The sequence below is a fragment of the Eleutherodactylus coqui genome, unplaced genomic scaffold, assembly GCF_035609145.1.
Source record: "Eleutherodactylus coqui strain aEleCoq1 unplaced genomic scaffold, aEleCoq1.hap1 HAP1_SCAFFOLD_28, whole genome shotgun sequence".
Classification (NCBI taxonomy): Eukaryota; Metazoa; Chordata; class Amphibia; order Anura; family Eleutherodactylidae; genus Eleutherodactylus; species Eleutherodactylus coqui.
Genome location: NW_027101783.1, coordinates 19,683 through 239,666, shown reverse-complemented (window position 1 = coordinate 239,666; position 219,984 = coordinate 19,683). Strand labels below are relative to the sequence as shown.

General features: G+C 45.0%; 3 protein-coding genes across 7 annotated transcripts; 1 reads left to right on the top strand and 2 right to left on the bottom strand.

The window, feature by feature from the left end:
- Window positions 1-16,709: 16,709 nt before the first annotated feature.
- Window positions 16,710-37,910, bottom strand: LOC136591284 (polyadenylate-binding protein 1). Its single transcript, XM_066588504.1, has 16 exons — window positions 37,557-37,910; window positions 27,859-28,074; window positions 26,461-26,654; window positions 26,265-26,380; window positions 25,404-25,543; window positions 25,220-25,314; window positions 21,687-21,824; window positions 21,517-21,612; window positions 20,925-21,194; window positions 20,753-20,843; window positions 20,483-20,593; window positions 19,687-19,844; window positions 19,067-19,151; window positions 18,857-18,987; window positions 18,669-18,768; window positions 16,710-17,125 (listed from the first exon to the last, which is right to left on the bottom strand). Exons 2-15 carry the CDS (start codon window positions 28,049-28,051, stop codon window positions 18,676-18,678), a joined length of 1,911 nt encoding a protein of 636 aa, XP_066444601.1. The 5' UTR covers window positions 28,052-28,074; window positions 37,557-37,910; the 3' UTR covers window positions 16,710-17,125; window positions 18,669-18,675.
- Window positions 37,911-80,356: 42,446 nt separating this feature from the next.
- Window positions 80,357-210,039, bottom strand: LOC136591276 (sorting nexin-31-like). Of its 3 annotated transcripts, none has more exons than XM_066588491.1 (14): window positions 209,948-210,039; window positions 122,175-122,249; window positions 117,833-117,947; window positions 116,776-116,840; window positions 115,288-115,398; window positions 113,668-113,758; window positions 107,475-107,562; window positions 104,810-104,879; window positions 100,831-100,923; window positions 97,185-97,388; window positions 92,000-92,089; window positions 86,173-86,244; window positions 83,265-83,299; window positions 80,357-81,290 (listed from the first exon to the last, which is right to left on the bottom strand). In XM_066588491.1, exons 3-14 carry the CDS (start codon window positions 117,945-117,947, stop codon window positions 81,287-81,289), a joined length of 1,038 nt encoding a protein of 345 aa, XP_066444588.1. In that variant the 5' UTR covers window positions 122,175-122,249; window positions 209,948-210,039; the 3' UTR covers window positions 80,357-81,286. The 3 variants fall into 3 exon arrangements, with proteins under 3 accessions (XP_066444588.1, XP_066444587.1, XP_066444589.1); XM_066588490.1 differs by lacking the exon at window positions 209,948-210,039 and adding an exon at window positions 130,278-130,387; XM_066588492.1 differs by lacking the exon at window positions 122,175-122,249.
- On the top strand, window positions 138,658-157,382 carry LOC136591281 (ankyrin repeat domain-containing protein 46). 3 transcript variants are annotated; one of them, XM_066588497.1, is made up of 4 exons: window positions 138,658-138,745; window positions 147,326-147,653; window positions 149,451-149,684; window positions 156,281-157,382. In XM_066588497.1, the coding sequence occupies exons 2-4, from the start codon at window positions 147,343-147,345 to the stop codon at window positions 156,495-156,497; spliced, it is 762 nt and encodes a 253-aa protein (XP_066444594.1). In that variant the 5' UTR covers window positions 138,658-138,745; window positions 147,326-147,342; the 3' UTR covers window positions 156,498-157,382. The 3 variants fall into 3 exon arrangements, with proteins under 3 accessions (XP_066444594.1, XP_066444595.1, XP_066444596.1); XM_066588498.1 differs by lacking the exon at window positions 138,658-138,745 and adding an exon at window positions 139,667-139,799 and having other exon boundaries at window positions 156,281-157,381; XM_066588499.1 differs by lacking the exon at window positions 138,658-138,745 and adding an exon at window positions 139,800-139,922.
- Window positions 210,040-219,984: the final 9,945 nt, after the last annotated feature.

Here is a 219,984-nt window from a genome sequence, read left to right as displayed (position 1 = left end):
TATGAAATACAACAGATTGTCACCTACACGTCTGCACCTGTGAAAGAAGAGTTGTACTTTAATCAATATACTTACATTTGTAGCCGATAAATGAAGCCTGTCATTATTGTTTGGGGAAATGAATGTAATTGGCACCTTTGTCCGTGGCATTGACTGTATGCAATGTGAAGAATCTCCAGTGCCAGTTACATCTATGCTACAGAATTACAGAAGTTTAGGTGGTGCACCAAAGTACCACAGTATATGCAAAAAAGTTTTCTCACCTGAGTCCTGGCATTGTGGAGAACCTTCACTGTCCTCAGCCTACTAGATAACAACAGGAAGCTCTATAGGAATAATGACTAGATATGAGCGAGCGCCAAAATGCTCGGGTGCTCGTTACTCGGGACGAAATTTTCGCGATGCTCGAGGGTTCGTTTCGAATAACGAACCCCATTGAAGTCAATGGGCGACCCGAGCATTTTTGTATATCGCCGATGCTCGCTAAGGTTTCCATTTGTGAAAATCTGGGCAATTCAAGAAAGTGATGGGAACGACACAGCAACGGATAGGGCAGGCGAGGGGCTACATGTTGGGCTGCATCTCAAGTTCCCAGGTCCCACTATTAAGCCACAATAGCGGCAAGAGTGAGACCCCCCTCCCAACAATTTTTACTTCTGAAAAGCCCTCATTAGCAATGCATACCTTAGCTAAGCACCACACTACCTCCAACAAAGCACAATCACTGCCTGCATGACACTCCACTGACACTTCTCCTGGGTTACATGCTGCAATGGGAATTCCGTGTGCACCCACAGCATGGGTGGCTCCCTGGAACCCACCGGCGGTACATAAATATATCCCATTGCAGTGCCCAGCACAGCAGAGGTAATGTCATGCGTAATGCAGGTGGGCTTCGGCCCACACTGCATGCCCCAGTCAGACTGGGGTTCTTTAGAAGTGGACACATGCAGTTACAACTCCGTGTGGACCGACAGCATGGGTGGCTCCCTGGAACCCACCGACGGTACATAAATATATCCCATTGCATTGCCCATCACAGCTGAGGTAATGTCATGTTAAATGCAGGTGGGCTTCGGCCCACACTGCATGCCCCAGTCAGACTGGGGTTCTTTAGAGGTGGACACATGCAGTTACAACTCCATGTGGACCGACAGCATGGGTGGCTCCCTGGAACCCACCGGCGGTACATAAATATATCCCATTGCAGTGCCCAACACAGCTGATGTAACGTCAGTTTAATGCAGGTGGGCAAAAAATTTATTGGATTACACTGTAGGCGAGGGCCCCAAAAAATTGGTGTACCAACAGTACTAATGTACCTCAGAAAAATTGCCCATGCCCAACCAAGATGGCAGGTGAAATCCATTAATCGCTTTGGTTAATGTGGCTTAATTTGTAACTAGGCCTGGAGGCAGCCCAGTTAAATTAAAAATTGGTTCAGGTGCAAGTTTCAACGCTTTAATGAGCATTGAAACATATAAAAATTGTTTACAAAAATTATATGACTGAGCCTTGTGGGCCTAAGAAAAATTGCCCGTTCGGCGTGATTACGTGAGGTTTCAGGAGGAGGATGAATATAATACACAGATTGATGAAGCTAAAAGGTCCCCGTTTTTGATGGTGATAGAGAACGATGCTTCCATCCGTGGGTGCAGCCTACGTATTGCTTAGGTATCGCTGCTGTCCGCTGGTGGAGAAGAGAAGTCTGGGGAAATCCAGGCTTTGTTCATCTTTATGAGTGTAAGCCTGTCGGCACTGTCGGTTGACAGGCAGGTACGCTTATCCGTGATGATTCCCCCAGCCGCACTAAACACCCTCTCTGACAAGACGCTAGCCGCAGGACAAGCAAGCACCTCCAGGGCATAGAGCGCGAGTTCAGGCCACGTGTCCAACTTCGACACCCAGTAGTTGTAGGGGGCAGAGGCGTCACGGAGGACGGTCGTGCGATCGGCTACGTACTCCCTCACCATCCTTTTACAGTGCTCCCGCCGACTCAGCCTTGACTGGGGAGCGGTGACACAGTCTTGCTGGGGAGCCATAAAGCTGTCAAAGGCCTTAGAGAGTGTTCCCCTGCCTGTGCTGTACATGCTGCCTGATCTCTGCGCCTCCCCTGCCACCTGGCCCTCGGAACTGCGCCTTCTGCCACTAGCGCTGTCGGATGGGAATTTTACCATCAGCTTGTCTGCCAGGGTCCTGTGGTATAGCATCACTCTCGAACCCCTTTCCTCTTCGGGTATGAGAGTGGAAAGGTTCTCCTTATACCGTGGGTTGAGCAGTGTGTACACCCAGTAATCCGTAGTGGCCAGAATGCGTGTAACGCGAGGGTCACGAGAAAGGCATCCTAACATGAAGTCAGCCATGTGTGCCAGGGTACCTGTACGCAACACATGGCTGTCCTCACTAGGAAGATCACTTTCAGGATCCTCCTCCTCCTCCTCAGGCCATACATGCTGAAAGGATGACAGGCAAGCAGCATGGGTACCCTCAGCAGTGGGCCAAGCTGTCTCTTCCCCCTCCTCCTCATGCTCCTCTCCCTCCTCCTCCTCCTCCTCAACGCGCTGAGATATAGACAGGAGGGTGCTCTGACTATCCAGCGACATACTGTCTTCCCCCACCTCCGTTTCCGAGCGCAAAGCGTCTGCACGTCGCACAGCAGTCGGTGCACTGGCAGATTAAACCGATGTTGCAGGGTGCGCAGGGTGGCAGCGTCCGTGTGGGACTTGCGGAAATGTGCGCAGAGCCGGCGCACCTTTCCGAGCAGGTCTGACAAGCATGGGTAGCTTTTCAGAAAGCGCTGAACCACCAAATTAAAGACGTGGGCCAGGCATGGCACGTGCGTGAGGCTGCCGAGCTGCATAGCCGCCACCAGGTTACGGCCGTTGTCACACACGACCATGCCCGGTTGGAGGCTCAGCGGCGCAAGCCAGCGGTCGGTCTGCTCTGTCAGACCCTGCAGCAGTTCGTGGGCCGTGTGCCTCTTCTCTCCTAAGCTGAGTAGTTTCAGCACGGCCTGCTGATGCTTGCCCACCGCTGTGCTGCCACGCCGCGTGACACCGACTGCTGGCGACGTGCTGCTGCTGACACATCTTGATTGCGAGACAGAGGAGGAGGAGGAGGAGGGTGCTTTAGTGGAGGAAGCATACACCGCCGCAGATACCGCCACCGAGCTGGGGCCCGCAATTCTGGGGGTGGGTAGGACGTGAGCGGTCCCAGGCTCTGACTCTGTCCCAGCCTCCACTAAATTCACCCAATGTGCCGTCAGGGAGATATAGTGGCCCTGCCCGCCTGCGCTTGTCCACGTGTCCGTTGTTAAGTGGACCTTGGCAGTAACCGCGTTGGTGAGGGCGCGTACAATGTTGCGGGAGACGTGGTCGTGCAGGGCTAGGACGGCACATCGGGAAAAGTAGTGGCGACTGGGAACCGAGTAGCGCGGGGCCGCCGCCACCATCATGCTTTTGAAAGCCTCCGTTTCCACAAGCCTATACGGCAGCATCTCCAGGCTGATCAATTTGGCTATGTGCACGTTTAACGCTTGAGCGTGCGGGTGCGTGGCGGCGTACTTGCGCTTGCGCTCAAACACTTGCGCTAGCGACAGCTGGACGGTGTGCTGAGAGACATTGGTGGATGGGGCCGAGGACAGCGGAGGTGAGGGTGTGGGTGCAGGCCAGGAGACGGTAGTGCCTGTGTCCTGAGAGGGGGGTTGGATCTCAGTGGCAGGTTGGGGCACAGGGGGAGAGGCAGTGGTGCAAACCGGAGGCGGTGAACGGCCTTCGTCCCACCTTGTGGGGTGCTTGGCCATCATATGTCTGCGCATACTGGTGGTGGTGAGGCTGGTGGTGGTGGCTTCCCGGCTGATCTTGGCGCGACAAAGGTTGCACACCACTGTTCGTCGGTCGTCTGCACTCTCAGTGAAAAACTGCCAGACCTTTGAGCACCTCGGCCTCTGCAGGGTGGCATGGAGCGAGGGGGCGCTTTGGGAAACAGTTGGTGGATTATTCGGTCTGACCCTGCCTCTACCCCTGGCCACCGCACTGGCTCTTCCAACCTGCCCTGCTGCTGCACTTGCCTCCCCCTCTGAAGAACTGTCCTCAGTAGGCTTAGCAAACCAGGTGGGGTCAGTCACCTCATCGTCCTGCTGCTCTTCCTCCGAATCCTCTGTGCGCTCCTCCCTCAGACTTACTCCAATTACTACTACCTGAGTGATAGACAACTGTGTCTCATCGTCATAGTCCTCCTCACCCACTGAAAGCTCTTGAGACAGTTGCCGGAAGTCCCCAGCCTCATCCCCCGGACCCCGGGAACTTTCCAAAGGTTGGGCATCGGTCACAACAAACTCCTCCGGTGGGAGAGGAACCATTGCTGCCCATTCTGGGCAGGGGCTCGAGAACAGTTCCTGGGAGTCTGCCTGCTCCTCAGAATGTGTTATTGTAATGGAGTGAGGAGGCTGGGAGGAAGGAGGAGCAGCAGCCAGAGGATTTAGAGTTGCTGCAGTGGACGGCGCAGAACTCTGGGTGGTCGATAGATTGCTGGATGCACTTTCTGCCATCCACGACAGGACCTGCTCACACTGCTCATTTTCTAATAAAGGTCTACCGCGTGGACCCATTAATTGTGAGATTAATCTTGGGACGCCAGAAACGTGCCTCTCTCCTAATCCCGCAGCAGTCGGCTGCGATACACCTGGATCAGGAGCTCGGCCTGTGCCCACACCCTGACTTGGGCCTCCGCGTCCTCGCCTGCATCCACGTCCTCTAGGCCTACCCCTCAGCATGGTGTATTACCAGTAGTGCAGAAACAGAACGCTGTAATTAAATGTGCCGCTTATTGGTCTGTGGTTGGAGGCTGACTTCGCTTACGGAACGCACAGCAGAGGCAGGAAAGAATTTTGCGCAAGCCTGCTGTAACACTTAGCTGGCTGCGTATGAATTAGGACAACTACCCCCAGCAGAGACCCAGTACACAGAGGACGGTCACAGGCAGCCCAAATTTTTTTCCCAAATGTTTTTGGAAAGGCCCACTGCCTATATAGACAGTATATGTCTTTCACCTTTTTCACTGTCCCTGCCTCAGCACTACTGGCCCTATACTATGTAAAATTACTGCAGACTGTTTCCCTCTGGACAGGATGACAGCGGTGATGTAACGGGCAACGCAGAGCCAGGAAAGAATTTTGCGCAAGCCTGCTGTAACACTTAGCTGGCTGCGTATTAATTAGGACTACTACCCCCAGCAGAGACACAGTACACTCAGGACGGTCACAGGCAGCCCAAATAGATTTTTTTGTCTCAAATTTTTTTGGAAAAGCCCACTGCCTATATAGGCAGTATATGTCTTTCACCTTTTTTACTGTCCCTGCCTCAGCACTACTGGCCCTATACTATGTAAAATTACTGCAGACTGTTTCCCTCTGGACAGAATGACAGCGGTGATGTAAGAGGCAACGTAGAGCCAGGAAAGAATTTTGCGCAAGCCTGCTGTAACACTTAGCTGGCTGCGTATTAATTAGGACTACTACCCCCAGCAGAGACGCAGTACACTCAGGACGGTCACAGGCAGCCCAAATAGATTTTTTTGTGCCAAATTTTTTTGGAAAAGCCCACTGCCTATATAGACAGTATATGTCTTTCACGTTTTTCACTGTCCCTGCCTCAGCACTACTGGCCCTATACTATGTAAAATTACTGCAGACTGTTTCCCTCTGGACAGGATGACAGCGGTGATGTAACAGGCAACGCAGAGCCAGGAAAGAATTTTGCGCAAGCCTGCTGTAACACTTAGCTGGCTGCGTATTAATTAGGACTACTACCCCCAGCAGAGACGCAGTACACTCAGGACGGTCACAGGCAGCCCAAATAGATTTTTTTGTATTGTCCCAAATTTTTTTGGAAAAGCCCACTGCCTATATAGACAGTATATGTCTTTCACCTTTTTCACTGTCCCTGCCTCAGCACTACTGGCCCTATACTATGTAAAATTACTGCAGACTGAGGACGCAATGCTCTGCACGGCCGATATACAAAAAAAAAAAAAAATGTGCAACACTGCAAAAAGCAGCCTCAACAGTACTGCACACGGTCAGATGTGGCCCTTAGAAGGACCGTTGGGGTTCTTGAAGCCTAAAATCACTCCTAACACTCTCCCTATAGCAGCTCCAGCATCAGCAGCACTTCCCCTGAGCTATGTCAGAATGCATCTGTGGCGAGCCGCGGGAGGGGCCGATTTATATACTCGGGTGACACCTGATCTCGCCAGCCACTCACTGCAGGGGGGTGGTATAGGGCTGGAACATCACAGGAGAAAGTTGTAATGCCTTCCCTGTCTTTCTATTGGCCAGAAAAGCGCGCTAACGTCTCAGAGATGAAAGTGAAAGTAACTCGAACATCACGTGGTACTCGCCTCTAGTAACGAGCATCTCGAACACGCTAATACTCGAACGAGTATCAAGCTCGGATGAGTACGCTCGCTCATGTCTAATAATGACATATGAGCCACATTTTGTAAACTCTTGACCGTCAAAGTTTGATTGTACCCATTTACACACTTTCATACATTTTACAGCTTACCCCCCTTATATCATCATATGGAGGAATATAGTGATGCACCAACTTTTAAGATCAGTAATTCATCTATCCAGATATTAAATATTTTTGGAAAACTTTTCCGGACTTTGCTGAGTTTTCTTCCGCTGTGGATTTTGCAGTAGATCCATGCCGGCAAAATGTTGACACATTTTGGTGAGGATTTCATGCAAAGCATTGCAAGGGTGAACGCTGCTGTGACAATGTACTATAAATCTGCGGCAGGATTAACATGCTGCCAGTCTGAAGATCCACAGCGTGCCTTCAGTTTTATGGGTGTTTACTTCACCCCTTGAATTGTGCTATAAATTGCTAGGGATTTTTGGTGTGCAAATCCACCAATTCCACAGCATCTGAATTAACCCTTAGGGTTCTTTCACGCAGAATGGAATTACGCCACAGGACGCAGCCAAATCTGCAGCTGTGGAATCCCATATCAAAATCCGCAGGATTGATTTTAATGAGGGCTGCGCCTGCAATTACGAGCGCCGGCCACTACACAGTGGTCAAAGCAGCAGCTTCCACTCTGACCCTGGTGTATCCTGGCACTGACAGCCGGCGCTGCCTGGAAAACCCCTTTAACTTATTGCGCCTAAAAGTGTATTTACACTGCAAACATGATCTCTCAAAAGATGGCTTTTGAACAATCATTTTGTATAAACTACTACTTGGCACTAATGGTTATTAGTACCAAGTAGCAGCGTGTGAGCCACTGGTAGCTGTAATCGGGGAACAGACTACCAGCTGTTTCCTGATTACATTCCCTTTCTTCTGCATGCGGGGCTGACAGCTGAGAACAGCTGAAAAAATGCAATCAGCTGTTGTCAGCCGTCTCCAGGCAGAACACAGCATGCGGTCCTGTTTATCAGCTGTTCTGCTGAATGACGGTTTTCAAGCCAAATTGATAATCGTTGTTCCGCAGAAAACGGAAATATGGGTACATTTAGACACAACGATTATCGCTCAAAATTAGCTCAAAAGCCGTCTTTTGAGCAAATTTTGAGCGATAATCGTTGTGTCTAAATGGGCCTTTAGTGGTTGCAGCATTTCACATCACCTTACAGAATGCCAGCTTTTTCTGCAGTTTAGGTTATGACCATCAGATGGCACTGTTTGCGAACTAACTAAGAGCTATAATGTGTTTCGCTATATTCTTAGAGTGTGATTGTTCTCAGTGAGAGAAACTAAGTAATCTTGTAGATATGATACCTTTTAATGGCTCACAGAAAAACGCACGATGTTACAGCAAGCAAGCTTTCGGGGGTATCTCGCCCCCTTCGTCAGGCTAATGAATGAAACTAGTTTGGATGGCACACAATTATAACATACAGATGCAGAGGGGAGGGGGGACACCCCTCTTGGTCTAAATAAATGATCACACACAGAAATCTGAGACTTGAAAAAACAATACAGCATAATTAGAACTAAACAACCACAAAGCCAATGTTAACAATTAACAATAAGGATGAAATTTTGATTTCATTCAAGGGTAGCAATATCTGATGAAAGTCTAAAGGCCCATTTACACCAGACGATTATCGCTAAAAAATCGCTAATCGGCGATCGTTTTAGTGATAATCGGTGCGTGTAAATGTGCGAGCATTGTCTGCGGCTGATCATTAAATTCAGTGCAACATAAAAATGATCACTTACTTTTATCAGTAGTTCTCCACTGGGAGTGCTGATAGCATTGTTTCCCCATGGAGAACAAAGTATCTGAGCACAGATAATAACCTCTGGCTATTAGGCTGCATTCACACGAATGTATATCGGCTCGGTTTTCACGCCGTGCCGATATACGTTGTCCTCATCTGCAGGGGGGGAGGGATGGAAGAGTCAGGAGCAGGAACTGAGCTCCCGCCCCCTCTTCACCCCCACTCCACTATTTGTAATGAAAGGAGGCGGGGCTAAGTGCCATGATTTAGTCCCGCCCCTGTCCCACCCCCATTGCAAATAGTGCAGAGGGGTGGAGAGGAGGCAGAGAGGGGGCGGGAGCTCAGTTCCAGCTCCTGGCTCTTCCAGGCTCCCCCCCTGCAGAGAGAGACGAGGTATATCGGCTCGGCGTGAAAACCCAGCCGATACACGTTCGTGTGAATCCAGCCTTAGCTGCACGTAGTGAAGACTTCATTTGCATACCTAATTGGTACTTAAGTAGCTGAGTAGCTACTAAAATACCAATTAATTTTTATGCAAAATGATCGCACAAAGTTGTCACTCAAACTGTCCTTTGAGCGATCTTTGAGTGATCATCGGCCCGTGTAAATGGGCCTTTAGGCTGCTCTCACACTCACCACTTTTTGCCACACTAACTTCTGTACAACGCTGCCATTGATTTCAATGGGGCTTCGTAGATCTGTGCGCTTAAACACAGCATTTCTAACACTGCGATTTTCGAGTGCTGTTTGCTCTATTTTCACACATTTTTGCACGCAGCTCATCACTCATCACAATGATGGTGTGCATTAAAAAGTGCTGTCAAACACTGTACAGTACATTAAAAAATTCAGCATGAAATCACCCTAAAATGCCGTGATTTCGAGCGGTGTTTTCTAAACGCATGTGTGAAAGTTAGTTTAACCCCTTAAGGACATGGCCTATTTTGGGCTTAAGGATGCAACGATTTTTGGCGGATTTTCATCTCCATTTTTTCCAAAGCCATAACTTTTTTATTTTTCCGTCGACGCGGACGTATAAGGGCTTGTTTTTTGCATGGTGAACTGTAGTTTTATTGGTGCCACTTTTGGGTACATAAGACTATATTGTAAAACTTTTATTACATTTTGTATGATCGCAGGGAGAGAAAACACAATTCTGCCAAAGATTTTTTTTTTACAGCGTAATCATGCAGCATAAATGACATAATACGTTGTTTTGCGGGTCGGTACGATTACAACGATACAAAAGTTCTTATATTTCTTTATCGTTTTTCCACTTTTCTGCAATAAAAAACCCTTTTTTTTGGAAAAAAAATTTTCTAAATAGCTGCATTCAAAGTCCTGTAATGTTTTATTTTTCCATGGACGGAGCTCTGTGAGGGCTTATTTTTGTGAAATGAGCTATAGTTTTTATTGGTACCATTCTGGGCTACATACGGCTTTTTTAATCACTTTTATTGCGTTTTTTGGGAAGCAAAATGAAAAAAATTTGCATTTTGCCTTAGTTTTTTTTAATGCTTTTTATCGTTCAATTTATTTCACGCCTCGTTACGGATACGCTGATACCAAATATGTGGGATTTTAATTTAAAAAAATGTTATGCTAATATGGGAAAAGGCACAATTTTTTTATTTTTTTTTAATACTTCTTTTTCACATTATTTTTATACAGTTCTTTACACTTTTATGTCCTTGTGGGAGACTTGTACAATAGCAGCTATGATCGCTATGATAAAGCATTGCAGGACTTCTGTCCTACAATGCCTTATCGCTTGTTATAGCGATTATAGGCACTGGCAATGCAGGAGGCCTGTATCTGGTGTCCTGTTGTCATGACAACCCGTCGGACTCTCCACGATTATATTGCGAGAATCCGATGATGTACATGGATCGCGGCAGGGAAGAGGTTAATAGCAGTGATCGCTGTCCCGATGCACCCCCGCTATTGCAGGGGGAGGCCGGCTATCAGTGACAGATGACTCCCGCTGCCGGATAGCGAGGGATTTCTTCTCGTGCTATCCATAGGGCATAACTTTATGTCCTGTTGCGCTAAGTGCCTCCCTCCCAGGATGTACAGTTACGCCCTGTGGCAGGAAGGGGTTAAAGTAGGTTGCTTCCTTGATGAAGCTACCCATGGTGTAGCGATACCAGTACATTTTCCTTTCTCTTGACCCAGTGCCGTGGATGGGTATATATTTTTTGGAGTGTCTATGTTCCATTATGGTGTCTCCAGATTTCTCTCATGTCTTACTGCTCAGTATGTCACATTGCTCTTTATCTTGGTTGCTGCACATTGGATGCTTATAAAGTCGGATGATTTACTTCCGGAGAACCTGATGACAGGCCTGTTGCACCATCCTATTTGTATTTGAGTGGGTAATTGTGGTCTTCTGCTCCCCATATTTGAGGGGATTCAGATTTTTTCCCCGTTCTTGTTTACATCTTTTGGGTCTTTTCTATATGAATAAAGTTTTCTTACATTTACGTATTTCTGATATTCGGATGTGCTCCACATTTATATGTGATCTCCACATATTAGCTTAAGGGCTAATGCCCACGGACGGATTATCGCTGCAGAATTCACAGCCAGACGACCGCCGTGAATTCCGCAGCAATGTCCGTCCATAGACATGCTGTGTTAAAAGATTATTCCCTGCCCACTAGCGGAAATCAACTGCGATTTTCCGCTCGTGGAGGAGAACCGCAGTTATGTTCTATTCTGTGCGGAAAATCGCAAGGACGGCTTCCATTGAACAGAAGCCATCCTTCCCATGATATTCCGCGTAGTGGGCACTGCGGAAGTATCGCGGGAATCTGCGTCACAGCCCGGTGCATCATGCCCTTCACAGCACATGTGCGTCGGCTCGCCGGGTGAGATATTCGCCGCGGATACGGACCGGTGAGTATGGGGTCTTTGGGGGGCGCCAGGTCTGATTCCGCTGCGATATTTCGCAGTCGGAATCCGATCCGGCCTTGGGCATGATGCCTAAAGTAGTTGTAAAAAAATGAATGGGTTTATTTAATAACCCCAAATATATAACAAAATGTGATTAATTCGTCCCCACAATATCAGGATCGTATTCTAACATCATATATATTCATCAGGCTGCTTTCACACCGGTGTTAGGGTCAGCTTAGCGTTCCATTTCTCTGCTCCGTTTTTGGAGGAAAGAGACAGAAATAAAACTGAAAAATTGATGTTTTTTTCTCCCATTGATTTAAATCAGGGTTTCCAAAAAAAAAAACCCAGAGAGCTAACTGAAAGGCTTTTGTTTGTTCCATTCCATTATATTTCCATTTTTTTTGTACAGAAAAATAGCGCAGCCAGCAGATATTTTCGGTTCCATTTTTATTTTTTTTATTTGTTTTTCTATCAATCAATAAAATACAAGAACATTTGCATAGTAATAAGGAATTGCATCATTTTCCATATTGATCACGCAGGATCATTTGCATGGAAAGTAGCATCTTACTTGAACAAACACCAATGATAATAATAATTCTTACAGAATTTTCCTGCCATCAACTCTTTGTTTCTTTACTTTCTGCATTCTTTTTTTTTGGGGGGGGGGGGGGGGGGGGTGGAACAGTAGCATCTTGTCCTCTTTATCATGAGATCGTTTCAGAACACTCTTGACTCAGACTGACCTTGACTCACTCTTGGGGTCTAATGATAGCGGAGGGGGGCTATGGATAAGGGAAGGTTGGGGAGAGGGTAAGTGAGGTAAATACATCTACTAGATGAGACAGACCTGGGGTCGTTTTGCCTTATGGTTGGGGTTCCCTGTCTCTCGTTTGCTCTTCACTCACCGCTAGCCTGCCCAGAGTTCCCCTAAATTCCTCCACTAGGTACCACTTTGTATATCTGAAGGGGGTCACTATAGCAGATATTTCCGCTTCTGAGAAGTAGTAGGCGAGAAATCCCTTCCATTTTTTTGATTTTTTTTTTCTTTTTGTACCCCTATCCTCGTGCCTCTCTACTTCTATTCTTTTCATGGTCATTATGTGAGTTGGGCCGCCACTTCTGCCACCTCGGAGAGCGTCTGAGAGAGCCAGTGTTTTAGGATTGTATGTTTCGCAGCTAGGAGGAATACATGCAGAAAGGGTGGTCTGGCTTGTTGTTCCGTCATGTCTGTTGCGGCCCGACATGGAAAAGTAGTGAGAACCTGTTTACACCTATTTTTATCTTCCATTTAGTTTGGATGTATTATGCTGTAGATCCCTCGAATAGGTTTATTTGTGCACGACCATATGCCATACTCAACGTCTGTGGCAGGAAGGCCACATTTTGGGCCCTTTACCAGTCGGTCAGGGTTTGTTGCCGTGGCTGGGATGTTAAAACCATAAATGGCATAGTGCATTATTTTAAAGGAGGACTCTGCACATCTCGCTCTGTACATGTTGGCGTATCATGCTCCGGTGTTGGAGAAGCTTGGTCACCAAGTCGTCGTTTTGTATGGCTTTTTTTGCAATGTGTAAAGAGTTTGTGTATTCGGCTCATTGAATTTGCCTCTAATGGTTTTCTGTATTCTTGATAGCGATGGTGTCGTATGCAACTGCTCAATGAAGGTGTCAAAGTCGGCAACATTGGATTCTCTTGCTAGATTTGTCAACCTGTTTTTACGGAAAGAAAGGGCCTGTTTAATTTGCAAGACGTGAGCGAGGTAGATGGAATTTATGTTGCAGTTCTAGTTGGGTGAGCCATCTTTGGTCTGTGTCATGCATGAAGTGAGCGGCTAGATTTGGGTTTCCATTTTGTGGTCTACCCCTAACTTATATGAATTCTGGCTGTGGACTTCCACTTGTTGGTGTAATCACATGTCCTTGAATGGCCAATAGATATGTATTGTTGCTTAATTGAGAAGCAATCAAAACAGCCAAGGCATTCATGCCAAAGTGAGGGAGACCACGAGGTTTGGGAGAAGGGTAGTCACGGGTGGCTCTATGGTCTTGCCCACCAGTGGCACCAACCGTGTTTGGCTTGTGCAGTGACCCAAAGCACGTACCATGGTACTCTTTATAGGAAGGCCTGTTTTGTCACATGTGACGCCAGTACTCCAACTGGAGCCTCGGGATAGAATCCCGATGAAATAACTGAGGCAAGTCCAGGATCTTGATAGTAATCTGGGAGTACGCAGATTTACTAGGCTGATTTTTGTAACAGTAGAAAATACAATCTCCACAACAGTACTTTAAAATGGTACTGTTGATACAGAAGTATGCGGTGAATTGAACACTGTAGAATACAGCAATATTGATTTGATTAAGAACAGACTTCAATGCTCTCTCCTTTCCTTTCTCTGAGTTGATTTGCAAGACAATTTCCCCACTAGTTGTTGTAATTGAAGGGTTGATTCAGGTTTAGTAAAGTGTAGTGTAGAAGCAGCAGGGCGCTCCGTGCAGAAAACAGCTGGACACCCCGCTTGTCTTCTGCATCCTCCGCTCGGAGCGCTTGACTGTATAACAGACGGGTGCTCAGAGTGAGGAACAGCTGGATGCAGAAGGCAAGCAGCCCCGCTTGTCTACTGCATCCTACACTCAGAGCGCAAGGTGATTGCTCAACATTTGAGCGATCACCTTGCGCTGTAAATGACAATGATTATCGCTGAAAAGTCGCTCAAAAGACATCATTTGAGCAATAATCGTGTCAAAGAGGCATCTAGTGGTCAACAAACTACACAAAAGGAAAAATAGGTCCACTACACAATGGACTTGGGGGACACCAGTGCTTTGGGAGCCTACATGGTGGATACTGAGGTTCATTAGGGGTAGCAGCAAGATGATATGAGTTCACATTGACAAGACATGACTGGAAGAAGCCTTTATGATTATCTAAGCCCAGATAAGGAACAAAAATGGACTTCAACCAGATAAGACACCACCTGTGATCACAGGAGGTAACTGCACTGTAATTACCATCACTGTGTAGAGCTGGTATTTCACTATTATATATTGACATTATTTAAAGGTATCCTTGAACTGAACCACTGTATCTAAACCATGTTATAATGTAAATATGCTGCTTCTAATATAATTTTTTTTAATGGAGAGGCCCAATTCTAAATTTCTCTATGGGGCTCCATGACTTCTATGTACACCCCTGGGCACTTATATATGTCACCTATATCTGGATGCCCAGGAGTGTTTCAGAAATGGCATGTAATAAGACAACTTTGAATATGGATGCATCCTGCCTTCAAAGTGATAAAACACTCACTGGTCTGTATTGTGCCTTTTTCCTTATAGTAGTAAAATTTATGGTGGACAACGGCCGGTTCCACACAGTCGATAGAATTGCGCAATTTTCGTGCGATGCGTGAGAGAAAGCAGGATTATGAAAACAATGATTTTCAATGGTTTCCTTCACGTTTGCGATGTTTTCACTCATGCGATATTGTGTGAAAAACAATCGTAGCATGTCCTATCTTCCTGTGTTTTGTGATTTTTTTTTATCTCCCATGTCTCCCTATGGAGCCTCCTTTTTATCGAATCTCAAAGCACAAATTTGCTATTTTCGTGTAATGCGTTTTTAACATTAGAAACTCCAATTGACTTTCATGTGAGAAAATGGCAAGCAGCAGTGATATTTTTGCGAGAAAAATCAGCACTAACGCTCTGACATCTCATGAGCAAAATTGTGATATTGCCGCGATTTTCTCGCCTGCGTGAACTCGACCTTAAGTGACTTTCCTCCTCCACATCAGATGCCAACTTGTGAAAAGGAACCTCCAGTAAATTCAGTTATATGACTACCATGGTTGTGATAAAGGTGAACAGATGAGAAAGGTGTTATTGGCGCCTGAGGTTTGCCATTTTTAAAAACCAATTCAATTTTTTTGTGGGGAAAAAAAATATGAGTTATCAAGGAAATCCAATGTAAAAAGGGTGCAGTTGTTACTGTCAATAGTCAGTACTTAGACCATCGCTTATTAGTACCACGCCTCCCTGAAAATAAGACCTACCCTTAAAACCACTTACCCTGATTTTTTTTTGGGGGGGGGGGGGGGTTGCTTGAAAATAAGCCCTAGCTACACTAAGAAAAAAAACTCCCCTTGCAGGCACCATCCCGTTCCCTCTTGCTGCTCTCCAGGTGCTCCGTTGAATGGCTATGGTTGGCTCATTAAGCGGCGCTTTGATTGGCTAAGGCCACGGTCTCGCTATGGACTTGATGTTTAGTTAGTTCCATGCTGAAGTTACCCATGCAGTAGCGATACTCATGGGGTCTGGGCTCTCTAGCAGCACACAATGCATGGATATTGACCTTTTCTGGCCTAATGTCATTTTTGTACTATTAGCATATCACATTGCTTTTATACCAGACTAGTCTTGGACTATTATATATTTTTCCTCTCTCATAAACCACATTGGTAGCTAACTCCTTAAGGATGTGAACCTTTATTTTTTTTTAATTCCCCCCCCCCCCCCCAAAGTGACGGAAGCAGGACTGCATTTCCATCAAGTGCGTAGAGCTTCCGTGTCAATGCACAAAGTAGGTGTTCATTTGTATTTGGGTGACATCTAGTGGTCAATTTGTATTACAACTAGTGTGCTTGAAATCTGTTGTGTGTCACAAGAGAGAACAAAGCTGGAGGGATCTGGAGGGGTAGAGTTGCATATGAATAGAAGATTAAAACTGCATTAAGCCCTTACCAACGACACCCCCACTGATCAAAACTTTTCTTTGATGTGTCAGAAGTGGGATAAAAGCAGTTTCTCTCAAGCGGTTTCTTAATATTTCAGCAGTGTATATGACTTGACAAATGGGTTAACTTTTTCAACTTGTTGATTAGCTGTGCTCCTACAGTGACATCAGCAACAATTTGATTGATTTAAGTGTCATTGAATGTCTTGATTACTTTTCTTCAGGATAGGTCAACAGATCAGCAGGGGGTACGCCGCTGGTAATCCCCAACAATCAGCTGATTTCACAGGGCTGTCACTATGAGCAGCACAGAAAACAGATTGTGCAGATCATAGCGTAGCAACCCAGGTTGGTATTGCAGACAACTATAGTTAGTGTACCTACATCCCACTTTGTTCAATGACGGCAGCACCAGGAATCAGCTGACTGGTGGAGAAGCCAAGCAATGGACACCTGTTAATCATTTATTGATGCCCTTTCCTGAGGACAGGTCATTAATAGAAACAAAGCCAGAAAGTCCACACAACCCCTTTAGGCCCAATATCCACCCCCGCTGGCTCACAAATCTTTTGGCACAAGCGGGCATGCACTCGAAAATGGCAATACTCGCTGAAGTAATTTGCCTTAGCGAGTACGCTCGCTCATCTCCATTTAACACATTTCAAGAAGTAACAGGAAAAAGATGCTCCAGAATTGATACTTGGGGAACACTAGTTACTGACAGACATGTCAGGACAATTCCTTTAGAAGTAACCTCTCAGTCATTCTGAACGGAGTAGTTTATACTTGGAGAAACTTGTAGAGTTTATACCAAAGTAACCAGAAATTCATGTAAGGTTTTAAGTAATTTTATTAAAGCAAGAAATTTTATAATCCAAATTATGTTTTCGCCCAGCTATCTTTCCCACAAAAACCAACTGTGGCGAAATTCTGGGCTTTTCAACAATAAAGAATTACAAAATCAAAGAAAGGAATGCTTAACTTCTCGTACTGTTTTTCAAAATGCCTTTCCCCGGGTCTTAAAAAACAATTCCATTTGTGTTTTATATTTTACTATTTTTTTGATTTTTTTTTTTTATTTAATATCTAGGACTAGCACTGATAGGCCAGACCTGGCATTTGTCTGTACGTAAGCATTGTCGTTTCCTTTCCTTTTTTATTTGATTTTATGTTTTGCAGTGTTTTTCAGAGATTTAAGGTTTTTCCATGTTTTGATATTTTTCTCAGATGAAGTGAAGTCCCATTTGCCTAGAAGAGAAAAAACAAGCAAGCAATTAATACACTATATTCTATGTTCTGTGATACGTTTAAGGAATATGCCTGTCCGATCACAGTATGATGTAATGCTATGGTATTACATCAAACTGCAGGAGTGATCAAGGCATCGAATTGCCACAATTCTCCGCAGTCAGCCTGTCAGATAGTCTTGACCATGGAGATCTGTCTGCCGGCTCCTGCCCCGGGCGGCAGCTCCCACGGCTGAGAACCGCCGCGGAATACCGCAACACTCATGGACAGGGGGCCTATTGCATTATTTACACCAGACAATGAAACTCCGAAAAGAAAAAGAAAAAAAAAAAAGGGCTTTGATCACCCTGTCTCCAGGAAAAAAATGTAATAAAAAGTGATCAAAAAGTCATATGCATTCTAAAATGGTACCAAAGCAAACTACAGGACGTCCCGCAAAAAATTCAATATATCTTTGGAAAAAAGCACAAGTAGTACAGCAAGATACAAAGCTACACAAGTTTAGTATTGGAATCGTACTGACCAAAATAAAGTTATCATGTCATTTTTGTTGCAGTTACTGCGCCATAGAAAAAGGTTGTCCCTTTCTCTCCACTTAATTTTTTTGAAGTTTCTCAGTACATTATATGGTACATTAAATGGTTCCATTGAAAAATACAACTCGTCCTGCAAAAAACAAGCCCTCATACAGCGACGTCAATGGATACATTTTTTAAGAGGGAGGAACTACTGAAAATTTGAAGGAAAAAAAACACTCCGTCATTAAGTGGTTAAAGGGGTTCTGTCATTAGGGGGAAAAAATCCAATTCTTACCTATTCCTCCCCAGGTAGTATTCTTGGCACATTCTCTGGGCTCCTGCACTCCCCTGGGTCACCTCGTCCCGAGCCAAACAATTCCTTTTTTCTGTGATGTATCATTCATTCGCAGGCATTCTGCTTTCTGCAGGTCAGTGTACGCTACGTCACTAGCAGGAAATGACAGATCCTATGCCAGACTATTACCGCAACTGCACGAGCGGGGTCTAGCGGCAATAGCATATGAACACCCGCGGTCAGACACTGCATGCACAGTTGCGGCAGTAGCCCGGCATGGGATTCAGCAGTTGCTGCTAGTTAGTGAACACTTAGTCACTAGTGACAGGGTACACTGACCTGCAGGAAGCAAAATGCCTGTGAATATACGATACATAACAGGAAGATGATCCGGCCGACTGGTGGTGAGGTGACCCATGGACTGGAGAAGCCAAGAGAAGATAGTCGATAAGAATACGTGACAAGGCTGCCAGGGGAGGAATAGGCAAGTATTTATTTTTCTTCTTCTAGTAAGAGAACCCTTTTAAGTAAAATACTTGCAGTGACTACAAAGTATCCTAGTCTGCAACAATGTTTTGATTGGCAAGGTGAAAATCATGCTCATTATATAGAAATAAAAAACTGAAAATAGACTTTAATCACTACAAGATAAATGTAGAGACTGAAATGCCATTTAGAATTGTTTCAGGCACCAGCTTGTAAACCCTAAAAAAAGGAAAGCACAACTTACATGCATGTTAAACTGCGGCCACTCCAGTAGCGTTGTTCACAGCCTTCTGTGCAGCTTCTTTAGCCTGATGGGCTTGCAGCACAGCAACTGCTTCATCAACCTAAAATTAAAAGTCAAATTTAACACCAGACCTCAATACTACACTTGTGATGGCCTCAAACAATGGTACACACTACACTGCGAATTACCTTAGAGCGGAGAGATTCTGGTGACTCAAGCATGTGGAGAAGTTCAGAGTTATCAATTTCCAGCAACATGCCTGTGATTTTACCAGCCAGTGTTGGGTGCATGGCTTGAATAAGAGGGAAGAGACGCTCACCTAAAAGCAAAAAGCCTCAAGTCAAACTTTATCTTCTATCAGTGTGCAAAAAATATAGCAGTAGTGAAACTGTACATACCTAGCATTTGTTTCTGTTCCTGTGGAGGAGCAGAGGCCAGCATAGAAGCAGTCAAAGGCTCTTGTCCTTGCACATGGACAGCAGGCTGTAAAGCAAATGTGCTGCATATTAGGAAACATCTTAACACAATCTGAGGTGTCATCTGGTTTCAGAAAGTGTCAAGTTTAATTTTAGAATGTAATCTGTATGAAGACAGTGATTTAGTTTGTGCATATCTCTTATGCAGATTAACTGTTAAGTGTAAAAGGTACCCATATGCCTTAGATAGCAGCCCAAACTGTTCAGACTGACAGCTTTCCCTCCCAAACCTTGCAAATTTATGCATGCATTCTCAATGAAGAGGGAAATCCGGTGCTGCTAGACATCAACAGCAGCTTATCTCCAATTACAGGAAAGGTTTCAACATCTTAAAATCCAACATGCCCCATAATCCTCAAACTATCTCATGTGTTTAGGAGAGAAGAGTCAGGACATCCCTATACACATATGGTGAGCGGGTCTCACTGGAACAGGGTTTCAGCTGTAATTCATCTTATTTGGGCACCTCAATTTCAAGTCAGATTATGGCCTTCAAATTCCTGTTTTCATATCAGAACATTCATCTATAAATCAATCCTTACCTGCTGCATAGCAACTTGTGGCTGAGCATTAAGGTGTTGCTGAGGATTACGAACACCAGCAGCATATTTATATTGAGGAACAGAGCGCACGGTGGAAGTGGCGGCTGCTGCAGCGGCGGCTGTAGGACGAGGTCCCATTGTTTGGGTTGAAGTATTTGCTGTAAGAGAAAGAAAGAAAAGCAAAGAAAAATGAGCACTGGTTAGGGCTTATTCACACCGCATGATACACAGGGAACAGAACCTAGTGATTTCAGAAGGTTCACTCGTGTGTACTTCTCATGCGATACCCAACATGTCCTATTTTGGGGCGTATTAAGCACCAATATAAACCATAGAATTAAATGGGCCAGCACGAATATGCAGGAAATCTGCATATTTGTGCATCTCAACAATGGCCCTTCAATGGGTTTTTTGAGCACATAAAAACTATTTTCATGTGCAAAAATTCTACAGAAGGGCTGAAACAGGGAGACACAAAAACTTGATAACCACCCCATGTAAACAGGTAGTTATTAATCTATGAATGACTGCATGTTTACTGTGAATATAGGCAGATGGCAGGAGCGATCCCCAGCCTTCTCCGCCTCCATTCACTGAGCAATCATTGCTTGTGTGTGAAAGCACAGGATCGGTTATCACTGGGAAGACTGTTGGGCGCTTCTGTGCATCCATAACCAGGAATAAAACTCATTGTCAGGTATATTTTGGAACATCCTTTTAAAACTGAGAAAAATGCAATGCTTTGGGCCAAGACACTGTGCGTGAAAAACTGGAGGTTCTACAGACAAGCACTTACCAACACGCTGAGCTGATACAACACGTGGGACTGAAGAGGCTGGTCTCATTGTACTGAAGGTTGGAGGTCTTGGAGCAGCAGGTCTGATGGCTCCTGGCATATTCTGGAATGCTGTAGGAAGGTAAATTGATAATTCAGGTTACTCAAGATAGTAGTTTAAAACTCAGCCTAACATGGCATGAGCCAAATTTAGTTCACTTCAAGATCAGGTTATCTGCACCAGTAGTATTATATTACTGTACAAAACGAGCTATTCAATGTAGGACTTACGGTGGGGTCTAGCACCTTGTGCCGTCCAACGGGGATTGGGTCTAAGCTGAGCTATTTGTCCAGCTGGGTAGTATGCAGCACGATTTTGAGCCTAAAGAGAGAACATGTATTTAACAAAGACTTGCCACATGCACAACAGATTCATTCATAGGCTGGATGTGTCACGACATACCGGTGGAATAGCTGCCATGAAGTAGCTGGATGGTGGTGGTTGATAAGGATTGATGACTGGGTTGGGTACAGCCCTCACACTGGCCATTCTCTGCATATACTGGTTGGTCAGATGGGCTTGACGTTCCTCCTTGCGTTGTGCCAAGGCAACATATAACGGCTTGGTGGCCACAATCCTACCATTCATTTCTGTGACAGCTTTGGTTGCCTCTTCTGGGGAGGAGAAACAAACAAAGCCGAATCCTTTGCTGCGTCCACCTTCCATCATGACCTGAATTAGAAAGATATATTTGAAAATTAGGTATAAAACACAAACTGGGTGTTGAAACATTTAAGGTCCTTTTAAACAGGACGAATGTCGGGCAAACTATGCCCGACATTCGTCCCCCGTGTCTCCGTGCTCCTGAACGAGAGCTAGCAAAACAGGATGGTTCACGGAGTGGCCATTCCACAATTCAGTTTTGCCTGTGGACATGAGGCCTAAATCGACTGAAAGACGTGAACTATTACACTACAAATACAAATTCTTTGGTAGAGGAGAAAACGTTCCAGTAAACCGTAAGCATAATTATGTTTAGAAGACATTTGCTCACCTTTGCACTGGTGATGGTACCGAAAGGAGAGAATTCTTTTCGCAATCTTTCATCATCAATTCCATCATCAAGATTTTTTACGTAAAGATTGACTCCCTATAAAGATGAAACAATTAATAAACCTCACTAATCTAAGGTGTACAGAGAAAACTAGAAGTCAGTCAACTTACCTGATATCTGGTGATTCGGTCCTGCTTCATTTGCTCAAACTTTCTCTTAAGCTCAGTTTGCCTTTCAACTTTTTTCTGGGCTCTTCCAACATAAATAGCCTTACCATTCATGTCTTTACCATTCATTTCATCAACAGCCTAAGACAAAAATGAAAGTTAGCTCCCAGAACTAAGCCCGAGTTACTTTAGTGCTTAAAGGAGTTTCCTAAGGGCACACACCCACTGGCGGTTTTTCCCCCTCTTGCGCTGCGAGAGAAAACACTCGGATCGCAGCGCAAGAAAAACGCTGCGATATCGTCAGTGTTGTCAATGGGGCCAGCGGCAGCAGCTATAGCCCTGCTGAAAACATACAGAGAATATCGGGACTTCTGCCACAGCTGTGGCAGAAGTCCAGCATGCTATCCCATTGCTTTTAATGGGGTCGGCGCTGCTGCCAGCCCCATTGAAAGCAGTGGTTTTGTGGCAAACCACAAAATCATCCCTACCTGGTTTAAGAAAATAAAAAATAAAAAAAAATGAAAAAAAAAAAAAAACTTTACTCACCTCTCCACTGCTCAGATGTGTCCTCCAGCTGGCTCCCCTGCACTGCTGACCAGCACCTTCATTTTTTAAATCCCTGCCTCCTGAAAGGGCTGTGCTGATTGGCTGAGCACTCATCCAATTACAGCCAGCGCTTAGCTATTCATCAATGAATGTGACAGCTGTGGCAGAAGGCCTGATATTCTCCTGATGTTTGCAATGGGGCTAGCGCTACTGCTGCTGGCCCCTTGAAAGCAATGGCAATATCACCATATTTTTCTTCCGTTGCGAGACAAGTGTTTTCACTCGCTCTCGCAGCACAAGAGAAAAAAAGAAACTCCAGTGGGTATGCGCCCTTATTGTGACGAAAATGTAGCATGACTGCATAAATTTGTGCATGTGATGTCCACAGGGTAAACTGTTTATCCTGTAAGTTCTTTGAACAGTACAAATACTTATTGCAGAAAGCAGTTCTGAGGGAGTTGCCATCATCCCTTGGATAGGAGTGTCACATTTGAAATGGCCAGCTCCGCCACTGGAATGTTTTTTTTCAACCGGCCTCAGGATACAAAGCCTTTAAAAATCCCAGTAAGTTAAAGGTTTGTTTCTCCTTTATTTTTGTAACTGTATGACACAGTCTTAGTTAAAAAGTTTTGTACTAAAATTTTAATAAGCTTAAGGCTCATTTACACGCAGAGAATCCTTTTAAACAACTGAAAGATTGAAAGTTTGTGATTGTGCATAAAGTGTTAATCAACACTAATGTCTATTAACACTATCTTCATTTGCATGCAAGAGGGCCTCCAGGAGCGGTTTGCAGAGACCAGCATGTGGGCTTAGCTCTGCACACAGCTGCATTGTTCTCCATGGGGCTGCTGGAAGAACACAATGTAATCTGCCATCTCCCACGTAGAACACAGCAGTACTTTATCTCTGCAGCTGAAGGATGGATTTTAGGTTCACCTTAAAAATCATTGTTCAGATGGAGTGCACAATGGTAACTTTACATACAATGATTGTTGACAATCAACCCAGTGAAGCTCACTCCTGTGCTATTACACAGGGGTGACCATAGCTGAAAGTGCTGCTGGAACAGAGGAGAGACAGACAGGGTGCACTTTCCACCTGCCTCCATTCACTGTAAGCAGGCAGTCATTTAGAACTGAATGACTTAACACTCCATGGCTAGTCGTTCAGGTTGCTGCATGCAGGAACTAAATGACTGAACTATAGCTCAGTTTCTGCATGTAATTAACACAGGACATCATTTAAACTCCCACGGGAGCGTGGGGATTTGAACTCTGAACGATCATCCCGTGTATATGGGCCTTTCATGTGTGATTTATGCAACCAGAGTAGAAGGGAAGTGCAAGATTGAGTGACAGGATTAACCTTTCAGTTACACCCACATCACGTGCTGGGAAGGTGCATGCATGACAATCTTAAGCATTTATAGTAGAAGCACAGGATATGGCATAAGTGTGATAACTTCATCTAACTGAAGGAGGAGTCATGTGACCCTAATTCGTTTATTCACACCAACCACAGGCACTGCAAACTTCAACCAGTTAAGAGGCACATCAAATGCTTGTGGCATTTCCACAATATACTGCAAGCCATAAGTGTTTTAGGGAACCTGTAACTAGATTTTCAGTTCCGAAACCAGTTTTCTAAAGATGCCTTTTGACAAAAAGGTGTCCGTTTTAGCATAAAAAAATAGAAATAATGAGGGGGAAAAAAAAACCAAAACAACTTACAATACAGAGTGCACTTTATGCCGCTCTGAGAAGTCATGCAGTTCTGGCTTGTATAACATCTGACAGGCTTGTATAAGCTATTACAAGTCAGCTACTGTGCCATCAGGCAAGAATAGTGAAGAGAGATAGACTAGCCCCAGGACAGTAGCATACCACCAGGGCCAGGGTTATGATGAAATATCCCACAGCCTGAGAGAGCAAGGAAAAAACTGGATGACTGTCAGATGACTTCTCGGTTAATTTAGAATATACTGTATTCTAAAATGTTAAAACTAGACACAACAAGGGTACACTTATACCTCCAGCAGTATAGCCGAAATTGCAAGTTATTCTCCTGTTCACAGAGTACGGATTGTTTTGCCGTTTATTGATGTCTCACCGTTGAGACCCTCACTAATCTCTAGAATATTGGGGGGGGGGGGGGGGGGGTGTCCGTATTCCCTGTATTCACTGCAGGCTTTCCGCATCCCCTACAGTGAGGAGATTAAATGGAGCAACAGTTGCGGAAGTACGATGTGCTTTATTAAATTTTCAACGGGACTACTGGAGATAGCCAAGCGCTTGCTGCTGGGCTATTTCCATTAGCCCCACTGAAATGAATGGATCGTTTACTGCTTTTTCCTCACTGTGGATGGCAGAAGCATTCCTGCAATAAGAGGGGAACACTAACCCCCATTCTCAGGATTGGTGGAGGTCTCAGCAGTGAGCCTCCCCTATCCTGTGGACAGGGGCTAACTTGCATTTCTGATACAACTCCTTTAATGGCTGAGAATCTAGTAAAGTACAGGTCTAGTTTTTCCAGCTACAAGGCATTAACAAAAGTGCATCTTGTTTGGCAACACAAAGCCAATTTACCTAAACTGCTTGCGGACAATTACATAAATTAACCATAACATACTGCAGTCTACATGACGGGCTTAAGCTTAAACGATGCTGAGCATTGTCTAATGCTTGACTACACAACTTTAGTAGTGTAACTGCTTGTGTGATCCACTTATTTGTATTACAAAATGATGCAACATTCAAATTCTGTATTTAGGTCTAAACACCCAAGGAAAAGTTTCAGGCAACTAAAGAGGTCAAGTGCTAAAAGGCAGCAAAAATATGCAATGTAAGACTGGTTTATGAACAGTGCTCGTTTAGGATCGGGTTTATATATTTCCGTAGGGAATGACCATGTCGGATATTTGGGTCGCATTACTTTCGCAACTCACCAAGGAATGAATACTCTATAGCGACTTTTCTGCTTCAACTTACTTTTTGTGCATCCTCGTGTCTCTCAAAGCTGACAAAGCCAAATCCCTTGGACTTCCCACTTTCATCAGTCATAACTTTAACACTAAGAGCTGGTCCTACAGTGAGATTAACACAAGTATAGTGATTAACACAAGCGTGGAACGAGATAATCACGAGCTGCAAAAACTGTGTCAAAGGTCTTTACCATATTTGCCAAACAATTCCTTGAGCCGTTCATCATCCATGTCTTCACCAAAGTTCTTGATATACACATTTGTGAACTCTTTAGCTCTAGCTCCAAGTTCAGCTTCTCGTTCCTTACGTGACTTGAAACGGCCAACAAACCTTTACAGGAAATAATATCTATGAATGCATATTCCACATGTATTAAAGTACTGTATTAGGAAATCTATAGGTCCATTCACACTTTTACTGCGATTATCGTAGCATTTCTAATAGCGGTACAACTTATTAATTTTAATGAAGCCTCGTGCACCTGTGCTCGAACACGGCATCTGCTCTATTTTCGTGGGGTCTCGGGTTTATCGCACCCCATCAATGATGGGATGCGGTAAGAAGAGCTGTTGAACTCAGTTTAAAAACCGCCAGTCAAAATTGCAGTAAACGTCGTTTTGCGATGCTGCATGTCAGTGGCTTAAAACAAACCATTTAGTGTCAACAAAACTTGCATAGTGTTGAATCTATGTGCAATGTATAAAAACAATGTCCACCAAAAATTAACTGGACTATCCAATAGCTATTGCTGCCATAGACCTACATTGGACTAAGCACATCATCCGATTACCCTGGGTGTCTATTTTGGAGAAGGCCACAGCCAGCTATTTCCCGGGAGAATGTAGTATTACAAGGGAGTACTTCAGAAGAATGGTCATCCATTTAATACAAGGGCTAGAGTTCACCAGAAAACGACATAAAGACCTAAAACCCATTCTGGCTCAGAGGGGAAATCAAAGTAGAACACGACACCTGGAGTAAATTTCTTCACAAGCCCTTAACAATACAATAAAGTAGAAATTGTCTATGAATGTTACGTAGGGATACATACACTTTGCGGTCATTTAAAAGCATGCCATTCATCTTGTCGATGGCCCTCTCTGCAGCTTCCTGGGTTTCAAAGTGTACAAATCCATATCCCTTCGATCCATTTTCATCACAAACAACCTGTAAGTACAAATAAGTAAGTTACAAATTGACAACATGTAACAATAAAACCTTTAAAAACATCTAGAAGTAGTGATTACCTTGCAAGACAAGATATTGCCAAAGGCAGAAAATGTATCGTAGAGGGCTTTGTTATCAATGGATTTGTCGAGATTTTTGATGAAAATGTTGCCAACACCACTCTTACGGAGAGATGGGTCACGCTGAGACCACATGATGCGAACAGGCTTGCCCTTAATGACATCAAAGTTCATGGTATCCAGAGCACGTTCAGCTGGTAAGAGGGGAAAGAAAGAAACAAACCGTTATACACGAGGTGCTTTTTTAAACGACGAAAATGCGTTCCTATGCTTGAAAAGAACAAACGAGTGAATCCTCTATTCTCCAGTCTCCCTGCATGTTCCCCATCAGCAGCCTGAAACCCTACATCACAGTGAAGACCCAGAGCTGCTGGCAGGGGCATGCAGGAAGACAGGAGAGTATTTGCTCGTTTGTTATTTTCACATATGGGGAACCTGTTTTCACAATTAAAAAAAGTAATACCCTACCCACAGGGGATTACGGAGACCCCTGCCAATCTCGAGAATGGGACTCCCATGTCTAGTTCTCCTGTCACAGAGAGGGTTGCTTCTTCCCCTGCAGCAACATCACTCTGAATGGAGCACTGGCCGAGCATGCAGTCATTGCTCCATTCATTTCAATGGGACTGCTGACACCCAAGTGGCACTCGTTTGGGCATTCCTGTCACGAGAGTCCTATTATTGAGGCTCAGCGGGGGTCTCAATTTAGGGTTGTGATGCCCTAACATTGCAGTAAAGGCAACCATTCCCCTTAAAGGGGTTGTCCCGCGCCGAAACGGGGTTTTTTTTTTTCCAACCCCCCCCCCCCCCCGTTCGGCACGAGACAACCCCGATGCAGGGACTTAAAAAAAAAACCGCACAGTGCTTACCTGAATCCCCGCGCTCCGGTGACTTCTTACTTACCGGTTGAAGAAGATGGCCGCCGGGATCTTCTCCCTCGGTGGACCGCAGGGCTTCTGTGCGGTCCATTGCTGATTCCAGCCTCCTGATTGGCTGGAATCGGCACGTGACGGGGCGGAGCTACACGGAGGCGGCATCCTGCACGAGCGGCCCCATTCAGAAAAGAAGACGACCCGGACTGCGCAAGCGCGGCTAATTTGGCCATTAGACGCCGAAAATTAGTCGGCTCCATGGAAACGAGGACGCTAGCAACGGAGCAGGTAAGTAAAAAACTTCTTATAACTTCTGTATGGCTCATAATTAATGCACAATGTACATTACAAAGTGCATTAATATGGCCATACAGAAGTGTATAGACCCACTTGCTGCCGCGGGACAACCCCTTTAAGACCTGTCCTCTAAACTTTAGGCCAATTTTCTTTTTGCATAGTTGTTATGATTCGGAATATGTAAGCCCCCCCCCCCCCATATGATCATACGTATATACAAAGTTCTTACCATCTGCTGGCTGCTGGAAGTTGACGTAAGCATAGCCAAGAGATCGCCGGGTAATCATGTCTCTGCATACTCTGATTGACAAAATGGGACCAGCAGGACTGAACTTTTCATACAGCATAGCTTCTGTGACATCGGGGTGGAGGTCCCCAACATACAGGGAGGCCATGGGGTAGCTAGGAGCACTTGGATTCATATTGGCTGGTGGTTAAGGTTAAACTGGAAGGTAAAAAAAAATCATTAAATTTCACACCCAAAATTAACATTTCAGTAATTGCTTTAAAATAAAACAGGTAATCAAGTCAGAAGACTCCAAGTAAGAGGATAAACAGGTTGTCCAGGGTTTTCAAAGATGTGGCAATCGGGTCACAATAAAAAAAAAAAACATACTGGTTCAACCTCCACCAGTCTTGCAGTGTTCTGTACAATATACACGTCTCCTGCAGCCAATCGCTGTCCTCAGCAGCTGTCACATGACCATGTATAGGACATTATCGCGGTAGGGCCAATGGGGAATTGAACCATAATTTCCTTTTAGCACAGTTCTGATTCTAATGCTTCTTTTACGCCTCACAATCCTCATTTTGCGCAAGTGTTTGCGGTCACGCAGCCTGCTTAAGAAAATCATTGCGAACCGTTCTCATTCAGTGTTTCAGATTCCTAGGTGAAACACAGAGTGATCCGTAATGAGAAGCAAACGCTGATTTTTATGCCGGCTGAAACTGAACGACAAACAAGTGCAGGATTCTCTTTAGTCGACGACTCGTTCAGCGATTTTCAGATTCATTGTTCCATCTAACGGCATTTTTAGACTCAGTTATCAAAATACCAGCCCTTCTAAATCACTGCTATCCATTAAAGGGGTGTACCAAGATCACAAGTTATCCCCTATCCACAGAATAAGACGCAACTCGCTGATTGGTGGGGGGGGGGGGGGGGGGTCTCACCGCTGATACCCACCGGTTGAGAAAGGGAGTGGGGTGTCCGCCACCCGGGCAGCTGATTGCATGGGCGGCAGCACTTGTTTGAGCAATGCAGCCTCTTGAATGTTTGCAGAGTACAATCCAGTACTCAACATTTCTTTGCAGCCGTTTTGAGTACCGCTGGGTTGTCCCACTGAAACGAAGCTTGTAGTACTTAGAATGCCGTACTTTATATTTCAACGGGACAAGGCTCAGGTACTCAATGGCTGCTATTAAAACACTATGGCACTGAAACACTTAAACGGTAGCAGTAGTCAACGTGTGCTGTCTGTTCAATCAGGCGATTGGTGGACCAAATATGGATGGTTTATCCTGAAGACAGGCTATCAGCTTTTATAGGGACCCTGTCACCTCTGAACAAAACCAAAAACGGTCATGTTGCTATTCGGGGAGCCGGGTTGTTTTTATTCTAGTCTGCTCCCCTGTTCTCGTGGCGTTCCCCGATTTAATCCGTTGCACGGCACAAAAATCTGACTTGAGATCGCCGTGCACAAGTGCTCTCCCATAGACTACTGAACAGTGTGTGCATGACATTCTGAAAAGTCAGTCAGTCACTTTCATGCAGAGCACAGACTTCATCATGGGACCCATGACAAAGAATACATCCCCTCAGCTCCGTAACCTTCCCGATGCATGACGTAGGCCGGCTGCACACGACCTAATCGGATTACGACCCGGCTCCCAGCCAGAATCCATGCGTACCTCTCATATCTTTGCTGTACAGTGGATGGTCCACACGGCGAGCCGTCGGACATGTGCAGTACAGATTCTTTTTTAAACCCCTGCTTTCCCCACGTCATCGAATCCGCAACCTTTCCGCAATGTCAATGGACTTCAATGGAAGCAGGCCGTGCGGAGCCCGCACAGAAATAGTATTATATTTTACCCCACAAGCAGAAAGTCGCAATTGCTTTCCGTTCGTGTGCCGGAGTAATTTTTTTTTTTTTTTTTATAGCATGCTATGGGCAATATTTGCTGCGCACACCCGCTCTGGGTTCCACAACGCAAATCCACCCGTGTGCAGCTGGTCTAAGTTTGATACTGTTCAGATGCCAGGTTCCCTTTAAAGCCTGAATAACCCTTTTAAAATGGGTTCTCCAATCACATTTATCACTACAGAAAAAATGGATAAAGAGGGCTAGACCCCCGTTGTCACTGGTGCCTAAGAGAAGTCTGAGTGGCCTGGCATGCACAATGCCTCTATTCAAAGTCTATAGGGCTGACAATCAGCTGAGGAGGAACGGAGTCAAACTGGTTCCTGCTGTGGCATTACTGGCTCCTAAATTCTGGACTTGCCCCTCTGAGGGACGGGGGACATGGACCCATACTCCGGATAGGAGAGTGCCCCATAGGTTCACATGGCATATTCTGATAGGGAGATTCTCATAGGATTTTAGTGACACTCCTAAATCAAACTATTTAAACTCCATTACAGCCCCAACATGTGAGCCGGGAGGCAGAAAGTGCTTGATGTACTTCACTATAAACCTCTAACACATGGACTCAAGTCCTGATCCCACCCCAAGATCACATTACTACCGCAATACTAGGAAAAGCACAAGAACGGTTATCACTGGGGCGGCCTGTGGAGAATCTGTGGCCCGACACAGCGCCCCGTGTAAAAGCACCCTAGGAGGGGCGCTGGGAAAGGATTGCTGACCAGAGGGCACCGAATCCACAAAGATCGCCCCCTTTTACATGAGACCAGGAAGTGAAGCCATGGGATACTGAAAGTGGACAAGGAGGAAGATATTTACAAGATTGTGCACTAATTACTATTACTGTATAATGTGGTTCTAGCACCAATTTAGCCATTTTTGTTAGTGGGAAAACCCCTTTAAGAAAACCCCAAAGCCCTGCATGCTATACGTGGGGCATAACAACCCGGAGCGCAAACTGTGCTTCCTTTATGAATCGCTCACCGCCCTTACAAACATCTGTGCCAGCAATTACACCCTCCAAAACTAATCACACTTCCGGTCATCGGGGGTAATAAACCGCAGCCCTGTTTTTGAGGGCTTGGTTTTTTTGTGTGGCGCACGGCAGTTTTCATTGCCACCATTTTTAGGTACATATTATGTATTGTTAAATTTAGTTTTTTGGGCAGGCCGAAAAATCTGTTCCTGTTTTCTGCAGAGTTAATCATGCAGCATAAATGACAAGTTTTTTCTGTAGACCGGTACAATAATATCAAGACTTAAAAAAAACGTGATGCTTTGGGAATTTTTGATTACATTGTTACCCTCAAACTCCTCTTTTTCCATGGACGGAGCCCTGTGAGGGCTTGTTTTATGCGTGAGGAGCTGTAGTTTTTATTGGTACCATTTTGGAGTACACACGGCATTTAGGAACACATTTATTGCTTTTTTGGGAGGCAAAAATGTGCAAATGTTGCCTACTTTAGGTTTTTTTTTGGTTTGTTTTCTAACAGTTCTTGCTGCGTAGGATAAATAGTTATTGTACAGATATAACACTAAACATGTGGGTGTGTAAAAAAGGTTTACACCAACAGGGTTGTTTTTAATGCACACAATTTATTTTTTACATTTATGCCATAAAAGCTCTGACTGCTATAATGCACTGAAGTACTTCTGTACTGCATTGCATTATCTCTCGTGTGGGAGCCCTAAGGCCTAATGTCCACAGGTGGATTTGATTTGCGGAACCCACGCGGGAGATTGGCAAATCAAGCAGCCCAATAGGGATGCATTAGCATCCACAAAGCATGCTAAAAGCAGGCGCAGCAACAAACCGAGGGTCTGTTTAGACGAGCCAATTCCTCATTTGAACGACTGGAAGAGGTCAGCGTTCGCTCTCGTGCGGCCTGGTTATACAGCCAGATACATTGTTGGCTCGTTCAAACGAGAAATCGCTCAGTCGCTCACATTTGCTGCATAAGTGGGTAAGAACCACTGAGCGATCCGTATTTAAACCTAATGAGCCAAAGTTGATTTTTTCCAGCCTTGCACTCGCCTGTAAAACGGACGAATGAACTAAACGAATATGGTCCACTTTCACTTGTTGGAACAAGAACATAGTGATTCCAGCAGCACAACCAGCACACCATGCTCTGCGGGGGAGTCGTCTGGGGGGCTCGCTGGCCGTCAGACTGACTCCAAGGACTTGTTGGAACGACTTTTTTTGAGATACTAGTTTGTGTACAATGGCCTTCTCTTAGGGCTCCTGCCCAGTGTCGAATATTTGCTGCTGAATCCGCGGCGGGCGTCTGCACTGTGGATCCAAAAAGCGCTCCTGGCATTCTATGGGAAATAGATTCTCCAGCACACTTGTGGAACCAATTGCAGTTTCCGCAAGCAAAGGAATGATAAAAATAAATAATCGCAGCACGCTCCATTTTTCACAGATGAGGTCAATGAAAGACGTCCGATCTGTGGCCCTTCCACAACGACATTGCGGAAAGGTCACGGATTCCACGTCAGCGCTAGGCGATGACGCAGGAAGAGCTGCAGTTTAAAAAAACATCTGTACGGTATAAGTCCGACGGCTCGCCGTGCGGACCATCCGCAGCGCAGAAGAAAATGAAACTAACCAGGAACGCGAGTCCGCCACTGCTGGTGGTGTGCAGGGGGCCTTACAGTGCTGTATGAGGAATATGAGGGGGAACCAGGTGAGGGGTTTTAAATAGTCACCCGCTCCCGCGATCCAGCCGTGATGTCCGTTGAAAACTCCTATACAAGTCTTTCAGAGAGTCAGATATTTGTATTGCACACATATCAGATGACGACAGCAGGTGACTATATAATATCCCTCACACGGCTCCCCGTCCCCAACAGCGCCATAACTTCGTGTACAGTGTTGTGGGGACGTGACAGGTTCCCTTTAAACCCTTAGTGACAGCCCTAGTGTGTTTTACGTCCCGCCGCTACACAATGTGTATAAAGGGAGATGGTGGAGTGATCCCTCTCCATACATTTCGGGCGCTGTCTGTTTCTTACAGCCAACATCTGGTGGCAACAGCTCCGATAAGCTGCATGGCTGGCTGGGCCAATTAACCCTTTAAATGCCACCGTCAATACTGACAGCATTTAAATCCTCAACCAATGTTCGGGGGTCCTGTATGGCCCCTCGTGAGGAGATCGCAGGAAGCCGTGCAGGTGTCATTGCGCCTAGGGGCCTTCTGAAAGGCCCCAGGGCTGTCATGGCAGAATGCCTATCAAGCCGTCCCCGCGGGGTGGCATGACAGACTGCCCATCAGAATGCAGTATGATATAATGCTATGGCATACTGCAGGAGAGATCAAAGCATCGCATGTTGTTGCCCCCTCTGGGGACTAAAAAACAGGCTAAAAATAAGGAGGAATAAAGTTTGCCAATTATATAAATAAAAAAAGTTTTAAAACCCTTTTGCCATATTTATAATAAAAGAATCTAAATAAATTAAAAATACATATTTGGTAACGCTGCATCCGTAAAAGTCTGACCTGTCAAAGTAACGCATTATTTACCCCACGCGGTGAACGTCGGCCGAAAATAAAGAACATCCGAAATACGCTTTTTTGGTCACAGTCTCCAAAAAAATGCTATAAAAATGCAATCAAAAAGCCGTATGTATTCCAAAATAGGACAAACGCAAACTACAGGACGTCCCGCAAAAAAACAAGCCCTCATACAGCTACATCAATGGATAAATAAAGGAGTGGGGGTGGGGGGGGTGGGGGGGGGGGGGGGGGGGACACGACACGAAAATGGAAAAAAGCTCAGTCACTAAGGGGTTAACATTTAAAAATGAAACTTCCCTTAATGCCGCGCAAACGTCCTGCGGTCTGTGGGCCCTACTGGGTGACTGCCGCGTGTCACCGGCTGAGAGCCCGGACGATGGAGGACTAAACCAGCGCTGCATACATGTGACATCACAGTCAGGTGATTGCAGTCATTACACTCGTAAACCTCTGATTGTTCAGCGAGTCAACGGGTTTCATCTTCCAAAACGCATCGCTGCACGCGACTTCAAATAGATCACAATCGTTCAATAGTTAATAGTACTAAGGTAGCGCAGCCGCATGCACATTGTGGCATGAGTTAGGCGATTGGTTTTCATGCACCCTAAGGGCTCATGTCCACGGGCAAAATAAGAATTAAAATCCGCAGCGGATTTTAACTCTTCTCCTGCCCACGGATCCGCACCCCATAGGGATGCATTGACCACCCGCGGGGTAGATAAATACCCGCGGATGGTCAATAAAAGGGATTTTTAAAAAAATGGAGCATGAAAAAATCTGGACCATGCTCCATTTTCATGCGGGTCTCCCGCGGGCTTCTATTGAAGCCTATGGAAGCCGTCCGGATCCGCGGGAGACAAAATCGGGATTTACTCACACGCTCCGTTTCTTCTCTTCGCGGCGGCGCCATCTTCTCTCCGTCGCGGCCGGATCTTTTTTCTTCGGGACGGCGCATGCGCGGGGCACGTCACCGACGTCATCATGCGCATCCGCCGAGCCGAAGAAAGAAGATCCGGCCGCGACGCAGAGAAGATGACGCCGCGGCGAAGAGAAGAAACGGAGCGGATGGGAGGTGAGTTTATTCTCATTTATTCTTATTTTCAGCCCTCATGTCCGCGGGGCAGGAGGGACCCGCTACGTAGCGGGCCTGATTTTCCCCGTGGACATGAGGCCTAAGGCCTCATGTCCACGGGTAAATTAATATTTAAAATCCGCAGCATTTCTCCCGCACGCGGATCCGCGCCCCATAGGGATGCATTGGACACCCGCAGGTAGGTAAATACCTGCGGATGTCATTTTTCCCTGCAGACGCGGATCCGTGTGCAGGAAAAAATCCGGACCATGCTCCATTTTCGTGCGGGGCTCCAGCAGGCTTCTATTGAAGCCTATGGAAGCCATCCGAATCTGCAGAACACCTGTAACATAACTAAACTCACCTCTCCGGACGCTGCGGTTCTTCCTTCCTTCCCAGCTGGATCTTCTTTCTCCGGCCCAGCGCATGCACGCGGCACACTGCCGGCATGCCGAGCACATCCGCCGGGCCGAAGAAAAGATTCGGCCGGGAAGGAAGAACTGCAGCGTCCGGAGAGGTGAGTTTATTCTTTTTAGCCTCATGTCCGCGGGGCAGGAGGGACCCTCTACGGATTCTCCATGAAGAATCCGCGGCGGGCCTGATTTCCCCGTGGACATGAGGCCTTAGACCTCTCTCTCTCTCTCTCACATGCGCTTTTTACCGCGGAGTCTTGATCGCAGTAGAGTGCTTCTATTGATTTCGCCGGGGGCCTCGCAGACATGCGTTTGAACGCGGCGGTTTCTAACTCCGCTATTTTCAAGCGCTGTCTGCTACTTCGCCGCGTTTTTCCGCTTTTTAACATACCTCATCAGCCATCACAATGATGGGGTGCATGAAAAGCCCGTGTCCGAAAATGGTGGTCAACATGGCTGCGTTTTGCCGGCACTGTGCGACAGCGGGCTTAGTGTCTGTCTGCACAGGTAACATGCACCACCGATCACTTTACATGGCGCCCAACAGGCGGCACGTTAATGGCACACGCAATACGGGGCGCAGCGGGCACATAGAACACCCGCAGATTACAGCGGAAAGTCTGTGGCTATTATGCCAAGATAACGTTACGGCGATTGTCGGCACGCAGCAAATAGACATTGCGGGCGCAACAAAGCCGCATGTGTACGAAAATGTGCATTATAGAAGAATCAGCCAGAATTTCGAACACGAAGATTTATTGTTACTGCAGACGCCTGAGCCGAGGGAAACTGCCAGAGTGTAGGAACATTAAAATAACGGGGTCTGCACTTGTGCCGGGGAGCAACAGAGGGCACTCATACACACACCCCCCGGCCTCTGTGAGGAGCCCACCAGCAGGTAGGTGTATGAGATATATATACACACCCCGGCCTCTGTGAGGAGCCCACCAGCAGGTAGGTGTGAGAGATATATACACACACACACCGGCCTCTGTGAGGAGCCTGCAAGCAGGTAGGTGTATGAGATATATATATATATATATACACACACACACACCCCGGCCTCTGTGAGGAGCCCACCAGCAGGTAGGTGTATGAGATATATATACACACACACAGGCCTCTGTGAGGAGCCCACCAGCAGGTAGGTGTATGAGATATATATATATATATATACATATACACACACACACACGCCTCTGTGAGGAGCCCACCAGCAGGTTGGTGTATGAGATATATATATACACACACACACACAGGCCTCTGTGAGGAGCCCACCAGCAGGTAGGTGTATGAGATATATATATATATACACACACACACACACACACACACACACACAGGCCTCTGTGAGGAGCCCACCAGCAGGTTGGTGTATGAGATATATATATATACACACACACACACAGGCCTCTGTGAGGAGCCCACCAGCAGGTAGGTGTATGAGATATATATATATATATATATATACACACACACACAGGCCTCTGTGAGGAGCCCACCAGCAGGTAGGTGTATGAGATATATATATATATATATATATATACACACACACACACACACACACACACAGGCCTCTGTGAGGAGCCCACCAGCAGGTAGGTGTATGAGATATATATATATATATATATACACACACACACACACACACACACACACACACACACAGGCCTCTGAGGAGCCCACCAGCAGGTTGGTGTATGAGATATATATATACACACACAGGCCTCTGTGAGGAGCCCACCAGCAGGTTGGTGTATGAGATATATATATATATATATATATACACACACACACACACACACCCCGGCCTCTGTGAGGAGCCCACCAGCAGGTAGGTGTATGAGATATATATACACACACACACAGGCCTCTGTGAGGAGCCCACCAGCAGGTAGGTGTATGAGATATATATACACACACACACACACACCCCGGCCTCTGTGAGGAGCCCACCAGCAGGTTGGTGTATGAGATATATATATATATACATACACACACACACACACACACACACACACACACCCCCCGGCCTCTGTGAGGAGCCCACCAGCAGGTAGGTGTATGAGATATATATATATATATATACACACACACACACCCCGGCCTCTGTGAGGAGCCCACCAGCAGGTAGGTGTATGAGATATATATATATATATATATATACACATACACACACACACACACACACACACACACACACCGGCCTCTGTGAGGAGCCTGCCAGCAGGCACATTTACACACAGGGCTACTGAGGGGCAGGCAGATCATATATATATATTTTTTTACACACTCAGCCTCTGTGAGGAGCCCACCAGCAGGGAGGTGTATGAGATATATATATATATATATATACACACACACACCGGCCTCTGTGAGGAGCCGGCAGGCACATAATATACCCCCCGGCCTCCGCCAGGAGCCGACAGGTAGGTACATATTACACCCCGCCTCAGCAAGGAGCCCCCCAGCAGTTAGGTACATATTACACCCCGGCCTCAGTGAGGAGCCCATCGACAGGTAGGTACATATTACACCCCGCCTCAGCAAGGAGCCCCCCAGCAGTTAGGTACATATTACACCCCGGCCTCAGTGAGGAGCCCATCGACAGGTAGGTACATATTACACCCCAGCCTCGGTGAGGAGCAGACAGATAAGTACACATTACACACCCGGCCTCCGCGAGGCTCCCGCCGGCACGAGGCCATCCCGTCAGCACGGCGGCCGCTCTGCGCACCTCCCGGGCCGCTCCCGCCCGCCCCGCCACAACTCACCGATGTCGGAGCGTCTCCTCGGCTTCCTGTAACGGTTCCGCTGCGGTTTTCTCTTCACTTCTCTTCACGTTGCTTATTCCGTTTTTTTTATCTTTTGTAGTTTTTTTTCCTCTTGCGTTAAAACGAAGAGCGGGCGGCGGCGGCGGGGCGTCCTCTCTTGTTAAAATCAACTGAAATAAAATAAAAGGTGCGGAGGAGGAGCTGAGGGGATTTTTCTGGGTTTTTTTGAAGGGATTTTGTGCTTTTTTTTTATTTTTTTATATTTTTTTTAATAATAAGAAATGTGTGCCGAGGCTCCGGAGCACACACCACACACAGCACTAACAGCCGGGGTAGAGGGGAAAAGGCCGCAGCCCTGCGCCGCGCTATTTATACGGGCGCACGGACGTACGGCGTGCTCTGACGCGGCTGACGTCTGCAGCGCGTGACTGCGAGGGGCGTGGCCTGCAATGCTTCGTGATGCGCTCTCCGCAGTGGCCGCCATTTTGTAGGTTGATGACGACGTCGGCGGAAAGTTTGACTACGTGGGCGAATACGAGAGCCGAACGTTACCGGCGATCGATTCTATAACGTTATTGACGCTTACTAACGGAGTTGCTAGGCGATTGAAAGCAGCAGCGTCCTAAGATCCATCATGGACTACAACGTCCGGCATGCTTTTCGACGCTTTTTGCTGCCAGGAAGTGGCAATGCATGCTGGGAAACGTAGTTAAATATTTGGAAAGGCGTTTTTTTTTACCGACCACGTGTGCAGCACATGTTTTTTTTTTTCTGGAAGTCATGGGATATTGTAGAGGACTGACAGTAAATCCAACTCCCCTGGCATTAGTCATCAGTAATATACAATATAATAGTCCAATCAGGCCTCTCATGTGTCATTTGCCTTGGGGCTCGTTCACAAGTATAGCGGAGGTTCTATCTTGGAGCTTCTGTCAGAGATTTCCGTTAAAGTACGGGATAAAAAAGCGCTGTACGCTGCGCTATTTTGTCTTGGAATGTGTTGGTGGGTGTAACAGAATCCAGACAGACCCCATTATAGTCACTGGTGTCCGCCAGGCACCGTTCGGGTCTGCCATGTGCCGAATTTGGCAATTCCACTTTTTGCCATTGCTTAGAACTACTTAGCACTAGAGATGAGCGAACGTACCCGTTTCAAGTAATTACTTGATCGAGCACCGCGATTTTCGAGTACTTCCGTACTCGGGTGAAAAGATTCGGGGGGCGGGGGGAGGCGTGGCGGAGCGGGGGTTGGCAACGGGGAACGGGGGGGAGCCCTCTCCCCCCACTCACCCACGGCGCCCCCCGAATCTTTTTGCCCGAGTAAGGTAGTACTTGAAAATCGCAGCGCTCGGGCGAAAAAGGGGCGTGGCCGAGTAGGTTCGCTCATCTCTACTTAGCACCAAAGAGGGACACCCGCAAGGTGGTTTAAAGATGCAGAAAATCCATGTCAAGAAGTGAAAAGTCTTCCACCCCCGTGACGGAGATTTCAAATCCACCGTGGAAAAATCTGTTTCCTATAAACAATAATGCGCAATTCTCTCTAGTTTTGGCGCCAAATCTGCACAGAATATGGTGATCTGCCCATCAGGCAGGCGTAAAAATCAAACAAAGATAAGCCACTCGGCTGATCAGGGCTGTTATCCCTTTAAATGCCACTGTCAATTCCGACAATGGCATTTAAATCCTCCGACCAATGTTTGGGGATCCCGTACAGCCCCCCTGCAATGAGATCGCAGGGAGCCGTGTGGCTGTCATGGCAGACGGAGGGGCCTTCTGAAAGTCCCCAGGGCTGTCATAGCAGAATGCTTATCAAGCCTTCCCAGTGGCATGGTTTAATAGAATGCCTGTTAGATCGCGGTATGATGTAATGCTGTGGCATTACATCATACTGCAGGAGCGATCAAAGCATCGCATGTTGTTCTTCCCGTTGGGGACTAAAAAAAGTAAAAATAAGTTTTAAAAAGTCTTACCAATTGTTTAAAAAAAAGTAATAAAAGTTAAAAAAAAACATTTTGCCATATTTATAATAAAAGAATCTAAATAATAAAACAACAATACATATTTGGTATCGCCGCGTCCGTAAAAGTCCGATCTATCATCAAAGTAACGCATCATTTACCCTGTACGGTGACTGTCGTCAGAAAAAAACAAAAACGCCAGAAATATGCTTTTTTTGGTCACTCTGTCCCCAAGACAAAATGTAATAAAAAGCAATCAAAAAGCTGTATGTACTCCAGAAAGGTACCAACGGAAACTACAGGACATCCTGCACAACATGAGCCCTCGGACAACCATGTCAACAGAACAATAAAAAAGTTATTACGGTCCGAGGATGGCGACAGAAAATAATTATAAAAAATAGATATATCTTTGAAGAAACAAAAAAGTTCTACAGCAAAAAAAACCAAACCTATAAGTTTGATATCGTAGTAATCCTACCAACCTATAGAATAAGTTACCATGTCACTTTTGTTGCAGTTTCTGCGCCGTAGAAACTCAAGACGCACTCAAAGATGGCGGAATTTCGTTTTTTCCCCATTTCTCTCCACTTTTACGTTTTTCAGTACATTATATGGCATCATTAAAAAATACAACTCGTACCACAAAAAAACAAGCCCTCAGACAGCGACGGCGATGGATAAATAAAAGTTATGATTTTTTAAAATGGGGAAGGAAAAATTGAAAATGGAAAAAAAAAGGGGCTGCGTCATTAAGGGGTTAAAAAAATAAGTTATTTGTCATCCATCCGTAAAGAGATGATCGTGTTGGTTTTCCTCCATAGACAAATCATGCACATTTAGTTATTAAAGGTCTATATGCAGATTTAGGAATGTGTTTTATCCATGTCCCGCCGCTTGCATATACTACCGTACGGCCACTTACAGACCGCGACTCCAGGATAATACACCGTACATTGGCACATGCCGTCATTGTTTTGGCTGCTTTTAGGAAAATCTTAAATGTTTTGGAAACACAAATTTAGTCAACTTAAAGCCCTTTTAAAGGGGTCGATCGTCCAGCATGAATGTTCACTCATTCGTTTGATTGCCCGATAATCGGCTGATGTGAATGTTCTGCCGATCACCCGATGAACAAGCAAGCGCTCATTTATTGGGTCATCGCAAGTCCTAGCTTTTTGCAGCACACCGCCTCATGTAGCGGGGATGTACTGCTGGTGGGATGAAACTCTACAGGGATGAATGGAAGGAACAACCATTACTTCCTGATAAAGTATGAGTTGGCTTGTCTAAAGGTCAAGTAGATGAGCGCCAACTCATTGATGGGCGCTCGTCATCGTAGGTGTAAAAGGTCCCTTACTGATAGGTCTTTATCAGAAGTTGTGGTCCATTTTCGCTCCTTGTGAAGCCACTGCGTTGTGTCTTCCAACCACTCGCCTCTCTTGTCCATAACATGGCCACAGATGTAGGGTAACGTAATGGGATAGATCACGTCAGCGTTCATTATTACACACCGTGTAATAAAGGATAAATGAAGGATACAGGGTGGCAAATCTCCCCTCTACGACTATATTATGGATGGGAGCAGCGTGCGTTTGGAATATAAGGCTTTCGTAACATGAGGGAGTTGCTTCACAAGGAACGAAAACGCCACACAACCTCTGATAAAGACATATCGGTAAACTGACTAAATTCAGGTCTCCAGAACATTTCTTAAGATTTCCATAAAGTGGCTTAACTCTTTTAAAGAGTTTTCCAGTCCCATAAACAGGCAATACCTAACCAACCTTTCTCAGGTCCCCTGCCGGTCTCCGTTCATCTGGCTCAATGATGTGTGAACACCTCTGAGGAGACCCGGGAGGTATCGGCTATTTTATTGTAGGCTACTTACAAAAACACTTCATTGTCTTGGACAATTCTTTGTGTGACTCTCGAGAACAAGATAGCGAGCGGTACAGTGTGGACATGTAGTACAGCCACGTAATACAACAGTGTGCATGAAGCACAAGGCTCATTATCTAAACTTTCTCATTGAGGTAACCTCTGGTTGGATTTTTAAGGGGTTATCTCTATCAGCAGGATATAGGCCATCAATAATAGATCAACGGGGACCCTCACAGAGCAGTTGTCTGCTCATTGTTCGTACAATGAAAAAGAAGATAGCTCCGTTCCACTGCAGTGGTCAGGCTTGGTATTGCAGGTCAAGTTCCCTTTCAATTCAATGGGAGCTAGGCCTGCAATACCAAGCCTTGCTACTAGGAATGGAGCCATCTGGCTTCCTGCAGACATCAGCTGAGTGCAAACACACACAGGCCTAGCAAACAGGTGATCTCGGGGTCACTGACAACAGACCCTCATCATTCTAGTATTGATGAACTATTCTGAGAATCAATCATCAATAGTTTACAACTGGACAACCCCTTTAACCCATCTAGCTCTCTGTTGCCCCAGAAAAGAATTGGCACTTAAGGTTTCGAAAGCTGGTCTTACCTTAGGAATTTCAGATAGCTGTTTTCCAAAGGATTTGCTCTCAGCCTGTAACGGTTCTTATATTGGACAACAGAGCCGTAAGTTAAAACATCAATTCACCGGTTGCCCTCTTCCAGGATCCGTGGTCTAGTGTGGACTCCGCTTTCCAACTACAGCACCAGAGAACGACAGAAAAATCCTACATGGCAGTTGAACTTTTTGTAAAATATCTCCTTTAAGGTTGCATTCCTTGGGCTTGTTCCTGTCTTGTAAAGATGCTGGCAGAAAAGGATCAAATTCAGTCTTTTTAACTGAAACCTAGTGTGTGAATTTGTATGTGGTTCCCCGCCCCTGTTGTATGCTTAGTGCATATGACAATGTATGAGGGAGTTGGAGAACATAGCTGTAGGCCACATGGGCATTTGTCTTATCACAAACTACTCTGCAGACCCATTGTATGGACAGGTGTAACCTTGGGAAGCGCCCGGGTGGACACTGCTTATAGTATGCGGTTGTCAACAGTGTTTGTAGATTGCAACCTGTTTTCTATAAGGGCACTTTTCACTTTTGATTGGACGCAATTGTTGGCTGTTTACAATGCAAATGGAGGGTTCCTCCTGAAAAGTTTATGTTGGGCATATCTAAACTTTGTTGATTGGTCATTGTGGATATAACTGGTCTGATCAAATTAGTGCGAATGAACTTTTTATGGGGGAGGGCTGTTTTCTTGGACAATGGAGGTTCTCTCATGTTGTAGCCATGGACTCTCTCAGGTGACTTTTATATTTTATCCAAGTGGATATACAGTATTGTGCAAAACTTTTAGGCAGGTGTGGATAAAATACCGTAAAGAAAGAATTCTTTCAAAAATAGAAATGTTAATAGTTTATTTTTGTGATGTAACAAAATGCAAAGTCAATGAATAAAAGAGAAATTTAAATCAGATCAATATTTGGTGTGACCGCCCTTTGTCTTAAAGGGGTTGTCCCGCGAAAGCAAGTGGGGGTATACACTTCTGTATGGCCATATTAATGCACTTTGTAATGTACATTGTGCATTAATTATGAGCCATACAGAAGTTATTCACTTACCTGTTCCGTTACTAGCGTCCTCGTCTCCATGGTGCCGTCTAATTTTCAGCGTCTAATCGCCAGATTAGACGCGCTTGCGCAGTCCGGGTCTTCTTCTTTTCTGAATGGGGCCGCTCGTGCCTGAGAGCAGCTCCTGGTAGCTCCGCCCCGTCACGTGCCGATTCCAGCCAATCAGGAGGCTGGAATCGGCAATGGACCGCACAGAAGAGCTGCGGTCCACCGAGGGAGAAGATCCCGGCGGCCATCTTCAACCGGTAAGTAAGAAGTCACCGGAGCATGGGGATTCAGGTAAGCACTGTCCAGTTCTCTGTTTTAACCCCTGCATCGGGGTTGTCTCGCGCCGAACGGGGGGGCTGTTGAAAAAAAAAACAACCCGTTTCGGCGCGGGACAACCCCTTTAAGTATGGCTAGAGGTGGTCTACATAGAAGAATTGTGGCCAAAAGCTGTATCTTCAATGTAGAAAGAAGGCTAAACGACTCAACCATGCACCTTAACATAGGAACTAGGGTGCAGAAAGATAACAGGTGATGTGTCAAAATTTGAAATAAAGCGCACCCCTGAAAATAAGACATACCCGATAATAAGCCCTAGCTACATTACATGAAAAAAAGCAATACTCACCTAGTAGGCCATGTTCAGCTCCCTCGCACTGGGCTGTGGCGCTGCTGCAGTCTTCCGTGTACTTCTGAATGCCGACAGAGCATTTTTTCCTAGTAGCAGGGCTTGAATACCCTGCCTTATATAAGCAATTTTTTAATATAAGGCAGTGTCTTATTTTTGAGGAAACATGGTAGTTGGTTGTAATAGAAGGCAGTTTGCTCTTCGAAGGCCTAGAGAGTGGTGCCATAGTGAGTTTCTGCAGGCAACAGATCCAAATTTATTTGTCAAGATTATAGAGACGCAGCAGCACTCAGCAAATATACACCATAAACAGGTGCGAGGTGTGGACAAAGGGTGCAGGCTCCACAGGTCCAAACTCCCAGAACCACACAGTCCGTCTCCAATGCTTAACCCCTTAGTGACGAAACCTGTTTGCGCCTTAGTGACAGAGCCAAATTTTGGAAATCTGACATGCGTCGTTCAATGTAGCATAACTCCGTAAAGGCTTTACATATCCAAGTGATTCTGACATTGTTTTTTCGCCACATGTTGTGCTTCATTTAGGTTGTAAAAATAGACCAATATAATTTGTGTATATTTAATAAAAGTACCAATATTGGAAAAAGTTTGAAAAAAATTGTCATTTTTTTCACATTTTCAACTGTAATATCTCAAATATGTGTAAACATACTGTACACATTTTTGATAGGATATTTATTTCCATCTGTTTACTTTATCCTGGGCGCACATTTGAAAAACATGTGTTTTTTTAACCATTTATAGGATGTACAAATTTAACATCACTTTTCAGCATTTTGAGGAACACTTTGTTTTCTTACAGCAAGCCAAGTTTGCAAAGGCTCATAGGTGTCGGAATGATAAATTACCCCCCCCCCCCCCAAATGACCCCATTTAAAAAACTACACCCCTTAATGTATTCACTGAGGGGTGTCAGGAGTATTTTGACCCCACAGTTTTTTTTCAGGAATTAATTCAATTTAGAGGAGAAAAAATAACATTTCATATTTTTGCAAATATGTCATTTTAAAGACCTATTTCTTTTCTATAGTGCACATGAAAATGAGGATTGACACCCCAAAATGGATCCCCCTGTTTATCCTGTGTTCAGTAACATACCCATTATGGCCCTAATCTTATGTCTGGATGCACAACGGGACCCAAAACGAAAGCAGTAGTCGGTGTCTTTCAGAACAGAAATTTTGCTTGAAGGCGTTTAAGGCCCCATAGCACTCTTGTAGAGCTCTTGAGTAGCCAAAACCATAGATAACCCCCACAAATGACCCCATTTTGAAAACTAGACCCCTTAATGAATTTATCTAGGGGTGTACTGCCCATCTGGACCCCACAGTTTTTGAATGAATTCAAGCAAAGCAAAAGGAAAAAATTGGGATTTTCGTTTTTTTGGCAATTCTGTCATTTTAAAAACAGCTTTTTTTGTACAGCACACACATGAACGAAGACTTGCACCCCAAAATGGATACCCCTGTTTGTCCCGTGTTCAGAAACAACCCATTGTGGCCCCAATCTTATGTCTGGATGCACAACGGGGCCCAAAATGAAACGAGTAGTCGGTGGTTTTCAGAACAGAAATTTTGCTTGAAGGCCTTTTAGGCCTCATTGCCCACTTGTAGAGCCCTTGGGCGTCCAAAACCATAGAGAACTCCCACAAGTGACCCCATTTTGAAAACTAGACCCCTTAACGAATTTATCTAGGGGTGTACTGCCCATTTTAACCCTACAGTTTTTGAATGAATTCAAGCAAAGCAAACGGAAAAAATTGTCATTTTCGTTTTTTTGGCAATTCTGTCATTTTAAAAACAGCTTTTTTTGTACAGCACACACATGAATAAAGACTTACACCCCAAAATGGATACCCCTGTTTGTCCCGTGTTCAGAGACATACCCACTGTGGCCCTAATCTTATGTCTGGATGCACAACGGGGCCCAAAATGTAAGGAGTAGTCGTTGGCTTCGAGAAATTTAGCATGAAGGTGATTTAGGACCCATTGCCCACTTGTAGAGCCCTTGAGCAGCCAAAACGACAGAGAACCCCAACAAATGATCCCATTTTGAAAACTAGACCCCTTAACGAATTTATCTACGGGTGTACTGTGTATTTTTATCCTACAATTTTTGAATAAATGTAAGCAAAGCAGTAGGAAAAAATTACAATTTTCATTTTTTTGGCAGTTGTATCAATTTAAAAACTGTTTTTTTTGTACAGCACACAAATGAATGAAGACGTTCAACCCAAAATGCACACCCCCGTTTGTCCTGTGTTCAGAAACATACCCCTTGTGGCCCTAATCTACTTAAAGGACACATGGCTAGGCCTATAATGGAAGGAGCACCCGTTGGATTTCAGGGTACAACGGAATAAATTCCAGGCCCCATTGCCCACTTGTAGAGCCATTTAGCGTCCAAAACAATAAAGAACCCCCACACATGACCCCATTTTGAAAACTAGACCCCTTAACGAATTTATCTAGGGGTGTACTGCGTATTTTGACCACACAGAATTTGAATGAATCTAAGCAAAACAGAAGGAAAAAAAAATCCGTTTTCATTTTTTTGGCAGTTTTGTCAATTTAAAAACAGTTTTCTTTAGTACAGTGTACATAGGAATGAAAACGTTAACCCCAAAATGGATCCCGCCATTTGTCCCGTGTTCAGAAACATACCTCTTGTGGCCCTAATCTACTCATAGGACACATGGCAAGGCCTGTAATGGAGGGAACACCCATTGGATTGCAGGGCACAACTGAATAAATTCCAGGCCCCATTGCTCACTTGTACTTAATAAAAATTAACACGTTAAAAAAATCCCCCCCCCCCCCTCCGCGCCCCTTTCGGCATTCCCCAAATCTTAGATAAAAGTAATAATATGAACTGGGGTAATTTTGGAGGCTGGTTGGGATGGGTACATCGGGCAATAAAACCAGGTATCCCCCCTCCTCTCATGCTTTTTGGGGGATATTTTGTGACCTCAGCGGCGGGGATGGGGTGTAAAAAGTGGCGCTCTGTGAGGCTTCGTAAACTTGCTGAGGTGCGGCGGTTTCACACAGAAGGCGCTCAACAAGTTGCTCCTGGAACTGCAGGAAGGCGAACGTTCCCGGGGCTTCTTGTAAATTACTTATTACAGGTAGCGGTCTGAATAACGCCGGGCTCACGCGGCCGTAGGTGGAATCCGCTTGCGGAGGCCCGCAGCGGATCCCAGCTGTGAGCCTGGCTCTGACCCTGCGTACAGCCGCGTAATGTACTGCGCATAACTGCCTACTCACACAAGCAGCCATGCGCAGTACACCTTTTTTTGTTTGTATTTCCCGCACCGTTGCTTAGCGATGACACAGGTACCCGCACCCCGTACACAATGTAGTTGCGTATGGGCTGCGGGTATATCCGCGACCACGGAGCACAATGGGCTCTATGTTGCGGATATCCGCAGTAAAATAGAACCTGCTGCGTTCTCTTTTCTGCGAGTGGATTACGCAATTCCGACCCGCTAATGTGAGCGGAATTGTGTAATCCAATACGATTCATCTGCGCATTACCGCGGATCAGACGCATGCGGAATCCGTAATTCCTATCCGGTCATGTGAGACCGGCCTAAGGTAGATCGCTACCTTTTTATCACGTGACCGGCGACCACTCAACAAGGTCACTGGTCCAGGCTCTCGGCAACCGTTGGTCGCCGGGAGCAAGGAGATTTTAAATTTCTCCTGCGCATGTGTCCGGTGTTTTGCCGGTGGTCGTATGTGCAGAATCCAGGAAAGTTCACGGAGAAAGATTGCGTCGGGGTGCAAATACGGAGCCTCCAGGAAAAAGTTTCATCTCCTCTCACCGATCGCATACTTTACATGAGTACTACACGGTTGGTCGTATCCCACGGGGCCTTCGGTCACATATACGTCCTACGTTTATGATTGATGACAAAGACTTTTGCTCTAAATTCATCAATATCACAAATAAATACGCTTTTCATTTAATTTTGCTGAATATGGAATTTTTGCAAAAAGAGGTTCAGATATGTCAGGAGCAACTGAGCGTATTAGAAACTGAGCTACTATCTGTTATGAAACCTGATGAATTGATACTGTTTAAGAGCAAATGTGATCCTAACCTTAAGAAATATCAAGAAGAAGTGGAAGCTACTAGGGGAAAAAAATGGCAACGGGATAGTGACGATTACCGTGACGGTCACATTTTTAACTGGCAAGTTCCAAAAGGCACCAGGACAAAGACACAATGGACATATCCTAATCGCTCTAGGAATAACCAAAGACCAAAGAGGAAAAATCGGACACGCTTCAGCAAGTTCAGACTCTGCTGATGAAAGCCCCAATGTAAATTTGGGTACAGGCTCTGCGTCTTTTTTAGGTCATCATCGTCCCCCCAGGAGGAGAGCTGCACCAGTTCGGGGAGGAAGAATCAAAGACGGGGTGGCAGGAAACATCATAGGAGGAGCAGGCCAACAGGAGGGGGTCCAGACCCGTGCGGTAGCGCGCCAGAGAATTCCATAGATTATGGTCCCTCCCTAGTGGTAAATATATCTACCCGGACATTGACAGACATTGAGACTAAGGTGTTATCGCATGGTTTGTCCTTTTGCAGTTAACGCAATCCTATGGCAGCTTCCAGGGTCGTAAATTCCGCGGAAAATCCCGCTGCGGAATTTCCGCCCGTCTGCAGGCGGCCTAACGGATAGATATATTGGCGATTTGCGACTGGTCACATTATTTTTGGCGTAATTCTCCTGCGTTTTTTTACTATCTTGTTTACTAAAATTTCAATAAAGTTATAGAGTTGTGGCAATGTGATGTTCATTCTTATATTAATGGAGTATATGATACTACATTGATGAACAGATAAGGATGTAGTTTTGCATTAAAAATGCTAATAGAATGCGGGTTGTTCATTTTAAATAAAGCTGGGTTTGGCCGCTATGACAACCGATAGCTGCCATACCCTAAAGAGCCGGGCATCCGCGGTATGAGGGCCAAACACGCTGATGTCATCCTTTAAAGTATCGCGGGACGTATTATATCCCCGCGCATGCGCAGTATGGATCGGTCTTTCTGCGCTGAAGGCCTACTATCGCGAGAGTCACTGTAACCTCGCACATGCGCAGTAGGGGCCAGTCCATCTGTGCCTGTCTGATATGCCGCAGCCGCTCCCGCTTGTATACACGTCACAGGGACCGATAATGGTGCCCACAGGTGAGATCCTGTCATTTTAATTTGTGATTGTCAATGATTGGTGTTTGTCTGTATATAGTCTGTGATGCATGTAATAGGGGTCAGCTTGAAAAAGACTCTTCGGAGTTGAAACGTTGCTGCCCTTCCTTGTTTATGGATTAAATAAATTGGGATATCTTTGGACTATTGGCTGTGCTGTTCTCATCTTTAAGCATTGGAGACCAAAAATTATTTGTCAGCAGGACAACAACCCCAAACATTTAGCCAATGTAATTAAGAATTATCTTCAGTGTAAGGCCTTGTTCACACAAGCGCTGCTTTAGCAAACTATAGGCACGTAAAAGATTGCAGCTATACTGCACTAAAGATCGCGTGAACGGGGGAATTCCAGCTGTTTTAATTAACCCGTTCACTCGATCGGAGGTGCGTGTTTTCCAGTGTATGGTAAGCACGCACCAAAGATAGGTCAGGTCCTATCTTTTCTCACACCACATACCTTAGATGCGAGCTTTGCAGTAACATGTCCTATCTTTCTTAGGTGCGAGTATTTAGACCGTCTAAAATTGCTTCATTTGAACGTTTCTCTAGGAAACCATTGGTTCTTATAGAAGTGCTCTTTTTACTCACCTCTAATGCACGAAAACAGCGCTCATGTAAATGAGGCCTAAAGAAGAACAAGGAGTCCTGGAAGTGATGATACGGCCCCACAAAGCCCTGATCTCAACATCATCATCCAGTCTGTCTGGGATTACATGAAGAGACAGAAGGATCTGAACAAGCTACATCCACAGAAGATCTGTGCTTAGTTCTCCAAGATGTCTGGAACAACCTCCCTGACGAATTCCTTCAGAACTGTGCACAAGTGGTTTTTTTTTTAATTGACCAAAAAACTATTAAAACTTCTATTTCTGAAAGCATTCTTACTTACAGTATTTTTCCCACACCTGCTTATAACTTTTACACAGCACTCTATCTTGATGAGAAAGCCAAAGTTGGAGGAAATCAAAGGTTGGGTGAAAAGTGCAAAACTTCCACTAGTACAAAACAACAAACAGGGCTAGACATAAGAGAAGTGCTGTCTACATCACTATTCGATCTGCAAGTGAATGGAGTTTTAGGAGACCCCACTCAGATGCTGGTAAATAAAATTAGTGCTGATTTTAGGGAACCTTGGGCATTTTCCCGATCCCGGATGCTATTTATATGGTGTGTTTGTGCAACAATTGAACACATGTGAACTCAGCCATAAAATATCCAGGAACTATGCAACAAATATGACTTGTGTTATGATGGCACCTGCAGCCTCAGGAATGGGCTAAAGGTCTGACTGCAGCACTGGCCTTCAGAAAGACACCTAATCTTAAGTACAAGTGTGTGCAAATAAGATTAGCTGAAGTTTCTCTTTGATGTATAATGTGAAGAACACCTTCTGGAGATGACAGACCTGCTGACATCATTTTGACCTCCTTGTGTGAGACCCAAGTCACACCTGACAGGGTTGTGCAATGATTAACTCTTTGAATTCAGCATCGGTCCCAATTCATTATAATGTTGATTTCATAAAGTAAAGGCCAATTTAGACATAACGATTTTGAGCGATAATCGTTGGGTGTAAATGTGCCCGTCTTTCACTTTTAGTTTCAACAGATTTTATTAAAGTTCAGAAAGTTAATACAGTGGTCATTCATGCTTTCTTATTTCCCCACGCAGGGAGCGGTGAGACTAATAGAAGGAATGACAAAGGTTTATTTTCAGACATTTTTGTACATTTCTTACATAACCTTTCTTTTAACGAGCTGAATTCTATTGTATCGCCTGTTTCTGACATTTTCAGTGAATTCTGGGTATTCAGGCTTCAGCAATTACAAAATTATAAAGGAAACATAAAAACATGAAAGAACATGGAAAAGTAGGTCTTCACATCTTGTTTTCCATTCGCTACCAACTTTGGGTAATTCTTTTGCTTAGCTCTTCTACGTCTTTCACTTTTCCGATGAACGATGAACTTCAGTTCGGCATGAAATCCATAATTCGTCAGAACAGCTGATAAGAAGGACCGTACGCTGTGTTCTGCCCGGGGAGCGCTGATTACATTGTCTTAGCTGTCAGCTCCCTGGCAGAACCAGCGGGTGCTCTGTTCTCTGAATACAGCTCTCAGCTGCTCACGCACTACTAATTGGTACTATTAGGCATTAATACCAAGTAATAGTTAATGCAAAATGATCGCTCAAAAGCCATCTTTTGAGCGATCATCTTTGTGTGTAAATGCACCTTACAGCCGCCTGCACACGGGCAAGTCGGATTCCACATGCGGAATTTGACACTGTGTCCACGCAGAAGTCTTTTTGCTGAACTGCGGATGGTCCGCATGGCGAGATGTCGGACATGCGCAGTACAGATTATTTTTTTAACTCACTGCTTTTCCCATATCATCGCCTAACAATAATGCGGAATCCGTGTCCTTTACGCAATGATGATTGTGGAAGGGCCGCAGATCGTACGGCTTCCATTGGCTTCAATGGAAGCCATCCGCGTGGAGTCTAAATGCAATTGATTTCTATTCATGGACATGAAGTCACAATTTGCCATAGCATGCTATCCAGGGACGGATGCCCGCTCCGGATTCCGCAATGCAAATCTGCCTGTCTGTAGGCAACCTAAAGAGTACCTGCTCACCATTCATCTGTAAAAGCCTCAAGGAGATGCACTGTGACAGCATGTGTGGAAAGAAGACCCATTGGCTTCTACTTCAAGCCCGCGATTCGGCAGTGATCTCTGCCTGTCTAAATGCTCTACACGAGCACTAACGACCTTAGAGGTGATGTCAGCGCCTGTTCAGACGTTTAGACGACTGTCTTCCTGTCTAAATACTAATACTAAGGCCACTTTCAAATGGCCGTTAAACTCATGCAGGTTCTGTTCTGTCCGACATGGATAGAATTCACACAGAAAATAACTCCATTCATTTGAATGCACAGGAAACCGGAGAAAGTCCAACTTAGGATAAAAACTCTTTCTCGTTATTGAACAATCCAGACAGACATAAAGGAACAAGAAGCATGTGTCGTCTTACATGTTTCAGTAAAGCATCTTGCATTTCATCATTAACAACATGCTTGCCTGAAACATGTAAGACGCCACATGCTTCTTGTTCCTTTATGTCTCTCTGGATTGTTCAATAAAGACAAAGAGTTTTTACCCTATGCTGGACTTTCTCTGTTTTCCTGTGCATCTGTTGTGGTTTCCAGCCAGACCTTGAGAAAGAGTGACAGCAGAGGAGCTGGTTCCTGGTTTGCATTTCAGTGTCACATTTAGGCCACGCACTTTTCTATGAAGGAACGCCCCTTAAACACAGCAAAAAAAAAAGCGTCTGAAAGTGACTAAAACACAAAGTAAATGTGGCACAAAGCATGTGCATTTTCAGTAGTACATAAACCCCACAATGTTTTCGGCATAACGCCACTTTTCTAGTTGTGTTTTTCCAAGTGTGTTTTTGCAAAAAAAAAATTTCAATCAAAAAATGCTGTGGCCGGGTGTTCGGCCCCTTTCACACCTGCGCACAGTGGGTCCGCATACCTTAAAAGTTGGACAAAAGGGAAATTTACAAATTTAATGGTCAAAATTGGTAGTTTTACTAATTCGGGGATGCCGAATAAGAATCCGATTAGTTTGTTACGATAATTGGCGATGTGGCCGTATGCTGCGCAGCTGGCCGGCCAGAATTCCTATAAAAACACGGTCAAAAGAATAAATTTGCTTTTAGCCTATATCATCTTTTAGTGAAAAAACAAATATTGTCAAAATTAACTTAATAAACAATAAATTTCAGGTAATAATTAATTTCTGTATTGTTCACAGGTGTAATAATGTAATATATAACGGTATGAATATGGCCTCATCATCATCTGAGCTCTCTTTCCATTTCATGTTTCTGCTGCTGATGCTGACGATTTCAATGGCAGGTCTGACTGACTAGAGCGTAAGTCGAGGGGAGATTTTCAGCCCATTTTTTTGGGCTGAAAATCTCGACTTATACTCAAGTATATACGGTATTTAAAACTTTTTATGGATTTTAACCCCTTGAGGACATGGCCTATTTTGGCGTGGAGGACCAAACGATTTTTGGTATTTTTTCATCTCTATTTTTCAAAAGCCATAACTTTTTTATTTTCCTGTACGGCCGTATAAGGGCTTGTTTTTTGCGTGGCGAACTGTAGTTTTTATTGGTACTATTTTGGGGAACATAGAATATATTGTAAAACTTTTATTATTTTTTTTATGATCGTAGGGAGAGAAAACACATCAATTCTGCCATGGATTTTTTTTAAAGCATTAATTATGCAGCATAAATGACACACTACATTTTTGTCTGCGGGTCAGCACGGTTAAAATGATACCAAAATTCTTATATTTTTTTTTAGGTTTTTCCACTTTTCCACAATAAAAACTCTTTTTCTGGAAATTATTATTTTTTTTCTAAAATCGCTGCATTCAAAGTCCTGTAACTTTTTTATTTTTCCATGGACAGAGCTCTATGAGGGCTTACTTTTGCGCGACGAGCTGTAGTTTTTATTGGTACCATTTTGGGGTACATACTTTTTTTTAATCACTTTTATTGCCTCAGTTTTTTAGCGTTTTTTTAACGCTTTTTGCCGTGCAGGATAAAAAGTGTGTTTGATTTATTGTACAGCGCGGGGCGGGGGGGGGGGGGGGGCATCTGCGATGCACCCCCACTGTCGCAGCAGGAGTCTGGCTACTAGTAACAGCCGGGTCCCGCTGCGGGATAGCGCGAGATCTGCTATGATCTTGCGCTATCCCTATGACGTAAGGGCACGTCATTTTGCGGGAAGTACCCCGCTCCCATGACGTACCCTTACGTCATGGGGAGGGAAGGGGTTAATGGATTTGGAGCGTTAATGCCTTATTAACTAAATAATCTTACAGATCTAGTTGTTATAATCTTGCGGAAATATATTACAAAAAATTATACAATGCTTAATGTTCAGTACTGCGCGGTGCAGACAAATACACATTTGGTACATTATTTGGTACATTTGAACACTCGTCATTATCGGAGAAAGTATATTATAACTCGGTATTATGCAAGCATCAGCAAAAATAAGTTACAGCATCATTTTCTGTACATATTAATGGGTATTTTAATAAAAAAATATAACGCCGGACCAGTCCAGACTAATTTTGTAGGTCTAGTGGAAAAAAAGTATCCATATGTAAAGAGCTCCTATTTTTAGGTCCACTTACTCCCTATTTTTTAAAAACTGATAATTTTAATAGCAAACTAATAAACAGAATTCTGAAATCCATCCCTTAATTATCTATTTTCTGTAATCACTTCTTATATAAAACATAAATAACCGTATTACACAGAGATATAAGAACAAGATGCGACTTGAAACGATTGCATCAGACGAGTGGTGATCGGGAAAAAACCTGACTCTACCCATCGGAACAGACTGTTCCCTCATCGTTATTGACACACAGTTATGAGCGCCATTTATGAAACTTGATTTTTTTGGACTTTTGACCACTGTTATAGGATTTCTGGCCCACAATGCTGTGTTTGGATTGGCACTGCCCTTGGCACCTCTTCAATACCAGAGTCATTGGATCCAAGAGGTGCCAAATGGACCCCCGTTGACTACAATAGGGTCCATCTGGCTTCTGGCAAGCTGCCCAAAATTTTCCCAGACACTGCATCATTTAGTTTCGGACCTACACTGAAGGCTCGGAAGGGAGACTCCGACGCGGATGTGAAAGAGTCCTTAGGCTACCTATGGACTGTATATACGTTTGTATGGCAAAAACCCCTCTCATCACGTCAGCAAAGCCACACCAGAGGATCGGCAAGTGTTTTCTATTGTTTTCATGAGCGATGCGTTCAAAGGAATGCGAAAATATAGGACATGCCGCGATCTTGGCTCATGTATATGACTCCGTTCAAAAGAATGGGGTCCATATTAGTGTGAAACGTGCATCTCACAACGCACAAATCTTGGACTAGTTTCTTGGACGTGTGAAACCAACCTTAGTTGTAGGTCGTATATTTGGGTCAGTAGCATTTTTTTCCAGTTGCAGCAGGCTGTAGTTTGGTGGGTTTTTTGCCATTTTTGCAGAGGCTTTTCTATAAAAAAAAAAGACACTAGAAAAAACTGCATGGGAAAATGAGTCACTAAAAAAGATAATCGCCTCTCGGACTACGTTCACATAACATATTTTTGGCACTTATTTTTGTACGTATTCTGCGCCAAAATACGCTTATGATATGTGTCTTATTGATTTGTCATTACAAACAGTGTCCCTGTCTTGGCAACGTATTTTTTCCCAATGCATATTGAAAATCTGCATCGCAAAAAAAATATGTCGCTTCTTTTTTCAGTTAATGTAAAAGTTTCATGTCGGTTTTTGCCTTAGAAATCACTGGGACATCTAAATACGCATCAAAATCTGTGTCAAATGCAAAAAAAGGCGCTAAGAACCAAGTATGTGTGGTTTATTTAGGTGGATTTTTGACGTGGATTTTTTCCGCCCCTCAAATACGAATGTGTGTGAATATTCCCTAAAAATACTAGTACCAGGTAGCTGCTTTCACATCAGTGGCGTGGATTACATTTTCCGTCTCCTTTATGGCAATAGGAAAGGTGAATCCTATGACTAAACAGGTCCGTCTGATTACTATAAGGCCCAATGTCAACGGGCGGATTTGATTTGTGGAACCCCCGAAGGAGATCCGCAAATCAAGCTGTCTATAGGGATGCATTAGCATCCGCAAAACTATTTTAAGCATGCGGATCGCACATGCGGGAAGAAATCACAGCATACTCCATTTTTCTGTGGATCACGCATGACGCTTCCATTGAAGTCAATGGAAGCCGTCCGAATCACGGCACAGCCACAGTGTCACTGTGTATGTGTTGTGAATCCATGGGTCAGCACAGACTGCGCATGCATCTGGCGTGTCCAAATACATCCTCCGTGCTGAAGAAAGAAAATGCAGCCGGCACAGAGGAGACCCGCGTTGGATCTGGACAGGTAAGAAAATGTCTTTTCCTGTCCATATCTGCTGGCACAGATGGATTCCGCTGTGGGGTTCAGCAGATGGAATCCGTGCGTGCAAGTGGACATGAGGTCTAAGGCCTCATGTCCACAGGCAAATTAAGATTTTAAATCCGCAGCGTTTTTCCTGCACGCGAATCCGCGCCCCATAGGGATGCATAAGACACCCGCAGGTAGTTAAATACCTGCGGATGTCATTTTTCCCTGCAGGCGCAGGTCCCGCGTGCAGGAAAAAATCCAGACATGCTCCATTTTAGTGCGGGTCTCCAGCGGGGACAGCTCCCTCATGCTTCTATTGAAGCCTATGGAAGCCGTCCGGATCCGCAGGAGACCCGCGCCTGAATTAAACTCAGCTGCTCCGGGCGATGCAGGTGTTCCTTCCTTCGCGGCCGGAAACTTCTTTCTTCAGCCCGGCGGATCTGCCCGGTGCATGCGCGCGGCACGCAGCCAGTGTGCCGAGCACATCCGCTGGGCCGAAGAAAGAAGATTCAGTCGCAAAGAAGGGAAGACCTTCACGGCCCGCAGCAGGTGAGTTTATTCTTATTTTCAGCCCTCATGTCCGCGGGGCCTCATGTCCGTGGAAAATCCGTAGCGGGCCTGATTTTCCCCGTGGACATGAGGGCTAATGGGATCTGTCCGGCATTTTATCAGAAGAAAAAGCTCTGCATGGAGCGTTATTTTTTCCGTTATTTCTCCCGGATCTTCAATTAAACCTCCAAGCGCAGATGTGAACCCGGCCTAAAAAAAAAATCGCTGACTTTCTTTACATAAAGTTCTTAGGTGGGGAGGCGGGGTGAATGCACCCAAAAGTTTGTGAACAAAGGATGAATAATACAAGAGCCAGCTGCATTGTTATTAGCAGTATGTACTATGCCTGTCAATATTTTCACTGCTACTTGTAATGTTTACACAGACTTTACTAAGTGGCTTTCAACAAGACCTTTAGTTTATCAATGCCCAGCAGGCGGCCCGGCTCCAGTTGTCAGAGGTCCTTAGACTTTGGGTGTGGGACTTGGCCTGCATTATATTACAATGCATTGGCTCTCTGGACTTCTGGCTGTACAGATTAGCACTTCAATACATGCTGGCCTGCCTCCCCACTAGGGGCTTTCTTCTATTTGCACATCATTTGCATGGAAACCTCCCGGTATACATGAACATTTTTGTAAAGTCACTTGTTGGTCTGTATTACTGCAGCTTTTGTTCATTTACTTCATGGCAGCTAATTTTTAGCAGCGCCACATACGGTTAATGCTTTCAGTCGTTCTGCTGTCCTGGCAGAGAAATGAGCTGCCTAAGCAACTTTCATCCCAATGTAGTAACAATAAGGGCCCATTCACTCCGGCAATATTTGCATGATTTCTAGTGCTGAAGCTGCCTGGGATTGTTCTCATTGTTTGGCATGGGCAGCCGCAGGGTACAGAAGCTTCAAGCTCAAGGGGGGCATTTCCATTTTTTTAAAGTCCTGGCCAACTTTGCTGAAAACTTCTTTGGTACTTTATGTCTTTTCCTGTATTTTTCTCCTTCTCTCTGCACCTTGCAGACAGACATGTTCCCTGTTTTATATATGTGAATTGCAAACTGCCATAGACTTTAAGTAGTTGGTGGCCAAAAAAAAACAAGTTCTACCAGCGTCATTCACGGCTCCATTAACATAGCCTGCATATTATTACAACACAACGCCGTAATAAATTTAACACATACAATTCTTTCTTCTTCCAGCAGAATATGTCAGGAGAAGAAGTAATGTATACAGAGGCGTAACTTGAAGCTTCTGGGCCCCAATGCAAAACCTGTAACAGGGCCCCCAACTATAATGCTTTATTCATACTACTGGGCTCCCTATATGGAGAAGAGAGGCCTTATGGGCCCCCTAAGGCTCCTGGGCCCGGGAGACCGCATCCCCTGCATCCTCTATAGTTACGCCCCTGAATGTATAGTTTTTGATGCATCATTTTTAGCCCAAACCAGAAATGACTACAAAAAAGGGAGTATAAGACATCATGTACAGAGCTGTAATACATATGTGTTTTGTACAGTTATAATAGGGCTCCCATTCTATTGCATCAGGCCTGTGCTGTATTTCTATTTGGTTTGCTGCCATATGTACACAGGGAATCTCTCCTAGAAACATGGCTTTTACACAAAGATACCTCTAATACGTGTCAGGCAGCTGCTGAAAAAGCAAATACAGATAGTCCCCGACTTGCGAACACTCGAGTTACGAATTTCGCAAGATACGAACTATGGCATTACATCATACTGTGCAGGGACCGGAGAGGCTTCTATCAAGCCTGATAGAAGCCTGTCCGGTCAGATCGCGGCTGCTAGGCAGCCGGGGGCCTTCTGAAAGGCCCTAGGGCTGTCTATGCAGAGCGCCTATCAAGCCGTGCGCTTGATGGGCACTCTGCATAGGCAGCCCTGGGGTCTTTCAGGAGGTCCCCGGCTGCCTAGCAACCACACAGCGTCCCGCGATCTCATCGTGGGACGCTGTATGGGCCCCCTGAACATCGGGTGCAGGCTGTTTCTTACAGCGGGCACTCGGCGGCAGCAGTTCCGACGAGCCGCGCCGCTCGTCAGAACTGTTAACACTTTAAATACCGCTGTCAGAGCGGTATTTAAAGTGTTAACAGTTCAGACGAGCGGCGCGGCTCGTCGGAACTGCTGCCGCCGGGTGCCCGCTGTAAGAATAGCCTGCACCCGACGTTGTATGGAGTGGGATCCACCCGCGATCCTGCTCCATACAAGCATTTGTTTGACTTGCGAACAGGTTCCTGGAACGGAACCTGTTCGCAAGTCGGGGACCATCGGTAGGATCATATGGTGGATAAAAAAAGGTCTAGGGGCACATGACAAAAACATTGTTCTTCCTCTTTACAAGTCACTGGTCAGACCACACATGGAATATTGTGTACAGTTTTGGGCATCGGTACTCAAGAAGGACATATCAGAGCTTCAAGGGTACAAAGGCGGGCAACTAAAGTAATTAATAGAATGGATAAACTACAATAGGCAGAGAGGTTATCAAAATTGGGGTTATTTTGTTTAGAAAAAAGTTGGTTAAGGGACGGCCTAATAACTTTATAAATATATCAGCGATCAATACAGAGATCTTTTTCACAATCTATTTATACCCAGGACTCTGACTACAACAAGGGGGCGCCCTCTACGTCTAGAGAAAGGATGGTTTCTACACCAACACAGAAGGGGGTTCTTTACTGTAAGAGCAGTGAGACTATGGAACTCTCTTCCTGAGGATGTGGTGATAGTGAACTCGATAAAAGAGTACAAGAGGACCTGGATGCCTTTCTTGAGCGATACAATAATACATGATACAGTCACTAATTACTTCAGAAGGGAAGGATTGGTGACCCAGGGATTTTTCCGATTGCTAGACCTGTAGTGGGGGAATTTTCCCCCCTTATAATGTGGTTCCAATTTACAAAAAGGGGTCCAAAAGAGAGCCTGGTAACTACAGGCCAGTAAGTCTCACTTCAATAACTGGAAAAATATTCGTGGGGTTTCTGAGAGACGCCATCCTAGAATACCTCAAGGAGAGCAACGGAATAACTCCTCACCAGCATGGGTTCATGAGGGGTCGATCATGCCAGACCAATCTGATCAGCTTCTACAATAAAGTAAGTTCTAGGCTGAATCTGGGAGAGTCTATTGATCTCATATATCAGGACTTCTCTAAAGCATTTGACACCGTGCCGCATAAGAAGCTGATATATAAAATGAGACAGCTCAGATTGGGTGAAAATGTGTGTATATGGGTAAGGAATTGGCTCAGAGATAGAAAGCAGAGGGTGGTACTAAATGGTTCATACCCTGATTGGGCCACCGTTGCTAGTGGGGTGCCACAGGGTTCAGTTTTAGGCCCCATTCTGTTCAATATATAATAATAATAAACTTTATTTGTATAGCGCCAACATATTCCGCAGCGCTTACATAGACAGGGGATACAGAAAGACAAAAGTACAAACATTACAGAACCACAGTTACATAGTAATCAATTGATGGAAACAATAGGGGTGCGGGTCCTGCTCCAACGAGCTTACATACTACAAGTAATGGGGTGATACAGAAGGTAAAGGGGCTGGAGATGTGCACTGTATGGCGAGGTGGAGAGTGAGGGGTGATATACACATAGACAATGGTCAGACATTTAGCTGTGTGACGGCAGAAACAGTATGACTGCAGGAGCGGTTTATGATGGCTAGCAGGGATTGCAGTCAGTAGGTCAGGGAGCATGTTATCAGGCGGAGTACAAAGGGGTTTGTTTAGGGAATTCGGTATGCCTCCCTGAAGAGGTGCGTTTTTACAGCACGCCTGAAGTTCTGCGAGTCCTGGATTGCTCGGGTAGCCTTTGGTAGTGCGTTCCAGAGGACCGGTGCTGCTCTGGAGAAGTCTTGGAGGCGGGAATGAGAAGTTCGAATTAAAGGGGCGCTCAATCTGGTTTCGTTAGCAGAGCGGAGAGCCCGGGCTGGTTGATGGATTGAGATGAGGGAGGCGATATAAGGGGGTGCTGCGCTGTGGAGCGCTTTGTGGATGAAGGTGGCCAGTTTAAATTGAATTCTGTATTTAACGGGCAGCCAGTGCAGTGACCGGCACAGGGCAGAGGCGTCCGAGTAGCGGCTGGACAGAAAGATGAGCCTGGCTGCCGCATTCAGGATGGATTGGAGAGGGTAGAGTCTGGTGCAGGGGAGGCCGATCAGCAACGAGTTGCAATAATCGAGCCGGGAGTGGATGAGGGCAACAGTAAGCGTTTTTAGCGTGTCCACAGTGAGAAAAGAGCGGATTCTTGCGATATTTATGAATGACATGATAGAAGGACTGCACAGTAAAATATCAATATTTGCAGATGATTCAAAATTTTACAAGACAATTAATACAATGGAGGACAACGTACGGCTACAAAAGGACCTAGATAAGCTGGGGGCTTGGGCAGAAAAATGGCAAATGAAGTTGAATATTGATAAATGTAAGGTTATGCACATGGGCAGGAGAAACGTATGTCACCAATATACACTTAATGGGGTACCGCTAGGAAAAAGTGATATGAAAAAAGACCTGGGGGTACTAGTGCACTGTAGACTTAACTGGAGCAATCAATGCCAGTCAGCTGCTGCAAAAGCAAAAATATTCTTGGGGTGCATTAAAAGAGGTATAGGGGTGAGGGACGAAAATATTATTCTCCCACTATACAAGACACTTGTCAGGCCTCACATGGAATACTGTGTACAGTTCTGGACACCGGTGCTCAGGGAAGATGTCACAGTGCTTGAGGGGGTTCACAAAAGGGCAACAAAATTAATAAACAGAATGGGAGGACTGGAATACCCAGAGAGGCTATCCAAATTGAGATTATTTACACTGGAAAAAAGACAGCTAAGGGGCGACCAAATAGCTTTGTATAAATACATTCGAGGACAATACAGGGATCTCTCCCATGATCTGTTTATACCCAGGACTGCGACAGTAACAAGAGGGCATCCACTATGTCTAGAAGAAAGCAGGTTTCATGACCAACACAGTAGGGGGTTCTTTACTGTAAGAGCAGTGAGACCGTGGAACACGTGGTGATGGCAAAATTCATAGAGGAGTTTAAGAGGGGACTAAATGTCTTTCTACAGCGCTACAATATTACAGGATATAGACATTAGGTGACCCGTGGGGTTGATGATCTCAAATATTGATCCAGGGATTACTCTGACTGCCATTATGGAGACGGGAAGGAATTTTTCTCCCGAATGGGCTAATTGGCTTCTGCCTCTTGGGGTTTTTGCCTTCCCCTGGATCAACAAGTGGGTTGAAACAAACTAGATGGACATTGTCTTCATTCAGCCTAACATACTATATTATAAATAAGGGAAATTGCCTTCTACTTCATTGGGGTTTTTTGCCTTCCTCTGGATCAACATGGGAGAGTAGGGGAGAGTAGGCTGAACTGGATGGACATGTCTCCTTTCAGCCTAACATACTGTGTTCCTATATGTATGGTACCAATACAGCCTCTATGTTAACGCACATAAGCCAAACAGCTCCACAAGGCTGTCTTAATACTTAATGGAATATTCTGCTCCTGATATCCACATGTCTGGCATGCAGATTTGTAGGCATTTTTGCGTTGAATTTAAGCATTTTGCAAATTTGTATGTTAGCCATGTGGATTTGGTGCAGGATATTCCCGTACATGTGAAAGCATTCTGACCACTATCAGACAAGCGTATTTTAGCTCCATGTTTGGTCCATGTTTTGGGGACCGTAAAATGGAGCTAATGTAACGCCTATCAGGCCATTGACACGGCTGTTTTTTTCATGGCTATTTTTTTTTTAAAGCAGCATGACCTATTTTTTTGCATTCTTGCCTCCACGTTGCTATTATTTTCTATTGGGCAAATACGGATCAGTATCTGTCCAGCAGAAAATAGAATATACATAGGAAAAAACAGATGAAATACCGATGACATACTGTTATAATGTCATCTGGAACACATACACAATACAAATGTGTTACAGTATGTTTGTCTGAAACCAGGCTTCCAATGTGCCATACAGCCTCCATGGACATGAGGCCTAAGGGCTTATGTACACGGCCGTATTACAGCTCCAGTTGTAACTGGGCTTCCATAGACGTGCATGAGCCTGTACTGTAATGCCGTATGCCAGTCATTTCATGCAAAGGATTTTTCTGTTGTCTTCATACGGATAAACAAATCAAGGCATTTGTCCATCAGACTTTTTATCTACGGAGAAGAATATCTCCGTACTTGTGGCAATGTACAGGCTACCTGCTAGTGGGCATGAGCCCTAAGGCTGTACACAGGCACACCGCTCTACAGTGCACCTTGGTCTTGTCATGATCTTTGTAGGTTGACCACTCCTGGGAGGGTAATAATGGTCTTGAAATTCCTCCATTTGTACAATCTGTCTGATTGGTTTGTAACCTTTTCCAGCCTAATGAGCATCAACAACTCTTCTTCTAAGGTCTTCTGAAACCTCCTTTGTTTGTGCTATGATACACTTCCACAAACATGTTGTGAAGATCAAACTAAGGCCTCATGTCCACAGGCAAAAGAAGAATTAAAATCCGCAGCGGATTTTAACTCTTCTCCTGCCCGCGGATCCGCATCCCATAGGGATGCATTGACCACCCACGGGTAGATAAATACCCGCGGATGGTCAATAAAAGTGATTTTAAAATAATGGAGCATGAAAAAATCTGGACCATGCTCCATTTCCGTGCGGGTCTCCCGCGGGGACGGCTCCCGCGGGCTTCTATTGAAGCCTATGGAAATCGTCCGGATCCGCGGGAGACCAAAATTGGAATTTACTCACCTGCTCCGGATCTTCCCTTCGCCGCGGCTTCATCTTCTCTCCGCCGGGCCGAAGAAAGAAGATCCGGCCGCGACGGAGAGAAGATGAAGCCACGGCGAAGGGAAGATCCGGAGCGGGCAAGAGGTGAGTTAATTCTTATTTTTATACCTCATGTCCGCGGGGCAGGAGGGATCCGCTACGGATTCTACATGGAGAATCCGTAGCGGGCCTGATTTTCCCCGTGGACATGCGGGTCTCCCTCGAGGACGGCTCCCGCAGGCTTCTATTGAAGCCTATGGAAGCCGTCCGGATCCGCAGGAGACCCGCGCCTGAATTAAACTCGTCTGCTCCGGGCGATGCAGGTCTTCCTTCCTTCGCGGCCGGAAACTTCTTTCTTCGGCTTGGTGGATGTGCCCGGCGCATGCGTGCGGCACGCAGACGGTGTGCCAAGCATGAAAAAATCCGCACCATGCTCCATTTTCGTGCGGGTCTCCCGCAGGCTTCTATTGAAGCCTATGGAAGCCGTCCGGATCCGCGGGAGACCTAAATCAGAATATACTCACCTGCTCCGGATCTTCCCTTCTTCGCGGCTTCATCTTCTCTCCGTCGTGGCTGGATCTTTTTTCTTCGGGCCGGCGCATGTGCGCGGCACGCAACCGACGTGCCGTGCACATCCGCCGGGCCGAAGAAAGAAGATCCGGCCGCGACGGAGAAAAGATGAGGCCGCGAAGAAGGGAAGATACGGAGCGTGCGAGAGGTGAGTTTATTCTTATTTTCAGCCTTCATGTCCACGGGCCAGGAGGGACCCGCTACGGATTCTCCATGGAGAATCCGTAGCGGGCCTGATTTTCCCCGTGGACATGAGGCCTTAGGCCTAGACCCACAGCTGGGCCGGATTCCGACTGTGAAATCTCACAGCGGAATCCAACCCTGTGCTCCGGCGCTGACCCCTTCTCACCTGTCTGGCGCTGCGGATGTGCCGGCTGGCGCTCCGTCACGCATGCACAATAGGCACCGGCGCTGAGCTATGACACGGATTCCCGCGATACTTCCTGCAGTGCTTACTGCCAAACTGCTGCGGGATGCAGAATAGAGCATTCGGCAATTTTCCTCCTGCAAGCGGAAAATCACTATTGATTTCCGCTTGTGGGCAGGAAAAAGCGGTTTTCCATAGCATGCAATGGGCAGTATTTGCTGCGGGATCTAGAGGTGGACACGCGCTCCGGATCCCGCAGTGCAAATACGGCCGTGGGCATTTGGCCTTAAGCTACCTTTACATGGAACGACTGTCAAGCGCATTAGTGCCCAATTGTCCCAGTGACTTTCACTGCTTGCTTTACACAGGAGCGATAGTTCTGTGAACGGAGGAGGAGTGCGTTGGAGACCTCCAAGGATGTCCACTTCCATTCAGTGTAAACAGGAGTTGTTCATAGATTGAGCCACTCCTGTTTACACGGAGCAATAGTTTTTAGTTCTGCTAAAAAGTAAGCTACTTCAACAAGTGAGCGATTTCTCGATCAATGCCCTGTTTGTGGTGGCTCGTATATGGGACGACTATCGGCCAAATTTGTTGTCTCCACTGATTATTCGGTCAATAATCGGTTTATGTAAAGGTACCTTTAGATAAATCCTTGTTCTTTAAATAAAACAGGTCGCCCACTCACATCTGATTGTCATCCCATTGACTGAAAACATCGGACTGCAATTTGACCATCAAATTATCCGCTAATCCTAAAGGTTCACATACTTTTGTCACTAACAGACACGTGATATTGGATCATTTTCGTCAATAAATAAATAAATGATCAAGTCTAACATTTTTTACTCATTTGTTCCATTTGGCTCTCTTTATCTATTTTTAGGACTTGTATGAAAATCTGATATGGTTTTAAGTCAAATATAAGCAGAAATATGGAAAATTCTGAAGGGTTCACAAACTTTCGAGCACCTCTCTAGAAGTAATGATGTTTTTGTATCCATTCTCTAGGTAGACCCCATTTACACAAAGATAATCGCTCAAAACTCACTCAAACGATAGTTTGAGGGACAGTTTTGAGCGATCATCTTTGCATACTTTATAGTAGCCAGTTGGCTACTATAGAGCTATGCAGGCAGAGCGGGACACAGCCACAGCCACTACGAGAACAATACAGCTGTTTTGCATAAGCAAACAGATGCATTCTTCTCAGCGCTGACTGCTAGTGTCCCCACTGTGAATTCACAGCAGGACACAAGCACAGAGAATCTTATCAGTGCAGCCGGCTGATAACAGCCTGCTCCGCTAATTACAGCTGATCGCTCAATTCTAGCAAGCTTGAATTCAGCGATCAGCGACTCGTGCACGAAAACGGCACAATGTCGCAGCTTTTAGACAGAATGAGAATCACTGAAAAGATGGCTTTGAGCGATTTTTGAGCGATTCTCGTGGTGTCTAAATGGCCCTTAGCAAAACCAGCTAGAATGCTCGTAGAGCATGCTGTTCATTGTGGCCGAAATATTCTCCCTCTCTGGGACCCATTCTTGTTTTCCTGTTAGAAAAAAACCCATGAATGTAAAATGCAATGCATGAACAGGCCGATCACTTCTAAAAGGATGTGTTGATATGAAATATTCAACAACGTGGACCAACACATCGAGATGAGATACTTGAATATTTTATTCATTCCAAACTTTACTACCGCTGGTTACAAATTCAAAGGAGTGCAACTTTCTAATTTTATTGCATACAGGGGACATATTGTGAGGCCCACTAGGTGAAGGAGGCTGGTTTTTGTACCACTTTAATAAAAAAAATATTAGTTGAAGGAAAGCAGCGACCCACATTTACTGCCATTTATTTTTTTTACAGGAGTCAAGGTGGAGAAGAAATTTGACGTAATGTGAATCAAATGTATCAAAAAGCACACATGGTCATTTAATATGTTTACCAGATCATGACCTTTCAAATGAGCATAGGTAAAGGCCTGTTTATACGCAAAGACAATCTTTCAAAACGCTTGAAACTTTTAACGATCATTTTGCATAAAGTGTTAATGGACACTAAGGTCCATTAACACTTTATCATCTTCATTTGTGTGTAAAAGGGCCTCTGGGAGCTGTTTGCAGAGTCCAGAATGTGGGTTAGGCTCTGCACATAGCTATATTGTTCTTGCACGGGCTGCAGCAAAATACAATGTAATCTCCTGACTCCGTCTGAGAACACAGTATGCAGTCTGTTGAGAGATACTTTATCTCTCTGCGGCTGAAGGGTGGATTTTAAACTCACCTTGAAATCATTGTACAGACAAAAAGTGCACGATGGTAGTAGTTACACGCAACGATTATCGCTCATCTGCGGTCGTTTGAACAAATTTTGATTGATAAACTTTGCGTGTAAATGGGCCTCAAGTTTCCCCCAGAATTTGGCACAATGTCCAGTTATAATAGTTTACTGCAAAGTGGTACTATCCCTATATCCCCCAGGTCTGATTGTCGGAGGTCTCTCCACTTTCCCTGAGAAGGGGGGGTTCTGTTTTCCCTGTCCTCACTGTGGGCTCACTGCACCCCCACGGTGAGGAGGAGATTGAATGGCGCTATGGCTGCGTATGCACAGTGCAGCACTAATCATTTTCAATGGGACTGCTTGAGATAGCAGAGTACCAGCGCTCAGCTATTTGTCAGCCCACTGAAACGAATGAGCGGCCACGGCTTTCCTTCATTCTGATGTCACTACAAGTGGGAGAAGCATCTCCAGAGGACGCAGAATCAACACTCTTGGGATCGCGGTGGTAAACTCCCCACTGATCCGACTTTTATCACCTATTATCAGACCTGGCTAAAGTAGGAGACCACGGCCACGTTGATCATCACTTTTAAAATCGGACAAATGACGAGAAAAGTTGCAAATTTCATTACCAATTTTTTTTAATGTGCTTTACAGTAAAACCTGGCGTACTCTTATTAGTAAATGTGCGCCAATATATTCCAATGGCTTGTCCTCAGCAGTTAAAATGGATCTAGGTCTACTTTGAGTCTTCGTGGCCACAACATTGCCCAAGCGTTGCTCACCTGCTTCCTTCCTGCACGGTTTTCACAGGCCGAGCTGCAATGTTACAGGCCGGTGGGAGGGGAGCCGCTTCTATTACACAAGTGTTAGGATATTCAGAGCGCACACAGACCTTCCTTTCCTGTTTGTTCTGTTCTGCAGGCCTGAACAAACTAGGACTGTTCTAGTAAAACCAGATTATTCAGATGTTTGTGTATACAGGGGGAAGGGAGGACTCGGAGAAAGACAGGCAATTGACAGCAAAACACTAGTGCCTCTTATCCCGGACTCCGCCACTTGACACCGGGCAAGAAAACATTTCGTACAATTATATGTGGTGGATGGAATTAGAGCTGCCTGTTACCACGTTAATCATTGTCAGGGCAGATTGTCCATAGGCAGGGAAATCTGGGTCACGCTAGTCTCAAGCTGGCCGTACGTAAAACAGCACATATTGAACTAATTAACTTAATTGTCCATTTCAATGAACGGGAGCAGGGTTGCGTGGTTTTTGTGTGCACTAAAAGTACAGTAAAACGCGCAAATATGCAACGTAATTGCACTTACGCCCATATGACACCTGCCTAAAGGCTTATTTAAATGCAAGCGTTCGCTCACGCATTGTACAGAAAACAGAATCCATTGTTTTCACGGGGTTCATTCATACGATCGAACTTTTTGTACGGAAAAAAAGGCAACATGCTCTATTTTTGTGCACATTTGCGCACCTAAGGCACCATAGCAGTCTATAGGGGTGTGCAAAAGCGCACCCGATCCACATAAAATTGCGCAATGTCGACAGGAAATTGAAAACACTGGTGACTTATTAGGCTGCACAACCTTTTCATGTCCCACGCCGATGTGAACAGTCACTGGCAGAGCAGACAGTACAGTTAAAAGTGCTGATACACGACCATCACAGCTCAGAAAGCCGCGCTATCGCAAGCGTATCTCTGCCTGCGCTCGTGGGAAGGAACCCTGATGGTTCTTCTACGCAGAACAATTTTCGTAAAAAAAAGATTTTAACATCACGGAATTGTTCGAATTTGATAATCATTCATTATAAATAGGGCCGTCGCTGGATGATTATTTGTTCATTTTATGCAAGCATGAAAATCCTCGTTGGTTCATTCGCTAATTGTTCGGTTTTAAAAACACCCATTGTTCAGTTGTTCCCATTCACTTATACAGTGAACTGAACAATCCCGTAAAAAAATAAAATAAACAATTTATCTTTGTGTTTAAGCCGACTGCCTGAGCGAGCGAGAAAACGTGTGGTCATTAAATGGTTCGTTCATGCGAATGATTTCTCGCTACGTATAAAAGTACCATAACAAGCAAAAACCTCAATATACAGCTGGAGGCATAAAGAGGTACAACACATGTATAGCGGATGATTTCAGCATTCCTTTAGCTAAAGAGTTAATTGGTTCTAGCATTCACTCACTTGAACATTGCTTACATTTCGCAAGGGTAGCGGCGCACAATGTAATCACTGACCAAAAACCCGCAAAAACTATGCCGGAAAACCAGTGGGCAAATCCACTGGATCTGTTGTAGGATTTAACCATTGTATTCCCACAGCATAAGTAGACATGCTGCAGATATAGGCGTACGTTTTCACGCCTATCAAAATCGCATTTATCGGGGCGTGGCCTGGGACATGAGGCAGTAGATCGCTTCTGCTGAGAGCTCCCGCTAAGCCCTGGCTAAATACCTGAAGAGACCACATCCATGGACGCTCTTCCTATCCTAAGGGACGCATAAGGAAGCCAGGCGACAGGGGGACTCACGGAGGAAAAGAATTGGGCTCGCTGAACGCTTACATGGACCATATTCCGTGGCGGCCCGCAGCTCTAGAGGGCCTCAAGATGGCGCCGCCGCTCAAGAGAGGGGGAGGAGCCACACCTCTGCTCGGCACCGGATCCTCAGAGACGGTAACACGGCAGCTCACTAAGCCTCCGACCACCCGCAGCAGCCCACCGGATCCCCGAGACCGGAGGCACTCTTCCCCCCAGCCACAGAGGCAGGCTTCAACAGCTAAAAGCCTCCCGCGGCAGGCCCCGCCCACCACTACCGGCGCCATAACCAAGAGGCCTCCTGCCGCCCGTGGCCGCAGATGCAAACTCCTGGACCTTCCAAGGTTAAAAGACCCCTGTAAGGGGAACACCATTGGCGCGTAAAGGGCCCCCTGGTCTCAAGAGGCACAACAACTAACTAGTGCCGGCCCAGGCCAGGTGAGTAAAAGCCCCGTTTCTCAGATGGGGGAGGGGAGTGACTGTTTGCCCTAAACCATGGCATCCTATGGGGAAAATACTTACAACCGATTCCCATCCCCCGCAAGCAGTGAGGGGGAACCCCCTAGTGGGACCCCGAACGATGCTGAACCAGGAGAAACCCCACGCGGAGACCCCAGAGTCACCTCTGCCTTAGCTCTCACTACACCCGCAAAGAGCCCTAAATCTAAAGGCCACGCAAACATTACGGTTACAGCAGCTTCGGATGTTGATGATGATGATGATGATAACGACGCCTGGGACTGGAAAGCCCACCTAAAAAATATCCCTACAAGAAACGAAATTGATGCCCTGCTGACTAAAGCGACTAGTTCACAAATGCAAGCAATAGAAGCGCTGCAAGCTGAAATAAAACATATAGGGAACAGAGTTGCTGAATCAGAAGAAGCGCAAAATCAACTTCAGTCACAACTTACCGAACACCATCACATCCTTCAAGACCATTCTGCACAAATTACCAACATACTAATCAATTTGGACGATACAGAAAACCGCAACAGGAGAAACAACGTCCGTATAAGAGGTTTAAGCAAAGAAGTGGAATCATCTCGCCTAGAAAAATGGACAACGAAGTGTTTTGGTGACATCCTTAACCGTCCCGATGACAACCCTGTGGTGATAGATAGGATTCACAGATCTCTGGGCCCTAAAAGCTCCGATCCTGCCAGACCCCGAGACGTAGTATGTAGAATACACTTCTACAAAAAAAAAAAGAGGAGCTACTAAGAAATATCCGGGAAAAAGGCCCCTTAACCTATAAGGACACTACCCGATTTATCAAGAAGAACTCTCCAGCTCCGGAAAGCATTGAGACCTGTGGTGACGGCGCTAAAAGGGAAAAACATACCATATCGCTGGGGATACCCATTCCAGCTGCAAGCCGGGAAAGATGGGAATACAGCTATATTCAGAGGCCTGGGTGACCTTCCAAGATTCCTAGCCAGGTTCGAACTTCCGATGATTGCTATCCCTGACTGGACAAAAGTCGGTACCCCGGACCCAATGCCACCAAGAGAAGAGTGGCACCTAGCTAGCCCATCGGGGAAATGTTAGTCTGGAGGGGTTGGACTTCCCCTCTCGTGGTCTTATCCTTTCGCTATCCTCGCCAAACGCGACTGACGGAACGCCTACTCTTAATGTCCGTGGATGCTTCGAGACATACCATCTTTTGGGTTCAGATTTAATTGCCGGGGTTTGGGGGGAGCTGTAGCCTGTGTTTCAGTACAGTACCCCCCAAATTAGGCCAGCAGCACGTGTTGCTGCAATTTAGTTAGTGTCTATTTCCGTGGCTCTGTTTGCTATGTGAACATTATGCTCGGAGGCGAGGCCTTCCTTGCCCTAAGACTTCGCCTCAAAATGTTTACAATTATTGTTGCCAGCTTTCTATTCCTTTTCTTTTCTCTCCCTTGGCTCTTCCTATCCCTCAACCCTCTGCACCCTGCGGTCTATTACCTTAAAACCACAGAACTATCATCCTGTCAACCTTGGCGATGTCCCCCAGATTACAAGAGATGGCAACTTTGACAATAAGTTCTTATAACGCTAGAGGCCTTAATAGTCCTGGGAAAAGAAAAAGAAAGTCATGATAACCTTCTTTCAAGAAACACACATCACCAACACTAGTACACCTAGCTGTCACAACCGGTATTACCCGTATTGGTACCACGCCCCTCATCCTAATTGCAAAGCCGGAGGTGTCTCCATTGCCTTCCATAGATCCCTAAAACCACAGATATTGGCTTTGGAAAAGGAAACTAAAGCTGTTAAATGACACCTACACCCTCGCTAATTTTTACTTTCCTCACCAGGGCCAGGTCTCCTTTGGCTCCAGAACTCTCTGGAGGTTGTCAGAGTTTGCAGAAAATACGACCATCATTGCTGGAGGCGACCTCAATGTAGCAATGGATCCACATCTGGACACCTCTTCCGGGAAATCCTCAATTCCTCGTTCGACCACACGTAAGCTCAAGAAACTGCTGGTGAGTCTCCACCTTGTCGACCTGTGGAGATCTTTCCACCTGGCCGACAAGGACTTTAGCTGTCACTCGCGGGTTCACAATTCGTACAGCAGAATAGACTATATCTTAGTCTCGCACAAATTACTAGACGGTTTCCCCCAAATGTTCTATTGGGAACTTTATTTGGTCTGACCATGCCCCAGTCCTGGGGGAGCTTAACCCTACAAGACAGGATTATAGAGGTTATAATTGGAAACTAAACGACAATCTACTTAAAGACTCCGCATGCAAGGCCGACATAGATAAAACAATAGAGACCTTCCTAGAGGCGCATGTTTCCGAAACGACCCCGGCACCAACGAAGTGGAAAGCATTAAAATGCACCTTGAGAGGGGTGTTTTTGTCCCACGGTGCTAGACTTAAGAGGGAAAGATCACACAAACTCAAACAGCTGTTTCAGGATCTAGAGTCACGCGAGATGGCTAACAAGGCTCAGAGGTCGCAGGCTCTACTAATAGAAATAATTAATATTAGGCACGAAATATTAGCCATACTCGATCAGAACACCCTACACATTAGGGACAGATTTCGGGCAGGATGTTTTCGAGTATGGTAACAAAAGTGGAAGGTGGTTGGCGAGGGCTCTGTGTCCCAGGGCTCCCCAGACGAATATTCAGTCCATTCTCGACCCATCGGGAATGGAGGTCCATGCCCCGAGCGAAATACTAAAAACTTTTAGGGCTTACTATTCTGAACTATATAACATACCCTGCCCCGGGGGGTCAGACGGGCATAGTCAAAAGGAATAAATCCGTCAGTACCTACAACAATATACACGCACAACTATCCCGACTGCTGATGCAGAAGCACTTAAGGAGGACTTTCCCCCCTCGGTATTATCCCAGGTCCTGAAGGATCTGAAACTAGGGAAAAGCCCTGGCCCAGACGGGTTTACACCAAGATCCTATAAAACATATGGAGCCCAACTGTCAGAAATTATGCTGACAGCGTTTAACGCGGTCTCTCGGGGATGCCTGTTTCCTCCCCAGGCTCTGCAGGCCAATATTGCAGTGATCCTGAAGCCCGGGAAGGCCCCCCTCTCTTGCAAAAACTACAGACCCATCTCCCTCATAAATAGCAATCCTAAAATATTCTCAAAAATCCTGGCAAATAGATTAAATCCTCACATTCCGTCACTTATCTACGTAACATAGTAACATAGTTCGTAAGGCTGAATGAAGACAATGTCCATCTAGTCCAGCCTGTTATCCTCCTGTTTTGTTGATCCAGAGGAAGGCAAAAAAAAACAAGAGCAGAAGCCAATTAGCCCTTTTGGGGTAAAAATTCCTTCCCGACTCCCTTATGGCAATCAGACTGTTCCCTGGATCAACCCCTAATAGTTCCTACCTGCCTGTATACCCGGATTAACAATTAAACTAGGATTTATAACCTATAATATCCTTCCTCTCCAGAAAGACATCAAGTCCCCTTTTAAACTCTTCTATGGATTTTGCCATCACCACTTTAGCTTTCCTCTAAACGTAGCGGATGCCCTCTTGTTATCGTCGTAGTCCTGGGTATAAACAGATCCTGGGAGAGATCCTTGTATTGTCCCCTCATGTACTTATACATGGTTATTTGGTCGCCCCTTAACCTTCTTTTTTCTAGAGTAAATAGTCCCAATTTTGATAGCCTCTCTGGGTATTCTAGTCCCGTCATTCCATGTACTAGCTTAGTCGCTCTTCTTTGAACCCCCTCCAATACCGTAACATCTTTCCTGAGCATCGGTGACCAGAACTGTACACAGTATTCCATGTGAGGCCTGACAAGTGCCTTATATAACGGAAGGATAATGTTCTCGTCCTTCGCCCCTATACCTCTTTTAATGCACCCCAAAACTTTATTTGCCTTTGCAGCAGCTGATTGGCATTGGTTACTCCAGTTTAGTCTACAATCCACTAGTACCCCCAGGTCTTTTTCCATATCACTTTTCCCTAGCAGTGCCCCATTAAGTGTATATTGGTAACATCCATTTTTGTTGCCCATGTGCATAACCTTACGTTTATCAGCATTGAACTTCATTTGCCATTTTTCTGTCCAGGCCCCCAGCTTATCTAGGTCCGTTTGTAGCCATACATTGTCCTCCATTGCATTAATTATATTGTATAATTTTGTATCATCTGCAAATATTGAAATTTTGCTGTGCAGCCCCTCTAACAGGTCGTTGATATATATATTGAACAGAATGGGGCCTAATACTGAGCCCTGTGGTACCCCACTAGTGACAGTGGCCCAATCAGAGTACAAACCATTTATTACCACCCTCTGCTTTCTATCATTGAGCCAATTTTTTAACCAATTACACACGTTTTCACCCAATCCAAGCTGTCTCATTTTGTATATTAGCCTATTATGCAGCACGGTGTCAAAGGCTTTAGAGAAGTCCAGATATACGAGATCAATAGATTCTCCCAGGTCCAGCTTAGAGCCTACTTCATCGTAGAAACTGATCAGATTTGTCTGACATGAGCGACCCTTCATGAATCCATGCTGGTGAGGAGTTATTCCCTCATTCTCCTTGAGGTGCTCATCAATGGCATCTCTCAGAATCCCCTCGAAAATTTTTCCCGTTACTGAAGTGAGACTTACCGGCCTGTAGTTACCAGGCTCACTTTTGGTCCCCTTTTTGTAAATTGGAACCATGTTGGCAATGCGGCAATCCAATGGTACAACACCGGTCTTGATAGTGTCTAGAAATATTAGGTATAGCGGCCTAGCTAACTCATCACTTAGTTCCCTTAGTACCCTTGGGTGTATTCCATCTGGCTGTTGACAAAGGCTACTACAGCCGAAACGCGTTCAGCGCGAACCTGTGAGCTGTATGCTTTTTTTTATTCAATAAAGAATGAAATCTTTTTAACGGTAGCAGCTCCTCTCCACTCCTATTTTTGTTTATATGTATTCCATCTGGGCCTGGCGATTTATCGATTTTAATCTTCTTTAATCGGTTCCGCATTTCCCCTTGCGTTAGGTATGACATATTTTGCGAGGGGTTTATTTTATTCCCCTGTATCTCGTGTGGCATTTTCTTTTCGTTTGTGAATACGCTTGAAAAGAAACTATTCAATAGATTTGCCTTCCCTCCATCATCATCAATGATTTCCCCTGCATTATTTGTTAAAGGGCCAGTGCTCTCCCTGCAAATCCTTTTGCTGCTAATATAGTTGAAAAATAGTTTTGGGTTGTTTTTGCTCTCTTTGGCGATCTGTCTTTCCGCCACCTCCTTGGCAATTTTGATCCTATCTTTGCATATTTTGTTTTTTTCCCTGTACGATTTTAGTGCTTCTTCGCTGCCTTCTTGCTTTAGTAGTTTGAACGCTTTCTTTTTTTTTCGTTTATTGCCCCTCTTACCATCTTGTCGAGCCACATTGGCTTCCTTTTACTTGAAGTTCTTTTATTTTTAAAGGGAATGAACTGCTCACATGAGGTGATTAGGATCCTTTTAAACTTTTCCCATTTGTCCTCTGTACTGATATTTTTGAGGATGTTGTCCAATTTAATGTTACCGATAGTAGTTCTAAGCTCATCAAATTTTGCTTTACTAAAGTTTAGTTTATTTGTCGCTCCCTGATAAGGCTTCCTATTGAATGACAGCTGGAAGTTGATTATATTGTGGTCCCTGTTCCCTAAGTGCCCCTCAACCTGTACCCCCATTATTCGGTCCGGTTTGTTAGTTAGTACTAGGTCCAGAGTGGCCCTCCCTCTTGTTTGTTCCTGCACCAGTTGGTTCAGATAATTATCTTTAATTACTCTCAAGAACTTATCACCCCTGTGAGATTTGCAGGTCTCATTTTCCCATATTATATCCGGATAATTAAAGTCCCCTATGATAATTACTTTGTTGCGGTTTGACACTTCTTCTATCTGCCTTAATAGTAAGTTTTCTGTTTCTTCTGCTACTTTTAGTGGTCTATAGAAGACCCCTATCAAGATTTTGTTATTTTTTTCTCCCTTTATTTCTACCCACAGAGATTCCACCTGTTCGTCTCCTACCCGTATATCCTCCTGTAGTCTCGGATTTAAGTTCGATTTGACGAAGAGATTGTACCCCTGTAAATTTGCCACCCAATCGCACTTATCATCAAGCCATGTTTCCGTTATTCCAACTATATCATAACTTTCATCAGTCATTCTTGCTTCAAGCTCACCCACTTTACCAATCAGACTTCGTGCATTTGTGGTCATACAATTGATTTCGTTATTTTTGTTCTTTAAATTCGTTTTGTTGCTATACGTGCTAATGGCTGACCTCACAGTTCTAACTGTACTAACCCCCTTTCCTGCTCGACCCCCATTCCCATTTCTTTGACCCAGGTCGCTAGCTACACTGGCTACCCCACTATTTCTCATTTTACCCTCCCCCCCAGTCCCTAGTTTAAACACTCCTCCAGCCTTCTAGCCATCTTCTCCGCCAGCACAGCTGCACCCTCTCCATTAAGATGCAGCCCATCCCTACGGTAGAGCCTGTAGCCGACAGCAAAGTCAGCTCAGTTCTCCAAGAACCCAAATCCCTCCTTCTTACACCAACTCCAGAGCCACTTGTTTACCTCCCTAAGATCCTGCTGCCTTTCTATTGTGGCCTTACGTGCAGGTAGTATTTCCGAGAAAACTACCCTGGAGGACCGTGCCCTAAGCTTGGATCCTAAGTCCCTGAAATCATTTTTGAGGGCCCACCATTGACCTCTAATTTGTTCATTGGTGCCAACGTGCACCATGACCGCTGGATCCTCACCAGCCCCTCCCAATAATCTGTCAATCCAATCCGCCATGTGTCGGACTAAGTTGGATTTGTACCTGGCAGAGAAGCCAGAGACAATACGATTAAAACAATATCTCTAATCAACAAGGCCCGAAACTCCTGTATTCCCCTGTGCCTCCTCGCGGTAGACTCCGAGAAGGCATTTGACAGGGTTAAATGGACCTTTCTGGAGCAAGTGTTGAGGGAGGTGGGTCTGGGCTCGAGGGTCCTTTCCTGGATAATGTCCCTATACAGCTCGCCCTCGGCACGCATCAGAGTTAACGGCCTGCTGTCTGCGCTCTTTCAGATACGAAATGGCACCAGACAAGGCTGCCCTCTCTCTCCTCTCTTACACATACTGGCGATGGAACCGCTGGCGGCAGCCTTGAGGGGAAATCCTGCTATACATGGGATGTCAAGGAATAACGTGGAACATAAAATCTCTATTTTTGCAGATGACCTGTTACTGTACGTCACGAACCCTGATACGTCGCTACCTGAAATTGTAACTGAACTCACTAGATATGAGAGCCTTAGCAATTTTAAAATAAACCCTCAAAAATCTGAAATTCTAAACATATCTCTATCGTCATCTGTGTCCACTTTATTGAGCGAGGCCCTCCCCTTTACCTGGAGGGTTGATTCACTAAAGTACTTAGGCATACACATCCCGGCCAACCCATCAGACATCTTCAACCTAAATTATAGACCTCTGCTGTCTATATTTGAGTCAGAATTGGACGTTTGGTCAAAGCTACACCTTTCATGGTTTGGCAGGATCAACTCTCTTAAGATGAACATCTTACCAAGAATCCTATACATCTTTCAGACTGTGCCCTATGACATTCCTAAGAACTTCTTTACCATGTTACAGAGGGCCTTGGTAAGATTTCTATGGAGAGGCCTCTTACCTAGAATAAGCCACAGGACTTTATCACGACCTAGGTCAGCGGGGGAGCAGGCTTGCCGGACCTTGAAATATACCACAAGGCAGTAATAGGGAAATGCATCCTAGATATAATCCACTTTTCAGACAAAAAAGCGTGGGTGACATTAGAAATTGAACAGAACAGCCTAAACTTGGGAGGAGCTTTTTGGGTCCCGGGAAGGGTAGATTGGAAAGGGCAGGGGGCATCCCCCCTCGCCTTGAACCTATTGGGGGCGTAGAAGCACGTAACTAGGGGCAGAAAGGTGACAAGCGTAGCTGGCCCTTTGACATCACTCACTGGAAATCCCCAAATTCCTGCCACACTGGTAATATCAAAACTCTCTATCCTCCCGGACAGCTCTAGGCTTCAAGCTCGAGAGGTCTGAGAGGCAGGGGGCATGCGCCCAATGAATGACCTCGCTGGGGGCCACAGACTGAAACCGGGCGCCTGGATGCAATACTTCCAGGTCAGGGACTATCTTGGTTCAGACCTCACTCCATTTGAGGAGCTGTGCATTGCACCTGCTGCCCCACCTCACATGATATCTCTGCTGTACTGATTGTTGCTTGACGAGAGGACAAGGGAGGCCCGCTTGCCGTGGGAGGCGAGGTGGGAGGCGAGATGGGAGGAAATGCTCGGTAGGCAGTTCTCCGGGGAGCTCTGGAGCAAGTCCTATTTGCTGACCCACAAGATGTCCATATCAATCAAGACACAAGAACTTAACTACAAAATTGTCACACAATGGTACAGAACCCCGGACAGACTCCATAGAATTTTCCCCAAAGCCACAGATGAATGCTAGAGATGCTGCTCAGAGGTAGGAACTATGTTACACATCTGGTTGTCTTGTCCGTTAATTGCCCCTCTTTGGGGGGACGTCGCTAGGGTTCACGGTAGAGTGAGTATGACCCCTGTTTTGACTCCTGAGATCGCCCTCCTCTCCATGTTCCCAGGTCCTATATCTTGTGTCATGGCTATGCGTCACGTCATCTCACAACATTGGAGACAGAGGGGAGCGATCCCGAGGATGACTTGGGTGCAAGCTGTAGATTACATTAAATATGTGAAGAATCTTCGGAGCTCTGAAACTGAGCCCAATCGGTCGTCGGCCGATAAACGCAGCATTTGGGCGGCCTGGGTAGATCTTAAGAATTCCTCATCCTTTCCCAAATGGCTTGTTGATGGTTCTTTATAGACGGAGATGGGGAACTCACATAGGAGTTGGGATAGGCCGCTGCTCATCTCCCCGCTTTCCTCCACCTCACCTAACATCTACCTCGTTTAGAGACAGGTGATAGCCAACGTTTCCCCTCCCTCTCCCCTTCACCCCTCTCTCTTTCTTTCTTCCCCCTCTTTATATTCTTTCTATTGTTGTTTTTGTTGCCCTCTGTCTTTAATTGTTATACATAAAACTGTTTGTATTGCACTTTAGTTTGGTGTGGCTGGCCTGAAATTACTTAATGCAATGTTTGCTGGGGTGCAGGCGGCGTGGGAATCCCCCTCACCAGGCCCTAAAAATGCTGCCGAGAGGTGGCTAACAATCAAAGGAGAAACGGGACAGTGAGGTATGCAATATGCGGTCTTCCTTCTACTAGGGCTTGCCATTAGGCCCTGAATCCCGAACAGTCCTACACCAAATGTAGCATGATTTCTGTAGCTACAACTACATAATCTCAGGAGGGGGCCCTCGCCCGCGGTCGCCTGCGGCCCCAGCATCTCAAGTAATACAAGTTCGTAGCCCCACACTTGCAATTGTACTCAATTTTGTTGTGCAGACTGAAAAACCAATAAACATATTTTGAAAGAAAAATCGCATTTATCAATAGAAAAAGAAACACCTCGTGTTCACATGGGGGTGAAGTGCATTTTTTTTTTTTACTCCCGTAGAAAGTAATGGGTGAAAAATGTAACTGCGAGATTGAAGAATTGTGGCATCAGTGCAGGCAAAAAAAAAAATAAAAAATCACTCATATAAATTAACCTATTGAAAGCAATAGAATGGAACTTGTCAAGCGAATCATTTGTCAAGAAAAAGCTTATAAAATGTCTTATTGGATAATTTTGTGGAAATATCATGGAGCATCATCCGTGGTAGAGACGTTTACTTCAGACAAAGGAATGGAAGATCCACAATGGCGCGGTGTTGATAAATTACTCTCAACCTGTGGGATTGATTGAAATCGACACGGCGCCCAGATAGGATTGCACCCATCTGGAAGTTGCAATGAAGATTTTGCTATTCTGTCTTTTGCTGATATACCATTGTACACTATATCTTGTTTCTTATGCTTTATGTCTTTTGATGATCTCTTTCTTGAGGTTTTTATATTTCTTTTGATATCTTGTATTATATCCACTGTTTACCACTGTAGGGCTCGGTCAGATGAGCATGTGTTGGGTTCTTATCGAAGTGTTCATATGTGCGGGAGTAGCAGCGCAAAACTGCACGTACCTAAAAAAGATAGGACATTGGCTATCTTAGTGGGCCCCGGCAGGAGTTTCCATTGACTCTTATGGAAGCAGGTGTTAATGGAAACTCCTGCACTGGGAATAGATACCCACTGCTTACAGCAGGACATTTAAAAGGTGCTTCTGGGCAGCACCTTTTAAATGTCCTCCTGGAAGCAGCGGGGTATTCCTACTGCTACCGCTGTCACAGCAGTGTTAGTCTCCCATTGCATTCAACGGGGCTGGCACTGCTACTCCTATTGAAAGCAATAGGATGAATGCAATCCCAGCAGGGATTTTCGGGGAAGGGCTTGAAATAGAAGTGCCACCTCGAAGCACTGCTTCCGATTGGTCCCTGCGCTCAGCCAATTGGAGGCAGCACTTCTAGGAGGCAGGGATTTTTTAATCCCCGGCCAGGAGAAATGAAGTGCGTCCTGCCCCGATTGTGAGGCTCCTGCCCCAAAGTCAGGTTGGAACACACATCTATATTATGGACGCAAACACTAAGCCGAAATATGTTAGTGTGACACCAGCCTTACTGACCCTCTACCACTGAGGGCATGGATAGAGAAAACCAGTAATGAACACCATAAAATTAGGACAAAATTTCCAACATGTCCAAAATATGAAAATAACTTTATTCCGCGTGCATAATCAAATCAGAGTAAAAACCATGCATAGGATATAAGACAGGCCTATATGTTTTGAGCGAAGCTCTTAATCATGGCTTGAATTTAGTGGGAGCTGTACCTGCAATGCAAACCCCAGGCTGCTACACAATGGACAGGTCTAGCTGCTTCTGGGTCTGTCTACAATAACAGCTGGTCCTATAAGAGCGGATCAGTGGGGATCCAGAGCGGCAGATTCCCGCTGATCAACTATTGTTGACCTATCAGGAGCGGTTAACAATAGTAAAGCCCCAGGCAGCCCCTATAACAATGATCTGTATTCAGTGCAGAGCTTAGTATTTACTGCTTTATTATTTAGGTGCTGTGTATTACTGTTATCTGCTACTGTATGGCAGTATTGACTATTCCTTAGGACATTCCCACACTTGTTGCAGAGTACTCCTGCAGACACGAATCTGCTTTGTATAGAAGTTACACATAAAACTACTTTTCAACTAAGCAATGGATGGTTGCATTCACACGTTTATACAAAAACATACATACATAGATGTGACAGTTACTTTTCTCACTTTAAATTTTTCTAGGTCTTGTTATATACATGTAATAAAGTATTTATATAGGAAGGAAATCATGAGAAAACGGACCATTTTCTTAATACTGTATCCCTTAGCAGTGTAGCCACCAATGATTTCTGCCAAACATTAGTTTTACTTGAAAAAGCTGAAAAAAGTTGCAGGTCAGGATTAATTGAGTTAAAACATAACGAAAGAGTACAATGAATAGAAAAGGGACGTTGCGGAGCACAACGTTGGCCTCGTGCAATCCTTCATATTAGAGAGTATAGAAAAACTACAGTCCGATCAATCCGACAAATCATTTTCTTATGTAGGAAGAAAGGAATCGTTTTTCTGAGGGACGTTATCTGTGAATACAAAAATACAGACATTTACCATAAGTCACAGCTACAAATACAGCCATAATGGGAGTAGAGTCACCAAAGGTTGAGAACTAACTACAGATTGTAATACCACTGGCTCATATCAGAACAACTATGATGGAGTATGTAGTTAAGGCAGAACATGCTACTGTGCTGGGACATAGGAGAGAATTGAGCTTGCCCTTTTTTGCTGCTGCACCACACGGTTGACTCAGGTTCAGTCTGTGATCTAGTATACGCAAGTCTATTTCTTACATTTGCCGCTGCTTAGCCCAATTTCTCTCATTCTGTATGTGCTTTAATTGTTCTTGTAGATGTAGGGCTTTGCATTTTCTCCCTTTTAAATACCACTCTCTTAGTTATGGCCCAGTGTTCAAGCTTGTCTAGATCTTTTTGAATCTTCTCTCTTCTCAAGTGTTAGCTGTCCCTACTAGGTTTGTGTCATCGGTAAAGTAGATCAGTTTCCCTTCAATTCCCTCATGTAGATCATTTATTCAAAAAGAAAACTGGGCCCAGGACTGAGCCTTGTGGTACCAAACTTGATATATTCTTCCACTTGGGTGTGCAGCCACTTATGACCACTCTTTGAGCCCGATCACTAAGCCAGTTGTGAATCTACCCAAGGCCGCTTTCACATGGCACGAGAAAAACCACACAAGATTTGTGCGTTGCGAGATGCACTTATATGAAGCCCATTTTGAATGGAGTCATACACAACGGATTTTTTTCCCACAATGCGGTGCGAAAAAAAAAAATTTGTGGCCTATCCTAGCTTTGGGCATTGCCTCATCCATTGTTTTCAATGTGGCCAGCAAAGCATCTCACGGTGTGTGAGGTGCACATGAGTGCTATGCGAGGTTTCCCATTAAAAACAATGGGAAACACTCCGCGAAGTGACGTGACACGTTTTTGTGTCAAAAACTCCATATTTGCAGGATGGGGGGGTTGAAATTAAATCGCACATTAGCAAGCCTATGTGAAATTAGCCTAACAAGTGCCTTGTCCATCCCATATTTGCTCATTTTCTCAATAAGGATGGCATGAAATACTTTATCAGGTGCTTTACTAAAAATCAAGATATACTATATCCACCGCATTCCCCTGATCAACCCAGTTGGTGATTCTATCATAGAAGAAAATTAGATTTGATTACTCTGGCATGACTTGCTTGTTACAAACCCCTGCTGGCTCTGGTTAATTACTCCATTCTCATCCAAGTACTTGCATACATGCTGTTTAATAATTTGTTCAAAGATCTTTCAGAAGCAGAGGAATGGAAGCATGTGACCCGAAAAACAGAAGGATCAAGAGGCAGTCCGCACACACACGTCGCTCAGGAAGCGGTACCAGACTCTCATGCCCGACCCATCCTCAGGATTAGTGGTCAATAGGGAACCAAGGCGCGGGTCCCAGCCTATCAGCTGACCTCCAAAACAAGATCTGTAGCGGATTCCTTGTCTAAGTCTGCACATGCAGTGTGGATTTGGAACGGGGAGGGGGGAGGTGTTTGAATGCGGAAATGTGACAAATTTTGCAGCTGCAGAAATTCTGTAGCATTTCCGTTACATGTGAGCATTCCCTAAAACAGCCAGCTCATCTGTTTCCATACTCCTGGCCACCTCCTACGGAGGAGTAGTCCATAACAGCTACAATTGGCTTAGATCAGAATAAATAACCCTTTAAGGGCTTTTAACGCTGCGTTTTTTCAATGGGACTTTTTAATGTTAAAAATAGCAAAAGCACAAACTTGCGATTTTTGAGCGATGCGATTTTAACATTAGAAAGTCCCAGCAAAAAAACGCAGCGATATTGCAGCGTTAAAAAAACGCTAGGGGGTAGAAGCCCTTTAAGGATGATGATAATTACTGATCATTGCCCACCAATGTAAATATGGCCTGCATTCAAATAACACAATTATTTACTTATTTGTCATATGCTAGTTTTTTTTAGTGAACATACCTTTTTCTAGTATTTGCTGAAGTCTTGTTATCCAGCTTAAAGAAAAAAAAAAGAAAATAAAACAAATACAATGCAATTGATTTATAAGGGAACCGGTCACTAATAAAACCACCAGCAAACCAGCCTTCTACGTTAAGTTTAGAGTTTTTTGGATTTTCATATATGGTATGACATAACAGAAGTCCACGTAATTAAGAGTCACTACAACAGCGCTCGGCCGCACTAGACGTGTGCATTTACAGAATACTCAACTTTGTTTACATTCTTTTTTTATTGTTATATTGTGCAACCGAAGTGGTTACAAAAAGAAAAAAAAAATCCCTTGCCTTCTGTATTATTGAGCACTTTATGGTTGTACTACTTGAAAATGAAAAGAATTTAAAAAAAATTTTTTTTTTTAAAAAGCATGCTGCAATAGCTTTTGTGAACAACTTTCTAACCATGTTCCTATAAATCCCATACTTTACCATCAGGCAGAAAAGTTATTAAGCCACCTCACTACACAAAGTCATCTGGATGGTGCTGCAGTGGTGGGTATTACCGGTAGTGTATCTTGACGCCACCAGAAGGTAGGGGTATGACAGGGCTTACATAGGGGGATGGCCCTGTCACACCCCTACCGCATCGCTGTTAGTCACCGTGTTGGTCCGTGCCTCCGCAGCAGTGTTACTCACCAGCCGGCCACCTCGTTGGTGTCTGCGTTGGGTGTTTTTGTTGCGACGGGGGCCTTTTCTGAGGGCTGCAGGACCGGAGGAGCAGGGAGGCACAGCGGCAGTGGGGAACAGCGCCACGGACATACCAACGGCGGAGGCTGCAGCGGAGCACAGGGGAGACTGCAGCCGGCCCCACCTTAGAGTCCAGAGCGGCACTGTGCACAGGACCGGGGAGTGGAGGCGCTGAGCCACCGTAAGAGACCGGCGCAGCGGGGACAAGTGGAGGCAGAGAGGAGCTGAGGAACGCCTGTAAGTGCACGTCCGGAGGCTGCAGGGCAGGCGGTGGTGAGGTGAGCAGCACGATCAGCCGACCAGGGAGCTCAAAAAAAAAAAAAAAAAAAAGGGCTCTCAGAGGCTTCTTGTCTGTAGTGACCTCTTTTTCTGCTTGTGTAGATTTTATTGACCACTAGACGCCCCTACAACGCAATTCAAGAGTTTTCACTTAGTTAATAGCTTTTAAGAGGGAGCACAGTATTAGAATGTGAGAAGTTGAATAGTCGTATTGACAAATTGCCCGCCACCTGGGTTGTTCGATGGTGTTGGGACCAGTGGATGTGTGAGTGCATGCACACAAGACGACCATGCTCAGGACGTGCTTGATGGGCCACCAGTAGAGAGGATCATCGGACAAGCATGAGCAGCTTCAACTGTTTCATTGTCGGCCATCCAGAGATAGGCGGCACCATCATGGCTCCTGTGTTTGCTGGAACCATTTCCGTGTGCTTGGCTGAATGACATTTGGTCTCACGGCACCCATTACGTGTATTGTCTTTGACGCCTACCTATCGTCGCGTCTATTTACAGTGGTGTAGTGTACGGCGAAACTGGACTGCTACAGAATGGAACTGGGTTGTCTTCAGCAATGATTCAAAGTATAGTTTGGGTATGGATAGCAGTGTTTGCATCTGTAAACCTAGGAGTGAGCGCCTCAAGCTTGCCTTTGCTGTGGAAAGTCACACTGCCCCCCCCCCCCCCCTGCTGCTGTGATGGTCTGGGGGACAATCACATACAACAGTCGGTTCCCCCCTAGTAGTGGTAATAGGGACAATGACAGCTCAGCGATATGTTCAGGACATCCTGCAGCCACATGTGCTCCTCTAATGGCAGCTTCCAAGAGTCAGCAGGATAATGCTTGGCTGCACGCACAAGGATGTCACAGGAGCCCCCACAACACTATCACATTTGTGACCTACGTAGTCACCAGATTTATCTCCAGTAGAACATGTATGGAACCATCTGGGACACCAACTTCCACAGCCTGCAAGTTTGCACGATCTAGAGGTTCAGCAACAGCAAAATGTAAACAGATATGGGCAGGCATGGAGGCATACAGGTTCTGTATGGTATCCTGCAGCCTATCACATCTTGTATCCAAACTAGAGGCAATACAACAGGGTACTAGAGCCTCCATGCCCACCTGTACCACATCTTGTATCCAAGCTAGAGTCGGTACAGCAGGGTACTAGAGCCTCCATGCCTGGCCGTATCACATCTTGTATCCAAGCTAGAGACAATACAATAGGGTACCAGAGCCTCTATGCCCACCCGTATCACATCTTGTATCCAAGCTAGAGGCGGTACAACAGGGTACTAAAGCCTCTATGCCCATCCATATCACATCTTGTATCCAAGCTAGAGCAAGTACAACAGGTTACTAGAGCCTCCATACCTGGCCGTATCACATCTTGCATGCAAGCTAGAGGTGGTACAACAGGGTACTAGAGCCTCCCTCCAGGTGTTCAGTTTTTCACAATAAATTATCCTTTTGCTCTGATATTGTAATCACTTATATTAATGTTACAATCACAAAGTTCCATTTGATTCCAACAACTCCTTGTGGTCGCTTATTTTTTTTTGACAATGAAAGTATAAACTCTGTATCACTCAGGGACATGGTTAGGAAGTTGTTCGCAAGCACTGTAGCAGCATACTGGTGGCTGTAATCACATTAACTGACAGGTTCACTTTAAGGGTGCATTCACATGTTGCAGAAATGCTGCAGATCTTCCGCAGTAGATCCGCAGGTTAGAAATACAGAAAATATGCAATGTTTTTTTCTTCTACATGCGAAGAGGATTTGCTTTAATCCCATTCATTTTTAAAGTAAAATGATTCCGCTGCGTTTTTCCCGCAGCGTTTCCGGAACGTGTGAATGCACCCTAGATAGGTGCTGACAATTCTATGCTGCTACTTACAATCTCCAGGTTCTCCTTAGTCACTGGTTGCTCACTCAGCATCTTTTTTAACCATGTACTTAGCAAAAATGCCTGAAAAAGTAACAAGATACCGGTAGGTTATTAAGAGATTATGTCATATCATCCTCCGCTCATGTAAGAGTTCACTAGACAGCCCTTAGGAGTTTTACAACTTTCATAACTAAAGCCTCCAGCATACTTCTGGTCTTTGTGAATTGTGCCTGAAGGCACTCTAGCAACACTAGCATTGGAGAGCACATGGACGCCTTTACGCACAGGCTGTGCATGGACATATTTTGCATCCGTAATACAGGCAATAAGTTTTTTTTCACACGGACAAAAACATCCAAAGCCTATTATGGGGCCAGGTGCTAGCCACGAGTTAAGGGACAGCACATGGATCACAGACGTTAGTGTGCCAGAGGCCTTAGGCCTCCTTCCCACGAGCGTGACGGGCTCCGCAGCGTAATATTCCGCTGTGAAGCCCGTCACGGCGCCCCCCAGAGCCCCTATACTTACCTGCGGGAGATAGCGTGAAATCGCTTCCCCGCCCACCACCGCCGCGTCACCGCTCGTCACCGCTCGTCACCGCCCACCGCTCTCGCGTCACCAGCCGTGTCACGTGACGCGGCCGGACCGCGTCATTTGGCGTCATATGACGCTCGGCGGTGGGCGGGAAAGCGTTTTTTCACGCTATCTCCCGCTGGTTACAGCGGGAGATAGCGTGAATGGACGGCTTCCATTGACTGCAATGGAAGCCGTCAGTGCGTACAGCCCGTCCTCACCCGCAGAAAATAGAGCATGCTGCGGGTGAGGACGGGAGAAATCGCGGTGCGTAATTCCGCGGTGGAATTACGCATCGTGAGCATGGAGCTATTAGGTTCAATAGAACCTAATAGCTGCGTGCAACGCAGCGGATTTTCGCCGCGAATTACGCGGCGGAAATCCGTTCGTGGGAAGGAGGCCTTAGGCTAGCGCTACACAGTGACTTGACGCTATACCAAGCACTATACTAAGCACTGCGAAATAAGTTGGCGCTATACAAATAAAGATTATTATTCAATTGCATGGCCAAAAATCCTACTATAGTCCTGCAACATATCAATCCAATTGGAATTAAGTTGGTTGCATTGCAAACCACCATGACCAGACGCTCATGAGAAATCTAGACTCACTAGATTTATTGTGATAGTTTGGTCATAAGAACTTGAGAGCAGTAATGTGACTGCATTCACTTACATTGGTGTGCAATGTTGCATGACTATACAGTCATCTTCAGCCACACGACCCGTGTCACAGCAGCCTACATGTATGTTCACATGGGGTGAATATGTAGTGGCCTAGAATTAGTGGGGCCCCTCCATAATGTGTTCGGTCTGTCTTGTGTCACATCTGTGGCATGCATTAGATTTATGTGGATTGCATGGCTGCAGGACTTAACAGGAGTGAATGTCTGGTATGTGGTGCCTTGTCTGAAAAAATGTAACGTTTTGTGAGTCACATGAGATTATATATATATATATATATATATATATATATATATATATATATATATAAACACACACACATTATATATGTGTGTGTGTGTGTGTGTGTGTGTGTGTGTGTGTGTGTGTGTGTGTGTAATATATATATATATATATATATATATATATTACACACACACACACACACGCACACACACAACACTAGGGAGTCTAGGTAGTCAGTCAGAGAAGTAAGGAGTTTGGGAGAGCTCGACACACACACACACACACACCCGACGAGTCAGTCTGTGTGTGGGGCATGGAAAAGGTCAAGCGATGGCCTGGTGCTCAGCCTGGGCCTAAACACCCCAGGAGTCCTCAGTGCTTCTGGTGAGCGCTGGGAGTAAAAGGAACCGCTCCATAGCAAAGGGACAAAAGAAACAGCAGAGTGAGTGATGACAGAGAGCTGGGAGAGGTACTTCACAGATAACTTGGACTGTGGAATATTCTGATGCGCTGAGAATCCTCCCTGTTACACCACTTTGGCTTGTTGTTCCTGCACTAGAACGGTTTGTTTAAATTTAATGTTCAAGAGGTATGCAGTAAAACAGACAGAGCTGAGCATTCCCGCTTCTTGTTCAGAAAGTTGCCCTGTGTGTAGACTACTTTATTTCCTCTGGACGATCCGCCACAGAGGACGGAACAGTGGCGTCACAAGTGACAACTGGACTTAAGGTAGCCCCCGGTTACTACCTCTATGATCTCCCCCAGCAGTAGCTTGGTCGAGTCCCGAGCTACCCCTAGGGGAGAAGATGTCAGATCCCAGTGACAAGGCCTTTCTCTACCCCTCCGCTGCGTGTTTGAGCATCAAGGACTAGAAACTTCCTGACAATGTGACATGGATTTAATCTGGCTGCTTTCTGCAGCAACATGAATATATTGTCTAGATGTAAAGTTTGTAGACTTGTGTAGTGCATGTGGTCCAACCCCAGTGGTAGAAAGAACGACAAGCACAACAAGTACCCCATCCATCCTCCACAGGCGTCTCATCTCCTGCGCAAGTGCAGTGTATTTATTGGTTCTCTCAGTGTATGTATTTTATTAGGTCTGTCTAGGATGTATGAGGTTTTGCTATGTTTGTCAATGAGTGTCATATCTGGTCTGTTGTGGTGGATTGTTTTGTCTACGACTATGGCTGAATTGTAGTAGGTGTTGTGTTCTTGGACTGTGTGCAGAGTGTATTTGTAGTATGGAATATGAGTGCCTCAGTTTGTCTACAAGCTCTTGGTGGATTACATTTGCTATTTGATGATGTCTGTGCAAATAATCTGTTTGTGCCAAGAGCTGCAATTGGAGGCGGTGTGTTGTATTGTTTTCTCCACCATGTGGCATTTCCTGCATGTGTCCTCAGTAAGCGTGGGGTCTTTAAGGATGCGTTTTCAGTAGTTTGGGTTTATGACTTTATCCTATATGGCACTCGCAAACCCCAAAGAGCTTACTCCAAGCCAGGCAGCAGTTTGATGCAGTTTTGTCAACATGATCCCATCACTGAGAAACACAATTTTGGTGACTGAAAGTTTAGAACTTTTGGGGGTATTTTGGGGTCATAGAGAAAAACTAATAAAAATTTTCAGAATCTATCAGGTCTGCTTATTAAGATAGGACATCTGTCCATTGTAGAGGTGCACTACAGAGAATGGCCTGTAGGGGGCAACAGACGGGCATTCTGGTGCCTGAGAAAAGGGAAAACGCCCATAGGTGTGGTCAGGAAGTTGGATATAAGGGTACATTCCTGCTACACCCAGAGAGATGTTGGCTGAGAGAGCCAGAGAGGACCTGTGCAGCAGAGTTAAGCTGCGGCAGGCCGGTGGCCTAGGAAAGGCCAGAGCCCGACAGGGACGACCACCCTAACCTTAACACCCAGGTGGGGTGTGTACGTGGACTTTTATGTTTTGTTGAAGAACGTTATATGAACTCTGTTTATGTTGGTTGTACTGTGAATAAAGACTGGCAGGAGCCAGGTTTAAAGGAAATCTGTCTCTCCAGAGAGTACTTCTACGTGATCTGTGCCCATTCCGGTCTGAGAGTTGGCGATCCGCAGGCAAGTGCACCCAGCTTGCTACACCATATAAATGTATACATGGACACACATTGCATTATACATGTAATGGCTGCCAATTAAAATCTGAAGATAAATCCCAAGAAGCATTGAACACGATTAAAAACAAAAAGGTTTCTTCATTGAGAGGTCGATGAAACTACATTTCTGTGATTTCCTGCTATGAGATATTCCTGGACATTTGCGCTGGATGTTTCACCAGTAGTCCGCCATCATGTGTGTTTCCCATTGTCCGCAGTCCTGTTCTTCCACGGTCACCAGTAGTCCGCCATCATGTGTGTATCCCATTGTCCGCAGTCCTGTTCTTCCACGGTCACCAGTAGTCCGCCATCATGTGTGTTTCCCATTGTCCGCAGTCCTGTTCTTCCACGGTCACCAGTAGTCCGCCATCATGTGTGTTTCCCATTGTCCGCAGTCCTGTTCTTCCACGGTCACCTGTAGTCCGCCCTCATGTGTGTATCCCATTGTCCGCAGTCCTGTTCTTCCACGGTCACCAGTAGTCCGCCATCATGTGTGTATCCCATCGTCTGCAGTCCTGTTCTTTCACGGTCACCAGTAGTCCGCCATCATATGTGTATCCCATCGTCCGCAGTCCTGTTCTTCCACAGTCCTTATTTCCTGGTGACATCAATCATTCTGTTCATCACTTACATCACCAAGACAATCTGGAATTTCATCCACAATGACTGCAGGTCCTACAATCTGATGCTCATGTTACAACCAAGTGTTAAAAAAACAGAAGTGAGCGTATTCTTCACAAGTTCAGAAAGGTTTCTTCATTGAGAGGTCGATGAAACTACATTTCTGCGATTTCCTGCGATGAGATATTCCTGGATATTCGCGCTGGATGTTTCACCAGCAGTCCACCATCATATGTGTATCCCATCATCTGCAGTCCTGTTCTTCCATGGCCACCAGTAGTCCGCCATCATATGTGTATCCCATCATCCGCAGTCCTGTTCTTCCACGGTAACCAGTAATCCGCCATCATATGTGTAGCCCATCGTCCGCAGTCCTGTTCTTCCACGGCCACCAGTAGTCCGCTATCATATGTGTATCCCATCATCTGCAGTCCTGTTCTTCCATGGCCACCAATAGTCCGCCATCATATGTGTATCCCATCGTCTGCAGTCCTGTTCTTCCACGGTCACCAGTAGTCCGCCATCATATGTGTATCCCATCGTCTGCAGTCCTGTTCTTCCACGGTCACCAGTAGTCCGCCATCATATGTGTATCCCATCGTCTGCAGTCCTGTTCTTCCACAGTCCTTATTTCCACAAATTAAATTTGCCCATTGACGCTGTCTTTTGTTACAATTAGGTAAATTTACTAAACCCAGCATTGCCTGTCCCAGGCTTAGTAGAATATCCCCTAATACATGGTGTATGCATAAATCTGTCGGTATGACCATGCCCTTCTCCTGGCTGGTGCAGAAGGCTTAAAGGTCTCAATCTTCATGTGCAAGCAGCCCTCGGCGTAAAACCTTCATAAATCCCCCCCAATATCTTTTATCATCGCTGCATGTCCTATTCTGGTTCGTATCAAGATTTGGATACGGCATGTCCGCTACCCACAGGGATCAGACAGCACATGGACACTGTGCGTTCGCTGTCCGATGCAAGTTAAGCCCCAGAATCTCAAATGCAACTTTCATATGCCTGTGTGAATAAGTGCATTTGGCGACAAATAAGGGCCATGAACCTATTGAACGTCTTGTCCCACACAATAGGAGAGGTGAAACCCCCCCCCCGTTATACCGTGATGAACATTCATGGATTGGAAAAATAAAAATCTTTGTTATCCATTTAAACAGACAAGAAATAAGTGACCCGGTCACCTCACTGCAATTTATGTATTGGTATTTTCTAATGATGCCAGAACCCTTTGGGAATATTGTAAATGGTTACATCTAAAAGTGGGTTGTCCTGTTACTCGATAACCCCACTTCAATATTGCTGTATGTATTACAACAGAACTACACTTAGAATGTTTGGGGCAATCATTTACATTTAAGCTTCAGCAACATTGTAAACTTTGGTTGTTCCAAGGGCAATGCTGCCATCTGTGGCCACGTCCAGAAAACCCATGGAAAGCATACGCCGTATTACATAATGAACACTTTATCTTCATCCATTTCTACGATATACACACTCTGACAGTACGTATGGAAGTGTATGTGCTGCTCCCCACCACCCTGTGTTCTACAGACTCTCCATTGTGTTGACCCCCTTCCCCAACACACCTGGTTTGTCCTTATTGTAATCCAGTTCAGGAACTGGTCATCCATGTACCCAAATTTGAACTCCTGTTGGTCGTTAGTCTTTTTTGGTTGCTGAAAAATAAGTAAATCACATCACATTTCTCCTTTACATCCAGAGGTTACATTATAGCATTTGCCTAAAGTCGCAAAAACTGAACTGGGACAGAACTCCTGAATGGGTACAATTTCTGTAATTTTACTAATCTCCATTTTAGTAGATTTCTAAGTCTTCGTTTCGGCAGGTCTCTGTTCCTGGCATGGTGTGCTGAAAAGAGTAACAGTAGTTTGGAAGCCTGGAGACACTCATTTTGGGGTCCTAACCAGTTAGTCATTCACGTAAAACATTTTTTACAGTTCTGCTCATTAATGTTAATACACCACCCAAGTCCTTTTAAATGGAACAAAAGCTGCCGTAGTTTAACACAAATACAGATTTATTTAGGCAGATAAGATTTGTACTTATTTATATTTTTACAAACGGATGAACCTTGATTCCCTAATGTTTTCTCTCTTGGTAGTGATGACAGCAGTGCAAACATGCAGCATTCTGTTGGTCAACTTGTCTAAAGGTTTCAGCCCCAAGTACTGACCACTTCTCTTGTAGCTACTCCCAAAGGTTACTTTGCAATCCAATTGAACTTCTATATTGGTGGTTAAATCAATACCTCTAGTCATTCTTCTGAGTGAACATACTTCTTATGAAGACAGGAGGTATGTTTCAGATTGTTCTCTAATAGAGATGAGCGAGCATACTCGTTAAGGCGATTTACTTAAGAGAGCATCACCTTTTTCGAGTACCTGCTGGCTTGTCCCTGAAGATTCGGGGGGGGGGGGGCAGGGGAGCGGGGTGGAGAATGAGAGAGATCTCTCTCTCCCTCCCGATCCCCTCCGCAACCCCCCCGGCTCACCCCCACGCCCCCCCCCCCTCCGAATCTTAAGGGACGAGCCAGCAGGTACTCGAAAAAGGCGATGCTCTCTCGAGTAAATCGCCTTAACGAGTATGCACGCTCATCTCTATTCTCTAACTGTAGTGTGAAATCATGACCAATAAGACATGGTGCACCAGAATGTCGTGGCAGCACTTGGAGCCTATGATTGCTTTGATTTTTAGTCAGGCACCAACTGTATCTCCTCTGAAATATGCCCATAATATAATGGAACCTCCTCCAGGAGGAGGTTCCAGGGAGCCATTTACGAGATACAGTAAGTGTTTTGTTTTTGTTTTTTTTAAACTCGTTTTATTGAATAGTATGCATTTTGTACAATAAATGAATAAATAACTTTTGATACATCACAGGCTCTTTGCAGTTATATGGTCGAGGTTTAAATACGTTACATTGACATACATAAGCAGTGAACACATTTTGTTAGTACATTCGCTCATATTGTCAGTGGAGTTGAGTTGTACTCGTGTTTTTACCGGGTAGGTCTGGTTAATACTTCCCTTAGTAGGTTTTGGAACTGGTCTCATGTAGGGACTGTAGTTGTGGATCCGCACCATCTGCCCCACACCTTGTCGAATTTTTCTGGGCACTTTCTGTTTTTGTAAACTATTTTCTCGTATGGTAATACGGTGTTTATAATATTTTGCCATTTTAAGAGTGTCGGTGGGCGCCTAGCCATCCAGCGCAGGGCTATTGCCTTGTGGGCATAAAACAGTACTTTGATGAGGAATATCCTGTCATGGTATTGCCACAGTAACAGTGTTTAAGGTTGGGAAAACATAAAAAAAGACAAATCCATCTAATTTAGCCTAACCCTCAGACATTTTTTTTTCAATAGAAGTTAAGGCTCATTTAGACAACGAATATCACTCAAAATTCGCTCAAAAGCCATCTTTTGAGCGATAATCGCTGCGTCTAAAAACGCGCCCATCGTGCACTATTCATTCATCGCCGACTTCAAGCCAGCTTGAAAACTCGTTCCTGCTCATCAGGACCGCACGCGGAGTTCTCCACAGATAGCGCTGATAGCATTCTTTCAACTGCAGACCCATTGGAGAACAATGGAGCTGAATGCAGATAACAGACCCCCAGCTGTTATCTGCATGCATTGAAAGGCTTTATTTGCACGCTAATAAGCTACTAAGTAGCTGAGTAGCTACTTAGTAGATTATGCAAAGTGATCGCTCAAAGCTGTCACTCGGACTGTTGTTTAAGCGATCATTGTGGTGACTATATAGGCCTTTAGATTTACTGGCCTATAGTTTCCAGGTTTACTTTTTGAATATTGACACCACATTTGCAATGCGCCAATCCAGTGAAAAAGACCACAGTAAAATAAATTTCTTCAATATAACAATACCACACTACTTAATTCCGGGGGTGTAGGTCACTGGGACCTGGCGATTTGTCCATTTTAACCCTTTCCAATCCACTGTGATGTCTGAAGACATTCTGATTGAACGCTGTACAGCTCCGATGTCTGAAGACATCCGGCAGGGTATTCTTACTGTATATTACTGGCCGTTCTGTTGTCCAGGGGCCTCTCCAGCATGTCCCATATCGCAGTACTGGCTCTAGCCAGCAGATGGCGTCATTGTATAATGGCAGAAAGAGAAAGCCCCCTTGGAAACCTTGAATCCAAAATTGAATTGCAAAGGGTTAATCTTTTTAAGACAGCTCTGAACTGATTCCTGGTTTAAAGTGTGACATTTAATAGAGAGTTTACTTTATAACTCTGCATTTCACCTTATATTTAATTTTCCTGAGAGTATAAATACACTGTCGAAAAAACAGACTTGCCTTCTTATCACCCTCCACAAAATTTTTTCCCTCATTACTTTTTAACCCTTAAGGACATGGCCTATTTTGGTCTTACGGATGCAACAATTTTATGGGAAATTTTCTTCTTCACTTCTCAAAAGCTATAAAGGTTTTTATTTTTCCATCAACATGGCCATATGAGGCTTGTTTTTTTTTTTGCATGACAAACTGTAGTTTTTTTATTGGTACCATTTTTGGTAACATATAAATGTATTATGGAAAAAAAAAAACTTTGAATTTTTTGGGAGAGACAGAAAACATAAATTGCGCTAGATTTTTTTTTTCAGTGTTAGGGCGGCTTCCCACGGATGTATTTGTGTACGCAATATGCAGAGAATAGAAACTGTTAATTTCAATGGGTTCATTCTCATCTTCATTTTTGTGTGCACATTTCACACCCATAAATTGAAAAAAACAACAACAAAAAAAACCACACAAGCAGCATGCTTTATTTTAGTGCGCCTTTGCACACCAAAGGCTCCATAGGAATGAACCCTCCCCTCTGTGAACCCTTTACATGCTGCTATATACATTGATCGCGGCATGTAAGGGATTAAGAGAGGGAGATGGGTCTTCTCATCGATGCCTGCTATTGCAGTGGGAGGCCGGCTATCAGTCATAGCCATCTCCCTCTGCGGAATGGCACGGGCCATCCACAGGATATAAGTTTACATCCTGTTACCTTAACTACCACCTTGCCAGGGCATAAAACGTACGTCCTGTGGCATTAAGGGGCCACTACTTTAGGTTTTAATCTTTTTACTATTTATATGGCTGAACAACAGTTTAGGGTTAATTTTACTCTTTGGCAAGGAGTCTAAACGCTTCTTCGTTGGTTATTGCCCCATTACATCTTTGAGCCATATTGTTTTTCTCCTATGCCTAACCAGAGTATTTAAGATAGTTTTAAAAAGTTCCGCATTTATTGTCTGTACTCTTATTTCTGAGGACATTATCATTATACCAGTCATCTCTAAGCTAATTGAACTTTGCCTTCCGAAAGTTTAGTATTTTTGCAGCTCCCTGATAAAACTCCCTATTGAAAACAAGTGAAAATAGATTATATTAGGGTCACTATTTCCCAGGTGCCCCCCAGCCTGCACCCCTGTTAATATTCTATCAGGTCTGTTTGTTAATAAGTACAAAATGGCCGTCAATCTTCTTGGGTCCCGTAAAGCTTGGGTAAGGTAATTATCTTTAGTTATTGACAGAAACTTGTTTCCTTTGTGAGATCTGCAGCTTTCGGATAGTCAAGTCCCCCATAACTACCTCATTGGCTTCTGATACATTTGGTAGCCTATAGAAAACACAGAGGATTACCGGGTTTCCCTCCATGTATGTCTACCCATACAGACTCTACATGCTCATCTCCTTCAAATATATATCTTCCCATAATATGAACACTAGAGTTCTTATATGGTGAATGCAGACGGCTGGGTCGAATGCAAGATTTTCGCAGCAGGATGCGACCCATGCGCCTGCAGTGACCCGCGGCTTACCTGTCTGGTGTATTCGCTCTGATCTGCGGATGTGCCAGCTGGTGCACAGCCGCACATGTGCAATGCAGAGCCGGTGCCTTCAGCGAGGCTCGCGCTGAAATAGGACATACCGCGATTTTGTTATCGCGCAAGTTTTTTGCGGTCGAAATCGCAGCTGTCCACAACCCTATTGCAGCATGCAACGGCAGAAATTCCGTGTGCAATATCACTGTAGAATTTCCGCTCGGGTGTATTCAACCTTAGGGCTTATTCAGACAGGCATATATCAGTCGGGTTTTTACGCCCCGGCTGGTATATGCTGCCCCTCTCTGCAAGGGGAAGAGGTAGTCCGGGAACATATAAATACGATGCATGGAGATGCTGAAAGGGTTTCAAACAGCAGGTCGACTCATTTCAGTGTAACACACCCAGATGACGCTCATCCTTTATGGAGAACTAAACTAATCTGGGAGTGTATTAAGGTTAATGAGCAGCTAAACCCGTTTCATTAAACATCTTTAAACCAGTCTTGATCTCTTTAGCTACTGAAATACTTTTACTACAGTTTTGCTCATTTTACACATTGGTTTATCAACCAATAAAGGTTCCTGCATACGATAAAGCCATATGCACTGACCTTGTATATGACAGCGCATGGAGTCCCTACAGATCCATATAACGGACCAATAGGAACACCAAGTGCCACCATATGGAAACTTCATGCGAATTCATTGTCTCTCAGGGAGACTATGGTATTTCATGGAGGCATATCTCAAGCAATGGACCCCATATAGCAGATCTGCAGACCATAGAGCTGTCATGTTGCAGGACAAAGTGGGCAAGGCCTTATAATGTTGCGTTTCATTTATCCTAGCCAACATCAACCACCCATGAAAGCTTTTCCACCTAGAGGATACTACTTACATAATGCATGACATGCCAGCGAGTAACTTTACTAATATGAAAACGGATAATTTCACTCTTGTTGTCAGACGTCTGAAAGCTGCAGTATAGTTCATCGTTTCCCACAGACACTGTGACCATGGTGGTGCCATCTAAGTAATCTGAGGAACAAGGGTCCAACCTCTGATAGTTGTAATGCTCCACTTGTTGCATCAATTCCAAGAACTGCAATACAAAGTAGAAAGAATCTCGATATATAACACTATCAATCGCATAACTGTAAGATTCATCCCAAAATTATTATTATCCACATGTCTCATGGTGTGTATTCAAGCAGATGATGAACACAGGAGAAATTATATGGCTTTAAAAAGTTGCACTTTATGAACAAGACCTAGTTGTGTGAAAGCTCTTTCATGATAAAGAGGAATAAACAACCAAAACACAAGAGATACTGGGGGTAGGGGGAAGAAATTTGACTGGACACTCACACCTGCCTAAAAGACCACTTTGGACCAACATATTGACTCCTTTAGACCACGTGTCAAACACAAGGCCCGAGGGCCGAATCCGGCCTGCTGCCTCATTTTACGTGGCCCGCGGCGTGCTGTCAGCGGCTCACCACTGACTGTAGCGATTACCAGCCGGAAGCTGCGTCACCCTAGCTGGTAATCACGCCTAAGCGCTGATCCCGGCGCACACTCTGACGTCAGTTTGCAACCGGGATCCTTCTCCCCAGAGTCCCCTGCTCCTCAGTTCCAAAGGGGAGGACTCTGGCAGGAAGCGTTCCGGGCGCAAACACTGATGTCAGAGTGCACCCAGGCTCAGCGCGAGCAGAAGGGGGAGCAGCGCTGACAGCGAGGAGGAGGCAAGTATTACAGTTGGCGGATGGGAACTATTATTACTGAGGGGGGTTAATACTACTGAGGGGGAGGTCGCTATTGCTACTGGGGCAACTAAAGGGGGGGGGTCACTATTGCTACTGGGCGGCCACTGACGGGGCGGGGGAGGTTCGCTATTGCTACTAGGGGGCCACTGAGGGGGGAATGGGTGGGTTCGCAATTGCTACTGGGGCCACTGAGGGGGCGGGGAAGGTTCGCTATTACTACTGGGGCCACTGTGGTGGGGGGGTTGCTATTGCTACTGGGGCCACTGTGGTGGGGGGGTTGCTATTGCTTGTGGGGCCACTGTGGTGGGGGGGTTGCTATTGCTTGTGGGGCCACTGTGGTGGGGGGGTTGCTATTGCTTGTGGGGCCACTGTGGTGGGGGGGTTGCTATTGCTTGTGGGGCCACTGTGGTGGGGGGGTTGCTATTGCTTGTGGGGCCACTGTGGTGGGGGGGTTGCTATTGCTTGTGGGGCCACTGTGGTGGGGGGGTTGCTATTGCTTGTGGGGCCACTGTGGTGGGGGGGGTTGCTATTGCTTGTGGGGCCACTGTGGTGGGGGGGTTGCTATTGCTTGTGGGGCCACTGTGGTGGGGGGGTTGCTATTGCTTGTGGGGCCACTGTGGTGGGGGGGTTGCTATTGCTTGTGGGGCCACTGTGGTGGGGGGTTGCTATTGCTTGTGGGGCCACTGTGGTGGGGGGTTGCTATTGCTTGTGGGGCCACTGTGGTGGGGGGGTTGCTATTGCTTGTGGGGCCACTGTGGTGGGGGGGTTGCTATTGCTTGTGGGGCCACTGTGGTGGGGGGGTTGCTATTGCTTGTGGGGCCACTGTGGTGGGGGGTTGCTATTGCTTGTGGGGCCACTGTGGTGGGGGGTTGCTATTGCTTGTGGGGCCACTGTGGTGGGGGGTTGCTATTGCTTGTGGGGCCACTGTGGTGGGGGGTTGCTATTGCTTGTGGGGCCACTGTGGTGGGGGGGGTTGCGATTTTTACTGGGGCTACTATCAGATTCATTGTTACTACTGCGACCACTATAGGCGTCACTATTAGGGCTCGTTCACATGGGCTTAATCTATTTCTATCACACGAATACACGGTTTATTTGCGCAATCGAAAAATCGCTTATGCCTGCGTATTTGGGCGTGCAAAAAAGAACACAGATGGGCCCACTGAAATGGTGAGCAAATATGCAGTGAATACATAGATTTCCTGCGCATTCACCACGTATTTGTGCGACCCATTCACTTCAATGGCCTTTTGGGGTGCGCAGTACGCAACAAAATAGGTCATGCTGTGTGAAAATATACATTCATGTGAATGAACTCATTGAAATCAATGGCTTCTATTCACTGCATATTACATGTACGCAAATACGCTTGTGTGAACAGGCCCTAACTTTACTGTCTTACAATCGTCCCTTTGAAGGTCACCATAAGCCTCATGTGGCCCTTGGTGAAAATGAGTTTGACACCCCTGCTTTAGATAGTCTACTATACTGGATAAACAGAAGTAAAAGTACATTTAACATTAAGTACAGAAAAGAGCCAAATCCTAAATTGGATTGGAAAGGCTTAGGCCTGCAGATAAAGGTGGTGCTAAAGTCCTCAAGATCACATCAGACTACATGAAGGAAGGTGGCAGACAGCTGACTGGTAGAAGGTACTACACCAAACTAGATCAAGACCAAACTCAAAAACATGTGGGAGTTGAGAGGGATTATCAGAAGTCTGTCTGTGGAGTCTACAAAACTTTTGTCCTCAATACCAAGAATCCCGGGAGTTGGAATATTCTACATACTTTCCAAAATACATAAACCCAGCAACCCAGGGAAACCAGTTCTCTCAAGCATAGCAACCCCCACAGAAAAAAAATCATGATTGATAGAGGGCATTATCAAACCATTGGTAAGATATACAGACAGCTATCTCTAAGACACCAACAATCTACTCAACAAACTATCAACCACATGTCCACTATGATGCCATTCTAGACACAATGGATGTGGAATCCTCATATTCCAAAATCCAAACAGGAGGATGCACTAATCATCTGTCGGGTGTATCCGAGGCTCATCGGATTGCTTCCGACTCTGTACTTCAACTCACAAAATGTATTCTCAAAACACAAACTATTTCTCCTTTAGTAAAGCAATATCTTCAACTCACTGTACCCGCCATGGGCAGTAAAATGGCACCATAATGCGCCAATCAATGACCAAACTGGAAGACGATTTCCTGGCATCCTGCTCCATCAAACCACTGGCCTATTTCCACTATATTGATGACATTGTAGTCATCATATTAATGAACTCTGAACAAGAACAACAACATTCCATGAAAGATTCAATTAGTTTCACTCCACCATAAACCTGACATTCAGCCACTCATGGAGATTAACTTCCTGGACACCACCATAAAAAAATTCTAAACAAAATATAGACATCCTGGTCTAAAAAGCTATTGATTGGCCTACAAACACCAATCAGGACAACTTTAACCCCAAAACACATTAAAAAGTCCATAGTCTACAGCTGGGCATTAAGATAGAACCATCTATTCCAGCCCAACAATAAGGGATGAACATTAAACTCATCTGAAGACATTTATAGAAAAAAAAAAAGTCAGAGCCATCGTCCCATTTCAACTGATATGAAACCACCAGAATACCCACAAGTCATTAACTCCAATACAAAGCAAAGAAAGAAAACAAATTGTACACCTTTGGTAGTGACCTACAATCCACAACTAGAGGTACAGCTCTAGGCAAGACTATGGCAGACAAGTACCTTTACTTTATTATCTGTTTTTATTAAATGTTTAAGTGCCGTTGTCTGTTGTTCTGTTGGTTTGCACCAATTCATCTCCAATTCTTGAACAGCCTGTAAATGGATACAAAAAACAATTAAAAAAACATATGGCATGGTTTAAATGAATGAAGACTGTTCACATACAGCTCCATTTACGAGCATCTGCACCCCCAAAAATGAAATGGACCGACAGATTATAAAACCAGATGAGTATTGGCTTTGTTGCTCAAGTTAAGACACCGATTAGGTCCAACTATTACGGCCAAGGCAAGACAACGTCATTTGGTTTCACGATTAATATGTTCCATATTAAAGCTCTAAAAACTCCTCCTCTGAGTGTTTTTAAACTGTTTTTTTTTCTTTACAGGAGTATGTATTTCAAGCATTTTTTCAAGCTTTCTTCTCTTGGGGGCATAGTTGCAGAAAGCATAGTAGTCTGACATTGGCAACTTTAGCAATGTTCAAATAAGTTGAGATAGCAGCAGTCACCCAAGACTACTAATAAAGGGACTGCAGCGCCATGGCCCATTGAACATTTATCGAGGCACAATGACCTCTCCACATATGGCGCTGTGCCTTGAACTGCAGCTCAGCCCTATTCAACGGCCACAACCATGCTTAGAAGTGCTCCACTGTCTCTGGGACATATTGAAAGACTACAGTTCTCACTGGAGAACCATTACCCTTTTTTTCTGCTTTGTACCAGGTGTCAAACTGCTACTGATCACACATTGATAGCTTATGAGGAGGCCAGATCAGTGTGTTTTCCTGGAAGAACATCCAGGGTATGGAGCAGAAGCAAAGCCCTCCGATCCATGTAGTGGGTGGTGATGGTCATTGCACGTGCAGCACTTAAAGAAAAAAAAAAACTCATATACACTTACAATTACCTGAGGATAGGTTATCAATAGCCACACCCTAAAAAACCCATTTTTTTTATTTCCGTAGCTGGAAGAGCTTGTGTGGTTAATAGAGATGGCCACTAAATAAGGTTAGCTGCCCATAAGTTTCAGGTAAGTTCTCTAGGACAGAGGGGGGTGGGGGACGACGACACTCGTCTCCATCCAAGCGATGGTTGTGGGATTATTTGTAAGGTATTGTTAGGCCTCTTTCAGGCAAGCATATTTGTATATGTCCATAATAGAGATGTATTATAGATTAACCCCTTAATGACATGGCCTATTTTGGCGTTGAGGACCAAGCGATTTTTTCGTATTTTTCCATCTCCATTTTTCAAAAGCCATAACTTTTTTATTTTTCCGTGGACGCGGCCGTATAAGGGCTTGTTTTTTGCGTGGCGAGCTGTAGTTTTTATCGGTGCCACTTTTGCGTACATAGACAATATCGTAAAATTTTTAAATTTTTTTTTTTTATGATAACATGGAGATAAACCGCATCAATTCTGCCATAGATTTCTTTTTCTTTTTTTTACAGCGTTAATCATGCAGCATAAATGACACACAAAATTTTTTCTGCGGGTCGGTACGGTTACAACGATACCAAAATTGTTATTTTTTTTTAGGTTTTTACACTTTTTTGCAATAAAACCCCCTTTTTTTGGGAAATCTTTTTTTTTCCTCTATAGCTGCATTCAAAGTCCTGTAACTTTTTTTTTTTTCTATGTACGGAGCTCTATAAGGGCTTATTGTTTGCGAAACGAGCTGCAGTTTTTATTGGTACCATTTTGGTGAATGTACGGCTTTTTTGATCACTTTTATTGCACTTTTTGGGAGGCAAAATGCTAAAAATTAGCATTTTGCCTCTTTTTAGCTTTTTTTTTTACGCTTTTTGTCGTACAAAATGAAAAGTGTGTTCAACTTTTTGTACACGTTGTTACGGACGCGTCAATACCAAATATGTGGGGTTTTCATTTTTTCCCCTTTTTTTATGCTAATATTAGAAAAAGCATTAAAAAAAAAGGGGGTTTTTTACTTTTTTTTTTTTACATTTTTCTTTTCTTTTTTTTACACTATTTGAGTCCCTCTGAGGGACTTGCAGCAGTATGCCTATGATCGCTGTGATAAGGCATGGCAGAGCTACTGCTCTCCCATGCCTTATTGCCTATACAGCGATTATAGGCACAGGCAATACAGGACGCCAGTGTCTGGCGTCCTGTTGCCATGGCGACAGGCCGGGCTCTCGCGATGGCATCGCGAGAGCCGGCCGGAGACACAGAGGGATCGCGATCCCTCTGTGAACTCTTTCCCTGCCGCGATCTACTTAGATCGCGGCAGGGAAGGGGTTAACAGCGGGGGCGCATCTCCGATGTCCCCCCGCTGTTGCAGCGGGACGCCGGCTGTGAGTGACAGCCGCCTCCCGCTGCGGGATAGCGCGGGATCTTATGTGATCCCGCGCTATCCCCAGGACGTACCGGTACGTCCTGTTGCGGGAAGTACCAGGCTGCCAGGACGTACCGGTACGTCCTGGAGTGGGAAGGGGTTAAAGTAGATATATATTTGCCTGCATTGGATATAATAATAATCATCCTTATTTATATAGCGTCAACATCTTCCGCAGCGCTTACACGACAGGGGAAATAAAACAAGACCACGGTTACATGAAGTAATCAATTGATGGAAACAATAGGGGTGAGGGTCCTGCTCCAATGAGCTTACATACTACAAATAGTGGGGTGATACAGAAGGTAAAGGGGCTGGAGATGTCCACAGTATGGCGAGGTGGAGGGTGAGGGATGCTATACACACAGACAGTGGTCAGGCCGTATAGTGGCAGAATCGGTATGACTGAAGGTGCCAGTTGATTACAGCTAGCAGGAACTCCAGTCTGTAGGACAGGGAGCATGTTATCAGGCGGAGTACAGAGGGGTTTGGTTTAGGGGATATGGTGCGTCTCCCTGAAGAGGTGAGTTTTTAGAGCACGCCTGAAGTTTAGTGTGTCAGTCATGGCCTGTACATTTTTTGGTAGCACGTTCCAGAGGACTGGTGCTGCTCTGGAGAAGTCTTGGAGGTGGGAATGAAAGGTTTGAATTAGAGGGGCACTTAGTCTGATTTCGTTAGCAGAGTGGAGAGTCCGGGCTGGGTAATTGATTGAGATGAGGGAAGCAATGTAGGGTGGGGCGGTGCTGTGGAGGGCCTTGTGGATGAGGGTAGTGAGTTTAAATTGAATTCTGTATTTGATGGGCAGCCAGTGCAGTTACTGGCACAGGGCAAAGGCGTCCGAGTAGCGACTGGACAGGAAGATATTTTCTACAGAGTAGAAGAAAAAAAAACAAAAACACCCATTTTTAACTCGGTAGAAATCACCAATGACAGCGAGTACAGATGAAATCCTGATGTATCCTTATTCTAATCATTTTCCATAGACTATTATAGGCACATTTTCCATCAAAAACAGACTAACGTATGCTGCAAAATGTGAACAAAAAGCATTAAAAATGTTTTTTTTAAAATGCACAGGTAGATAGGCCTAGATATTTTTATTATCTCACTATTATGACCTGCAAAACACAGATTAAATTCAAATTTAAAATATGCTTGTTTGAAAACTGCCTTAAGTATTATATCGCTCTATTGCATGGACACTGTATGTGCAACAGTCATTCAGTGCTGGTGCGGTGTCAGCACCTCAAGAAATTTGGTGTACATACGGCCATTTTGGATGCCAGAATGTGAGGTCTATGCCAGCTAGGAGCTGGGGTAGATCTCTTCAATAATTTATAGCAGATACTGGCATAAAATTATACAATATCTGATGGGTCGTGGGAGGCCATGTCCCATTATGCTAATTGGAATGCAGGCTACAAAAAGCAGACAATATTTTTTTCTTAAGAATGACCGGAGCTAAAAATTTACAACATTTTTTAAAGTCAGAAATCTGCAACTTCTTTAAGAAGTCCCCCCCCCCCCCCCTAATTGTCCCTGCAGGTCTGTTAAAGTGGGTAATTTGCCACAGATTGCCAACCAAACTGTGGGATAATTTGTTATGGCGCACATCATACCTGAGCATAGAGTAAGTCAACAGCGGCTGTGCAGCCCATTAATATAGCATCAGTAGAGGGAGTCATATACCTGCGGGCACAAGGATATAGGAGATTAGGAATAAAAGGTGTTGCATTTGTGATGGAATCTGTAAAGCTAGCTGCAGTACCCAGAACCATCGAATGTCAGTTGTTTTCACATCGTCGATTTTAGTACAAATTCCACACCTCGTTTATTTGAATAGGAATCCACGGTGCCATCTTCGCGATGTGGATTTGAAGTCCGTGTTGTGGGAAGCTTCTTTACGCGAATTTGTGTTGGAAATGCCACAAGCGGATTTTATCTATTCACAAGGGCTCAATCTATATGTAGATCCATGGCAAAAATAACCATGGCTTAGAGGCGGAATTCACAAATGTTTCCGCCGCATGAACATACTCTTATACTTACATGCATTTAGGACTTTTTTTCGCATGTAACAAAGGGTTTTTACATTTCAACTAAAAGGTTTTTTGTTTTTTTTTAAAGCTGCAGTAATGTTTAATGAGAGTCAAAGAAGTAATACCAATGATTGGGAATTTATGAGTTTTGTGTAATGTCTGAAGGCAATTTTTTCTGCCTTGAATTTAGAGGGTTTTTCCAGGACTAGGAAGTAGGTTAATGATTAGAGATGAGCGAGCGTACTCGGAAAAGCACTACTCGCTCGAGTAATTTGCTTTATCCGAGTATCGCTGTGCTCGGGTCTGAAGATTCGGGTGCCGACACGGAGCGGGGAGCTGCAGGGGAGAGCGGGGAGGAACGGAGGTAAGATCTTTCTCTCCCTCTCTCCCGCCCGCTCTCCCCTGCTCCCCGCTGCGACTCACCTGTCAGCCGCAGCGGCACCCGAATCTTCAGACCCGAGCACAGCGATACTCGGATAAAGCAAATTACTCGAGCGAGTAGTGCTTTTCCGAGTACGCTCGCTCATCTCTATTAATGATCGATCAATCAGTGGTCTGATAAACACCCGTTTTGCAGACAAACACATTTTTTAGTCCATATTGGTCAATAAAAGGGGTTATGCAGGGCTTGTAGAAACTCACCTGGCTTAGTGGAGATGGAACAGGCACTTATGGCTGAGTTCCGAAGAGTGGTCACATGGTATTGTGGCTCCTCCATTATTGGTGAGGTCATTAATGAAAGTCTGTCTTGTCAAGTTACTATAGTAACTACACCAGCCCCCTTCTAACAGCCGATAGGTAGAAAGAGGGGCTGGCTTATAATGAGCCAATAGCCAAACCCTCAGTGAGGAGGGCATTGAGAACTGAGGGGCTGCAATACTATGTGACTTCACGTTGAAACTCAGCTGGAAGTAACTATACCGACTCCACTACTCTGGGTGGGTTTTTAACAATCCATGGATAACCCCTTTACAGGTGTCCAAACGGGCCATACACATTCAGGGACATCTGGTAACGGACAAATGATCTTTAGTGAAACATTCTTTCAAAAGGAGGCTTCCTTGTCAACAAAGAACATTCATAATAAAAAGCGAAAGCCCTTTTATCCCATTACGGAGCCAAAATTTCAAGTACAGCCAACTTCGTTCCAGACAATGACTGGCTGCCCACTAAAAGATTTGTTGTTAAATTAAACCCACTTGAAGATCTTTTTAATTGAAGCCATTTCCATTACCAGCAGCCTAATGTCTATAGGCAGCTTTATATCCAGGTGTGTCCACATTTTTGAGTGGTATAGTACAGGGTTACTACAAAAGAAAGATGCTTTCAACTTTAGTATCTCTCTCCAAGAATTATTAAGCAAGTTACAAATATTTACTGCGCCGCCCTACATTGCTTCCCTCGTTTCAATCCACCACCAAGCCCAAACCCTCCGCTAATGAAATTAGATTAAGTGCTCCTTTAACTCGAAACTCTAATTCTGGCCTCCAAGACTTCTCCAGAGCAGCAGAAATAGGAAAGTCCCGCAGCACACCTAACACATGCACTTAAGTGCAGAGGTTCCAATCTGTGTATGCCAAGCCACCTGTGGGGTCATGAACCCAACCCCAAATAAATGCAATGGTGTCCAAGGAGGCGGCAGCATCAACGGTGTAGAAATTGTAGAAAAAAAGTTTTATTGCTCCATAAAATGGCGACGTTTCGACTAAGTCTTTCTCCAGAGCAGCAGCAGTCCCGTGGAACGCGCTACCCAAAACTATCTGAGAAATCCCTGACACACAAAACTTCAGGCGTGCTATAAAAAGACACCTCTTCAGGGGGGCATACCATATCCCCTAAATCAAACCCCTCTGTACTCTGCCTGATAACATACTCCCTGTCTTACAGATTGCAACCCCTACTAGTTGCAATCAAATGCCCCTGCAGTCACACCGATTCAGCCACTATACAGCTCATTTTGACCACATTCTGTGTATAGCATCCCACGCTCTTCACCTCCACAGGAGCTCATGTGATGCCAACGTCACAAAAGCTGCCATCGCAAAAAACATCATTCCAACTCTGTGCTACTATGCATATTGTGCGTTTATCTGTTTAGTGGTTTTTGTTCTATGTAACGTTGAAAGTGAATTTCATTTCTAGTAGTCCTGTATTATAGGGGATCACTCATAAGTTCCAGTCTTATGAACATATCACATGAGGATTTCAAGCACACATGTACAAATGAGTTTCCTGCCACACTCACCACTTCCTGATGTCAATCTGAAATGAATCGTTCTTTATGTTCCAAATAGTTATAAATGGGATTTCAAAAGGTGCAACCCGCTTCATCACTGCAGATAAAAGAATTAGTCACAGTATGTAATGAATATTCATTTATTAAGAAAATGTAACTGAACAGCCTTGGAATTGTGACAGTTGACTACTTTGTGCTTAATTTTACCAAATTGCTCATCAGCGCCCCTTTGTTAAATTTTCCATTGGATCTACATGAAAAGTTTAAAAATATATATATATATATATATATAAGGAACCACACAAATAACTAACCTTTAGACAAAGTTCACCACAACCATTAAGTAGTAAATCGAGAAGTATAACTAAATACATGTAACGTCCTACATCGCTGCCATTTTGAATAGAACTTTAAAAACTCAGGAGTGAGTAGTGGCACAAAGAGGAGCGACTGCCTGTTTATACCGAGCAAAAAAGTATTAGTTGCCTTGTTTCGCTGAGCTGAAACAAAACAGATCCCGCCTTTACATGGGCCAACTATAAAAGTCAAAAATTGCTCGTTTGAGCAATTTGTTTGGCTGATAGTAGTCCCATGTAAAAGTACCCTTGACTTGACTAGGGATCGTATTTAGATATGGTGAATAGAAAGACTTGAAAACAAAATATCAGTTGGACAGTTGACTTAATTGAGCAGGGATAAACTTGATTGGGGTCCTAATATCTAGAAGCCCCTTTTAAGCCGTGTGAACAGCCAAGATTTTTTTCCCCCTTGTGTTAAAATGCTATGACTTTAGGGCGCAACAGATACCTGAAACACGTACGCCATCTTGTCTCCTTGCATGGATCTGAGGAATAAAGCTTAACATTTTTCACTTTAGAAGAACGCTGGCCTTTTTCTGCTATGCTGAGGGTGTATAATAAACACATCTATGTGTCCTAGCAGGGAACGGGCGCGCTGGTCTTTTGCTCTCTTGGTTTACCACAAGGGTCTATCCTGGGTCCTATTCTTTTTAATATGTTCATAAATGCCATAGATTTAAAGGGGTTGTCTCGCGGCAGCAAGTGGGGTTAAGCACTTCTGTATGGCCATATTAATGCACTTTGTAATATACATCGTGGATTAAATATGAGCCATACAGAAGTTATTCACTTACCTTCCCTGCGCTGGCGTCCCCGTCTCCATGGCTCCATCTAACTTCAGCGTCTAATCGCCCGATTAGACGCGCTTGCGCAGAAGGGTCTTCTGCTTTCGGCTCGGTATCAGCGGCGTTCTGGCTCCGCCCCCTTCTGCGGCATCGCGTAGCTCCGCCCCATGGCGTGTGCCGATTCCAGCCTCCTGATTGTCTGGAATCGGCACATGTGACGGGGCGGAGCTACGCGATGACGCGTAGAAGGGGGCGGAGCCAAAACACCGCTGATGCCGAACCGAGCCGAAAGCAGAAGACTCTTCTGCGCAAGCGCGTCTAATCGGGCGATTAGACGCTGAAGTTAGACGGAGCCATGGAGACGGGGACGCCAGCGCAGGGAAGGTAAGTGAATAACTTCTGTATGGCTCATATTTAATGCACGATGTACATTACAAAGTGCATTAATATGGCCATACAGAAGTGTATAGACCCACTTGCTTTCGCGAGACAACCCCTTTAATAACTAAAATTTGTCTGTTTGCGGAGGACAAAAAAAGCATGCAAAAGGGTTGATACTCATGGGGAGATCTTGAACATTAAGAATGATTTAACTTTACTAGATAAATGGTAAAAACAATGGAAACTGCAGTTCAAGGTTTCTAAGTGCAAAATAATGCACTTGGAGAGAAGAGATCATCAGAAAGAGCGAGTATCATATTGGCGGTTCTGTGGTATCCAGCTGTATCTGATTTCTGACAGCCTCAAAATTAGTCCACCGTGCGGTTAGACAACAAGAAAACAAGTAGGATGCTCGGCTGTATAGCTGGAGGATTAACCAGTAGAAAGAGGGAGATTGTGATCCCACTGTATAGAACTCTGCTGAGACCTTATCTGGAACACTGTGTTCAGTGCTGGAGACGCCATCTACAGAAAGACATTGATAAAAACAGGACAAGTCCAAAAGCAGACCACAGAAGTGGTGGAGGGTCTCAACAAAAGGAAAAAAAGAAGAGATTTCCCCATTATCATCATGAAATAACCTAAGGCCCATTTACACGCAAAGATAGTCTTTCAAATGACGAAACATTTTGCGATTTGCATACAGTGTTAGTGGCCATTAACACTATCATCTTGATTTACATGTAAAAGGGCCTCTAAGAGCTGTTTGTAGAGCCTAGTATGTGATTTATCACAGCTGCATTGTTCTCCTCAAGACTGATGGCAGATTACAATGTTATCTAGCGGTTCCCATGGAGATAACAGCATGCGGTCTACTGAGAGATAAATGGGGTTGCTTTACCTCTCAAAAGCAATAGATTTTAAGTTCACCTGAAAAATCATCGCTCAAATGAAAAAAAGTGCCCAATGCCCGTGTTCACATGTAGCAATTTTCGTTTATTTTCGGTCGTTTGAATGAATTTTGAGTGATAATTGTTACGTGTAAATGGGCCTTTAATTTGTATAGCCTGGAGGAAAGAAGGAGGGGGCGGGACAGGATAAATGGAAATCTTTAAATATATTACAGGAATAAGTAAGGTTCAGGAGAGTAAGGCCGCTCTCACACATGAATGCAGCAAAAGCGCTGCGATTTCAAATGCGGCGCTTTGCCACGATTTTACTTTCGCTTCCGGCTGCAGATCCCTGCAGCTGACAACATGTTTTAGAGCACCCCATCATTGTAATGGGTCATGAGGTGTGCTAAACAGACATAGAGCAGACAGCGCTCGAAAGTCGCGGTGCTGGAAAGCACCGTCCAACGCCATGATTAAACACGTCTGCGAGGCCCCATTAATTTCAATCGGAGCGTTATACCGTGATTAACGCAGTGTTCAAAACACCACGTTAATCGCAGTAAAAAGTGCCTGGGTGAGAGAGGCCCAACCAAACACAAACAAGGGGGCGCAATCGGAGATTAGTTGGGGGAAATATTAGAAATTATTATTTTACTGAAAGAGTAGTAGATACTTGGAATGAACTTCTAGCAGATGTGGATGGATGAATCATCAAGTGAATTTAAGCATGTCTGCTATAAGAATCTATATCTGAAGAGAGAAATAATGTAAGGGCAGGCGAAATATATTTTCTTTGATCCTCCGATTTCCCACATAACTAAAATAACGCTTAATGAAAAATGGATATAATACGCTTTGATAAGCTTGACAAAATTAGTGAGCCATGAATATCATTCATCAGCATACCAAACGTGAATTATCTTGCCATTTTAGGCATCCTGTTGGAGGAGGCTCAGAAATGCCTTAAGGGCCTTTTACACAGCACAAGTCTCATGCAGTGAGAATGATCAGCGATACATCGCCGATCTGACCCGAAAATCAGTTGATCTACCGCCGCATCGTTCTGTAAGCAGGCAAATTTCTATCTATGAATGACTGCCTTTTTACTGTGAATGGAGGCTGGCGGTTGAAAGAGATCTCTAGCCACTCCGCCTCCATTCACTTAATGATCGCTCCTATGTGAAAGAGCAGGAGTGATCGCTGGGATGGCTTTACTGTCCCAACAATCTTGTGTAAAGGGGTCTTTAGTTTTTCTGCTGACTAAGTCATTGTCATTTTTGGTTTACTCCACCCTAAGCTGTGCCTGCTCATTCATAGCAGATCAGCAGGGTCTGCCACATGGGACTGCCGATGAGCTGCTGCGGGCGGGATGCTCAGAATGCCATCCGTAGCGCAGTGGCTCAGTTTGGTATTGCAGCTCTCTTTCATAGAAGTAGAAGAGCGCTGCAATACCAGATTGGGCCACTGCGCTACGGATGCCATTCTGACTATGCCAGACATCCACAGCAGCTGATCAGCCATTGATGGACCATATTAAGGATAGGTCATCAATAGTTATAGTTTGAAACACACTTTTAAAGCTCTCCAATTATCAAAGTAACAAAATCCACATCCTTTGTGTGTATTGGTGTAGTGGCCCAGAGTTAGCGGGGCCCCTCCATAAATATGAAAGTAGTTGTCTTGTACATTTGTATTGTCAGTGTTTTCTATGTTGTGAATTTGATGTTTATTGCACCTCTGCGCACTGAATGGGTTAAAGTCTGGGTCACGTCTGGAAAATGTATCTTGTGTGTCATGTGACCATGTTGGATATGTGTGTTTGCAAGGTGGAATGCAAAGCAGTGTGTGGGCAGTCTAGGAGAAGTCTGTTTCTGAGTTTTGCAAGACAGAGGAGAGAGAGGACGTTAGTTTGGAGGTTGTAACTGAGTGAACCTCACAGACACAGATTGGTCCATGTAGGGACAGAATGGAAGAAGCTGAGCGATTCCCTTCTGCTTGGCATGGGACCAGCCTACCTAAGATATGACAGTACTACGACTAAGTGAGAGGAGCCGTCATGCAGCGCCGACTGTCCTTTTCCAAATGTGAGTGTTGATTGGTGGAGAGGAGAGTGGCCTGGAATAGAACCCCACAGATAACTGGGACTGTGGACTCGTCCGTCATTCTTGTGAATCCTGCAAGTCCCACCACTATTGTATCTGCACCAGTGTTCTGCAGGATTGTACAAAGTTTTGGACTGTAACCAATATTTGAAGTAAACGAGCTCAGCTGACAGTTACCAGTTTTCTCTGAAGCGTTCTCCCTGTGTCTGAACTCTTTATTACCAACTTCTGAATTCACCACAGAGGACAGAACAGTGGCGTCATGAGTGACAAAAGGACTTAAGGTAAACCGCAGATTGGGTTTTCCCTGTGAAACTCCCCCAGCAGTATCTTGGTCGGTTCCCGAGCTACCCCCAGGGGAGGAGATGGTAGAACCTGTGACAAGGCCTTATCTACCCGCTATCTTCTCGGCTGTGGGCCCACTCCTCGAAAGCCGAATTGGATAATTGCAAAATAATCAGGACTACAGAACCAATAGACTGAATCATCTAGAATATTGCACTGCCTCTTAAAAGGCAGCCGTCTTTAGGTTTTCAGTAATTGTTCATGCCAAACAGCAATGGAATGCTGCAGAAAGGAACAAAATCACTAAAATAGCATAACCATAAAATTTTACTTTGTATATAGGACCTTAGTATGTCCCAATATCAAAATCTTCCTTTTTGGAGTACTTGGGTACACCGTTAATACTTTAGTCATCATTTCATCATTTTTTCTATATGACTATTTGATGTTCTGTTGGGGCCCTTATATTGCTATGTATAGTGTAGTCCTAGCTGGTTTACTTGCTAGTTTTCACAATATCATCTAAGCATAAAAATACTCAATATATCAATATCATCCAGTTTGTATAGTTATTAGGGGCACAATAGGGCAAATAGGCAGTTCCCAAGTGGGGCCATCCTTTTTCAGGGAGACACCTCCACTGTATTTAGGGTTGCAGTTTATTAGGGCAAGTTGCCTTATCCCATTATTCCCTTTGAGACATCGGAAGGATCATACCATCCACCCATTTTCTAGTCTTGTAAATCATAATATACTGTACTTAAAAACAGTGGCTACATACCTGCTTTATGTAGGCTGCATATCTGCATAATAGTATAGCTTAACCTTCAGACGTCTCAAAAGGAAAATAATGTTATTCCTTTGTTCTTCCCCAGGAATTTAGCAATTTTTCAGTATCTGGTATTGTGAGTTATATTCCTTGTGGTGTTATTTGGTAGGAGTGATACCGTACCAAATATATACTTTTTTTTTAAATAAAAGATTAAAAGGTATTTTCTGGGCATTGAAATCAGTGGGAGTGATGCCTTCCATTCCACTTCTGGTTCCAACCCCAATATGTACATCTGGCTCAGCTATGGACAGCAGGCCCGAAGAGCAGATGATCTGTGGGTATCCCGAGCAGTGGATCCCTGACGATCAACTATTGATGACCTATCCCAAGCTGGAAAGTCTCTTTAAATTTTATGGTTATGCCATTTCAGCCGTATACATTTGCCACTTGTGAAAATATAATCTATCCACCTATCCATATAATTAGTTATATCTCTCCATACTCTTTTCAGGTATTTTTCCACTGTGGTGAATAGAATTTCACTACAACAATACAATTATTTCACTCGCGCTCCTCCATTTTAGCAGCATCTTTGTAAATGTGATATTGAAGTCTGAGAACCTACCTGAGAAAACTGCGTTAGTGTCCTTATGTGTAATAAACAAGCTGAAATGTTCCATAAGTTCTCTTGATAAATTTAGTTTATACAATGCAGCCTGTGAAGAAGTATACAAAAATTAGATATTCAGGGGGTGGGGGATTTATCATGTTAAATGCAACAGTTTTTGGGTGTGAAATAGTTACAAGTTTTGGACTAAGCCTAATAATGGCAAACATTTGTTCCAATGTACATTTTTCAGCCACTCTTGCCCCTTTGGTGAACAGTGGCTGGGTTAATAGGACAATAAACTTAAAGAAATGCACGCCAATTTCTGTGATGTACACCACAAATTGATGTAAATTATAGTGAAAATCTACACCAGCTCATAGTTGGCATAGATTTCAGTTAGCGTCTTAAGAATGGCCTGAGATACTGCAAATGTGTTAAAGGGGTTTCCGAGGGAAATACTATTGATGGCTTATACTCAGGATAGGTCCACTCCCTTTACAGTTAATAGTCTGATAGTCACAAGGGTACTGGGCGGAAGCTGCTGCTCTGCGGCTTGTTTATCGGTCGGCACTTGTAACGGTTTTATTAAAATCAAATGGAAGCTGCACCTGCAGTTACACGTGCCGGCCACTACACAGGGGTCAGAGCAGTGGCTTCAGCTCCGTACCCGTGTGTAGCAACAATGATAGTGGGTGCCCAATCAGTTGGGGGTGCTGAGCGACGGACCCCAGCAGATCAACTATTAATGACCCATACTGAGGATAGGTCATCAATAGCATTTTCCTGGAAAACCTCCAGAGAATTGTGCCTCTTCACACATTTGGCGCATCTTCCTCCAGCAAACTGCAGATTAAGGCAAATTGATTAAAACACCAGTCTTAACCACTCTTGTGTGTGATTTGTAGCTATTAGTGAATTAATAAGAGCAATAGCATAGTACTAAAAACATCATTACTGCAATGATTCTTAATGGTATAAAAAGATTTTCCAGTCTTGTAAATCATAATATACCATCATTAAAAACACTGCTTACATACCTTCTTCATGTTGGCTGCATATCTGCATAATGGTATAGCTTATTGTAGTGTCCGGGTCCATGGCATCTATAGGCTAGCCATGTGTGGGAGGATGGCACTGTGTCTTGGGACGTTCCATGGCACATTGTCCTATAACCTCCATTGAAGAACCCAGAACACCCCATTGACTATCTCCATTGTATAATAATGCCAGGTGATATAAATGCAGCTGTTCCACAGCCAGACAGAGACCCAAGTGGGCCCACTGCAAGAAAAGTTCCTCGGCCTCATGGTCTCCTATAGTCCAATATAAAGCGCCTCCTTTATAGCGCTATAGCAATCCCTCCCATAATTTGAAGCATGGAATCTATTAGCTCATTACCTTCTATGCCGGAACTTTTTTGCTATAGGATGACAGTTGCCCCCCTTACCTACGAGCCCCTATGCAGCAGTACAGGTGTCACATACTGTATCCACCACTGGTGATTCGGACCGTCTTAGTTGACCCGACTTCTATAGATTGTAGTAAGAAATCTTAAATACTTGTTAATATAATCATAGGTTGGGCAAAACAGTCAAACGAGCTGGGAGAGAACAAAAAAAAGAAAAAAAAAATTACCTCTAGCACCCTCTCCGCAGTGTCGGAGGTCTCGGAGTCTACCTTAACCAATCTGCCATCTGGCAAGTAAACTTTAAGGATCACTTTTATGGACGGTATCCTAAAGGTTTCCTGAAAGAAAAAAAAAAACACAGGTATTTTTTTAGTTTAGATAACCTTTTCACCATCTTCACAAGGTTATAAAGGGAAGGGACTTGTTATTTCTATAGCGCCAAACTTATTCAGCAATTTATTTATTACCCCCCAGCAAGCTGGGTACTCATTTTATCGACCATGGAAAGATGGAAGGCTGAGTCAACCTTGAGCCTGCTACCTGAACCAGCGGGGATTGAACCCGCAACCTAAGCGAGAGCTTACGACTGTATACTGCTGCCTTGCACCACAAACATGTCTAAAATCAGTAACTAAGAAACTGTAAATAAAAGTCTGGTTCACACAGCAGTTCGGTACATAACCCCAGCACTGTATATACACAGTTATGTAGTTAGCAGCAAGTGCCAAATACTAAGACTGACACTTTACTGCAGGAGCCGCAGATAAAGGGCCATAATGAGTGCATGCGTAAAACACTGCGTGTGCAACATAACGTTTTACCGCTGTGTGAGCCGGCGGTGAGCAGGCATATCGCTGTCATGCACAGTTTGCCGTTTTTTTCCAACAATTTCCCGTTCTGTCGCTTAGCAGCATTGCATATAAACCCCACACATATGCAATGCAATTGTGTATATGGAGCGTTTATTATGTGCCCTTAGAGTATAATAGGGCTCTATTGTGTATAATACGTGGTAAAATAAAACATGCGGCGTTCTTTTTTACGTGCCTATTATACGCAATAAAAACGCTCTCTGAATTGTTCTTAATTCTATATATTAAAAGGGGCAATTAGGATTTTTAGTGCAGGTACAAGCACCGCACTGTCAGGCCGGCTTCACACGACTGGGTTGGATTCCACATGCAGGATCCCGCAGCGGATCCCGGCTCTGAAGGGCTGTGGGTCGGATAGCCTCCATTGACTTCAATAGAGGCTGTCTGCATGGAGTCTGCAGCAAAATTTTTCCTCCACTCGCGGAATATTGAATTTGTGCCTGCGAGTGTGAGCAAAAAAAATTAAGAGAGAGTACATTCCTTGCAATGCATGCGATATGCTGCGGATTCCGCAATAGGAATCAGTTTGTGTGAAGCCGGCCTCAATGGGAGAGGACAGAAAAATAGCCATTATACAGACTGTCCAGTAATGAAAGAAAATAATGTACATATCAAGGCATTAGAAAGTCCCATGGAACGCTAGTGGGTAAAAGCCCTAAATGAAGTACAGTTTGTGTCTCAGGGGTATCAAAAAAAAAAAAAAGTGGAGGCAATGGGAACCAAGATCAGCAGTGATCTCAGTGGTGAGCCCCCCACCAATCAGAAAGTTATCCCCCATCCACAGGATAGGGAATAACTTGCAATCCTAGTACAAAACCTTTAAGATGCCTGACACATGCTTACCAACTGCAATTTCTTGAAACATTTGAAGAGAATGTCACTTCTGGAAAGAACAGGATTTGTAACAACTGCAAAACAGAATAAAGTCAATTGGTGAACTTGACAGTTTGTGTATCTCCAATTCAGTTTAATGGACAATCGATTTGGAATGAGAACTGAGCACCAGTTCCTAATATTTCATATGTAGAAGTGTTAAAGCCCTTTTAGATGGGATGAGTGTCAGGCAAACAATGCCGGACATTCGTCCCCACACATACTGTTTCCTGTGCCCCTGCAGGGGAGCTAGTATTGTTAGCTCTCAGCGGGGAGGCTGCAGATTTCTCTCCTCTCGCTCCCCCGCCCCTCTCCATTGACATAACACAGCAGCCATTCAGTACTGAATGGCCGATATTTACACTGAACGATCAGCTCATCGTTTTAGTGTAAAAAGCAGCCGTTCAGTAGTGAATGGCCGCTGTGTTATGTCAATGAAGGGGGGAGGGGGAGTGAGAGGACAGAAATCTCCTGCACTGCCCCCCTGCTGGCCGCTCCGTGTACTAGCCAGCTCTGCTAGCTGTCATGCAGGAGCACGGGAGCACGGAGACACAGGGACGAGTGTTGGGCATCGTTTGTACATTATTCATCCCGTGTAAACACAGCTTTAGTTAAATCGATGGTTAATAAATAATGCTATATATGCATAAGCACAATCTGTGGAGATCATTTGGAATATTTTTAGTGCAGAGACACAGACTCAAGCAAGACCAAATTCACACAGATGTGCCATTTGCAGAAAAAATAAAAAATAAATACAATTTGGAGAGCAGACATACACCACCCACACACTGCCCGATGTTCACAGGGCCCCACACACTGCAGGTTCTATTTCTGAAAACAGATCAAGAGAATACGATGCAAGTTTTTCCAACACGGACTTGTGGTCCGTGTGCAAAATTGCATGTGTAAATTGGCCCAACTGGCTATCACGGTTCTGAGTACTGTTCGAGTTTAGTCAATGGAAGACTCGGACTGCACACAGATCGAAAATATGTCCATATGAGTAAGCCCTAAGTGACATTACCTTCTTGCAAGTACTGCTCCAGCATTAGTCTCCTGTCTTCAGCCATAGATTTAGTCATTGCCAGATAATGTTTTGGCGGAAATGCAGGTAGCTCATTACCAAAAATATCATGCATCTGCAATTTATAAAGTCAACCACATCTGTTATACAGAAAATAAGCTAAAAAAATGTATATTTAATTAAAAACAATCTAGCACATACATGTGTTAAATAACTGCAATATGGGGGGAATTTCTTTATTCAGGGGACAAGTGCAGGAAAAAGAATTGTGGGGGCTTTAGCCATAATTAACAGGTTGAAAATAACCTACATTTTCCACCCATCAATCAATCTGCTCATACCATTTTCCTTTCCAAACATTTTGAATTAGGAGCCCCGATCAGGATGTTTGTCAAGGCCAGTTTTTTGTTTGTTTGCTTTATGTCTGGCCCTGATGTGACTGGAATAGTACTGCCAATCTATTCTATTGAAATGAGGGTTGGGGCCCATTACTCTCAGACAATGGAGGAGGTTTCTTCTGCAGGACACTCACTGATATGAGCACCTGAGACTCCCACTGATCGAAACTCATGATATCAAAAGTTTTATGACAGGGCAGTTACTCCGACTGGAGCCCTCACTGCCATAAAGATGCATTACAAAATCAATTAGCCCAGAATTTTCTGAAGTACTATGCTTCCATTTTCTTGTTTAGTCATAGGAGTTCCCACAGAGGACGGATTCGGCATGCAGGTTTTCTACTCCTAGAGAGGAGCGAGTATACTCGCTAAGGCACATTACTCGAGCGAGTAGTGCCTTAGCTGAGTATCTCCCCGCTTGTCTCTAAAGATTCGGGGAGCGGCGGGGAGGAACGGAGGGAAGATCTCTCTTTCCCTCTCTCCCCCCTGCAACTCACCTGTCACCGGCGCCGACCCCGAATCTTTACAGACGAGCGGGGTGATACTCGGCTAAGGCACTACTCGCTCGAGTAATGTGCCTTAGCGAGTATACTCGCTCATCTCTAATAGAAGTAGAAAACCTGCATGCCGAATTCGTCCTCTGTGGGAAACAAAGTGTTCAGTGGATCCTACGGAGTAGAGTGGGATCAGTCTGGCTCCCATCATGCTCTCCTGCGTTTTTCTGGACTAGACAGTGCAGCCTGCTACACTATTTTACCTGCATTTTTAGCTGGAGGCACCAAATGTAACCCCCAATGTAGATGTGAGCATAGCCCAACGTGATTGTAACAGGTTTATTTGAGGACAATCCCTGCAATACCCTGTATCTTATTTTTGTGCCCCGACAGACATGTGTCTACATTCCAGAACTTTGTGCTCACATATCAAAAAGGTTTAAAATGCTTGTAAAAATAACAGAAACCTGTATTATCAGTTCATCATTGTGTACAGAAACCTGTGTACTTCTAAAACAAGTCTTGTAGTGCGAGTGAAGATGCTGCTGGACAGAGTTGAGTGGGGGCCCAGGGGTAGGTGAATCATCAGGACATTTGACATCCCACCCAGTACAGCTTCTGAAACTAGGTCAGATGGGCCATATGGAGAAGGACTGAGCAGTGTAGAAGCAATTTCTATAGCTGCGAGATTGTAAACGCTCATAGCTACAGCAGCATGTTATTAGTCTCTCTGCTTCACTCTTAGGCCTTAGTCACACGGGCGTAAATACGCGCGTATATACGCGCATAAAAACCCACGGGCGTAAATACTCGCGTATATACGCGCGTAAAAACGCGCCTACAAAAGATAGAACATATTGGTGGCAATGGACATGGTCACGCTTTTTTTTACGCGCGTATTTACGCCCGTGTGACTAAGGCCTTAGGGAGGTCTCACACAAGCTAATTTTAATTGCAGAATCCACATTCGCCATCCACAGTAAAACACAGGCGTTGATCGTGATGTATTTTCGAATTCCATGGAGAGGAAAACAAATTGCAGAATGCTATATTTTAGTGCAGATTCGGTGTGGATGGGTCCCATTGAAGTCAATGGATGCGAGTGTTCCGTCACCCATACACAATTAACATTGCGTATGAGTGGCAGAAACGCTTGCAACTTCAAAAGGAAAATAGATAGAAAAGCCAGAATGCTGGCTAGAGGGGAGAGAAAGATCTTTCTTCGGCGCGGACTATACATTGTGCATAGCCTACATCTATGCGGAAAACCGATCATATCCACGATCTTCCGCAATCACTCATTATCGCAGGTCTTCTGCTGCGGAAATCAGCACGCAGAATGCAACCCGTTTGTGGCATCTTTCTACTCTCTGTAGACTTCTATAGGCAGCATGAGACAGCAGCAAGTGCACACACACTTGAAGTATCTTGGTGTTTGCTACTAGAGATAGATATCACATGAAACAGGTAGTGGATAGCCTCTTAGAAGAAATTGAAACCCTAAGTGGCCAGTGCTGTAGTGATTTCTCAGCACGAAAATATTAAACAATAAAGCAATTTGCACTTTTGCTAATTATCACAGGCTTGTTCAAAGTGTGGTGCACATTTAAGTGAGCCTTAGTTAACTCTTGCAAGGACTGATGGCCTGTACCAGAATACACGAACTTGCAACCAGTGGTGATTGCACATCAAAGCGATCCTTTGAGCGATCATCGTTACAGCTAAACGCGCAGCCATCGTGCACTGCTAGCTGATCCTTAAATTCAGGCCAACCTACAAATGGTAGTTCACTCTTATCAGCAGTTCTCCGCAGGTAGTGCTGATAGCATTGTTTCCCGTTGAAGAACAAAGGAACTGAAAGCAGATAAGAACCTATTAACTGAAGTCAGCTAAAGGCTTCATTTGCATGCTAATAAGCTATTAAGTAGCTACTTAATAGTTTATGCAAAATGATTGCTCAAAGCTGTCACTCAAACTGTCTTTGAGTGATCATGGCTCTGTGTAAATGGGCCTTAATTGGGTAGTTTCTATCAATCAATGGATCAAAACCTGCACCGATCCAGCCCTTCTGCTGCTGCTTTACATTTGGCAAATTGTAGGACGCCCATTTATACCCAGTGATGCTGCGGTAGACGAACATTGATTTTAAGGTCCATGTCAAAGATGTGATCAGCAATAATATAACAATTTATTCATTGGCTGCATGCATTTACACCTAACAATTATCATGCAAATCACTCAATCTAACAATTATTTGCATGATAATCATACCGTGTAAAAGGGCCTTAAGGGCAAACACAAACTCAGGTTAAGGTGCGCCTCAGCCAAGAGGGATGCAATAGTGGCATGACTTGACCAAGTATGGACATTGGTGTAGTTGAATCACGATTGACAGGCAACTAGGTTGTGTCATGTGTAGAGATGAGCGAACGTACTCGTTTCGAGTATTTACTCGATCGAGCACCGCGATTTTCGAGTACCTCAGTACTCGGGTGAAAAGATTCTGGGGGCGCCGGGGGGCGGGGGGGGGGGGGGGAAGCGTGGCGGAGCAGCGGGAAACAGGGGGGAGCCCTCTCTCTCTCCCTCTCCCCCCCCCCACTCCCCGCTGCAATCCCCCACTCACCCACGGCGCCCCCCGAATCTTTTCGCCCGAGTACGGAAGTACTCGAAAAATCGCGGTACTCGGGTGAAAAAGGGGCGTGGCCGAGTACGCTCGCTCATCTCTAGTCATGTGTGTTTAGAAGCATAAAAAAGCGCAGTTGGATGGACCCGTGCATATCTACAAGTACTAGAGTGGTCACAGAAAATTATATCGGACGTGCCCCAAATTTAGTTGCCTAGCGTATGATATACTATCACTATATAACCAATGGTTGGAAGCCCGTGTATTCTGGTACAGGCCGCAAGTATATATTCAGTCCACCACCCCCAAATGATGCACAGATAATTTACACATAATCAGGGGGAACGTGGAATATATCAAAACTAGTCTAAAAGAAGAAGAAAAAAAAAAAAAAAGAGTATTGTCCATGGCATCCAGTCAGGTTGCTAAATAACTGATGACCCATCCTTAGCATAGGTCATCAATAGCTAATCAGTGAGGGTCCGCCACTAGGACCCCCACTGATCCGTTGTTCACTGGGCCACCATCACTGTGCATTGAGCGGGAGCAGACAGCTCCATACATTGTCTAGTGGCCCAGCAGGATATTGCAGGCACAGCTCCCTTGCAGATCAGCTAGTGATGACCTATCCTGAGGATACGTCATCAATTATTATTTAGAGCTGAAGAACCACTATAATTTTTTAGAGGCCTCTGAAAAATGAGAAGTGGAATCCGATTAGTTGTCAAGGGTAACAACTCCACTTTTCCTTTGTACCAGTTTTTATGCATCGCCCTGTTTCAATGCTTTTGGTTATAAAGCTTATTATTCACGCAGAGAGTGCCTACCTGTTCATCCCAGAAATGGAGATCTCTGTATCGCACTTTGAAAAGAATGAAGCCCTCCAGGTACACAGAATAAAGCTGAAAACAGAGTATCACAATATTAGGTGCACTGCTATTAGTATAGAAGACGTTCAGTAGTAGAGTCACAGCGCCAGGTACTTGCCACACCCTCCTACAATGCCAAAATGTCACCAGATCTACCCTTCTATTTCTCTAGATCAGAATCCTTGTCTCCCCCACTCAGGGGCAACACATCCTACAAACACTGCGAATCTGTGTTATAGCAATTTTCAGACCGCAGGGAAAAAAAAAACCAGACAGAGAATAAGTTAAAATAAAAGTAAGCCACACTCACCATTCAGATTCCTTCACCCCCCCCCCTCCCAACAGTTGGGTTCAGGAGCCTTAGGCGGGCTGCACACGGGCATATATGCATTGCAGAATCCAGAGCAGGTGACCGCCTTCGGATTCTGCCGCAAATACCTTCCATAACATGCTATGAAAAAGCGCTTTTTCCTGCACACGAGCGAAAATCAATTTCTATTTTCTGCTCGAGGAGGAAAAAAAAAAAAAAAAAAATCGCGACATGCTCTATTTTAATGCAAGGTCCGCACAGACAGCTTCCACTAAAGTCAATTGAAGCTGTCCAACCCGCAGCCTGTCCGCAATTAACGTTGCAGACAGGTAATGGATTCCACGTCATCACCTAGCAATGGCGCGGAAATATCTGTACTGCGCATGCTGTCCGGACCATACGCAGCACAGATAAGAAGAAAAGAAGACAGGTCATGGGCTGGGCACAGGGTCGAATTCCGCTGCAGGATCCCGCATATGGAATCCGACCTGGTCGTTGCCACTGGCCTGCTGGTCATGTGCCATTCATTCACATAATCACTCAGCTGTAGAAGTGATGCTGCCATGAACAACATATGACCACTGAAGCCAGAAATTGGTGGGTGGTCACATGAACAGAGCGTGACCACTGCATCAGGGACTGGGTCTCCTTAAGCTGCACTGGCGACCTCAGATTGGAGAGTATTTGCTTGTTTGTTGGTTTTTGTATTTTTTATCTATTGCTTGCACATACTATTTTTGTACTACACGAAAACCCTCTTCAGCGCCATGCAAAAAAAACGTACACTTCTCAGTTATCCCTTTTACGAAAAAGGTCCGTTTTAAAATGTGGTCAGGAGGAACTCTGGATTGCTGGATGGGCTATTGATATACATTACATTTAAAATACTGTGGAATTAAATCCCGTACCACATATCAATACCCACGCGGGTTTTATGCAGATTTTCTCCACAGTGAGTGGATGAGGAGATTTTCAAAATCTCATCCACTTTGCTGCTACAGCTACGTGAATTCCGCAGCAAATCCACCCCTTGTAGTAACAGTGACCCTCTATATTGGTGGTCCCAGAAGTAATCGTGATCCCCTATATTGGCGCTTAATTCATAAAGCCCTCCGCAGAACCATGCCACCCTACATTACGTCCCTCATCTCAATCCATCACCCAGCCCATACCCTCTGTTCATGTAATCAGACTAAGTGCCCCTTTAATTCGAACTTCTATTCCTGCCTCCTACACTTCTCCAGAGCAGCACCGGTCCTCTGGAATGCACTACCCCAAACTATCTAAGCAATCCCTGGACTTCAGGCGTACTCTAAAAAAGCACCTCTTCAGGGAGGCATACGATATCTCCCAAACCAAATTCCTGTTTACTCTGGCTGATAACATGCGACCTGTCCTACCGACTGCAGCTCCTGCTAGCTGCAATCAACCGCCCCCCTGCAGTCATACCAATTTATGTCTGACCATTGTCTATGTGTATAGTATCCCTCACTCTCCACCTCGCCATACTGTGGACATCTCCAGCCCCTTTACCTTCTGTATCACCCCATTACTTGTAGTATGTAAGCTCGTTGGAGCAGGACCCTCACCCCTATTGTCTTAATCAACTGATTATTACATGTAACAGTGGTTTTGTTTCTGTTCCCCCTGTCTTGTAAGCGCTGCGGAATATGTTGGCGCTATATAAATGTTGCAGACGACAATTATATAGCGCCAACATATTCCGTCGTTGTCATCATCCCCCTATATTGGTGGCCCACTGTGGGGCTGAAGGGAATCCCTGCTGTGGCTGTCAGCAGCGTGGCAGGGGATCGCTGAGTTCTCCTATTGCTTTCGATGGGGCCAGTGCTGCTGCCACCGACCCCATTGAAGACAATGGGCAATATCGCAGAAAGATAGAGCATGCTGCGATGCGTTTCTTGCATAGCATCATGGCGCCATGCAGGTAAACATCGCTAACGTAATGACTCCATTCAAATTAATGTGGTTCTGATTTGTGCGCACAAATCTCGCACAATTTTCTCACCAGTGTGAAGGCCCCCTAAGGTTGGTTTCATACGGGCGAGAAAGTCACGCAAGATTTGTGCATTGCAAGATGCACAAATCTGAACCAAATTTATTTGAATGGGCTCATTCACGTTAGCGATGTTTTCCTGCGTGAGGCGGTGATGCGGGAAAACCATTGCAGCATGTCCTATCTAGTTGTACATTATTCCTGCAATCTCGCCCATTGTTTTCAATAGGGATGGTGGCAGCAGCGCTAGCTCCATTGAAAGCAATGGGAGAACTCTGGACAGGCTGTTCTGAGCAAACGACTGTCCAGGACCCGCGGTCGGCATAGCAATGCGGATCACATGACCGGAGCCAGCTCATGTGATCCGCGTTGCTATGCCACCCCAAGGTCCTGGACGTTGCTCAGTACAGCCTGTTGGGACACCACTACAGCAAGGAGTATAGTGGGGACCTAGACCCTCTGGCAGAGCCCCTGACAATCGCTCGAGCAGACCTAAAGGCTCCCTGGAGCACAGTTTGGGAAACCCCAACATAAGCCAATTGAAGGTCTTCCAGGCACTAAATGTAGACCATTTGCAATTGGAGCCAAACTACTCTTATTTTCTTCTCTGTGACATTGCTCACAGGCCACTGATACACTTTATAGAGGCTGGATCCAGCACTACTCCGCTCAGGTCGAGCAGGTTTCCTCAGCACACCATGTGGCTTTGGTCACACACTGCCCTAATATAACCCTAATCCCTTATTAGCATGTGGCAACAGTACATATTACAGTATAGGTTCTTATACATGGAACTACAAGCCTTGTACACATAAGACAGTCAGTCTGCTCTGCCCCCTTCCACTAGCATTTGGTACAACACACTTATGTGTTAAGGCCCATTTAGATGGGACAAATGTCGGGCAAACGATGCCCGACACTTGTCCCCACATACACTCGCTCCCGTGCTATTGCATGGGAGCTAGTATAGCTGGATCGCTCACAGAGCAGCCAGCAGGGGGGCTGGGGGAGATTTCACTCCTTGCTCTCCCCTGCCCCTCTTCATTGACTTAACATAGCAGACGTTCAGTACTGAACAGCTACTATTTACACTGAGCCCAACATTCATCCTGTCTAAATGGGCCTTTAAACTCAAGTTAACATCATCACCTCTTCCTGGTAGCTAGCAGCCAAGAAACAGACACCACCTGACATCTTGGACCTTAAGGTGCACAGGCATTGCAGGATGCCCATACAGCACAATATTATATAATGTAGCACATTAACCCTTTCATGCCCAGGGGTCAATGAAGCACCTGCGCCCAGGTCACATTCTGCAGTTCTGGTATCCTCACTTTCAAATAAAAAAATAATTTTGATTTTTCAGGCGACATATCTACATGACGATTTTTTTTTTGTCGGACAAGTTGTATTTTTCACTGGTACCATTTAGCATATCATATAATGTACTGGAAAATTTAAAAAAAATTCTAAGTAAAGCAAAGTGAGAAAAATCCAACAAGTGAACCATTTTAGGAGCTTTATTTTTACGATATTCATAGTGCAATAATAGTGATCGGCTATTATTCTGTGGGTCAGTATGAATACAGCGACACCAAATTTACATTTTTTTAATAGTAAGACTTAGAAATTTAAAAATAAATAAATAAAAATTTCTGTCTCCATCTTTTGGCACCCATACTTTTATTTTTCCGTCACTAGGACTGTGTGACAGCATGTTTTTTGTGGGCTGATCTGTAGTTTGTATTGGTACTATTTTGGGAAATATACAACTTTTTGATAGCTTTTTATTCATTTTTTTTCTTGGAGACAGACCTTTACAGATGCAGCGATATTTTTAAGTTGGATTTTTTTTTTTTTAAATTAGTCCCAATAGAGAACCTAAACTTGTGATCATTTGATCGCATATATAGTATAATGTAATACTCTGGTATTGCATTATACTACATTTTAAACAAGCTTCCTATTAAAAAGGCATGCCACAGGTACATCTTTGATAGGCAAACTATTATAGCAGCACAGGGGACTTTCAGAAGTCCCCGAGATGCCATGACACCCAGACGGTGACCTCATAATATTAATTGCAGCAGGGCTATTCGGGACATCCATGTCTTGAAAGGGAGATTTAAATGCCCCTGTCAGAACTGATATTCGTCGTGTATGGGGTTGGGCTGTCTCCCATGCCAACTCCATACACAGCATTTGCAGTGGATAGCTATATGCGTGCTAACTGCACGGAGTATGTGCAATTAGGATGTGTATAGCATATGTGCACCATGAAGGGGTCAAGTACACTACAGCATCAGAAAAAATATGTACCAATTGAAATGTCTAATTAGTCTAATGAGTTACAGATGTATTTTTATTTCAGTGCAATTATGTTTCATGCATCTCCTAGCATATTTTGCGCATCCCCATTGACTGCTATGGGGACTTTTGGTGCACATGCTGCATTTTTTATTTGCATGACCGAAATATGCAGGAAAAATACGTGCATGTGAACGAAGCCATTTTAATCAACGGGCTCTATTCACTATATATTGCGCACGCAAATACACCCATATGAATCTGGTCTTAAAGCTCACAACGATCAGCAATACATCAGTTTTCATAATTGTACACCAAAATATATCACAAAGTACCAAGGATACAAAACAACGTTTGTCATACTGGAAACCCTTTTGCCTACTGATTAGGAATGTGGTGACCGCAGGGAACCAGAGCGCCAATAATGATAGGTTTCCTCATTCCAGTGTTCCAGCCAAAAATGTGAGAGGAGAACAAACAGTGAGCTACAGGTGGATCTGGTCCTACCACTTGGAAGAGAAACTGCCCAGACACTGTTTTTTTAAAGTTCCCATCAGATACCTGAACCCCTCCCCCCCACCCCGTCCTACTAAATTACTTATTACGCCGATTACAATAAAGTGGTAGGCTCTATCATACTAAATCAATTAGATAGATTATAAAATTAAAGGCGATATACCAGAATTAAACTTTTATCACCTATCAATAGGATGGGTGATAAAAGTCTAATGGGTGGGGATCTAACTACTGAGACCCCCACCAATCCCTAGAATGGGGGACCTGTGTCCTACTTTTCTCATCACTGTGGAGATGCTTTTCCCACCCGCAGTGATGTCACACTGAATCTAACGATGCCTGTGCAGTCGCCATTCTATTAATTTCAAAGAAGTAGACAATTGCTTCTACTCTGCCATCACTGGCAGTCCCGTTGAAATTGAATGGAGCGGCATCTTGCATACGTAGCCATTGTCAGGAGCTCTAGGTCCCCGCTCTACTCACTGCTGTATTTGTGTCTGGACATTCTGTGCTGGGAAAAAGCAACGTCCAGGACCTGGTATCGGCATAGCAACACGGATCACGTGAGCCAGCTCCAGTCATGGGATCTGCGTTGCTATGCCTCCTGCAGTTCTGGACGTTCACTTGCTCAGAACAGCATGTCCAGACACTGCTACAGCAGTGAGTAGAGCGGGGACCAGTGTCTCCTTCACACTGGCGTGGGCGATATTCCATCGCGGCCCATTACTGCCCTCAGAATCCATCTGAAACCCCTTGAATGTTAGGGGTTTTCATGTGAAAACAGCCTCGCATTCGTGCAGGGCTGAAGGATTTTCCCACCATGGCTGTCAAAGCCGCTGCAGGGGGTCGCGGAGTTCACCCATTGTTTTCAATAGGTCTGGCACTGCTGCCACCAGTCCCATTGGAAACAATCTCGCAGGAAGATAAAACATGCTGCAATTAGTTTCCTGCACGATTTTCTCTCCAGTGTGAAGGCAGACAGTTAGGCTGGGTTCACACAGGGCGGATTCCCGTCGGAAATCTCGCGGTTTGGCCGCAGCAAGAACCGCGAGATTTCCGCCGGGAGAACCGCCGCGGTTTAAGCCGCGGCGGCTTTGAAGCGGTCCGGCCGCATGCTTTTCCGTTGCGGCCGTCTCTCCCATAGAGGAGAGCGCAGCCGTAACATAAATAAACAAAAAACCGACTGTAAACAGACATGCTCAATCTTTTGAAACCGTGGCTGCGGCCGCCGCAGCCGCGGTTTCCACCGGATTTACCGCAGCGGATTCCCGTGTGGACGAGGTTTCTGAGAAACCTCGTCCACATGGCTGGCTAATCCCGAGATTAGCGGCCGCGGGCGGTTTTGCCGTGGGCGGATCTGCTGCGGCAGAACCGCAGCAAATCCGCCCTGTGTGAATGCAGCCTTACATTTGTGATATTTTCCTGCATGGCACTGCCATGCTATACAGGAAACACATCACAGCATGTCAAAAACAATGGGAGAAACTCTGCAATCCTCTGCCACAGCTGTGATAGCTGCAGCGGGGGATTCCTTCAGCCCCGCAGTGGACCACCAATATAGGGGGGGGGGGCACTATTACTACTGGGGCCGCTAATATAGGGGGCTGGTCGCTATTATTACTCTGACCACCAATAGACCACCAATATAAGGGGGAGGGGGTCGCTATTACTACTGGGCCCACCAATATAGGGGGGAGGGGTCGCTATTACTACTGGGGCCACCAATATAGGGGGAAGGGGTCGCTATTACTACTGGGGCCACCAATATAGGGGGAAGGGGTCGCTATTACTACTGGGGCCACCAATATAGGGGGAAGGGGTCGCTATTACTACTGGGGCCACCAACATAGGGGGAGGGGTCGCTATTACTACTGGGGCCACCAATATAGGGGGTGGGGTTGCTATTACTACTGGGGCCACCAAGAGTTGTGAACTTCTGTCATCATAACTTTGAAGATGCCTGACATTGTATGTACATGTCATGCGTTACTTGGATGGTACTGCCTCATGCTAGATTACTCTATTATGTCATCGCACGTGTTTAAATGCGGTGGATCGCTCACGTCAGGATCAATTCCCACAACATCTACAGAGCATAGTTGGTACATATGCTGGGGCAACCTCCAAGTATATACACCGTTACACCCATAGACGTTCTTGGTTACTTCACCCTATAGGGTGACAGGCAGGGGAGTACTCCCTTCATAAATACCCCCAACTGTGTGCCTGTAGCCAAACAGAACATTTTTTAATGCCATTTTGACTAGTACGGACCTGCAGCTGTAATACATCAGCCTTACACATACTGATATTTTCTACACATAAATTGACCACCGCAGGTTTTGAAATCTGCAGCATGCCAGAAAAAATAAATTACATGGGACCTGCCCATCTTTTGTACAACAGAGAGCCCCATAGAGGTCTATTGGAGGTGCACAAACACGCACATCTGCACAGCGCATACCCACGATCACCAGCACCTTGTTAGGCAAATTAGTTTTTTAAGTCAGGACGGGGTGACTCCCTCACTCATGCGAATGAGTGGTGCCTGTGCATATACGCAGTCGCAAACGTCAAATACACGAATTCACTGCGCAAAATAAATAGTGCAGGAGCAAGTGTATTACGTTACACCCTCATCTGTCAAAGCCCTGAAAGGAATTACGGGGTTAAAAGAAGTTCATTAGGTAACTGCTTAAACTGCAATTCCGTAAGGCGGGGTTCCCAGCATGTCTTCAGCATCCATGGAGCGCAAAAGCCTATGGGTGGCTGAGTGCTCACATGCAGAATGAGCGACACATGACCCCCTTTTATATAAGAGAATTTCACTCAACATCTAAGAATCACCAGATCAACCTATAAATATGAAATCAGTTCAGACAGGTGTGAAAAACAAGAAGCAATGATACTTCACCACGTAACGGCCGCCCAGAGTGTCCGCCAGCTCCTCTGTCACTGGGATGCTGATGTGCATGGTTAATGCGGAGACGTAGCAGAGCTCAGCTCACGGTTGTAGTGTGAGCACTTGTGCTGCTGGATCTCCCTGTGTGGGCGGCCGGTGTCTGCATATAGAGGCGGCCACACCTGTGGCCACACACTGCTGCTTACACACCTGGCCAGGTGAGCAGGACTGGCCGCAGGCCCCCTCAGGCTGGGGTCACATGGGACGGAATCCCGGTGGAATTCTCGTGGAATGACAGCACCAAAATTCTACGGGAGAACCGCAGCCGGGTTTTGGAGCGGTTCTGCCTCCTGCTACGGCTTTCTCTCCCCATAGAGAGGAGCGAGACCGCAGTGGGAAAAAAAAGAATTACCATGCCGTAGAACTGAATTCCGCGCCGCATGTCCGTATCCGCCCGGCTTTTTCACAAGGATTGGCCGCCCTGTGTGGACAAGATTTTTGCAAAAATCTCGTCCACATGGCTGCCTAATCCCAGGATTAGGAGTCGCGGTTGGAATTGCTGCATGGAAATTCCGCAGCAATTCCATCCCGTGTGAACCTAGCCTCATGCTTTGGTATTCCTATACACCTTTAAGGCTATGTTCACACGGCCGGATTTGCTGCATTCGCCAACCTGTGATGTCTCTGCAGATGCGAGGCGTTTTTGTGTTAAAACTGCTTAGCATCACTTAGGGGAAGTAGCGATCCTTAGCCGTGGCAGAGGATCGCAGAGTGTTTCCCATTGTTGTCAATGTGTACACCTCGCACTCATGTACACCTCGCACATCGTGGGATTCTGTGCCACTCCCATTGAAAACAATGGGCGATGCAATGTGAGGCATTCCCAGGGAATGCGCAAAGATAGGACGTGCCACGATTTTTTTCCTGCACCACGATGCCATGCAGAAAAGAAAAAAAAACGCTCATGTATATTACATCATTCAAAAGAATATTTTTGCAAGATTTGTGCGTCTCACAAAGCTCCAATCTCGTGCGATTTTCTCGGCCGTGTGAAAAGAGCCTAAGGGGAGCGTCACACGCATGTATTTGTGCGCTCAGTACGCAGTGAAAAACCGTATTGATTTCAATGGGTTTATTCGCAAAAGCGTATTTTGCATTTTGTTCACTCCAAAGAAATACGCAGCATGCTCCATCTTTCTGCGCATTCATGCAGGGAATGATCACATACTGAACTAATTGCCCGTTTCTGTGAATGGCAGTATGGTTGCGTGTTTTTTGGTGCACACAAACAGGAAAACACGCGCAAAGCTTTCTGTTTCCTATTCTTTTTTTTAAAAACCCATTTAAATCGATGAGTAAAAAAAATGAAATGTTTAATTCTGTTTTAACAGAACAGCGAGACAGAAACCCCTGAGGCCGCCTTCACACGGGTGAGAAAACCGTGCGAGTTTGTGCATTGTGAAACACGCAAATCTTGCATCAATATGAACCCCATTCTTCTGCATGGCGTCATACACATCAGCGATGTGATGCTATGCAGGAAACAAATTGCGGCATGTTCTGTCTTTCTGCGTGATCTCGCATTGTAGCGCCCATTGTTTCCAACGGGGCCGCCGGCAGCATTGCACCACGTAAAAACAATGCATAAAACTCTGCTATCCTCCGCCGTGGCTGTTCGCTTCTTTCCCAAAGTAATGTGAGCCAGTCTTAACCCTTTCCAGTCCAATTTGTATCCTGGTTTTCCTAGGAGGCTTACTCTTTTTCTGCTGTTATACAACGGTGCTATCTGCTGGCTAAAGCCAGTACTGCATGAGGTGACACGTTGGATAGGCTCCGACAGCAGAGAGGCTGGCAATATACAGTAAGAGAACCCTGACGGATGTCTTCCAACATCGGAGCTGTACAGCCTTAAATCATAATGTCTTCAGATGTCAGACAGTGGATTGGTAAGGGTTAACATAAACCGCCTCGCATCCGTGGGGAATTCACATGGTGGCAAGTGCGATATCATACCCTGATCAACGGCCCGATATCGGGCTCGCCCATGTGACGTTAGCCTAACACAGGTGTAAACGGTCTACAAAATCATCGCTACAATGTGAAGCCCATGGTTTCCAATGGGTTCTTTCACATGAGCGATGTTGTGTAGCGAGATTTTGTAGCCCGTGCGGATGCAGCCTAATTATTAACACAAACTCATTTGCCCTGCTCGTTACGGAGTGAATAGAACCCATTTATTTCACTGGGCTCGGTCACATGTGCATTTTTTTTTTGTGCGCATTTGGGCGCACAAAAAGACCAGAAACAGCAGCATATCTATTTTTATGCGTATTGCGACGAAAATAGCACATATTAAACTAAAGTTAGAATGGCTATTCAAGCCATATAACGGCCGGCTGTCTGCTGCTCCCTGCGTTGTATGCAGCGTGACCCCCTCCCCCTCCCTTTTTCATTTAAGCTGCTATAGACTTCTATGGCAGCTTTCTGCGTAACACGTGCAAGGCTTATCTTTTCTCGCACATAGGATTTGCAAATGAGAAATACACTCGTGACAACGAACCCGTTGTAATCAATGGCTTTGCTTCATCGCGTTTTACGTGCATAAGTTTCACGCCTGCACAAACACGTTCGTCTGTTTAAGCCCTGAAATAGCCTTTAAATCCTTGGAAAGAGTGTGCGCAAAATTCCAGTAATGTGCGCTGACATGTGGGCAATAGAGATGAGCGAACGTACTCGTTAAGGGCGATTTCGCAATCGAGCACCGCGATTTTCGAGTACTTCACTACTCGGGTGAAAAGTACTCGGGTGCGCTGTGGGTGAGCGGGGGGTTGCAGCAGCGAGTGGGGGGGAGAGGGAGAGAGAGAGGGCTCCCCCCTGTTCCCCGCTGCTACCCCCCACTCTCCTCTGCAACCCCCCGCCCCACAGCGCACCCGAGTACTTTTCACCCGAGTAGTGAAGTACTCGAAAATCGCGGTGCTCGATTGCGAAATCGCCCTTACCGAGTACGTTTGCTCATCTCTAGTGGGCAACTGTACCACCTCATTAGTGCACAAATAGGCTGTGGCGAGCGTTTTTGTACATGGCAATGTGTGAAGCCGCACTAAAGGCTTCTTCACACTGACGTATTTGTGTGTGTTCTAAGTACAGAGAATAGAACCCATTGATTTCGATGGGTTCGTTCTCATAAGCGTGCATTTCGCGTGAGCAATTATAAAGTAGGACCAGCTCTATTTTTCTTTTCTTTTGCGCAGCAAAAGTCCCATAGAAGTCTACAGGAAGTGTGCAAATACACAAGGGGATGCGTGAAACACAGTGCTAAACTGCAAAAAAAAGGCACACATCTTGACCTTGTTAGGCTTAAATAGCCATTAAATCCACATAAGGGGTGTCTCACACGCGTGCGACCTGACCCTGCCTGTGCCAGTAATATGCGCTTAAACGTGCGCAAATCTACCTCCTTAAACCTCATTTATGCGACAATTCGCTGCACTGCGCTGAATGTTTTTGCACATAGCCCGTGTGAAGCCGCCCTAAAAGCTCTTTCACTTGAGTGTATTTTAATATGTTTTTGCTCGTGGTTAAATCCTGCATGCAAAGCGCGTACATTTGAACCCATTGATTGCAATGGATTTACTCTCATTTCACTTTTACGAGCGCGTTTCTCATGGGCGCAAAAAAAATAAGACCTGCTCTATTTTGTGCGCATTTGCGCACCAGGAAGTCGCTTTGATGTCTATGGGAGTTGTGCAGACGTGCACATATGTACACACTTGTGCACTAGCTTTGCCTTCGCCAATACGCACAGCATTAGCGCAGTCATGCGCACAAAGTACCCACAAACAAGTTGTGCAGATGCAAGTGTATTTTGCAATACACTCGTGTGAAGTTGCCTTAAGTGTGCATTCACGTGGACGTATGCGTATTTCGGCCCGTGAAAATTGCGACCACCATTGGATTCCAATGCATTTGCTGAGCAGAGTTGTGCCTACGGCCATGTGAATCTGCGCTACTGCAGCGAATATGCAGGTTTCCTGCGTATCTACGCACACCTATTGATTGCAATGGGCTATTATTACGGGACGTAATACGCACCAAGATAGGACGTGCTACGGATTTTTCATGCAACTAAAATTCGCATGTATGCGCAGCTGTGAATGAGCCCATTGAGATCAGTGGGTTCTATTTACGGAGTATTACGCTAATAATATGTTGCATATTTACGCGCATGAGAAAGAACCTTTTGGGCTTCTTCAGATCAGCGTAAGCGCAGAAACTATGATTTTTTGCGCTCTTAGGGTTTATTCAGACGACCGTATGCATTTGGTTTCATCATTCAGACACGGATCCGCATGCAGAACTTGTCCTGTCAAACAGACACGGATTTTAGAGGCGGGATTAACATGGACGGTGCATTCCGCCGTGTGAACATTACCTTACAGTGCAAGCAGAATCCGCAGCAGAACTGTTAAATGACACGATTTGTTAATTAGCAGCATGTCAATCGTTTAGTTGCGGATTTTCCTCTCTGCAATGCAAAGGATGAAATTCGCAGGAAATCAACTCCACAATCCAAACTATTTAAGGGCAAAAACAGATTGGCGCATGCGCTAATACGCTCGCCACTAAGGAACGTATGAGCGTGTCAACCAGGGTTTATTACTTCGACTATTCAAACTCAATGCTATTGTTTGTGTGTTTGAAAAAATAAAGCCGTAAGATCGGTCCTGCTAGAATAACTGCATGCGAGAAAGATAGGGCACGTCCTACCTTTTCTCACGCGTAGTATTAATGTGCGAGAATCACCCTTGGTTTGCAAAGCCGCAAAATGGGACAAACGCGCCCATCTGTTTAAGCCCTCATACTGATTTTTTTTCGGCAGTGGATCCAACCCCTCTGCTCATACACTGCTCCCAATCCTGTGTAAGGCCTCCTTTACACAAGCGTATTTGTATTTGCGCACGCATTATCGTAGCATTTTTGCGGAATGGACTACGTTTTTTGTGTGTGCGCATCGGCATACTTTACTGTACTTTGTGCAGCCACATGGCATGTTCATTTGTGCACAGCAAAGACACTTCGATTGAAATGGCGAATTAGTCCGAGTTCCAGATGTGTTCTTTTTCCTGCGCGATTATGCAGCGTTTCACGCATCTCCTAGAGTGTAGCACACACATTTGCGCATCCCCATTGACTTCTATATAGCATTTGCTGCTCCGAAATGTGCAGGAAAAAAATATGCACAGGTTAAAGAAACCATTGAAATCAATGTGTTCTATTCACTGCGTATTGTGTGCACAAATACACCCGTGTGAAGAAGCCCTAAAGCATACATAAAGTGCAGAGCTGTGTATGAGAGGGGGGGGGGGGGGGGGCTGTCATGCAGAGCTGAGTGTGTATGGTGTCCATATAGTGCAGAGTTGTGTATGAGGGGGGCTGTCATGCAGAGCTGAGAGTGTGTGGTGTCCATACAGTGCAGAGCTGAGAGTGTGTGGTGTCCATACAGTGCAGAGCTGAGAGTGTGTGGTGTCCATACAGTGCAGAGCTGAGTGTGTGTGTGTGGTGTCCATACAGTGCAGATGTAGTGGCCCAGAACACCTATTCCTGGCCCCTCCATAATCGTCATACATGACATGTCTTTTGTGTGGATGCACTGTACAAAATGTCTTGTCTCTTGTTATTGCACAGCTGCAGCAGATGAAGGGTTAATGTCTGCATGTGGTTGGGATATGTCTGCAAATGTATCAATTTATGTCCTGTCATGTGGTATGCTAGAGACCTAAGGCCTCATGTCCACGGCTAAAATAATATTTAAAATCCCCAGCGTGATCCGCGCCCCATAGGGATGCATTGGACTTAAATACCTGCGGATGTCATTTTCCCCTGAGGCGCGGATTGCGCGTGCGGGAAAAAAAACGCACCATGCTCCATTTTAGTGCGGGTCTCCAGCAGGCTTCTATTGAAGCCTATGGAAGCTGTCCGGACCCGCGGCACACCCGCAGCTGAATTCCTGCTCTCCAGTGCAGGAGGGCAGGAGTTTAAAAAAAAAAACACAGAGTGAACGGCGCATGCGCGCGGCACACTGCCGCCGTGCCGAGCACATCCGCCGGGCCGAAGAAAGAAGATCCGGCCACGACGGAGGGAAGATCCCCAGCGTTCGGACAGGTAAGTAATTCTTTTTAGGCCTCATGTCCGCAGGAAAGGAGGGACCTGCTGCGGGATTCTGTATGAATAATCCGCCGTTGGCCTGATTTTCCCCGTGGACATGGGGCCTAAAGCTGCCTGTCCACGGACGTTGCGATATCCCGCGGTGGATCTCCGCCACTCGGGAGCAGGAGCCAGCAAACAGATCTCCGCGGTGACCCTTTCTGACAGATAGGCTGACCACGGAGAATTGCGGCAATTCACAGCACGCTGCGATTTGCCGCCCGCGAGCAGAGAATTGCTATGATTCTCCGCTCATGGACAGGGGGGCTGCGCTTTCCATAGCAACCCTATGGAAAGCGTGCACTGCGTTCCCTGCGGCTGGATTATCGCCACAGGGAACGCAATGCAAAAACGCCAGTGGACAGGCGTATACACCCTATAAGTATGAGTGTTGGAGAGCGGGGTTATTGTTGTTCCATCCTTCTGGGTGCCTGAGAGTGCCGGCCACATGGGGGTACCTTCAACCCTCATGTGGTGAGAAATGGAAGAAAAAGAAAGGTTTCCTGAAGTTCCTGATGCCAGGAGCCATTAGAGAGGAGGGGGGGGGGGGGGGGTGAGTGAGAGGAGTAAAGAAAAGTCAAGACCACCGTGCAGAGGTATTTTTATAAGTGTCTGTGGAGAGTTTGCCCTTCACCTTCCAGGAGCTGCACCATACAGATAACTGGCATCATCCTGAGTTCCTCGCTCCTTTTGTTTTGCCTGCATTGGTGAGTTCTTAAAGGGGTGGTCTCGCGAAACCAAGTGGGGTTATACACTTCCGTATGGCCATATTAATGCACTTTGTAATATACATCGTGCATTAAATATGAGCCATACAGAAGTTATTCCACTTACCTGCTCCGTTGCTAGCGTCCTCGTCTCCATGGTTCCGTCTAAATTCGCTGGCAGCTTGCTTTTTTAGACGCGCTTGCGCAGTCCGGTCTTCTCCTTTCAGCACGAGCCGCTTCAGTGTGCTCCCCGCTACAGCTCTTCTGCGCATGCGCAGACGAGCTGTCACTGCTCGGGAGCGCGCTGCAGCGGCCATTCTGCACCTTCCTCTGTTAGAGGAAGGTGCAGAAACTGGAGCTGCCCAGCGGAGAAGCCCAGCCCAGCCCAGCAGCCCCGAGAAGCGTCCCAGGTAAGTGATGGGTCGGGGGGGAACTAGCGCTGCGCCGGGGGAACTAGCGCTGCGCCGGGGGGGGCTGTCGCTGCGCCGGGGGGGCTGCCGCTGTGATGGGGGAACTAGCGCTAGGCCGGGGGGGCTGTCGCTGCGATGGGGGGGCTGTCGCTAGGCCGGGGGGGGCTGCCGCTGCGATGGGGGGGCTGTCGCTAGGCCGGGGGGGGCTGTCGCTAGGCCGGGGGGGGCTGCCGCTAGGCCGGGGGGGGCTGCCGCTGTGATGGGGGAACTAGCGCTAGGCCGGGGGGCCTGTCGCTGCGATGGGGGGGCTGTCGCTAGGCCGGGGGGGGCTGCCGCTGCGATGGGGGGGCTGTCGCTAGGCCGGGGGGCTGTCGCTAGGCCGGGGGGGGCTGCCGCTAGGCCGGGGGGGGCTGCCGCTGTGATGGGGGAACTAGCGCTAGGCCGGGGGGGCTGTCGCTAGGCCGGGGGGGGGGGCTGTCGCTAGGCCGGGGGGGGCTGCCGCTAGGCCGGGGGAACTAGCGCTGGGCTCCGGAACCTAGCGCTGGGCTCCGGGGCCTTCACCTGTGCTGAGGGTCTAGCGCTGGGGAGCCGGGGGCTAGCGCCGGTTACCTGCTGCCTGGCGGTGGGCGTCTGGTCGGCGGCTGCGGGGCGTCTGGTCGGCGGCTGCGATGCGTCCGGTTGCCATGGAGACACAGCTGGCGGCGTCTCGGGGACGCGCACGTCGGGCTGCAGCGAGCGACGGGGAAAGAGCCGGCGGCCATCTTGAGAAAACTTTTATAAGTTGCTGAAACGCTGGAACGGTAAGTACAAACCAGCTAGAAATGTCATTTACAGGGGGGCTTAGTAATGTGTACTTAATGGGGGGGACTGGGCAAAAAAAAAATTTAACTGCTTCCTCGAGACATCTCCTTTAACTGTAAAGTGTTGAAGGTTTGCCGGGCCCTGACCGCTCCCAGGGCCTGAGGCACTTAACCACTAAAGCGTGTGTGAACTCTCTCTATTATCACCGAGGTTCATTCCGGTGAGTAAAGAAACGGTGGCGTCACGTGACACATGTATTCCTGTTATATGTATATTGGCCATGCTTCTCCTAGGGGTGTCCGGAAGAGGCCCAGCGATGCTCTGGCTGAGACTCCGTGTGTCCCTCAGAGGGAGCCTGGTAGGTGCCACCATGACATGTGACAGTTTTACCCTCCCAGCTCCCCAGCGTATGCCCGTGTCTGGAGTTACCCTATGTGACGCTGCACAGAGCTGACTGTGTGTGGCGTCCATACAGTGCGGTGCTGAGTGTATGAGGTATCCATACAGTGCGGTGCTGAGTGTGTGTGTGGTGTACATGCAGTGCAGAGCTCTGTGTGTGGTGTACATGCAGTGCAGAGCTGTGTGTGTGGTGTACATGCAGTGCAGAGCTCTGTGTGTGGTGTACATGCAGTGCAGAACTGTGTGAGTGTAGTGTCAATGAAGAGCAGAGCTGAGTGTGTGTGGTGCCCATAGAATGCAGTGCTGAGTGTGTGTGGTGTCCACTGAGTATGTGGTGCCCATGCAGTGCAGAGCTGTGTGTAGTACCCATGCAGTGCAGAGCTGTGTGTAGTACCCATGCAGTGCAGAGCTGTGTGTGTGGTGTCCATGCAGTGCAGAGCTGAGTGTGTGGTGTCCATGCAGTGCAGAGGTGTGTGCGTGTGGTGTCCATGCAGTGCAGAGCTGAGTGTGTGTGGTGCCCATAGAATGCAGTGCTGAGTGTGTGTGGTGTCCATTGAGTATGTGGTGGCCATGCAGTGCAGAGCTGAGTGTGTGTGTGGTGTCCATGCAGTGCAGAGATGTGTGTGGTGTCTATGCAGTGCAGAGCTGTATGTGCGTGGTGCTCAGGCGGTGTAGAGCTGTGAAGGTCAGGCAGCTCCGCCATGACAGCTGCTGACGTCTCCCTCACGCACTCATTAGACAACCACAGCAGCTCTAGGCCAGCGCGGCCCGACTCCTCCCACACACGTGACTAATCTGACGTAATCAAATGGAATCCGGGCGCATATATCCCTATTCAACACCACCTCTACTCGAGCCAACCAATCCGGGCTCTCCGGTGCTGTATGGGTGTATTACTCAGCAGCCGCCTCTAGATGTCGCTGTTCGTATGCCAGTCCAGACAGTAGCCGCTCCTCCCCGCAGCGTCCTGCGTACAATAACAGCACAGCTCCGCGGAGAGGCCGTGTCATCAGGTAAGTGATCGTCTCTGTACCTATCACTGCTGGCTGCCCGCATCATGGCCACCGCCTGGGCTTCTCCTACAGCGCCGGAACCGGGGGTGGGGAGCTGTGGAGAGGGGTGGCCTGGGCCTGCAGGTAGGTAATGGGGAGCTGGTGCTGTGCCCACTGCAGCAAGGGGGGTGACAGCCGGCACCCGACCCCTGGTGTCCCTCGGCTGTGTGCAGTGGGGGACGGAGCCGAATCCCAGCTGGCAGGGTTTATAAGGCCAGGAATGAGGAGCAGCCTGTGTGCCCACCTGTGGGGTGGCACCTCCTCCACTATGTACCCCAAAGACTGACGGGGTGGCCCTTCCCCTGCTGTGGTCTGTTTGTTTGCCAGATGTGCCCACCCCGGAGGAATACACTGTGCAGGTGAGGATGCCCACCAGAGCGCCACCCTAAGTGCATCACAAGGCGGTTGTATATTAGTGGCGGTAATGATATATCGCTGTCATCACACACGGACCGCCGCTGTCCCGCTGTTATTTATCCTCGCAGTGTATATTCGCACGGACCGCCGCTGTCCCGCTGTTGTTTATCCTCGCAGTGTATATTCGCACGGACCGCCGCTGTCCCGCTGCTGTTTATCCTCGCAGTGTATATTCGCACGGACCGCCGCTGTCCCGCTGCTGTTTATCCTCGCAGTGTATATTCGCACGGACCGCCGCTGTCCCGCTGTTATTTATCCTCGCAGGGTATATTCACACGGACCGCCGCTGTCCCGCTGTTATTTATCCTCGCAGTGTGTAGTCACACGGACCTCCGCTGTTATTTATCCTCGCAGTGTATAGTCACACGGACCGCCGCTATCCCGCTGTTATTTATCCTCGCAGTGTATAGTCACATGGACCGCCGCTGTCCCGCTGTTATTTATCCTCGCAGTGTATAGTCACACGGACCGCCGCTGTCCCGCTGTTATTTATCCTCGCAGTGTATATTCGCACGGACCGCCGCTGTCCCGCTGTTATTTATCCTCGCAGTGTATATTCACACGGACTGCCGCTGTCCCGCTGCTGTTTATCCTCGCAGTGTATATTCACACGGACCGCCGCTGTCCCGCTGTTATTTATCCTCGCAGTGTATAGTCACACGGACCGCCGCTATCCCGCTGTTATTTATCCTCGCAGTGTATAGTCACACGGACCGCCGCTATCCCGCTGTTATTTATCCTCGCAGTGTATAGTCGCACGGACCGCCGCTGTCCCGCTGTTATTTATCCTCGCAGTGTATAGTCGCACGGACCGCCGCTGTCCCGCTGTTATTTATCCTCGCAGGGTATAGTCACACGGACCGCCGCTGTCCCGCTGTTATTTATCCTCGCAGGGTATAGTCACACGGACCGCCGCTGTCCCGCTGCTATTTATCCTCGCAGTGTATAGTCACACGGACCGCCGCTGTCCCGCTGTTATTTATCCTCGCAGTGTATAGTCACACGGACCGCCGCTGTCCCGCTGTTATTTATCCTCGCAGTGTATAGTCACACGGACCGCCGCTGTCCCGCTGTTATTTATCCTCGCAGTGTATAGTCACATGGACCGCCGCTGTCCCGCTGTTATTTATCCTCGCAGTGTATAGTCACATGGAACGTTTATTTTTTTTCTCTTCATTTTAAACTTATGCTGTTTGCAAAAAAATAAATCTCCGCCCGCCGTCTGTCAGTGCGATGTTTATACGGGAACAGCCCGTTCACGTCTGTCGCTGCGTTTACCTATGGCTCTCCGGATGCGAGCGCGATCCAGTGTAAACCCCCTTTGTACCCATGGGAACCACAAATAAAGAGAAAATCCTTGAGGCCGAATTCACACACACATATTTGCGCAATACACAGAAAACGGATGCCATTGAGTTCCATAGGTGTGTTCACATGTGGGTATTTGCCACGTACACGTAAGTCTGTCACGCACCCAAAAAAAAAAAAAAAAAAATCGACGTTCTCTAGTTTCCTGCTCATTTGCGCATCCTGAACTCATTAAACTAATTGGCCATCTTATTGGCTGAGAACATCGGTGCGTGTTTTATTGGCGCCCACAAAAAGTTTAAAAACCGTGCAGACGGGCGTACACGCGTGTAAATATGGCCGGAAATGCAGGAAAGTTACAAAACAAAATTTTTTTGGGGGAAATCGAGGGGCAGAAAACTCCCATGGATGAGTGTGAAGCCTACAGAGGATCCATCATGGGAGGGTCAGCGGGGTTGGCTGCCATCCTCGCCCCCCTGCGCCCGGATGAGCTCTCTATCTCCTCAGGTCCGGCACTGGCACTCTGTGTCCACACGGCGCGGAGTGTCCGCAGCGAGCATTCCACTGCAGATCCACCACAAATTCCACATCGTTTGGTGCGGATTTTGGGTGAGAATTGACCCACTTTAGGTGAAAACGACTCCGAAAATCCGCTGTTATAATTGACACACTGTGGTTTTAGTCCGTGGGCTGGGGGTGGCAGAGGCGTGTAGCCAGCCCCACTGACTTTATCCTATAAGGGGTCCTCTTTAACCCTTTAAGGACCACCCAGTGTAAGTTTATGGTGGGTGGTATATGGAGCGGTCTTGGGCTGTTACTGACTGCTGATACTCTCTGCTTAGCTGCCGTTGTTAGATGTGCTTGACAGCCCATGTAAGCAGCCGGCCGGAGGGGAGGCTAGTGAGCGCTCCCAGGTCTGCCATGGATTGCAGTTTATTAAGCTCCGCCATAAGCAGGGCTTTATAGAATGCTGCTAAAACTACAAGCTGAGGTTTTGCAGTACAGTGTGGAAACAATCAAACTATTGTGTAAGTTATGTTAAAAGTTCAAAAAAGCCTTTTTTCTTTTTCGCATGTAAGATCAATTTTAACAAAAAATGCCATTGTGACTTTCATAAAAGTCCAAACTATTGGGTTTGTGTGTTTAAAGGGGTTGTCTCGCGCCCAAACGGGTTTTTTTTTTTTGTTTTTTTTTTGCATAGGCCCCCCGTTCGGCACAGGACAAACCCAAGGGATGTGTTAAAATAAAAAAAATATATATATTACCTACCCGAATCCCCGCTCTCCGACTTCTTCCTTCTCCAAGATGGCCGCCGGGATCTTCACCCATGATGCACCGCAGGTCTTCTCCCATGGTGCACCGTGGGCTCTGTACGGTCCATTGCCGATTCCAGCCTCCTGATTGGCTGGAATCGGCACACGTGACAGGGCGGAGCTACGCGATGATGCGTAGAAGGGGCGGAGCCAGAACGCCGCTCGTGCCCGGACGACCAGAAGGGAGAAGACCCTTCTGCGCAAGCGCGTCTAAAAAAGCAAGGAGACCCCGAAATTAGATGGAACCTTGGAGACGGGGACGCCAGCAACGGAGGGGGTAAGTGAATAACTTCTGTATGGCTCATATTTAATGCACGATGTATATTACAAAGTGCATTAATATGGCCATACCAAAGTGCTTAACCCCACTTGCTGCCGCGAGACAACCCCTTTAAGCAAAAAACATCCCTCCCCAAGAAGTTGTTGTTGGAATCGAATGAAACTTTCTCTGTGTGATTGTAGCATTGATGTAAGTGATTACAATATCAGAGCAAAAGGAGATTTATTGCAGAAAACAAAACACTTAAATGGAGGCTCTAGTACTCTTCTGTACCACCTCTAGCTTAGATACAAGAAGTGATACAGGGGGCATGGAGGCTCTAGTACCCTGTTGTACCACATCTAGCTTGGATACAAGGTGTGATACGGGCAGGCATGGAGGCTCTAGTACCCTGTTGTACCTCCTCTAGCTTGGATACAATATGTGATACGGGCGGGCATGGAGGCTCTAGTACCCTGTTGTATCCAACCTAGAGGAGGTACAAGATGTGGTACAGGTGGGCATGGAGGCTCTAGTACCCTGTTGTACCTCCTCTAGGTTGGATACAAGATGTGATGCGGGCGGGCATGGAGGCTCTAGTACCCTGTTGTACCTCCTCTAGGTTGGATACAAGATGTGATGCGGGCGGGCATGGAGGCTCTAGTACCCTGTTGTACCTCCTCTAGGTTGGATACAAGATGTGGTACAGGTGGGCATGGAGGCTCTAGTACCCTGTTGTACCACCTCTAGCTTGGATACAATATGTGATGCGGGCATGGAGGCTCTAGTACCCTGTTGTATCCAACCTAGAGGAGGTACAAGATGTGGTACAGGTGGGCATGGAGGCTATAGTACCCTGTTGTACCTCCTCTAGGTTGGATACAAGATGTGGTACAGGTGGGCATGGAGGCTCTAGTACCCTGTTGTACTGCCTCTAGCTTTGATACAAGATGTGATACGGGCGGGCATGGAGGCTCTAGTACCCTGTTGTACCTCCTCTAGGTTGGATACAAAGATGTACAGGCGGGCATGGAGGCTGTAGTACCCTGTTGTACTGCCTCTAGCTTGGATGCAAGATGTAACACGGGCGGGCATGGAGGCATACAGGTTCTGTATGGTATCCTGCGGCTTATCGCTCCACATTTTGCTGTAATTGCCTCTATATTGTGTAAACTCGTAGGCTGGCGAAGTTGGTGTCCTAGATGGTGCCATACATGTTCTATTGGTGTTAAATCTGGTGACCGGGCAGCCATATAAGTGTGACAATGTTGTGGGGGCTTACTCTGACCCCCTTGTGTGTGCGGCCGGGCATTATCCTGCTGCCCTTTGGAAGCCGCCATGAGAGGAACATATGTGGCTGCAAGATCTCCTGAACATATCAGTGAGCTGTCATTGTCCCTCGTACCAGTAGTAGGGGTGACCAACAGTTATATGCGATGGCCCACCAGACCATCACACCAGCAGGGGGCAGTGTGCCGCTCCACAGCAAAGGCAGGATTGAGGCGCTCACTCCGAGGTCTACAGACACGAACACGGCTGTCATGAGGGCCCAAACTAAACCTGGATTAATCGCTGAAGATAACCCTGTTCCCCCTCCGTAGCGTCCAGTTTCATTATTCACGACATCACTGCATACGGAGGCGACAGCGGGTGGGGGTCAGAGGCCGTACATGTAATGGGCGCCAGGAGACCAAATGTCCTTCAGCCAAGCCCCTGGAAATGGTCCTGACAGACACAGGGGTGTAACGGTGGTGAGAAGATCGCACATGTTTGAGTCTATTTAAAACAATGGGGTTCATATTCGTGCTTCTTACAACACACTAATCTTGCACCATTTTCACGGCTCATGCCCGCGGCTGGGTCGGATTCCACCTGCGAAATCTCGCAGCAGAATCAGACCCCCAGAGACCCAATACTCACCGGATTCACCGCAAGAGTGTCAGTTGGTGAGCCGGCAGGCATGCATAGTGCAGCGCATGGCACACCGGCACTAGGGTATGACGTGGGTTTCTGCGATACTTCTGCATTGCCTACAGCACGAAGTACTGCAGGACGGGCGGCTTCTGTTGGCTGCAGTGGAAGCCGTCTGCGTTCTTCCGAACAAATTAGAACATGCTGCGATTCTCCTCCGCGAGTGAAAATCGCAACTGATTTCTGCTTGTGGGCAGGGGAGAACCGGTTTACACTGCATGTCTATGGATGGACATTGCTGTGGAAATCGCAGCGGGTGTCTGACTGTGATTTGCGCAGTGATACTGCGTCCGTGGGCATGTAACTGCGTGCTGAGTTTAGCAGTGAAATGACTATTGCTTCTGGTTTCTTGTTCACTCCATATCGCAGGCGTGAAGACGTCACAAGTGGGAATGAAACCGTTGAAAATCATTAGTTCAGTTTCATAATCGTGCATTTTCACTTGCGCTCATATTGCGTGAAAATGCACAATTTTCTCACCAGTGTGAAGCCCGCCTTGGTTGTCGATTGGGCCACTGCATATCTGCTGCGGGGTCTCCATTGTGGTAAGCTCACTGCAGATACAGCCTGTCTAAAGCTGCCTTTACAATCAGTCCGGGATGGGACTACATGTAGGCTCTCTACTGGATGTGTTTGCCAAATTTCCAGTTTTCCTTTTTTTTTTTTCTCTTTACCACAAAGATGCAGCAAAAACAGCTGTGGATTTTTTGATGCGGTTTCTGGTGTGTGTTTGGTTTTTTTTTGTTTCTGCATCCGTAATACCCTATGTCAGTGGTGGCACACATAGCCCTCCCTGCTGGCACACGCGCTCTCCGTGGTTGCGAATACCGGCAGGAGTGCCGCGGCTCCCCTACTGACACACTTGCGGCTGGCGCTGCTAGCGGTGCTGATCCAGGCACGCACTGTGACGTCAGTGTGCAGTCGGGATCCCCCCTCTCCTCCATGGTTCTACGAGAACAGAAGGGAGGAAGCTCCTGGAAGCGCACTGACATCACACTGTGCACCTGGAATCAGCGCCAAGCAGAGGAGCAGCGATGCTTCAACAAGGAGGAGGGGGTAAGCATTACAGCTGGGGCCGCTGTGGGCTGTCCCTATTGGCGCTGGGGCCGCTGTGGGCTGTCCCTATTGGCGCTGGGGCCGCTGTGGGCTGTCCCTATTGGCGCTGGGGCCGCTGTGGGCTGTCCCTATTGGCCCTATGTCACTATTTACATGTGGCGAAAATGCTGCAGAATGTCCTCAATGGAAATTTCCATAGCAAATTCTGCAGTATTTTTGCGCATCCAAAAAGCAGTAAGAATCTGCACCCGGGCTATTTTGACACATCCCTTTACTTTTTAGAACAACGGGGGTAAAATCATATGCCGTGATAAACCCGCCCCTGACGTGTTGGCACTTTGCGGTAAATAGTTGGGTTTTGGGTTGCAGTTTGGGCCCTCGGTTTCTTAAAGGGGTTGTCCCGCGATAGCAAGTGGGGTCATACACTTCCGTATGGCCATATTAATGCACTTTGTAATGTACATCGTGCATTAAATATGAGCCATACAGAAGTTATTCACTTACCTGCTCCGTTGCTAGCGTCCCCGTCGCCATGGTGCTGCCTAATTTCAGCGTCTAATCGCCCGATTAGACGCGCTTGCGCAGATGGGTCTTTTCCCTTCGGCTCGGTCCGGCAGCAGCGGCGTTCTGGCTCCGCCCCCTTGTGCGCGTCATCGCGTAGCTCCGCCCCGTCACATGTGCCGATTCCAGCCAATCAGGAGGCTGGAATTGGCACATGTGACGGGGCGGAGCTACGCGATGCCGCGAACAAGGGGGCGGAGCCAGAACGCTGCCGAGCCGAAGGGAAAAGACCCATCTGCGCAAGCGCGTCTAATCGGGCGATTAGACGCTGAAATTAGACAGCACCATGGCGACGGGGACGCCAGCAACGGAGCAGGTAAGTGAATAACTTCTGTATGGCTCATATTTAATGCACAATGTACATTACAAAGTGCATTAATATGGCCATACAGAAGTGTATAACCCCACTTGCTGCCGCGGGACAACCCCTTTAAGGTTTCGCCATCACTGCCCTATATGAAGGCACCCTAACAGAGGTGTGTATACGGGGGTTGGATATGCAGATGGTCAGACCTGATACTGGGCCGCTGCTGTCCCGATCTGCATTGCGTTGTCTTCTCCTTTCGTACTTCACTGACTCCTTCCCGGATTTCTTTTTCTAGCGCATCAAGATACAATCATGTCCTACGTCTTTGTGAATGATTCATCCCAGACCAACGTTCCCCTCCTGCAGGCCTGCATCGATGGCGACTTCAACTTTTCCAAGCGCCTTCTAGAAAGTGGTTTTGATCCCAATATCCGGGACAGCCGGGGCCGTACGGGGCTTCACCTGGCTGCGGCGAGAGGGAATGTAGACATCTGTCAACTGCTGCACAAATTTGGAGCTGATCTCCTCGCCACCGATTACCAGGGTAACACCGCCCTGCACCTCTGTGGGCACGTGGACACTATACAGTTCTTGGTCTCCAATGGGCTCAAAATTGATATTTGGTGAGTTGTCGAGATTTTATGACACAGATCTCTGTAGCGCAAACATTTCAGGAAAGAAGTGAGAGGTCCCCTTTACAGAGGTACTAGAAATTATTAGATTGTACCAGTGTTTCTGGTGGCACAATTTGCCGCACAGTACTGCTACATGCATGTCACACAGCTCTGCTACATACATTGTTCATCCCATACAATAGGGATTAGAAGCAGCACAGCACTGGAGATGAAGGACCTGTGATGACATCAGCATCATGCTCCACCCCTGATCACATGACTGTGACGCTCATCCCCAGTAAATGACTTGTATGCTCCGCGGGGGGATTTGTAGTTTGCCTGTAATCTGCACAAGGATGTAGGACCTTTGATGACATCACCATCATGTGATCAGGGGCGGAGCATGTAAGTCACTCACGCACAAAAAAACTGGTCATCGTTAGTAGTTTGTTTCCACCTCAGACTTTCATGATATGTCATAACTGTCTAATAGGTTCAGGTCCCAGAGGTCAGGCCGGCATATAATACGAGATCTGAGTCTGACCGCCCCCGGACCTGCTGCATACTGTGATTGGGGGGTTTGAAAGTATGGAAACAGTGGACCAGGCTGCTTGCGCATTTTCTATAACTGCCAATGCGATTGCTGTGATTGGTTCATCGAGCGCTGCAGTGATTGGCTGAGTCGCGGCGCTCGAGAATCAGCTGGAGCTAGCACTTCCTGGAGGCGGGCATTAGGAAGCATTCCCTGAAGACCACAAACAAGTTCTGGAGCTGCTGAGGAGACGTGTGGCAGAGCGAACAACACCTCTTAGGGGATGTATTGTTTGGTTTTTTTTGCAGCTAGGGCTTATTTTAGGGACAAACCGTAAGATTCCCTACTGTAAATTTTGCATCGCACTGCCCGAAAACTGCAATTTTAAGCAATAGGAAAAAAAAAGGCTCCATAGGGAAACATGGGCTACAAAATGTCGCAAATCACAGCTGTATAGAGCATGCTGCAATTTTTTTTTTTCCTCGCATTGTAGCAGCCTACAAAACCTCGCTGATGTTAAGGAACCCATTGGAAAGCAGAGCTTGAAGACGGCAGTAGATTGCTGCCAGACTTTGCGGGGAAATGGCAACTGAATCGCACAAAGTAACATACTAGCAGGTTGGATTGTTAGGCCAAGACGGCATCCCCTGTTCACATTCTCTACTACCGCGTTTCCTCGAAAATAAGCCCTAGCACGTTTTTTGGGGAGGCTTTAAATATAAGAGTTACGATAGTTAATAATAATAAAAAAGTTAATAGGAATGCCTTATGTGCATGAAAGGGGCTGTAAAATCGCAATTGCAGCGCCTAAAGAACCAATCACAGCTATCACTTTGTGGAGGCGGGACTTATACATCCCGTGACCAGGAAGTAATCCTCTGCGGCCGAGGCCTGGGGGAACCACGCCGGGGCTCTGGAGAGCAGCCGGAAGGACCTGGACCGAACCTACTGGGCAAGTGACTCGTCTGACCTGCATTAAAGTAAGACATTCCCTGAAAGTAAGCCTTAGTACATCTTTTGGGGCCAGAATGAATATAAGACCCTGTCTTATGTTTGTGGGAACACGGTAGGGTACTACACTTCTCCTGCAGCAATCTCTGCAAAATCATCTGCTTGCCGGGGGTGCTGAGAATGGACCCGGGGCGATCCGCTGCCTGTTCTGAAAGGCAGAGGTTCACTTTAATGTCCTTGAGGGAACAATGATTTGTAATTCAATGGCCTTAATGGTTTCCCATCTGTCATATTATCATTCTGTAATTCACATGTTTTCCCAGCAATCACCAGGGTGCTACCCCGCTCGTTCTGGCGAAACGCAGGGGGGTGAATAAGGAGGTAATCCGCATGTTGGAGTCCTTGGAGGAACAGGAGGTGAAGGGCTTCAACAGGGGCACGCACTCCAAGATGGAAGCCATGCAAACGGCTGAAAGCGAACGGTACGTCCAATGCTCCGAGCTGCTAATGGAGAAGGGGCACAGCACTCTGTCGGAAGGATCCACCGAGGAAGACTGGTATGTTGGGAGCCCTTTATATTCCTTCATAAGTCTCGCTTTTTCTCTAACTCATGCTTTTACTCCTCCGTCTTCACGTATCGCCAGAAGAGCCTCAAAATCGTCTCAAGTTGGAACCCAAAGAGAATATCCCTCCTGCTGACCGTTAATCCCTAATCACTGACTATGACAAAAACATAAATCACTATTGTTTGAAGGGGTTGTGTCGCCTAAAGAAAAAAAATTTATTTTTTTTTGGAACAGCTGGGCATGAAATAAAACAAGACAGCATGCTCGCCTGTACCTCATACATAGCTGAGCGGCTCTTGCACCCGTCATGTACGTCCGCCGAAAGTCAGGTAATCGCTGAAGCCAATCAGAGGCTGTAGCGTCACCGTCCAGAGCTCCTGGCTTCAGTGCTCACATCCTAGGCACCATGATGCCAGGCGTTCTGGATGGTGATGCTGCAGCCTCCAATTGCCTGTTGTGGCCACCTGACTTCCTGTGGACTGGATGCAAGAGATGCTCAGCTGCATACCACGGGGCTGAAGAGAGGCAAGTATGTTTTTAGGGACAACTGCACACAGGCCCTTCCACAATCCTCATTGTGGCAAGGTTACAGGATCCGCGTCACTGCCTAGCAACAATGCAGCAAAATCTGTACTGCGCATGTGCGCCGGCGTGCCGGCTGGACCATCCGTAGTGCAGATTAAGGACCAATGTCCATGGGCAGATTGGATTCTGCATACGAGAGCCTGCAGCAGAATCCAACCCTGCCCGCGGCCGGGGACCTGTCTGGGTCTTCTGCTTACCCATCTGGGTCTTCTGTCTTCTTCACAGCGGATGTATGGGAAAGCTGCGGCTGGTCTGCTGAGGTTTTTTTTTAAACTCCTGCTTTCCTGTGCAATCCACGGCAATGCAATTGAATTGCGGCCGGGCCACGGATTGGACGGCTTCCATTGACTTCAGTGGAAGCTGTTCATGTGGGAACCGCACTGAAATGGGCAGCAAAACAAATCCAAATGCTTTAATTCATGTGCGGACGCCCATGCTTCCCTATGGTGGGTTGATTTGCAGATTCCGCAAATCGGACCCACCTGTGGACATTGGACCGAAGAAGATTCCAGACAGATATGCAGGGTCATCGAACGACCACAGGGTCAGATTTCGCTACGGGATCCTGCATGCAGAATCTGACCGGTTCGTGTGCAGCCGGCCTAAGGAGCTGATGTAGAACAAGTACAGGTTCACAGTTCCTCCACAGCTGATGGTGGTTTGCCTTACTGCAGCCATATAGGTGATCCATAGATGTGGCTTGTCCTTATAGCTGCCTATAGGGTCACTGAATACAGGTTTCTCCCTCTGCTGGAGATCGGCTCTCGGAGAGCTTGTTTTGATTTCTATTGCAGAGTTTAACCCCTTAGTGACGGAGCATTTTTGCTTTTTTCCATTTTTGTTTTTTCCTACTCCCTTTTAAAAAATCGTAGCTCCTTTATTTATCCATCGACATTGCTCTATGAGGGCTTGTTTTTTGCGGGACGAGTTGTATTTTTCAATGGCACTATTTATTGTACCATATACTGTACTGAAAAACTTTTTAAAAATTCTTAGCGGAGAGAAATGGAAAAAAACGACATTCCACCATCTTTCGGTGCGTCCTGTTTCTACAGCACACAAATTGCAACAAAAACGACCTGATATTTTTATTCTATGGGTCAGTACGATTGCTACGATACCAAACTTGTATAGTATTTTTTTTCCTGTAGTACTTTTATTTTATTTTTTTAAGATATTTAATTTTTTTTCAATTATTTTCTGCGGTCATTTTGTGCGCGCAATACCTTTTTTATTCTTTCGGCGACGTAGTTGAGCAAGGGCTCATTTTTTGCGGGATGTCCTGAAGTTTCCGATAGTATCAATTTGGAATACATACGACTTTTTGATCACTTTTTATTGCGTTTTTTCTGGGAGACAGGGTAACTAAAAAAGTGTATTTCTGGCGTTCTTTTCTTTTTTTTTTTTTTTCCACACGACGTTCACCGTGCGGGAAAAATAATGCACTACTTTGATAGATCGGACTTTTACGGACGCGGCGATATCAAATACATATTTTTATTTTATGATTTAGATTTTTTAATAATTGATATGGAAAAAGGGGGGTGATTTAAACTTTTATAACTTTTTTTTTTTTTTTTTTTTTTACAATTAAAAAAACTTTATTGATCTTTTTTTTTTTTTTTACTTTACTTTGAAGTCCCCCTGGGGGACTTTAACATGCGATGCTTTGATCGCTCCTGCAGTATGACGTAATGCTATAGCATTACGTCATACTGCTTTTTTACAGGCAGTCTATGAAGCCACCCTGTGTGGATGGCTTGATAGGCAGTCTGCTAAGGCAGCCCTGGGGTCATTCATTAGGCACCCGGCTGCCATGACACCTGCACGGCTCCCCCGATCTCACCGCGGCATTTAAAGGGTTAATAGCCGCGAACGGCCGAGCGCAGCTTTTGCCCGCGGGTGTCAGCTGTAATAAACAGCTGATGCCCGCGCTGTATGGAGGGAGATAGCGCCGCTACCTCCCTCCATACACGTCCTGCAACAGCAGGACGTAGTTTCCCGATGGGGCGGTCGTTAAGGGGTTAAAGGGAAGCTGTCATGTAAAACGTGCCGTCTGATCTGAGAGCAGCGTGCTATGGAGCAGCTGAGCAGATTTATAGTTAGTTTTGTGGGAGAAGATTCAGTATAGGGGCTCCTTCACTTGGGAGTATATATATCACATGAATGTGCAGCATATATTTTACATCTTGATTATCAATGACCTAGAATAACGATATCCTCTTCTTCCCACACACTGCTATTATGGCAAACCTGACCCATGTGAGCTGCGATCATAGGGCTCCATTCATACTACCATCCTTGTTGGGTTTTTTTTCGGCTGAGTCCTCAGAACCGAACCATGAAAAAACTGTAAGTGCCGCACGTTGCGCCACTTCACCCAGAACGTTATGCTGGTTCTATGCTTGGTTTTCTCTGTGAAAATGACCTTTGCTTGTCATATAATTTCAGTTACATATTAGCTTACAAATGCTGCAAGTTCAGGTTATAAAATGTAGCTTTATTTATAAATATTTGATTTGGCGAGAACAGATATAAAATGTAATAGACACGTATGAACACTGTATGAGACTAGCTTAACCCCTTAGCGACCTTTTTTCCATTTTCGTCTCCCCCCTCCTCCCTTTTTTTTTTTTTTTTTTTTTTTTTTAATCCTAACTCCAAGGCAAAAGGGTTTTGTTTTTGTTTTTTTGGTCTTTTCTACTTTTTATTTTTAAAATCAAATTAATAAAACTTTTTTTACTTTTAATCCTCCTGGGGGTCCACAATGCGCGATGCTTTGATCGCTTATGCAGTATGATGTAATGCCATAGCATTATATCATACTGCATTCTGACGGGCAGCCTATCAAGCCACACCTCGGGGATGGCTTGATAGGCATTCAGTCATGACAGCCCTGGGTCTTTCAGAAGGACCCCAGTTACCATGACTACACTTTCTTCAACTACCTGTACTTTTTCTGTTTTGTCTTTTTACATAAAGTGTGGAAGGATAGGCACGGTTTCGCATGATCTTCTGATCTCTCCTCTGCACACTGTAGGCATTGCAGGACTGTTGCTCTCTGTGTTTCCCTCAGGGTCTTCCCTAGCCCTTCACCCATGTTCTCACTTTCTGGGCTGCTGTGATGTGCCCTTTGCTGGCAGCAAGCTGTATGCAACAGCCTATTGTTGGCTACAGCCTCGTATGATCGGCTCTGTGGGTTGCCTTTAGTCCACTGGAGTTTTACCATATCTTCAATTCTTCACTTGCCTTAGTAGAAGGAACTTATCTCACCATTTCTCATGAGCTTCCCAAATCAGGACAGAATGCAAGAATTACAGAACTGTCAGTCCTACTGGGACGATCAGGGTGGGTACACATTGGGTATGGACATTACATATGCCCCATGTCTCCTTTGAGATTACACGGCGGTCGTTCGCTACTGAACGGCCACTGTTTAAAATGAACGAGGAACAATCAGCTGATCATCCATCGCTTTTAATGTCATTAATTGAAAGATATTTTACTATAACTGGAAGGATTTTCCACTAGAAATCCCTCCCTTATCACTAGTTTCACTCCATGACATTCTCCTGACTGACCAGCAGGTGGCTCTACGTCCTCATTCTCATACAGGGATCCCTATAAGCTTTGGATGCAGCGATGTCACTGGAGACTCTAGTAACTGCTGGTTCTTCACGAAAGCAGGATTGTGTGTACTTTACACAGAAACGACTGGTTATCTTGGTCTCCTATATAAGGGATGCCTCCATGCATCCTAATCTTTCCATGATTGATCAATTAAACGGATTCCTATCGGTGAGATCCGTCACTCATGGGCTATAATATTGTTTAATGGATCCATCTTAGTCTCACAATGTATCCAATCAGTGGATCCCATATTAGTCTGTGTGACAGATGCCACTCTTAGGCGTTGATCACCGCCTTCGATTAATCACTGTATCGGGAGCTTTTCTCAGCGTATACATTAAATTTCCTCATTAACGAGGAAATATTCCTGAAACCCTTCTTTCACCAGACCTCTAGATCTGTCAGGAGATGCCGCTGATCATCGCATCACAGCCCTTTATCTCTGAAAACGTGGGCAAGCGGTCCGAGCCCCTGGACCTCCACCATCGTCTACGATGGACTCGTCTACGCCTCTTATGGAAGACGTTCCGCTTCCTATGTCATTTTTTTCTATGTGACTTACGTGGTTGTTTATAGATAAGTGGATATTTTATGTCTGGGGCGGCTGAACCTCTGGCCTGCAGGAACATTGTGTTCTTCTCATACAGTTTATTGCCAACGTGCTTTGGGGCTGCTTAAGAGCACACTGCTGAAACCTTTCTTGGCAAGAAGAGTCAGGATCTGGTATGTAGGAATACTTTGCTGGAGAGAAATAACAATGCACATAGACGTTCTTCACCTCTGTGAACAGGAGAGCCTATGGATTGTCCTAATTACGTAATGCAAATATAGATTTTCTGCTTAAATGGACACTTGGCGTCTACAGGGCTATAGGACAGGCTTGAAAATGCTAAAGTAGCTGCCGCTTGGCTATCTTGGCTCATTCAAGGATTCCTCCAGATCTCTAACTGTGGCGGACTGCAGCGCCTCGCCCCCAAACTCCATGGCATGAGAGGTTGCGTGTCTGGTGTAAGTCTTCATTGAGCGCCACTGGGTGAGCCTGGAATCCTCCCTTTGTTCCCTGGTGGGTGCTGTGCCCGTCTCTGGAGGTCAGAGGGGAAGGTTCTTTACTTCTGGCCTCATGGGATCCTTCTGCAGTTGTGGGAGAACCCTTCAGTGGTGGAAGTGCTCCCTGTGTTGCTGCACCCGGACCAGAGCTTTGGTGTATGTGACCTCCTGTTTTATCTGTTGCTTCCATCAGCAGATAGCACTCTGGGTGACAGCTAGTATCACCACGGATCAGTACAGGGGAGAGAATTGAGCGTTTTCTAGAGAATCCCATGTACACGCAAAGATAATCTTTCAAAAGATAGATTTTGAGCGATTGTTTTGCATAAGCTGCTAATGGACAATGTCTATTAGCAGCTTATCACCTTTATTTGCATGTAAATGAGCCTCCATGAACTGTATGCAGAGAACAGCAGGTGGTCTGTCCTCTGCATTCAGCTCCTTTGTTCTGCAGCGTGGCTTCAAGCTGCATACAATGTAATCGGCACTTCTGTGGAGAATACAGCACCATGGACAGCAAACACAGCATGCGGTCTGTTATCTTTTCTCTGGTTGAACAATGGATTTTTATGCTCAACTAAAAATCATTGTTCAGCCAAAGAGTGAAAGATGGAAGCATTTACACACAACGTTTATTGCTCAAACTATGGCTTTTGAGTGATAATCGTTGCGTTTAAATGGCCCTTAACCTTGCATAAGTAAGGGGTTGGATTCCACCTTTTGCCTTAACCCCACACGAATGGAAATTATGAGAGATGGCTCTGTGCACTTAGTATCCTGATGGTCCTTGTTTATTTCTGAATGGCCTCAGGGTTCCTGCTGGGCCTTGCCTATAGCTTCAGAGCTTTGGCTCATGCTGTGTAGATTCTGTGCTTGGCCGGTATAGCCTTGAAGCTTTGGCTTGGCCTATCCGTTCTGAGCTTGACTTATCGCCTCCAGGCTTTTGCCTAAGACCTTTTTATGCTCATGGAAAATGGATTACTGGTAAGTAATCTTGTTGTTTTAATCACCTTAAAGGGACAGTTAACCTAAAGTGCAATACTTGCTGTACAAAAAAAAAAGTGCATCGTAGAAGCGGATGTATTCCTGGTTGTCTGCAAACCCACTGAGGACTGTTTGCTTCCCTCCAGCTTCTTACCATACTATGCTGCCCTCCCTGCATCGCTGAAGGATATGAGCGTTTGGATCTATTTCCCCCCCCCCCCTTTTTTTTTCTGTCAGTCTGCATGACAAATTACAGTATACTGTAGCCTTAATCTTAGGCTTACCAATGGATTGCACATGCATGATTTGGTTACGTAATGACGTGTCATTTTCTCTTGCAGCGCTATGGAAAGTCATTCCCTCTTGAATCCAAACCTTCAACAGGGAGAAGGAGTCCTGTCCAGCTTTCGCACCACTTGGCAGGAATTTGTGGAGGATCTTGGATTTTGGAGAGTCCTCCTCCTTCTCATTGTCATTGCCCTACTTTCTCTTGGCATTGCGTACTATGTCAGCGGGGTCCTGCCATTTGTGGAGAATCAGCCAGAACTAGTCCACTAGAGCAAGAGCTAAGCTTGCCTGTGAGCTCGGCGTCTCGATCCTTTCCAGCTCAGCGCTGATTGTGGGTGCTGTGCTTCTGGACTCGACCACTTTGCCACCTTCTTCTCATTACATTATGGGATGTTTTCAGAAGGTCCCTGGAAAGGTTCCACTGTATTAAAGGACATTGGACATATGGACATGCCCGGTTTTTAATGTGCAGTAGATGGAAGACTCTTGAGCTTAAGCCTTGCTACTGGTTTCCTCTTGAGATGAAGAATAACTACCTCCTTTGTTGAGGACTCAGCAAGTATAACATTGAGGAAGAAAAGCAAGGTTCTCGGATGAAGGTTCCATCTGCTTGGTTACAAGAGTCAGTCTTCATCAAAGGGGTTATTCCACCCCAAACATTTATCACCTTCGCAAACAATATGTAATAAGTCTATGATGGTTGGAGGTCCAACTGCTGGGACCCCCAGGGCTTATGAGAGTGGCACAGGCTGAGTCCCTCTAGTGAATGGAGTGGTAGTGTGTATGCATGACCCCTGCTCCATTCACTTCTAAGGAGGATAGCGGAGTGATACACTTGGTTATCTCCCTGGACCGTGAATAGAGCTGAGGTCATGCACTGCCACTGCATTCACTAGTGGGATTTGGGGTACATCGTTCTTCTGATCCCTGGTGGTCCGAACCCTAATAGTGATTAGTGTTTTTAATGGGGTAAACCCTTTATCATTTCATTCCTTCCCACCATCCTTGGTCTCATGACATGAAGTGTTACATGTTATTCATTTCAGTTTCTTATTGGGGTTCTGTTTTGTTATATAATATTGCATCGTAGCCATTTTGGGGTAACCTTTTATTCAGTGGAAAATTGTAATTTTATGGTATTACTAAAATATTAATCAAACTGTTACACTACAATAGAAATCATTGTAATTCTTGATAAAAGGTACAAAATTCTTATCAAATCCCATCCTTCAGTGTAACATACAAGTGTATTGCCTCAACTTAACCCCTCTACGTCTGTCGGTCTTCTTTTGTCAGTTAAAGGGGTTATCCCATAATTTTATTTAGAAAATTATAAGATCCAAGTATAATCTAACAATACACAAAGTTTTAACCAAAATGTAAGCATCCAGGAGTACTCCCCGACCCAAATGCCGGATTCATAAATCCCCCAGCCCACAAAGTGCTTGCGAGAAATGTGGGACCTCATGAGAAAACAGTAGGAACATGCACAGCACTGAAGGACCACCCAGCAGATGGACATCGTTGGAGAGGACCAAGAAGCAAAAAGAGTACCCGAAAGGCAGCTAGTGAGTGGCAGAAGGCATGTGTAGGTTACTTTACATTAACTATTAGGCCACAGCGCTCTTAAAAAAATATTGGATTCTGGGATAACCCCTTTAGTGCGGCGACACTGGTGTCACTACTTTTATTTCCTTGCAAATGGGAGATGGTACAATGCTTCTGCAGCGCCACCTATTGGAAGTCAGCTTGCCTGTTAGTCAATGTCTGACCTTCTAATAGGTCTTGTTACATAACTCGGAATATAAACCTAAACCAGAGTCCTTCACAGAAAGAAAAGGTAACGATCTCTATAAACAGCAGTTTTGGGGGGCTTCGCCCCTTGTCAGTGTACAGCAGGTTACTGGTTGACTGGATTAAGAAGCCTGTGATGTGGGTTGAGAGGGCTTCAGTTTCCTTGCAGAGAAGGCTAAGGCTTGAAAAGGATTGCCTGGCCTATAAATCTACTGAAGCCTCTTTATCGATCTTCACAAGGTGAAATTACCCTTGTGCCATCCATTTCCCAATAACTGAGAGACTCATGAAGTTGGCACAGCGACTCACCAACAGTCCACCCTGAACCTGTCAGGGTGTCAGAACTGCCACTATGTTTTTGGGCTTTCCATCTAGCGAAAAGTAAGGGGGGGGGGGGCAAGCGGCTTTCGTACATTTGTATCATTGGAAGAGAATGCTGGAGCTTGTAGACTGTTGGACACGTGATGTTCAACCCGCTGAGCGCCATTATTATAATGGGAGGGTAGAAGAAGGTAGTCCATATTTAAAATATGGTTATATCTGTTGGTGTGGCAGGTCATAGTTGGAACACAACATGGTGATTTTATACAGAATGGCGCAAAAGAAAAGCTGACTTATTCCTACATGAACCACAGCCAGAATGACATGAAAAGATAGAAGAACTCTAAGTTTTTAATGTAACTCACAGATTTCGATGTCTGCTCCGATGGTGACCCTAGATGACCTAAGACAACGCATCTTTGCTGTAGTGGAATTAATAACTGAGGATATACCGGGACACGTCTGGGCAGAACTGGACTACCGACTTGTCATTGGCCGTGCCACCAATGGCGTCTACGTAGAACAGCGGTAAGGTGCATTCAATACTTAGAGTTCTTCTATTTTCATGTCATTCTGGCTGTTGTAGGTTGTTTCATGTAGGAAGAAATAAACTTTACTTCTGCACCATTCTTATGAAATCGCACTGTTTCTAATGTAATTTGTGATCCCAATGTTAGAAATTGCATATGATAAAGAAATGCTCCCCTCCCTCCCTAATACTACGTCTGAGTGCTTCCTCCAGTTTAATTTCTGTTAGCGGAGTTTCTACTCAGGGGTACAACTATGGGAGTAACATACATGACAGCAAGCAGAGTCTTGGTATACATGTATGCAGACTGGGCTTAACAATGGCTAGATACTGGAAATTGTAGTCCTTGGGGGGTAATAGCAAAGTTCAGGCATACATTTGAAACTTCACATTGCTCCATATGCACAGGGATATGTTACCACATTTGGCCTGATTTTAGACGATTTCCTCAAATTATGCTGTTTCCAGGGTGACAGATTTGCTTAATAGAGTAAAAAGAGAGGAAGTCTAATAGTTCTGTTCTGAAAACACTGAACCCCTAACAGATTGCTGCCACCAGACTGGAACGGAGTAGATGGCAGTAAGCGTCGCTGGTAATTAAATATGCAAGATTATAAAAATGACATTCTGTAGAGTCGGAGCATCCAGTAATCCATAATACATAGTATCGCCAGTGAGTAAAAATATCCCCATTACTTCCCCCCCCCCCCCCCTTTTTTTTTTTTTCCTTAAATTTAGGGGGTAGCTAGACTTTATTTTTTAGTACGTAGTTCAAGTACGTATCTAGGGGCTGTCATTTCTTGCTGCTTTTTAAATTTAATTTTTTTTTTTTATTTTTATTTTTTTTTAGTATACATTAGAAAAGGGATTTTTTTGCAAATTTTTGGCTTTTAAAAAAAATGTGTAATTTTCCCCTTTTTTACTTTTTTCCTTGTTTTTGTATATAGACTATCAGTTCCAAGGACAAGTCTGTGGTCGTTGAGTTTTGTTGTTTAAAATGTATTACTGTAGGGCTGGTTATGAGCAGAAAGGGCTTCATATATAAAATCTTTTTCTATTTTCCACAGTAACCGGAGTGGCAAGTGGTCTGCTTGGTTGATGGAGATATAAATTTTGCAGTTTTTATGTTTTAGGTCTAAAATGCCTAAGAATAGTTTTTTTGTTAAATGGCGTATTGTATGGTCTGACTATTTAGACATCTGTAATGGTGCTTAACTCCCAGAAAGGAAATTCCATCACCACTCCGAAGAGGATATGCAGTCTGATGTAACTTGGTCAATAAGGGTTTGTTTGTCCATATCCAGAAGGAAAAATGGATTAAAAAATTGTCCTTTTTGGGTTGTTGGGAGGGGAATTTTCTTTTGCAAGCTCCAGTGATTCAGTACAGAGCTCAGTAAATTACTGGGGTGTTAATAATATTTGGGGTGCCTCTCCCAGTTCGAGATACTTGCCTTCTTTTTAATACAAAGACCATTGAGGCATCGTAGTGGTTTATTAACCTACACAAGTATAGAACTTGTGCCCACAATGGCTACTAAACTCGGATTATACATTCATTAACCAGGGGGCCTTAGAGCTCCCTTACACAAGCGTATTGAATGACTGCCTGTTCTCTCAGACTGGAGGCGGGCGATGGGAACCCATCTGCATCCATTCACTGAGCGATCATCATTGGAAGTACTGGGATGGCTGTCAGCCCCTTAAGCATTGCACAGTCCCCCCTGAGTAGATGTACTGTAACAGCACTGAGACGTATGTGAGTGTGTAGGAAAGGGATGCACTGTTGACAAAGGGCATGATAGCTTTCAGATGTCAATATTTAGAGTTCGGGTATGTTCACACACTGGAATCAACACATTTTTCGGTGTGGTACCTACTTCTAAACACCACGGTAGAAATCCACAGCTGAGCCCTAAAAGTGGCTCCACCCATGACCTATAAAATGGTTCTTGGAGGCTACTTGTGTGATGGAGAAGCTGGATCATCGTATCAATGAATTACGTGCTTCCTGGGCGATCCTGGCCAGCATGTTGGTAGGTATTTGCACCAGTGGATGTGTGAGAGCATTTACACAAGACAATCGGGCTCAGGATGCCCTGGGCAGACCACCGGAAAGAGGATCATCTGATCATAAACAAGCCTCTGTGCTTCACCCCCCCCCCCTCCCCCAACAGAGTACTAGAGCCTCCATGCCCCCCCCCCCCCCCCCCCCATATCACATCTTGTATCCAAGCTAGAGGCGTCCAACAGGGTACTAGAGCCTACCTTCCCAGTATGATATCTTGCATCCAAGCTAGAGGCGGTACAACAGGGTACTAGAGCCTCCATACTGCCTGTATCACATCTTGTATCCAAGCTAGAGGCGGTACAACAGGGTCCTAGAGCCTCCATGCCCGCCTGTATCACATCTTGTATCCAAGCTAGAGGCGGTACAACAGGGTCCTAGAGCCTCCATGCCCGCCTGTATCACATCTGGTATCCAAGCTAGAGGCGGTACAGCAGGGTACTAGATAGTCTCCCTTCAAGTGGTCAGTTTTCCGTAATAAATGATCCTTTTGCCCTGGTATTGTAATCACTTTCTTATATTAACGTTACAATTACACACCGTTTCTTTCCGTTCCAACAATCACTTCTAGGTGCTTTTAATTTTTTTTTCTTTCTTTTACACTGAGTGTCTTTACAGAAATAGACAAGGCAGGAGTGCAGACAAATCCTCTGAACTGAGTCAAGTGGTGGACCTCCCACCAGGGGATAAGTCATCAGGTGAGAAAAAGGCTGGGCAACCACATTATAAGGCTGCATTCCCACGAATGTATATTGGCTCGGTTTTCACGCTGAGCCGATATACGTCGTCCTCATCTGCAGGGGAGGGGGGAGGATGGAAGAGCCAGGAGCAGGAACTGAGCTCCCGCCCCCTCTCTGCCTCCTCTCCACGCCTCTGCACTATTTGCAATGAAAGGAGGCGGGGTGGGGACGGAGCTAAGTTTCACAAATTAGCCCTGCCCCCATTCTGCCTCTCCCCATTGCAAATAGTGCAGAGGGGCGAAGAGGAGGCAGAGACGGGGCGGGAGCTCAGTTCCTGCTCCTGGGCTCTTCCATCCCCCCCCCCCCTGCACATGAGGACAACGTATATCGGCTCGGCGTGAAAACCAAGCCAATATATGTTCGTGTGAACGCAGCCCACAGGTTTTATTACTTGACTAGGGTGACATGGCTGCTTTATTCCAGAAACGGCGCCACGTATGTCCACAGCTTTTGTCTGGTATTGCTGTTCAGCGCAGTTGAAGTGAAAGGAAGTGTGGCCACTATTTGTGGGAGCAAGCAGCCATGATTACTAATCCTGGATCACCCTTCAATGTATAAAAAAAATAGAAACAAGACCAGAGATGGGACAAGGAGAATAGCAGCATACTGCTTAAAATGTAATCTGTATTTGTATGATGTAAAAGGTCATACTTTATGCCATATCTGCACTTTTAATTTGTGGCTTTTTCTCTTTTTTTGCATTTTTGCCACTATTGAAAAGTGGTCAGGGCTTACATAGGCAGGAGTTTCTTACGGACCACCAGATTTCTTACAACTTGTAGCAGAAGGTGCAGTAAATTCTAGCAGGCACACATTTCAGTCTCTGCTGCATGAACTCGATTGAGGCATGCCCCTCTTAATTGGCTTAGTGCACTCTACTCCAACAAAGTGCGGATTAAGACTGGTGTATGAAATGCCGGTCTTCATAAATTCCTTCTTAAGTCTACCATGTAATTGGTCTTTCGAGGATGAGGGAGTCCTTCGTTTCTAACCACCTTGGGCTTTATGCTGTCCACCCCCGGTTTAAAGAATTGTGTATGCCTTTATCTAAATCCTGCAGATTTTTAATCAATAATACATTACTGATCTTTGTCCCATAAATGTTTTTGTGTTCTTACACAGTTAAAGTTACCTGCACTGTATTTGCCAAAAAATTGCTTAACTGTGAAATGCCTGTTTATCAGGAGCGATGCAACTTTTACAGTGAGAAATCCTACGGTTTTCCCCAAAATAACCCCTAGCTGCATTAAAAACCAAAAAAAACACAATACATCACCTACCAGGTGCTGTCCGCTCCGCCGCACTTCTCCTCCGAAGCTCCGGCACACTTGTCTGCAGCCTTCAGCCAGCGCTTCCTGGTCAGGGGGTTCAAAAATCCAATGTGATTGCTGTGATTGGTTCTCGAGCACTGGGGCTCAGTCAATCACTGCAGCGCTCAATGAACCAATCACAGACATCACATTGGATTTTTGAACCCCCTCACCAGGAAGCGCTGGCTGAAGACTGCAAACAAGTGGGCCGGTGCTTCGGCGGAGAAGTGCAGCAGAGCGGACAGCACCTGGTAGGTGATGTACTGCGGGGTTTTTTGTTTTTAATGGAGCTGGGGCTTATTTTCAGGGCAGGGCTTATATTTCAGTCCCCCCTGAAAATCCTGGCAAAAGAGCACTACAAAAATGCAATATTGCCGCGAGAGAACACAAAGATATCGCACAGAACACAGGTGCGATATCACTGCAATTTTCTCACGGCGATATTGATGTTGCTTGTGTGATAAAGGCCTTAATGACACTCAGATCCATACATTTGATATCAATAGAAACAGAAACTAAAAGTTTTGTTGAGCAACGTCAAAAATGTTTTTCACATCAGGGGTGATCAATGTAAGCCTCTTTGTCCATCAACATGCTTCGAAGCGTGTAGTCCAGTTCCTGCCATACCAGATTACTATTGACTGATGCAGTGGCTCTTATGATGCATCCTCGCAGATCATGCATGGTGGGTGGTGAGGGATGGCACGTACAATAATAACACTCCCCCAGAGAAAAAAGATTCACAAGGTGTAAGGTCCAAAGAACGTGGAGGTCAAGTAAGAAGCCCAGAAGGCCGCTTCATCATTAGACATTCCATAAACACCATCGCTTTCCATTAAAGTTCGCATTCTCTCGTAGAAAGAACATCGCCTGGCTTTGTCGGCCAGTGTCAGGATCTGTAACAACTGCAATTGGTATGAAATCAAATACCATTTGGGCAGAATTTTCCATACAGTCAACTGCAGGATGTCCAATTCTCTGCTTGCTCTGACGGTGGATTTCTGAGGTCTTTGTGTGAAACTTGCCTGGACGTGCTTCACTGTTTCCACGCTTACTGGTGGATGGCCGCATAATTTTTTACTTACAGATCCTTTTTTCCCCCTTAAAATGGAGTAGCGCTTACAAATTGTGCGCCCACAATGGGATCTTCACCAAACTTTGTTCTCCAATGAGTTGCATACTAATAGACAGGTAGACGTGAAAATCAAGGACACAAAACTATTCAGTGGCAGCCATTTTGTTTCCTATCCCCTACCGACAACTGGCAAAATACATACTTTTGAGCCTCATTTAACAAAACTGTCTAAACAGCTTGAGAAATGAAAGCTATGCTATGATTGGTCTTTCTATTAGACAGTTTTGCTAAATGAAAGTTTTTGAGTTTCTATTTCCATTGCTATCACATTTATGTATCTGAGTGTCATTAAATGTGAGTTATCAGCATTTCAAATCGGGAAGCTCATAACCCTGTATATTTTTTTAAGTGCTCCCAGAAAGCTCATATGCAAAAGGGCATCCACTGATTTGATGTTTCCCATAAGATGAACAGTCTTCCCCATTGAGGTCTTTTGCGTTGCTCCATGTGTATTTTACTCAGATGATAGTAAATGTTGCAATCCTGTACACATTAGCATGATGACTCCCATTTTAATACAAGATCCATAAGTAAAGTGCCATTTAGACACAACGATCATCACTCTAAGGCCGTCTTTTGAGCGATAATCGTTGTCTAAACACGTGGCCATCGGGCAGTTTTTGTTAACGATTCGCTCATCGCTGTCTTTCAGCTAGATGAAAGACACCACTGAGTCTTATCAGGACCGTGCGCTGAGTTCTCAGCGGGATACCGCTTATACTATTGTTTCAGCCGGTATCCCGCATGGAGAACACAACAGAAGTATGCAGAAGACAGCACTTCAGCTGTGTTCTGCATACCCTGCTTGGTGCACTCAGCTGTATACCAGTTGACTGCTCCGTGAACACAGCAGAAGACAGCACTCCAGCTGTGTTCTGCATACCCTGCTCAGTGCACTCAGCTGTATACTAGCTGACTGCTCCGTGAGCACAGCAGGACTATGCAGAAGACCGCACTCCAGCTGTGTTCTGCATAACCCGCTTGGAGTGCTCAGCGGGAACATAGCAGCTGTATACAGAAGACAGCACTCCAGCTGTCTTCTGTATACAGCGGGAGCCTTCATTTACACACTAATAAGCTGATAAGTAGCTAATTGGCTACTTAAGAGCTTATGCAAAGTGAATGCTCAAAACTGTCACTCAAACTGCCGTTTGAGGGAATTTTGAGCGATCATCTTACCGTGTCAATGCACACAATGATTATCGCTCAAAAGATTGCCTTTGAGCGATAATTGTTGTGTCTAAATGGTCCAAAACTCATTATGATCTGTTAATGCAAAAAATCCGTTGCTTATTCCACATTGGCCCACAGGAGGGTGTACTGTAATTACTTATAAGTCTGGACTCCAGCACATACCTCAACATCTAGTAATACATGTGATCCTAAAAGTAATATACCGTACAACCAAGCTGACCAATGAAGCAGGCGAACGCAGGCAGAAGGGAGTTTGCACAAGACTTTCTCAGAACCAAATATTTGAGCATAATCCACTTCACAGCTCAATGTCAGGTCTAGTCAGCTGGATCAACTACATGTGAAAACGTGGCCCTGCCTGAAGAAAACGCACAAGTACCACACCTTTCACTACAATGCTTTTACAATGTAATCCTGTAGCTTCTATTAAAGCTTTGTCTCTGACTCAAACAATGTTGTCGATGTCCTCATCCGTTGTAACAATGTCATTCTCTACCTTGTTCCAGTATGACTGGATAATGATGATCCCCGCAGTTATGTGACTGCCCATAAAACTTAGCTTAATTCTATAAGGGTTTGTACAATCGAAGGGAATTTTAATTCACTATACTCAGAAAGAACCTATATAAAAAGGCTTCAATAAAAAGAAGCATGCCATCCAATAGCCCAACCTAGGCTTCTAACGGGGCATGTAGGCCAGTTGCATAGTATGGTCTAAATACATTGTAAAGGTACAAACGTAATATTTAGATATATCAGGAAGATCTAAATAAGGGTAAATTGTCAAAACCAGTTACTTATCGTCATGGGAAATCTGCTGACTCCCCAACCCTCGAGAAGTAGTACAATGAAATAAGACGAACCCGATGTTTGAAAGAATTAATTGCAGTCCCCTGAAATAATTGATTGATTCCATAACACATGGTTACACTAGTCTACATTCCAAACTTTCCACATGTACCAAAACTTTTTTGGGTTAACTATACTCCTTGATTGCAGACTCCTTGATACCCTTTGCCAACTTCTAATCTTTTTGGCACTTTACACTGCTCTCACGGTTCAGAAGGACCCAAAACATTCCTACTCTTGGCCCTTCACGGTCCTTTCTCTTTCTTCTCCCCCTTTTCTATTTGTACAGGATGTTTTCTCTCCTTGTAGGCGATACTCCAACTGTCTCAATTCCTTTTGCTATACTTTGGAGACCTTCTCTCCAGTTCATCAAGTCACCTCAGTCTTTGTGGATGCTACTCACTCTTATACTTCGACTGGCCATTACCATGCATATACGTGGACTCACGATATTCACGATGCTTGGAACTGCATCATTGCCTGTATCATATTCATTGTGCTCATGAAACTCTATAGAGATCTCGGCTATAATTTATCATGCTTTTTGTTCATACACATGCTTCTGTTCCTCTGTGCCTTCGAGATGTTTCTCTATGGGATAGTGTGCATTTCACTTTTGTTTTATAAGTCAAAATAAAATCTTTGAATTAGAGGGAAAAAAAAGAAGACAATCGCTGTCGAGTAGTTCAATTTTTCTGAATAGAACTGCAGATAGAGTGGCACAAAAGCTTGTTGGTTGCAGTCACTTTAATAAGGCACAATACTTTTAACAGTTACAATACTCAAGGCATAGAATCATATCTGTTTCAAGTAAACAAGGTAATGCCACTGCTTTAATGTTATAAAAATGTAGCTGAACAGAATATAACAAGATGATAAGAACAATGTTAGAACCTCTTATCTCTGATTCCTGTTCACTTTGTAGGAGCCACAACCAATGACAAAGTTAAGGTACCTTTACATGGGGCGACTGTCGGGCGCTGCCGAACGATAATTGTTCTGTGAATGGAGGTGGAGTGACTCGGAGATGGTTCAAGCCCGCCTGCCTCTATTCACAGTAAACAGGCCGACAGTTGCTTGGCTTTTAGTTCTACTAAAAAGCAAGTGACTCCAACAAGTGATCCATTTCTGTCTATGCCCTAAGTACACAGGACGACTATTGCTCAAATTAGCTGTTACCAGCAATAATTCGGGTAATAGTTGCCCCGTATAAAGTTATCTTTACTACAGACAGACCCAACTATTGCTTTAACTTCCACTAACACTCAGTTTTGGTACACCTTGCAATTAAGGGTGGCTGTACATAAGCCAACTGTCAGCTGAAAAAAATCGCTCAAACGAGCAATAGTCGCGTGTAAACAGGGGACCCACTAAGGTACTGAGTGAGAAATTCATCTGTGGTCACTATTCACTTCATTTCAGCTCACTGCAAGAAAGCGACTAGATATCTTCTTGGACTTGATGACTATATGTCAGAGGCGTAACATAATAATAATAATCTTTATTTGTATAGCGCCAACATATTCCGCAGCGCTTACATAGACAGGGGGGAATACAGAAAGACAAAATACAAACATTACAGAACCACGGTTACATAGTAATCAGTTGATGGAAACAATAGGGGTGAGGGTCCTGCTCCAACGAGCTTACATACTACAAGTAATGGGGGATACAGAAGGTAAAGGGGCTGGAGATGTAACATGAAGCTGTTGGGCCCCAATACAAAACCTGTAACAGGGCCCCCAACTATAATGCTTTACTCATAGTACTGGGGTCCCTATATGGAGAAGAGAGGTCTTATGGGCCCCCTAAGGCTCCTAGGCCCGGGTGTAACTGCATCCACTATAGTTACGCCAGTAACTATATCCTACATGTCCCTGGGATAGAACTTTTGGGTGAGCACCTATTTTGTTATAATCTCTGTGGCTATAACTTTCCCCTGGGTATGATCCTAAAACTGCTAACCCCACCCTAGCGTCAGCCAGGCTGTTGTTATCCCTGTAACCACAGCAGACTCTCCCCCGGAGCTAACCGTATCCAGGTGAACAATGATTTTGGCCTATAAAGCAATCATTAAACTGTACTTTTGCAAACCACCCTCCTTCACATTTACCTTATCTAGCCCCGGGCTTACAAGGGGTCTCAGTGTTAACAAGATCGAGTTTATACGGGAGCAGACCATGAGCTAAGTGGAACGGCAGAATTTCTGTCCTTTGGAGTTTCTCCTCCTCAACACTCCAGGTAACCCTCTATGCCGCTTTCAGCAACGAAAATGACATCTAGCAGCCTTCGATCCACCTCCGCTCCAGATGTTCAAGTCTATCCAAGCTCTCTGCTTACTCCTTGTAGGTGGAACCAGCCCCAGGCCCAATCATTGTACATGCCATACACACTCTCTTCTACTGGCACTAAACTTCCATTTTTATCTACACCTTTCTTCTCCCAGCAACTACTTGTCACATTATGATGATGCAACGCATTGGCATCCTTTTTCCTATTAGGATCTGGCTCATCTTCAGCCTACTCACCATGCGTACTTCTCTCCTTTGTAGCTGACAGACTAGATAGTTATTCCCAGAGCCAGCCACTTCAGCTTGTTATAATGGTGCCATAGGGAAAAGCAAAGGCATAAATGCAACATGTACCGTATAAATTATACATACATAATTACATTTATGTACAAAGTGAACACAAATTAACCACCAAGCAGTCTCTCAGTTGACAAGTCCCATTTAAAGGAACAAACAACCATCAGTAAAGGTTACAACTGTTGTCCATATGCTGCAACAATGGATAGTATAGAGTTCATCCTCCTTCCACGCTCGTCACTCTAGGCAAGACATAAGGATCAACAGGGAACTCCCTCTACTAATCACAATTCCTTTATTTGGTGTGTGAAAATTACTTTTCTGACATCCCTTTTTGACAAGTCCTACCCCTGCCTTATTCCCACTAGCCACTTGGGCTACAAACGATAGTAAGAGGTTCCAGTCCTTGAGGGCATCAGGTGATTTGGGTTTCAGTCCTGAATGGAATTTAGTCAATCGGGTTTCAGTCTTTTGAGGGCATCATGTTATTTGGGTTACAGAGCTTGAGGGCATAAGGTAATTTGGGTTGGAGTCCTTAAAGGTTTTAAGGCAGGTATACTCTGGTGGTAGGGGACAACCATGAGGAAAATTCCACCATGTCGGAGAAATAGAAGGTCATATTCTACAATATGACGGTATAGGATACCCAGCTGAAGAATACCCAGGAGAAGCATCAGCAGGTAAATGTATGCTAGATTTTTAAAGCATGTCTGAACGTAATGGGAATGTAAAATAGAATAGTGCAATGTCCCTGTAGGCAGAGCTCAGAGCATACTTCTTAACAGTGGTAGCCAAGACTTTACAAGGATTTAATCCAGAAAGGTTAATAAGCAAGTACGCGGTGCAAGCTGCAATTCTAAATCCTGCAGACCAAGAGGCCTTAACTAGTAAAGCTGATTTTATAATGCTTGAAGGAATATTCTGCTTAGGAGTCATTCACGTTGGTGCTTCTGGTTTCAGTTTTCTTGCTCCATTATTGGAGCAGAAAAACAGCATTCAGTAGCCAATAGGGATGCATTAACATCTGCAAACGATTTAAAAGCATACGGATGCCATTTTCTCCCGCCATGCAGATCACGTGCTGTGGGAGAAAATTGCAGCATGCTCCATTTTGGTCGCGGATTCCGCGGCACGGCTTCCATTGAAGTCAATGGAAGCCGTCATATCCATGGCACAGCCACAGTTGTCACTGTGGCTGTGCTGCGGATCTGTGGGAAAGCAGGACATTAAAAAATAGCACTGCGCATGCGTCCGCCACGTCGCCGGCATGTCCATACGCATCCGCTATGCTACAGAAAGAAGATCCGTCCAGCACAGATGAGATCCGCGCTGGAGACGGAGAGGTAAGAAAACCTTTTTTTCTCCCCATGGCCACGGGCAAGCAGGGATTCCACTGCGGGATTCAGCAGTGGAATTTGTGCATGCAAGTGGACATTGGGCCTAAGTATAGAGTAGTTAAAAGGCTTGTCCATCTTTGCAACATATTCTTATTACTCCAGTGTATCTAAGAAAAAGACATAAATTTGCAATTAATCTTAATAAAAATAAATATTTGTTTTGTGTCTACAGCTCCTATAGAGACCTATGCATCTGCAAGGTAAGAGACTACAAACAGACCCTATGCCAAAGGCTAAGCAAGAAGGAAGAGGCAGATAGGACTTGTGGTAGCAGTGCTGTGTCTGAGACCTAATTTGACCTGGGGCTAGATCCAGGGGCGGCACCTGGGGTTCCCTGGTTTTCATTCTTTCACCCCACCAATTGGCATCTGGTCTTTGCTGTAGAGAGCCCCAGACTGTTATCCTAGAAATGGTCTTAAGCCCCATTTACACGGGACAACTGTCGGGCAAACGATGCCCGTCACTCGTCCCTGCATGTACTCGCTCCCATGCAATAGCATGGGAGCGAGTATCATTGAGCGAGTATCATTGTCTCGCAGTGGGCGGCTGGAGGAATACTGAACGGCTGCTGTTTACATTGAGTGATCATTGTTCAGGATTTTAAGAGCTTTTACCAACTAGCGTGTTTTTAACCCTGCGATATCGCTGCATTTTGTTTTACTGCAAATGTCAACAGGACTTTTCAATGTTAAAATCACATCGCACAAAAATTGCAAGTTTGCTCTTCTGCGATTTTTGTGTGATGCAATTGTAACATTAGAAAGTCCCGTTGACACTTGCAGTGAAAAAAAAACGCAGCAATATTGCAGCATTAAAAAAACGCTAGTTGGTAAAAACCCTAAGCTGCATAAACTCTTGGACAATGACGTTCAGTGTAAATAGCAGCCGTTCAGTACTGAATGGCCACTGTGTTAAATGAATGGAGAGGGGCGGGAGAGAGCAAGGAGTGAAACCTCCTCCAGCCGCCCCACTGCGAGCCAACGATACTCACTCCTGTGCAGCAGCACCAGGAGAGAGTACATGCAGGGACAAGTAGCGGGCATCATTTGCCCAAGAGTCACGCCGTGGGACTTTAGTTAAGAGCTGATACACTTGGTCAGGTTTTCCATAATGTAGTACTGGAGTGTGTACATAGAAACATAGTAGTAAAACAGAACAGAGTCAGGGAATGCAGAATACTTTGGGCTCATGCCCACGAGCGTCGTGGGATACGCCCGCGGATTTACGCTGTGGGAGTATCGCGATTAAAAACAAAATGCGCCCACTGGTGATCATGGAAAAACACTCATTTTTCAGTGGTCTCCATTAATGCTATATTAATGGAGACCTCCCACAGCGTAAATCCACGGAAAATAGAACATGCCGCGTTCTTTTACCACTCGCGGAAATCCACAGTGCAATTCCGCATATTGGCATTGGCTGCCAGAGAGTTATTAGTTTCAATAGAACCTAATTGCTGCAGAGTTCACGCGCAGAATTACGCTGCGGGAACCGCAGTACAAATCCGTTCGTGGGCACCCTCACAGTGTAGATAAGGCCGGCGGTCAGGGCAGGTGGCAGATAAGAAAACCATACTCTTACCGAGCCAAGGTCAAGACTACAGATGTCAGGAAAGCTGGGTGGTTCAGGCAGGGATCAAATACCAGAAAATCAGACAGGAACAAACTTGCACCCTTATACAATATGGAGACTGATTGCTTAGATACCTGCTGATAAGCAAAGTAGCCATAAATAGCCCAGGACCTGTCAGGATTAGGGGGTCCTTCACACGAGAGTATGCGTTTTTAATTCGCTCGGACGTGCCGTGAATTTGCATGAATGGGCGATTTTCCGCGATCAAGTCCCAAGCTTAATTAGCATTTTCCCGTCCATTCACATGGCTGGTGCGATGTTTTTAGCAAAAAAATATGCTGTAGCACGGAAATCCGTCGCTCGGCATAAATCCTCGGAATGAGTTCAAATGCCTAAATAGAGGCAACTGTAAGCTTTTCGCAGCGTTAGACGCTGCTAAACTGCCTCCCCCTCCCTATTTTTCCAGCTCCCATAGGAGTCTATGGGAGCCAAGAGCCAGGAGCAGGAACTGAGCTCCCGCCCCCTCTCTGCCTCCTCTCCGCCCCTCTGCGCTATTTGCAATGGGCAGAGGCGGATCAGGGGCGGGGCTAAGTTTCGAGAATTAGCCCCACAACAGTCCCGCCTCTCCCCATTGCAAATAGTGCAGAGGGGCGGAGAGGAGGCAGAGAGGGGGCGGGAGCTCAGTTCCTGCTCCTGGCTCTTCCATCCCCCCCCCCCCTGCAGATAAGGACAACGTATATCGGCTCGGCGTGAAAACCGAGCCGATATACGTTCGTCTGAATGCAGCCTAGGGCCAGAATCCAAGTGACCAGATGCCCTTCAAGAACTATAGCTTAAATAACATGATGCCCTCAAGGGCTGGAATGCCAATGATCTGATGCCCTCAAGGACCCAAACCCAAATGCCTTGATGACTTTAAGGACTTCAATGACTAACACCCAGTTGACTTAATGCCTTTAAGGACTGAAACCCAAATGACTTGCTTCCTTCAAGGCCTGAAACCCAAATAATTTGTTGCCCTTGGGGCTTCTACCCACTAGTGTTTTTTTTATGCTGCGATATCGCTGCGTTTTTTACAATGAGACTTTCTAATATTAAAATCGCAAGTTTGTATTTTTACGATTTTTGTGCATTGCGATTTTAACATTAGAAAGTCCCATTGAAAAAAATGCAGCGATATCGCAGCGTTAAGAAAAAACGCTAGGGGGTAGAAGCCCTTAATGACTAAAAACCAAGTAGACTATTGCCCTCATGAACTGCTCTACATTGCAGATCAAATATGCCTAAATGTAGGTCAGATTGGTGTGTTCCGTTTCTAATTACAACCCCTACTCACCGGTAAGACCTAGTTAGCATCTGATGTTGGCACAGAGTATCCTCTACTACCATAGCCATAATTTGCCATATTGAAGAGAGAAGTAAAACTAGAGCAAAAGCAGACAAACAGAAGTTGGGCTTCTCTTCTTTATTATAAAGTGGGTCACCTCCTGAGGCCCATTCTGCGGTGGACAAAAGATGTCCCATTACGCAATAGATTACACACTAAGGCCTGAGGACAAATCGCCCATTACACAATTTAGCAAGTCTCGGATATTCCATTGCCTTGCTTTGTATGTCAGGCAGACAATACCATCAGCTTTGCTCTATGTCCTGTTGGCACAATGGACTTGCAATCATTCTGTAAACATCTTTGAGAAAACTGTCTGATTGGTGATATATGACATGGTTTCTAAAGCATTTTCTAATAAGCAAACACATGGAAGCAGCGTTGATTGGTACTTTATTGTAAAGCTTGAGTTTTTCTAGGACTGGACTACAAACATGAACAGAATGACCCCTGATATTCCCAAACCTCTCTTATAGGATCACTAACAGGGATTTCACACAGAAAAAATACTTGTCCTAATTACTGATTTAATAAAATCACCCATGCAACATTAACCCTTTCCAATCCAGTTTTAGATTCAGGGTTTCCTAAAAGGCTTTCTTTTTTTGCTGTTATACAACAGTGCCATCTGCTGGCTAAAGCCAGTGTGTGTGCGCGCCAGAGAGACTCCGACAGCGGAGTGGCTGGCAATAGACGATAAGAATACCCTGTCGTACGTCTTCTGACATTGGGAGCTGTACAAGCTTCAATCAGAATGTAGTAAGACATGCCTGACAGTGGAGTGGAAAGGGTTTTCACACGGCCGTATGCGTGCTTAAGTTTTCTCGGCCGAGCTGAGAAATTGCATGAACGACCGTTTTTACGCACTCACAGTCAGTGGTTTTTCGCACATTCACACCACTGGGAGTGACATTTTTAGCGAAAAAATAGGCCCTTTCCCCGGAAAACCCTCGCTCTGCCAAATGCCTCGGGATGCCTTCCAATGCCTATAAAGAGGCACCTGCTAAAATGCCTCACCCTCCCTTTTTTTGCCAGCTCCCATAGGAGTCTACAGGAGCCGCCACAGCATATTGAGTAAAAGATAGTTTCAAAACTATCTGTTTGCCCGCTGTATATACATCGGCGCGTATTTCAGTCGCGTATGTTCCATTTTGCACTGTGCAACGTTTTTACACGCTGTATATTCGCCCGTGAGAAGGAGTGCATTGGAAACCAATGCCTTAGAAGGGCTCATATATCGGTCAGTATTAAAAACATCGCCGTTTATGCGTTCATGTGATTAAAGCCTTTTGCTGACTTCAGGGACTTCAACAAACTGTGACTTATGAAATAATGTGCAGTAGTCTTTAAGAACTTACAGCGTGTTCCTGCAGCTCCTGGCAAGAGAAAAGTCCAGCTTATTGATGAGGATCTATTGGCCCCGCTCACCCTCTGTGATTGACAGTTTTCTAGCTATTTCACTGCATATTGAGAAAACTGCCAATCATGGAGGATGAGCGAGGCTAGTGGGACCTCATGAAAAAACTCAAGGTGCTAGGAGCTGCAGGAACATGGTGTAAGTTCTTAAAAACCACTGCACAATCACTGAATGGAGATGAAGCGCGCTGCCGATCTCTTCTGGCTGCTCACCTTCTTTCAGAGAAAATGGGCAGTTGTTCATAGAGAACGATGCCTGTTTACATGGGTCAACATTCGCTTGGTTTTAGATGAGTTGAAAACCAAGCGACTTTGACAATAAGCATTTCTTGGATCGCATATTTACACGGGTCCACAATCGCTCCTAATCGCTGTTTTGAGTGATTACTCAAAGTACCCTTATAACGCCCTAAGTTCCTATATCAGATAATATTCTACAGTGCCAAGTATAAATATGAGAATTCCCAGAATGCAATGTACCAGAATCGCTCTGTGCAAAATATTTCCACCCTAAAGCTTGCAGAATTAATAATGCAGCTGTAGACTGTAATATGGGCTATAATTCAGGAACAGAATAAAACTATTAAGATTGTAATTAGGGGGTTCAGTCCAGGAGTTTCTTCATAAATGCCAGAAAGAACTGCACAGCTTGCTGCTCTATTCTTTTCTGGTAAATGAACAGCATGATGGAAACCCAATGGAACTCATCACAGTCAGTGGGTTCCATTGGGTGCTGCTGGCTTTCGATGGATCTGGTACGCTGATATTTTAGTTTTTCTGTTCCATGACAGAAAAATGCAAATTTTAGATATAAATCTGAATGAAGCCTAAGATAAGTAATGCAACGTATATGGAAAAGTTACTTAAGGGGGTTGTTCACCTTATTTTTTCTTTGTAAATTTAACCCCCTCACCTCAGCTGTTCATTGTTTTGGCAGAGCATAACATCATGGGTCTCCTTGTCTCAGGTCACATCAGCTTGTTATTAATACACTGTATACAGGTGACATTTTGTTTCGATGCAGCCGATTGGCAGCTGCCGTCAAAAAAGTATATAGGCACATGATGGCTGTAGTCAAAGTAAACAGCAAAGAGGACAAGAGCAGCGTACGATGTATGAAATAAGGAATGACGATCATGTACCAGAGCTGTGTGTGACGTGCATGCAGCAGAGCTTTGTGGCGCATTGCGTGACCAGAAACACTGGTGCTATAATTTCCTAATAATTACTAGTATTGCTTGTAGTGTGCATGTGTTTGACATGGTGAATTTAGATTGTGAGCCCAACAGGAAACAATTAGTCATATAAAATATATAGACAGCACTGCACTGTAGGATATATATTTGCGCTCTACATGCAAGTGAAATAAAAGGTGGATTTAAAGACAACCTGTCACTGGGTTCATGCTTCCTGAACCGCAGTCAGCATGAAGCCCGGGCAGATATGTCCATTCTGAAACACATTCTGAAACGCAGCTTCGAGTCATGGAGATGAACTGTGCCGGAATCTTACTGCCCGCAGCATGTTGGCTGACAGCTCTCTGGTTCGGGCAGCATGCACTTGGTAACAGGTTCACTTTAAGCTGTGAAATGTTGTAAATGATGCACTATATGCCATCAGACAGAATTGCTCTTTATGAACTCAAATTAAATTTTCAATGAGGAAGTCAGAGTGGCCCCATGCGCCACAGAAGCAGAGGCCGGAAGGAGAGGCAGCTGAGTGTATGTGTTGTTTTTTTTAAGCATATAGAGGTTATTACCAGAAGGTGGACAAGAGAGGCCTTATTGTCTACAAAAGGGGCTTTATTATTACCAAAAAGGGCCATGAGGGGCATTATTACTAAAAGGGAGACAGAAAAGGCATTATTACTACCAAAAGGGGACAAGAGGGACATTATTCTTCCTAGAAGAGGGCTGTAAGGGGCATTATTACTAAAAGGGGGCCAGGAGGGGCATTATTATTACCAAAAGGAGGACAAGAGGGGAATTATGACTAGATGGGGGCCAGGATGGGCATTTTTACTAAAAGGGAGCCAAGAGGGGCATTATTATTTTTAAACGCAGGCCAGCAGGGGCTTTATTATTGAATGGTGGCATTAAAAGGGGCACCATTACTGTGTAGGGGACACTAATATTATTAGGGCTCCTGCACACTGGCGAGAGTAATATCACGGCCCGATATCGCTCTCACAAACCTTCTAAAAAACCCTGGATGCGAAGCGTTTTCATGTGAAAACAGCCTCGCATCACTGCAGGGGTTCCCTTTATCCCATTGCTTTCAATAGGGCAGCAGCAGCGCCAGCCCCATTGAAAACAATTGTTAGAACATTGTGATCTCTTGCCACTGATGTGACAGCAGTGGCAGGGGATTCCTTCATCCCCGCGGGGAGTACCCTCTTCTCTGAACACCCTGCTGTTGCTGTCACAGTGTTCAGTGATGAGGAGTCGCGCAGCTGCAACATGCCTGGAGCCCTTTCCTAGGCCTCTGACTGCCATGGCTACCCATCGGCATACTGCGACCTTGGCATCTGTGGAATGAAATGACCAGGATCAGAGTATTCTCTGATCGGGGCCATTACGGCAAGAGCATGGCTGCCAGAGAACACAGACACCTCACTGTAATTATATGGGTGTGAGACCCATAGCATAAATGTCTGACATAGAGGCTTAAGACAAGACAATGATGTTGATTTATGTCATGGAGGCTTAACGGGTTACAAAAATGTGGCACCTGAATGCATACCTCCAGTCCTAACATGTTCTGCGCTGCGTAGGCTTCTCTCCTCCAATAGTCAATATAGCTGCCACTGGCGGTTTGCTGACCCCTGCCTACTTGTGTTCACCCTACTTGCTACTGGTCTGGGCCCATCTTCTATATGAGGCTCTATCTGCCCCTCAGTATATGAATGTAACTGATAGAAAAGTAGTCGGTGGGGCTGGACATAATGCTTTGTCACACTCCTGTGGATAATTCTTGGTAAATCCAAGGGAAATTTGATGTAGTTTCTTATTTAGTCTCTTCTGTTTGGATATTTAATTAAATGGATAATCCTCTCATTCCTCTGGACACTGAAATGAGAAATGTTTGGCAGGAGAAAGACTCTGTAATACCCACAAGGCACAGTAACCTCAGTGTGTCAACTAAGTGTGGTCATTGTAGTCAACCACAACCTGGGATATTCCACTGGGAAATGGGATTAAGTAAGAAATTAACTGGGGGAAATAGATATATTGTTAATTGAAACTCAACCCTGTGGTAGCCATGTACTGACGATCACTTTGGTTTTCTAAGCAACACATAAGAAGACAACCTGAGAAACTATAAAATTATATTTTAAATATTTTTATAGAAGAAAATGTTTTTTTAAAGGGAATATATCACATAAATTAATTTTACTAATTAAAATCAGATATTGACACATATTCTTTTCTTCTAACCTGTTTTTATATTCTAATTGTATTTTTTTTTTTGTATATTGTACTTACTGCCATGATTATAAGGGTGGCCATCTTGCCTGAGCTGCTATTATCAATAGATATGCTTTACAGCAGAACTCATGGGCTATAGAACTCTGTGGGTTGGAGATATTCGTTGACTTCTATTGGAGAGTGTTGTGAGCATGCTCTGTAAGCTGTGCAGAGGGCTATGCTTCACAGAGGGTCATCTGGTGAACTTTTAGAAGACCCAACGGCAAGAATTGTCATCCTGTCATCACCCGGAGAGTCACAAAGACCAGATGGTGAACTGACCTCAGAGTAGTTGGCTGGGTAATGGCCCTTTTACACGGGACGATAGTTGGCTAAGTGACTAAATGAGCGCTATTGTCACCGCTAAGGTCGTTAGCGCTCGTGCAGAGCATTTAGATATAGAGATGAGCGAGCATACTCGCTAAGGACAGCTTGAGCGAGCATTGTCCCTAGCGAGTACCTGCCCGCTTGGAAGAAAAGGTTCGGGTGCCGACGCGGGGGAGCAGTGAGTTGCGGGAGTGAGCAAGGGGGAGCGGGGGGGAGACAGGGAGAGAGAGAGATCTCCCCTCCATTACCCCATGGTCTCCCCCGCCGCTCCCCGCCCCCCGCCGGCACCCAAACCTTTTCTTCCAAGCGGGCAGGTACTCACTAAGGACAATGCTCGCTCGAGCAATTGTCCTTAGCAAGTATACTCGCTCATCTCTATTTAGATAGACTTCACCGCTGGATTGCTGGGTTCTTGCTTAGTCCTTCACCTTCTATGTGAAGCCTGCGATCAGTGATGACAACTTGCAAACAAACAGTGAGCGATTTTTTTTTTTGCATTTACAGTGCGCAATTATCACTCAGATTAGTTAGTTTGAACGAATTTTGAGCGATAATCGTTACTTGTAAATGGGCCATTAGGTAAGTGATGTCTACAAGACATTACTGCACATGACCTCCTTGTGTTTGGTAGTAGCAGAGCAACCGTCTCCGGCCTAAGGTTGTGTGCAGTGTATTATAACATAATGTCCTCAATGAAAAGCGCTGCAGCTTTGTGTTAGAAACCGAGCCACATATAGCACTTGCCAAAAGCATCATGCCAGGGAACATTGTATTCTCACTGTCGTCCCTTCATATACTGTAAGAATCGCTCTTGTCAGATTACGTAAAGCCAACAATTATCACTCCTAACTGTCTGGATTTGTTTGTGTTTGTGGAGCCCCATGGGGTTATCAGGCTTAAAAATAGCTTCTTCTACATCACAGTGTATTTCCGGCTTCTATCCATCTGTTCTGGGGCTGGGTTGAGAAGAATGAGGAATTCCCAGATCTCCCCTGCCAAAATATGTCTGTGATATTACAGCCTATGTTGTGATTCACTCTTCGGACAAAGAGTTCTCTTCGCAGAGAAAATGATCAGCACAACCTCCAGATCCATAAATATAGGATAATCATGTGGATAATCTAATAATAATCACAATACAATCGGAAGACGTTATTGGAACTTGTTGCTACTGGACACATGCAAATGACTTTATTATGGTATGGAGCTGTGATTGGTGTTCATGAGCCCCCTACTGTACCTCTGTAGGCCACTGATTTCACATGGAGGCATATAGGGGTTTTATCTGTTGGATTTCATAGAAATCTGGGTAAAAAAAACGCTGTGGAATACTCCATAGAAATATGTATGTATTCTTCCCTAGAAATATTGCTGTGGGTATGGCTGTGTTGACATATTTTGGTTATATTTTTGCAAAACCACTGTACGTTTGGTGCAATTTTGCAATAATCATGGTAAAAATTGCAATATGATTGCATTGTATGAACACAGCGAGCAGTCTTTATAGCCCCCCCCCCCCCATTCATTTGTGCCCACTGTAGTTGAATGTAGTAATGAATTTAATTTAATTTTAATAGCATGTGTAAAGGGACTACCCTACTGGGATGTGAGAAAAATGCACAATAATTATGGCTGGCAGATGCATAACATAAAACGATGTTTTAGAGCATCTAGTAGCCAGTTTTATAACACCACTTCTGGATTGTTTTACCTTGGATAATTTTCTGATTGATGGTCTTGAGGTCGCCTAATTGTAAAGGGGAGCAATAGGATTTTTGAGCATGCTCGGAGAGCATTAGTGATGCAGTTAGTTTTGGAGTAGCTCAGGAGGAGTAAGTGTGGGTCCCCCAAGTCTACCATGCTGGCAGAAGGAGACAAGCTACTGAGCTGAGGGGAAACTGTTGAGAGCAAGTAAGAAGCGCTCAGTGGGTCGCTCGTGTTTTCAGAGAGAACGGGTCAGTGCCGGAGAGTCAAAAAGGGTTGACGCCATACATCACTTCCAGGAACTTGCCAATGCTAGGGAGAATTCCTAAGGAGGTTACGTAGTAGCTGAACTTAAACAAGTGTAAGTAGAAACCAGTCTTTATGGTAGGACTGTAGTGTGCACACTTAAAGGGGTTGTCCCGCGCCGAAACTGTTTTTTTTTTTTTTCAATAGCCCCCCCGTTCGGCGCGAGACAAACCCGATGCAGGGGTTAAAAAAAAAAACTGGATAGTGCTTACCTGAATCCCCGCACTCCGGTGACTTCTTACTTACCTTGCGAAGATGGCCGCCGGGATCTTCACCCTCAGTGGACCGCTGGTCTTCTGTGCGGTCCATTGCCGATTCCAGCCTCCTGATTGGCTGGAATCGGCACGTGACGGGGCGGAGCTACGAGGAGCCGCTCTCCGGCACGAGCGGCCCCATTCAGAAAAGAAGAAGACCGGACTGCGCAAGCGCGTCTAATCGGGCGATTAGACGCTGAAAATTAGACGGCACCATGGAGACGAGGACGCTAGCAACGGAACAGGTAAGTGAATAACTTCTGTATGGCTCATAATTAATGCACAATGTACATTACAAAGTGCATTAATATGGCCATACAGAAGTGTATACCCCAACTTTGTTTCGCGGGACAACCCCTTTAAGAACTTAAAAACAACTAAGATGGAACTATAACTTACTAGGACTTGACCACCGCCATTTTTTAGCTTGGAACTGTACTGCCTTTGTTTGTCCAGCTGGGTACTGGAGAGTACTCTCCAAGCCCTGCAGGGCACCCAAACTGCTAAGAGAGGCTACATTATTGGGCTCTGGATTTGTTCACATTGTTAACCCTTTCCAATCCAATTTGTATCCTGGTTTTCCTAGGGGGCTTACTCTTTTTCTACCGTTAACAACGGTGCTATCTGCTGGCTAACTCCAGTACTGCATGAGGTGACACGTTGGATAGGCTCTGACAGCAGAGAGGCTGGCAATATACAGTAAGAGAACCCTGACGGATGTCTTCCAACATCGGAGCTGTACAGCCTTCAATCATAATGTCTTAAAACACCAGACAGTGGATTGGAAAGGGTTAACGATGATACGGTATGAAAAGATTGATCAAAGAGAGCTAATACTGTCCTGTCGAGCAGTGTACTGTTTAGTTATTACTAGAGGGTAGTGTGTGTCCACATTTAGGACATATTTTGGCTATGACAACCATCAGGATTAATTACTTACTGTTTAAACACTCTGGTTACATTGGTCAAATCTCCTTGTTCTAAATCTATCACTAAACAGGAAGCTCTGCAAACTGTGTCTTCATGCCTCCTATTTCTCTATCGTATTCCGAGCTCTTGCGTACTGCCACGATCACAGCACACATATCTGCCCACTGTGAATGCTGTTTAAAGGAGTTTCCAAGAAATTACATTTATCATTTGATCTGTATTTGCCCAAAATAAAAGAATACAAGTAAGAAGGCAAATATGCAAAAATTAGATCATGCTGCGTTTTTGAAAAAACGTCCATGAGATTAACCCTATAGATTCACATTTGGTCCACATTACGGTCTCCTCAATACTGAACTAATATGGAGCAAAAATACGCATGCCTGAAAGCTAAGATATACATCCTGTATATAATTGACACAATACAAAAAGGGTTCGGAGCTCTCATTATATTCTGGCTCATTACTGCCTCCTCATCTATCCTGCTTCCCCAACAGGTAGGGAAGAACTCAGTCTTTTGGGATCCAGCAAATGACAGTATTCAGCGATTATTCTTCAGTGGCCTAATTGGTTATTAAAATTGCCTTGTCTTTCTGCAGCACATTATAGCCTCCGTGCTGAATGCAGATGTTCTGGATCAGATACACTCCATCTACATTTTTGGTGCTTTTTAACCACTATTTTATAATAGCAGCAGCAGATGTTTTAGTGACTTGGATACCGAGAAATCCCATTCATACAATAAACCAGTTATTTGCTGAGGATGTGGTAAATGTGATCAGACAACCCCTTTAAGGTCGGATTCACATGACTGTATTGTCACGCTGCACCAGAGATAGCCAACAGACACCCGTCCATGTACCGAGAAATGAAATATCTGTCTGCACATGGATATTCTAGGTTGGCTGCCATCTATAGTCATATTGAAAGGCCTGATAAATGATTGGATATTAATTAACTCATAGGGTAGAGACTAGAGATGAGCGAGCATACTCGCTAAGGGCAATTACTCGAGCGAGCATTGTCTTTAGCGACTACCTGCCTGCTCGGAAGAAAAGATTCGGGTGCCGGCGGGGAATAGCGGGGGGAAAAAGATGGGAGATTTCTCTCTCCCTCTTCCCCCTCCCCCCCCCCTCCGCTCCACCCTCCTCACCTGCTCACTCCTGCAACTCACCGCTCACCCGCACCGTCACCCGAATCTTTTCTTCCGAGCGGGCAGGTACTCGCTAAGGACAATGCTCGCTCGAGTAATTGCCCTTAGCGAGTATGCTCGCTCATCTCTAGTAGCTACCATTCCAATAGTTGCTGCTGTGGAAGATTATTCCACCACTCCTTTGCAGGGCTCTTTCCCAGGAAGAATTGCATAGCTCATACAAGATTCCCTACACCCCTGAGTTGCTCTCCACAAGGAGAAACATTACCCCCTGCGGATTCACTTCTATATAAGAAAATACATAATTCCTGTTTGCTGGATTAACAAAAAAACGTTTTGGTGCCAAGTGTAGTACCCCTTTCAACTGACCTCCAAAACAGGAAGAGAGTACCATTCCATTAAAGAACTACTTTCAAGTTTCCATTTATTGGTATTAAAAAAATACATAATTCTGGGTTTTAACAAATTACACATGAAACAAAAATGCAGAAATTAGCACGGCTGTGTAATGTAAAAACCTCCTTTGGACAGGTTAAAGGGTCACTCCAGCGAAAACGCTAGCTTCACTTATGTATACTCACCAAGGTAACACTAGCTTAACACATATATATACTAACCAAGGTAACACTAGCTCACTTATATATATTAACCAAAGTAACACTAGCTCACTTATATATACTATCCAAGGTAACACTAGCTCCCTTATGTATACTAATCAAGGTAACACTACCTTCACTTATATATACTAACAAAGGCAACACTAGCTCACTTATATATACTAACCAAGGTATCACTAGCTCACTTATATATACTAACCAAGGTATCATTAGCTCACTTACATATACTAACCAGGGTAACAGTAGCTCACTTACATTTACTAACCAATGTATCATTAGCTCACTTATATACACTAACCAAGATAACATAAGCTCACTTATATGTACTAACCGAGGTAACACTAGCTCACATATATATACTAACCAAGGTGACACTAGCTCACTTATATACACTAACCAAGGTAACACTAGCTCACATATATATACTAACCAAGGTAACATAAGCTCACTTATATGTACTAACCGAGGTAACACTAGCTCACATATATATACTAACCAAGGTGACACTAGCTCACTTATATATACTAACCAAGGTAACACTAGCTCACATATATATACTAACCAAGGTAACACTAGCTCACTTATATACACTAACCAAGATAACATAAGCTCACTTATATGTACTAACCGAGGTAACACTAGCTCACATATATATACTAACCAAGGTGACACTAGCTCACTTATATATACTAACCAAGGTAACACTAGCTCACATATATATACTAACCAAGGTAACACTAGCTCACTTATATATACTAACCAAGGTAACACTAGCTCACTTATATATACTAACCAAGGTAACAGTAGCTCACTTATATATACTAACCAAGGTAACACTAGCTCACTTATATATACTAACCAAGATAACACTAGCTTACTTATATGTACTAACCAAGATAACACTAGCTCACTTATATATACTAACCAAGGTAACACTAGCTCACATATATAAACTAACCAAGGTAACACTAGCTCACATATATATACTAACCAAGGCGACACTAGCTCGCTTATGTATACTAACCAAGGCAACACTAGCTCACTTATATATACTAACCAAGATAACACTAGCTCACTTATATGTACTAAGCAAGGTAACACTAGCTCACCTATATATACTAACCAAGGTAACACTAGCTCACTTATATATACTAACCAAGGTAACACTAGCTCACTTATATATACTAACCAAGGTAACACTAGCTCACTTATATATACTAACCAAGGTAACACTAGCTCACTTATACATACTAACCAAGGCGACACTAGCTCACTTATATGTGCTAACTAGGTAACATTAGCTCACTTATATATACTAACCAAGACGACACTAGCTCACTTATATATACTAACCAAGACGACACTAGCTCACTTATATATACTAACCAAGGTAACACTAGCTCACTTATACATACTAACTAAGGCGACACTAGCTCACTTATATATACTAACCAAGGTAACACTAGCTCACTTATACATACTAACCAAGGTAACACTAGCTCACTTATATATACTAACCAAGGTAACACTAGCTCACTTATACATACTAACCAAGGCGACACTAGCTCACTTATATATACTAACCAAGGTAACACTAGCTCACTTATACATACTAACCAAGGTAACACTAGCTTACTTATATATACTAACCAAGGTAACACTAGCTCACTTATACATACTGACCAAGGCGACACTAGCTCACTTATGTATACTAACCAAGGTAACACTAGCTCACTTATATATACTAACCAAGGTAACACTAGCTCACTTATACATACTAACCAAGGTAACACTAGCTCACTTATGTATACTAACCAAGGCGACACTAGCTCACTTATATATACTAACCAAGGTAACACTAGCTCACTTATATGTGCTAACCAGGTAACACTAGCTCACTTATGTATACTAACCAAGGCGACACTAGCTCACTTATATATACTAACCAAGGCGACACTAGCTCACTTATATATACTAACCAAGGTAACACTAGCTCACTTATACATACTAACCAAGGTAACACTAGCTCACTTATATATACTAACCAAGGTAACACTAGCTCACTTATACATACTAACCAAGGCGACACTAGCTCACTTATATATACTAACCAAGGTAACACTAGCTCACTTATACATACTAACCAAGGTAACACTAGCTTACTTATATATACTAACCAAGGTAACACTAGCTCACTTATACATACTGACCAAGGCGACACTAGCTCACTTATATATACTAACCAAGGTAACACTAGCTCACTTATATATACTAGCCAAGGTAACACTAGCTCACTTATACATACTAACCAAGGTAACACTAGCTCACTTATGTATACTAACCAAGGCGACACTAGCTCACTTATATATACTAACCAAGGTAACACTAGCTCACTTATATGTGCTAACCAGGTAACACTAGCTCACTTATGTATACTAACCAAGGTAACACTAGCTCACTTATATATACTAACCAAGGCGACACTAGCTCACTTATATATACTAACCAAGGCAACACTAGCTCACTTATATATACTAACCAAGGCAACACTAGCTCACTTATATATACTAACCAAGGCAACACTAGCTCACATATATATACTGGGTGATAGCTTCATAATGAATGAATTTTTAAAAAGCAGCGGAGAGTGCCTTTAAAGTGATAAACATTTAGTGTGACAAATAGACAAGGAATGCAGTAAAGTTAGTTTAGTATGTCTGCGATGGCAGAATGTGCCGGGCATAAAGGGTACTTTTTACAGATGACTTCCATACAATGAGGAAGACAGGAATATGAATAGACTTGTTTCTGTACATCTATCGGTGTGTGTAACTTTCATAGGAGGTCATAGATACTTGTATAAGGTGGATTAGATAAGGTAACACTGCGTCACTATGTAAGCCTCTCTCGGGACTATAATATGTAGAGAATGTCGGGCCGGGCCCCAGTAGGTGCGCAGTAAACACTAGTTGCTGGGTTACACTGTCTTTGGATCCATTTCAGGTCTCTGGTGAGAGAATCTACCTGATGCCTTTCATATGTATTTTCACTTTCTGCAGCGTGAACAGCGCCAGCTAAGGGAATGGTTCCTCCCTTCAGACATGTCATTGCTAATTAAATTAGTATAGAGCCTGGTGCTCGTTTTGTTCCAAATTACTGATTTTAATTGAAACACCTGCTGCAGGAATGTTTCCATTTTGCTTTCGTTTAGAACTGTAAATTAGTTTTCTAGAATGCATAATTGATTATTTAACTAAACTGTACAAGGATCATTTATATACATTTCCCACAGAGCCACAGAAACTCGTCACCCTTACCAGTAAAGCCTATTGTGACCTCCGACAAGGATGGAAATGATGGTGTTAATCATGACAGCAGACAGGAAAATAATTGACTTCATAGGCCTGTAGTTATAGCGGGAAAAAAACTGCCTGACTATTAAATGGGGCATTGATGAAGAATTGCACTTGTGCGTGGGTTGTCAAGGAAGGAGCTCTCACACCGCCAATGGAGTATTCAAACCAGATCTCTAGATGACTGACGGATAATGACTTCTGTATGTGCCACTCTTCAGATATATAAAGAAACCTGGGTATGTCTTTAGTAAAAGAGCAGATATACACTAGCAAACGCTATAAGCAACAAGTTGCAGGTAATAAAATATCTAATTACTGACCAATCACATACAACCAACCAGAACCCTACCCTGGGCTGATGAGCTAAAAAGTAATTGGACACCTTAGCAAGAATCACAAGTAGTATTTATTTTCATATATTAATACTTAGTACGGCCTCTTTTGGCCCTAATGACATTGGATACTCTCCATTGCATACTTTCTTCTAACATCTGATACACTTCAGCTGGTATTTCTCTCTATTCATCCTGCAAATGACTTGTGAGTTCTCTAAAAGAAGAGACGAAAATGAGATAAAAGGAAAAAAACCTCAGCGCTCGCACCGTAGAATAGGTAAGAATAGAATGTACTGAAGAGACTGAAGTTATATCACTTACTTCCAGGAGGCGCCTTTAGGGTAGGCGCCTCCTAATCCAAATAGGCGTATCAGATATGGTACCGATCAACAATGATGAACAGGTTCCACGATTTTAATAAAATATAATATAATAAAATAAAATAATCTATAATTATTTTATTATATTATATTTTATTAAAATCGTGGAACCTGTTCATCATTGTTGATCGGTACCATATCTGATACGCCTATTTGGATTAGGAGGCGCCTACCCTAAAGGCGCCTCCTGGAAGTAAGTGATATAACTTCAGTCTCTTCAGTACATTCTATTCTTACCTATTCTACGGTGCGAGCGCTGAGGTTTTTTTCCTTTTATCTCATTTATATCTTCCTCCCTCATGCCATGACCGGAGTTTCCCTCTAGCCGCTCTCTCTCATGAGATTGTTTACAGCACCTATGAATATTCGTCTCCACCTGGCAATCAAGACCACTCACCTACTATACTTTTCAGTATCCTTCCAGTGAGCGCCTAATCCTTACTCATCACTCTAAAAGAAGAGACGAGCGGGGAGATACTCAGCTAAGGCACTACTCGCTCGAGTAATGTGCCTTAGTGAGTATACTCGCTCATCTCTATTGCTGACCATTCCCAGAGTATTGCCACATTGTCGGTAGCAAATTATTCTCTAGAAGGTTAAGGTACACCTCCGTGTTCATTGTTTTTGCCACTACAACCAATGGACTAAGACCATGCTACGTAAAACATCCCAAGTAAATAACATAATATCCGCCATACTTAGGCCTCATGTTCACGGGGAAAATCAGGCCTGCCGCGGATTCTTCATGCAGAATCTCGCAGCGGGCCTCTCCTTTCCTGCGGACATGAGGCCTAAAAAGAAGATTAACTTATCTGTCCGGATGCTGCGGATCTTCCCTCCGTCACGGCCGGATCTTCTTTCTTCGGCCTGGCGGATGTGCTCGGCCCGCTGGCAGCATGCCGCGCGCATGCACCGAGCACCCCATATTTTCTTGAACTCCTGCTCTCCCGCTCCGGAGAGCAGAAATTCAGGTGCAGGTGTGGACAGCTTCCATAGGCTTCAATAGAAGCCTGCAGGAGCCGTCCCAGCGGGAAACATGCACTAAAAATGGAGCATGCTGCGGGTGTTTTCCCGCACACGCAATCCGCGCCTCAGAGGAAAATGACATCCGCAGGTATTTAACTACCTGCGGGTGTCCAATGCATCCCTATGGGGCGCGGATCACGCTACGGGAGAAACGCTGCGGATTTTAAACTACATTTTAGCCGTGGACATGAGGCCTTAGAGTACCTACATTTTTATTTTTTTTTGCCATAGGTTTTATTAGCCTGTTCTGTGCACCCGGACAGCAAAAAAGTAAGAGCAGCTATTTAAAGACTACTCCAGGAAAAAACTGTGCACTATGATGTGTCTAGTGCAGAAACTCAGGGGTCATGCATGTCTCAGAAGTTCAAAGAGAACCAAAAATAGAACTTCTGCATTATCCCTTTCGGCTCTGCACAAGATATTAGTGCAACTTTTTCCTTGATTGTTCCTTTAACAAAATCCTCCCATGAGAAGGTATTATACAGTAACAGTAACATTGAGTGTTACATAAAGTAAGGGGCACATTAAAACATATAGTAGTAGGAGCGGCCACATTATTGTATTGTGTGAATGAGGTCCAATGGACAAAGATGTTTACCCAACCGGAGATTAGGCAGCATTATGCCAGCAAAAAGTGGGTCATGGACACAAAACACCAATCTCAGCAGGTGACGGTGTTCTTCATCAGCCCAGTCACTCCAATTCTACATTTCCAGCAAGAACTGGGCTGTCCCATTAGGGTACCTGTAGATGTAGCAGTAGTACTGCATGTCAAAAATGCAGACAGGTTACCTTCAATTACCACAATTTTGAATTGCCTTTTATAATGCGCTTTGGTCCGTGTAAGAAAAAAAATAGCTGCTTGTCCTATTCTGTTTTCAAGGACCAGAATAGGATATGCAATGTGCAGCGTCTGTGAATATCGGACAGCAAACGGACTGGTGTTCATGTGTTGTTGGATACAACTTGCGTCTGAGCTTCTCTGGTGCATACAGCCGTGTGCCTTAAGTCCCGCTTCACATGAGCGTTAAAATTGTATATAGATTTCCATAGATGCTGGCGGTTGCCCAGCTCATGTTTGACACAGCTTTCGTTTTAAGCTTAAGAAAGAGAGGAGGTGTAAGTGGGGTTCCCTTCTTTATTAGCTTAACATGCCCAATCTGATATTTTAAGAAAGATGTCCGAAGCAAAAAAAAAATTTAAAAAGTCAAACTTTCAGATTTTTGACACGTGGAAGCAGCTGCATAGCTTTATAGCCACTGTGCCGCTGACTCCATCACCTTTGTTATTTTACTTGTACCCGCTCTGATTCACCCACCGTGGCTCCCATTACATATGGAGCCTAACACTAGTGTACTGCCAAGTGGGTGCTCGGTTCCAATAGTTGACGTCACGTTTGATTGACGTTGAGCGGTGGATCCAACCCAGTTGACCATTCCCTAGTACTTAAAGCTATTAGATGTCCGTGATGTTTTCAGTAGCTATATGACGTTATAATATCAGGGTCTTAAAGGGAACCTATCATCAAGTATAAGCACCATAAAAAAGTGCATATTCCCATTCATCTCTATGGGAGTGCGTGCACACAGCCTTCTAAGAGTTACGCTTGCTGTTCGCCAGGGAATACTGCAGGAATGGAGCACTAGACAGGTATGATAAGAGGCTCCCCGTCACCTAAACTATAAGCGCCATAACTTAAGGCCCATTTAGACGCAACGATTATCGCCCAAAATCTGCTCAAAAGCCATCTTTCTAGCAATTATCGTTGTGTGTAACTGCAATAACATCGTGCAGGTTTCGTTAAGCCGTCACTCATCATTATCTTTCAGCGTGCTAAAAGACAACGATGAGCCTAATCAGGGATTCACAGCGGGATACACCCCACTTGTCCTCTGCATCCTCCGCTCAGAGCGACTGGCTGTATAACAGCCGGGCACTCGGAGCGGGGAACAGCTGGAGCGCAAGGTGATCGCTCAACGTTTGAGCGATCATCCTGTGCTGTAAATGACACAACGATTATCGCTCAAAAGTCGCTCAGAAGACATCTTTTGAGTGATAATCGTTGTGTCTAAATGGGCCTTTAGTTCATGGTGCTTAGCGTTGATGACAGTTCCTCTTTTATAATGGTCATAGCAGTCTAATAATACTTGGTTTGCTATGGTCCTGTACAAATATGCTAATGAATATAATGAAATGACACCTGAATGTTCATAGAACTGTTGTTTATAGGAGTCTATAGATACATTACAGTCACTTGTGTATTGTTATGGGTTAACAATAAATCACACTTCCCTACATGCAATGTATTGTAAGCAGCCCACAGTAATTACTTTTGTTTCCTAGTAATGTAATTTATATCCAAAATATACCCAGAAAAACAATAAGACATCCTGCGAGCCGCGGCTATTCATCGTCAGCTGCCTGGGCCATTTAATTTCTCATCTACAAGGCAGTTTTACGCGCTCAGCTCCCTCTCTATAGGCCACGTCTGTCTCTGAAACACCGAAGCTCAGAATCAGCTTTTCTTTTAATTCATTTCCTACCACCGTGACCATGGTAATGACTCTGTCATATTAATCTTCTTGTGTATTGGTAAGCGGCTGATATTTAACCTATTTTGTGTGCAAGCTCTGGAGAGAATCAACGGCTAAGCTCAATTTAACATACAGTAAAGACAACATACAAGAAAACCCACATAAAGAGAAATCTTACATATAAGTGTACAAGCACCTATATACATGTTAAATATGTGAGTGGCTGTGTGGGTATATATGTATATACGAACAGGCATAAGGATCTGTGTGACTTTAATAAGGGCCAAACGGTGATGGATAGAGGTGGTTAAATACTAGGAGGTGGTTAAATACGGTTGCTGCTAATGTAAGGGACTTTTTACCCCCCCCCCCCCCCCCCCCAAGATTTATCGTTTGAACGAGCGAACGATGGGCAGCCTATTTATACAGGCAGATACATCATTGGCTCATTCAAATGTTCATTCGATGTATACATAAATGGGAATGACTGAACAATCGGTATTTAATACGAGCGATTAGTGAAGATGCTACGATGATTTTTATGCCAGCATAAAATGAATGATAAGGAAAAGCGAGCAATTAATTGTTGATCGTTCAATCGTTGGCTGCGTTCACACTGAACAATTATAATAAAATTCATTTTAGCTCGTTAAAGCAATTTTTTTGATATTTTTCGATATTTTGATAATCGTTGTATGTAAAAGGGCCTTAGGGTAGTGTAAGAGAAACTCCACGAGGATGCTATTCATTTTAACTACTGTACAATAATGCCTTGATGTATTATCACGTACATGTAGGTCTGGGGAAAGGCTTCCATTCCCACATCCCAACGTACATGTATGTGATGATGAGCACACAGGCCCAGAAACAGAGCCAAGGTGATCACCACTAAGGCCAGGCTGTAATTCACAGCCAGAGTCCTTCTGCAAAGGCCAGATCACTGTTAAACCCCTTAGATGCTGCGGTCAGTGCTGACCCTGGTATCTAAGAGGTTTAGAGAGGAAGGGAGTTCTTTCACTCACCCCTTGTCTCCCCCAGAATGCAATCTGGTTGCTATGCCTATCCTCAGCATAGGTCATTAATAGTTGATTAGCAGAGGTCTGCTGTTACGTATTGCGGCGGCCTGGGTTGGTAATGCAGGCACACTTCCCATTGAATTCAATGTTAGCTATGCCTGCATTACCAAATACGTCTTCAGCAATACAGACAGAGCTGTTTACTTCTGGCTCTTTCCACGATAGCATTTCTGGCAAATTAGCCGGAATCCCAAGTGATGGACCCCTGACGATCAACTAGGTCATCAGTAGGAAAGTCCTGGAAAATCCCCTTGATACCAATGGTGGCATAAAAAGATACAACTTTGCCTGCAAACAAACAAGCCCTCATATGCAGGGGCATAACTATAGGGGGTGCAGGGGATGCGGATGCACCCGGGTCCAGGAGCCTTAGGGGGCCCATAAGGCCTCTCGTCTCCATATAAGGAGTCCAGTACGATAAATAAAGCATTATAGTTGGGGGCCCTGTTACAGATTTTGCATTGGGGCCCGGGAGCTGCAAGTTACGCCTCTGCTCATATGGCTACATGGATGGAGAAAAGAGTTACGAGTCTCAGAAGGTGGAGATGAAAAATTAAAAAACAAATCGCCATATCTTGAAAGCCAAAGAAACATAGGCTGCGTATTTAAGGAGTTAACCAGTCTTACAAAGGACACAACAAACAGAAGATCCAGTGATCTGCTAAACTTATACTTTTACGACAATGTTTTTATTATACTACGGAGGTAACTGATTGACTGCATGAAACTCAGAGAAAGTCACTTATTTGTGTCTGGTTATAAAACTTTAACTTGCTACGTATAAACCTCAATTACAACATTTTCCAAATCACTCTGTACAATAATATGCCAGACACAGTAGGAAAACCGTAAATAATACAAGTTGCACTTTGTATTCTGATCTTAAATGGTCACAGACTTTTCAAACAACTTGTTATGTGAAAGCCAACATGGAATTTTTGTGCTGATAAATCACTCTGAAGTGTTGGCCACCAGGGGTCTCCCTTCCTTCTAATTTGCTGCCCACTACCTGTTGTCAAGTAAAGGTTCCTCTCCAGTAAAAGAGATAACAAGATAGAATACAGGAAGTGGAGCAGAGTGATTACCCATGCTGCCCATAGACGTCTGTACACAGGGTAAGGGGCAGGAGGAGGGAGAGAAGCAGAGACTCACACAAACATGCTGATAGATCCAATACCAAGTTGTTTACTGCTATTTATTCACATCTCCACTGTCCAGTACTTCTCTAATGGTGATGTTATTTCTATGTGTGTGTTACAGAACGTTAAAGGGATTGTCTGGATGTGTCATCAGTAGTTGATGGACAGGGATCCGTTACTCAAGACCCTCGTCCATGAGCTGATCGTCTGGCCCGGTGTGCAGTGCTGTGGCCCAGACGTTGTCATCAGCAGACAGGTGAGGAAGTGCGGGCGCTGGCTTCACTTCCATTGAAATCAATGGGAGAGCCACACTGCTACTTCACTTCCTGGTCCTGTTACAGTGCAGCAGTAGCTGCACATGAACAACTGATGAACGGGGTCCCAAGCAGCGGACCTTCATCCATCAACTACTGATGACCTATCCAGAGGACAGGTCATCAGTCAAAATGAGCGTAGACAACTCCTTCAAGGAGCAGAATCTGGCCTTTTCCCTGTGAACAGTGTATAGAAGACATCATAACAACAATCTCCAGTCACCAGCTGAGAGACAATTGAGAATTAGAGATAGCCATTGCCTGTTTTCAAGTGAGGTTCCTCTCTAGTAACAGAGATAAAAAGTTGTAATACAGCAAGTGGAGGAAGGTGATGACATGGAAGGTGGCAGGAGGAGGAAGAAAAGCAGAGAGTCACGCAGACATGTTGGTAGAATTATTTACTGTTATTTATTCACAACTCCACTGCTCAGTACTTCTCTAGTGTCCTTCCTGATTATGTTATTTCTCTGTGTATGTCACAGAGAGTTAGGGAGAAAAATCTGCACTCTTCTCTGTATAAAAACACATCATAACAGCAGTCTCCAACTATCAACTCAGAGACAACTGACAATTAGAGATAGAGTCTGCAAAGGATAAAACTGGTGATAAATGCAATATACACGTCATATAAAGTTATTTCTCATGCGCACACACTGTAGCTTATTCTGAAAAGTTAGGTACTTTTGAAGCTTTCGGTCTCTTTTCAGGCTCTGCTCACACTGCCATCATGAGTGGCTCATATTGGAGCCACTACTATTTTACCAGGGAAAGCAATAGCCAAACAGATGGGAGCTGCGCTGGCTCATAGAAAAAGCTTACGGGCACTGGACCCTCCTCTTAAATAGGATACATACAGGGGGTGGATAAAAATATGGAAGCACTGTACGAAATGTATACCTTAAGTTAGATGGGATTATAAATCATATTCCAATAAGACATGTAGAGACCGATTTTAAGTGGAGGTAATATGACGCAGACGCTGCGGGGCAGAAGTGAATATTGACCTGTGCAACAAGGTTCCACCCCTAGCTCCTTATAAGCTCAAGAGCAGAAGGTCCTGGAAGGTGCTAAAGGGCTGCTATGTGACTGAGCAGCCCTCCGCAGCGAAACACCTGTCCCCCGCCGCCTAAGGTTTTTAATGTTACATTGCCACGGCGCTGTAGGCTGCAGGGTGTCCTCCTCCTGGAGGTCTATGCTGGTGCAGCCTGTAACTCTCAGTCCGCCGACACTGTAGGCTCCATGCTCTCCTTAGGCAGTGTGCGGAAGGGGGGGGGAAGGACGCATGTAAGCGACGTATGTGTGCCTCTGTGTTTGGACGGCGTATTTCAGTTACTGGTGGGCTGGCGCTCTATCGTTCCTGCTGTGCAGCGCAATTGTACTCATATGTGGGGGTGTGGGGCCTGCTTCGCGGCACTCTGTGTCCTGACTAATGACGACGCTGCTCAGCGCTGTTACACAGAGCGGGGTGGTGGCTTGTCAAAGGACAGCGGTAAAGGGTTATTACGCACAGCCAATCCTCCCCTGCTACCCCACTTACCGCTTATTCACAGAGCGGGGTGCAGGCTTCTGCTGCGCTGCCGGGGAAATGGGGTTTTTAGCTGCCGCAATCCCCGGCTGCAGTAGTGGCCGACCCGAAGAGCCATAGGACTTTCAGCTGCAGCATTACGTTAGTGGTTTAGCAGGACCTGAGCTGTGCAGCCAATCAGGTACAGACAGCGTCACCCTCTGTCAATCTTGACTCCACCAGGACTTCCTGGTGGTGTCAAGATACACTAATATCCAGCTGCTGTACCAGCTAGCTCCCAAAACCACCCAGAGCAGGGCAAGAGGTGAAGTAAACACAAATTTGCCAGTAAATCTCTCAGCCAAGCAAGGGTCAAAAGGGCAGCTCAGTGCTAATAATTAAAATCCCATGCATTTCGCATGGTGTTTCCATATTTTTGTCTACCCCCTGTACCACGATAAGGGCCTTGACACCCATAATGGATCCATTTTCAAATGGATTCCAACAAATCCTGACTGCGCAAACACGGTCGTGTGAAGAAGAGCTTATAGTGAAATTCTCAAATAAAAATGGAGCAGAGTCAGGATGCATTCGCACGCTACAGATAACGGTCCTGTTCATCAGAATGGGGCTTGTAGAAATTCATGCTCACGCTACAGAAAAAAATGAAGAAAGCAGCATAGATTTTGAGTCACAGCAATTTCTGCAACAAATCTGGCCTGTGAAAATATAGCCTAATAAATATTATGTGACTTGTAAAGGCGTCTGCTCCCCGTGGTTTATGTGTATATATCACACAGCCCTACAACATACAATTTATACCAGTTCTACTCTTTGGTTTACAAAGCGCATTGTAAAAACAAATCGTTATTAAATTGAATGTAATCAGTGAAACAGACATCGCTGTAAAACATCCATCTCTCCCAGACTGCGTTTTATTTCAGTTTATAGTTTTTCCATTGCCAGCTGGCGAGGTATTCTGCTTTTTGCTATTTATTGGACGCCCTCCGCCCCTTTGTGACGTCACGCGGTGTCTATACTTTACATGAAATAGTGTGCGGGGCTCAGCGACTGCAGCGTATCCTCACATATCGCAGTAGATGGTAGATGGAAACTTTCAGGAAAGTTCAGCTTTCATTACTTTGACTGGAACTGTATAGTGCAGACCTGATGGTAAGTAGGACAGTACAGAAAAGGAGCAACCCGAAACAAAGAAAAACTGCAGCGTGGGCTGTATCCTTCGTAGGGATGTGTAGGTTTAACACTTAGAAGCAGAAAATTTTCTGTATAGCGGGTGCAGCCAACCACAAGTGACCATCACAACTTTAACGCTGGACGTGTGGACCACGAATACTGAAAATTTGGGTATAAGGGCTTATTCAGATGACCGTAGGCGCAACTACGCTCACTGGCACAGACTGTAGTTGCAACTGAAGGTGGGGAATCCCTTCCCCTTCGACGGCTTTTTAAACTCTGCGCTAGAGCGCAGGAGTTTGAAAATAACCGCAGGGAGACAGGTGCTGCCCGATCTTCCCCCGCACGGAGTATTCACTATGTGCAAGAAAGATAGGGCAGGTCCTATCTTTTCTCGGCCGGACGAGGAAATACATAGTGAAAATGAAACCACTGAAGTCCTATTGATATCAGTGGTTTCATTTTGTCTCATTGGGGACAAAACCACCTTTGTCTGAATCTGCCCTAAGGTGCAACCAGGGAACATGTAAGAGTACACAATGGTGTATTTACTTAATTTCTCTGTTTATTGTATAACTAGTGTATATATATGCGCTTTGAGGCTGCCAGGCCTCTTCTTGAGTATCTGCTGGGAGCATACATCAATGGCAGAGAGCAGTGCTCTGATATCATGTCTGCAGAGGCGTTTTCAATTTGTAACTCAGGTACAATTCCTTTAAGGCCCTTCCACATTAGATTACAGAAATCTGAACCTAACGACTTCAACAGGGTCATATGACTTTTGCATATGTTTGGGGAATCCAGGATCAGCAGGCTGAATTTCAAAGCCCAATGTCGGGACCTGAACCCAGAATATGATATGAGACAAGATGCAACTGCACCCTTGTGCATTTCTGTCTCATATAATGTCACCTGCTGAAAGAAACTATGACATTGGAAATAAAGAACTGTTACCCATTAAGGTTGCCCTCTCCGAAGGGAGACATCTTTTGGAAGGTGCCAATCATCCTGTAATTGTCCTTAGGCCTCCCTCACACAGGGCGTTTGCAGAAACGCAGCATTTTTCAATGCTGCGTCTACTGCAGATTCCGCCCCGTTTCAGCAGCGCTGGCATACTTTATGCCAGCGTTTTGGCTGCGTTTTCAGCTCGGCTGAAAACGCAGCCAAGGATGCTGAAAAGAAAAAAAAAAGTAATACTCACCTAGCCGCTGCAGTCCGGGTCGTGGCCGCTGGTCTCTGCCGCTGATCCGGGTTTCCTCTGCACTGACAAGTCTATTGCCGTAGGCCATGTTTGAGAACCCCGCCTCCGGCAATAGAGTGCTATGATTGGTTGTCGGCGCTTGCTCGATGCCCAATCACAGCCCTTCATTGACTGTCTCAGCCAATCAGAGCATGCCGGTGCTGATTGGCTGAGACAGTCAATGAAGGGCTGTGATTGGACATTGAGCGTGCCGATAACCAATCACAGCACTCTATTGCCGGAGGCGGGGTTCTCAAACCTGGCCTACGGCAATAGACTTGTGAGTGCAGAGGAAGCCCGAATCAGCGGCAGAGACCAGCGGCGCGACCCGGACTGCAGCGGCTAGGTGAGTATTGCTTTTTTTTTTTTCTCTACCTAGCTGGGACTGATTTTTTGGGTAGGGCTTCTATTGCAAGCCCTCACCCCGAAAATCGGCGAGCGGTTAACGCTGCCAAAAACGCGGCACCAAGTGTTGCCGCGTTTTCAGCAGTGCTAAATCCGCTGCCCATTCATTTCAATGGGCGACGCAGGGCTGAAAACGCCCCAAAATAGAGCTTGCATCACTGTCAAAGCGCAGTGTTGGAAGGCGCAGCGTTTTCAGCCCTGTGTGAGCAGCCCCATTGAAATGAATGGGAGTGTTGTACAGCGTTTAGCGCTGGGCTGAAAAGGCAGCGCTAAACGCTGTACAAAACGCCCTGTGTGAGGGAGGCCTTACTGACCACAAAAATCTACAGTTTATCCGGACGGCTAAAAGGCTATCGGCAAAACAAGCACGTTGGGCCTTGTTTTTCTCCAGATTTAATTTTATCATTTCTTATCAAGCTGATTCAAGAAATGGCAAGGCTGATGCATTGTCCAGGATTCTTACTGAACCGGGTAAGGGAACTAATAATGACTACAATTTTGTCCCCCTCCAAAAAATTTTCTGGGAATAGTTGACTCAAAAGAATTCCCAAGTAAGTTCAAAGATGGGTACCAAAATGACCCCTTTCTCAATCACCCTTCTATGGACGTGGATCTCTCTTTTAAGAAGGGGTTTTGGATGCAGGAAAACAGACTGTATGTTCCAGATCGTTTTTGATTTGTAGTCCTTATACTGGTCCATGATTCTAAACTTACAGGCCATCCTGGAGTCAGGAAAACTCTGGAATTACTGCTTTGTTCATTCTAGTGGCCTAATTGTAAAAACAATGTGAACAAAATTTATTGCCTCTTGTGTAACGTTTGCGCGAAATAAGACACCACGATCTCCTCCGTTAGGACTTCTCCAACCACTTCCAGTCCCATTCAGGCCTTGGGGAGCAATATCAATGGATTTTATTGTGGGTCTTCGCCCTTCTTAAGAAATGACTATGGTCCTTGTTGTGGTGAACCAGCTCACAAAAATTGCCCATTTTATTCCCACTGCTGAACAAACTGGAATTAATGATCCAGGAGATATTTAGGCTGCATGGCATTCCCGATAATGTAGTTTCTGATAGAGGGGCTCAGTTTACATCAAGATTTTGGTAAAGCTTTGGTACTGCCCTAGGGATTACTATCAACCTGTCTTCCACCATCCATCCTCAGTCCAATGGCTAGACCGAAAGGACCAACCTGACTCTTGAGCAATACCTCTGCTGTTTCATTTCCTACCTCCAGTATGATTGGGTGGATTACTTACCTACAGCAGAATTCACCCATAAGATCTCCAGACATAGTTCTACATTCCAAAGTCCTTTTTTTGATAACCTTGGCTCACATCCGGTGTTCATTCCTGACCTTTCCGTGAATGCTTCCACCCCTATGGTCACTCATAGGCTAACTGCATTACGGGAAACTCGGGAAAAGCTAAAAGAAATGCTACAAGAAGCACAGGAACACTACAAAAAGGCAGCGGATAGACATAGCAAAGCTTTCCCTACCTTCCAGGTGAGTGATAAGGTTTGGCTGTCTACTAAAAACTTAAAAATGTATTTGCCTTCTCTCAAATTGGGGCAAATGTTTATTGGGCCTTTCCAGATTTCTCAAAAGGTGGGCCAAGTAGCCTTCCGCCTAAAACTCCGTGGCAGACTTAGAATCCATCCAGTATTCCATGTGTTGCTACTTAAGCCATATTATAGCAACACCTTTCCTGGAAGAAGCCAGCCACCTCCTCCACCAGTGAAGATCCAGAGTGAAGAGGAGTTTCTCGTGGACCAAATCCTGGGCTCCAGAACACATAGAGGGAGGCTGTAGTGCCTAGTGCAAAGGAAGGGATATGGCCCAGAGGAGAACTTGTAGGAACCAGCCCACAACGTCCAGGCTCCAAGGCTTACAAGCGAGTTTCACCACAGGTACCCAGTAAAGTTGGCCCCAGAAATGTCCGGAGGCCATCCTGGTAGGAGAGAACTACTGTTGGGACTCGAACCCGAGACCTCCTGCGCTCCAGGCGACGGCTCTCCAGTGAGCTATCAGACTATTGAACAGATCACCTGCTGAACCAATTCGCATTCCTGCTAACCCAGTTCCTGTAGATCCACCCTGTCTTGCGATTGTCCACCCTATATAACCTAGCCTGGCACCTCTGATCCTTGTGAGATTATTGTGCTTCCAGACAGTAGTCAAGCTCTTCCACCTGGCGCTCCTCCATACTACTACTTGACATACCTACCTGTGTGCTGATCTCTGGCTTTCCTGACTACGCTACCCGCCTGCTCCTCTGTACCATGAACTGATACCTACCGATGTGGTGACCTCTGCACTCCTTGACACGCTACCAATCCGCACCGGTTACCGGTTACACCAAGAGACTTCAACCCAGAACCGGATTGTTACAACCAGTCTTTTTGTTTCACCTGGAGAAAAGCCGCCACCAGAGCTGTCTGGCTACAACTTACTTCCCTCTTGCCATGTAAAACAAATGAATACTTGGCCATGCCAAGTTTTCATGTGTTTCGGGGAATTGGGGGAAATAGCTATCCTTAGAATAAGTCATCAATAGTACATAAGTGAGCATTTGACTAACAGCACCCCTACCCCACCCCCTGATCAACTATTTGAAGGTGCTTCAGTGGACAAACTCGGCTCTACACTGTATAAAAATAAATATTAAACACTGGAGCTGTTGGCAATTAGTCATTAATCTCATTATGAAGTCAGCTGTAAACAGTCTGCAAGCAAACATTCTAGGAGAGTACCTTGAACAATAAGAATAACTGAACAGTATGTTCTAGCGTCTAGGAGACTAAAAACAAAATTGGCCCTTGTCCTTACACTAGTCCTTAGGCTGTCATTGAAGGCACTAAGGGTCATTTACATTGGTCGATTATTGCGCAAAATTCGTTCAAACTATCAGAAATGCGCGATTATCGTTATGTCTAAATGTAAAGCCATAATTTACTATTCGTCTACTTTTCACTTGAAAAATCATCGCTGGTTCACTGACTTCTCACTGCGTGTAAACGCTCCCCGCTCAGTGTCTCTTAAATACAATGTGAAGTGCTAAGCGAGAAGTGAGCGTTACTCAGCAATGATCTGCCTGTATAAATGCTCTGCAAGAGCGCTAACCACTAGCGGTGACGTCACTGCTGCAGGTCGTTTAGCCGACAGTTGTCCCATGATATTGGGGCATTACTCCAACATGCTCTCATTGCCATCTTGGCGACATAAACAGGACATATATGTTAACATTTGTGTATACAGTGAAACACACAGAGACGATCGCCCAAAGTTTTACTGAAGAATGCTCTAGTAGAGGCACAGAAAAAGGGTTAGTATATAGTGTAACATGGAACCGAAATCTACCACGGAAAATCTGGTCAAAACAAGACGTGCGGAATAAGTTGGCGCTATACAAATAAAGATTATTATTATTCACTGTATACAGTGTTTTAGGCAAGTTTGGAAAAAATGCTGCAAAGTACGAATGCTTTTAAAAGTGCAAGTATTAAAAGGACTATATCACCAACATTTTTTTGTCTTACCGTAATTAAAACCAGACAGTGAAACATTGTCCATTTGTCTAATGTTTTTATTTTTTGAGTGTAGAATGTTTTATTCAGTCGTCTGTATATGGCTATGGGGGGGGAGCTGTCATGTTAAAAGATTATTCCCTGCCCACGAGCGGAAATCAACTGCGATTTTCCGCAGCAAGCAAGTTCTATTTTGGGCGTAAAATCACACGGACAGCTTCCACTGCAGTCAATGGAAGCCGTCCGTCCCACGGCAAGTCACCCGGTCATCACTGGCGCGACGTCAGGGTCATGCCCTGTGCATGTGCGCCGACGCGCTGGCCGAGACACTCGCTGTGGATCCGGACAGGTGAGTATAGGGTCTCTGACCAGCACTGGGTACGATTCCGCTGCGAGATTTCAGTTGGAATCCAACCCAGCCGTGGGCAGGAGGCCTAAAGGTGAGGTTGTGAAAGATAGTCTCATGTCACAGGTCATACACCATGGCAAGACACAAGATAGTTACACTTCATCAACAAGGTCTCTTCGAGGCAAATATTTAATAGCAGATTGGAATTTCAAGACGTGCAGTTCAAGCTCTTTTGAAGAAGCACAAACATATGGGCAATGTTGAGCACTGTAGAAGTAGTAATTTACAAGGAAACTTAGTGCAACACTGAAGCATGGTGGGACTGCATTTCTGAAAATTCAGTTGGGGATTTGGTCAGGAATAATGGTGTCCTCAATGCCGAGAAATACAGACAAATACTTATCCATCATGCAATATCACCAGGGAGGCATCTGATTGTCTCCAAGTTTATTCTTCAACAAGACAACCATCCCAAACATACAGCCAATGTCATTAAAGGGTTTTTCCGGTATATGAAAAAAAGTTACACTGGCTTAAAATGCGGTAAAATTGAATATTCACTTATGCCAGCAGCTCCTCTTTCAGCGCTGCCGCCCCGCTAAATGGAACCCAGAAGAGGCTGTGGGCAGTTATGTATCGTTCATTGTGCACAGGCTACAGCGGTGATTCTTTCATGTCCGCTGAAGCCTGTGACTGGTTGAGTGGTCACTTGCACAATGAATGGCATGTGATCGCCCAACGCTTCTTCTGGGTTTCATGCAGTGAACGCCAGGACTGTGGTGCTGGATGGGGAGCCGTATCATCAAAAACTGTGTGCAAGTGTACCTATACTGTTTTGAAGGCAAAGAGCGGTTACACCAAATATTGAGTGATACTGATTTACATTTCTCTTTTGTTCATTCACTTTGCATTGCGTTTATTGACAAAAATAAACTATTACAGGAATTGTACCGGGGGTCAGAAACACTCTTTTCTCCTTAGGGAGAGCAACTATATACTATAAACTAAGTGAGGAGACTCAAATGGCCACGCACGCTCCTCTGGGTAATATGCAAATAAGGGAGATGATATAAATCCTCCACAGTGCCACCTATTGAAAGGCAGCATTCCTTCAAGTCAAAGTCAGACTTTTTATACAAGTCTTGTTACAATGACTGGGAATTAAAAGCAAAGCCAGACCCCATGTACATACAGCTGTTTCCAGGTTATTGCCCTTCATCAGTGTACAGTAGGAGTCTGGCTTTTGCTAGTGAGAGGCCTGGGAGCGTGCGTGGCCATTTGAGTCTACTCACTTAGTTTATAGTATATAGTTGCTCTCCCTAAGGAGAAAAGAGCGTTTCTGACCCCCGTCCCAGGCCTCTCACTAGCAAAGCCAGACTCCTACTGTACACTGATGAAGGGCAATAACCTGGAAACAGCTGTATGTACATGGGGTCTGGCTTTGCTTTTAATTCCCAGTCATTGTAACAAGACTTGTATAAAAAGTCTGACTTTGACTTGAAGGAATGCTGCCTTTCAATAGGTGGCACTGTGGAGGATTTATACCATCTCCCTTATTTGCATATTACCCAGAGGAGCGTGCGTGGCCATTTGAGTCTCCTCACTTAGTTTATAGTATATAGTTGCTCTCCCTAAGGAGGAAAGAGTGTTTCTGACCCCCGTCCCAAGACTTGTATAAAAAGTCTGACTTTGACTTGAAGGAATGCTGCCTTTCAATAGGTGGCACTGTGGAGGATTTATTCCATCTCCCTTATTAGGAGTTGTACCAGTATATCAAGTTATCCCCTATCCCCAGGCTGCAAAGCCATCAGGTATGGCAGGATTGTAGAAGAATGAGGTCATCGCTGACTCTGGGGATAGGATTTCGAACCTAGCATTGCACACAGAAAACTCACACAAATATGAAATCCATTCTTTTGGGCATTCTCTCGGAAAGCCTTGCCCATTGTTTTCAATGGGACCTTAAAAGACATTGCATGGCACTGAAGTCAATGGAAAACACTTGTGATCCTATCATGCATGTGAAATGCGCAAGGATCGCAATTTCACAAAAGTGATTTTTAATCGAAAACACTTTGCACTGCCATGAAAATCACACACTGGCAAGTGCGATATTGTGCCGAGTTTCTCTACCCAATCTGCACTCGCCTGTGTGAATGTAGTGTTAAACGCAAATTGATGGAGATGAGCGGCTTATATTTGGCAATATTTGGGAAGGATAGACCAGCCATGCAGCACTGGATGTAAGTACCCTCCGAGAGATACAGCATCATTTACCATCCCATGTACAATTCAAAACAGATGATCATATGGTCATAAGTGGGGAATGGGGGACTAGAACAAGGACATTTTCAAAGAAACATAGGGAGGGGCATGATGTAGGACTTTGGGAGAAACGGGGAGGGGGAAGTTGAATGGTAAAGCTGAATATATGTAGGGCTAATTAAGTGTTATTAATTACACCGCATTCTAAATCAGAAGATATATCCGTTTATACTGTATATGGCTTCACCCTACTACCTGCTGATCAGAAGAGAATAATTCAGACCATCATCTTGATTGTTGAAATCACTGTCTGCAAGTTCTGGTAATTAAAGGAGATGTCCCGAGGCAGCAAGTGGGGTTATACACTTCTGTATGGCCATAATAATGCACTTTGTAATATACATTGTGCATTAATTATGAGCCATACAGAAGTTATAAAAAGTTTTTTACTTACCTGCTCCGTTGCTAGCGTCCTGGTCTCCATGGTGCCGACTAATTTTTGGCCTCCGATGGCCAAATTAGCCGCGCTTGCGCAGTCCGGGTCTTCTGCTGTTCTCTATGGGGCTCCGTGTAGCTCCGTGTAGCTCCGCCCCGTCACGTGCCGATTCCAGCCAATCAGGAGGCTGGAATCGGCAGTGGACCGCACAGAAGAGCTGCGGTCCACGGAGGAAGAGGCCATCTTCAGCGGTGAGTAGAGAAGTCACCGGAGCGCCGGGATTCAGGTAAGCGCTGTGCGGGTGGTTTTTTTAACCCCTGCATCGGGGTTGTCTCGCGCCGAACGGGGGGGGGGTTTAAAAAAAAAAAAACCCGTTTCGGCGCGGGACATCTCCTTTAAGTGTCCCATGAGGCCTTGCTCACATATCACACTAAAGGCCTTGTTCACACGAGCGCTGTTTGCGCACATTAGAGGCGAGTGAAAAGAGCACTTCTATAATAACCAACGGTTTCCTATAGAAACGTTCACATGGAAGAATTTTAGATGCACTAAATTCATGCACCTAACAAAGATCAGACATGTGACTGTCACTTCAAGGTCATATCTAAGCTCCGTGGTACGAGAAAAGATAGGACCTGACCTATCTTTGGTGCGTGCTTTCCACAGACTCCTATGGGTGCTGGAAAACACACCCCTCGGATTGTGTGAACGGGCTAATACAAATAGCTGGAATTAACCCGTTCACACGATCTTTAGTGCAGTATAGTCACGATCTTTTCACGCGCCTATACGGCGCTAAAACAGCGCTCATCTGAATGAGGCCTAAGACAGATGTGGTGAGATCACATTATTGCCGTCATGCTTACATAGATTCGAAATTGTAATTCGGATGCCAGAGAACCACATTTTCAGGACCAAGGATCCTTTTACACAACCCAATATGGGCTGTGTAACGAGCATCAATTAACGAGACTGGCACTTGTTTACCTGGCAATTCAGACAGCACTGGGGATGAATGATTGTTCATATGATCGTTTGTGCCCAATACTGTTCCATTGCTGTCGGCAGCACATCTCCGAGTGATCGGCGGCACTTGTACAAGGCCTGATAAGTGGGTAAACAAATGTTCTTGTCTGATCATCAGGTCAGACAAATACACATGAGAGGCAGACTGTGCCCACCACCCCCTACCCCGTGAAGTAGCATGCATGTCCGAGGCGCTGTGCAAACCCAAGCCCACTGCATGGAGCGATAAATGAAAGTTTGCCGTTAGCTCTTGCAGCCTATTTATACAGGCAGATAAATCGTTGACAAATGCGGTCACAATTGCTTTTGCATATTATTCAGTCATTTATGTTCACTGCTACAATGTTCACACACAACGACATGCGAACGATTATTTTACTCCCAGTATAAAATGATCGAGAAGAGAACAAATTCTCATTCGTCATTCATCTTGAGAATTTATTTTGTTTACGAAGGAGAAGACAATCTCAGATCCCGTGTAGAAGCATGGATCATTAGGAGAAATACAAATCACACCAAGCTGTTGCGGTATCAAATGATTTCTAATGTCTTCAAAGTTGCAAGTTGTTTATACATCATAAATGACATCACAGGAAAAGTATATACCTCCAAAACTAAAAAAGACCCATATAGATGCAACGATCATCGCTCACAACTCGTTAAAAGTGTCACAATTGAGCGATAATCGTTACATGTAAACGCGCACCCATCATGCACTTTTCGTTAGTCATTCGTTCTTCGCTGCTTTTCAATCCGCTTAAAATCCATCGTTTGGTAGTTCGCTTATCGTTTGGTTTAAATGAAAATCGTTCAGTCGTTTAACGGTTTTTACCTCTTTTTCTTTACCTTCACTGATGCACATGCCATTCAAACAGACTATCATTGAATTATCGTTTCTCGTCTATTCTCCAACGATAATCGCTACGTTTAAACAGTCGTCTTTAAAAGCAAAACCATCGCTCCGTTTCGAGACTTTTAACGAATTTTGAGCGATGATCGTTGCGTCTAAATAGATCTTAAAAATACATGATAGGCTATAACTGAAATGATTAACATAAGTTCACACCTTTAGGGTGAAGTCACACGAACGTATATCGGCTCGGTTTTCACGCTGAGCCGATATACGTTGTCCTCGTGTGCAGGGGGGGGAGGATGGAAGAGCCAAGTGCAGGAACTGAGCTCCTGCCCCCCTCTCTGCCTCCTCTCCGCCCCTCTGCACTTTTTGCAATGTGGAGAGGTGGGACGGGGGCGGGGCTGATTCATGGAACTTAGCCCCGCCCCACCTCTACCCATTACAAATAGTGCAGAGGGGCGGAGAGGAGGCGGAGAGGGGGCCGGGAGCTCAGTTCCTGCTCCTGGCTCTTCCATCCTCCCCCCCTGCACACGAGGACAACGTATATCGGCTCGGCGTAAAAACCGAGCCGATATACGTTCGTGTGACTTCACCCTTAGGCTTTTTTCACGTGAGCGCATATCGGTCGGCCGTTTTCACAGCTGCCTGATATGCACTGTGAGCTGATGCATTGGATTCCAATGCATCAGGTGACATGGGCGTATTTGTGAGACATAATAATGCCCGGCCAAGCCAATATAGCGCCGGGCGTTTTTAAGTCGAGCCCAAAACATAGTTCTGGAACTATCTTTTGGACTGGAATACGTCGGCCGCTGCATGGGCTCCGTGACAATGGCCGACCAATATGCGCTCGTGTGAAAGAAGCCTTAAGGTGTAACTATAACAGACAAGGAAACAGTTATTTTCTCATTAGGAAGGAATGCAAGGGAGGGGGCTTGCATACTATCTTATCTCTGTCTTACCCAGTAACATACACTCACTAGTGTATAGAAATAGTTACATTTAACCCCTTCACTACTTATACTAGCAGGATGCTATATCTTTCTAGTCTATAATCTAATAGCAAAAGCAATCAACTGATACATTGATCTACAATTTCCTTAACAATTCAATTGTTGGCCTGTTTATAATGAACGATTATCGTTCAAATTTGCACGATTCAACGATTTTTTTGAATGATCGTTCCGTATAAAAAAAGCCCTCAGATGTTTGGTTGAGGAACAGGAAATGGCTTGGATGGAATTGAGTTGCAACAACAAAATACGCAGAGCTGAAGGTGCTTTTACATGGGACAACCTGTCGTACGCAAGATGCCCAATTGGTCATCCCTGCGATAATTGTTCCTATGCTTTTACACAGGAAGGAGCATAGCTAATGATGGAGGTGGTGCGGGCCGAGGATCGCAGTTGTTCATAAGTAACCGACCGCCTGTTTACACGGGCCGATTCATTGTTCGGTTTTCTGCATGCAGAAACTGAACAACGAATCAATTACATTCTTGCTGGATCGCGGGAATTCGAATGATTACACAGGTCTGCGATGAAAAAAATGGTTGCATATTTAATTAGTGGGTTTAACAGTATTTTTTGTGCTGATTACGGTAAAAATAGTGAAAAAATTCCATCACCCCTAGATAAGTCACAAATTTCACCTGAAATTTTCTTATTTTCAGGGTTTTTCAGGTTTGGTACGCGTACGACAACGAATCTAAACTGTCTGCTAGGCGTGACCTTGACTGCAGTCAGTGACTCAGTGTGGAGCCAGCCACTGTGGTGGACGCATCAAACAGTTTTGTGATACGGTATTTAGAAGAAATGGCTACTAGAAGATGTGTCAACTCTCCTAACTGTTTCTGTTATATTTGTGGGTCTTATATCGTCAAGAAGCAACAAAGGAACATTTCTAATTTTGTTCAGAAGGTGTATTTTGCATACTTTGGTATGAAATTAGGGGACCAAGATATATCTTGGGCTCCCCATATAGTGTATTCTGTGTGTGTTGAAGAACTGAGACAATGGTTTCAAGGTAAGAAGAAATCATTTCGTTTTGGGGTACCCATGGTTTGGAGAGAGCCTAAAAATCACAGTGATGACTGTTATTTTTGTTCTTGTTCAGTGCAAGGTTTCAATTTAAAAAACAGGAAGGACATTTCATACCCAACCAACATACGTTCGGCTATTCGCCCTGTTCCTCATGGAGTATTCCTTCACCTCCGGATACCCTGGACAATATTTTAGACGATTTAGACCAAATGTCACATAGTAGCAGCGATAATGATGACAGCTATGATCCAGGTACCAATGACCCTGAACTTTTCTCTCAATCAGACTTGAACGATTTAGTACAAGATCTGGGCCTACCAAAGGATTCAGCGGACGTGTTAGGGTCTAGACTTAAAGAAAGACATATGTTAGCGTCCGGTGTTTCATTTTCATGGTACCGAAAGGGAATTTGTCCCTTTTTTTACACAAGAGGGTGAACTAGTTTTCTGCAACAATGTACCTGAAATTAAGGAAATGTTCAACATAACGTATGACCCAGAGGAATGGAGACTTCTCATAGATTCATAAAAAAGGAGCTTGAAAGCCGTACTTCATCACAATGGTAACCAATATGCTTCTGTGCCTGTTGGACACTCAGTCCATTTGAAAGAATGCTACGAAAATCTTGGGTTTGTTCTTAATAAGCTCAGCTACTCTGACCATAAATGGACCATTTGTGGGGATTTGAAAGTTATTTCCATGTTACTAGGTCAACAAAGTGGTTACACAAAGTTTCCATGTTTCCTCTGTGAATGGGATAGCCGTGACGAGAAACAACACTATGTCAAGCAGACCTGGCCAATCAGAAAGGCTCTTATTCCTGGAGTTAAAAATGTTGAAAGACAAAGTTTAGTGGATCCTAAAAAGATCTTACTTCCACCACTTCATATCAAATTGGGACTAATGAAATAGTTTGTGAAAGCATTACACAAAGAAGGAGAGTGTTTCAAGTATCTTTGTGAACAGTTTCCTGGTCTATCAGATGCTAAGCTGAAAGAGGGAGTCTTCGTTGGGCCTGACATAAGAAAACTTTTAAAAGATGAAATCTTTGTCACTAAAATGGAAATGGAAGAAAAAATGCCTGGAATTCATTTAAACTTGATGTAACAGGCTTTCTTGGAAATAAAAAAGACCCAAACTACAAAACTTTGGTTGCTGAATTGTTGCAAAACTACAAAATCTTGGGCTGCAACATGAGTGTCAAAAGTCCATTTCCTTCACTCACATCTGGACTACTTTCCAGAAAATCTTGGGGCTGTAAGTGAGGAACAAGGAGAACGTTTCCATGAAGATCTAAAAGAAATGGAGCGCAGATACCAAGGTCGATGGAATGTCAACATGATGGCAGACTACTGTTGGATGCCATGCCATTTTTGAAATCTGTGCAAAAAACTACATAAAGATGATTTAACAAAATCAAAACAATTTTTTAAAAAGTCTTTTTGCAGACCTGTGTTATCGGTCCGTGTTAAAGCACCTTAAGAAGATTTGAAGTTGTCACTGATGCAATGTTACTATGCGACCCAGGTACTTCCTATACTCTTAAGAGACAGCAGTGCCTTCAAACATTATCATTATACTTGTGAATCTACAATGGAAACTATCATTTTTGCTGAAGTTTCCCCTTAAATACAGGAATGTCCTCATAAATATATTGTACTTACTTAAATAAAAGGCCTCTGATTTCAGCAGCAGTAATGAAGGTGTTTGGCACAATTAGTATCGCAGCTCATTGTGTTTCTTTAGGTTTGGAAAAATAGACTCTACAATACAAGTGAATTGAGTGTTTAGAAAATCAAGACTGCCCAAAAAGAACTGTAAATTATATTCTTCTCAGTTCTTAAGAAGTGGATGACAGCTAAAGAGTCTGTGAGGCTTAGAAAATGTGCATTTTTTTCAGATATTTATGGCTAAGCGATGACGTAGGTTTGAGTTCAAACACTACTGAGTCATCCTAGACAAGTGGGAAAGAATGCTTCATAATAACTAAAAATGAGATATTTTCTTATTTCTTTCTGATGATTTGTTGGATGGCAGCTGAGTCTTGCATAGTAATCATAGATGTCATAAGACATGACTATTGTTACGTAGCAAATCTTTTTCCATGAAAGGACATCGACAAAATGCCTTGTGTTATGTCCGCTGGGCGCACCTCACCACAAGTGGGATGCAAACGTATCCATTAAAACCGCAAACACACACATATAGTACTTGCACGGACTAATTGCACCTCTCTAGGAAACTGAATAGACAACTGTCCCTCACTGATCAGGGAAAGAGGGGCACCCCTGCCTAAAAGCGGAGTCATCGCCTTGATAAAGGCAGCCCCACTGTCTTCTTCTACTGACCTGACTATCCCTAATCAGGGAACTGGAGAGATGCACTAAACACTCAGGACACGACACTGTTCACACACACTGCACACAGAACAGGACTGCACATAAAGCATATGTCTGGCACCCTGCACAGACCTAACATACATCACTGTTCACACCAACATACAGTGTAACACATACCACATAGAACAGGACTGCACACACCACGTCTGGCCACTTGCACAGACATACAACACATGTCACTGTTCACACCAACATATAACAGGTAGTTCATACAACATGGACCCCATCCAGAGCTCACATGCATACCAATGGAAAACCATAGCCAGTTCAAGTGCATACCAATGGTAAACCATAGTCCAAGTGTCCTCACTCCAGGGGAATAGGGAGAGTCAGTCACCATGCAGACATAGGGAGCAATGTCAGGCATCACCCATCTGACACACATATATAAAATATCAAACATCTGGGGGCCACACCTGCCCAGGGATAGGGAGAAACCTGCAGGTTGCCTGCACCTCTGCGGTCACCGTAAAACACACTACACAATGCATGCACCCGAGAACGCAAGGAGGGGAGGGACAGTAGGTGCCCAAACCGTCTTCAGGGGAGGAAAGAAGGACACTTCAGACAAAGCATGCAACCAACAGCTATGAGTGGGACAAATAGTAATACATAAGACACTAAAATGACCAGCAATCTCTCCCAAGAGCTAGCTGGTATTTATCTGCAGCAGACCATGGGGATTGGCTGCTGGAGAATACCACACACAGCCAGCTCAATTAACTCCTACCTGTGAAGGTGTGTGTAGTGGCCCAGAGAACCATCCTGGTCCCCTCCATATATGTCATACATGTTTGTCCTATGTGGATGCACTGTGCAAAGCTTGTCTTGCCACTTCCAGTGTGTGTGTTGCACTGCTGCTTAAGTAGGGGGAAAACTGAAGTGGCCAATAACACCATCCTGGTCCCCTCCATAAATGTCATGCGTGTTTATCTTATGTAAATGCACTGTGCATCGCACAGCTGCGATGCTTAAGAGGTTAACTCTGCTAAAATCATAGTCTGCATGTAAATGTATCAGTCTGTCATGTCATGTGGTGTGAGTGAAGTTATAAATGTGAGAGATTGAGAGTGGGAAAGGGGTTCAAGTCCATCTTCAGTGAGAGTTGCTTCTCTAACACAGAGCCTCATGGAAGCACCTTCAGCTTCCATATAGGTGAAGATGGAGGAGAAGGAGAGATATCCCGTAGCGACTGAAATCTGGATGTGAGTGGAGTGAGCCCCAAAAACCTACAAGAGAAAGCATTCATCAGTAATTCTGTATATAGAGGTCCAACGTAAAGGTACTAACTCAAATTACAAGTCTTTCCTGCGTGGCCGTCCAGAATTAGGATCACCGCGCAGAAGTATGCTACAGGTCACACCCACACGTCTCCACTGCAGGGTGTTGATACTAATCTTTTGAGTAAATAATTGTAGAGTAACCCCTACCCACTTTCCTTCTCCGGAGTGCTCCCAATCCAGGAGCGGTACCTGACGGATAATGTGGAGTGTAGGTCCGGTGTCATCCTGTACATCCTCCCTGATTTCTGTTGTACCTGCATTACTGTGAATAATTGTTTGCCACAGTTTATTATAAGTAAAGTTATACAGTGCCCTAACTGTTCCTGGGGACCCGAGGTACTATACACAAGTGTCTGTATTTCTTCTCCGTCACGTAGCATACCGGTGTGTGGGAACAGTGGCTTCACGAGTGATAACTACTATCCCCATCATCCCGTTTATTGGCATTCCTTATCCTAGGGGTGTCGAAGGTGGCCTGCAATTCAACTCTGGCCTTGGCTGCGTGTCATCCCTCAGGGAAGAGAGACGGGTAAGTGCCGACGTGACAAGCCAACACTTTACCCTCCCAGTTCTACACGTTAGTCAGGTGTCCGGGGTACTCCTCTGGGGTGTTGCATGTGCACAAGTAAGCCTGTAGAACCACAGGTCCCAGATGCACAACCTTAACACCTTGGCTGTCAAGTCACAGGCATTCAAAATTCTTTCCTATATTGTATGCATACACTATAGTGCTGTCCCAAAATAACATAAAGGAACATTAAATATCAGCCGGAAATGCAGAAAATAGTAAAAATCTTAAAAGATTTTCATGTGTTATGCAAATAAAGCTTAGCAGTTGTATAACGACAAGGGGGTACCTAGAAGAAACACCGCATTGTAACAATGCATCAGTGACAACTTCAAATCTTCTTAAAGGGGTTGTCCCGCGCCGAAACGGGTTTTGTTTTTTTTTAACCCCCCCCCCGTTCGGCGCGAGACAACCCCGATGCAGGGGTTAAAAAAAACAAACGGAGAGTGCTTACCTGAATCCCGGCGGTCCGGCGTCTTCATACTTACCTGCTGAAGATGGCCGCCGGGGTCTGCTCCCTCCGTGGACCGCAGCTCTTCTGTGCGGTCCATTGCCGATTCCAGCCTCCTGATTGGCTGGAATCGGCACGTGACGGGGCGGAGCTACACGGAGCCGGCATTCTGCACGAGCGGCTCCATTGAAGAGAGCAGAAGACCCGGACTGCGCAAGCGCGGCTAATTTGGCCATCGGAGGGCGAAAATTAGTCGGCTCCATGGGAACGAGGACGCCAGCAATGGAGCAGGTAAGTATAAAACTTTTTATAACTTCTGTATGGCTCATAATTAATGCACAATGTACATTACAAAGTGCATTAATATGGCCATACAGAAGTGTATAGACCCACTTGCTGCCGCGGGACAACCCCTTTAAGGTGTTTTTAAATGGGCCAATAATCATTTGAATCCCCGCGATCCAGCAAGAATGTAATTGATTCGTTCAGTCACTCGTTGTTCAGTTTCTGCATGCAGAAAACCGAACAATGAATCGGCCCGTGTAAACAGGCAGTCGGTGACTTATAAACAACTGCCTGCTTACTGTGAATGGAGGAACCGTTTACCTGTTTACCCGCACAGCACTGAGTTTTTAGCAATTTTTGATGAAGAACGGTATGACACTCTTGCCTCACCCTCCGTATTCACCCGATCTCGCTCCATGTGACTTCTTTTGACAAATACTTTAAGCAGTGGAAAATGAAACAAAATTGCATAGCTGCACATTGTTCGTATGATTCGGCCATCACAAAATAGGTGAAAAACTGAACAACTTGTAAATAAGAAAACATTGGAGCCAAACACAACCTTCCCCAACAATATCAGCTGGCATACCACCTCAGAGGGGTTCCGCAGTCATTCACCTACCAACAGAGGCCTGGACTAGTAACGCCCCACAACCACCAGAAGACCCCTGTTTCTTCTGGGTACCTCCTCATATATGAGAGAGTTGCATAACTTGTCATTATACAACTACTAAGTTTTATTTGCATAAAACAAGAAAATCTTTTACAATTTTTTACTATTTCCTGCATTATCATTTGCGGCTGATATTTAATGTTCCTTTATGTTATTTTGGGACAGCACTATAGTGTATACATACATAATGGGAAAGAATTTTCAATGCCTGTGACTTGCCAGCCAAGGCATTTTGTCGATGTCCTTTCATGCAAAACGATTTGCTACGTAACAATAGTCATGTCTTATGACATCCATGATTACTATGCGAGCTGCCATCCCACAAAGCGTCAGAAAGAACTAAGAAAATATCTCATTTTTAGTTATTATGAAGCATTCTTTCCCACTTGTCAAGGATGACTCAGTAGTGTTTGAACTCAAACCTACGTCATCGCTTAGCCATGAATAATGGACGCTTGAAATGGTTAAAATCTGTCATTTCAGGCACAGGCTTAACTTGACGCTTCTGGGCCTCAATACAAAACTTCTAACGGGGCCCCCAACTATAATACTTTATACATAGTACTGGGCTCCCTATATGCAGAAGAAAAGCTTTAAAGGTCCCCTAAAGCTCCTGGGCCCGGGTGCAACTGTATCCTCTGCATCTCCTATAGTTACGCGGTGACTTTAATATGATGGGTATGAGCAGTTTAGCACCAAAGCAGAAAGAGACATAAGATAAGTGTTTGCAAGTTGTTTCGGCCAAAATATCGAACACCCTCTTACCCTGTTAAACTACATTTTCTGCTTTTCGGCAAAAGTAAATATTAAACCCTATGGAATATGTAGAAGGAGCAGCTTCCAAGTACCTCTGGGGTCAGTTATTTTAGATGTACAATGAAGACAGGAAAATCAGTCAGTTGGTCAGCCAATTGCCCCTTTCCTCAAATGTGGACCCATGCGAGTGTCACAACCCACACACACATTGGTAGATTCCATGGAAATCAAGGATCTAAGAAGTCTGAGAATAAGGCCGCTTTTACACGGACGACACGGCAACACCGCAAGAAAATCGCAGCAATATCGCATTGCTGCTGAGTGTGATATCGCTGCGTGTTCTCGCGGCAATAGCTCGATTTTGTAGCGCTACAAAGCCGCATGTGATGCAACAAAGTCACGCGACTTTGTAGTATCACACACAAGGATTTTTGGAGGTGGGGTGGGGGGTGAAGGGGGATTGAAATATAAGCCCTACCCTGAAAATAAGCTGTAACTGAAGAATAAAAAAATTAAAAAAGGATACATCCCCCCTTCCACACAGTCTGGGGCACCGCAGCAGCTTCTTCCCAGGTCCCGTCACTGATCATCTTCTGGGGTTCAATCACTGCCATTCATCAAACACTTGCTGTAATTGGCTAAGCGTCAGCCAATCACAGCCCGCGCTTCCAGGAGGCAGGGATTTTTGAATCCCCGGCCAGAAGATGAAGAGGATCAGTGCCGGGACCAGAGGAGAAGGTGCGGCCGTGCTGACAGCGCGTCTAAGGTGATGTATGTGTATTCTTTCTTCTGCAGTTATGGCTTAGAGTACAGCTTTGACAGTTGCATTTGTGACTGTCAAAGGTGCATTGCAGGAAAACCGCATTTTTGTGGGATGCAATGCAACAAAGAGGAAGGCTCCACAGGGAAACATGGGCTACAAAACCTTGCGAGGCACAGGCATATCGCCGGACCTGTGAGGTTTGTGTGTCGGGTTGTTACATGCTATAAAAAAGGTCGCATGTGTGAAGGAACCCATAGGAAAGCATGGGCTTCACATACATGCGATTTGTAGTATTGTAGCAACACGACAAACCGAGTGACTGTCGCCCGTGTAAAGGAGGACTAGAGGTCTGTATAATAAAGTATTTTCTGAAGATTACACCTATATAAGTGACGCATCATTTTTCTAACTAGAGCGGGAGAAGTGCTCACCTTGTTATGGAAGTCCTAATGATTCTGTATAGTTACCAGAGCAGATGTCATCCGTGTAGCTGAGCTGTGAAGGAAACACTGTCAGATTCTTGGAAGAGGATAAAAGGCTCAGTTAATAGTATAGTGGCACTGGCACATGGAAGGAAAATGTGATGCCAAGTGACTTGTCTCACCATTTTGGAAGCCCTGATCAGAAGACAGAAAATCCCTCGCAGCTGCTGCCAGTCTTCTGGTCCACTGATCTCTGCAGCTATAAAGTGCGAAAATCAACTGCAACCAGTCAGTTGTGCAAAACACCTTACAGCCTGCAATGTGCCGACAAGAAGGCTCAGTATGTGTATCATTCAAGGGGATATAGAGTCTAGTAAAGTATGGAGATTGTGGTCAGGGATGATGGTGGAGGTCTACACTATATATGGGAAAAAGTTTAAGGGTGTCTTCACACTGGCAATGAAATCTGCACATGTGCGATTTTTTAACGCTTGCGATGCAATGTTAAAACAAAATTATTTATTCCATAAATTATTCCATCACCTTGGAAGCGCTGTCATCTCTGGTGCACTTCTTCTCCTTTTCTTCTGGCTGGGGATTTACAATTCCCGCCTCTTGAAAGCGCTTCCTCTGATTGGCTGACCGCTGTGACCAATCACAGGCAGTGCTCAGCTGTCGTTCTATGGCTGAGCGCTCAGCCAATGAGACCAGTGATTTCTTGGGGTGGGGATTTTTCAATCCCCGGCCTCCAGAATACAGAAGAAGTCTGGCGAGTCGGATGGCTCTTCTAGGTGAGTATAATTTTTTTTTTCTTTTACTTTTTTTACAGCTAGGGCTGATTTTCAAGCCCTTCCCCGAAAATTATCGCTGCAGGGGTTGCCTGCAACCCACTGCTTTCAATGGGGCCACAGCAGTGCCGACCCCATTGAAAGCAATCGGATAGCATCGTGGACGTCTGCCACAGCTGTGACAGTTGTGACAGAGGATTCCGTTATCCCCGCGGGGATGAAGGAATCCTCTGATATACTCCATATGTTCTTAATGGGGATGGCGCTACTGCCGCCGGCCCCATTGAAAACAATGAGCAATATGTCAGAGTTCTCTCTGTGCTGCGAGGCACTCGCTCTCGCATCGCTGGAAAAAAATATCGCTAGTGGGTAGGCACCCGTAAGGAGAGGTATACTGGTCACACATTAGAAGTCTCCATTCACTTTTTCTAGCCTACAGACCCCAAATAAAAAAAAATACATGCAAAAGTCTGGAGTATAAATAAAGCTTTATTAAAGGGTTTCTGTCATCACCTGTGAGCCCCATAATCTATGTTATAGGGCTCAAAGAACGAGGGGTCTGAGGAGCCTTTTCCAGAGCTGTGCTCCTGAGAAATCAGTACTCTCACGAAGCATGCCTCTTTTCAGAAGGTCCAGGCTCCATTCACATAGCACTGCTCTGGAATGAGGAACTCGGTGAACATAAAAAGCAGCTCCTCAGGCCCGTCCCCTCGCCTTTGAGCCAATAATGTAAATTATGGGGCTGAAGAGTGATAATAAAGGGCCTTTAACTCCTTAAGGATGCAGACCTTTTTTTTCCATTTTCATTTTTTCCTACCCCCTTTTAAAAAATCATAACTCTTTGATTTATCCATCGACTGTCTGAGGGCTTGTTTTTTTGTGCACCAAGTTGTATTTTTCAATGGTACCATATGATGCACTGAAAAAAAAAAAATTTACTGGAGTCAAATTGAAGAAAACAAAATTCCACCATCTTTGGTTGCATCTTGTTTCCACGGCGCACAAACTGCAACAAAAATGACACGCTAATTTTATTCTATGGGTCAGTATGATTACTACGATACCAAATTTATATAGTTTTTTTCGCTGTACTACTTGTTTTTCTTTTCAAAGATATTTAATCGTTTTAAATCAGTTTCTATCGCCATCTTCTGACGGCCATAATTTTTTAATTTTTCCGTTGACATAGTTGTTCGAGGGCTCATTTTTTTGCGAGACATCCTGTGGTTTCTATTGGTACCATTTTGGAATACATACGTCTTTTTGATCGCTTTTTATTACATTAATTCTTGGGGACGGGGTGACCCAAAAAAAAGCGCCATTCTGGCGTTCTTTTTTTTCTTCTTCTAACGACGTTCACCGTGCAGGGTAAATAATGCATTACTTTGATAGATTGGACAGCGATACCAAATGTTTTTTTAATTTTATTATTTAGAGTCTTTTATTATAAAAATAGCAAAAGGGTGGAATTGGTAAACTTTTATCTTTTTTTAAAATACTTTTTAATTTTTGCCTCTTTTTTAGATTCCCAGAGGGTCCGATGGTTTGATCACTCCTACAGTATGATGTAATACCATAGTATTACATCATACTACGATCTGAGAGGCATTCTATCAAGCCACTCCACAGGCTTGATAGAATGCCTGTCAGATCGTAGTATATAGATCGCTGTCCATACGCAATGCATTACACATGGATAGTGTTTTCACAAGCATCCCCACTCTGAGCAGAGCATGAATTAAAATAAAAAAAAGCAACAGTCACACTGCGCGTGTCTGTGTGCAAGTGGTACGCGGCCATTCACAGTGCACTCGCAGGCCACACGCAGTCTCTGCCGGCAGCGTGTATGGCTGTGAATGGGTAAAACGTTGCGGGTCTACTGACAGGGTTTTACGCATACGCCCGTGTGAATGAGCCCTTAAGCTGTATTCATGCAAACGAGTTCTGTCCAGTTGCGAGAAGGACAGAACTTGCACATAAAAAGAACCCATTAATTTCAATGAGTTAATTCACATAAGCAATTCTTCTCTCAGACCAATAGTGCTCAGAAAAATCTCAGCATGTTCTATTTTTGGTTGATTCTTGTCCAAGAATCAACCATTATTTGCTATTGCAGTGAAAAAAAGTATCACACTGGCACGCCATGTCGTACATGTAAGGGCTCTTTCACACAAAGGCATGTGTTTTAACCCCTTAATGACATGGCCTATTTTGGCGTTGAGGACCAAGCGATTTTTTGGTATTTTTCCATCTCCATTTTTCAAAAGCCATAACTTTTTTATTTTTCCGTGGACGCGGCCGTGTAAGGGCTTGTTTTTTGCGTGGCGATCTGTAGTTTTTATCGGTGCCACTTTTGGGTATATAGACAATATCGTAAATTTTTTTTTTTTTTTTTAATGATAACAGGGAGAGAAAACGCATCAATTCTGCCATAGATTTTTATTTTTTTTTTACAGCGTTAATCATGCAGCATAAATGACACACTAAAATTTTTCTGCGGGTCGGTACGGTTACAACGATACCAAAATTGTTATATTTTTTTTAGGTTTTTACACTTTTTTGCAATAAAACCCCCTTTTTTTGGAAATCTTTTTTTTTTCTCTATAGCTGCATTCAAAGTCCTGTAACTTTTTTATTTTTCTATGTACGGAGCTCTATGAGGGCTTATTTTTTGCGAGACGAGCTGTAGTTTTTATTGGTACCATTTTGGGAAATGTACCGCTTTTTTGATCACTTTTATTGCATTTTTTGTGAGGCAAAATGCTAAATATTAGCATTTTGCCTCTGTTTTTTAGCGTTTTTTTTTACGCTTTTTGTCGTACAAAATAAAAAGCGTGTTCAACTTTTTGTACACGTCGTTACGGACGCGTCAATACCCAATATGTGGGGTTTTAGTTTTTTTTCCCTTTTTTTATGCTAATATTAGAAAAAGCATAAAAAAGGGGTTTTTTACATTTTTTTTTTTACATTTTTATTTTTTTTACACTTTTCTTTTCTTTTTTTTAATACTATTTGAGTCCCTCTGAGGGACTTACATCACTGTGCCTATGATCGCTGTCATAAGGCATGGCAGAGCTACTGCTCTGCCATGCCTTATCGCTTGTACAGCGATAATAGGCACAGGCAATACAGGACGCCAGTGTCTGGCGTCCTGTTGCCATGGTGACAGGCCGGGCTCTCGCGATAACATCGCGAGTTCCGGCCGGAGACACACAGGGATCGCGATCCCTCTGTGAACTCTTTCCCTGCCGCGATCTACTTAGATCGCGGCAGGGAAGGGGTTAACAGCGGCGGGCGCATCTCCGATGCCCCC

What these genes read in the sequence shown, in the direction of transcription:
- LOC136591276 (XM_066588490.1), bottom strand. Translation starts at nt 130,337, where the DNA reads ATGCACATCAGCATCCCAGTGACAGAGGAGCTGGCGGACACTCTGGGC. An exon ending in CTGCGGAGAGGGTGCTAGAG is followed by an intron (nt 113,759 to 115,287) that starts GTAATTTTTTTT and finishes ACTTCTTCACAG; the next exon opens with GCTGCATTGTATAAACTAAA. An exon ending in AAACAGATAATAAAGTAAAG is followed by an intron (nt 97,389 to 100,830) that starts GTACTTGTCTGC and finishes TTTGTATTGCAG; the next exon opens with TTCTTGGAATTGATGCAACA.
- LOC136591281 (XM_066588498.1), top strand. Translation starts at nt 139,715, where the DNA reads ATGCCAGTCCAGACAGTAGCCGCTCCTCCCCGCAGCGTCCTGCGTACA. An exon ending in CGGAGAGGCCGTGTCATCAG is followed by an intron (nt 139,800 to 147,325) that starts GTAAGTGATCGT and finishes TTCTTTTTCTAG; the next exon opens with CGCATCAAGATACAATCATG. An exon ending in GGGCTCAAAATTGATATTTG is followed by an intron (nt 147,654 to 149,450) that starts GTGAGTTGTCGA and finishes ATGTTTTCCCAG; the next exon opens with CAATCACCAGGGTGCTACCC.
- LOC136591284 (XM_066588504.1), bottom strand. Translation starts at nt 28,051, where the DNA reads ATGAATCCAAGTGCTCCTAGCTACCCCATGGCCTCCCTGTATGTTGGG. An exon ending in GACACGAGGATGCACAAAAA is followed by an intron (nt 21,825 to 25,219) that starts GTAAGTTGAAGC and finishes TTTTTGTCTTAG; the next exon opens with GCTGTTGATGAAATGAATGG. An exon ending in GTACCATCACCAGTGCAAAG is followed by an intron (nt 21,195 to 21,516) that starts GTGAGCAAATGT and finishes TTTCTAATTCAG; the next exon opens with GTCATGATGGAAGGTGGACG.